At 42.7% G+C, this 288,358-nt stretch overlaps 2 protein-coding genes across 14 annotated transcripts; both read right to left on the reverse strand.

Moving 5' to 3' along the window:
- Positions 1-26,558: 26,558 nt before the first annotated feature.
- On the reverse strand, positions 26,559-32,930 carry MLNR (motilin receptor). The gene is made up of 2 exons (XM_073343915.1): positions 31,397-32,930; positions 26,559-28,298 (listed from the first exon to the last, which is right to left on the reverse strand). Exons 1-2 carry the CDS (start codon positions 32,472-32,474, stop codon positions 27,985-27,987), a joined length of 1,392 nt encoding a protein of 463 aa, XP_073200016.1. The 5' UTR covers positions 32,475-32,930; the 3' UTR covers positions 26,559-27,984.
- Positions 32,931-33,979: 1,049 nt separating this feature from the next.
- FNDC3A (fibronectin type III domain containing 3A) lies at positions 33,980-240,184 on the reverse strand. 13 transcript variants are annotated; one of them, XM_073343811.2, is made up of 27 exons: positions 240,101-240,184; positions 210,231-210,359; positions 185,050-185,181; positions 149,524-149,599; positions 101,483-101,559; positions 96,507-96,744; positions 91,563-91,835; positions 84,268-84,326; positions 80,198-80,355; positions 78,835-78,894; positions 77,169-77,307; positions 74,892-74,945; positions 73,942-74,066; positions 70,920-71,094; positions 68,785-68,871; positions 66,536-66,674; positions 62,682-62,750; positions 59,316-59,434; positions 57,964-58,069; positions 57,411-57,586; positions 56,208-56,321; positions 53,541-53,690; positions 47,112-47,395; positions 44,585-44,794; positions 43,094-43,260; positions 41,709-41,836; positions 33,980-36,351 (listed from the first exon to the last, which is right to left on the reverse strand). In XM_073343811.2, the coding sequence occupies exons 2-27, from the start codon at positions 210,330-210,332 to the stop codon at positions 36,037-36,039; spliced, it is 3,732 nt and encodes a 1,243-aa protein (XP_073199912.2). In that variant the 5' UTR covers positions 210,333-210,359; positions 240,101-240,184; the 3' UTR covers positions 33,980-36,036. The 13 variants fall into 13 exon arrangements, with proteins under 13 accessions (XP_073199912.2, XP_073199903.2, XP_073199950.2 ...); XM_073343802.2 differs by lacking the exon at positions 240,101-240,184 and adding an exon at positions 239,929-240,074; XM_073343849.2 differs by lacking the exons at positions 185,050-185,181; positions 210,231-210,359; positions 240,101-240,184 and adding exons at positions 105,499-105,657; positions 107,047-107,208; positions 183,122-185,018.
- Between the last annotated feature and the right edge of the window lie 48,174 nt (positions 240,185-288,358).

The following is a 288,358-nucleotide window of genomic DNA, read 5'->3' on the forward strand; positions in this document are numbered from 1 at the left end:
ATGAGTTAAAAGCCAACTGGCAGTTATCTAAGGCTGTAGAGCAGACTCATTTTATCTCTTTTTAAGTGGTTTTGGTGCCACTAGATGGGACACCAGAGGGTGTGTGGGTTACACATTTGTGAATTCAGTGTGATGTGTCACTACTGAAACTCTTCTGAAGTCTAGATCATGAACAGCAAAAACCTTAACAAGCTTCCTTACTGATAGTCTCAGCAATCCTTTTCCTCTCAACAGCATTGAGAGGGGATCCTTCAAAGTCAAGTGACAGTATGATGCCATCTCTCTCTTTAGCTAAAGCTGCTGAAACCTGGGCTGGCACTGGTTTTATACACTCAACTGCTTGCCCTTTTGCAATGACAGTGTGAGGTTTCAATAGGACATCCTTACTTGTTAAGTTTTTGACATGTACTTCTATTCTCATACTGGAGCCAGTGACTTTAACAAAATTGAGGCAGAACCGCTAGCCCACCAGGTCCAATTGTGACACCTGGATCTTCCAGCATTACAGCAGTCTCCAATTCATTCACAGCAAATTTCAGAATTCCTGGCACTGTTTTGGATGTGCCAGGTGGAATTGTCACTGATTTTCTTCCTCTCCCTCCCTCGTCAGCTTCTTGCTGTAACCTCTGACTGAGTAAAAATGGTCTATAAATTTCAGTTCACTCATGTGGTAATGAAATTCTACTTAAGAATTCAGGACCCCATTTCTTCTTACAGTCTTCTACAAGATGTTTCAGCACACTGGTGCCTATGAGCGTTGACACTTGTTGATTCATACGTTGGTCTGGATAAACCAATACTAGTACCTCATGTTGTTTGCTAGTCCCACAGAAGAAATTTGGGAATCGTATCTTTAAGGTTATGTATCCCAGGTATGGATACATTTGCCCTCCAGCCTCTTCTATCTGAAGCACATTGCCAACTCACTGTAACTTTCGATAAAATAAATGCTCATAATAGAAAGTTTCGCATATGCAGGTCACTTGAGAACCAGTATCTATTAGGCAGGTACACTGTACCTCATCTAGGTCAACATAGCCATGAGAAACAGGTCCCACTATCTGTCAGATGGCCTCACTGACACCCACTTGGGTATCATCTGTCTCCTGAATCCATTGACTAGCCTCCTTGCTCTGAGAGTTAGTTTTTTTTCTTCCTGACTCAAACTTGTTCTGATTTGATGTACTAGGTTGGGGTTAGGAGAATTCTCACATTCATTTTGAAAATGTCCTATTTGCCCACAGTTAAAACATAAAGGATTTCTTCTGTTAAAACTTGGTATTGCTTGTTTATTAAATTCTTTGCGTCTTTGAGGAGTGAACTGTTTATCTGAAATGGACATTTCGGAACTTGGCTGGGTCAACCACAGTCCTACCAACTGCTGCTCAGCCTGCAGATATTTCTCCTTCCAATCTATTTCAGTGACTTCTTCATGGGTGCTGGAAGTACTTTCAGATGCCTTTATCAACTCCAAACAACTCCTACTCACTGGCCTTCCTTTTTCTTCTAGTTCTTGTCAAAGTTCTCTTTTGTTTATCAGAGTGCTCCCTTTCAATGTATCTCACCTCAAAAAAGGAGTGTGGCGTAAGAGATGCTCTTTTTTCTACCACTACAATTAATCTCTTTTATTAAGAGTGTATTTAATAAGGATTCATGCCAACAACCATGGAAAATTTGATCTTTTTATATAAAGAGTCCAATTCAGTATCTTTTACCCCACCAGCCTCCAAAATTTCTTGGGCTAATGCATGTAGTCTAGTCAGGTACACAGAAGGTGGTTCTCTAGTGTGTTGGTGTGTATCAGAAAATTGAGCCTTAACCTCAGATGCATTTATGACACTTCCATATGCCATCTGTAAAATATCAAAGTATTCTCCAGTGGATGCCTTGTTACCAGCTCCTAAGGCCACCTTCAATGCTGGGGTAATAAACTTTCAATAATCTTTCTTCTTTTGACTTTGTCAGAAATCTCACTGTCTTCCATCATCTCTTTGGCTTGCGCTCACCAAGAAGGATAATCTACTTCTCCATTGGGCCTGGGTGAATTACCCGAAAAACATTTCAGTTTAAATTTCACATCAGTCACAGTTTCACTGGCAGATTTCAGCACTGTCTCTAACAAAAGATGTTGCATGTCAGGAGGGAGACTCACAGCAGGAGTAGATGCTTCTATTGGACCTCGGTGTATAACAGGTGTAGCATGTGTTAACCACCTAGTCTGTCTGTCACCCACAGGTGTAACCACAGCTCATGTCTCAGTCTTGAATCCTCTGTCAGAATACACAGAATATCCCCGATCCCTGCACTGAAGTATTCTGGGCACAGAACCAGTGGATATAAATGGCAAAACTGCAAAATGAATTGGAGTCACATCCCTTTTCTGCCCTAGCTTCTGTAACACACATTTCCTTCCTAGGTGTATCACAGAAACAGGGTCTTCAAATTCACAGAGAATCATATTTTTGTTCTCCCTTCACCGTCCTCATATTAGACACATGACCAAAGATTCTAATAGCCATCTTAATTTCTGCTGTAGTATCAACAGGGGACACATCACTGACCAAAATGGTCCTGTAAGGATCTAACCCTAACTGTGTACAAGTTTCCATTATCATTCAATACAGTGCACAAATATTCAACAACATCATGTTCTTTTATAACTAGCTGCAATATTCCTCAAAGGAATTCAGAGGTGAGCTCTGAGCAATCCTCAAGTCCCTGTCTGTTTGGACATCAATTTGTAACCTTTGGGTGGGCTAGAGTTCACTTCATTTCCCGTCTCCAGTGCCCTAAAAAAACAAAACACCCAACTCCCATAGAAAGTAGCTAGAGACCCAGAGTTCAGTCTCTAAGGATTTTCAGCAAGGATTGCACAGAGTCAGCCTCCCCACATTCAAGTCCCAAAAGGAACTAAAGAAATTCATTTAATTAAATAACTTTATAAAATCTTATGATAAAAAAATAATCAAATTTTTACAGCATAACATGGCTACTTTATAATCCACAGACATTACCTTCACAATTATATATAAACATAAATAAAACAAACATTAAAATCTGAACAGTTCAGTCCCCACAGAAACTCAGTGAGAAGAAACTCAGAGTTCCCAAAAGCTTAGGTTTAGTTCACCTAAGTCTCAGAGTTTTTGATCACCAAATCTATACTGTCTGCTGATTCTAAAACATCTTCCCAACGCTAGCTTGTAGGGATCTTAAGTTGGAATCCATGCAGACTCTTCCTCTGCTGAAATCACTGCTAGTCAGTCAGTTAAGTGTACAGATTTAAAGAAAACCCTGCTACAAAATGCTTCAGAGTTAGGGGCAACAGCCTGCTTTAAGCTCCTGGGCTCAGCTTCTCCCAACTCACACAGGACACATGGCCCCCCACAAAGCAGCTGCCCTGACCCCAGCACCAGGGAACCTACTGGAGCATTCCCAAAACTACCACACCCAATTCCAGAAGCTTCTGGATGTGGAGTGCTAAATCTGCCTAGCAACAATGACCTGGGCACAACTCACTCCTGTCTCCCCACAATGGGTCTCTTAAAGAGATATCTCCCTATTAGGAACATGGGTTACACCTGCATTTCACACTTGCTTTACAATCTCTTCCTGTCCCTCCTTATGCACTACAGTTTTCAGTCTCTGAAACGTACCTACATACAAATACTTTCGCACGACCTCTCAGGATTTCCATACTTGCCACACGACGTATCTCCTGCTGCAGTGTCTTGGCAGCAATATTATCATTTATTAAGGTATCTCACGCCTCCATGGACAGAATGTTTAAAAACTGCCTTAGATGAAGGGAATCTCTCATAAATAAGCCCTTGATTTTCATTTCCTTGTGTGATGTGCATTGTTAATTTCGAGTAGCCTCATCCTTAGCATTTGTTGGCCTCCTGCATTTGATTGTGCTGGGAAAGTTATCAAAGTGAATGAGTAGTACTGATGAGAGTGAGCTTATCCATTGATGCAGGAGATACATAGGCAGGCTGTTCCCTTCTGTAGTGCAAAAGTGCCAAGTCTCCCTTTTAATTGTGTAAATAGTTGTCCTTAAGAATTCTGTCTGAATCCTTCCCTGATGATGCATCACTGGCAGCTTATGGAAAGAAAGCTTTTGCATCACCAGCTAAGAAAAACAAATAGAAACCCCGCTGCCCTTTTATCATTTGTCTTCATTAGAGACAAATTAATACATTGTAATAAGTAAAACATCAAATAAGCAAATAGGATAATTGAGGATACTGTAAATTACTTTATTAACATGGAGGCAACTTCTTCCTTCTGCTTTGAATGTGCACCTACTTAAATGGAAGTTGCACGCACATATCAGAGGACAGAATTTGCTCATGGAGAGAGGCAGCTGGTACAAATCAGGTCAGCTACAGCACATTACATTAACATGAACTCACACACTCCAAACTTAAAGGACTAAACGCATTATTACATTTTTCTTCACTTCCTACCCTAAACTGTGTGGTGTTGAAAATGCAACTGCTGTGTTTTGCCTCAGAGGTGGCTGCAGCAATCAGCTTATGTATAGTTTGCTTATTATACTTGCATTTATAAACAGAAAAACAACATTATTTAACTCTGAGCAGAGGAAATACATTAAAAGACATTTGTAATGAGCCATAAAACCCACAATTTGTAACACAGCTTACCACCTGATACCACCTGCACACGTCAGCACTGTGAAACCTTTATGCCTTACAAGGTGGGACAGATTGTTTTCAGTTTTGACACTCTGGTTACCTTCAGCAGACCTGAGGAAGAGCTCTCTCTTGCTCAAAAGTTTGTCCCCTCCACCAACAGAAGTTGGTCCAATAACAGATGTTACCTCACCCATCTTGTCCCTCTAACTGAATTTTAAACATTTTGAGGGAAGAGTCTGCTTGGGTCTCAAGTGACTGTGCAGGACAGGAAGGTACAAGGAGGCCAACTAGAACAGCAGTGCCTAGGCTACATTCTTAGCATTTCCCAGCAGTAGAGTAATAATCCTCTATTTAGCAATGACATGCCAACTAACCAAATACATTTTTCATTCCCAAATTATGCATTTGAGCTATTGTGCCATACATACATTTCCCTCAGATATACACATTACTCACAAGGTTATTAAGCACATAATGAGACTATTACTAAATAAAGGACATTCAGTAGAGAAGCTACTATGGGCCAGAGGCATAGGGCAGCATAGCTCTTTTGGTTTAAAAAAACAATGCTGATTTACACTAGCTGAGCCTCTGGCCCAATGTGAGTATGCACTTCTGTTTTCGTTGGAAATGAACTACTTTAGGGCTTCTTCGTAATAAGCTACACATTGTGTTATTCCAGAATAGCTACTGGGCTTTCAATTCTCTCACTTTCTGAATCCAAGTTAACTTTCAAGTGTGGACAAGTCTTAAGAAGCGTGATCCTATACACTCAAATATAGCAATGCTCAGAAGGAGACCACCAGAATACAGGTCACATACAATATGGCCAGAGAAACGTTTGTCATCTAGCCCATACTTCTGTCACAATGTGTTTAAAGTATTTTAAGAAATTATTTACATAGCATTTATAGAGATCATGGGCAGGATGTCAAGCCAATAAGAACGACGTAACCAAACTTTGAATATACAGTAGACTATTTGTTTTATTAAGCAGCATGTCAAAATACACACCGTGGAAATGAAAATATTTAGAAAGTCTGACTGCAGGAAAGCAGTTAGCCCAAGACCGTTTGGAGAAGGCCCCGTGGGAAAGGTAACGTAGGTTAGATGGCATTATCTTTTCTGGGGAAATCTCCATTGGGACAAAGCAGGGAGGGTGTGCATCCTCTGTCAACCTCATTGTCTGCCTCATCCCCACATAGCACAGGTCACCCAGTCTGGGGCTCCTCTCCCAAGGTATAGTCTAACTCTGCGGAGAGACCTCCAGAGCCTGTGGACTTGTTGGGGGAGGGGAGGAAGGGGCTGGTGAAGCTGAGCTGGCTGACACCCACCCCTTTCCAGTATGGGAGAACCAAGTATTGGGGGTCCCCTCTGTGCATGAAACTTGGGGGCACCACCTGGCCCCCGGAGTTTATTAAATACCAGAAAAAGGTGAGACGCTGCTGTTGTTTGGCCTGTTTAACTCTAGGCAGGTACTTGAGTAGGAGATTTAAAGCTGCAGAGCTGAGCCACAGAAAACTTATTTCTCACCAAACCTTTGGGTTAGACTTTAGAGCCCTTTTAAATCAGGAGCTCTATTTGTCATCAGCACTTATTTTACTTTTTCAGGGCCATGAAAAAAAGAAAAAGTGAGATTAGTGCTGGAAACAAGTCAGTCTGACGCCCTAGAGCTGGAGCAGCTGTTGTGGTCACAAAACAGGCAGCTGCCCAACAGGTATGCAAGTGTCCCATGGAAAATCACTTGTGACATGGACACCACTCCCCTGGGAATTGGATGAAGATTTTTTCACACTGGCCACCAAATATTGATGGCGATGACCTTTCATTCCTACTGACACTGGTCAGATTCATACCATTGACTTAGGGGTGACAGATTCCATAATTAACTGCTGATCTCCACCTTTCTGCCTGATTACACTCATTAGCAGATTACACAGCTCAGCCCTAGAGGCCTGCCGGACTCCCTTTGATTTGGATTACATTGTGCATGGTGCTGAACACTCACTAGTCCTGTTAGGGCATCTTTTGAAAGGTGCTGAGCAGCCGCAAGTGAATGGTTTCCATAATGGGAGTCACTGGTGCTCACTATTGTCAGCACTTGCCCACTGACATCACTTTGAGTTGAAGGTACTCAGCATCATGCATGCCCTACTCTGAGTGTTTGAAATGTTAGTGGGCTCAGTTCAGCCCCAGTCTAACTCTGCTGAACTCAGTAAGGAATGGGTTGAAATGCATAATTGGGCAGCAGAGATCATTCAAAGATTGTACATTCCAATTAATACCCATGTTTGCCTTTAACGTCTAGAAGTCAATAGAAGGAAATTTGTTCCAAGGGTAGGTCTTGTGATTTTTAGACCACATCAGTTCTAACAACAGCAGTTTTACTAACGTGCCGTGAAGTATTATCACTTGGCTTTTTTCCCTTTTCACAAAGATCTGTAACTTTTAAAACCAAACCAAAACACAGTCATGTCTGACGTTTAATTCCTTCATTTTTCTAGCCTGAATTTCTAGTGGCTAGGAGGGGATAATTTAGTTTAATCTCAGTTTATTGAAAGTAATGCAGTAAGTACATCCAGAGTCCTGCACAAAGCACACAATACATGTTATGCCTTTTGTCAAGGTTCCTCCCCCACTCTGAACTCTAGGGTACAGATGTGGGGACCTGCATGAAAACCTCCTAAGCTTACTTTTATCAGCTTAGGTTAAAACTTCCCCAAGGTACAAATTAATTTTATCCTTTGTCCTTGGAATATCCACTGCCACCACCAAACTCTAACTGGGTTTACTGGGAAACATAGTTTGGACACGTCTTTCCCCCCCAAATCCTCCCAACCCTTGCACCCCACTTCTTGGGAAAGGTTTGGTAAAAATCCTCACCAATTTGCATAGGTGACCACAGACCCAAACCCTTGGATCTGAGAACAATGAAAAAGAATTCAGTTTTCTTACAAGAAGACTTTTAATAGAAATAGAAGTAAATAGAAGTAAAGGAATCACCTCTGTAAAATCAGGATGGTAGATACCTTACAGGCTAATTAGATTCAAAACATAGAGAATCCCTCTAGGGAGAATCTTAAGTTACAAAAAAGACACACAGACAGAAATAGTCATTCTATTCAGCACAGTTCTTTTCTCAGCCATTTAAAGAAATCATAATCTAACACATACCTAGCTAGATTACTTACTAAAAGTTCTAAGACTCCATTCCTGTTCTATCCATGGCAAAAGCAGCATACAGACAGACACAGACCCTTTGTTTCTCTCCCTCCTCCCAGCTTTTGAAAGTATCTTGTCTCCTCATTGGTCATTTTGGTCAGGTGCCAGCGAGGTTACCTTTAGCTTCTTAACCCTTTACAGGTGAGAGGATTTTTCCTCTGGCCAGGAGGGATTTTAAAGGGGTTTGCCCTTCCCTTTATATTTATGACACCTTTCATCTTATTTCTTCTCATATTCATGAGACAATTACACAAGTGGAAACCAAAGCAATTTTCAAAGTCTAAATGAAAGGAAAAGTTTTCTGCTATTCTGGATCTCATGTGACCCACTCAGATGAGAGTACCTGGTAATTGCATAACTGTTGGGCAGCTGCCTATTTTGGGACTACCCCAGCTACTTTCATGCAAGGCCATACCTGTTCAAACAATCAATTTGCCCCCAAATGCTTCATAGAGAAATCAGGTTTATATAATAATTACTAAGAAATAATGGCAGAGGGAGAGGGAAACAAGGTAGAGTGATAATGTAGAAGAGAGAGGAATGATTTAACTTCAGATAGGTCACTTAGTGGCTATTAGCCAAGATGATCACGGACGCAACCCCATTTTCTAGGTCAGGGATAGTCAATTATTTTTTGTCAAGGTCCAAAATTTCTTCATTAAGGTATAGCCCAGGTCCTGACTCCAGAGAAACATTTTTCATGCTGCCACAGCAATAATGATAAAAAGAATGTGTGGTCCATTCAAAAGTGGATGTTGGTCTGGATTTAGCATGTGGTTTTCCTATTGACTACCCTTGCTCTAGGTGTCCCTAAGCCTCTGACTGCCAGATGCTAGGACTGGACTACAGGGGATGGATCACTTGATTGCCCTGTTCTGTTCATTCCCTTTGAAGCATCCGGCATTGGCCACTGTCAGAAGACAGGATACTGGGCTGGCTGGACCATTGGTCTGACCCAGTATGGCCATTCTTATATTCCTAAGGTATGTGCTGCAGAGAGATGGCTTTCCCACCAGCCATGGCAAAATAAACTCTGGAAGGAGAGAGGGAAAGTTAGCGTTAGCCTAGTAAATAAAGAATAGAGGGTGAAATTCACCCCCCGGGCAGAGGGCTAGTGCAAGGGCTATGCAAGCTCCACAGAGTACTGCTTACCTGGGACTTAAGCAAGGTATTTAGACCTCATGCTGCCTCTGCATGGGAGTGAATTTCACCCAAAGAGGAGATCTGCAAGATAAAAACTCTTCCTGGACCAAGGTGAGTCTTAAACACCACCTGAAAGAAAACACCCAAGAAAAGTGATTTTGAACTGGATCCTGGAATTAGCATGTCAGTTCCTGACATCTCTTCTATGCACTAATTCCTTACCTGCTTTTTTCAGCAAGGAGTATCCACAGAGCTTGTCTTTGTACAGTAGAACGTTTTGTGTAACGTCTGTTATACAAACACAATACGGGGCCAAATAGCATGGAGGTTGTCAATACCCATTGTGCCTGTGCTCCCCATACAACATTAAGAATGAGGAAACCACAGGGACATATGTTTCAGATAACTATGTTTACTTATGATATAGAAACATACAAGGCCTAGCTACACATGTACACTGTTAGGTTCTGCTGGCTTCCGCAATGGAAGGCGGGGAGAGCTCAAGCTATTTAAGGGGATACTATCCAGTTCCTCCTATATACTACAATACCTGACAGCATACCAGTTTTACATGATTCTGAATCTTTTTGCTCTAGTTTTTTTTTAAGTGTCCAACTGCTTGGGGATTTGGTTACCTTGAAGAAATATGACAAAATTGATGCTGTACACACAGATCAACTTTTAGTTCCTTGAAAAGGCTTTCTGAAATATACTGAGTCACTCCAATTTATTTCTTCTCCTATTCATTAGACAATTACACAAGTGGAAACTGAAGCAATTATCCCAGCTTAAATGAAAGGAAAAGTTTTCTGCTATTCAGGATCTCATGTGACCCACTCAGATGACAGTACCTGGGTAATTAAGTGTTGATTATTACATTGGCTAAATCCGATGGACACTGAGAACAGGTGTAATCAAACAAAGAGGCCATCAGGACTCTTAGATTTTGAAAGTGTTCCCTACAGTATGCTTAAGTAATGGAGGGTTGATGGCAGGTTTCAGCCTCACTTAGAATTCCTTTGTTTCTTGATGGTGTTTGGAATTCTCATCAGCCATTTTGATTTCTCAGTCTCAGACACACTCTAGGTTTACACATGTATTCTGTTATGAATGTACTACATGCACCTCAGACAAAAGGCCTGTTCTGCCCTCATTTGAAATGAGGGAACCAATAGGGTTAGCTGTAAGCAAGCTTGGGCAGAATTTGACCCAGGGAGTCTGCATATACTGGGCCTAATTCTTCCACTCAGAGGTTATAAACCACTTAATTCCACGTCTCAATGGAGTTATTCCTGATTCACCCCAGAGAACTGGGCCTATTTTTCCCCTGGGATTGTTTGACTTTGTAAAGCTGTTTGTAGAAGCTTTTCACAGATGTTAAGCATTGGAGTACCACAACTTGCAGGGAAGTCTTGTGAAATTATGCTAGACATCATGAGACTAACTTAGAAGAAACTGACTTTTATAGCGCCATGACATACTGAGGCTAAAGTAGTTCCCTCTCGGATGACCAGCAGTGGTCTTGTGGTTAAGGCACTGGTCTGGGATTCCAGAGATCTGTGTTTATGGGCATACATGCAGGTACCTATTTTAAGGTCCCATCACACTGACAGAATGGCTCAAAGAGGACATAATATAAGCAAGTATCAGACCTGATGATCTAGTGTGCTTACCTACACTGGGTGTTTGTACTCAGCTGACCAAATCTACACCAGAAGGACAGCCTCTTTCAGCACTGCTTTGGCTTTACCAAACAAGATGCCTGCAGGAGCTATGATGCCAGGGATGCCTCTAATGGTGGCTGCACCTGAAACTGCCCTTAATGGTGCAGAAGAGCTTCCAGAGTGAGACAGGGAACGCCATACTGCAGATTCAGTTTCCCTTTTGGGAAAGTATCTGGCAGAGAACATCGTGCTTTCCTTTTGTACCTCCTTCCACCTCCAACACAGGGATCTCCGTGAAGGAGCTTGTCTGAGGCTCATGGAAGCAGAGGAAATAGAAAGCCTGGATGACAAACTTTGGCTATATAGTGAGCTCTAATCCAGCCATACTCCTTGTATTTTGGCACATTGTTTCCTATCTTGTAGAACCTTCTAAATTAAAAATAATCATTCTTTACATCTTTGTTGCTTTACATTGCCCCCTCACCAAGGCAACGATAGTCTGTGATACGGTGACTGCACAGTACGCCAGTTGGCTCTAAGTGCTAAGTTGGCTGTACGCATATGTAAGAACAATGTTTTGTTTTTCATTTTATCTCCCGATAAGCACACCTGTTATCTTGTTTGTCTTTTTGTGCTGCTCTGTACTAGGCTGATGGTTTCAATGACTCCCTGGCCTCTTTTACTACGTCAAATTCAAGGTCTTCATTGTCAGCTACAAGATGTTCTGGTGGAGACCTGAGTCTGGGATCCAGGAGATCTAGGCTCTATTCTTGGCCTTACTTCTTGAGTGATTAGGCCAAATTTTAAGAAGTGGCCTCTATTTTAGACACAAAAAGGTCTGCGGTGAATTCAAAAGGGTTGAGCATTGACTTAACTGGAGTGGTAGGTGTTCAGACAGCTGGGGTCTGAAACAGAACACTCAAAAATCCAAGTCTGTTTTGAAAATTTTAGCACTGAGTCTTTAGTTTGTATATCTCAGGTTCCTCAGCTGTAAAATGGGGATAATACAGTCTACCTGCTTTGCACATGCACTAGGGGTGAGGCTTAATTCATTAAAAATTTCATTGATATCTTCAGATCTCCCATGCATACAAGTTTTAATATGATAAATACCCAATAACTTCTCCTGATCAGTTTTCTGGTTGATTGTTCAGAGAGGTGTTCTCTAGATTTGTTCCTTTCTCTCAAACTGTTTTACACAACAGACAGGAATTATCTTGCTGAAGAAATGCTATATTAACAACCAAAGTTACTGTGATCTTAAGGTCCTAGTGCACTTCAAGAATGTACTGCACATCTACAAAGTCACCTTTCCAAATATATACAACCTTCAAATCCCTGCAGACTGCAAAGAATTCTGGTCTGACTATTCATACATTCAGCATCCCTGAGCACTTGTGGCACCCCGCCCTCCCTGCAAAAAAGCCCCATACCTGCATTTGCCATCTGATCTCCTAATCAATGCCCAAGCATTTGTATCTGGTTGTACAGTTTCTCACTATTTGTTCTACCTACAATTTTAGTATCATCTGCAAGTCTGGAGATCTCTTTGCAGTACATCCACACACATCATTTACTGACTACCTAATGCACAGTGCTTAGCACTGTGTGTAGGAGGTCCTGAACTAACTCCTAACTTCTCTCCAATTTGTAAGATACCCATGACTAACCTTTTCTGTGGTCCTTTGCGTTAACCATGATGGGCCAAATCCTTCTCCAATGACTTGATGAGCGAGGAGAGCTGAATTTGGCCCCATATTCAATGGGGAACCTCATCAAATGCTTTTAGAAAATCCAAGAGGTCGTTAAGTATCACTCATCTATTTTAGTAGTAAGCTCCAGAGTACTCTAGCAGGATGGTTAAGGATGACCTCCCCTGACTTAATGCATACTGCTATCCACTGCCAAAGAGGGCTTCTCCCACCACATGCGTTCGGATGCTTTCCAATAGTTCCTGTACAACTGTTAAAACTACAGCTCTAGAGTTTTCGGTTTGTCTTGATTTTATTTTCAGTAGTGGAGCTTGTTTGCCATTTCACTGCCCTTGGGATTCTAGTACATGAATAAACCATCTAGAAAACGTGTCAATTTGTTACACTGGTGTTGGGGCTTCTGTTTATTTTTACTGCACGATACCTGGTTCCATCTCTGTCAGGTGTGGTGAATATGCAGCTAGATCTTCAGGTTCTAAGCCAGGGGTTCTCAGGACAAATTTTTTGGTGGCCTCAGAGTGTGGCCACCAACTCTGGCTGGTGGCTCCTCTCACTTTTTCCTAAAACACTTAATTAGCTTTAGGAAAATCAAATAAATATGCATATACACACGTCCAAATCATTGTAATTTATGTATTGCTAGCTAGTAAGTCTGTTGTGAAAAGTGATATTAAGAAACATACAAGTATCACAAGATCCTGCTGCCCTGCCACCCCAGAGCTAAAGCCCAAAGCCTGAGCCCCACTGCCCCGAGAAGGTGGGGAAACTCACTGGCTGCCTGCTCCTACAGCCTTGTGCCCCAGGTGACTCCATAGGGTGGCAGGGCCCAAGCCTTGACGATGGCCCCAGCAGCCAACATCAAGGCAGTGCATCCAGGAGCAACGGGGTGGTGGTGGAGCAGAAGGCCCTACTTTGCCCTCCCCACCTCTTCCAATCACAGCCCAGGAGGCAGTGGCCGCAAGAAAAGCCCCTGGTGGCCACATTTGAGAAACTGTAAAACCAACTTTTCTGAATCTATTTTATGCCCTGCCTTGACTTCAGTGGAGTCAGACCAGTTTACACGAGCTGAAGTTCTGGTCCTAACTTATTTCCTAACTCTGTTATTCACTATTGGTTTTTTATCTTTTGGCCACTGTGCATTTAATTGAAGAGTCCTAATTGTTACTGGAGATTTTTAAAGTTTGTGCTTTGTTTTTATTCCTTCACTGCTCTTATTTCTCTGTTGGTTTATGCACCTTTCCAAGTTTCTCTCCTTCTGTCTGAATGTATCTTCCCTAGCTGTAGCTTAGACACATCCTAGTGTTCCACTGTGGATTTCCCAGGTGTTCTTGAATTCCAGCCAGTTTTCTTGGCCTCATTCCCCATTAGAGAAATTTGGGCAGAATTCAGCAATGCCTTGGGCAATCACGTGTGGAAGAGGGGACATGTATAAGAATCCATTCCAGCAAAGTCAAGAAAGCTACCATTACACCAGGCAGTTGTGTGATGATGTGAGGAGCAGCATATACAGTACTGACAGCAACACTGTTAGAGCATCATTCACAGTGTGACAAATCCATGAAGTTGTGGTGCTGTATCCAATGTGTGATCGTAGGATCCGTCAATAAGACAAAATCCTTCTGTGACATTTGGGCCCAATTTAGCTGTCAATCTAAGAAAGCAGAAAGGAGGAAGATGGGAAATCTGTTAAAACAAGGAGAGACACAGTGCATCTAGGAACTAAGCACCTGGCTGTCATGGGACCCTATTTATACTGTAGCTCTTCTGGGCAGGAAGCTTATTACTATTCATAGCACCAGTATTTATATTAGTGCCTAGAGGCCCCAACAAGGCCACATTCATATTGTACTAGGTTCTGTACGTACATGGTGAGAGACAGTCCCTGCCCTGAAGAGCCTACAGTCTAAGTAGAGGAGAGAAAGGAAATATTACCTTGCTCATGATGCTGTCCCAACACTTTGCCCTTTACAAAGGGCATCAACCCAAGGCCTTCATTACTAATGGAAACAAACACCAGTAAATCTTGTTTTGAGAACCAGACTTAGACTCTAGTCAGTTCTTTCAAGGAGAAATGGGCAAGAATTCAGGAGTCGTCACAGGTGCCTTCCCTTCTGGGCCCAGCTGTTCTTCTCCCCTCCTCACAGCGATGGGGCTGCCAATCTCCCAACTGGCTATCCCTGCCCTGGGAACATACTCTCACTCACAGTATCTTTCTAATTTCCTGCTCACTCCTATTATTTCATTACAGGTCTCTTCTTGCTTTAGATGCCCATCCTGGCTGAGGAACTCTTTAGATTGCTCAGATAACTTTCTTATATGGATCAGGTGCTCTGTCCTTAACTGGCCAATAAGCCACTGCCTTGGAGCAATTGCATAGGTGAAATTCAGAGAGTCAAGGGCAAGGCAAGCCCTTATTCCCATTGAAGGGCTATTTACTCCATGGCGTATCCCCATTTTACAGATGGGGAGCTGAGGCACAAAGACTGATTTACTCAAGGTCCTGGGGCTATAACCACGACACAGGAAAAGCTTGGTTTCTTACATGTTTGTTAAGTGCAATGGAGGCTAATTGCACTGTGTAACTAACAGCAATACAGGCCTGTCACATACTTGTCTTCATTTCCTGCTATTTTATTTTCAGGCCTCTGTGTTTGATCCCACCTGTATCTTTTTCAGCAGCCTCATAAAATTCTTTGTTAGTCTCCTGGTAGTATTAGTCCGGGTATTTCTCTGTCCTTGGGTCCTTAAATAGTTCCATGGAATCTGTGCTTTGCTATTCATTTTAGCCTTGAGGTCTCTTCCAGTCTTACATTTCTATGATAAACAGTACATTATAGCAATGAATGGCTTAGCTCAGTGGCTCTCAACCTTTCTAGACTACTGTACCCCTTTCAGGAATCCAATTTGTCTTGTGTAAGCCAAGTTTCACCTAACTTAAAAGTTACTTGCTTACAAAATCAGACATAAAAATACAAAAAAAGGGTCCCAGCACACTATTACTGAAAAATTGTTTACTTTCTCTTTTACCATAGAATTATAAATCAACTGGAATATTGTACTTACCTTTCAGTGTATAGTATATAGCGCAAAATAAACAAGTCATTGTCTGTATGAAATTTTAGTTGGTACTGACTTCGCTAGTGCTTTTTATGTAGCCTGTTGTAAAACAAGGCAAATATCTAGATGAGTTGATATACCCCCTGGAAGACTTCTACATACTTCTAGGGGTACTTGTACCCCGACTGAGAACCACTGTCTTAGCTAAGTGAATCATCTTTAAGACATGCAGTTAAAGATGACCTGAAGTGCTTTTGGGATAAACTAATGGTGACTTGCAGAGGTCTGTGGGAGAATGACAGTCCATCAATTAGAGAGAGCACTAAGGCGGCCATATTCAGTCCTTGTGAGGTCTCTAGCCAGTTTGTTTTAAGGCAGCCAAGGACCAGTGGTGCAAGCTGCTCAGCACCAACAGTTCCCATTGACTGCACTGGTCACACAGGATCAGACCATTAATGAAAGGCTTGACATGAGGGAAGGAAGATGTCAAGGACCAAGTTCCACCCTCAGTTTGACACAGGAAATCCCATTCATGTCAATAGAGTTACAGGAGTGTAGCTAAAGGCAATGTCTGGCCCACAGACTTTAAAAATAGTGCTAACTCCATTGCAACAGTTAATCTTATTTTAGGTGCTTTTCACATCACCAGCTGGATATTAAAGCCATGCTACATGATATTGTCGACAGGGAATATTTGTATACAGGATTTCACAGCTGGAAACACATGCCTGGCCATAAAGCTATCAAATTTAATATTTACCAAATCATGTTTTCTTATTGCAGCCTCAGTAGGCACCGAGCACATGGGTTTGATAGAAGAGGCATATGAAACAAAAGCCTCCATTTTCTAGCCTATTGAGACTGCCTATGTTCATTTCCGCATGGTAGGTATGAGTCAGTGATCAGGGAAGTCTGGTTTTCAAGAAAGAACAGGCTATTTGCTTTTGGAGAGAGAAGAATGGATAGTAACAAGACAGATTATCCTAATCTACTTTATTTACAATATGTGCAATTTCTTTGGAATATAGCTTTGAACAGAGCCATGAAAGAGCAAGCAGCCCAGCTCAGACCTGTGCACTCCTGGACTGAAATACAGGCCTCTCAGCAACAATTGGGTGTGTTTTCTCAGCTTGCACAGGGACATGCTTCCCAGGGGCACCCAGGGTTGTGGGGCACCTTGCTACAACCTGCCCTTAGTGGAGGGAACCTTGCCTGTCGTTGGGAGAGTTAGGGAACTGGCTCCCAGCAGGCAGACAACAAAGTACTCCCCGCTCAGCCCCTGTGGGCTTCGCTGTTTCTCAAGCTGGGTAGCAAGAAGCCTTCTCCAACATCCAAGGCCTCTGAGCGTCCCCTCCAGCTCCCAGACCCTTTTCACAGGGCATACGCTTTCATTGGTAACCTTACATGACATTCTTTGGCAAACTAGTATGTAGATCCTAGACCCAGGGATCCCTGCAGCTCTTACATACCTCTGATCCCTCTGAAAGTTGGCAAAAAGAGGTCCCTGGGTCATGCAATGACAGACTCTGGGTCCAACCCCGCACTCACTGACAGAGTTAAATTGGTGCAAAAGGCTGAGAGGACTTTTTGTTTTAGTGAAACCTGTTACTCTAAAATAAGCCATTTTTTGGTTTAACAGTAAATGTCCACACAGGACTTTGCACCAGTTTATCTATATTGGTTTAAATTCACTTCTTAATTCGTATCTTAATTTGATTGTGTAGATCATACCTCTATCTCAGTCCCCTCTACTCCTGTCTGGTGATAAGTCTCTCTTGTAGTTTTCACACTTCTCCACCTCATTCAATCACCTTTTGTTCCACATAATGCAATGCTCTAGGGGCTTGTTTAAACACACACCCCTACAGGTGTAATATTAAATTAGTTTAGTTAAATATGTGCAATGTTGCGTGTGGGCACATCAGATTAAACACAGTTTATAGAAGTTTAGTTTCACAACTCCTTATTTTGAGAGGGAGGTAAATTCTTCAATCTTAACTTATTTCCTTTTAACTAGTCTAGGCAATGTGCGCTCCCATTTTTAGTAAGAGGAGCCATGAATGGGGGGGCGGGGAGAACTAGATGTCCCTCTACATCTCAACTTTCTTAGCACCAACGGCAAAATGACTTGAGAAATGGCCATTTAGAAATAAGACATATCAACAGCAAGAAGAACAACCAGCCTTATGTGAGAAGCACTTATTCATGTGAATAGCATGTTTGAGTTTGGAGGATTAGACTTTTGCTTATATTTAAACGCACTATTTCCATAGAAGTGTACATCAAACATTTGTACAAAGTGATATTATGTTTATACAAGTCTCCTCTTACACTAATTTATAAATTTTAAAAATACTTTTCACTGCACAAGAATGGCCATACTGGGTCAGACCAATGGTCCGCTTAGCCCAGTATCCTGTCTTCTGACAGTGGCCAATGCCAGGTTTCCCAGAAGGAATGAATGGAACAGGCAATCACCAGTGATCCATCCCGTCATCCACTCCCAGCCTTTGCCAGTCAGAGGCTAGGGACACCTGGAACATGGGTCTGCATCCCCAGCCATCTTAGCTTATAGCCGTTGATGGACCTATCCTCCATGAACTTTAGTTCTTTTTTGAATACAGTTATACTTTCGGCCTTGACAACATCCCCTGACAATGAGTTCCGCAGGTTGACTGTATTGTATACAGAAATACTTCCTTATGTTTGTTTTGAACCTGCTGCCCAGGTTTCATGGGGTGATCCCCAGTTCTTGTGTTATGGAGTAAACACTTCCTTATTCACTTTCTCCACAGCAGTCATGATCTTCCAGTGCTCTATCATATCTCCCCTTAATCTCTTTTCCAAGATGAACAGTCCCAGCCTCTTTTAATCTCTCCACTGAAGCTGTTCCCTACCCTAAATAATGTTTGTTGCCTTTTCTGTACCTTTTCCAATTCTAGTAGATCTTTTTTGAGATGGGGAGACCAGAACAGCAAACAATATTCAAGATGTGGGTGTACCATGATTATACAGTGGCATTTGATATTTTCTTAGTATTTATTCCTTTCATATTATTCTGTTTGGGTATTTTTGGACTGCTGTTGCACATGGGATGAATGTTTTTGGAGAACTATCCAACATGACCGCAAGATCTTTGAGTGGTAACAGCTAATTTAGACCTTATCTTTTTGAATGTATAGTTGGGATTAGGTTTTCCAATGTGCATTACTTTGCATTTAACAATTAACTTCATCTGTCATTTTGTCATCTAGTTCCCATGTTGGGAGATCCTTTTGTAATTCTTTGCAATCAGATTTGTGCTTAACTATTTTGATACAAAATTACTCAGCAGCAAGTTCTGCTACCTATTTACCCCCTTTTCCAAGATAATTTATGAATACATTGAACACCACTAGTCCCAGTACAGACCCCTGAAGGATGCTGCTATTTCACTCTCATTCTGAGAGCTGACAGTTTATTCCTACCCTTTGTTTCCTGTCTTTTAACCAGCTACTGGTCCATGAGAGGACCTTCTCTCTTATCCCCTGACTACTTACTTTAAGAGCCTTTTGTGAGAGTCCTTGTCAAAGGCTTTCTGAAAGTCCAAGTACACTATATCCAATCAATCACCCTTGTCCACACTAGTTGACCCTCTCAGAGAATTCTAATAGATTGGTGAGGCATGATTTCCCTTTACAAAAACCATGTTGACTCTTCCCCAACAAATGGCATTCATCTGTGTGTTTAATAATTCTGTTCTTTACTATAGTTTCAACCAATTTGCCTCATACTCAGGTTAGGCTTACCAGCCTGTAATTGCCAGAATCACCTCTGGAGACATTTAAAATTGGTGTCACATTAGCTATCCTCTAGTCATCTGGTATGGAAGTTGATTTAAGCGATAGATACATACCACAGTTAATAGTTCTGCAATTTCATATTTGAGTTCCTTCAGAACTATTGAGTGAATTGCATCTGGTCCTGGTGGCATATTACTGTTTAATTTATCAATTTGTTCCAAAACCTCCTCTACTGACATCTCAATCTAGGACAGTTCCTCAGATTTATCACCTAAAAAGAATGGCTCGAATCTCCCTCACATCCTCTGCAGTGAAGACTGATGTGAAGAATTCATTTTAAGTTCCCCAAAAGAGGACACTTCCAGTGGGGATGGGGATGGAGAAGCTGGAGAGGGAGTTCAGTTGGTGTTGGAGGGGTGGGTACACTGGAAGGGATACCTGGGGGGTCCTGGAGGGGGTTAGTGTCGCTCCCTGGCAGGGAGGCTAGAGAAAGCCCAGGATGCAGCACCAGCATCTCCCTGTAGGATCTCCCTCCTGAGGGCTGGAAGCCAGGGTCTGGCAGCTGGGGCTGCAGGGGAATGGACCAATCAGGAAGCAGACCAATTGGGGATCTTTCTGAGCTGCAATGACTGCTCTGCAAAAATTCCAGACATTGCCTGTTATTTGAAAAAATCCACCCAGACAGAAGGCAGAGGATCAAAAAAGACGCAATGTCTGGGAAAACCCCAGACATATAGTAACCCTAATTTAGCTTCTCTGCTATAGTCTTATGTTCCTTGAGTGCTCCTTTAGCACCTCAATTGTCCAGTGGCCCCACTGATTGTTTGGCAGACTTCCTGATTCTGATGTACTTAAAACTATTTTCTGTTAGTCTTTGGCTAGTTGCTCTTCAAATTATTTTTTAGCCTGTCTAATTATACTTTTGCACTTGCCAGAGTTTATGCTCCTTTTTATTAACCTCAGTGGGATTGGACTGCCAATTTTTAAAGTGTGTCTTTTTGTCTCTGCTTCTTTTACTTTCTTATTTAGCCACAGTGGCAGTTTTTGGTCCTCTGCTATAGACCTATAACACTATATTTGTGTTCTAATTTGGCTTATGAGTTTGAGCCGGTGTTATGGTCTTTTTAAAAGTTTCCACGCATCTTGCAGGCATTTCACTTGTGTGACTGCACCTTTTAATTTCCATTAACTAGCTTCCTCATTTTTGTGAGGTTCCCCTTCCTTACGTTAAATGTGATGGATCTTCCCACACCCCAAAGATGTTAAATTCAATTACATTATGGTCACGGTTACCAAGCAGTTCAGCTATAGTCACCTCTTGGACCAGAACCTGTGCTCCACTTAGGACTAAGTCAAGAATTGCCTCTCCCGCTCGGGGGTTCTGGGACTATGCTCCAATAAGCAGTCATTAATGGTGTCTAAAAACGTTCTTTGAATCCTGTCCTGAGGAGACAAGTACCCAGTCAATATGCGGGTAGTTGAAATCCCCCATTAGAGATGCTATAAAAATGGAAAATGCAATAATAATCTCCAAGAGCATTTCACAATCACCATCCTGGTCAGGTTGTGGGTAGTATATTCCTACCGCTATATTCTTATTATTCAAGCATGGAATTTCTAGCCATAGAGATTCTATGGTATAGTTTGATTCATGAGATTTTTACTATATTTGACTCTTTCACATTTTGTGCCACTCACCCACCAGCACAACCTACTCTCTAACTCCCCCCCCCCACCCCCAGCAACTGATCTCAGAACTGTAAATCTTCTTCCAGAATGGTCTAGTCTAGTGGTCAGGCTATTAAAAATTCCCTGATCTGCCAAAGACTTTGTGGGCTACTTAGGGGAAGCCATTTGTCCCTCTGGGCCTCATTCCCCTTCTGTAAGATTAGAGATAAGAACATTTTCTGACCTCACACTGTTGTTGTGGGGGTAAATACATTAAAGAGTGAGAGCTGCTCAGATATTACAGGAATGGGGGCTGGTCCTGCCTGAAGTGCCATCCTGCAGCAGGCCACGGCACGAGAGACATACTGCCTCAGTTTCCCCCTTCAGGTGACCCAAAAAACTTCACTTCAATCTTTCTTGGGGGCAGTTTATTACCCAAACAGTGTGCCAATGATCCATAATACAAATCCAAACACATAGGCCAGTTGTCACCCCAGTACAGGTAGTCCTCTCATCTCTCAAGTCTTCTCATTCCTCAGTACCCATGTACCACACACCAGCACCTTTGACCACACACACGTTCCTCATTAGCCCTCTCTTCTCCCTGTACTAGGGCAGCCATGCTAGCCCCTCCAGCCAGTCATCCTATAATCTTTCTGCTAGGTGCATCCTTGCCGAGGGAGTATCCCTTACGCCCCACCCTCAGTTCCTCTTGGTCTAGCTCTCCCACCCTAGAGATGTCAGCAGGTAAATAGCCCTACTGTCCCATTTCCAAAGCCAAGGGCTGAAGGCTTTCCAGCTTAGAGTCAGCAGGCAGCTCCCTCCACTGCTTTTCCTCTTACCTTCAGCCCTCTGGCCCTGGCTCAGGGATATCAGCAAACCTCTTTTAGTGCTCCTTTACCTTCAACTTCCTTCTTGGCCCTACCACAATCCCCTGGTCTCCAGCAGCTCATACCTACCCTTCCAGACTGAAACAGGCTACTTTAGCTCACTGGGCCTCCCTGATTCTTTATAGCCCAAAGATGCTGCCCTGCCCTCTTAATTGGCCAAATGGGAGCATCTGCTCTGACACTGGGGCTCTGGAGCTACTTCATTTACTGGGGCCAGCCACCTATGGCAGAGGCCATATAAGTGCCTAGGATTGGTAGCTATGAAGAGATTCTATCTGCTATGACTAGATAGAATTATAATAATTTAGGCCCTTATTCACACAACACTTGAACCATGTGTTTAACTTGAAGTTGAAGTGCAGTCCTGAGCTGGGAACTTAGTTTCAAAAGTGTCTTTCCCCAACTGCAGAAAAACAGCATATAAAACATCTATCAATGAGGGGCTGCCGGCAGGGCCAAAATACCTTCAGAAAATGGTTTGAAGATGCCTTTGATAAGTGAACAGGGATTGGCTGAGACAGATGTCAATGGGGAATGAGTTCCTCTTGCTAGGCTCCACTACAACAAAGACACAATCGCCTGCTGCCCTGAGACACGCGTACAATATCCAGAAAAAGCAGATGGCGAATATCAGCCAGGACTGGGCTCCAGGAGGAGCGGACAAGTATCACCAGAGCTTACGTTAGTGAAGGCTTTTAAAAAAGATGTAAACCCCATCCACCATACTAGACTATACAACTCTGGAGGAGAATTTTTGCTCTCAAAAGAGTGAATGTACCTGGGCTAATTTACTTTTCAGCATAATTCTTTTGCTCATAGCTGTGTCCCCATAGAGATTGGTGGAGAAATAATGGAACATTCACAGGTCTCCATAGAAAGTAAAGGTTAGCCAGCCAGCCAATCTAATCACTTCTCCAATGAACCCCTTTACAGACCATTACAAACACTATTTTTTTCTGATCAGAACAATCCATTAAATGCTGCTCAGCCTGGATTTTCACATTTACTAGAGTTATCATAATTGTAATGTTTCTGAAAGGATATTTTAAAAGTTCCAGTCCTCACAGAAAATGCCTTAGGAACAAATCCCACTTGCCTTTCTCATATGACTTCCAAAGGGCTACTCACATGAAGAAGGCAAGCAGGAGTTGGGTTTAGTGTATTATAACAAAACCAAAACCAAGTGGGAATTTCATAAGGACCAGAGAAAAACACAGTTGCTTCCCAGCCTGGAAGAAAGATGGCTTTGTGGATAAGGCACTGCATGGGCACACAGATTTGGGCTCAGTTCCCATCTCTGCCATAGACATCCTGTGTAATCTTGGGCACGTCATGTCACTTATCAGTACCTCAGTTTCCCCATCTGTAAAATGGGGTGAATGATATTCACCGCCATTGAAGCATGCTGAGATCTACTAATGAAAAGCGCTGTCTGTGTAAGAGCAGCTGTAAAATGGGGCCCATAGTTCTTCTTTTGTCATAAGAATGGCCATACTGGGTCAGACCAATGGTCCACCTAGACATCCTGTCTGCTAACAGTAGCTAATGCCAGGTGCCCTAGATGGAAAGAATAGAACAGGTAATCACTAGGTGATCCATCCTCTGTCGCCCATTCCCAGCTTCTGGCAAACAGAGGCTTGGGACACCATCCCTGTCCATTCTGGCTAAGAGCCATTGGTGGACCTATCCTCCATTAATTTATCTAAATCTTTTTTAAACCCTGTTAGTGTCTTGGCCTTCACAACATCCTCTGGCAAAGATTTCCACAGGTTGACTGTGCACTGTTTATCTGTCTTATCTGTACTGAGCCTGTAAGCCTTTCTGGCAGGGATTGTCTCTTACTATGTACCTAGCACAATGGGGTCCTGGATGTCAGCTGGGGCATCGATACTACCGTAATATAAATAATACAAAAACCAAACAGCTCTCTGGACCCAACTGCCACAGCGAGCTCACAGATGTTACCTTGCTCCGGAAAAAAGAAGGGCTGCATGGAATTTTGGAGGGTAACTGTTCACCCTTCTGTACCATTGACTAACCCGCCTTTTTCTGTGGGAATATGAGCCTTACCCAAAACCACCTGTCTTTTGGCTGCCTTCAGTGGCCTTTGGCTCAAGCCCTGATACTTTCCCCATTATTCACCTTACTGGTGCATATCTAAACTGGTGAGTAGTCAGTAAAAATCAGTGGCCAGAGCCTCTGTGTTTTGCAGAATGTGCAGATCAGGTTGCACGGGGCCACAATAACCTGCCAAGCCATACCTCAGGCAGGTCTGTTGGGGGAGAGGCACAAAATACATTTATTTAAAGAAATGCCTAAAGCCTAATATTTTGTTGAAACCTAAAAGGAACATGGGAACTGCCATATTAGGTAAGAGCAGTAGTTCATCTAGGGCTCAATCCTGCATCATTGAAGCCAATGGGAGTTTTGCCATTGACTTCAATGGCAGTGGGAGCAGGCCCCAAATCCACTTTCTGTCTCTGGCAGAGGCCTCTACCCAATGCCTGAATAAGGTGGGAAACACCAGAGTGGACAGTTTTGGAATAACTTACTCCCAGTGGGGGAGTTTCTTCCCAGTCCCCTTGATTACACTGGTTTATACCTAGGAGCATGAAGTGTTTTTAGCCTTTTCAAATGTTAGGTGCTTTAAAAAACCAAACAATCAACCGAAAAACATCAGGGTATGTGACTGTGGGCTGCTTTGTTAGACAGAGAAATAGCCAGTTTATAACTCTAGCTAAGCAAATCATCACACTGATCTCTTGTGACAATGAATTTCACAGACTAATCATAAGTTGTGCAAAATAGTTTCCCTCTGTCACATTTTTGATTTGGTGCCTTTCAGTTTTTAATCAAATGTCCCCTTATTCCTGTATTTCAAGAGGGTAAATTGGAGTGCCCTGACATACTATTCATCATTTGTGCACCCCCTGCTATGTCCCTCCTTATCTGTCTCCTCTTTAAAAAATCCCAATTGTTTCATATGGAAGGCTTTCCATGCTGCTGATTAGTTTCGTTCCCCATCTTGGAATGTAGTTGAAATCTATTTCTGCTCTATCTTGTTTTTACAGTGGGATGGCCAGAGCTGACAACGGTGAGGATGAAGCAGTGATTTATAGCTCAGCATTACAATATTTCTAATATTATTCTCCATCCCGTTGTTAACGTAGCCTCACACGCTACAAGGCAGCAGGAATAGAGGGAGGGAAGACATCATGGCAGACAGAGACACATTTTGTGTGTGTGTGTGTGTGTGTGTGTGTGAGAGAGAGGCGCATTTCCCCTTTAAGTATGCTGCCCCACTCTTAAGTACACTGCCCTGTTAAGTTAATCAGCAAGCTGAGACCACAGCTCTGCCAGGAAGCTCCCTCAGTCCTGAGCCCTAACGTGTGCCCCCTTGCTCTATGGAGATGAGGTAAGTGGGGTGCAGGAGCAGGGGGGAGGGGGACACCCTGACATTAGCCCCCCTTTCCCCCCCCACCTCCACCCCCCAGCAAGCAGGAGGCTCGGGGGAGCAGCTCCAAGGCAGAGGGTAGGAGCAGCACATGGCAGTGGTGGGAGGGACAGCTGAACTGCCGGCAGTTGATAGCCTGCTGGGCAGCTGCTGCACAGGGAATTTAGTGGAGCGGGGAGCTGATAGGGGGGCTGTCGGTCCACCCTGGTTCCAAGCCCCCACCAGCTAGCTCCACCGGGCTGCTCTTCCTGCAAGCAGTGGACAGAGCAGGTGGCTGCCAAACGACCTTATAAGGGAGCATTGCGCAACTTTAAACGAGCATGTTCCCTAATTGATCACAACATAACAATGAAACAATGTTAACCGGGACGACTTTAAGTGAGGAGTTACTGTATTCTGTGATGCTTGGAAAGGGGGTATTTACAATGGGGACACAAATGATCTTCCTACCAAACAGGGCAGATTTCATGCCATCACGGTAACCGGAAACCAGTTTGCTTCTGGCATTTTGCGCTGATCAGCAGCAATGCATTATCTCCCAATCATAATATCCACCCCAGGCGTACCACGAGTAAGAAACAAGGCAACTTCTAAATAGCTTGCCGGAAGCTGATATGGAGCAGGAATGCAGGGCTCCAACATTAAAGGGTTATACTGACATTACAAAAAGAAGAGGAGTACTTGTGGCACCTTAGAGACTAACCAATTTATTTGAGCATAAGCTTTCGTGAGCTACAGCGAAAAGCTTATGCTCAAATAAATTGGTTAGTCTCTAAGGTGCCACAAGTACTCCTTTTCTTTTTCCGAATACAGACTAACACGGATGTTACTCTGAAAACTGACATTACAGTGGCTGGTGTGCCATAAATGCTACAGATCAGACAGAACAGAGCTGCTGACACTTCTTCAAAGTAAGGAGCACATTTTATATAGGGTGTGTCTGGTGGATGGTTTTCCATTCTAGTCACAATCACAGGGGGCACCTCCCCTCTTGTTTGTGTTCAGGGGAGCCACTCCCCCTCCTACGTATGATCACATAACATCCCCATGGAAGCTACAGGAATTGCTCACAATGAAAAGTAACACGGAGGAAGTATTTAAAGTGCTTTTAGCAGGTCTTTCAATAACATTTAGCAAGTGGAAATGAAGAGGAGGGGCCAGCACCATGTAACCCACCAGCTCTCAGCAGACCACACTGTGGGATTATCTGATCTAGATTAGACAGATTAGTATCAGGCTAGTGAAGCTCACAAATCAATGCCACCAGGCTTTGTTTTAAATACATCTATTTATTTACAAAGTTCACAGGAGAAAATGACGGTGTTCTACCAAATCCACAAACTAGCAAATATTCTTTGTTCTTTTGTTAATTTAACATTTTGAAAGGGGAAAAAAAAACCCAGCCTCGCAGTGGTGAGACGTTGCTGCAAAGCAAAGGCTGTATGTGTATGGCATGCCATGAGCTAACTGGCTCCTCTGCCCCAGGGCCTTTACTCTAGCCAGCCAGTGCTCCCTTTCGTTAAACTAAGGGTTTTGTCTGAGAATTTTAATGCCTGGGAAAGGTTTGGGTCAAACGCTGCTTTCTTGGGGAGTCTATGCTGGAATTTTTAGTCATGTTTTAACATGTCCAGTCATACCATTGTAAACATTAGTGTAGACAGAACACCTGGGTTACTACACTAAGGATACACAACCACAGTAGTTAACACGGGTTAACTAATGTGTTAAAACGCAACTAAAATTAAAGTATAGCCATATGATCAATTATGCTGATGTGAATGCAGCTTAACTCCATTGGTTTCAGTGGAGTTGTTCCAGAGTTACATCAATGTAGCTGAAAGAAGAATTTGACTCTTCATGTATAAGCAATATGCTTTGACTCTCCATAGATAACCATACCTTGTCTTCCTATAGCTCTGCCTGACACCACCACATTCCTCACTAGATCATCTAGTTTTATATTCTGGGTTTAAAATTTGTAGTCTCAGTCACAACTAGAAAGTTAACCTAATGTGAGCTAATTATTGCATATATTTAATAAGGAACAACACTACTATTAAAATTATTACAGAGGATTGGTCCATATTATATAAATTAGAGACCCCTTAAATTGTACAGGTCATACCTAAGGGACTGATCCTGGAAACAAGTATGCACATGAGCAACTTTACTTGGGGGAGTTTGGTGACGCTATTCATGTGAGTAAAGTTACTCATGTTTGCACAATTAGATCCTAAAATCTTAAACTCCAATCTTGCAGGACACTCATATGGATGGACCCCTGCACCTGCACGGACCTCCTTGCAGTTGGGCCTTATAGTTTGTAAGATCTTGTTAATGAGAAATCAATTTCAAAAGGGCAAAGGCGCTCTTGGAGGTTCCGTGGCTATCAAACCCAAACAGAACAACCTCAATATTTGGCACTGTTTCTCACAGACAGTCCTAAAAATTGTACAAAGCAATTTTTACTGATTGACATGTAATAAATTAACAATGGGGTTTCTGGGTAATTGACGCCACCTCGCCCTTTGCTATTTTGTTGCCTTTCACTAGTTGTATCCCAGTCTCACGATTCTAAGTTGCCTATTCAATACAAGTATTAAGAAAAAATACAAAGAATTATAAAACTCCACAAATAGCAAAACAAAAATCTAGTCTTTTATGACTATAATGCTAGAATTAACTGCCCTTCCTTTATAGATTATCTCTCTAAAAGTCCATCTGTGAAGCAGTCTCAGAAGGGGGTTATGTACTCTTTTTTTATGCTAGCGCTGGTCTCAGTGTAGCCGCCAGTATCCCGGGTAGCACTGAAAGCCCTTTTCCCAGATCTGCGTGGAAGCAGTAGTTTGTAGACGGCTGCCCTGTATTTCTTTGAAATGAGGTTGTAGAGGATTGGGTTGATGCATGCGCTCAGATAGAAAAGCTGCAAAGCGAATATATTAAAGTACTGGGAGAAAAGCATCGTGCTGGTATCCTGAGTGTTTATAAATATGATCCTGCCCACATGGAATGGCAACCAGCAAATTATAAATGCCAGAACCACCACAGCTGTAAGACAAAACAACACACACAAAATAGTTAATGGTCAGGATTCAGACTCATTAAACCACTAACATTCTGAATGTGTAGGTACCAAAACATATAATATATTGTAAATCTGATTCTGTTCTCATGACTTCCTCTTCTTACACTAGAGTAGATCAGGAGTAATACCAGTGAAGTAATGAAGTTATATTGGTGTAAGAAAATGGGAACAGCATCACATCCATTAACTACTTTTCAGAACATACTAAGGTAATTGGGAATCTCTCCAGCAACATTCCTAGAGATTATTTAAATGGGAAAGAGTACATACTTTAGTGAATATAAAATTGTAAACTATTGTATCTTCCCTATAATAGCAAACACAGTAAAAATGAATTTATGTAACATTTTCAACTTCATTTATGTAATATGAAAATTAAGAGGAAAACCAGAATGAGGAGTGTTTTTGTAAAAGTGCACAGCAAACGTATTCTTGTCATCGATTTATTTTTAAACACGGATACGTTGAAAAGGTCTGTACCGTTATGCCTGTTCTAACACGCTGCACAGTTAATGTGTTCTCTCTACTGGGCTCTTACTATAATCTACCGTGTGCATTATTTTTAATTATTTCTATTTACAAGTTCACGAAACACGTACAATTCCTTTGTATTACTTGTGACTTTTCAAAAGAGAACATATGGCCAGTCAATTATAGAAAAAAGGTAATGGTCCAAATTCATCCCTTGTGTAATCCACTAGCTTCAAAGGAATAACCAAGGATCCGTTTGACCCATATGTCAAAAGACACTGTCACCTTGAAATTCACATTTCTGTCAGAAAACTTGGTCCTACTCTAGTTAAAAGAAGTATCTAAGTTTACTACATCTGAAAGAAGTTCGCAAACACGTATTTTTCTCTAGTGGTTTTAGTTTCTTTGCTTTGTGCAACTGACAGGGCTCTGTATGCAGTCAGTTTCTCTCTTGTTAAAAGAGCTTTACGTATGGCAACAGAGGCAGAAAAACCTTCGGCCACATCGGGCCATAATGTAGAAATGATGCTCAGTCAACAACTGGAATCTTTTAAAATTAGCCAATATATTACAAAAATGAACGCTGGCAATGTTAATTCAACTCTGTAAGTGTTAAGAGCCTAAAACTAACTGTGTCAGTGCACGTAAATAACTGAATTGTTGAACAACCACCGAAGGTCTAAAATCGATTGTATACGTTTTTCTCTAAGCACTTATATCACAGTTAGCACAGAGTATTTCAATGAGTGGTTTCAGAGTAGCAGCCGTGCTAGTCTGTAGCCGCAAAAAGAAAAGGAGGACTTGTGGCACCTTAGAGACTAACCCATTTATTTGAGCAGGAGCTTTCGTGAGCTTCAGCCAGGGCTGAAAAGAAGGGGCCCCGGGCCAGTTCGGCGCACCGGTAAAAGGCGGCTGCCAGGACCGGCCGGCACGGCTGACATTACAGAGCTGCTGTGGCAGCACTTTAAGAACTCTGCTTGAACATCGCTGCCCCTTTGCGCCCCCGACCGGCGGCCCTGCTGGGTCTCGACCATCAGGGCCGCCAATGGCGGGGCGCAAACGGGGTAGCGACGACCTGGTGGGGTCACTGATGGAGGGCATCAGCTTTAATATCGCTGCCCCTTTTGCCCCCCCGGCCGCCAACCAGGGGGCGGGCAAAAGAGGTAGCTTCCCCGGGGCTGCGATTTAAAAGGGCCCGGGGCTCCGGCTGCTGCTGCTGCTGCAGCCTCAGCAGCCAGAGCCCCGGGCCCTTTAAATTGCCACTGGAGCCCTGGGTGGCGCGGGCCAGGGAGCGCAGCTGGACTGGCTGTGGCACGCTGACCCCCAGCCCAGCCCCTTCCACCCAAGGCCATGCCCCTTCCGGGAGGGACAGAGCAGCCCCATACCGGTAAGATCTGCATTTTACTTTCACCACTGGCTACAGCTCACTTCATCGGATGCATCCGATGAAGTGAGCTGTAGCTCACGAAAGCTTATGCTCAAATAAATTTGTTAGTCTCTGAGGTGCCACAAGTCCTCCTGTTCTTTTTACAGAGTATTTTAGTATCTCCTCTGCTTGCAGATGAATGTTATGCATTCCTGCAAGCATGGCTTTGTGGTCTAATCAATATTTTCTAAATACATAGACGGCTGGGAGCCACATGTTCAAATACCGGCAGGGTCTGTTCAACCCTTTGCATTTCTCCTGTAGCTGTCTGATAGAAAATAGGTGTGTCAGATGAAGCCTTAGAAATAAAGGAATGAAAATCAGTGCCATTGAAGTCAATGGGAGTATCACCACTGACTTCGATGGAGCCAGGGTTTCATCACAAGTCTTCTTTGCTGCATGGGCCCATAATGATTTGTTAGCCCTTTTCGTAAACATGTACCTGACCCCAAATTCTCCATTCCCTTGCTGCCAGCCTGGTTATCCACCTCTGAGACGGCTGAATTTCAGTTGTGCTACACAGATAAAGTTAGTGAAGTTAGTTAGCTGTCAGGAAGTATTTTAGGTAGTAGATATCCCAAATATTATTTAAAATAAAATATTATAACCAAGTGCATTTGGGGGGTGCTGACGTCTATGGTGCACACAAATGTATGAAAGCAAGATTTAGCAAGTACCCCAGAAAATCTGCTAACAGAGAAACCTATTAGGCAAGGGGAAAAAAATCTCCCCAGGGAAGAGGCAGAAGCCTCATTATTAGAGTAATTTTAAACTGGGCAAGGGTTTGGAGAGAGCATGAACCTCACCTACAGCTAGAAATTGGCTGAGTACATCTATAGGGACCAGTGGTGGCTTGCTGCGGTCAGAGGTCACCAGGCCCCACTGAGCAGTTTGACCTAAGGGATTTTTCCACCTCTGATGTCCCCGCTCTCAGACACATCCCTGCTGAAATCGGTAGGGTGCAGACACTGGCCGAATCGTGCCCTATGAAGTTCTCAGGCCTTTTCACCCTGCAGTTCACCCTGGAGCCACCCCGCAGAGGTGGGCTGCGGGGAGGGTGCAGGGTTGCCATGGTCTGTACAGGGCTGATCGAGCCCAGCCTGGGGGGAGCTGGGCGGTACCTGGGTAGGGAGTGAGGGAAGGGGCTGATTCCCTGGGACTCACCCAGGATCCTGATGGTCTGTCTGTGCCCCTTCTCCCTGAGGGCCGCGCTGGGGCCCTGGGGCCGGACTTTGCTCCTCCAGAGCGCCCTGCCGATGAGGCCGTAGAGCACGTTGAGGCAGAGGACGGGCAGGATGAAGTAGCTGGTGGTGACCCACAACATGATGCCCAGCAGGCCGGACTCGGTGGCCAGCGGCGTGAGCCGGCACTCGCGGCTGAAGTCGGTCTGGTTGTCCCGCTGCTCCACGCCCACCAGGAAGAAGAAGGGCCCGGCCGAGAGCAGGGCGAAGGCCCACAGGGCCCCGATCACGGCCTTGACCCGGCGCTTGGTGATCACCACCTTGGCCTTGAGCGGGAAGCAGATGGCCAGGTAGCGCTCCACGGTGAGCGCGGTGATGTGCAGGATGGTGCAGTAGGTGCAGGCCTCGGCCAGGTAGTAGGAGAGGCGGCAGAGCAGCTGGCCGAAGATCCAGGGCCGGGAGCGCCAGAGGCGGTAGAGGTCGAAGGGCAGCCCCAGCAGGATGAGCAGGTCGGACAGGGCCATGCTGCCCAGGTACAGGTTGGTGGTGCTCTTCAGCTCCCGGCAGCGCCGCAGCACCAGCAGGGTCAGCACGTTCCCCGCCACCCCCACCAGGAAGAGCCCGAGGCACAGGGCGGTGACCGGGATGAGCGCGGGCAGCGGCAGGGAGCTGCAGAGCCGCTCGTCGCACGGGGACCCCGCCCACGCCTCGCCCTCCGCTCTCGGGGCGCTGCTGTTCTCGCAGCCGCCCCCCATGGCGCCGGCGGCTGCGGCTAGGCCAGGGGCTGGGGCTCGGGGGCAGGAGCTGGGAGAGAGGCGCCCGGGCCGCAGCCCATGGTGGGCGGCGAGCGCCGCGCTGCCAGGGCCGGGGCCCCGCTCCGGCGAGGCGGGGGCAGCAGGAGCCGCCGCTCGGACTCTTCTTCGGCGGCCGGGGGCAGAGCGAGGAGCTGCCGCGCGAGGGGCCGGGCCCAGCTGGGCTCCACTGTCCCCTCCTCTCCCCGTGGAGCTTATATCGCTCCGGCTTCTAATCGAATGACTGGCCCCAGCGCATCGGAAGCCCATTTTTCACTGCTGGGTAAGTGACAACGAAAGCCAGGGCCAGCCCCAAGCGTGCACCTGCCGCCGGCAGTTTTTGCTTAAAAGAGCTCCGTCGATGTTCCCAGTGAGGAATCAGCGCCCCTCCGAGGCTCAAAAGGAAAAGCACGAGTCGGAACGGGGCAGCTGGGCTTTAAAAACCGAACTGAACCGGGGCTTTTAAGGTAGAGTTTTTCGTTCGGTCTGTTCAGCTCCGCATGAATTGAACACCGCCTTCCAACAAATCCCCAAACAAACCAAGCGGAAACCATTGAATTTTCTCCCGCTTTCAGCCGAACCCTTGAATTTGCGATGCTCTCACCCACCGAACAACCGTAAAATGCGTTCCTGTTTGCCTGAAAGTTCTCACCACCGAGCTCACCCTTCCAATGTGGAATGAAACTCAAAACTATAGCTTGAGAGTTACCATGCAGCTTCTGGTTCTGTTGGGACTACTTCACACAGAGCTATTTTCCCAGCCATGCTACAGTGAAAATATAGGTTTCAGAGTAGCAGCCGTGGTAGTCTGTATTTGCAAAAAGAAAAGGAGGACTAGTGGCACCTCAGAGACTAACCAATTTATTTATGCTCAAATAAATTGGTTAGTCTCTAAGGTGCCACTAGTCCTCCTTTTCTTTTAGTTAAAATATAGTTTGTCCAGTAGAAAACGTGCACAGTTTACAAGACAATGTTGTGCTGGTACACACAACTTCATTTTAGAATCTGAAATAGCTGGTTAAAAGTTGCAGTCCCTGCTTTGATCTTACTCACAATTCCTTGCGGAAGTTTTCCCTAAACAGGGGCTGCAGGTACGTATGACAAAAATAGATTTAAAAGAACTTGTATGAATGGATCATGTGGAAAAATAGATAATTTTCTTCTGGGCAAGAATTAGCTTTTTGTACTGTAACTGCTATTTTAAATCACTGCTTCTTAGTCTTCTTGCACTAACTTGTACTGCATAAAGTAGGTTATATGCAGCATTTAGGAACTATAGAATATTGTGATCCACTTTGTTCAATGAAACTGTGACTTTTAAATCAGCATTTACATTTAATACCCATTCCTTTCTTCACTAACAAAACAATATGGTTATGAAAGCAATAAGGAAAAATAATTTACAGGAGAGCAAAGCTAAGTTCTTGAGGGGGCCATTTAGGGATCTGGGGCAAAAACTGGGGATTGGTCCTGCCTTGAGCAGGGGGTTGGAGTAGATGACCTCCCGAGGTCCCTTCCAACCCTGCTATTCTATGATTCTATGAAGTTTTAAGAAAGACACTTAGTGTAGCAATTTTCCTAATCTCCCTATCAGACTGATGTTCAAGACAGTGTCTGGTCACACTCATTTTGTCATAAAATGGACAGAATGCTTAAAAGGGGAGAATACTATTTTACATGAATTGTTGTCTTATTAAAAACTATGTCAGTCTGCCAGAAAAGTGGAGAAGTCCAGGAAAAGTTCAGTTATATCCAAAGATCAATTAACAAACATGGAAAAAGAATGATACTTTTATTTTCCACACATTGTAAAGATACTTTTGCTACATAGTTTGTGTATATTTCTATGAGATTATACATTTTTCGTCTGTATGAAGTCCAACGTTATACAAGTTTAAAGTGATATGTTTGGTACTGTATCTATAACGTTTTAAAAAGTTTAGAGTTTTTTTGGAATGTACAGTATATGAGGTAAAATTAAGATTACATTAAAAACCGTCTTCACTGCAGTAATCTGCACTGAGGTTCAAATGGCAAATACACTATTAAATGACATTTACTATCAAAAATAGGAGTTCATTTGAATTTTACTATGAAAAACATAAGCCACTGCAGTTTAACTGTAGTGACAAATCTTACCATTTTAGACATTCAACCGTATAGAAATCTCTGGGCTAATACACTCAATCTCATTTGTACTGCCGAACATGGCACTTTTAAGAAGGTTCTAGAAAACATCTGCTGTCACTGTATTTTGTGGGAAGATATCAGCCTCTACATAAAAGTGACAAATTTAAAATAAAATGTAAACATACAGTACATTTTAAAGACAGATCATTCTTACCGCTTGAGGGCCAAGTTCTTATCCCTTTCTTTTTTAAAACAAAACTCAACAACATTATTCTACAGCACAGATCATTGGACGTAGAAACAATTACAATACATGCCCGTTCTAATATAAGAGAAATTCTTCAGAGATCTTCAAAACACAAGACAGAGGTTCTTTTTATTATTATTTTAAGACTGACAGAAGTGCTTAATGCCATTAAAAATGCTAAATCCAACACAAGTAGAAGTCATTAGTGATCCACTATCTTGTAACTGAAATAAATTAAAGCTAATGACAAAATGGATAAGAGATAATGTAAGTGTGATAGTTTCACTACAAACTTTATGTAATTGGCCGTCATTGACATCTGGCAAGATGTTCACCGGGCTACTTAATAAAGTTAAGTCTGGTCATTCAAGAACTCACAAATGCAAGCTCACAAAACATTGATGAATTATGCAATTGCAAAGTGCTCTAATGCAACATTAACTACATGCAATCAACAATTTGGTACAGTATCCAAAGAGACATTACATTAAACGTTCGGTTCTCAGGAAAAAGAAGGTTGAAGTTTTCTGGTGCAAATTATTACACTCCCCCCTTCCCGATTTGGTGCCCCAAAGGAAAAAGGCCGTGCTTCATTCCCGTGGTCATGGCAAGTGAATGTAGGGGTAACAGCAAAAATTATGGTTATCCGAGAAAATTTATACACATTATCAATAGAGGGTACATATATCTATATAAACAGCACCCAATCAAATAAAGATCTGATTTCAAAAATGATTTTTAACTTACTTCTTTAGTGTTAGATCAAAAAAGCTCTCTCTCTTCCATGTTTGTAGGAAGCTAAAGAGGCATTTTTATGCGTAAACATCATATCGGGGCCAAGATAAACCACTTGTGCCATATCTTTTTAGTCTTACAAAATGTATACTTGCAGTGGAAAACTACATTTATCAGATAAGAATCTTCTTTCATGCATTCACTTCCATCCAGTTTACTGCCTGAGAAGAGCCCCTTCTAGTTTTCATCATAATCCTGCTTCCCAAATAATTAAGAGAAATGAGGAGGTAGAAATACAGCGCTAGATTGCTTTCACAGCATCAGACTAACATTTTATACAGCACAAGTTTGTTAGTGTAACTTTTAAATGCATTTTACTCATTTCCTCCCTCTCTTATGGTACTAATCCTTAAAAATGTGGACCAGGTTACCATTATTACACTCCTGCTTATTGGTCAGAACCTTATAATGATACATTGCTTGCCTTATATAAAGTTTGTACTGCAAGAAGGCATGTTAAAGGAAATATTTCTGTGGCTTGCATTCTATAATCTGTGCCAACGTCTACTTAATAAGCATTTTAAATGGCTGAAAAGATGTGCTACAGTCCCAATGCTGATGCTAAATGCCTGTTTCTGTAAAAGCAAGAGAACAGAAATATTTTTAGAATATGAGAATTTAAAATGCAATGGGCAGCATTCTAAAAGAAAATTGTTTTTCTCACTTTATTACAAAGTACTGAATGATAAAGGCAATCAGAATGGAAAAGATAGCAAAGAGCAGAAGGATGACAGCAGCACACTGTTCATCACTTAGTGTCTGTTGTGTCCTTGAGATTTCCACAGTGTCTTTGTTGGTGCTGGTTGGTGGTTCAGTTCTCTGAGAGATGAACTGTACTGTGGTACTGTAGGGGCCTATCAGGTCCTGATGACCTCCTGTTTCTTGGCACTGTCGAATGGCACACACACGAAAACGATATTCACAGTTCAGCTGGAGGCCTGAATGCCGGAATGACCAGTCAGGCCCCTTATAAATCTGTCAAAGAAAAAAAAAACAAACAAAAACATTTCTAACAAACAGGCATATTGTGTTTACTGTGAAAATTTAAACTAAAAATGCCATACCTATAGTTTAATAGGTCTCTATGTTTACTGTTGAAGTGACTGTGAAAACAGCAAGTGCTTCTTAATCACCTGTGTTTTCAATGACATTTTTCTAGCCATATAGGCAGAAAAAATTAACAAAGATTAATGGAAAAAAACTCTAATGCCCAATTAAATTTATTTTCAGTCTTTTGGTAAAATATGTAGCGTTACAAACTCCATTAGATTATAACTTGCAAAGCACCAAATATAGCTCCTGTAAGAAGCCTTCACTTTCAGTAAACATTTTAAGTGTCAGATATGATGTAACCCTCGTTGTCTCACCATGGGTTTCTAAGTGGATTAATTAGATGGCAGTTTGTATGCAGCGTTCGTGTAGCTGCGTCAGTCCCAGAATATTAGAGAGAAGAGGTGGGTGAGGTAATCTCTCTTATTGGACCAACTTCTGCTGGTGGCTATTAGAGAGACAAGCTTTTGAGCTACTCAGAGCTCTTCCTCCCTGAGCCCTGGGGAAGAGCTCCGAGTAGCTCAAAAGCTTGTCTCTCCAATAGCCACCAAGAGAAGTTGGTTCAATAAAAGACATTACCTCACCTGCCTTGTCTCTAGATGTCAGATTACCATATTCATCAATTCTAACCAAATCCCCATGCATTTTGCTAAACTTAAGCTACACTCTCTTAAAAAGGTCACCATAAATTCTCCCAGCAAACTTTGGATCCAGTAAAGAGCCTTGCATAGGGCCGGATTTAAGGGCAGGCAACCGCCCGGGGTGCCATTTTTGCTGTTATCATGAATGAATACAGGTTTATGGATCATAGCATGCATATTTATCATCTTATATGACAGGGATAAATCATTCATCAAAGTCGTAAAATGGGCTCCAAATGCAATAAAAAAATAAGGTATTCAGAAGTTTAACAAATGGAGAAGGGGGGGCACCAAAGATGCTCCTACCCCAGGGCTCCATTTGGTCAAGGGCTGGCCCTGCCTGGAAAAGCCCTCTTTGTGATTCTTCTTACCTCACCAATTCAGTGGTCCCAGCACTCTGTTAGTGTTCATTCACATTGTTCCTTAATCTATCTATTGGGTGACGAAGCCCTGTCTTTCACTGAACTCACTGCTTCGTCAACATTCTGAATGCCTGCCTCACTAAACGCTGAGGCCTGGTCTCCTAAGAATCCATGTTTGTAGATCCATTTATGTCTGTGGAAGTCTCATTGAAGCCAATGAGACTCCATGTAGGCATAATGGTCTGGGTGGGTGGATTCATATGCTGTGTGGATGCCCATCACTAGTGCAGCATTGGTTAATTTCTCTCTTTAAATGCTTTTATCTTTTTCTCTCCCATTATTCAATCTCTTATTTAAGTGGAGTACTGGTAGCAGTAAACAAACATCAAATTATCCAAAACCTTTTCCTATAGTTGATTTCATAGTATTGAACATCGTCTAGCAAATAAATGCATGCAACTACTACTGTGTTTAGTGGTGGAAGAAATAATCAAAAATTGTTTTCTAGATTTAGGTCTGGATGCTGTTGCTCATTTGTACTTACAGGGTTAATTTATTTACATAAATAAATGCTTTCTTTCAGAGGTTAATAAATCTAAGTAACTCTATGTGACCCTGTTTTGCTTGTCTTGATCCAAAATTTGATTTAAAGATGTTTTATGAACTAATATAATTAATCAGATGCACAGTCAGATTTCATATAGCTATAATATATTTTCAGAGGAAATACAGTACTTCTCAAACTGAATTTGCTTGAAGATTGTAGAAATCGTACATGAGAGCTCTTTCTACTACTTGCTACATAAAGTTTTACAATAACCAAAATTTCACATCACATTAAGGGCAGATCTTCTGGTCTGGTCCAGCTATACTGACAGCTGCCCTATTTTACACCTGGCTGCCCATGGACCCAAGGGACCATTCTGACAGCCAGGGACTTCTAGAATATATAGACACCCGGGAGACTCCCCTTCTTCCTAGACACAGTTCCCACACGAAGGGATGGGGGACAGGTAGTATAGGAAACCCTACAGCAGACCTATGCCACAAGAGGATTCCCCTACACAGGGGGCACCCTCCACTAGTAGGTCTTAAGGCTGGCCATATCTAGACTACAGGGGCTATAGTAGCAGAGCTACAGTGCTGTAGCTCTGCTGGCATAACCCCCGAGTGTACGCACGGCCGATGGAAACGGAAGAGGTTTTCCTGTCACTGTCACCTCCCTGAGTGTTAGTAGCTAGGTCGATGGAAGCAGTCGACTGCCAACCTAGTTGCATCTATGCTGCAGATTAGGTCTGCATAATTATGGTGTCAGGGGTGTGGATTTTTGCACTCAGCTGTATTGACTTAAAATTTAAGGGTAGACCAGATTGCTTTTTTGTATTGCTGGAGTAGCAAAAAGAAGCCTTAATGGACAAGAGAATCTGGTTCTAAGGCCATGTCTACACTTACCCCGTAGATCAGCACTGCTGCAATCGATGCAACGGGTGTCGATTTAGCGGGTCTGGTGAAGACACGCTAAATCGATGGGAGAGCGCTCTCACAACGATTGTATGCTCCACCTCCCCAGAAAGTTGGCAGGAGCGTGTTTCCCATCGACCTAGCACAGCGTAGACACCATGGTAAGTGGATATAGCTACGTCGATTTCAGTTACATTATTCACATAACTGAAGTAGCATAACTTAGATTGATTTACTGCGGTAGTGTAGACCAGCCCTTAGTGGTTTAACCTAATGCATGTGCTCATTTACATGTTACAGGCCAGTTCCCCAGCTGATGTAAATCGGCGTAGCTCCACTGAAGCTCTGCTAATGTGCACCACCTGATGATCTAGCACTATACATTTTGTAATGAGCAGTTAAGCACAGTTTCTATCTTGGCTATTTCAAAAGGGCTTCTCACCATAGTATCCACACATCTTTAATATCCTGTTTCCATCCAGTACCCTGCTTTAACTTCCAGTGATAGTTTTTACAAACTTAATGTTATCTTTTTAAATCTACCTCAATTTACTGTGCTGAATAATTACAGTGAGGCACATGTGGTCACACAGATGGTTTTTGTCAGTGTCAGGCTTTAAGAGTAATCTTCATTTTCTTTTACAGTATTTTGGCAACGTGCATCACTTATCAAAAAACAGTCCAACTCTGTCTCTAGAGGCAATTACACAGCATTTAATGAACTCTACTGACATACTGAATGCTGCATTTGCAACTTTAAAGTTACAAAATCAATAAACAGAATATTTACACTGCAAGATAAATGCCTTGGACTAACTACAGTTCCACTTGTACTGAAAGTATAATAAATGGAAGTAAAATACGTAACACTCGACAGTAGGTACTGATTTATGAGACTAGTAATGTGCATAACCTATCAAAACACAGGGCTACACTTATTTAATTTGCGCCCATAATAAAATTACAGTATCTCAAAATTAATTGTGCTTCCTCTTTGGAAGGAAATCTGCTTGCTTAATAGTGTGAAACAGCTCACAAGTCTAATTATATGTCAATTTTCTGAAAGTTTATACAGAAAGACATCAGAAACTAAGGTGGTATTGTACATCCTCTGTTAAAACGAGCCTATTTTGTTATTTGGCATCTCAAACTGCATATCTACATGGTAAAAACCTGAAATTAACTGAAAAAAAAATCTTAACAGCTTGGCACTGGTGGTTGCAGCATCCCCTATCACTAGGAAGGGAATGAACGGCAAGAAACTAATGACTGGAATGGGTTACAGCAGCTTCCTGCAAGCCAACATTCCATCGTGTCTACACTGCCTATGGAATTCTTCTTGTTGGGTAGGGCCTGTCTGCTCTACTGTGCTTTCCATACACCACAGACACTACAGTGAAACTGTCTAGAATATTAATAGCTTTCCTTGAACAGTCCATGATGTGCAGTGATCATCTAGTTTGTTTACTCTTTCTTCATAAATCTTGCTTCCATTCCTTTAATTAGTTTGTTTCCCTTTTCTCAGTTCCTCCCATTCGTGGACATTTTCCTGACCCTCAGGTGCAAAGAACTGTACATAGTATTCAAGATGACTCATCAATCAATACAATGTAGATTCATAGATTCAAAGGCCCGAAGGGACCATGGTGATCATCTAGTCTGACCTCCTGTATAACAGAGACCATAGAACTTCCCCAAAATAATTCCCAGAGCATATTTTTTAGAAAAACATCCAATCTTGGTTTAAAAATGGTCAATGATGGAGAATCTACGACGACTGTTGGTAAACTGTTCCAATGGTTAATTACCCTCACTGTTAAAAATGTACACCCCATTTCCAGTCTGAAACTATAACATCCTTTTACTGAAGTCTTTTTCCTCTGTAAACATTTCAAAAGAAGAAACCTGGAGTAATTAGCTTTTAACACAAAACCAGCATGGGTGATAACTACAGTAACTCCTCACTTAATGTCCTCCCGCTTAATGTTGTTTCAAAGTTATGTCGCTGCTCAATTAGGGAACATGCTCATTTAAAGTTGTGCAATGCTCCCTTATAACGTTGTTTGGCTGCCTGCTCTGTACACTGCATGTAAGATTTTGTGAAGAGCAGTGACTTTACAAGGGAGCATTGCACAAGTTCCTCTTCTCTGCCTCCTCCCAGCGCTTCCCCCACCGCCAAACAGCTGTTTGGCGGTGCTTAGGACTTTCTGGGAGGGAGGGGGAGGAGCGGGGAAGCGCTGCGTCTCCAGTCCTCCCCCTCCCTCCCAGAAAGTCCCAAGCCCGCCAAACAGCTGTTTGGCGGCGCTTAGGACTTTCTGGGGGCGGGGAAGGAGCAGGGATGTGGCGTGCTCTGGAGAGGAGGTGGAGTGGGGGTGGGAAAAGGTGGGAGTGGAGCGGGGATGGGATGGGAAGAGGCGGGCCTGGAGCATCCCCCAGCAAAGTTGGCGCCTGTTCTTCTCTGGGTAAGCTGCCACTGCTGCTGCAAAGGTGCTCCCTAGTGTCCTTGCTTGCAGCGGGCTGTGCCTGTGTGGGGTAAGCCAGGGGCACTTCCCAGCCACAGTACAATACAGTACTTTACAGTATGTAATGCCTTTTGTCTGCCCCCAAAAAATTTCCTTGGAACCTAACCTCCTGCATTTAATGGGAAAATTGGATTTGTTTAACATTGTTTAACTTAAAGTTCAATTTTTCAGGAACATAAGTACAACATTAAGTGAGGAGTTACCGTATAACATTTGACCTGAACATTCTTTAATCGCAATTAACCTTTACCAATACTCTTCACATAAACATATTATACTTTTTTAATGAACTATACCTGTTTGAATTCTGAGTCTTTTCCTGCCATGACCTGAAGACTGTAAATAACTGGATCACCTTTCATTGGTTGCAAAACCTCCCATGTGATTTCACAAGTGTGATCATTTACTCTCTCTATTCTTGGCGCTGTTGGAAAAAAGCAAATACATTAGTTAACTGTGTATTGTCTCAAGTTAGTGGTTTCCACTAATTTGTAAACTGTAGCCTCTATGGTATTTTGTTTCTGAAACAGAAACAAAAGTTTTAAGTGCAAAAATATTTTTCTTATCCACTTCTCATGTTGACTAACACTACATAAATAAGGATGCTAGCACACTGCTTACATGTTTTGTTTCCTCCACAAGGATCAAGGACAATTATGATTCTCATGAATGAATAGCATAAGAAAGGTTAGTTGCTATGAAGAAAGTAGTCTGAAAAAACTTTTATTGCAGAGAAGTGTTAAGTAATAGATGTAGATAAAGAATTGCAGTTTAAGATCAACTGACCCAGTCTGAACACAGGAACTGCCGTACTCAACCATCAGACAGTGGCAAGAACCAGATGCTTCAGAGGATAGCATAGGAACCCTCAGCAGGCAGAGACAGGATAATCTGATACCTCCCCCCACCAAATACAGAAAGAAGAATCTGAACAGTGAGTGAGAGCTGGGAGGCTGGGTGAGCCTGAGACTATGTGAGAGACTATGGAAGAGACTGGGTGCTGGGTTGTGTGTAGTAGTCATTTTAGAAATTCCTCAACAATACAAGGGAAGGAAGGAGCAAGTGATGACATACAAAGGGGCCTCAAATGAGTTGGTCTATAGGTGTTCTGGATGGATCTGACCCAGCCCTGCTACCAGGACACCAAAAATGCTAGATTCCAAGAAATGTGTCCAGAAGGAACGAATACTACTACAAATGCCTAGCCAAACTTCTGACGTCACAGAAAGTTAAATCTGTACCCTAAGTGTACGGAAGGAGATGTGTAGTTTTGGTGATTTGTGTTCAAGTCTGACAAAAGGCTGTCAACCCTGCTTTAACTGTCCCATTAAGTATGGAGCTGCTGCTGCTACCTTCATAATCTATGTATTTTAATGCACCCATTATGGAGTCTCTGGATGCCACAATGAATCGTGTTTGTTAAGTGCACATTAAAGAGGAATTGTTTAAACCTCATCAAAAATAATTAACTGAATAAATATGATCACAAAGTCCTTTCTATTCAGCTGAGTTTTAATTTTTTTTTAAAAAAGCCCTTAACTTGGATTTGGGACGTAAACTACTCAGCACTGCCCCTTAACTGCAAGCTTGTTTATACTGAATAGGACTAGTAGTACTGATTTATTAAGTAGTGAGAAAAATGACATTACAGTTAAATGACAAGTGCAAATACAATGCTTACCTTTCAAGGCAGCTGGAACAGATTTGGTAGTCGTGAAAATGTACTCTTGAGAAAGTGGACCTTCGCCAGCTTCATTACAAGCCTGAATACAAAATTTGTAGGATGTTGACTCAATGAGTCTTTGTACTTTGTATGTATGACATGGTCCTCTATATAAGGATATAAACCTGAAAGTAGAAATAGTGATTATGTAAAACAGATTAAATAGATTCCAAAGTAGTCTGCATGATTTCTATTTTTGTTTTAAATTCACTCTTATCTTTTTTTAAATGCCTGGAATTGAATGACCAGCTCATAAATACTGATGTCCAAGTTAATGTATGGTCTTTCAGTAATACAGAACAATGAGCTCACTTTTCAATAAGCTGTGACTATTGCTGGTCTTATTTCTTCTCGGAGTGGAAAAGGGGGAGAGCTCTGGATTAGTTTAGTATGTGGTGCTTTCTATTTTCACTGCTCCCCTATCATATTCCTGCTTTTCAAAAGTGAGTTGGTCTGGATTTTAGCTACCTGCACCTCAGCAGTATTCCTTTCACTAGCTCTAAGAATGGGTCAAGTCTCTGCGATTCCCATTGCTCTTCCACATTTTTGTGGGGAAGGTGTGCTATGGCCCAAATCTCACATCTGTGTGGGAGAGATCTGTCACAGTTGCAACATACGTTGTTGTCCCAGTCTGATGGGTTTTTCTAGATTGGTCACACTCTCTTGTGTAGTGATGCTGGAGCAGGTCAGTTTCACTGGCCCGTCTGTTTGATTTTCAGTCTCGGGGGTTCTAATACTGGTTTTGTCTCAGAGGGAGTGGAGAGGTTTTGTTACCATGTTCTACTCCTGTTCATTTCTGAGTTGGGGTGCAAGCATGAATTACTTTTTGGTAGCGATGGTGAATTCCCTGCTATGTGGATCTCCATTTCTGTTTATTCCTATGTCAGGGCAGGTTCCACTTGGTAGATCCCTACTTTTCTCCAGGTCTCAAGCTATCGTATGCTCATACTATGGTAGTGTATGTGGTGCGGTGGTATTGTGTGTTTTGCTATCTAGGGAAAGGTGGTGCAAGCAAAAAATTAATGAATTTAAATCCTTAAACTCCTCACCCTGTAAAGAAAGCAGCAACAAGGTGAGAACTCACCCCCCATCACCCAAGAGGCACATCAAGTTAAAAGAATTAGCTCAGACTTAGTCAACATAAATACTTAACAAAACCATAGAAAACAGAAGAGCCTGGTGGCACAAGCCATCTCATCTTCACATCAAGCTCTTCATGTTAAACCTTCACTATGAAAACCTTTCAGTTTTAATGTCTTGCACCTTCTAATGCTGTACATCAGAGTCTCCCCTTTTCTTCCCAAGGTAGACAACTTCTTAAATTCATTTTAAATTAAACCAAAGGTATGATGTCTTCTTCCATGATGCCTTTCTGGTACTTCCTTATCCATTAAACAACACCATGTATAACGCAGAGCACATACAAAAGGAAGTGATATTAGTGCTAACCTTCCATTCTTATCTTCCATTTGAAGGTGGTACTGAATGGAGTCAGTTAATGCTTTTGAAGTTCCCTCTCCCCATTTTAGCTTGAGAGTCTGAGAACTGTACACAGCACATTCCAGGCGAGGTGGATCAGGAGGGAGTGGTTTTGTTTTCAGTTTTATTGTGTGGCTGAAAGGACCTGCTCCAAGACTATTTAGGGCTTGAATTCGTATTCTAATAATTAAAAAGAAAAAAATTATCCACGTAAACAGATTTAAAAGGGTAATTGATTAATTCCAGGACTCATCTTCAAGAGTCTTACAGTAGAGAATAATAAGGTCATTGAATAGATACTACTTTTTATGATATACATGTCCCTTACCACGAAGAGTGGTTGGATTTAGTCATAAATATTAGTGAATGTGCATTCATCTTGCAGTACTTTAAACAATGTATTCTATTAAAAAATAAAGAATATTAACGTAAGGGTCATCATATAATGACAGGCAATAAAAGTTCTAATGTTTCGGTCCTGGGACATCAAGTGATCCTAGTTCAGCACAAGAACTTATATTTATAGAAAGCCATGATCTTCTGAGTCCCTCCCAATTACTGCATATTTTCATTATACCTGATAAATGAAGTAATAAGCAACAGATAAACATTCAGCTTTCTCTGATAATAAACATCCACATTAGGACCAGCCTTAAGAGAGTTGGGGTGGCCAGAGAGAAATTCTGAGAGCCTCCTAGAACTGAACGAATTCATTAAAAACGGCAGGGAATATTTGGGCTGCCACCAGTTTTTTCTCTTGCAGGGAGCTTGCAGTGGTGCTGGTATCACTGGTAGTGGCACAGTTGGTCACTCCCAACAATGAATTATCAAGGGGGCCACAAGAAAAGAGGGAAAGAAAACAATAAGTCAGCGGACTAACAGCTGTGAACTTTGCAGACCATCGTGATTGTGGTACGGACGAGGAATAATCTGTGATTTTTCAGGAAGTCAATGTTGCAAACTTTCAATCTCAGGAACAGGTTTACAGCTTGAACGTCTGTGACTCAACGAAGAAGATTAGAAACTTATTTTTACAAAACAAAAATAGAAAATAGCCCAGAGATTTAAAGAGCATAGAAATCAGGGGGACACAGCTGCAGGCTTTACGGATTTCAGAGGTAGCCTTGATTAGATCAACACTCCATGACTCTAAGCCACCTCATTTTCCATTAAAATATCATACATTCATGTCTGTGTGTTTTGAAAAAAATCAATGTTTGAGCAACTGCAAAAAAAAAAAAAATCCAAGCTCTGAGCATTCAAGGGTCACAATTGCAAAATGCTGGGGTCCCTTTGTGTGCACATATTTAATTCCTTATATATCTATCACTATAGAACTGTTTAATTTTGAGTATGTTAATTTATTAGCATACTGTAGCACTGGCGACCACATATTTGAGTTTTGTTTATTTTCACAAGAAGCTGGCAGAGTTTATCAAATCTGTGATATAAAAGTACTTGTGTGTCTAAGTGCAAAAATATCTTTGCAGTGTAAATTTTTAGTTCTTTGGTAAATTTTTTTTTACAATTTCTCAATGTGGCAGGCAGTAGTTTTTTCAATTACTAATATAACAGTTTTAAAAGTAATAACAACACAAAAGTATTTTATTTTAAAAAAATATTAAGGGTTACCCCGACAGTCTATAATGAACATCATACACATGGGATGAAACCCTGGCCCCAATGAAGTCAATGTGAACTTTGCCATTGACTTCAATGGTGTCAAGATTTCACCAAATATATTTTAATGAAGAGGATCTGTGATTGTAACATGAGCATAGAATGCTATTCTACTGTAAAAGTGACTAACGTGGCACAGTGGAATTCTGTGTTCATCATCTATTAATAACTGCCATATTAAATGTAACCGATTTACAAGGAAAAGGATGTTTTCTGTAACCATCACTTTTGCAGACGCCACCTGGGATCTCAAAGTTATGCTCTCTGTGCCTAAATGTATCACCCCCAGCAATAAAGGTTTTGCAGAAATTGCATCACACTCTGTAACAACCCAGCACTGGATCAGAAATGGAAAATAATGACAAATGGACGCAGCAGATCAAATGACATACAGTCTTACCATGGACAGATCTTACTTAATTTGACAGATACCTTAGAGGTCTGTCTTTTTTCAATACTTTGGCAAACTATACTTGTATAGCTTGTTCCATGACAACAAAGTCTCACTGAATTTGAATTTGCAACCAGAACTTTGTTAACCAATATGAAGTTGATGCATGAATGGAATTAGGTTGTCTTTTTCCAGAACTACATTGGTTCTGCCATCCTAACAGGAGCAAAAATTTGGTAGACACAACTGAATGCCCATAGTGACCAAATCTGTTGAGTTCATTACATACTCTCTTTTCTGACCATAGCTACATACTAATACTTTGATAGGGCGGTAGTGATTAGAAGCAATGTGGGAACAAAGACAATAGATTATTTTCCTTCTATGTAAAATGCTAAGGAAGCCACACCACTTTGCACAGCATACCTGTATGTTGTGTCTGGCTGCAAATTGTCTATGAAATAGCTTGAAACCTTCCCAACAGTTACAGGCTGTTTTTCTCCATAGTCTATGCTGTAGCCAAGGATTTCAGAACCATGGTCACAGGGCTTTTCCCAGCTTATGGCAAGGCATGTGGAAGGTGAATAGTGTGGACTCTCCACTTCATCTTCACTTCTTCCCTGAAGACAAGTCACAACTGCAGGTACAGAGGCTGGTGTCATGCATACAACTACTTCACTGAAAGGTCCTGCGCCTGCAACATTCACTGCCTGAAAATGCAAAGTAACATAAGAATGGCGATACTGGGTCAGACCAACGGTACATCAACTCAGTATCCCGTCTTCCCACAGGTGCTTTAGAGGGAATAAACAAGAACGTCTGAGGAATGTCTGAGGGGGCGGGGGGAATAAACATGGGGAAATAGTTTTACTTTGTGTAATGACCCATGTTTATCTCCTCCCCCCACTGTTCCTCAGACGTTCTTGTCAACTGCTGGAAATGGCCCACCTTGATTATCACTACAAAAAGTTTTCTCCCCCCGCTCTCCTGCTGGTAATAGCTCACCTTACCTGATCACTCTCATTACAGTGTGTATGGTAACACCCATTGTTTCATGTTCTCTGTGTATATAAATCTCCCCACTGTATTTTCCACTGAATGCATCCGATGAAGTGAGCTGTAGCTCACGAAAGCTTATGCTCAAATAAATTTGTTAGTCTCTAAGGTGCCACAAGTATTCCTTTTCTTTTTGCGGATACAGACTATCACGGCTGCTACTCTGAAACTTATCCATGAGTGGAGGTCTCTTTTATCCCATTCCTGCTTACTTTGCTTAAGAGCCCTCTGTGAGGGATCTTGTCAAAGGCCTTCTGAAAGTCCACGTACACTATATCCACTAGATTACCCTTGTCCACATGTTTGTTGATCCCCTCATAGAATTCTACTAGATTGGTGACGCATGATTTCCCTTTACAAAAGCCATGTTGACTTTTCTCCAACAAATGGTGTTCATCTATGCATGTGATAACTCCGTTCTTCACTATAGTTTCAACCAATATGCCTGGTACCCAAGTTAGGCTTACCAGTCTATAATTGCCAGGATTGCCTCTCGAGCCTTTTTGAAAAATTGGTGTCATATTAGCTATCTTCTAGAGGATTATTTAAATGATAGGTTTCATACCACAGTCAGTAGTTCTGAAATTTCACATCCGAGTTCTTTCAGAACTTTTGGGGGAATCTCATCTGGTCCTGGTGGCATATTTCTGTTTAATTTATCAATTTGTTCCAACATCTCCTCTATTGACACTCAATCTGGAATAGTTCCTCAGATCTTTCACCTAAAAATAATGGCTCAAGTGTGGGAATCTCCCTCACATCCTCTGCAGCGAAGACCAATGCAAAAATTCATTTCACTTCTCCGCAATGACCTTTTCTTCCTTGAGTGCTCCTTTAGCACATCAATTGTCCAGTGGCCCCACTGCTTGTTTGGCAGGCTTCCTGCTTCTGATGTACTTAAAAAAACTCTTTGCTGTTAGTTTCTGAGTTGTTGGCTAGTTGCTCTTCAAATTCTTTTAGGCCTAATTATACTTTTACACTTGAGTTGCCAGAGTTCATGCTCCTTTCTATTTTCCTCAGTAGGATTTAACTTTCAATTTTTGAAGGATGCCTTTTAGTCTTTAACCGCTTTCTTTTTCTTTATTGTTTGTTGTGGCACTTTTTGGTCCTCTTACTGTGTTTTTTAATTTGGGGTATACATTTAATCTGAGCCTCTATTATGGTGTTTTTAAAAAGTTTCCATGCAGCTTGCAGGCATTTCAGTTTTGTGACTGCACCTTTTAATTTCCATTTAACTAGCTTCTTCATTTTTGTGAAGTTAAATGCTACTGTGGTGGGCTGCTTTGGTGTCCAAGGACGTTAAATTTAATTATATTATGGTCGCTATTATCAAGCAGTTCAGCTATATATTTTTCTGTTTGACCAGATCCTGTGCTCCATTTAGGACTAAATCAAGAATTGCCTCTCCTCTTGTGGGTTCCAGGACTACTAGCAGTCATTTATGGTATCAAGAAACTTTTTCTGTGCATCCCATCCTGAGATGACATGTACCCAGTCAATATAGGGATAGCTAAAATCCCCCATTATTATTTAGTTTTCTATTTGTATTGCTTCCCTAACTCCTGGAGCATTTCCTAGTTGGGTGGTTGGTGGTAGATCCCTACAGCTATATTCTTATTATTCAAGCATGGAATTTCTATCCATAGAGATTCTATGGTAGTTTGAGTCATTTAAGGTTTTTACTATATTTGACTCTATTCTTTCTTTCACCTACAGTGCCACTCTCCCACTAGCATGACCTACTCTGTCATTCCTATATGTTTTGTCCCCCAATATTACCGTGTCCCATTGCTTATCATCGTTCTACCAAGTTTCTGTGATGCCTATTATATGAATATCCTCATTTAATATGAGGCATAAAGTTCACCCATCTTAGTATTTAGACTTCTAACATCTGTATACAAGCACTTACAAAATTTGTCACTTTTTAGCTGTCTGCCATTATGTGATGTAATTGAATGGGACTTTCATTTGACTGTTTCTCGTCAGCTCCTACCTGTACTTTATCAACTTCTATCCTCTCTTCCACACTAGGATATAGAGAATCCCCATTAATAGATCTTCCCCTAAGGGATGTCTCTGTCCAAACCATGTGCTCCTCCACACCTGACAGCCTTCTCCCCAGACCTTAGTTTAAAAACTCTTCTACAACCTTAAATTTTGCATGCTAGGAATCTGATTCTGTTTTGGTTTAGGTGGAGCCCATCCTTCCTGTACAGGCTCCTCCTTTCCCAAAAGGTTCCCCAGTTCTTAATAAATCTAAACCCCTCTCCCTATGCTATTGTCTCATCCATGCATTGGCCTAGGCTAGGCAGGGACTGGGAAGGCCTGTGCCTGCCTTTCTTGCCACGCTTCCTCAAGAAGTCCTGTCTAGGCTAGGGATGGTAGAAATGCTGCTGGGGTTGTGGCTTAAAATGTTTGCACTGGGTGGTCGGTGTATGTATGCCCAGCGACTTCATCATTGCCTGAGAATTTTTTAGGCTATGAAGCCTGGAATCTGTTTGGTCCACAAACAGGCCCATGCCATCGAACGGCAGGTCCTGTGAAGTTTGCTGCACTTCCAGGGGAAGCCCAGACACCATGAGCTTCTCCTCATGTCTGCACTGTCACATGAGGCCTGCAAAGAGGTCTGTGCCCTTGTCCATTATGGCCCCAAACTCTTCCCTGGACTCTCTGGGTAGTAACTCCTTGAACTTTAACATGGAGCACCAGGAGTTAAAGTTGTACCTACTCAGGATTGCCTGCTGGTTGGCAAGCCTGAGCTGGAGCCCCCTGGTCCAGTAGACCTTCCAGCCGAATAGGTCCAGCTTTTTAGAGTCCTTAGACTTTGGGTTTGGACCCTGCTGCCCCCAGGCTTTCATGCTTGTTTATCGTGGCCACCATCAATGAACAGAGCTGCGGGTGCATATACAAGTACTTGTACCCCTTAGAGGGGATGAAGTACTTTCTTTGCAGTCGGGGGAATGGAGGCAGGGTTTTTGGTGTTAGCCTGAATCGTTTTAATGAGGGGCAAAGCCACCCTCGATGGCTCCTGGAGCCAGGATGTCCACCATCGGGTCCTCCGGCTCGACAACCTCCTTGGCCTGCAGCCCCATGTTGTGAGCCACCCTGCATAGCAGGTCTTGGTGTACCCAACTGTTGATAGGGGGTGGCCTGGAGGAGGAAGACCCCGCTACTGCTTTGTCCAGGGAGGACGAAGACGATGCCGGGGGGGACACAGGGCCCTCCTGGCCACCTGGAGCCCTAGAGATGTCCTGCTTGGTGCCAGGCTCCTCTGCGACGACTGCAGGTTCTGTGCTGGTGGTGGGCACGGGATGGGGAGGCGGCTGTGTGGCCCGTACCGATGTAGTCTCGGAGCCTTGAGGGGTGGGACAACTCGCAGCTGCCAGGGGCATTTGTGGTTCCGATACCATTGAGTGGGAGCCTCTGGAGTGAGTGCCCTGGGTCTGGTGGTAGGCCCACAGAGTCCGAAAGGGCCACCAAGCTGGCTCCTGCCACTGCACCTGCTATGGCACTGCACCCATGTCCTACTTGTGGCAGCCTGACGGGCGCCAGCTGTGCTGCGAATGGTGGGACTCTGCCTCCGACGATATGGACATGGAGCGTTAAGGCCACGGTGGTGATGAGCAGAGCGGTGCCAGGGATTGGTGCGGTGAGTACAGTGCCGGGGAACGGTGCCGCATTGAGCGGTGCCAGGATGGAAAGTGGTGCCGGGATGTAGAGCAGCACTGCACCTGAGAATGGTGCCGTCTGTCCAGTGCAGGGGACAGGTGCTGTGTTGTCTGCAATGACCGGTGCCTTGAAGACTGAGTCAGGGACCGTTGTGGGGAGCAGTGGCTCAGAGAGCGAAGCCTGGGGGATGGTGATCTCCTCCTCATCATCGCCGGCTTGCCTCTAGAACAGGGGTTGGCAACCTTTCAGAAGTGGTGTGCCGAGTCTTCATTTATTCACTCTAATTCACGGTTTCGCGTGCCAGTAATACTTTTTAATGTTTTTAGAAGGTCTCTTTCTATAAGTCTATAAAATATGACTAAACTATTGTTGTATGTAAAGTAAATAAGGTTTTTAAAATGTTTAAGAAGCTTCATTTAAAATTAAATTAAAATGCAGAGCCCCCGGACCGGTGGCCAGGACCCGGGCAGTGTGAGTTCCACTGAAAATCAACTCGTGTGCTGCCTTTGGCATGCGTGCCATAGGTTGCCTACCCCTGCTCTAGAAGATGCCCCGCATTGCGGCACCGGGGGCCTTAACTTGACTGGCTGGGGACCAAGGAGCCATCATGGCAGTTAAGTTCCAAGCGGCCTCAAAGGTGTCCGGGTTGGATGGGAGTTCTATGTCCTCGACGCGGCACTCTTGATCAGGAGAACCCAGCAGTACTGGACTTAACGCCCCTCCCCTGTGGGGCCAAAGTCGATGGTGTCATCTCCTGTGCTGTCATCTCCTGTGCTGACGGCACCGGGTGCTCCTCCGTTGGATGCACTCCGGCAGCACTATCCAATGCAGTGGTTCCTGGCGCGGACAGACATCCCCTGTCCATTTTCCTGTGCTGTTTATGTGGCACCGAGGAACGAGAGTGGTGCTGCGCTGCCTCCACTGGCTTTGGTGCCGGGGAGTGCCAGGTGCCGAGGGTCTCTATGACCAGAGTCCTTCCTCGGCACCGTCTCATGCACGGAGGCCGGGGCACTCCACATGGAGGAGCTCGGTGCCAGATCCCACCAGTCCTGTGCCGGTTGCGGATGAAGGGCTGTCTCTATCAGGAGTTGTTTGAGCCTGAAGTCCCACTCTTCCTTCGTCCTGGGATGGAAACCTTTGCAGATTTTGCACCAGTCTGTTTGGGGTGTCTCCCCCAGATACTTGAGGCAAGAGCCATGGGGGTCGCCCGTTGGCATGGGTTTATGGCAAGTTCCACAAGCCTTAAATCCTTGGGATTGAGGCATGCCCCAACCCCAAAGGGGAACAGGAAAATTGGGGTCGGGGAGACCCCCACTCCTACAACAACTAACACTAACTGTCTAAGAACTTTAAAAAAACTATTTACACACTAAACTAGCTGAGACTAGAAAGAGGGGAGCGCTTGCGAGAGCAAGCAACCACAGTTCCAACAACTGTCACTGGCAGTAAGAGGGAACTGAGGAGGCGCCAGGTTGGCAGGGTCCTATACTCACTGCCATGGAGGCGCCACTCCAGGGGGCTCCACAGCCAACCTGACGGGTGCTGCTAGTGGAAAAACCTTCAGATGACTGTGCACACGGCAGGCACTCACCTAACTGGAATCAAAGAAGCACCTGCAGGTCTGCCTGTCTTACTGACTCTTTGTGTGGAACTGGAAGCATTTCAGCGAATGCCACCATGGAGGTCCTGGACTTCAATCTCTTACCTAGCAGCCTCATTTGGCCTCCAGGACCTCTTTGCTACCTTTCCCTATGTCATTGGTACCTACATGTACCACGACCACTGGCTTTTCTCAGCACTGCACATAAGCCTGTCTAGATGTCTTGAGAGATCTGCAACATTCACACCCGTCAGGCAATTCACCATCACAAACCCATATATATATTTCTCATGATCGAATCCCCCATTACAATTACTTGTCTCTTCCTAATAACTGGGATTCCCTTCCCCAGAGAGGTATCCTCAGTGTGAGAGAGTGACATCATCTGGAGAGAATGTCTCAATTATGGGACCGTTTCTCTCCGCTCCACTTTGATGTTCTCCTTCCCTGAGAAAGTAAAATAAATATTCATTGTACCACTGAGATCTGTGAATAGCAGGATACCAACAGTAAGTCTTCCTCTTTACCTGAACCCTGCAGTAATATATAGTTGCAGGCAAAAGTCCTTTCATTTCATAACTGAGTCCAGTCCCACAGTAACAGATCTGCATGCATCCTTCCACACTGCCCCACTCCAAATGGTATTCTGTGACATCGGCTCCATTATTTACTGGGACCTTTAAAGTTAACAGAAATAATTAATACTTGAATTCATTGTCTAAAAATCAGACCAAACTCACCAAATCTTGACTACTTTCTCTATAAAACAGTAAGAAGTAGGCCAGAAAGCTGTAGAAACAGCATTTCCACAGGAAAGTTACCCTATGGTAGCTTCAGCAATCTCCAGTTCAAGCAAAACACTGCATTATTTTATTGATCTTGAGCACATTAAAATACTAATGGATAATGTTCATGGTGGCAGAGTATTATATGTGGAGCAGTAATTGCTTTTTCAGTTGCTTAAATACTGAAGTGACACTAAGTGATAATCATAAAATCTATTAAATGCGGATATACTTCAACATGATTTCTCTTGAAGGACTAGATTACAAATAATGAAATAAAAGTTATTCTCTTCTTTTATGGAGGACTTACCAATCTAAGATATTGCTTCTCACTGAGTATATGCTATAATGAATCATTGCTCCAGGGCAGTTTTTTTTTTTAAAAGAATCATTAGTTTAAGAAGTGGACTATATGCAAAACGAATGTGATTGAACACAAATAACTTTTTTGAGAATAGTGTTTGATGTCCAATAGCTATGATTGGCAGAAATCCTTCTCTTCTATAATTTACAATAAATTGTGGCATATTCTGGACTATTTATAGAGTATATTAAAATTGTTAAAACACACTTAGGTTGCAAAGTCAAACACTAGAAAGTTAGGATGCACCAGAAGCTAGGTTGGCCATGTAAACTTTAATTCTGCTCCTTTGTGTGTATGCATCATGATACAGTATTCAAATATATGATTATATACTACTGTTTCCAGAGGACCCCTGCCTCATTCAGGACACAGAATGGACAATCCAGGAATGAGGCAGCCGTGCAAATATTTTTATTCTCATTTTTCAATTAGTGGCTCCATGCCTTACTTACTGTCCAGTGTTCAAAGCCTATGAACAACACAGAATTATTTTTCTCATGGTATTTTTGATCATGGTACTTATAATTGTATCTGTGTTGCACAGACATACATTAATTTATCTCAATTACAAGATGACAGAATTACTTTTCCCATTTTATAGATGGGGAAATTGAGGCAAAGAGGCTTGGCTGAGACCATACACTGATTCAGTGGAAGGGTCAGGATTAAAACTCAGGACCTCCTGAGTCCCAGTGCTATGCACATTCCTGCAGACCAAACTGCCTTGCTGCCAGAGGGGCTGAGCATCCACAGCTCCCAATATCATCGGTTGCATTTGTGAATGCTCAGCACTTCTGCATCTCAGTTTGCAGGTATCTTAAGCTGGGCACCCAGTAAATGAGGAACACACAATTAAAATCTCCTGAGGGCAACGTGCTGCTGCTGCTGCATTGTTACCAGTGCAGTGTGGGCATCTTAGAGTACAAGGTTCTTATGCAGTTATTATTTTGATTTGCTGCCAAAATTTTGCTGACAATGCAAATGACAGAAGAGAAAGATAAATTTTTGAAAATCACCAATCTCAGCCAAACCTGAACCAAATTTCATGAGACAAATAAAAGATACTTCTCTGGCCCCAAGACTTTTGCCCTGCTGAATTTTAAAGTCCTGTTGTAAACAATGAAAGTGTTAGAGATTCTTTTAAAAAAAAGTTTCAAGACTTTCATGAAAAGTGTTAGGCAGCCTAAATATAAAGGTTTCTACCAGCTTTCTCCTGTAATGTGGGATTCCATCCAACACTTAATTTGTTTGTTATTTATTCTCACTGAGACCAAGTTATATAATATGAACTTTCCATGTCAGCTTGTGCAAAAGTATTGTAATTTTTTTTTTTTTTTGCTTTTTAAAGTGAACATTTTATAGATGCAAAAATGCGTCTGAAAAACCTTCGGCCTTTTTGCATTCCTCTACAATGCTAACTCCCCATCCAATAGTAAGCAATTTTTTTAAAAGTTAAGAGTCCTCCCCCACCCTGCAGTGACAATCTTTTTCAAATTTAGTCTTGATGAGATTTATTTTGCTTGCTAAAAATCACACACCTGAAAACTGGGAGGTTAACAGATAGACCCTTTGCTACACTATATAAAGTATAAATCAGCTTAGAAAAGTGGTGCGTATAAAACAATCATTTGTATTGTGTGGCTATCCGGGTTTTCTGCAAAGGAAGATAAACAAATGGTCTTAAAAAAATTAAAAAGAATCTGCATCAAATTCATACTCACAGTGTAGCACTAATAGAAAAACCCATAATAAAAACAAAGGAACAAGAGGACATTGTGTTTCGAAGTTTGAATATGCGTAGGTCATTTAGCTACAAATAGTGTATGAAGGAAATGGCAAATTATGCTTCGAGGATGTTTATATGCTATGTTTAAGTTTCAATGTAAAGATAACCCATAATCAGGCAGCTTGTTTCTGTTCTGTTTTTTTTAAATCTTGTCTTAGCTACAGTTTAGGCTTTTTAAAATGGAAAGAAGAACGTAAAAGGTAACAATCGTAAAACATAAAATAAGCCTAAAATACACAGCACAACAAAATATTCCTACCTCCCAATACACCTGTGCACATGTTGCTGATCTACACGTTACTTGAGGGGGTTTGCACTGATCCGGTGGTCCAGGGGCTGTAGTAATTTCACATTTTTCTGAATAGGGTCCAAACTATTAAAAATAGGTTGACATAATTACTACCATGTTTTTAAATTGAAGTTTTGTCCACAGTAGCGGTATATACTATTAGTGTTTAACATTCAGCATCAAATATTGTGTGACTGTAATTTGTAAGATGACTTGTCATGACTTTGGGGTTCATTTCAAAGTTTGAGCATTCTTCAGAACCACTATACTATTCGTCCTCTACTGGAGATGTAGTGAGAATAAACATGACAATTTACACTCTGTAACTTAGAAGAGCACATTACTCTGTAAGTCACAGTTGCCAGGTTTTATATGACAGCTAACCTATAACAGAGAATATTGTACAATTGTGTATTTATTTAAATTGAAATGAAACAGAAGACTCCAAATAAGCTATAACTATAATTCTTCCTCTGGATGTTAAAAAGTAGTTAAGTGTTCATGACCTGTCAAACCCTTTGCTTCTCTGCCAACATTGACAACTAGTGACAATCGTGATAAAGGTTTCTGTGAGGTGGACTCCTGTACATTAACTGAACTGAGATGCCCACTCATTTTACTTTTAAATTAAGGCATTGGCTATTTAATAAAATCAAATATTTTAAAGCAGTGGTTGATTTTAAAACAGTTAATGCAAGGTTAATGTTCAAAATATAAGGAACCAGAGAACATTTTCTTACACTTCATAAAGTACACACTAATAGATAAAAAACACAGGAAAAAAATGTAATAAAATGCTAGTTGCTATGCTCCAGAATGTGCAAAACTACAGTATATAAAATCATTTACCTACTTACTTCACAAGGGTGTCATGATAATTTATTAAAGTTTGTACAGTGCTTTGAATAAAGGTTACATTATCAACATTATCATTTAGATTTAAGTAGTAATTAGATGTTTTCTCTTTCCGTCATCCAAACAACCCAGGCTTATTCAAATTGGTCTTTAACTGTTGGGTACTACAGTGCTCCAGTAAATCATCTGAACCAATTAAATCTACATTAAGAATTTGCATGACAAAACTTCTTAACATATAAAAATTTTGAAAACAGAAACATGCATCAAAATGATTGCACTCTGTGTAACTCGTTTGATTTCAGACTGCCTCCTTACCCCAGCTTTGTTAGCTGCTCGCAGCCTAAAGCTGTACGTCTTTCCAGGAAGAAGGTTGCTTACGGTGCATTCAACATCAGAACCTTGGTAAACCTCTCTGTGTTCATCCGTTTCCACAGAAGACATTTCCATACCATAACAGGTAATAGGTGATCCACCATCTGCTTGAGGTGGTCCTAAAAAATAGGGAAAAGGTTTATATGGTTTTAAAAATATATCAGCACATTTTGATTTCTCAGGCTATATCTACACTATAGACTTCTGCCAGCTTTGCTATGTCAGTTAGGGGTGTGAAGAGGTGTGATCTCTGACTGACACAGCTGTGCTGACAGAAGTCCTTAACGTAGATGCAGCTATACTGGCAAAGCTGTACTTTTACCTCTACAGCTTGTTTTATTCAGGCAGGGGTGTTACTATACTAGTACAAAGCACAGCTTTGTTGATATAGCTGCATCCACACTTGGAGAACTTTGCTGGCATACTATACTGATATACCAACCTTGGTAAAGCACACCTAGCATAGACTTGGCCTTATAGTCACAATAACAATTACCCCATCTCAGCTGAATTTCTTTTGCTCTTGGTCTACCCTGTAGTCTGGGAGGTTGGCCTGGACCAGGAAGCACTGCTGGTGTCTGCACCAGTAAAGAATCAGATACCTGTAAAGGAAAAATTGACAAAAGCCTTAATATAATTGGGGGCATTTTGACCTTACCTCAAAGAAAATGAGAATACTTTAAACTACAAATAAATATCATAAATGTCATAAAAATCAGTGAGGTAAAATATTGATTAATATTTCCATGCAGATCCAGGTTTAGGAGATCTATAAAAAGAGATCAAAAACCAGGGGACAGTAGGAAATACATACAATTTTTGCACTGCTGTAATTATGTCAATTAGGGATGTGACTTTTTTATTATTCATATAGTTATACTGGTACAAACCTAGTGTAAATACAGGTATGCCAGTATAAAGGTGCCTTGCACAAGTATAGTTTATGCCCCATCCCATAGAGGAATAAGCTGTATCAGTATGAACATTTTTATATGGGTATAACTGTGTCCATACTAGAGGTTGTACCACTTTAACTATCCCAGTATAGGTTTTGCTGTGAACAAGGCCTGAGAGAGAATTATGTAAAAATTGTTACCAAAAAGTAGCAACGCTTTTTTTGATAGCAAAGTTGAATTGTCCACTTTTGCACTGCTTTGTATAATTAAATATGCAGTAAACATCCACCTCCAATTTGGGGGTGTGTACAGGAATGCACAGCATACCCCTTGTGCAGCACGGAGTCCCATTCCACACGAGTTCCCTGCATATGCTCAGGCAAGGGCAGGCTAGAGGATCAGCGGTTGTACCGATCTGCCAATGCACACTATTGCACAGGGATCAGAGGTGGCTGCAGCACACTATTCTGAAGCCTGAGGGAACATTCATTCCCTGCCCCACCATCACATGTATGTAGCCCTGCTATTTAGACTGGGTGCTAGAATGATGATCTGGCTCTTGGAGAAATGAATATTCACATTGCTGTGCTGAGTTAAACAGATATTTCTTTAAGAAAGTTTTATTGTTTCCAATAAATCACATCAGAAAAGCAGGGCAATTATATTGTCATGTTTTCTGTAAAGTTGAATAGCAGCTGGAATAAGTAAAACATTTGTTGACAGAGAAATATTCATATTTCATTTCTCTAAGAAATGGGAGCAGAAACTCTAAACTTTGGGCAAAATTTTCTGAAAATTTCTTGAGTCCCCAGTTATAGATACTTTATTACATATTGGTTGATTGATTATTCTACAACATTCAATGTTCCTAGCTTGACCATCAGACTTCCTTAAAGCTAAAGAGATTTTCCACAAGTGTCACATTTATATATAAAATATCAGATAATATTACCGCACTCTGCCCTCCTTCCCCAGTACAGTATACACGTAAGCGATAAGAGCAGCCTGGATGTAGTCGATCACACAAATGTTCCCTAGCAGCTCCACTGTATATTACGTCCCAGTTGTTTCCTGAAAAGTTAAGAATTAGTGTGCAATGAACCAAGGTGCAATTTTCAGCATTTCAGTATCAGACATAACAGGTATCCTAACTTCACTAAGCAAACGTGTGTGTCGTTTGTCAGACAAATTCAAAGCTTGCTTCGAATTTCCTGGAAATGATCTAATTATCTCATGACGATAGTTTCCTAGACAAATTTGTGTACATTTGCTGAAGTGAAATATCTCCTTTATCTGGCATACCCATTAACTAAGATGTACAATTTGTATTTAATAAAGCAGTTTAAATGTGCTTACTGGTCTAGTAATAACATTATAACTAAATAGATGGAAGAAAAATAATAGACGAGCCCATGGAAAAGATACTTTAATTAAATCATATGTATTCATTTTATACAGCAAGTCTATACTTCCTAAAATTAAAGCCTGATAAAGCCAGCCTGATGCCTGAGCAGTAGGAAAGGGCTTGCAGCACCTGAGATAAAAAGAAGTTACCTACCCTTTGTAACTGGAGTTTTTTGAAATGTTTTATGAATCTGTAAACTCGGGGATCATACTCTATGACTGGAAAATTGCTAACATAGTTCCTATTTTTAAGGAAGGGAAAAAATGTGATCTGGGAAACTACAGGCCTGTTAGTTTAACCTCAATTGTATGCAACGTCTTGGAACAAATTTTGAAAGAAAAAATAGTTAAGGCCTGTTTACCAGCAGGCCCAGGGATCGTCACGTGGCCTGCAACACCATGACATCTCTTTGGACTTGGGACCTGGATCGACCTTTGACCAGCCAGTCATCAAGGTACGGGTAGATCTGTATACCCCGACATCTGAGGTAAGCCGCTACTACCAACATGCACTTGGTAAACACCCTCAGTGCTGTCGCTAGTCTGAAAGGGAGGACTGCAAACTGGTAGCGGTCCGATCCCACCGTGAAGCGTAGGAAGTGCCTGTGTCCTTGGAAGATCGCTATATGAAAGTACACGTCCTTCGAGTTGAGGATGGCATACTAGTCTCCTGGATCCAGGGAGGGGATGATGGAGGCCAGGGAGACCATGGGGAACTTCAATTTCTTTAGGTATTTGTTGAGGCCTCACAGGTCCAGGAGGGGCCGTAGACTGCTCTTGGCCTTTGGGATTAAGAAGTACCGGGAACAGAACCCCTTGTTCCTGTATGTGTGAGGAACCTCTTCCACCCCACCCAGCTGCAGCAACCCTTTTACCTCCTGCATGAGGAGACTTTTGTGAGAGTGGTCCCTGAAGAGGGATGGGGAAGGAGGGTGAGAGAGGGGTAGAAAGAGGGTAGAAAGGAGGGTATAATCCTGTGCCACTGTATTGAGGACCCAGCGGTCCAAAGTTCTGGTGGTCCATGCCGGGAGGAAAAAAGAAAGGCGGTTGGAGAAAGGTGGGAAAGATAGATCAAGGGTATAGTCTGGTAGGTAGCCCTTGGGTGCACCCTCAATATGCCCGCTTGCTCCCATGCTTAGTACTTGTCGAGCCCGCTTGGGCAGAGGCGGGTGGCGTTTTTAGCCCCTGCTCTTTTTGTGGGATGGCTCCTGCCGGGGTTGGCTCCCTTGGCCCTGAGATGGCTGCAGTTTGAACCACTTACGGACTGGACCAGGGACATACAGTCCTAGAGTCTTCAAGGTAGTGCAGGAGTCTTTTAATCCAGGCAGCTTGCTGTCCGTGTGCTCTGCAAACAGGGCCTGGCCATCGAAGGTGCGGTCCCGCATCGACTGCTGAGCCTCAGTCGACAGGCCAGAGAGGAGCAGCCAGGATGCCTGCCACATGGAGATGGCTGAGGCCATGGTGCAAGCCGTCGAGTCCGCTGCATCTGAGGCTGCTTGGAGGGCCGCTCTGGCTGCAGCCATGACCTCCTTGAGGATCGCCCACAATTCCTTCCTGGACCCTTCGGGAAGGGAAACGTCAAACTTGGCCATGGCCTGCCAAATGTTGTAATTGTCACAGCCAAGGAGGGCTTAGTGGTTGGTCACTCTCAATTGAAGGCTGGAAGACTAATTCATTTTTCGCCCGAACAGATCCAATCTCTTTGAGTCTTTATTTTTGGGCTTGAGCCTGGGTTGCCCCTGCCTCTCCCTTTGATTAACAGCCTCAACTACGAGAGAGTTTGGGGCCGAGTGGGTGTACAGATACTCGTGGTCTTTGGCTGGCACAAAGTATTTACGTTCAGCCCTTTTTGCAATGGGGGGCAGAGAGGAGGGAGTTTGTCACAGGACATTAATAATTTTTGATGCCCTGTCCCTAGGCTGAGTCCCGTCCGAGACCGACTAAACTAGAACTAAGCCTAAGGGAACTATTAACTTTTATACAACTATTTTATAGGAAACGTTCAGAAGAAACACTGAACGAAATGCAATGCTAGCTGAAGCAGCAGATGTTCCAGAACCGTCACTGGCAGCAAGAAGAAACTGAGGGTGGGGGGGAGCCGGCAGCACCCCTTATACCGTGGTATGTGCATGCTACTCCAGGGGGCACCAGAGCTGGTCCTCTACAGATATCACTGAGGGAAAAACTTCCAGCACTGGTGCATGTGGCAAGCCACACACACACCTAATGTGGAATGGAGATAAGCAAGCACTCGAAGAAGAACATGTGTTTAAGTCTACTCCAGTTGTCTACAATGGAACTTAAAAGCCATGCTTCAGTGCCCTTCCAGAACAGGGATGCTTTCCTGAACTGGGATCATAGTGCTGTCTTAGCCTGAACCACACTACACACACCTAGCTATAAACTAAGGGCAAAAACAGTTGTTATTCCAAAAGTGCTCTGCATCATTTTCCCCATTTAATGATGGTAAACGCAACAGTAATATTATTAACAAAAAGCTCAGTAAAAAGAAAAGTGTCAACTCTGGTTGATCTCTGCCATGAACCAAGGGTACTATGTGGTTTTATCTGTAATTTGGCCATCCACATAGAATGCCTGTAATACGAGGATTAAATTTGGGCCATCTCTTTAGACAGAATACGATACAACATACAGCCTAGTAATTACAACTTGCAAGAGTTCATACATTCAGAAAAGAGTACATACATTAAGAAAAACAGAGTGCCTTTTAGTGCCTTTCATTTTTCTATTATAGCAGTTCCCAGAGGTGCCAATCATCTAAGCATACAAAAACAGTTCCTGCCCCATAGAATTTACAATCTACGGCATTTAAAAGGACCATCAGAGATATAACGAAATGCCAAAATCAGTGAACATCGTGCTGCATTTGAAAAATTCCTACATTAACTCTTACCATTTAAGCCTTCAGAAATCTCCACGACATATTTAGTTATTGCTGTCCCTCCATTGTCTTTTGGTGGATCTACCAAATATGAACAAAAAGTCAGGCAAAACACACTGTTCTGGACACTATTGTATTTACATAACATAGATAAACTTTCTGTGGAATATTTAAGGAAGTTAAGCTAGTGCCTAAGGCCCAGATTTTTAAAGGTATTTAGGCATTGCTCTGGTTGGCATTGCAAGGCCTAAATGACTTAGAAGCAGGACATAGGCTCTTAAGCACCTATGTCACTTTTAAAAATAAGATTTGGGCTCCTAAATCATTTGGTTTTACAATGCTGAGTGAAGCAATACTTTTAAAAGTCTGGGCCTAAGTGCTTTTCTGCGTAGGGAGGGACTTAAGCACATACTTAAGTACTTTGCTGAATTGGGGCCTTGTCGGGTTCCAGAAGACGTTGCTTTTTTTTAAAATGGAAAAACCAGATGTTAAGCAGATTTATTTTAATGAGTAGGTCAGAGATTTAATTACTTAGCTGTAGGGCTGTCAATTAATCACAGTTAATTCATGCGATTAACTCAAAAAAATTAATCGTGATTTAAAAAATTAATTGCAATTAATCGCAGTTTTAATCGCACTGTTAAATAGTAGAATACCAACTGAAATTTATTAAATATTTTAGTTGATTTTCTACATTGTAAAATATATTGATTTAAATTACAACACAGAATACAAAGTGTACAGTGCTCACTTTATATTATTTTTTATTACAAATATTTTTATTGTAAAAATTACAAACAAAAGAAATAGTATTTTTCAATTCACCTCAGACAAGTACTGTAGTGTGATCTCTTTATCGTGAAAGTGCAACTCACAAATGTTAATTTTTTTTGTTGCACTCAAAAATAAAACAATGTAATACTTTAGAGCCTACAAGTCCACTCAGTCCTACTTCTTGTTCAGCCACGCGAAGAGAAACAAGTTTGTTTACATTTATAGGAGATAATGCTGCCCGCTTCTTATTTACAATGTCACCTGAAAGTGAGAACAGGCATTCGCTTGGAACTTTTGTAGCTGGCATTGCAAGGTATTTACGTGCCAGATATGCTAAACATGCATATGCCCCTTCATGCTTTGGCACCATTCCAGAGGACATGCTTCCATGCTGATGATGCTTGTTAAAAAAAATGCGTTAATTAAACTAGTGACTCAACTCCTTGGAGAACTGTATGTCTCCTGTTCTGTTTTACCCGCATTCTGCCATATATTTCATGTTATAGCAGTCTTGGATGATGAGCCAGCACATGTTGTTCGTTTTAAGTACACTTTCACTGCAGATTTGACAAAAAGCAAAGAAGTTAATAATGTGAGATTTCTAAAGATAGCTACAGCACTGGACCCAAGGTTTAAGAATCTTAAGTGCCTTCCAAAATCTGAGAGGGTTGAAGTATGGAGCATGCTTACAAAAGTCTTAAGAGCGCAACACTCTGATGCAGAAACTACAGAACCTGAACCACCAAAAAAGAAAATCAACATTCTGCAGATGGCATCTGACTCAGATGATGAAAATGAACATGTGTCAGTCCACACTGATTTGGATCTTTATCAAGCAGAACCCATCATGCACACATGCATGATGTCCTCTGGAATGGGAGCTAAAGCATGAAAGGACATACGAATCTTTAGCACATCTGGCACATAAATATCTTGCAACACCGGCTACAACAGTGCCATGCGAACGCCTGTTCTGACTTTCAGGTGACATTTGTAAACAAGAAGAGGGCAGCATTATCTCCTGCAAATGTAAACAAACTTGTTTGTCTGAATGATTGGCTGAACAGGAAGTAGGACTGAGTGGACTTGTAGGCTGTAAAGTTTTACATTGTTTTGTTTTTGAATGCAGGTTTTATTTGTAAGTAATTTTACATTTGTAAGTTCAACTTTGATGATAAAGAGAGACTGCACTACAGTACTTGTATTGGGTGAACTGAAAAATACTATTTCTTTTGTTTTTTACAGTGCAAATATTTGTAATAAAAATAAATATAAAGTGAGCACTGTACACTTTGTATTCTGTGTTGTAATTGAAATCAATATAGTTGAAAATGTAGAAAACATCCAAGATAAACAATAATAGAATACCATTTAAGTAACAGCGTAATTAATCACACGATTAATCACAAATAATTTTTTTAATCATGTGATTAATCACGATTAATTTTTTAATAGTTTGACAGCCCTACTTAAATGTGATAATTTAACAGCTGTTTGTTAAAATACTGTATGATAATACCACCATATCCTATCCTGTTTCACTGCGTGAATATGCTATTTAATTTTAATAAGTGTCCTGAGAATGTAAGAGACAATACAATAAAGTCATTGCAGTAAAAAAAAAAAAGAGGATGTGTTCAAAATAGTATTTAGCATCTTGCATTTAATACAACATAATGCCTTTCATCCTGAATGATCCAATAGATTCTTATGATCAAATATAGGACTATAGTGGCCTACCACTAAAATGCAGCTACCGCTAAGGTGGAGGACAGGGGGTCAAGCAGACAACCAGCATTCAGCACATTGTGCAATAGGCAGGGAAGAGGAAACTTTGGCAGGGCACCAGAGCAAATCTGACAGATTCCATAGTGCTTTTTGTAAGAACCACATAGAGCAGAAGTGTCCGTTTTTAAAATACTTTTATTTGAAGGTCTCATTTGGAAAACATCCCCTTACTAAGCTACATGAACCTCAACTTATATGCCTCAAAGGTAAGGCTACGATTTAGTCATGGAGGTCACAGAATCCGTGTGACTTCTGCAACCTTCGTGACTTCAGCCTGCAGCGGTTGGGAGCTGCAGGGTCCCCTGTTGCCTGCGGGGACTGGCCTCTGGTGGCCCCCAGAGCTCCAAGCTGCCGCAAGCGGTCGGGGTACCCCACAGCTCCCGGCCACCGTGGAAACCCTGAGCTCCTGGCTGCTATGGGCCCCTGGAGCTGCAGACAGCGCGGGCCCCTGGAGCTCTGACACCCAACCCATAGTGGGGGTCCCCAGAGCTCCTAGCCCCCAGGCAGCTGCCCTGCTGCAGGCAGTGTAGGTACTTGCAGATCCCCATTTAGTCAGAGATACTTTTAGTAAAAGTCATAGACAGGTCATGGCTGCCGTAAATTTTTCTTTATTGCCCATGACTTTTATTAAAAATATCCAAGACAAAATCTTAACCTTACTCATAGGTTGACAGATTGCGTGGGAATTTGTACCTTCACTTCAGGAAGCAAATATATTTCAACCTAGAGCTGTGTGAAGCTCTCATTAGAAAACCTGAAAGTATTCTTCACTGTGCTGGTTTTATTATAAACTCAAAGCTCAGCCCAGGTTCATCTGAAGGTTTGTGAACCTAGGTCCAGCTTTAAGCCAATTTATAGTTCTGCAATGAAATCTAGGCCAATTTATAGTTCTGCAATGAAACACATTCACTCATACATTTTCAACAGAAACCAGGTAAAACTGTAGTTTTGGTAAAGTTTCCCTTTAAGTCAGTTCAAATATAGGAACTCCAAGTTAAACCCAGGGACAGTAGTAGAGTGAGCCCAGGCAAACTGAAACCAAAAAAAAATTCCCACGAACCCTTGTGAACCAAAAAGGCTAAATTTCCCATAGCTCTGTTTCACACCTGATAGTTAGACTACTGTGGCATCCTCCTAAGTACGCTGAAGTCACTGGGTCAATATTCTGCTCTCGGTTACATTAGTGTTAATCCAGAAAAACTGCTGACTGCAGTAGTACTGAGAGCAGAATTTCTCATTCTCCACATACCAATGTACATAAATACAGAAGAAAGTATCAAAGTAGAACTGAACAAAAACTTTACCCCAAATTATTTTAAAACTTTGTGCATGAATTTTTCCTTTAACTGATGGTTTTGAAGGTACTCCAGGCTTGTCTGGGCAAGTAGTAAAGTCGACTACCTCACTTGGACTGCTTTTGCCTTCCAAGTTATAGGCAATGACCTGTAAAAAATATAAATATATCTCTATAAAAGTATTCTATAAACAGCATATGTACATTTTTGGTACTCTACAAGCTGCTAATGCTAAGTGTGTCTAAATCATTTATATATGTTTAATTTATAGGTTATAAATCAGCAAAGGAAAGAATATTATCACACATTTTTGTATATTATACCATTCTCACATTCTTGAGGGATTTTAGTAGTCAATCACTTTACTGAAATGAAAAATGACAAGAATTGACAGCAGGGAAATTTTAATATTTTAAAAAATAAAAATTAAAAAATTAGCATTTTACAACAGTTGTAAAGAAAACAAAAAACAAATGAACAAAAACCCCACCATTTTCAAATGCACATGACTAAAGTTAGGCTCCTAAATCTATATTCAAGGCATCTAAAAGTAGCCTGATGATAAGAGGCACTCAGGAAGCTGCAGCTTCCAGTGATTTTAATGGAATTCGTGGGTACTTAGTACTTTTGAAAGGCTCGCTACTTTTATTTATGTGCCCAAGTATGAATTTAGGAATCTAATTATAGGTACAAAGGGTTGAAAATTTGGCCATAGTATTTTCGGTAGTCTTAGATACTTAGCAGTATTTTTTAAATAAATGATCCTTAAATATAAATATAAACTGCATATGTACAGAGGTAATTTCTTAAACTGCAGCTACATCAGGCAGTTAATATTCAACTACAGTAAACGTAAAAAGCAGTTAGATCACATTATGGTTGCTGGTAAAATTTTATATCTGAAAAAAAAATCAAAATTAGAGCTACACAAAACTATATTAAACTACTAACTTCACCTTTTTCAACCCATTAGTTTGAAAATAGCCTTCAAGCCCACCCTTCTCATTCTTCCCCCATGACTTTCAGGTCACCACAAACACTTACATATATATTATATAGCCTCAAAAATAAAACTACTTTGGAAGCATCCATACAATAGCAACCGATACAGAAGTTTGGACATTATACAAAATTTTACTTATTCTACTGAAGGAAACTGAAGTACTAAAATTTGGATCACAATATGTTCCCCACTGTAGTAAAAATAATTTTGTATGATTAGTTTAATAAAATATTGAAAAAATGTGACATTTTAATAAAAGCAAAACATTATAAAATAGAGTACTTGAGACAACATAGTCTTTGTCTTTTTACACTTTTTTCTTTTAAGAAAGTAGCTACAGGAATAAAAAGTAGGAAATTTAAAAAGTGACTGCACTAATAACTGGTGCCAACAAAAGCAAGGAAGTTATTAAATAAATCTGTCACACCATCTTTCCACGAGCTTAAGGAATGCTATTACTACTCCTCCTAAACCTCTCCCATCTATAATGAAAACGAGAGACTTGATTAACACAGCATTTATCATTTGTACTGTGTGGGGGAACAAGAGCCTCTTCTATTTAAAAATGGTTCAGTTAAACAAAATAGGGTATGAAATTTGTGTCATATAGTATGTTCTTGGAGCAATATTGTGCTATCAAATTCCCACAGATCTATCTCCATGAAGTGTTTTAAGTGTTGCCATCTTAAATAGATATGCAACTGCTGGGGAACCAACTTTATACTATTTTGGGGATATCCTGCTCAAAACAATGCATGACTAATGCATTCCCACACCTGGCCCTTCATAATTTTTTTTAACTGTTGTAGAATCACTTGTTAAAATGATTAGGCCAACATATTCTACAGTGAGTACCCTGAAGTTTGCGTCGTAAAATCTTTTCAGGTTCCTAAATAAGGGGCCTGATTTTCAGCAGTCTCAAGCAACAAGCAGCTCTTATTGTAATCAAGAGAATACCCTATGTAAATTAAAAACTGGAGATTTCAAAATGTATTGAAAAAGTATTACTTCTGCCAAAAGATCAAATAGCTTTCCCCCTCATATTACAGAGAAGGGATGCTCTCCTTGGGCAGCACTCGTTTATTACCAATAAATGTATGAAGTGATATTTTAAATTTATCCAAACAGTACTTTAGAAAAGTATCAGTAAGTGTGTTACCAGTTTGTTTCATCACAGAAACCAACTGTAAAAAACAGCTGCTAACATTGAGCAATTTTGCAATGAATAAAACCAAAATAATCCGAAGAATCTTACCCTAAATTTATACTTTGTGCTACGTCTAAGATTCTTCACTGTGCAGGTGAGATCATCTCCATCGTATTTTGGTTTGAAACCATATCCCTATAGAAGGAATAAAATATTAATACTTGAAATATATTTATAAACCAGACTATATATAGCAAAACTTGTATAATCTGAACATAGTAATTTGTTAGGCTGCTTGGAGTAAAGTTTTTATTCTGTAAACAAATATTTTTGAGTCACCCTTCACCACTTGGGATGCAGGTGTACAATGGAAATAAGAGAATTATGATCAAAACATTATAATAAAATCAAAATAAACCCCATCATCTTCTGACTATAAAACAGAAGTTCTAATGCAACAAAAGGGAAAAGGAGAAAATAATATGTAGCCAATATTGGTCACACTAACATATCTTTTGAGGGGAGGAGGGGAAATCATAGCAGGATTCATTGAAAAATGAAGGCAGATAAGCTGAAATGATTGTCAAGGGGAACAAGTTCCACACCATAGGGACTTTTGCCAGGATCCTTCAAGGATTTACGCATGTACTTGACTTTCTATTCAATGATACTGCTCATGTGTACAAAGCTAAAAAATGTGTATGTCTTTACAGGATCAGGGCTTAACAGCAAAAGCATACTTGATAAGGATGGTTGTTTGACATAACAAAAGAAAGGAAAACAAAATGGTTTTGTCACAGTAAAAGCAAGTCATAATTTTCATTTAAGAGGAAGGAAAAGTCATGACAAATGATGTTTCAGTATTAACAGTTTTTCCTTGGAAATTATGCAAAATCAAGTAAATAACCTTAATTTACAATAAAAATGGTTTAATTTTAAAATGATTGTTTAAAATTATTTAAAAGCCTATACTCTACTGCATAGAGCCAAATTTGTAAAAATTAATGGAGGTGTCTTATTCAGAAGGGGACTGATGGGAGTGGCAAATGCCATAACTTTTTTATATAATAGTCTCTTGAAAGACCACAAGCCCAAGATTCTTTTATGTAAGGTTCCTTACCACTGCTTTGGCTGTGTAAAGGGGCCTTGTAGTGAGCATTAATGTAATTTCCTTTATGGCCACTTTACGCTGCCAGAATGGCCTTACTGTAAATGAAAATCAGGTTCATGATTTGTATAACAATTATCATGGAAGTCATATAGATGAGGCTAAAACTGAAGACTGCAACCATAGACAAATAGAACTGCATGGGAAGATCTCTGTGCCTGTGTGGTTCTCTTTCCAGGGCTTGGGCCTTAGCCAGGAACAACAACCATTAAGGGACTTAAAACCAGAAGGGTCAACTTAATCTGCTACTTTTATCTATAGCCAATGCAAGGGATGCTGAAGTGTAAGACAGTGATCAAATGTGCTGAATTTGTTCATGAAAAGCACTGCTGAGAGGCATGCCAAAAGAAAATAACCAATCGCCTCATGGTCAAGACTGTATGATTAGCTGTTGCAGTCATCATGGTATAAATAAGATACAGCCTGTATAAGTTGCACAAACTAAGACACTTTCATACCATCTCTGACATGGTTTTCCACAGAAAGGATGTACTCAAAACTGACACCAATTACTTGCTCATTACTTACAAATACATCCCTTTAACAAGCAGGGACACAAAGAAAGTGAGAACATCCTTCCAACAATGCCCTCTTACTTGTTAGCAAGACTCATCCCTTTGCAGCATTGAGGATGAGGTATATTCTTGCCAAGGCCAAAGCCTAATTTGCAGCGTCCATAAGGCAAGAGATACATGAATGTTTAACATTAGAATATAATTTCATTAAAATGGAAGGACATTATTAAACATTTCAATTTTATTTACTGATATCACCTAACCATTACTAAAAAACCTTGCTGACTACAAAAATCACAACTGCACACTAATTTCTGTAGTGAATGTTTTTTGCAGATATTTCCCCAATTTCGATTTTATTATATGAAATTTACCTTCTCCCTCTGCATGTACTATAAATATAATAAAAGCACCCATAAGTCTCATTAGAACAACATCACATCCCCAACAGAAGATCCTGTCAATGGCAAGTGTTGTTATTACACTGAGATACTATTAAGTGTGCTGAAACATTCATTTATGGTCTCTTCTCTTATTTAGAATATTTATTTCACACTTACTGAGGTCTCATCCTCCATCTCTAAAATATAAGAGATTCCTTCATCTGTTGGTGTTCCTGAGGGTTTAGTCCACTGTAAGGATAACCAGGTAACTCCAGCTTTAATCAGCATAGGACTGGCTGGCATTGACGGGGCAGTGCCTGAGGTATGATACTGGACTTCTTCACTAAAACCACTGTTTTGAAACAAACAGTATGTAAACTAAATAGGATGAAGTAGGAACAAGAATAATACGGAACTGCTATACAACAGTTTCAGGCCAATTTGTCAGACATGCACATCACTGGTAATTGCATGTTGGAACATGCAGTTGACCATCCTGTACGAACAAATTGTGCCTGTGTGTGTAACTCATGTTAATACAGGTTATACATGCCCATATTTGAATGTTTGGCCTGGAATTAATATACATATTTGTTAACAAAACAGACCAAGAACACAATTTGTTTTTTAAAATCCACTTTGAACAGTCATTATTTGCACAGCAGTTAAGTCTCTAAAACACTTGTACATTTATGTATTTTATCCAACTAATGCCAAAGCTTGTTCTTTCCACCTCTGGCCTGCACTGTTTTCCTTTGTCCAAGATTTAATAAAAAAAACCAAACAAATTCATTTTGCTCCCTAACCAGCTACCTGTGCAAACATTTGTACACTTCTAAGTGAGCCTACTACTTATCAAGCATTAGTTTTCCAGGAGTCCAGAAAAATGGGACCAGTAAAGTCTCTCTGAAAGCTAAGTTTCCTGTGGAATTGGCAATATAAAATTTGTATTTTGTAATAAATGAAAATACAGTGTAGACCACCTACTAATCTGGCAAAGCCTGATTTGTCAGCCTTATCTGATATATCTTTGGGTAGCCTTATTTGGAGACAAAAGGCAAGTAAAGGGTACAGGAAAGAACAAGAGACATTAGGAAATAGAATCATTAGGGAGGGATGCAAGAGTGAATATTAGGAAGCCTAGAAAATATAGTTCTCTGTGTGGCTTATGCAACAGAGGTAGCAACCTAACAACTTTGATTTCAAAACTTGGATTTCTTCTACATTGCCTGGACTATCTGGGTCTTTTTAAAGTGGAATCCATCATGATACCATTCAATTTCCCTGCACATGTCTATTTACTTTTGTTTTTTATGTTCTCAGACACATTATAATGATGTGACTACTACAAAACAAAAAGTTGTGATCTTTTGGTATAACAGATGGGCCATAATTTCACTAAGGTTTTTTTTTAACAATTAAAAACTAAAAGACAACATGTCATAAAAGCTTCTACAAAGGCAGCATGCAAACCAGATCTTGAGAATTACTATATAATGAACACAAAACAAGATGGAACTTTTCTAATTTTGGGGACAGTATTAATTTTTGTACTTGCACTAAATCACTAGTAAGAAAGTCCCAGGAACTGAGATGTGTAGATAATTATGTTAGTTACTTCAAAACAAACAAACAAACCCAAATCTACATCTAGATATGCTAAATGCATGGAGTGAATGGAAAGGCGTCATGACCCCGCAGATCTTGAGGCTGGGGTCCACAGGATTGCCCGTTGACAGTCGACTCCCTACTCCCACCCAACATATTGCTACTAACCAACCAAGCAGAGAAACCATGAAAACAAAAGCTACAACAGGGAGGCCTCCATGGGTCTTGATTGGAGGAACACCAGGATCTCTGATTGGTATGGGCTTCCTATTTAAACCTAAAGAGAGGCACAAGAAGTTGTCCACACAACTGTGCTCTACCTGGCTGCTACATCAGACCCTGGCTTCTTGCTTGATTCCTGGTTCCTGCTTCTCTGCCTGGACTCCAGGTTCCTGCCTTGCTACTGATTCTTGCCTCTTGTCTCCAACTCTGGCTCCGATCCTTGGCTTGACTCTCTGTGACTCTTGACCCTTTGCTTGACCCCCAACCTCAACTCCTGCTCCACACAGATTACCCAGCCAGCTACATTCCGGCCCCAACAAAAGAGCAGATAACAGACCTGTCTACCCACCACTAATGCCAAATACCTAAGCAGTCACCCAATGAGTAGATCTAACGAATGGGTATGTTAAAACAAAATAAAGTGTTAATTTTAAAAAAATGTTCTTCATTTATTATTTTTACTCTCTGTGGGCGCAAACCAAAGCACACTGAAATCAATGGAAAGAGTCCCACTGACTCCAGTGGGCAATGGATCAGGCCCCAGACAATTCGCTCAGAAACTTTCTTTTAGTTATTTCTCTCTGCTTCATTTTTGTACTTTTCCTATTTAGCAAACGGTTTTGTGCTGTGTTTTATATGCAGCTGAAATTAAGAATGGTTAATAACTTAAACACATATAGGACTTATAAAAACAGAACATTTATCTTTGGTCAGTAACATCATCTAGATGAAATTCTGCTCTCAAATGCCTAAAGTTCCCAACAATATTAATAAAAGACATCCTCAATCATACCTAGGGCAAAATTTGGCCCCTCCTCTTGTAAGAGCTCTCCTTAAACATTGTTTATTACTTAAACAGAACTATAAAGCCAGTAGTGTATTTTTATGTCTGTAAAACATGTGTTTAAAAATATTTAGACAGTGATTAGTTTTAAAAGGATATATGTCCATACAGCATAATGCCCTCCACTAGCTTACAATACAGGAAATGTGAACTATATGTCCAGATATTCACAGATGGACTAAGAGGTGTTTTGCCTGTTTTTATTTTAATCTTCAAGATTTTATCGTAACTGTTTAGGTGTAATGTTACCTATTAAAATTGCTTCAAAATAAAGACTTCTCTGTTTTAAATCTTTTAAAATCAAAATGGTTTAATAACAGGAGCAATATATCGTATGTAGTGGTAAGAAGCTCTAAGACGTTTAAGAGCATTCAATGATATGTCTTGTGCCTTATCACGTATATCAGGTGGGCATATAATGTTATTTAATTACAGCAGCATTCTGTTATATATTGTTCCTACATACACATGAATGTGGACGTAGAGACATTGCATTGTTTATGTATATAACATGGGAATACTCACCTCATGCCCATGTCATTTTTGGCTGCCAGTCTAAAGGTGTACCCCATTGCTGGTGATAGTTTAGTAATTCTGTACTGCTTCTGTTGGCCATAGTAACACTGACAAAACTCTCCATTTCCTTTTCCCTAAAAGGAATAATTAAAACTCATATTATTTACACTGTTCATTAAACAAGCACATCTACTGATTAAAACAGTTTGCTAAATCTTGAAGAATGTTCATCCAATTAAACTCAAAACAAGCCAAGGATGCCATAAGAAGGTAAGTGTTATATCACATTTTTCTGAATACTGAACTCAAAATGCTGTTCTTACAGTCCTTCGCTCCACAGGGCTGATGAAGGAGGCTGTGCATGTTCTGCCCCACAGTCCACCTAACTCCTTTCCTGATAAGCCCTTAAGCGTCTAGGGAATGGGTTGGGAGACAGCTGAGCCATCCTTACACAAAGAAAGAGATCTTCACACGAAAATAACTCTCAGCTCACAGATCTTGGGAGGAAGAACTGAGCCACCAGAAAGGAAAAAGCCACCCTAAACAGTGACCCAATAACGTAAGTTTTAAGAGCCTCCTGATAATACTGGCATTTTCTATTCAGCAAGCAAAATTTGAGGAAATATAGTTGTATTTTTATATACCTCCCTAGGAATGAATTGTATATTACCAACACTTGCCTCAAAGATATAGGTCACAATTAAGATTAACAATTTGATCACGGAGGTCATGGATTCTGTGACTTTAACAGACCTCCACCTGTGACAGCGGCCAATGGGGCTCCAGCTGTCAGCCCCCCCCGTGGCTGACACAGTTCCAGCTGTCAGCGTATCCCTGCCCCCTGTGCGGGGCTTCGTGTTCAGCCCCATGCTGCTGGGCTCTAGATTCCCTGATTTATGGTTTATTGCCTGCACCCTGCCCATACATTTTAATAAAAATCATATAGCAAACCTGCTTACCTCATCCCATTCTAAAAGATAATTGTGGATTTTAGAACCATTGTCACAAGATGTCTGCAACAAGAAAAGAATAAAATTAGGACACAATAGCAGGAGGACAAGATCACTTTAGGAAAATGGTAATGGACTAGAGACATTCATTTGTAGGTCACCTGTTCCAATCAAGTTAAGGTCAGAGGTGACCAACTGTTCCCTGATGCTGGCTGTTTGAGGTTTCTCTCAACTCTCCTTTTTTTGGCAACACACACCTCTGAAAAATATTCTGGCAACAGTGTCAAATATCACCCTACAGCAATTTTCTGAGGAGCTGTAGGGTTAGATAGGTATATAAAGGGTTACATTAGCTTATCTTAATGAAGGAAAATATATGTATTTTGTAGTTTAAGCCATGGGTTTTTAGCAGCTATGGGAAGGTCTTGAGGAAAAAAATATAACTGGCAAGTTACAAGGTAAGCTGTAAAAATGCTGAGCTCAAAATGTGGTTAATAAGAGAAGAGAAGCATCTAATTATCAGAACTGGTCATAACAGACAAAGAAAAGTTGTTTCGTGATATGATTAACTTATAGTGATGCCAAATACAGCAATGTTATCTTGAAGAAAGAGGCCCACCCATAAACTCTTGTCTACAGGGTTAAGAAAAGGGTCAATCCCAAACTAGCCAAAAAACTGTTTTTTAAGATAATAGTCAACATGACATCACTAGTTTCTTACATTGTATAAAAGAATCAGGCTTCCTAGGAGTATTTATCAGATCCTACCTAATGATGCTGAAGTAAATCAGGATGAGAGCATTATTGCTGGGAAAAAGAAAAGGAGGACTTGTGGCACCTGAGAGACTAACAAATTTATTTGAGCATAAGCTTTCGTGAGTGCATCCGATGAAGTGAGCTGTAGCTCACGAAAGCTTATGCTCAAATAAATTTGTTAGTCTCTAAGGTGCCACAAGTCCTCCTTTTCTTTTTGCAGATACAGACTAACATGGCTGCTACTCTGAAACCTGTCATTATTCCTGGGACTGATCCTTTTGTGAATATTCTCATCAAATGCTTATGAATGTTTGTTACTGTGTGGATGTGGTAATTGCTTATTATGTAGGCATTTTAGACATGTTCAGAGCAACAGTACAAACACCATTTGGCCGTTAGATTTAATAAAGGAATTTATGGTTGAATTGGTGATGTGGCAATACTACGTATTAATAAAATAATTCCAGCAAGAGCCAAACTACAGCCACAGAGATTTTCTTAGTGTGATGGCTGATGATCTTGCCTATTACATTTTCTTTACTACATTAAAAAAAACCCCTACCGATTATGACAGTCTTAACTTGTTCTTTTTCTGATTTTTGTGCATTTATCTTTGAATTCTGAAAAATGGCCAAAATACTCCTCCAGACCTACGAAAGTCCATAGGATAGGAACTCTTTTCCATAAGTGATTTACTGCCTACAAAAATTAGTTATACAACCCATTTTCTGCTGAAAACAGAGAATCAACATAAACTCAGTTAAATGCACAATAGTCTTTGTAAAATACATGTTGTAACAAATTAATTTGACAAAAATATACGTACAGACACTGAAATGCAAACAGAAATGGTTATGACTAAATTTTAACAAACAAAAATACTGCACATAAATAAGTCATTTTAAAAGCAGTCCCTGTTTTAGATTTTGAAATACTCTGCAAATGATGAGACAAGTTCTTATTTAAATTTTAAAAGCTGAAACTTTATGTGACATATCTATTTGTCCTCAACTCCACTTTTTACTTTAGCTAGATGTTACCACTAAAATGATCAGTGGTGATTTAGTTACCTATGTTGACACTTAAATTGCCCATTTTTAAGTTTCAGAGTGTGAACAGTTCAACTGAGATTAACAGAGCAGTTTATGTTTCTTTAGGCTATTGGTTCAGAATGTCTGCAGTCTCACAAAGATAACACTTAGTTTATACTTGGGTTCATGTTTTTAGGATTCTCTTAACAACACTAAAATTTACAAATTTCTTTTTTAAACACAAAAGCTTAGATACTGAAGCATTTATTCGATAACAAATATTTTACAATGTAAATAGTTGCTGATGGTCACTGTGAAACAGACAGAAAAAAAACACATAAAAAATGAACGCAGTAATAAAGTTTGAAAACATCCTTTAGGGTTGATTCAATACTGCATTACTCCTGAATACTGTAATTCCACACTTAAGGTTATACTGAGATTTGCACTTAAAGCAGGTATTAAATCTCATCCTGGGGTCATTTAAAACAAGTCTTACCTTCCATTGTAGAGTAAGAGAATTTTTGGTCCGGTTAGTTATCCTTGGAGGATTTGGAGTATCAGGTTCACAGCTCATTGTTGTAAAACTCTCAGCTTCTGAAGGGCTTCCCTTTATGCAGTTGCATTCTGCTTGGACTCTAGAGTAGTAAAAGAGATCATTAACATTCTGTTTCAGAATGTAAATACACAATTTCTGTAGAACCGGAATAATATTTTGAGTTTACAACGTTCAAAAACAGCATATTCCCATCTCTTCCAAATGTTATAGTTAAAAGTAAACAATTAAAAAAGGTGGAAAATTCCTGCTCAATACAATTTATGCAAAGGAGAAGTGCAATATGCTGCTTTGGATATACATACACAGTGGCTCCCATCAGTCAACAATTACCCTCCCTATAGTTATATATGAGAAACCAGAGTTACCCTCTTGCAGTATACTGGATACCACTATGTGATAACCACAGGTAAAGGTAGACTTTTAATGGTGACCAATGTATACAAAAATAATAAAATTATCCAAAGGTAAAAGTGTACGAAAACACTGAAATTTATCAGTCAACCTCCATGTTTTGTTTTTAGATACTAGCAGACTAATATTATGCACATTCCATAAATATGCAGTAAACTACAAAAACACTAAAAGCCAATTATTTTAAAAGGCGACATTATGAGATGTATTGATGCTCAGAATATCAGATACATGAATGAATAAGGAACTTCCAACAATTTTCACAATTTGTGCAACACCAGAAAGAAAAACATATCATCATAACTTCAAGTTTGGCCTTCATTATTGACCACCTACCTGCATTAATTAGAGAAAAACCTAAAAACCATTGTGGTTTAAGGACTTCATGTTTCATACTTAGGCCAAAATGTTCATGCCTGGATACCTAATGTTAGGCACTTAAATACATATTTATCCAGTTAAATGTGTATTCTCCACCTTCTTTTGTTAGTCTGAAGTCTCATTAACTAGCATCTAAATTAGAAACAAGAGAGAGAGATAGAGAGAGAGGAAAAGGAACCAAGCATGGCATCTTCTCCCCACCATCTGCCATTTCTTCCATGGGCCATGAATTGTGCAGCAGTTCTTGCTGGAGCTGCAGAATTATAGTGAACTAGGGACCCTCACAACAGTGCATAATCGATCAGATTCTCTTGTCTACTACCACACTGTGTAAATTGCACAAAGTGGCCTTAAAATGTCCAGAGATAGCTAGTGGAGAATTCTCTTTTTGTAGGTGAGCTTTCCATTGGTGGAAGCCTGGCAGAAATGGCTCCATCACCTCCTGTGCCAACCCTGCCACAAGAGGAAGGATGGGAGAGTGTCGGGGGTGTTCTGGTAGCATTAAGTGAGAAGGAGGGAGCATGGTGTAGTGGGAGCCACAACTGGCTTCTAGAGTCTGCCAGTCTTGGACCTCAGGGAGAAAGAGTTCACTACTCTTCATTTGAGAGTATCAACATTTCAGCTGTGGCTAGTTCATAAACTACAGTGATCATCAGGGGAAGAGCAGCATGTCTGGTGGGAAATACTGGAGATATCAAAGTTAGTTACTGTATTCATATTGTTATACATTCTAATTATAATGAATAGTTTCAAATTTGGAAAGTTACTTTAAAAATTTCCATTGCATTTAACAGACAAAAAGAAGGGGACTTACCTTGCATGGTAATCAGTTGCTGGCCTGAGATCATTTATGGTAACACTAGTTTTTTCTCCACTGGAAAGAAGTACAATTTTGTTTAAAATATTGTCTCAGAATAATAGAAATTAAAGATGGAAATAATCTAATCAATCCACCTTGCAGTGCCGGTTGCTCCCCACTATTGCCCAGGGCTTTGTTGTTCTAATATATATAGTGGTGCTTTATTAAAGGTGTCTCTATTTTTTGGGTTCCAGTTCTTTTATATAAAAAAGATTGTCCTCCACTTTTCTCGGTCACCCGGTGTGTGAGATATCATTTGAGTCCCATCCCTAGGTGGACACTATATGAAAATAATACCGTAAAATACTAATACACAAACCAGTTATAAACACTGATTTTCACACCTCTCTGACGTAAATAAAATCATTACTCAAAACAGTAACTGATTCTTCAAGAGAGCTGCTGCTGCATATTCACATTTGTGGGAACACCAGAGATGGGAACACCACCACACCTAGAGTAGTTCTTATTATGGAGTGCCAATTATTTCAATTTATATAACTAGTTCTCACACCACCGTACATTCAGAACTGAGGCTTTAAAAGGGCTGTGTAGCCCTAGCCACATTCCTTCCATTAAACCGAAAAGTCCTATGAGCACAGAACTTGGAGGAAGAGGGGACGGTAGCAGGTAGTATGCATACTCACAGGCAACACACTTGAATAACCACAATTACTATGGTAAATAATTTTTTTATTCTTTATCCTCTGCATATTCCTACTTGCAAGAGGCAAGCAAGAAGTGCAGCCCTCAGGAAGGTGTCCATTAGCCTGGTTTGGCTAGCTTTCAGATTATGTTGTGAAGGCTCATCTCTTCTCCCTTTTTTTTAGGGAAAGAGTGGCAAGGGTCTAGGATTCTGCTGGTGAGACTTAAGTTTTGCTTACATTCTGATGTTGCCAGGGTATTGTGTTCTGGAAGTAATAAAACTTAATAAAAGACTGTCATGGGGTTCCAGAACCTTGGAAAGGTAGCTTTGTTTTGGTGGTAAGTAATTGAAGTAAGTAAATAAAAAAGATATAGATCTGATCCTGTATCATTTCAGAAACCTCAACTTCCACTGTAGTCAACTGAAGGACAGTCAGTGGAAGATGAAGGCATTCTGTTCCTTAAAGGGTCAAGCCTTTACATAGTAAATTATTGGTAAAGATTTGGGAAATAAAGCAGTTTCATCTTACTGATTAAAACAATTTGCCTCAAAAGTGAAGTTGTGTGAGACGTCTCATTATCTCACTCTGTAGATAAAAGGCAGTTTTTAAAATAGGCTTTTATGTACAAAGTTCAAGGCATCAATAATCTAATCAAGATAACAAATACCTACGTATATACAGTTTTGTATTTTCCATCTTTTCCGGTGTTTGAAATGAGAACTTCATAAACATACACCTCTGGCACATTATTCTTGTCAGTGTCCCCATTGATGGCACTGGATGGAGGGGACCATGCAAGTACTACTGTCCGTGCCTGAATGTCTGATATCTGCAGAAACATAACATTTAAGAACTCTGTTATATAACTTCAATTGTGTGCAAATACCGATAACTAAATAGTATGAATAAAACAGAACAGAAAATGGGACTTTTTCAGAATATTTGTTCAATTACAATAACTCGCTGGTTAGGCTACAAGTGGGACCAAACTATGTATTTGGAAATACAGGAAATGGCATGATCGCTTCCATATTCAGACACAAAGCTGTTTGCAACCAAAGAACATAAATAAGTAACGAGAGCCATCTAGTGGCAAAATACAAGTGAACAGTATATTTGTTTGTCATTCTTGTATATAAATTCTGGGAATAATTTTTTATTTATTTAACAAGGCTCTAAAGTTTTTTATTACACTTTTCAAAACATGAAGTTAAAGAGACACCATCAACAATAAAAAAGTCACACCTCTGTCTGAACATTTATTACCTGTTGTTACATGTAACATTTAAGATTACTAAAACTGAAAAAGCTTCTATTATATTCAAGATCTTATATTATGTCTATCACCATAGTACCTGAGTGCCTTCCAAAAGCACATTAAGTGACATGACTAACATTTATCGAGTGTGGTGCTCTTTCTTCCTTCCTCTCCCTAAGGGGAAATTTGTGCATGGATTTATTTTCATTTTATTTTTTAAACATATGTACGGCTGTGTTATTATTAATTAAGGTTAAGTTTAAAGTGCATTTGAACTTTAGAATGGAAAGTGGTGAGGTTTGCAGTTGTTCTTTGATCCTACAGGAATTTCTTCTGCAACCTTGGATCAGTCCTCTGAGAAAGTTCGGTCTTCTGTATAAACAAGCTTCACCCTTGCAGTACACAGCTATGTTGTGCCACAGGAACAGAGTTGTTGACTGCAATCCAGTTCTTGTCCCAGAGCTCTAGGTGGTCTTTCAGGTATCCCAGTCCCAGACCATTAAAAGCCTCCGAGATAGAGACCAAGAGTTTGAATTTGATGTGACATTCTAGGGGGAACCAGAGTAGCAAGTAAAAGACATCTCTGATGAGCTCATGGTAATCCTTGTTGTGCAAGAGGCATGCTACTGTATTTGTACTATGTACTCATAAGGGAATTCTGCAACACTGCGCAATGCAGAATTTGTGCAGAATGTTTCCTGCAGAATTATACTTTTCCCCATAGAATCTGTGATTCTGATGGTGAGGTGAAGGGAAGCTGCAAAAGGGGACCTGCACCCCTCCTTGCTTGCTGTCCCGGGCAGCGGTCCCAAGCAGGCATGTCAGTTTGGGGGAGACTTAAATCACCACCTTGGGGGGACAGGGCTGTATGTGCGTGCGAGACTCTGTCCCTTGCATTGGGCACACAGTGAAGATGAACAGGTCCCTGGGGTGTTTCTGGGGCAGGCCCAGCCTTTGTGCTATGTCAGGGTTGGGTGTAGCCTTGCTGCCGAGTCTGTGCTCCGTGCCCAGGGTCTCAGCTTCCGGCCCCACCCTGAGGCTCTGCTGCTGCCTGGCATCCCTGTGGGCAGCGGCTCCACTCCCTGGACATATGGCGTGCACTGGCCTTTTATATTGAACAAACTAAGCTGTTCCGCAAGTCGAACCTGCTGTTTACTGTGGTGGTGGACAGGATGAAGGGCCTCCCGGTGTCCACACAAAGGATACCATCGTGGATGACATCCTGTATCTGTGAATGTTACAACCTGGCAAAGGTCCCTGCCCCTGCTCTGACGGCACACTCCACCAGAGCTCAGGCGTCCACGGCAGCCTTCCTGGCCCAGATCCTGACCCAGGAAATATGCAGGGGGGCAATGTGGTCCTCGGTACACACCTTCGCTTCCCATTATGCTATCACCCAGCACACCAGGGACGATCCAGTGTTCGGCAGAGAAGCGCTTCAGTCAGCGATTTCATGAACTCTGACCCCACCTTCTAGGTGAGGCTTGGGAGTCACCTAATTGGAATTGATATGAGCAAGCACTCAAAGAACAAAAAACGGTTACCTACCTTCTCGTATCTGTTGTTCTCCCAGATGTGTTGCTCATATCCATTCCAAACCCACCCACCTTCCCCTCTGTCTGAGTGATCCGGCAACAAAGAACTGGAGAGGCGGCAGGTTGGCGGGGCCCTATATGTGGATCCATGAAGGTGCGACTCATGGGGCCCCACAGCTGACCTGATGGGTGCTGCTAGGGGAAAAGCCTTCTGGCAGCGAGACTCTGGGTGCAGAGCGTGGGCGTGCTGGGTGGCAACCAAGCCCCAAGCATGGCAGCAGCTGAGATGCCAGGCACGGGGCAGCAGCAGAGCCACGGATGCAGCGGCAGCAGGGATACCGCAGGAGCAGGGCTGGCAGCCGGTACCCCAGGTGTGGGGCCGGGACCCCGGATGCTGGGCATGGGCAGCAGCAGAGCCCTGGGCGCGGGGGCAGCACGGGGATTCCTGGGCGTGGGGAGGCAGCAGAGCCCCACGTAAAACGTGGGGGTCCTGCAGCACCCCCTGCAACCCTAGTTCCCTGGGTAAATGTTTAACCATGTAACCGATAGAATTTTAATCGGTTACACGGTTACTGTTTTTACACATTATTTACATCCCTAGTTTGGACTATCCCAGCAGGGGAAAGTCTTGGACTGAGCTGGCCTGGGTGGGGGAGATAGGAAGTGGCCCAGGGAGTGCAGCCTTAAGCAGCCTCAGTTGCCAGACCACTGGTAGCCCCAAAGGACTCTCGGTCGGAGCCTGGTGGAGTGGGAGGGTCTGGGCTCCCCTAACAACAACGCCCCTGCTGTTCATGGGTCATGTCCCTGACTACTAGGCCTTGCTTCCTGACCAATCCTTGAGTGAGGACCATTACACTCTGCCAACCAGCAGCATCTCTGTGTCAAACAGGTTTAACTTAACACAGCTTTTCTTCATGTTTGAGCTGATCTTCGTCAAGCATTGGGCTAGGATGATGGAAGTAGTTTTGCCATACGTTTTGAAGGATACAAAGATCTCTTATCTGCATATTGTTGGCATATGAGCTCATTAGGTCTCAGTAGTTCTGCTAATGGCTTCACATTGATGTTGAATAGGAACTGAGAGAGAACTGATCCTTATGGAACTCAGCAAATACAGGTCTGGAGGTGAACATACAGTTACAGACTAAAAAAAAATATTTTCCCCATTTGTTTACTTTGTGCATTTGACAGTACGTTATTCAGGGTGAGTCTCACTTTTTTCAATTAGTCGATTTTCTCCGTCCAAGGCCCTATTTTCACCCAGGAATTGAGAAAATGGACATCATGCCATTCAACTTCAATTAAAAGAAGATATAGTAAAGCTGCAGCTCAACCAGCATACTGATAGCACTTCAAGCTACGAAGACTATTTCTCTCAGCGATCCACATACACCTACATAAGTACTGAATTAGCAAATTTCTGCTTGTAATATATTGAATAATTATTTGAAAAGTTACTGAAAATTTTTACTTCTGAAACTAATTTTGAATGTTAACAAACATTTCCCTGCTTTCTTTAATGATAAACTGCCTATTATAAGAGAGAGTTTTACCAGTACAGTTATTATGCCAGCTGCATTAATGCCACATACACAGAACAGAAACAACAAAATAATGGGATTCTATATGTGTGTGTCTGAATTATTTTAACCTTGACAAGTATACAGTGGGCGAAATTCTTTTCTTAATTACACTGGGACTGTATCAGGGCGAGCAAGAAAAGAATTCAGCTTAATAAGTCTTAAAAAGTTAGTTTCTCTAAAATTTATGAAATGGCCACTTTAAGTAATTTGAACTTCAGTGATCAAAGATCCCTCAGTCTGGTGATTTTTCATTATCGTTGCTATCTAAAGGTCGTCCACACCTGGGCAATAGAAAACCAAGTGTCACTACAGGGTAAAACATGAATACCTCAATTCTGATTCTGTGGAAAGTTGCATTTACTTACCACTGGCTTGGTAATACTAGAAATAAGTGCTTCGAGTGCTTTTGTTTCTTCATCCTTTTCTTAAAAAACAAAACAAACAAAAGTCCATGAATAACTGTTTAACATTTTTACAATAAAGCATCTTCTTAAATCCAGACAATACACACACATTTAGATGTGTGCAAGTGGAACTTCCTTATTAACTTAAGCTACCCTAAAACTGAAATAAGAGTACCTAAACAAGGGGGCTGTACACACTTAATAGATTACAGAGGCATGACCATCTCCTAAAAATATATTTATTTGAATTTAAATAACTCACTGCTTTGGAGGGCTTAGGAGATATCTTAGATATCTCAGTTACCTACCCTATTTTTTTATTAATACATTTTTAAAAAAAGTGTTTACACTAACTGAACATTTATTTAAGATGCTTCATACGTTTTCTCACATGTACTACTGAGATAATAAAATGATAAAATTAGCAAGTGAACGGATCTAACCTGGCTTAGGTAGACTATTGGTTAGATGGGAGTTGTAGGGTATTTTTCCCTCATTTCTTTTTTTAAAAAATGAGCAAATTTCAAGTGACCCACTCCCCCCACTTGCTAAATCTCCCACCAGAAAGTGAGATCAAGTCAATTCACTGTTTTATGTTAATAAGATTTTTCTGGTTAAAGTTGATTAAAAAATATCTGTGACCTGTTATGCCTTTGTTACTGCAATTCTACGTGACATTATAAAGTGTTTTCTCTTTTTAAATCAACTTTAAATTTGACATAAAATCCACTGAAATAAAGCAGACTTGCAAAGAAGGCCTGCTGTGTGTATTTATTTATTTACGATTTTTAGTCATAACAGAGTAACACTGAACTTTATAATAATTGCATTTGAATCAATCACAAACGAGTGCAACTGTGAACACTAAAACCGAAAAGAGAAGGAAAGATGGGAAGATGAAAGTAGAAAGAAAAAATTTTGGTACACAGAGCTGCAATGCTGTTAAGAGAAAAACAGCAATTACAGTTTATAAGTGATTACACAGAAATACCTTTACTGTTAAGATTCTCAATTGTTAGACAATAAAATTTTGGATGCCGCCTCAAAGAGAAACATTTATTTTATATACATGTACCACAGAGGTATGATGTCTATTAAAAGTGTGTATGATGAAATGAGATTATGTGCAAATTAAAACAACAAAGGTAAAATCAAGCCAAAATGTGAACAGTCTCTGTTTTCTTACTCTAAAATGTTTGGCTACTTTAAATATACAGCACACATTTAAGATTTATAACTGTACTGTAAAATGCACTGATTTATTTTGTAACCTTCCAAATAAAACTGCTCGACATCTCTCAGTGAAAGGGTGAGAATTTCATTTTTCTTAGTATTCCACATAGAATAATGATAGCTAAGAAGTCTATCCTTACTGATATGCTATTTTGTTTTTAAGTTTACTAAAAAGCTGCAACATAGTGTACATAAAGGACAATACTATTCATACACAGTGAACATAGGCAATCGAGCAACAGTCATGTAGCCACATAACAACCCCAGCAACAACCCCAGCCACAGAACAACCCCAGCAACAACTTCCAGTAGGGAGAACACAGAAGTGATGTAGCCAGCCAAGCCGTGGGTTGTCAGCCCTAGAGGTTAAGACAACAGTTCAGCCTACTGATTAGAGCTGGTTTGGGGGAGGGACAGAGTTCAGGAACTAGCCGAGGGTAACTACTAGAGGGACAGAAGCAGAATGCCAGAGCCAGAGGGTAAACCAGAATCGTAAGCCAGAGGCTGAGCTGAGGCCTGAAGCTGAAGGCTGGAGCAGAACAGGGACTGGTTCGACAGGGGATCAGGAGCAGGTTCAGTAGATCAGGAGCAGGTTCGAAAACAAGGCTGAGCAGGATGGGAACCAGACAGGAGCAGGGACTGGAATGAATGGCTGGAGCAAGGACTGGAAACAGGAGCAGGGCAAGCGCAGCTGTCAGCGTGGTATGTGTTGAGCAGCTTCTGATCTGTTGTGGGTGCTAAGCTTAAAAGATGGCTGCTAAACCATCAGCCAGTCAGGTGCTGTGGCTACTCTGTCAGTTCCAAGGCAGTGTAGCTAGGCTCATTGGCTGCCTGGCAGCAAAGTTAGTCAAGGAGCAGGTTAGCAACTGGTCTGGCCCCTGACAAGTGATGATGAGGGGATGCCCTCTTCTGTGCAGCAGCATGACCGCTTTCCTTCTTCACTGGCTCAGTGCTGCACTAGCAAATACTGAGGACATCCTAACTAGATATGGGTGCAACATTGTAATGAGCCATAAAACCAGAGTCTCTGTTAAACCCACAGTTTTTAGGGTCCAGCAGAGGTATGAATTTAAGTTCCCAGGCTTGTCTTTTGAAGGCGTTGTGCAGGTTTTCTTTGAGGAAGAGGACTGAGTGATCAGATGTGCAGTGAAAATTTTGTCCAAAGTGTTTGCTTATGGTGACAGGGTGTTTTTGCCTTTTATAATTTTTCTGTGTGAGTTCATTTGAAAGAGCAGTGATTGTCTGGTTTCACCCTCATAGTTGTTGTTGGGGCATTTGATACATTGGATGAGATATATCACATGTGAAATGCATTGTAGTTGTAGCTGTGTCAGTCCCAGGACATTAGAGAGACAAGGTGGGTGAAGTAATATGTTTTCTTGGACCAACTTCTGAAAAGCTTGTCTCGCTCACCAACAGAAGTTAGTCCAATAAAAGATATTACCACACTCACCTTGTCTCTCTAACATGTTGTGACAGGCATGCATAGACCCCACGGATCTTGAAAGGTGTGCTGTGTGGGTATTGATCATTGTAGCAGTGGTGATATGTCTGCAGGTTTTGCATCTGTTCTGGCATGGTATGGTGCTGCTTTGAGTTGGTGTGTCCTGGTTTATGGGGAGCTTGCTTCTGATGATGAGGTTGGGGGGTTGTAGCCAGACAGCCAGCCTCCCTCCCTCAGACCAGCATTGCTGGAAACACAGGAGGAAGCCGGAACAGGGCACTTAACATATATTCCAGCACAGCCTTTGAAGCTGTGAAAGCACAGGTGTGCTGCTACAATGTGCCTCTGGGAACAGATACAACGATTAAGCTCACAGCAGGCAGAGGCCCTGTGACAGACATGGCTCTTAGCCCCTACTAAATAGCGTGATGCACACACACCAACATCCTAGGTGGGAAAATATTTACCCTGATAAAAGAAATGTCCAGTAGTCGAAACTTATTGTTTCGCTCCTTTGCAAGTGTAAACTACTCTTGCGAAAGCTGGCGTCACCCAGACAGACCAGCCTCAATTTGGCATAAGAAAGGAGAAAGAGAATAAAGGAGTACAGAGGTATAAGTAGGGGACCTACAGCACCATGATTTTTGAGTGCTTTTCACTATCTATCTGCTGGTCAGATAAGTGACAGCCTCCCAAGGCTTCTGCAGCTAAGAGGGTCTCTACGCCTTGTCCCTTATTCGTCTTTCCGCGGAATTGAGTGACCGATCCTGGCTTGGCACCGCTGGAATCGAGAGATGCAAGGAGGGTAAGAAGCACCCACACCTGATCTCCTATCTTTAGTGTACACATATTTTGAAATAGAGCTCTATACTTTTGTTTTCTTTCTTTGGGATTGTGGCTTCAGTTTTGTAACTTGTTTGTGTGTGTAACATCTCTACATTTAAATAAGTAGGCACTAGCAATTTTGTAACCACATGATTAGAATCTAGCTTAATAAATTTTGGTAACCATTTATGCATAAGCCTGACTTGTTTTCTCTGGTTTACTGTAAAGCAGCCAACACAATTAAAGAACCTCAGCCGTTTTGGCTCTAAAGCCTGGCCATTAGGTGAGAGTACTAAGAGCCTAGCGTTGAGTTGTGCCGCCTCCACGGGGCAAACTCTTGGGGCACCTGTCAGTCAATCCTGGCTGCCCGCTGCGAAGGAGCTCTGAGCTCTAGCAGTTAAAGTCACGGGTGGTTAGGACCTTGGGGCATCCGTCAGCCTAGCCCGGGCTGCCCGCCGCGAAGGGACAGTGCGTCCTAGCGGTTAAAGTCACGGATGGTATAAACGGGCATAGCTGGCACCTCACCAAACATCCTTGGCCGTCGGCTAACAGGTGACGGTTGTTTGAAGGCCAGAAGCGGGGGCTTGGGAAAGATTTCATTCAGGATGTGGTCCCTATCAAGTATGGGTTGTATCTGTTTGATACCCCTTAGAGGTATTAGTGTGGGGTGGTAGGTGACAAGTAGGGTTGTGTGATCAATGGTTGTTTTTCCCCTATACTGAAGCAGGTTCTTCTAGCATATTTGATTGGCCCATTCCATGATGTCATCTATTTCTCTAGTAGATTGTCCATGTTTAGTGATGGCAGTTTTAAGTGTTTAGATGTGTATCCTGGACTTTCTCTTTAGAGCAAATACTGTGCCTCGGTGCAGGTAATAGATTTTTTGATATGTCTGGGGTGGTTGCTGGATCTGTAGAAGTAAGTGTGGTGATCTGCAGGGATTTTTTATATAGGTGTTTGTAGGGTTCCATTGTTGAAGCTGATTGTGATGTCCAGGCATTTGATGCTGGCGTCGGAGTGTTCTAGAAGGATTTTGATGAATGGTTAGCGGTTGTGGAGGAAATGTAAAGCAGCAGGGATGCAGACTTTCTGAAGGCCTCCCCTGACTTAGCGATATTCATTCCTCGCTTCTGAGATGACCTGTTGGTTCCAATTTACTCCTGCTGCTATGCAAAACTTTTGTGGACAGCCTAGTCCCACACCTTTTCCAGAGCAAGAGCAGAAATAGGAAATTAACTCACTCTACTTCAGAGCTTTAGCAAGCATCAAGGATAGGACTTCTGTGTATAGATGGTGCTCTGTGTTTGAACAGCTGAGCCTATAACATCACATGTACGGACTCCCTCCTCCCATACAGTAAAGGAACAAACTTCAACAATTCACACTAAGTGTCCCACCTAATAAATTGCTTTAACAATGAAGAATCTGGTGTCTTCTAGCCATCAGTGTTAGCAGACATCATATTCATGCTTCCTATTCCCATGCTCAAAGCTTGGACACCCTATATTTCTTCATCTCCTAATCCTTTCTCATCAGGTGCATGCACTTCATGAATGTCCCTTTTGATTCCTTTACCACTCTTAACTTCATGACTTCTGCCATGGTGCTCATATTCCAGGATCTCTTCTCCATCCTTATTTGCACATTCTGAGCCCTTCTTAGAACTTATTTTTTCTATAAAGGTCTTTCTGCAATGATTTGGTGTGGAAAGAATTTACAAATTAAATCTAAAAACAAAAGCCCACAGAACAAAGATAGGACATTCCACCTGCTTAGTAACTGGTATGTAAACATCATGGAGCAGGGTCCAGAGACAATGCATTGGGAGGGAGAGGTGGGTCATGTGGTGCCATGTGCCTGCGCGCCCCCCCCCCCTCAATTTGTCACGGAGGGAGCTGGGCTGAGCGCAGCTGAGGGGGATGTGTCTGGGAAAGGCATTGGCAACTAGTGCTCCCGCTGAACTGTAGGAGCAGGATTTTATATTTGTACTATAAGAATTAATGTATGATTTGATCATCCTGCCAACCACCCTTTTTGAATAGCAGAAAGGAATGATCCTCTGGGACACTGGTAGAAACGCATCTGACAGACTGGCAGTGTCTGTACTGATGTTAAGGCAGGGACAGACCAGAACAATCCTTATGACTGATTGTGGTCACCCTTTTGTTTTAGGATAAGTTAGAATGTCTACTATGGTTTCCTATATGTATTACAAATTAGGCACTCTAGTTAAATATACATTTCTTTGTTTTAAGGTCTAGTAAGTAAGAGACAGGATCTTGTATTGTGTCTATGTTAAGGAGATTAGAGGAAGTTGAAGGCCTGGGCCCCAGTGTGAATTGTTTTGATTATAAGATTTAGGAAGGCTTAATTTACGATGTCTTTTGCTCAATATAAAGTGACACTGTTTGTATTCTCAAAGATCTCTGTAAAAGACTGTTTGTGTGAATGAGGAATGCATACATCAGGAAAAGATAAGGTGTGAAGGCCATTTTTATAGCCAGATGGTCAAGGAACATGGAGTGAAGAGACTTAACTACACCAAAGAACTATCAATGCACATCCATAATTAAGGAAGGGCAGACTGATGACCCTGAGGTGAAGGCTGGCACCCCTAAAGACAGGACAATTGATTAAATTGAAACCAGGACAGGATGACCCTCTCGGAGTAGTACTGGAATGTTAACATCAAAAGATACACCAATTAAGAAGTAACTGGTCCCAAACTGACACAGCAAAATCCATAGACTTCAACAGAGAAAAAAGACTATAAGAACAGGGTGCTTGGCCATGGGACTTTGGGTTCGTCTTGCCACACTCCAGGAGCATCAGATCGCAACCGACAGAGCCCTGCTCCCCTCTGCGACCAATCTGGCTGGCCACTAGATTGATCCAGACTCTGAACTGGTAACTATAAACATCAACTGGGAGGACTGTGTGTCTGATTGAAAAGCATACGCTAACTGCTGTATTCTCAATAAATGCGGCATGCTGCCTTCTCCCCATAAAGATCCCTGTGTGCTTCTTATAAGTATAACAGAACCCTGCTAGGACGTGCCCATAGCAGGGAACAGAGATGGGGCTGGCAGTGCAGCTCCACCAGAGGTGGTGCGGGGAAGCCCTCTGAGTCCCGTCCCTTCCTTGCCCACAGCCACAGTTATCTGCTCAGCAGGAGGTGTCTGGAGCCCACTCTGGCCTGTGCTGTGCCTGCAGCAGGGAGATGACAGGAGAAGTAAGTGGGGAAGGAGCTGTGAGGAGGGTGGGAGCAAGGTGGTGCCGGATTGGAGAAGGTATAGGAGGTGCAGGGGGAGTGGAAAAGGGGCCAGAGGTAATGTGTGGATCAGTCACATGCCCCCCCCAACCTTTAAATTGTGCCCTCCAACCAACAAGAGTTACGAGTAACCTCTGTCAGGGACTGTTTCCCTCTGTGTCCTTTACAGTGTCAAGCAGACTGTTTGCATTCTACAGACACATCAACAAGCAGTACCATGAATATCAAAGAGAGAAACCAAATGGTGGACAAAGTGCAGACCTTTATCTAAATGGAATTATATGATGTGACCCACAAAACTTGCTCAGATCAAGATGCAGCCTTGCACGCTAGCAGCTGCAGTCTCTTAGAGCTGTTCCTGCTTTAATAACAAGGGTGGTGAAATCAACAGGCTGCTGTCCAGCTTCAGTCTGGTCACAGTGTGATTGCTCCACCTCTGCAGATAATATACAGAACAAGAAGTAGCATTTTGCTAACACTTACCTTCTATTTCTGCATCCACTTGAGAATTACTTTTTCCTTTCCCCAAAGACTTGCTCTTTGTAGATCCTATGCTGACACTACTTGCGTCTTGTCCTTTCACAAGTCCATTATGTTCGTTTGTGGGAGAAGGACATTTCTGAGGGGATGGTGGCGGACTGTTCAATTTGTCTTTCTGTGTTCCATGCCGATCTTTTAATTTTTTCTGTAAACGTTCATATGTTTTACTAGACCTTTCATCTCTAAAGTTGGACCTTCCATGGTTAGAGAGAGCATCTAAATTAAAGCAAAAACATGAAATGCTCAGAAAATGTCATAATGTATAAAATATATTTACAAATTCATTTGAAGAGACTCCATATATATCTTGAAATTACATCTGTTCTTTTCTCATTGTGAACCTAATGAAAAGTTTACCTTGGCATTTCAATCAAACGTTAATTGTTGCATATAATTTTTTAAGGAGAAAAATGTAACCCTTCTTCCTCGTTTTAGTTAAAACAATAGATCTTAAATATTCCAAATTCTGCTTTGCACTGTTTAATACTATTAAATCCTGCACCTGTGTGGAAAAATTAGTGCTTGCCAATATGACATCGGTCTTCCTCTACCAATGAATTAGAGGCTAAGTAGTCTCTATAAGGTCCTGTTGGTGCAATAGACATAGTAATACCTATTCTGATTTATTAATAGAGTGCTGTAAAGAAATATTAAAACAGAAAATGGAGAAACCACAGTGAAACCATATAACTCTTATAAATTCACTTACCACAGTGTTTGAAGATCTCATTTCAAGGCAGCTGAAACACCACATATTGAGCAAACAAAATGAATCAGCACTTAAGCCCTGATTAAGCAGACCGCACTCATTCAGCAAAGCAAACTGAAGAATAGGCTTTGTTGAATTGGGACTAGAGAGCATTTTACTACAGTAATAAGCCACAACAGGTAATGGATACTGTATCCTAATGGAGGTTCCAGTCAAAAAATTTCTCCTATGTCCTACTGGCTGCAACTGGCAGCTAAGTTTTGGAACAGAATAATGAATGGTCTTTCAGCAGAAACCAACAGAGACCAGTAGAAAAAAATCCCAGCAGCTGAAGGATACTAATGGAATGAAGCTAGTACAGCCAGGCATGCTCAGCACACTATTCATTTCTGTTTAAAAATTAATAGTAGATTTCTATATATTTATAGTATCATGGGCAAAGCTATTCTCCTAATCTGTTTGATGAGGCAGTCAAAACAGCGAACAGCAGTGATCTGGTGTACAGCTGTGACTTCACCAAAAAAGCCCAATCACCCAAACAGAACATGTCTTTGGACAAATAATGATTAATAACAAGAAAGAACTATTCATTCTTGTCAAATTTTGTACTAAAGATTCTACTTCCTTTCCCAGCACTAACATTTTCATTCATTTTAACATCACATACAGGAGTGCTTTAATTACACAGTGAAGCCTTTTAAAAGGTACACACCACAGCACCGGCTCTGTTTTCTCAGTGTAATCCTGTCTATCATTAGTAAAGGAAACAGCTGGTGTTTGTTATACCTATGGGAAAATGAGATTCCTCTCAGGGTGAGCAACCTGTCACTTTACTTCCTCAATTTATGCACTGGTTGCATTTAGAAGAAAAGTTTAGCAATGGGAAAACAGGTATCAGGTGGACGAGATGGTTGACTTATCAACTTTTGGTAACAAAGACATTTTATTAAGACAGATTACTTAAAATGAAAAAGTTTTTTAAAATGTATTCTTTGCATTATATACATGACATATATATATATATATACACACACACACAATACTTATAATAATACTTATAACAATACTCATTACAATATATATAAACAATCTAACTATGAGGGAATAAACCTTCTGGATATTTTGATTTATCACTAACGTTTTAAATGGGCAGAAGTAACACACCATCTTAGCTTGTGTAGATGTACCATATCGTTGCACATAATCTGAAAAGATAACTGTGAAGTGGATTTACAAATATAAATATTAATTCAATTCTGAAATATGAAGAAAAAAGAAGAGCTAGCTCCTGTTCTAGTCTGCAAATGTTAAAATTGAGAGGTTTTTAAAAAAATATTTATCACTTTATTCAGAACAATCTGTGGGTGGAATGCTAGCTTAGTTAAAAATATAAAAATGATTGCCATTAACCATATCTTTCTACTCTGTGAAATAATCTACATATAATAAGTAAACCAATTATGATCAGAGTCACATATGTTCTACAATTCTGCAGTCATGGAACTGGCTGCAGAATCAATTCCTTACCATAGAACTGTGCAGCAGAATTAAAGGCCTTAAATATATCAGAAAGTTTTAGTTGTTTAAATTGGTTTCTAAATAGTCTTAGATAAATGGGTACAAACCACTTGTGTAGACACTCTTATTTAAAAAAAAAAAAAAAAGGAATACTTGTGGCACCTTAGAGACTAAAATTTATTTGAGCATAAGCTTTTGTGAGCTCACTTCATCGGATGCATTCAGTGGAAAATACAGGGGGGAGATTTATATACACAGAGAACATGAAACAATGGGTGTTATACACACTGTAAGGAGAGTGTTCACTTAAGATGAGCTAATACCAGCAGGAGAGTGGGGGGCGGAAGAAAATCTTTTGTAGTGATAATCAAGGTGGGCCATTTCCAGCAGTTGACAAGAACGTCTGAGGAACAGTGGGGGGTGGGAAATAAACATGGGGAAATAGTTTTGCAAATCCAGTTTGCAAATTAATTCCAATTCAGCAGTCTCTCGTTGCCAACTATGTCCACATATCTATTCAGGGAACACCATCATAGGGCCTAATCACATCAGCCACACTATCAGAGGCTCGTTCACCTGCACATCTACCAATGTGATATATGCCATCGTGTGCCAGCAATGCCCCTCTGCCATGTACATTGGTCAAACTGGACAATCTCTACGTAAAAGAATAAAATGGACACAAATCAGACATCAAGAATTATAACATTCAAAAACCAGTTGGAGAGCACTTCATCTCTCTGGTCACTCGATTAGAGACCTAAAAGTGACAATTCTTCAACAAAAATACTTCAAAAACAGAATCCAATGAGAGACTGCTGAATTGGAATTAATTTGCAAACTGGATACAATTAATTTAGGCTTGAATAGAGACTGGGAGTGGATGGGTCATTACACAAAGTAAAACTATTTCCCCATGTTTATTTCCCCCCTCCCCGTTCCTTAGACGTTCTTGAAATGATCCACCTTGATTATCACTACAAAAGGTTTTCTCTCCCCCCCCAACCCTCTGCTGGTATTAGCTCATTTTAAGTGATCACTCTCCTTACAGTGTGTATGGTAACACCCATTGTTTCATGTTCTCTGTGTATATAAATCTCCCCACTGTATTTTCCACTGAATGCATCCGATGAAGTGAGCTGTAGCTCACGAAAGCTTATGCTCAAATAAATTTGTTAGTCTCTAAGGTGCCACAAGTACTCCTTTTCTTTTTGCGAATACAGACTAACACCGCTGCTACTCTGAAACTTGTCTTATTTTAAAAAGAGTCTTATATTGGATTTAGTATAAGTTGGTAGGGAATCAACTGAAGATAAATCCAACATAAGACACTTTTAAATCGAAATAAGATTGTGTCCACGGAGGGTTGGGGGGAGAGTTGTACTAATTTAACTAAACTGCTTTAGAAACTGATTTAGTTTAATCAGTACAACTTTTTAGTTTAGTCAAGGCTTAATATTTTGTTTTAAAAAATACATTTTGAGCCATTATTGGGCAATGAAATACTATCCTCCAGAGCCTGAAAACAGCTTGAAAGAGCAGACCCGAAGGGTGCAAACTCATTCATTGCAACTGAGAGTTGACTTTGAAGTGTACTGATGACATTTTGAATCTCAACTTTATTAACCAGTTTATTACCAATCATTTTAGTAGAAAAATCCTGATAATGTGCTTATTTATGGTTGTTGATGTATTGGTGGATATTTTAGAAGTGACCAATTGGGTGATCAGGTGGCAACCTAGGAGTTCAAGCTCTCCCCCAAATTCCAAGTCACCTTTGTTTTTACACAGAAGGGGAAGGAAAGAGAAGATTAATACTCTTCCTTTCCCATTTCCTACCCCCATCTTCTCAGTGCCTAAGCCTCTGCTAGCTCCTGGCTGCCAAAAACACAAGCCACATTCCACACCGGAGCCCAGGTAGCAAAACTTCAACCACCCTACACCCAGCAGTCGAAACCTGTAAATACCACTCCTGACATCTCCAATTCAGTTTGCTGCTGTTAATACAAAAATGTGCAACTTTGCTAAGAACCAGTGCAAAATTTAAAAACATTCAAAAACTCAGGTATATATTGAAATTGGTATAAAAATAAACAATGAATACTGTACTGTTTTATTTTTCACATATTTAATTCAATAAAGATGCTCTGGTTTTGAATTTACTTGAAGTAACTGTGGAAATTTCAACATGTCACAGATTTCTACACTGCTTACGTGGTAGAAATTCACGGAATTTGGATCCAGTGTCCCAAAGAGAACGAAGGGCCTAGCTATAATGCTGAGGCAATGATTTAAATATTGAGTCAGAGGAAAGAGTGACACTCACTGAATCACTAAAATCACATCATATATTGCCTTGCCTTTTACAGTGTGGTAAGGCTCCCTTCTATAACTGACCAGGCCTAAGTCTGCTTAGATTGTGATACCAGACAATTTTCTGAAACAATATACTTAATGTACTTGAATAAAAAACGTATATGGTTCCCTGATACTGTCTTTATTTGTACTGCAGGATGCCTAGCTAATAGCTTTAATTTAGGCTATAGTACTGCTTAAAGCAACAGTTATACAACAGAGGAATACTGAATGGACTGGAGACGCCAGTAGAACATGAATACGTTGCTTTGATAGGATCTGTAACTCTTCGGTAATTTACTTACCCAGATCTCCATATACCTGTGATGTGTGATACTGTGGTATATACTGTGCAGCCATATCACCTGCTCCAGTCACTGTTGAGTATATATGTCGTGGTGGAGGGGGCATCATGGCTTGAAGAGGAATGAAACCAGGCAATGGATGATGTGGAGGCCGATGTATTACTGCATGACTGCCAGGGTGAAATTCTGGAGCCTGGGGAACCACCACAACCCTTCGAACACCATTGTCTTCAATAACCTGTAAGCCAAGAGAACAAAACATTGATCAGGTAAAGGACTGCTTCTTAGATAGCAAACAGCTCATTTCAAATATATGCCACAAAGAGAAAATGGAGTCTGGAACTATGCAGTCTGAAAGATAACAAATCAATAAATCTTTTAAAAAGAGAATTTTTCATGTTGAATATAATCCTCAGTGGTATAAGTAGAACAAAATGGAGACGATAAGAAAAAAAAAGAATGTGGGAGAGGAAAATGAGGGATAGTTAGTAGTGTGTTTCAGTGGGTTTTTGTAGGAAAGTGCAATTGGTTTCTGGATGGGAAAATAATCGGGAGAAACTACTTCTACCCCCTTCTACTTCTACTACTTAGAATGAAAACTGCGGGTAACAAAATTTTATAAACAGATTTTAATCCTTATAGGCCATTTTGAGCTTCACCAGTGTAGTTAATCCATTTTTAAAAAAAGTGGAAAACTAAATATGACTCCATTGGTAGTACAACATGCTACCTAAAAGGGTATCTGGCTTGGAGTTACCATAGCTGGAAGTATTGTGGGGGCAGTAACCTCAGCCTCCGGAGTGCCAAAAAGAAAAAAAAAATTACACTTTGACCTCAAGATCCCAATAACAAGTGTTACAGAATACCTCAGAGGAAATTGCCAGGCCTCTCAGATGGCAGGTTTGCATGCTGACGAAGTTGTAGTTGATATATAATAGGGCATGATAGATATAAAATAGTGGGGGGGAAATAGCCATTCAGAAAAAAGGAAAACCTATGTGTCCACTGTAATATCCTAAATAGCTTCCTAAAATAGGGGACAGACCACTTGGAATATATTGTTAGTTGCAATGATGTTTGGTGAGATGACCTTCTACTGTGATGTAGGTGTGGGAAGAGGAACACACATCAATCAAGATAAAGAAGATGTTAAAAATCTATTTAATGTCAGATTGATCAATTACAGAAATACTTATCTTAAATTTAAGATTAATTTTTTAGCCATGAATATAGCTTTAAAATAAATACCACGTGACTTTCCAAAGGATTTGGTACTTTAAAACTGTCCCTTGCTGGAAAAGAAGAATATTTTAAACTAAAACAACATTCCTCAAAGCTACCAAAACTGAAGTCGTCCTGTCCTTGCAATTTGGATATAACAACAACACTATAGGCAACTATAATTAGATTTGGCCAGTTTAATTCCCCAAACATAAAGATGTAATTTTAATTATTTTTTAAAGTTCCTTATGTTTGTAGCAAGGATAGTCATACGAATTATGCTTTCTAACATACAAACGTTATCCTACATATTACACTAACATTTGGAGTCTGACACACTGAAAAAAAAAGAATTAAAGATATCACTTTGTCCTTATTCTTCCCTGCTGCGCTTAGCTATTGAGGCACATACAGTGTGTAAGATTATGCCTAGTTCACAGACTCCTGTGGTATCTCAGCATGTCAGAGTAAGTGAAGAATGGTGAACTTCAAGTGTGTATACACACACACACACACACACACATATTTATTTAAAAGCTAAACTGCAAAATGCAGCAAATCACAAGGCTATGAAAGGTATTCAGCACAACATAATTTATTAAAATCTCGCTTTTCAGGTTCTGCCACACCTGGACCTGTGCCAGCTCCTATTCTCCATGATGCCCCAGCACAGTTTCTGCAGCAAATCATACTTAACATATAATCTGCTGGAAAATGGAGACAACCTAGATGGAAGTGTTGGATCTAGCCCGTTTAAGGTATTTATCCAGCCCCATAACAGATTCAAATTCTGTAGCAAGCAAGATTTCATTAAAATAATGTTTCTTGCCCTTATGGCTTTAAAAAACGCCAAATGTGATCTGAAGGTAAACAAAGTGCAAACCAATATAATGCTGTCCTCCTGGGTAACTGCCCCATTCATGATCATTAGGTTCTGAAAGTCCAATAATTAAACATTAGAGTTTCACATAATTTACATGCACAACTGTGTGTCTCATTTAAACATTAACTGCAATTGAGTGTGCAAATCGGATAACTGCACACGTACACACACACACACAAAACACACCCAAGTATGATTTCCCCCCCAGCACTGAGGGATGCTGAATGCAACAATAACCTTATAAGCTAAACATTTAATTCTGGCATGAGGCCCATACTCTGTATCTTTGTGCAAAGCTATCAGCATCATCATCAGGAGACCCACTATAGATCAATGGATGTAGATAGACTTAACTCTGTAGAACAGGCTGGCCCACACACAGTAACTAAAATATAATTTCACTCTCTTCACAGAATGAATTTCACTCCCACGATATTGGGGGTAGAGCAAGCCCTGTTTTTTTTAAACAATATATCACGTTTTCTGAAACACTTATTAGTTTTATACAATGTGTGAAAACCAAGACATGTCTTATCCTATATGTTGGCTCTAATCCCCAGCAGTGGTAAGTATGGTGTGAAATCACCAAATTCAGGAGCTGGGGCAAATCCAGGCAATAGAGACCTAAACTAAAATGATACATAAATGATAGATATGTTGAATAGCCTTCCTAGTTTTTGGTGGTTTTGATCATTTAGCATATATTTCTGCAGGTGTTCAACTTCTCTTAATATATATATACACATTTGCAGGGCACCTTCAGGTTTTTTTCTTCTTTTTAATGTTAAGTATAAGGAGACAATTACATACATACAAAATGGGAAATGACTGCCTAGGAAGGAGTACTGCAGAAGGGGATCTGGGAGTCATAGTGGATCACAAGCTACATATGAGTCAACAGTGTAACATTGTTGCACAAAAAGAAAACATCATCCTGGGATGTATTAGCAGGACTGTTGTAAGCAAGAAACGAGAAATAATTCTTCTGCTTTACTTTGTGCTGATTCGGCCTCAACTGGAGTACTGTGTCCAGTTCTGGGTGCCACATTTCAGGAAAGATGTGGACAAATTGGAGAAAGTCCAGAGAAGATCAACAACAATGATTAAAGGTCTAGAAAACATGACCTATGAGGAAAGACTGAAAAAACTGGGTTTTTTTTTAGTCTGGAGAAGAGAAGACTGAGGGGGACATGATAACAATTTTCAAGTACATAAAAGATTATTAAAAGGAGGAGAGTGAAAAATTGTTCTCTTTAACCTCTGAGGATAGGACAAGAAACAATGTGCTTAAATTGCAGCAAGGGCGGTTCAGGTTGGACACTGGAAAACACTTTCTGTCAGGGTGGTTAAGCACTGGAACAAACTGCCTAGGGAGGGTGTGGAATCTGTGTCACTGGAGGTTTTTAAGAACAGGTTAGACAAACACCTGTCAGGAATGATCTAATTATTTAACAGACCTGCCCTGAGTGCTGGGAACTGGACTAGATTAACCACTGAGGTCCCTTCCAGTCCTACACTTCTATAATTCTAAATTAAAATCTCTTGTTGGGACTGTATTTGTTTTGGGAGAACTATGAGCTTGGTACTGGTTGCTTCACCTGGTAGCAAGTTATCTATTTGTTGTCAATTTTTTTTATTTGTTACAGTCTTTTTGTATAAATCACTACACATTGGTATGTTTTGTTAGCAATAAGCATTTCAGAACTCCTACAACATAAAGGTTTTACCAAGCTTTGATAGCTCTGGGTGGCAGCTGGGAGAGGCTCTGTGCCCTCGATGGAAGCAAACAGTACATATTAATTTCACTAAAATTATTTAGCCTTTCATGTCTTTTATAATATTTTAGCATTAAGTAACCCACTTGAAATAAAAAAAAATACAGAAGAAACTAGCTCATAGCAAAGATGTAAGGATTTTTATTTTTCCTAATGATAAAACATGAATTTTGACAGGAAACGTGCCTTTCTGTTATGACCTAAAACAAAATGAAACAATTAAAAACCACACAATCCATTTTGCTGCCAGATTCGGTATTCTAATATTAAAGATTTAAGAACCAACCAAGCGCTTGTCTTCACTGTCAGTTAGCACGTGGCAAGACAGGGTATGAATATACAGCATGCGAGCCTGCCATGCGGATCATGCTACTGCACATTAAAAGTTCTAACTATGGTATATTTAGTGTGCAGTAGCAGAATCCACACAGCCAATTAGTGTGTGACAACCTAGAGCATTGTACATTCAACCCTGGCTTGCTGCACATTAAATGACCATGCAGACAAGCCTTTATACACAAACTTTCCCCAGCAGAGAGTAAGAGAAAGTAGGTGGGCCTCCTGCCCTGTATGCAAGCACTCTGATGACGGACAGAATTTTATACTCTTTCATTAACGTATGCATCATCTGACTGGCTTTGGTGTTTTGGGTGGCATTTTGTGTTGTTTGTTTGTTTCTTTTTCTATACCACAGGCTGTGAACATTGGGTCAGCAAAGGTAGGGTAACTTGGCTGCAGAACCAGTACAGAGGCAAGTGAAAAAATTGTATGGTTTGTGGCAAATTTTAATTAAGACAATACACTGACAATTATCAAAGATTTGTTTTGCAGTAGTGCCTAAAGACCAATATTATACACATACATCAAAAAGGAGGCTCATAAAAGCAAACAAGGAGACTCCTACTGAAGAGACTTCATGGTACACCACCATATTTACTTGTGCAAATCACTGTAATTCTGAAACTTACCATGTCATGTTACCAGGTTAGACATGTCAGCTTATTGCTATGTTAGTCCCAGGATTTTATGTATGTTTTATTTAACTGCAAATGTAATGTGAACATATGAAGTCATATGAATCAGATGTTTGGACATACCTGTGGGGCATATCCAGGAGGCACATAAATAGGAGGCACTGAACCATTTGGGGACATCATTGGAACCTGAGCAGGACCTAAATGGGTTACAGAAGTATTTCAGTATAACATGGTTTAACAAGCTTTAAAAGTTCTAAGTCCATTCTGAATTGCAATATCTCTGCAAGGAAATACAAGATAACATGGATAAACAGAGCACATGAGCTATAAAGATAAAATGATAGTGAAGGGTACTCAGTTCATGTGAACAACAGATACGGCGCATAGAAAAATTATTTCCCTGCAAATATTTCCCTCTTTCTGGAAATAAGGCTTCTTTTTTTAAACACACAAAGCTATAATCACCAAAGGTAATTATTAAAAGGAAAAGAAATCCATGTGTATTCTTCGTAGGAAAATATTTGAGAAGGATGGTTTTGTGGCAGAAGCACAGGAATGGGAGTGTGGAGGACTGTGTTCTATTCTCAGCTTTGCAACAGACTTCCTGGGTAATTTTAGGGAAAGTAAAATGTGTAGGCTGATTTTCAGAGGTGCTGAGCACCCAGAGTTCCCAACTATTTCAATGGAGTTACAAAAGGCATGAATTTGATTCTTTATCTGTAAAACCAGGATAATACTTTTCCACCCCAAAAGAGTGTTCTTATTCTTAGACTTAAGACATTAATGCTTGCAAACTGTGTTCAGATCAGCAAATGCAAGGTGCTAAGTAAACGCCAAGTATTAGTTGTATAAGCAGATTAATCTATTCTATGCTTGATAAGCAAAGATGCGTGAAGAAAAATATAGGTAATTCTGTCTGAATGCGAAAAACTGGGCTAGAGCAACAAAAATATTTCTGAACGTAGTATCTGATCAAATTCGAAAACTTTATACAAGATCCTCAACATAAAACATGCAATTCTATAAATGTTTTAATCTGCAAAGACGCTAAGTTTTATTTTCTGTGCAATTGGTAGTCCATGACTTTGACAACAAAGAAAAATTCTCTATCTAATTTTAAGAGCAAGGTCTTTAGTTCCAGATGGGAAAAGATGGGTTAAAAGTAAACTTTAATATAACCTTTTCAATATTTTGTTTAACTTGCAATTACAAATCTTCTTCAGCAACTGAAGCAGTGGGAGTTCTGCTGGAGTAAGGAGCATTGAAGAGGATCGTACATAATATAACAAATATATAAGCCTAAAATAGGTTGCTACTATCCCTAACCCTAAAACAGTCTCTCTTAAACAGAATATTTAAGAAGAAAAACAAGGATGGAACTACTTAAAAAAATAAAGTCAACAGCACTAGCTGCAGACATATTAAATGTATCACCGGCTAAAACAGAAAATACTTTACATTTTAAAATAAAAATAAAGGCTCTGTTCTCTGAGGCTTGTATCTTGTAGCCATTTATACCCAAGAAGAATATTTTCAAAGTAGATACAAAATGATACCACTCTGCTTTAAACCACTCACTTTAAACAAGTATAAATGACTACACAAGTTACAAGTCAGTTGAGAATCGAGCCCACAGTTCTTCATGCTGCTCACATCTAATTAAAACCCTTCATCCTAGTTGCTCCAGAAACTCTGATGATGCACATCTGTGAAGAAAGGTAGATAGTATGCATATAGATGGTTAGCACATCAATGGATGTTTACTTTTTCTGCATCTGGTCAAATTAAGTAGAGTGTTCTGAACAGCAAACTATACCTTCCTTCTGAAGACCACCAATTTCGTGTATTTAGTGTCTTTCTGTCTTGACTAATATAAGCAGCAGTTTTCTCCAAAGCCAATACAAAAGTTGCCATATGGTGGCATTAACACACTGCTCCCAACACAGCCACGTTCACAAACCACCTACTCCCCCGGCAGTCAGAAAATAAGAGACTCAAGGCAATTTATGAACTTGAATGAGTCCCGCTTGTGGTGTTAGCATTAAGTCAAGGTGCTAACTTCGAAATATTTATATCCTGACTTTAAAATTCTGAAGTTTTAAAAATAGAGAGAAGATGGTTTCTTCTCACTCAGGCTGTAACGGTGAACTCCATTATACTTCTGATTAGGTTTTTAAATCATTGTAAAATGTAATAAATGGTAGATAAACTTAAAAAAAAAAGCTGGGCAGAGTTCCATGCTGTGATGATTTTGCCAGAAATCATGGTACTGCTGGCATGACTTGGAAAAAAAAGTTTTTTTGTGAAAGCGTAGGATAAAATGCGAATGCCAGATTTTTAAAAATATAAAATTGGGTTTGTTTTTTTTGTTTTTACAACTAATATGAAGATCCTGGTTTTATTTACGCATAATACATTGTAAAAGGAACTCTTATGTTTCTATTTGCTATTGCTTCAAGTTACTTGTTGACTGTTGATAAGTATACATGACAAATTTACTGTACCTAGCCATGAAATACAGTAATGGTGTCACATCATCAGCCAATAATGACATTATTACGACGTGTTAACTCTCTAATTTTTTATAGTGTACACAAATGAAATTCTGCTTTAGAAAGTGTTTCCTTTATATGATATTTGATTATTAATGTCAAAGGTTTCCATGCTCTAAATTGATAGTCTGGAATGTTCTATATATTGAGTCATGCTGAATCTCATTATGAAAGTAAAACTGAAGGACTCAGAAAAAAATCTGATAGAAATATTTTATAGTTTAAAACAGTGGTGCCCAACCTTATTACATAGGAGGGCCACAGAAACCTACGCACAACCTTGTGTGGCCCAAACAGATTCTACATATTTTAATATGACTTAAAGTCACCTGTATTGATTTATATTTTAAATTCAGCTTGTTTTGTATGTATTTAGATAGAAACAACCTATGTAGAGTATTGTCTATTTACACACTTGTGTAAACTAAAATTATGTAAACATGACGACGAAGTGCTAATGAATTGCATGTTAGTATATTGTGTGGAAGCAGGCTGCAGGCCTTATGAAATGCTCTGGTGAGCTGTGGACAGCTGCAGGCCGTAGGTTGTATACCCCTGGTTTAAAATATAATTGCCTAAAAAATGCCTCATCACACACTAAAAATATCACATTAGAACAGAAGACAACGTTTTCCCATACTTTCAATAGTGCCATTGTATCAGAATGTCTACATTTCCCTTAAATTATTATGGCTGACCTAGCTTGTAATTTTTTTTTTTTTTGGCAGTGATAAGTATTTTGTCCTAAGGGAAAATAAAGAGACGGTGATAGGAAGCAAGTCTCCTGAGACATTTCTAACAGAGTTCATGAAAATTCAGAACACTTGCAAGAAGCAGTGAAACCTAAACATAACAGCTCAGGTCATATCAACTGTAGCAGGCTGCTTAAAATCTTGAGCTTGTCTATTTGAACAGAATGTAAAACAAAATGTATCATGCCTCTTATAAACACTATAAAGAGAGAAACAAAATCAATGTGATGTATGCTTTCTACTGTCCCAGACATAATTTAATCTTATGAAAATACATTTCAAACCTGTAAACTTCAAAATATTGGAAAAAAACCCCTTATTTAATCAGATATGCAATTAGTTCTCTTAGCTTTTAAGTCTCACTTTCTCATTCAATTTTGAACTCAGTAAAGAGATTGTAAGCTTATATGGACTGAGTTTTCAACATAAAAAACAAACATTTTATCCAGTCTATAAACAAAGATTCTTTCTGGGAAGTAACTGTATATAATAGTACTCTTATAAAACTAGTATTCATAAAGTCCTCCAAATACAATAACTGCTTCTAATTTTATGTTCTGACAGACAGGGAGATCCTTAAAACAGGATATGCAGTGGTACACATTAATCTACTGAACCCACATTAATCTACTGAACCCATAAAGACAATTCACAATTTTACATACCACCATCCAGATCTATGTTTAAATGAACCAACCCTTTTCTACCTTTTTTAGCTATTATATATCTGGCATCTGCTGAAAACACAGGCTGAGTTTAGATTTATGTAATGCTTTTCATGTTTTAACATAAAAGCAGAACTTTCTTTCAAAATACAGTCAGCAAATCTTACCACTCATTTTGTTTTTACTGCAATAGCAGAAGAGTAAACAAGATCCAGTGATCCAAGGTTGGACACGTTAGCAGCTTTAATTGGGAGAATGCTTTCGTTTTTTGCTGGTTGAGGAAAAGCTCCTTTGACCGAGTCACATGATCATCACCACATGACTTACTGAGAAAGGAAAAAAGGGAAGCTTCAGGTATGCAGCACAGTGATTTGTTCTTGTAAACACTGAACTTCTTTTTCTGTGATAAGATTTTTGTCTTTTAAAATATGTACTACAAGTGGATTCAAAAGCTTGTCAAAACAAGTGGTAGAAGTAGCTCATTTTAAAGGAGAAAATGACAACTGTTCTAGGTGGAATACCCCACAGAGAAACACTTCATTTACTGTTTTACATGATGTATACTCTGATTTTTTTTCAATCTATTAAATTCTACATAATCTGATGTGATTATTTACAGAAGTTCTTATAATTGAAAGCTTTTTACATTTTAATTAACAGAATTAAGTTTTAAGGAATTACTTTAACCATATATTTTCTGATTAGGAGGGTTTACCTTTAGCTGATAATCAGTGAACCCTTGGGGAAGCAGGTACATATAAATACCTCTTTTTAAACAAACACTATTTTGACACCATGTTTAGCAAGCTGTGGTAGTTGTGATACTAATCTGTGTGGATGCTGCAGGTCATGAACACTGCTATACTTAGCATTAGTCTAATGTGAACAAGGATGAATCACTCTCTCTTTGTTATTCCCAGGAGGAAATAGTGTTCAGGATTTACTGCAGCACATTAGTTTAACTATGTCTCTGTAACTGAACACCCACACTTTGACATCACACAGGCAATGATATGCATCACTGACGCAAGCACTGCCAGGATCAAATAAAAGGCCACAGCAGTTGAAACAATAGAGTGCACCACTGACGTAGCAGCATGCCCATATAACATTGACAAACTGCAGTAAATCAATAGTCCCCGATGCCAGGAATAGTTGCACCACTCTTTCTTTATATAATAGCTAAGACTTGGAAGTTTTATTTTAGGCTTCCAGCAGCTACAGTAATTACAAGAGACAGCAGCAGCAGCAGCAACAAAAACCAAGAAGTCTATATCTCTTTAAATTCTCTCTGTAAGATACCATGAAGTATCAACTCTAAGTGACAGACACTAGAAAGTGCTACAAAGAAAGAACTGAGAATTTTACTTATAATAAGCAGATAATATAATCTAAGTTTGGGACTTGAGCTGAGAAAGAGGCACCAGTCGGAGCTGTGAGCACTACAAGGATGTGGATAAACAGTGCTGTCAATCTAACACTTTTCATTAGCCCTAAATTCACACTGACGAACCACTGCCCACCTCCCAACTGTCTAGCTTTGGCATCAAGGCTATGTAGTAGCTGCTCACAAACTGGGATGGCCAATTTAAATATATACTGTTAAATTGACTGTTATATCTACCCATGAGTAGATTGCAGTGAACAGGGAAGCTTACCTTATAAAAGGATAGTAGAAAGAATGAAAGGGGAAAACGCTCAAACAAAGCAGATACCTTCAGAATTGGAAAAACCCCATCAGCTTCATCCAAAAAGACTGAGGATTAATGGATCAAAGGACAGAGAGCTGTGAAGCGTGATCATCTCCAACCACTCCTGAAGAGTCCCTTCCAAAAACATCCCAGGCTTTTCCATGGGGGAGTGCACACCCATTCAAACTGAGAAAATAAAAGGAGGCCATCAAATCCCCTCACAGAGGCAAATTGCCTGGAGAGGACAGATTCCCGGTAGGGTTTTACAGTCAATAAACCAATCAACTCTGTCCTATATTGGCCCAAACCTTTGAGAAAACAGAAGATACAGGCTTCCTTGCCCAAAATATCAAATATACGTTTATTTCAATTATTTCTGTAACCATAATGCAATCTTTTTTGCCAGTTACAGGCCTACTCTTTAATCAATGTAGTCTTCAAAATATAAAATAAAATCTTGGACTCTGCAGCAGATGATCAGCCTCTACTAACTGGGGACATCTATGCCATCCAAGGTGCTCCAACCCCATAGTGGCAAGGGCTACAGAAGCGCTTAGACAGATCTGTTGCACATCAGAGACTACCACCCTACCCCATCAAACAGTACAACTGAATGAGGAGGTATTCAATTAAATGGAATTATTATACAGTCTCTGTTCCAGACTCTCAAAATATTAAGTTTGGGTCCTTTCTTTTATGGATAGTATCAGATTGTCTTGAGTAATTATCATGTGCCTATAGCAATAGTACCAATAAATTAATGTTAAATGTCTCCAGTCCTCTTATATCTTGTCCTGATCCAAATCCCTGACTATCCATAAGTCACCATGTATCACAAGGAAACAAATACAGCATATTAGACTGAACACAAGGAATTTTTCCATTTTAATGTTCTTATCCTCAGTTGTAAAAATCCAACTATCTCCACTGGCTCTTTAATGTGATTAAACAGCAGTGTTTGTCTTACAGTTTGTTCTCACACAAAAAACTGAGGGAAAAGCGAGAGACTCTCAGTTTCCCAAGAGTGACTTTGTGTAGTGCTTACATAATAGGACTTTCACTATTTGAACATAATACTCACTCAGTGCATGTACAATAAGACTGAGGTGATTCAGAATTAATTAAGCAACCAACCTGGCCACCTGACGGGACTTAAAACAGCTCTTGCTAGGGAATATATATACACCATCTAAAAGATTTTACCGACACAGTTCAGCATTTTTTTCCATGCTGCCCCTTTCAGTCCTTCAAAAGAAAAAAGTTTTATTACCTGAAAAGGTATTTTCTGTATCTTTATATCCAACTCTCTGCACTAAAGGGTTATTTCCTTCTGTCACAGCTTAGCAGGCTGCACCAATACCTAACTAGAGTGCAGAATTTTTTTGCATCTCCTGCTTTCTCAGGAAATAAGGATCTAAGGCAAGGGTAATCAATTATTTTTTATCAAGGTCCAAACTCCAGAAAAAATAACAGAAAAATAACAACAACAACAATTACATAAAAAGATTTCGGGGTCTGTTCAAAAGCATCTGGTAGGCCAGATTTGGCCTGCAGTCCACAATTAACGAACCCTGATCGAAGGAATCTTCTTTCTCCAGTTGTGATTTTCTTAATACTCAAAAAATGGAATAAAATCTGCATACAGGTAGGTCATGACTAAGCAAATCAACTATACACATTATTGCTTTTATCCAAAATACTTATTTTCAGGGTAGGGCATTCCAGAGTTTTGACTGAAATTAAAGGGAAGGTAATGAACTTCTATTTTCTGTATTTTAATGACTGATGGTATTTGAATATTAAACCACATATCTGGCTAGGAGGATAGGAGAAAGTCAGGAAGTCACCACTGCTCCAAGAAAGCAACACCCATAGGGTATGTCCAGAAAGTAGAAGGTATCCAACTTATGATACTTTGGTGAATAACTGCAGGAAAAGCCAAATTTTCTTTTCTTCAAAGGAGATGTTCTCTTCTCTTCCTGTTCATAAAAATGCTATACATTTAACTGAATGCACTTTGAATTGGGATCTGTTGAATTGTGTAGGTTTCAGAGACATAAAAGACAATCTAATGGTAGATTTTTTTGTCCTATCTCCATTTTAATGACAATAAAGTACCACCAGTACTTCCCCTTCCTAGTAAACAGACTAGGGCAGAAACTGGGAAGACCATTTTCTTAGGTAAGTTGGAACAGAGACAAAACTTAAATAGCAGGAGGTGACAGGCTAAGGATCTGTTATTCATCAAGACAGAGTGGAGAAAAATTTGTAGGACAGAGTAGCTGGTTTACTAAGTGATCTATGAGAAAAACAGTGACAACTAGGTAACTGATATCATGAGTCTTGAAAATTAAGGTGACCTCCACTGATGAAGATCCGGGACCAGGATAGCTGGTGCAAAAAATGGCTACTATGTAGTTCCCATTAAAAACTAAAAGGTTTAATGACAGCTGTCCCTATTTTTTTAAACAAATAGCTCAACGTCCCTGTAAAATCTATTTCATTGAATGTATAGACATCATTCACTGTAGGCATACTGTGGGGCCATGCAGGTACCCATAGCAGTGCTGCTGATCTGGCCCCACAGTATGCCAACATTTTTATGGCTGACTTAGAACAACACTTCCTCAGCTCTCGTCCCCTAATGCCCCTACTCTACTTGCGCTACATTGATGACATCTTCATCATCTGGACCCATGGAAAAGAAGTCCTTGAGGAATTCCACCACGATTTCAACAATTTCCATCCCACCATCAACCTCAGCCTGGACCAGTCCACACAAGAGATCCACTTCCTGGACACTACGGTGCTAATAAGCGATGGCCACATAAACACCACCCTATACCGGAAACCTACTGACTGCTATTCCTACCTACATGCCTCTAGCTTTCATCCAGACCACACCACACGATCCATTGTCTACAGCCAAGCTCTACGATACAACCGCATTTGCTCCAACCCCTCAGACAGACAAACACCTACAAGATCTCTATCAAGCATTCTTACAACTACAATACCCACCTGCTGAAGTGAAGAAACAGATTGACAGAGCCAGAAGAGTACCCAGAAGTCACCTACTACAGGACAGGCCCAACAAAGAAAATAACAGAACGCCACTAGCCATCACCTTCAGCCCCCAACTAAAACCTCTCCAACGCATCATCAAGGATCTACAGCCTATCCTGAAGGACGACCCATCACTCTCACAGATCTTGGGAGACAGGCCAGTCCTTACTTACAGACAGCCCCACAACCTGAAGCAAATACTCACCAGCAACCACGCACCACACAACAGAACCGCTAACCCAGGAACCTAACCTTGCAACAAAGCCCGTTGCCAACTGTGTCCACATATCTATTCAGGGGACACCATCATAGGGCCTAATCACATCAGCCATACTATCAGAGGCTCGTTCACGTGCACATCTACCAATGTGATCTATGCCATCATGGGCCAGCAATGCCCCTCTGCCATGTACATTGGCCAAACCGGACAGTCTCTACGTAAAAGAATAAACGGACACAAATCAGATGTCAAGAATTATAACATTCAAAAACCAGTCAGAGAACACTTCAATCTCTTTGGTCACTCGATTACAGACATAAAAGTGGCAATTCTTCAACAAAAAAACTTCAGAAACAGATTCCAATGAGAGACTGCTGAATTGGAATTAATTTGCAAACTGGATACAATTAACTTAGGCTTGAATAAAGACTGGGATTGGATGGGTCATTACACAAAGTAAAACTATTTCCCCATGTTTATTCCCCTCCCCTCCCCGTTCCTCAGACGTTCATGTCAACTGCTGGAAATGGCCCACCTTGATTATCACTACAAAAGGTTTTTCTCCGCCCCCCCACTGGTAATAGCTCACCTTACCTGATTACTCTCGTTACAGTGTGTATGGTAATACACATTGTTTCATGTTCTCTGTGTATATAAATCTCCCCACTGTATTTTCCACTGAATGCATCCAATGAAGTGAGCTGTAGCTCACGAAAGCTTATGCTCAAATAAATTTGTTAGTCTCTAAGGTGCCACAAGTACTCCTTTTTTTTTTAAAAGAAATAGTATTTTTCAGTTCACCTGATACAAGTACTGAAGTGCAATCTCTTTGTTGTGAAAGTGCAATTTACAAATGTAGATTTTTTTGTAACATAACTGCACTCAAAACCAAAACAATGTAAAACTTCAGAGCCTACAAGTCCAATCAGTCCTACTTCTTGTTCAGCCAATCGCTAAGACAAAGAAGTTTGTTTACAATTGCAGGAGATAATGCTGCCTGCTTCTTGTTCACAATGTCACCTGAAAGTGAGAACAAGCATTCACCTGGCACGGTTGTAGCCAGTGTTGCAAGGTATTTAGGTGCCAGATATGCTAAACATTAGTATACCCCTTCATGCTTTGGCCACCATTCCAGAGGACATGCTTTCATGCTGATGCTCGTTAAAAAAATAATGCATTAATTAAATTTGTGACTGAACTCCTTGGGGGAGAATTATATATGCCCTGCTCTGTGTTTTACCTGCATTCTGCCATATATTTCATGTTATAGCAGTCTTGGATGATAACCCAGCACATGTTGTTCATTTTAAGAACACTTTCACTGAAGATTTGACAAAACGCAATGAAGGTACCAATGTGAGATTTCTAAAGATAGCTACAGCACTTGAACCAAGGTTTAAGAATCTGAAGTGCTGTCCAAAATCTGAGAGGGATGAGGTGTACAGCATGTTTTCAGAAGCCTTTAAAAGAGCAACACTCCAATGCAAAAACTACAGAACCCGAGCCACCAAAAAAGAAAATCAACCTTGTGCTGGTGGCACCTGACTCAGATAATGAAAATGAACATGCGTAGGTCCGCACTGCTTTGGATTGTTATCGAGCAGATAACATCATCCGTCATCAGCATGGATGCATGTCCCCTGGAATGGTGATTGAAGCATGAAGGGACATATGAATCTTTAGTGCATCTGGCACATAAATATCTTGCAATTCTGGCTATAACAGTGCCATGAGAACATCTGTTTTCACTGTCAGGTGACACTGTAAACAAGAACCAGGCGGAAATGTAAATAAGCTTGTTTGTCTTAGCAATTGGCTGAACAAGAAGTAGGACTGAGTGGACTTGCAGGCTCTAAAATTTTACACTGTTTTATTTTTGAATGCTGTTTTTTTGTACATAATTCTACATTTTGTAAGTTCAACCTTCATGATAAAGAGTTTGCACTACAGTACTTGTATTAGGTGAACTGAAAAATACTATTTCTGTTTTTTTACAGTGCAAATGCTTGTAATAAAAAATAAATACAAAGTGAGCACTGTACACTTTGTATTCTGTGTTGTAATTGAAATTAATTTATTTGAAAATGTAGAAAACATCCAAAAATATTTAAATACGTGGTATTCTATTATCGTTTAACAGTGCGATTAATTTTTTTAGTTCTGATTAATTTTTTTAAACACTTTGCAGCCCTAATTACTACCACCAAAAGTATTACTAAGTAATTTCCCCCTCAATTACATTTCCTTTTCTTCCTTTCTACAACAGATTCTTTTTAATCAGCAGATGTAAGCAGTGTAACTCTTACCATGTTTACACAGGGAGTTTAGTTCTCACTGAGTTGACTCACACTAGTTGGTGCGTAATACATAAGCCATAGTGATAACGTGCACACAGGATGGCTGTGCCCTCTTTCAATTTGCATCATTGTGAATATACAGCAGGGACTTTGTGTGAACTAAGCAGGTGGCATTGTGGGAGGATATCCCATGGTCCTTAGCTTTGCTGGTGAGCTGTGCGCATGCTGGGATTTTTCTCACTGCGCACTGAGAGATGCATAATGTAAACCGAAGCCAGTGGCGAATTCTGGACTTGGGGTCAAATCAAAATAATCCCATGATTCTGCTCCCTTTGTCCAATGAGTCTTCTCTTTCTGGGCAGGCTACCACCATTTTCAACTTTCAGCAGTGAGTCCTGCAACAGCGGAGAAAGGATGAGGAAGCTCAGAAGCCCACTGAGAAATTGCTACTACATGAGCTCTTCCTGGAGCCACTTCAAACAATGCAGCACTCTTTCTGGGCTTGGGAAACTAGTGTTAATTTGTGGGAAAGGATTGTTTTGCAGACCTGGGGTAATTATCAGTGACAAAAGAATTTCAATATGGTAAAGGCAACCTTTTTTGAGATCTGTGCTGAAGTGGCCGTGGAGCTGCAGCAAAGCATACCAATGTGTGGTGCCCCATACTCACTGAGAAGTGGGTCACCATTGTTCTCTGGAATCTGGCCATCCCTGAACGTTGCCAGTCTGTAAACAACCAATTTGCCGTAAGATCAACCGTTGGAACCACTGTCATGCAGGTATGTGATACCATGCATAAGGTACTGTTGCATCAGGTTACAAAACTTGTTAACGTTCAGATTTTTGATGGCTTTGCATGCATGAGGTTCCCAAACTGTACTGGGGTAGTAGATGGGACCACGTGCCTATCATTTATCTCCCATATCAGGCCTCTAAGTATATCAACAGAAAGGGATATTTCTCCATGGTTCTCCAAGAGCTGGCTGACCACCAGAGCTGGTTCACAAACATAAATGCAGAGTGATCTGGAAAGGTCCACAATCTTTTGGAACTCACCTCTATTTGCCCTAATGAATAAAGGAGACTTTACCCCCAGGATCACCATGGACATTAATGGTAGAGAAATTGCTCCAGTTATCCTGAAAGACCTGGCTTATCCTCTGCTTCCCTGGCTAAGGAAGCCATTCACAGGCTACTTGGAGAGAACGTAGGAGCTGTTTAACTATAACTATAGTAGCTGCAGAATGACAGTGGCGTGTGCGCTGGCTACCTTAAAGGAAGGTGGCACTATTTATGGGCTAGGTTGGAGGCTGCAGAGTTTTTTGCTTAAAATTATAGCTGCATGTTGTATTTTGCATAATATTTGTGAAAGTAAGGGAGAAAGTCTTAACAAGGACCGGGAGGCTGAGGTGCAGAGACTTCCTCAGCAGTTTAAGCAGCCAGCAAGGAACCCATGAGAAAATGGAAACAGACAGAACAATACTGTCAAGGATGCTGCCAAAGGCTGGCCCTTTAAGGCAGGTGGGCTCAGACTTGCCCGTGATAGCTACTCGGGGCAATTAGTGATGCCAGCTGGGCATAATGGTGTAGTGACTGACTCCAGGATCAGAGGACTACTTAAATAGAGCTGGGAACAGTCTATGGGGAAAAGATTCTAGAGAAGATAGGACTCTCCTGCAGGAAGAACCCACAGGATAGGCTCCTGGGGGATGAAGGTGGGGAAAGCACCGAGACAGGGCTCATAGGGTGTGTCCACACAGAAATTAAACACCCATGGCTGCCCTGGGTCGCTGACTCGGGCTTGGGCTGTGGGGCTGTACAACTGCAGTGTAGACATTTGAGCTCAGGCTGGAGCCTGAGCATTGGGGTCCCACAAGGGGTGAGGATCCCAGAGCCGGAATGTCTACACAGCGATATTTAGACCCACAAGCCTGACTCAGCTGACCTGGGCCAGCTACGGCTTTACTGCCGACCTTTTATTCAGCATAAACGTACCTGTACGGGTTGGAAGTCAGGTAGGAGAACCCACATAAGGCAGAGTAGGGTCCTGTGGAGGAGCCCCAATACAGGGCCTACAAAGATCAGGGAGATTCGCAGAAGCTACTAGTTCGCACACCCTGGTTCTCATGGGTGACTTTAATTTTCCTGATATCTGCTGGGAGAGCAATACAGCGGTGCATAGACAATCCAGGAAGTTTTTGGAAAGCGTAGGGGACAATTTCCTGGTGCAAGTGCTAGAGGAGCCAACTAGGGGGGGAGCTTTTCTTGACCTGCTGCTCACAAACTGGGAAGAATTAGCAGGGGAAGCAAAAGTGGATGGGAATCTGGGAGGCAGTGACCATGAGTTGGTTGAGTTCAGGATCCTGACACATGGAAGAAAGGTAAGCAGCAGGATATGGACCCTGGACTTCAGGAAAGCAGACTTTGACTCCCTCAGGGAACGGATGGGTAGGATCCCCTGGGGGACTAACATGAAGGGGAAAGGAGTCCAGGAGAGCTAGCTATATTTCAAGGAATCCCTGTTGAGGTTACAGGGACAAACCATCCCGATGTGTCGAAAGAATAGTAAATATGGCAGGCGACCAGCTTGGCTTAACAGTGAAACCCTAGCGGATCTTAAACATAAAAAAGAAGCTTACAAGAAGTGGAAGGTTGGACATATGACCAGGGAAGAGTATAAAAATATTGCTCGGGCATGTAGGAATGAAATCAGGAGGGCCAAATCGCACCTGGAGCTGCAGCTAGCGAGAGATGTCAAGAGTAACAAGAAGGGTTTCTTCAGGTATGTTGGCAACAAGAAGAAAGCCAAGGAAAGTGTGGGCCCCTTAATGAATGAGGGAGGCAACATAGTGACAGAGGATGTGGAAAAAGCTAATGTACTCAATGCTTTTTTTGCCTCTGTCTTCACGAACAAGGTCAGCTTCCAGACTGCTGCGCTGGGCATCACAAAATGGGGAAGAGATGGCCAGCCCTCTGTGGAGATAGAGGTGGTTAGGGACTATTTAGAAAAGCTGGACGTGCACAAGTCCATGGGGCCGGACGAGTTGCATCCGAGAGTGCTAAAGGAATTGGCGGCTGTGATTGCAGAGCCATTGGCCATTATCTTTGAAAACTCGTGGCGAACGGGGAAAGTCCCGGATGACTGCAAAAAGGCTAATGTAGTGCCAATTTTTAAAAAAGGGAAGGAGGAGGATCCTGGGAACTATAGGCCAGTCAGCCTCACCTCAGTCCCTGGAAAAATCATGGAGCAGGTCCTCAAAGAATCAATCCTGAAGCACTTACATGAGAGGAAAGTGATCAGGAACAGTCAGCATGGATTCACCAAGGGAAGGTCATGCCTGACTAATCTAATCGCCTTCTATCGATTAGATTATCGATGAGATTACTGGTTCTGTGGCTGAAGGGAAAGCAGTGGATGTATTGTTTCTTGACTTTAGCAAAGCTTTTGACTCGGTCTCCCACAGTATTCTTGTCAGCAAGTTAAAGAAGTATGGGCTGGATGAATGCACTATAAGGTGGGTAGAAAGTTGGCTAGATTGTCGGGCTCAACAGGTAGTGATCAATGGCTCCATGTCTAGTTGGCAGCCGGTGTCAAGTGGAGTGCCCCAGGGATCGGTCCTGGGGCTGGTTTTTTCAATATCTTCATAAATGATCTGGAGGATGGTGTGGATTGCACTCTCAGCAAATTTGCGGATGATACTAAACTGGGAGGAGTGGTAGATATGCTGGAGGGCAGGGATAGGATACAGAGGGACCTAGACAAATTGGAGGATTGGGCCAAAAGAAATCTGATGAGGTTCAATAAGGATAAGTGCAGGGTCCTGCACTTAGGGCGGAAGAACCCAATGCACAGCTGCAGACTAGGGACCGAATGGCTAGGCAGCAGTTCTGCGGAAAAGGACCTAGGGGTGACAGTGGACGAGAAGCTGGATATGAGTCAGCAGTGTGCCCTTGTTGCCAAGAAGGCCAATGGCATTTTGGGATGTATAAATAGGGGCATAGCGAGCAGATCGAGGGACGTGATCGTCCCCCTCTATTTGACATTGGTGAGGCCTCATCTGGAGTACTGTGTCCAGTTTTGGGCCCCGCACTACAAGAAGGATGTGGATAAATTGGAGAGAGTCCAGCGAAGGGCAACAAAAATGATTAGGGGTCTGGAACACATGACTTATGAGGAGGGGCTGAGAGAACTGGGATTGTTTAGTCTGCAGAAGAGAAGAATGAGGGGGGATTTGATAGCTGGTTTCAACTACCTGAGAGGTGGTTCCAGAGAGGATGGTTCTAGACTATTCTCAGTGGTAGAAGAGGACAGGACAAGGAGTAATGGTCTCAAGTTGCAGTGGGGGAGGTTTAGGTTGGATATTAGGAAAAACTTTTTCACTAGGAGGGTGGTGAAACACTGGAATGCGTTACCTAGGGAGGTGGTAAAATCTCCTTCCTTAGAAGTTTTTAAGGTCAGGCTTGACAAAGCCCTGGCTGGGATGATTTAATTGGGGATTGGTCCTGCTTTGAGCATGGGGTTGGACTAGATGACCTCCTGAGGTCCCTTCCAACCCTGATATTCTATGATTCTATGATTCCTAAGGAAAGCTGCTAGAGTCTCTGGGAGAAAAGAGGCAGTAGGGGAAGAAGCAAGATAAGAGAAGCTTGGGGAAGGGGCGGGACAAGGGTGTTTGGGTTTGTGTGATTAGACAGGTGGCAATCCTAAAGGGAATGGGAGTAATTAATTCACTGAGTAACTGGGAGACAGTTAATTAGACAGGAAAGCATCTGAACATGGTTAAGGATTTCAGTTAGACAAGGAGAAAGGGAAGGAAGCTCTTGAGGAGAGGAACTGCCAGGGAGCCCAAATTAGGCAGCAAGGCCTGGGAGAGTTCCTGAACAAGCAGGGGAAAGACTTCAGCGCTCTCTAGGCAGTGGAGATGCCTGATGCCTTACAGCTGAAGTAGCTGCTGCTGGCACCTAGAGACTTTTGTTTTGGAACTTAAGTTTTATCTAGACTCTTAGATAAGAGCCTTTAAATCACTGTATAAGTGCTCATTTCAGAAGGTTTTATTAAAGGGAGATAAACTACTGTAAAGCAGAGTGGCTTCTTCTCGACTGGGCTGTTTCTGACCTCATTGAGGGTGGAAACTGAGGCAAGCTACAGCAGGCCACACTCAGTGTCTTCTGCCATGGCAATGCTGTCTCTGGCCACTTCAATGCTCTCTCCCTAAGCTCTTTGGATAGTTCCCTGGTCCCCCCTCCCTCAAATACAATCTCAGGCTCTCCATTATTTTCATTTTTGGGAAGTGGGGGTAGGGGAGTCTGAAATGAGGTCTACAAACAGTTTATCCCAAGTTCTCTGTGTCTTCCCCGTAGAGTTATCCAACTGCTCATTCATTGATAAAGGCCCTGTCCTTGAGAGTCTGGCCAGTGCAGGTGCTCTGGCTGTGGGAGTAGGGGAAAACACCCAAGTGGTGCTGGTTCATATTCCAGAGAGGCTATGATAGTATTTTTCTAATATGTATTTCTTATTTCCCCTTCCTGAGATTCTTCCCACTCTGGGGGAACTCCAGATGGTAAACGGTGGGTGCATAGGGCTAGATTAGGATTTTTGGGTGTGCCGTAGATGCTGTTTTAGTTTGCAGTTGTGCCTCTGCGGCTGTTGGGAATTATGTTTGGGGTTTGGCTTTGCAGTTTAGGTTGTGCCTTGGAAGTGCTTATCAGGTGTTGGAGGGATTAGCAGGGGGCAAGCTAGATAGTAAACCCCTCTACATCCCTTTTAGGCTGTCCTGACTCTCAGTGATGTTAAACTGAAGTGGGTGAGTAGAAGGCAGAGAACAGCCTTATTCAGAAAAGCAAAGGGCAGATCAGCAAGATACACTGTAAAGTTATTCACTAAGATGGTCCCTCCAGAAGTAGTGAAGGAGTGGAAGGGAGTTGTGCGATATGCTGGGAGCAATAACCATAGAGTGATTCCCCATAATGTCCAAACCAAAAGTGAGCAATGTCTCAATTTAATTTCTGCTTTATCTCCCCTGCAGCCACGCTGAAAGTGCAGAGAAAAACAGACTGGGTTCTGCACTGATTGTTTGAAGCCTTAACTGCTCCTAGTCCTTTTCTGTATAAGCCTGTGAAAAGTCATTTGGAGTTGTACAACTATGCTATCACTAAGGTAAACTTCTTTCCTTGTACAAATAACTGTTACAGGGCATACAGAACTCAGCAGGAAGCAGTAGTCTTAGTACCTTTATGGGCATGCAATGCCCATGTCTACTTCATGTAAACTGAGAATACTGACCAAACTTTTTTTCCTGTAATGATTGTCTCAAACTGTTGAATTTAGCACAGCTGAATGTCTTCACTATTCAAATACACCATGGGAGGGGAAGGGAGGAGACTGTTGTAGTAATAATAAGGTCTACGAATTTACTGTAATTGTAAGATTGACTATAAAAAGTATGATAGTTCATAAACTGTTACAACACATTATAACAAATATTAATGAAAGTAGGTAAAGTTGTTTATAATAATAAATGCTATAAACAAATGTCATAAATATAAAGGGAAGGGTAAACACCTTTAAATCCCACTGCTACCACCATGTCAAGGGGGGGAGAAACAAAGGTTCTCTCTGTGTGTGTGTTGTTTTTGCTGGGACCAGAGCAGGAATGCAGGTCAGAACTCCTGTAAAGAGTCAGTAAGCAATCTAGTTAGATATGCGTTAAATTCCGTTTTGTTTTAATGGCTGATAAAATAAGTTTTGCTGAATGGAATGTATATTCCTGTTTTTGTGTCTTTTTGTAGCTTAAGGTTTTGCCTAGAGGGATTCTCTATGTTTTGAATCTGACTACCCTGTAAGGTATTTACAATCCTGATTTTACAGAGGTGATTCTTTTACTTTTTCTTCAATTAAAATTCTTCTTTTAAGAACCTGATTGGTTTTTCATTGTTCTTAAGATCCAAGGGTTTGGGTCTGTGTTCACCTATGCAAACTGGTGAGGATTTTTATCAAGCCTTCCCCAGGAAAGGGGCTGTAGTGCTTGGTGGGATTTTGGGGGGAAAGACATTTCTAAGTGGGCTGTTTCCCTGTTATATATTTGTTAGACGCTTGATGGTGGCAGCAATAAAGTCCAAGGACAAAAGGTAAAATAGTTTGTACCTTGGGGAAGTTTTAACCTAAGCTGGTAAAAATAAGCTTAGGGGGTTTTTCATGCAGGTCCCCACATCTGTACCCCAGAGTTCAGAGTGGGGAAGGAATCTTGACAACAAGTGTAAGAAAACCAGAAAGAGAGACTAAATTAGTCAAAACAACAAAAAGGACCTGCTGAGAAGATTCAAGAACTGTTGAAATCATGCTTGGTAAAAACAGAAGATGTGAAACCAGAAGTTAATGGACCAAAATTGGTGTGATGGATATTAGGCCTAATTGGTAGACAAAATAATGAGGGGGATGAACTATAATACCACCCTATCTCCCCATTTTGAATTTTTTAAAAAGAAACCAAATAAAAAATTCATTGCTCCACCCCACTTTGCATGCCAGCTTGTCCTGTTTAGTCTCATCTCATCTTCTCTGACCTCAAGATAAAAGAAGCAGACCAGACTAAAATATTTTTTTCTAGGAAGGCGGCCAACCGGCCTTAACCTTGTTTAAGGAACTTTTATTTTCATGTGAGAGTACTGAAAATCATGATGATACCCAGTCATTAGTGGGAATACCCAATTGCCAGCATCGCAGTCATGTAAAATCCTGTTTGGCCTCTCTTTCTTGTTGTTACTTTCTTCCCCACTAATTCTTTCCTACTATCTTCTATCTCAGGTTTCCGTTGAACTCTGAAATCAACTAAACTGCATCCACCCAAACCTGCTCTGTCTAAGGAAAACAAACCCAACCAGATGATGTCCCTGACTGGAATATAAACCAGCATCCAAGCAGCAGGTGCCATAGTTGATCTGCCAGCCAAAGCATCCATTTGTGATTGACCAGCCACCCAGTGTTCCAAAGATATCAACAAATGTTGTATTTGCTCCACCTTTTCTATCTTATCTCTCCTCCACCGTATGTCTGTCTGCTTATTAGAAACAGTGGAAGTGAATACAGTAACTCTTCACTTAAAGTTGTCCTAGTTAATATTGTTTTGTTATTAGGTCGCTGACCTATTAGAGAACATACTCGTTTAAAGTCGTGAAATGTTCCGTTATATGACTTGCCCTGCTCCACCCAGTGTTCCTGCCATGCTCCCCAACCCCTGCAGTACTTCCCGACTCCCTGCAGTGCTCCCTGACCCCACTCCCCATCAGGAGTACCAGGCGGGTGGAAAGGGGCAAGCCCCTGCGCCCCAATCCTACTCCCCGGCAGGAGTGCTAGGCAGGCGGAGCGGTGCAAGCGGTGCAAGCCGCCATGTCCCGAGCCCACTATGCCCCTGCCTCAACCAGGCTTCACAATCATCATTGGTGAGTACAGTATTAAATTGTTTATTTAAAATTATTTAAAACTTATACTGTATATGTATATATCTTTTTTCGGGTGAAAAAAATTTCCCTGGAACCTGACCCCCCTATTTAAATTAATTCTTATGGGGAAATTGGTTTCACTTAACATTGTTTTGCTTAAAGTAGCATTTTTCAGGAGCATAACTACAACGTTAAGTGAGGAGTTACTGTATAACAATAAATTGTGAAGACAGATACTTACATGTCAAGGAGGATATACCTCCAGAATCTGGGGCTGGGTTTCTGGGTGGAAATAGGACTTGCTTCCTACACGATCACCCTCAAGGTTCTGAGTCCAGGGGAAATTTTGGCTTTCTGGGAAGAGCTCTTCACTGCCCTCCTCATGTTCCTCCTTCATTGACCCTTGCTGCATGTCCTCCGGGGTTGGGAAGAGGGGCACAGAGTCCACAATGTCCTTGGATTTGGCAGTGGTGTAATTGCTCAAATTTTGACCCAGCTCCTCAAGAATTGGACAGATTACATTTCCATGGCTGGACTGTTTCCTGGCTCCCTGGTTTTAATGTAAGTTCTCCTGAGCTGTTTGCGCTTTATCTGGCACTTGTCAGCATCCCAGTTATGACCCCTCGTGGATATCTGACTAGCAATATCCAAAACCACATCTTTATAGCAGGTTTCAGAGTAACAGACGTGTTAGTCTGTATTCGCAAAAAGAAAAGGAGTACTTGTGGCACCTTAGAGACTAACCAATTTATTTGAGCATGAGCTTTCGTGAGCTACAGCTCACTTCATCGGATGCATACCGTGGAAACCTCCTCCCACCCCACTGTCCTGCTGGTAATAGCTTATCTAAAGTGATCATCAAGTTGGGCCATTTCCAGCACAAATCCAGGTTTTCTCATCCTCCACCCCCCTACACACAAACTCACTCTCCTGCTGGTAATAGCCCATCCAAAGTGACAACTCTCTTCACAATGTGCATTACCAGCTGGAGAGTGAGTTTGTGTGTGTGGTTTTTGGAGGGGGGTGAGGGAACCTGGATTTGTGCAGGAAATGGCCCACCTTGATTATCATGCACATTGTGAAGAGAGTTGTCACTTTGGATGGGCTATTACCAGCAGGAGAGTGAGTTTGTGTGTAGGGGGGTGGAGGGTGAGAAAACCTGGATTTGTGCTGGAAATGGCCCAACTTGATGATCACTTTAGATAAGCTATTACCAGCAGGACAGTGGGGTGGGAGGAGGTATTGTTTCATGATCTCTGTGTGTATATAATATCTGCTGCAGTTTCCACGGTATGCATCCGATGAAGTGAGCTGTAGCTCACGAAAGCTCATGCTCAAATAAATTGGTTAGTCTCTAAGGTGCCACAAGTACTCCTTATCTTTATAGCAGTGGCTGGGCCTGTGGGCATGCTGCACTCATGCTTCTCCCCAGATGGGAATGAAATCCAGGGTTTCAGCATGGCTCCAAGCGGCTGCTCAAGGCATATTGCTGTAATGCCAATATATTGGAACCCAGGACCAAGTGTGCCGATCCTGGCACCGTGCCAGTCTTCAAATAGACAAGGGGACATGCAGTGAACTTGACCCCAGAGCAGTGGCGGGCACCCAAATAAACAGACAGGTCAGTAATAGACATCCACAAAGCAGTGTGGCATGGCAGTTGGAGTACAAAGTAGTGCATAGCAGCATTGTGTGTGAATGAACAATAGACTGCACTAAGTCAATTCATACTGAAATTAGTACATTTTGAAAAAGGACTACAGAGTTTGCAATAAATTCTAAGGAATTGCATCATGTGTATGCAAGGATTTTCAGACTGGACCAACTCAAATTAATACAGACTAAAGCTCCTATTCAGACAATCCCTCAGGAGGGATTCTCATCAGATGATTAAACTGAGGAAAAAAGTATTTTTCTGTTCAGTAAACAGGAAAATATGTTATCTTTGTTTAAAAAGAATCTCGTATCAATGAGATTTCATTATAGGATGCCATAGGAAATACTATGAGAGTAAAGTGTTCTCAGTGTAACATACCTTAAGTGAAAACACCAAATAAGAATTAAAAAAAAATCTGCTTGCAACTTTTTTTTCATGTGTGCACATTTAAATCAGTTAAGTGCAAGTCCACTGGTGTGGTATTTAATAAAAAATCCCAATCACACTCCTATTTGTATCAATTTCATTTCTTAATTTCTGTTTCACTTTTGCCTCTTTAGCTCCGCAATGAGAAATGTGTTGGGCTACTTCCTTTCCAGCAATGGGGTCGTAACAAGGAATGAAATGGCTGGACACACAATCAAAAGCATCAGTACTGTAAGACACGTGTCATGGACATGATCACGAAAGTGTGCACATGCACAGTACGCACACACTAATGAAATGTATGTGACCCAATGCTGGTATTTCAGTCAAATGCCCCTAAAGTTCATGGTATAGTGGGGGAATGGGATGGGACAGTAAGGCAGAAAAGGATTGGATGAAGGTAGAGGGAGGAAAGCTAGACACACAGGGTATGTCTACAACAGTGAAGAAATACTCGCGGCTGGCCCATGCGAGTTGACTTGGGCTCACGGGGCTTAGGCTGCAGGGCTGTTTCACTGCTGTATAGACTTCTGGGCTTGGGCTGGAACCGGTCTATAGGACACTGTGGTGTGCCCAGAATTCTACCCAGCAATGAAACAGCTCTGCAGCCCAAGGCCCGTGAGCCCAAGGTGGCTGGCACGGGCCTGCCACGGGTTTTTCTTTGCTATGTAGACATACCCACAGACGCTAATGAAAACTGAGTACATTGTAGACACCTAAAAAGAAAACATGAGGTGATTGCTTCATATTATACTGAGTAAATGCAGAGAATCATAATCTCATATTAATTTTTATTTTATTTCACAGATTCCTAAAACACCAATCACCACAATATTTTTACAGCTCAGATGAAGAAATCTGAATTCTGTTTAATTTCTTAGCTTTTAGATCTGTCCATTTATGCTGTAATACTGTTAATTAAGCACATGCTTTAAACAGAAATCTGTGATTGGAAAATCATTCATCTCTCCTACCAACATTAATCTATAGCCAACTTATTATTCCTTTAGTGAGAAAGTGGTTTGATGGAATACATATTTCATTTCCTCTTTTAGCCATCTGATTTTAAGCTGTTACTGGAAAGAAGGATAAAACAGGTATTTTATAAAACCTTTATCCAAAGTTTAATTGTTTAGTTTCTATTTAGAATGCAACAGGGAAACTTGTAGTGTGTCTGTATATACACACGCACACACTCTCACTCTTAAGGCGCTGGAATGGCATAAGAAGGAATTGTTTACCCTGTGCAGTAGCAGTGGCGGATTAGTGCCAGGGGCCCCAGCCAATTGGGGGCCCCCATAAAAATGGGCACCCCTGTGCCCCTACCCACTCTGCCCGGTGCTCCTGCTGTGAAGTGGGGTCAGGGTGTGGGCGCTTGCCCTGCTTTGCCTGGCCCTCCTGCTGGGGAGTGGGGGAAGCCCACACGCCCCAACCCTGCTCCTCAGCAGGAGTGCCGGGTGAAGTGGGGCAAGACCCCGTGCCCCAACCCGGATCCCCGGCAGGAGCACAAGGCGGGCAGGGGAAGTCCCAGGGCCCCAACCCAGCTCCCTGGCAGGAGGTCCCACACCCTGACCCCATTTCATCCGTAGGAACATGGGGGGGGGGGAAAGAGGGGAAACTTCAGGCAGAAGGGGTGGGGAGGGCCCCCCACATGCTCTGGCCCAGGGCCCCATAGCCCCACAAACCCATAATCTGCCTCTGGCAGTAACTGTAGTTTTTCAAGATATGAGTCTCTATGGGTGCTCCACCTCAGATGCATATGCTCCTCTTGATCAGCAATTTCTAGCTAGCAATGTCCCTTCAGTCCATGCATGCACCCTATGCCTCCTCTTGGCAGACATCGAGGCTATATATACACATGTGGATGCCTGTCGCTTATTGGTGTAGCATCCTGGCAAGAGAGGCAGCATTTAAAGCCTGGCGAACCAAGCATACCTTGCCAGGAAAAGACAAGTCTCCTAGGGGAAAAGAGAGTGGAAAAACAGTCCTCTCACCCAAAACTAATCAACCATACTAAACACCACTCAACAACCTACTACCATAAACTAACATTAAAGAAAAGAGAAAAGGTTGAGTATGCTCTAGATAGATATGCTAATGTTCCATCTCGGGGCAAGGCAGTAGAGAAGGAACTGAGGGCAGTTTGCCCAAGGACCCCTATATAGCCTTGGTGTCTGCCATGAGGAGGCATAGGATGCATGCATGGGCCAAACAAACACGACTATCTACAAATTGCTGATCAAGGGCTTTAGAGGCACATGTGCACCTGAAGCGGAGCACCCATAGGGACACTACTCGAAAAAGACATAAGATTTTCAAAAAAAAATGCAGAAGTTCTGACCAGTTACATTCAGAATTCACAAAAAGAAAAGGAGTACTAGTGGCACCTTAGAGACTAACCAATTTATTTGAGCGTAAGCTTTCGTGAGCTACAGGTCACTTCATCACATCCGATGAAGTGAGCTGTAGCTCATGAAAGCTTATACTCAAATAAATTGGTTAGTCTTTAAGGTGCCACTAGTACTCCTTTTCTTTTTGCGAATACAGACTAACATGGCTGCTACTCTGAAACCATTCAGAATTCAGAAATACCTTGTTTAATTAATTTACAACTTTTTTTTACAAAATTCTCCACTGGCAGGAGCCTACTCGTGAAATGGGAGTCAGAAAAGAGGTTTGTTTTATTGATTTAACTCTTTGGATACTGGACAGGGCTGTGGCTGGGGACTCAAAATTAAGCTAACAATGGAAAGAAAGTTACACTGCTAACTATAGCATCACATTACCCCTGCTTCATAATGGATGTAAACTTCCTCTCCCTTTCAACTCTTAAAAACTCATTTTAATGCATATTTTATTCCTTAAACTAAATTAAACCAAAGCAAGGTTGCTTATTATTTTTCTTTCCAGAGACTTGCCTTACACTGATATTTTATTCATTTCAAAACATGAAGTATTTATGATCCGTTCTAATTTGTACACATTCTCATTTTATGAATACGGCAATTTTCCTTTTGCAGAGCCATATATAACATGGTCTCTCTTATTATGTCAAGTAACATTTAATAGCCCTTAGCTGCAACTTGTGACTGTTACAAAATGTGCTCAGGATGAGTCATCTTCATTCAAATATTCTGTAGTGGAAAGAATTCATGAATGGACGATCTGCTGTAATTCACTTCTACAAAGAGAACCCATTCATGCATTTTAAACCCAGTTTTATGAATCAATCTAATGTAGCTGATAATTGCACTTTAGAATAAGAAAATTTTGGCTTAAGGAAGGTTTCACATAAGCCCATAAACACTACTACTATCAACAATGGCTATATAGATTTACAAGAACTCTTTCCTTTAAAAAAAATATACATTTCAGTATAGCAAACTGACAGACTAAGATAGAAGTACTGTTACCTAACAAACAAACAAAAAATAAGTTGTCTCTGGAAAGCAGATGTTCAGGGGATGGTATTGTTGGTGTTTCCCCAATAGTTTGCTGGTTTAAACTGAGCTCAGATCAGTGGTGACCAGAGACCATTACTATCTGATGACTGTTTGGTAGCCAAAGTGAATAATTTTTTTTAATAAATGTATAGAGAGCTGATCACTAATGTATCTACGTGCTCATTTTAAAATATGTGTTCTTAAATAAAACTATCTAAAACGGGTTGCAACTAAGAACCCATGGCTGTTATCTGCAGAAATGTTAACAGCCATGCTGTCTTTTTTAGGAATAAAAAGACGAAGATAAAAAACCCTTCAGAAAATCTAACATAAATAGATTTTATTTGGTCTTGAAGCTCATTAGTACTCTGATGGACCATCAAAGGGATTGAATTGCCAAGGTAGGGCCCTTCAATTAAGACTGTTCTGCTGCCATCCCTGGAGATTTCAAACCCAGGAAATGATCACAAGGACCTTTCATCCAATCTTTCAGGGCTTTCCAGATCACCATCCTAAATTACATTTGGAAATAACCTGGAAGTCAGTACAGAGATTTGAGTACAAATGTACTTGCAATAGCTTACCCTCACAGAAAATGGGCAGCACATTTTTCATCAGCTAGTGCTTCAGGGTAAATTCAAGAATATTCCTAAAAACATCTCCCTTGACGCACCCTTTCGTCTGGTAGGAGATTCACTCAAATTTGTTTTCAAATTTAATTAGAGTGTTTAACATTTTTTTTTACCCTCATCTAGTACAGCATCCCAAGTCATGAAAGCACTCATTTGAAATAAAAATCAACAGCTAAGATTTATGAAGTGCCCCATCTCTTAACTTGCCATGGTCTCTAGATACACCACAAGAAAATGCAATTAATATTCTAATTATTACATATACATATAACATATGGTGACTTCACTGGGTGGTACAGATGATAAACTTGTGCCTTGAAGTCCAGAGTCTGGTCTCTGGAATATCGACAAGGCATTAAGAAACCCAAGCAACTGACACGTGGTGATTTGCTAAATCCCCCATGCAATACTACAATATCTCTATTTCTACTCCATAAGCTCAGCTCCTCCAGGAACTAGAAAAAAGATGGCGGCTCATTATAGCAGTCTAAGATTGTAAATAGATTCAGAAAGTACCACCCTTACAGTGGTTAGCGTATACTGTTTCAAGCAGGTATCAGAGGCCCAAGGAAACAGAGAAAGAGCTTTTGGTATAAAAAGCTGAATTTAAATAGACTCATGACATTCCTTCTGATCCAGCAAATGTACATGGACTTTTGTCCAAGGGAGGGCCGGGCCCCCACCCTTGCTGAACAGTTGGAAGGACTTTGATTTGCGAAGGCCCCACAGCACTGATGGGCGACTGTTGGTATGTTTAATGTGTGTGTAGATCTGTTCATTGTTTTCTTGTATTATTTTCTGTATTCTTATGTCCTTAAATAAATGTATTCTGCTTAAGAAGGCTGTCTGGCAACTGGTAAAGACAGTATCATTGTCTTGGAGAGAAACTAAGGAGCATGAACTGCAGACCTGCTTGGGATAAGCACACTAAAAAAAAGGAGGCTGCAGCCTAAAACCTCAGTCAGAAGGGAAAGGGCTGCAGGTCTCTGCTCAGGCAGGTGAAGCGGAGAGACCTGAGACCGCATTTCTTGAGCAGACCACAGAGGGGAGCTGAAGGGACAGTTACCCTGATATTATGACTATTTCCGCAAACTCAGAAATCATAAAATATGTTCCATAAAACATGACAACAAAAAACTCCTGCCTAACACACAGAAAGGAGAAAACTGGCACCATGCTATGTAGAAACCTGCCACTGGATCAGGAATGGTTTGTAATGATAAATGGCCAAATACTATGTAACGACTCTCCTAGATGGTCACACCCTCCTCTACAAGATGAGGGGTTTGTCTTTTTTTTCTTAGCACACACTTTGGCAACAACTATATAGCTTGTCATGCTAATAAAGTCTCACTGAACTGAGTCGTAACTCCAAGTGGTGTACTGGAATGGAACTTGTCCCCTTTTTTCCTTAAAGACTTCGTATTTAAATGGAGCTTGAGGTGGTTTTATTATGCCAACGGGAGTGTTTTCACCAGATGTGCTACAATGGTGCAGCTGCACTGCTGTATCATTTCTAGTGTGGACTGGCCCTTAGTCTAGCTGGACCACACTGTTGATGAGAAAGAATTATGAACTGCGATAAGTAAAAGTTTAAAGTTTGATTGTGTATATTTTACAAATTATTAGACTAACAGTAGTTCAGCAGCCATAAATTTTCACAGTTACGTTTTTAATTGGCTTTACCCAATTTCAATTTAATTATACGTCTTATGAAAATAGCCTGGCTGGCACCAAAGTCCAATTGAATCTTTCTACCCTTGCATATGCATTGTCAAAGATTTGCAATTTTTTGTTTAGCTCTCAACAATTTTCTCCTTTATGTTAGGCGACCCTTTCCATTTACAGGACTTTACTACTGGAAGACAAGTAGCAGTGATGACAAATACTAGCAAACCACCACACTGATAAGTATAAATCTGGTGTGTATGCTTGGAATACTAAAAGTGCTCAAGCGTTCTTAAACCTTTTCTTAAAGCAACCCCTTTGTATGTTTAAATTTACTTTTATTTCTCAGGCCTTGCAATTAGGTATATTATTTGTAGTGTGCTGAAAGCACTACAAAAGATGAAGCAACAAATCTCCTTGACTCATGAGCTTCTGATCTAAGACAAACGATAGAGGACAACACAGACACAGAGCCCTGGGTGATCGGCAGATGAATTTATCATAATTAAGTAAATAGGGTGATGAATGAAGACACAGGCTGCACAAAAGCATGTTTTGAGGGGAATTTTAACAAGGACAAGGGGAGAGCTTGCTGCATATTGTTAGGAAGGTCATCTTGAGTGCAGGGAAGAAAGTACTCAGTCAGCACATAATTCCCTCCAGTTGGATTTAGAATGTCTGAATAAATCTCAAGGAGATAGATTTGGTGCAGATGCTGCTGTTATAAGCATTTGATAAACTACGTGGGCATATAATATATTTATTACATGCTCGCACAATTTATCATGTGGCTATTACTTCCAAATATATGATGCATGTGTTTGTATGTGCATGCGTGCGCGTGCTTGCATGCATGCACACTTTTTATTAATATAGATAGCATTCCATCCTTTATACAAAGAACTTCACAGCAAAAGGATAACTGAAAACTTTACAGAGCTGACTCAGCAGCTTTCATTGCAGGCAGAAAAAGAAGAGTACATAAAATGAAGTAGAATACAAAAGAAAACTGACACTAGTAAACAGAAAAGGTTATAGCACGCATTCTGGTGAACTAGATAGTGAGGAGAGGATAGAAAAGGTGCACTAATGAGGAAAAGGGAAGGTGAGTGGAGTTTACTATAAACCATTGACTAAAGAAAGGAAGTGACTCAGTAGCTCTTAAGGGCTTGTCTACATGGGGAAGTCAGCGTGTAGCAAGCACATTAATGACTCTGCAGTCACTCTCCATATGGATGTTATCATGCATGAAGAGGGTGCTTGGGTGGTTTAGCTGAATGCACTTCCGAAGTGCATTAAGCTAATAAGCACAAAGATTCTTAAGTAAGAGTGTTCACACATGGAATTAGTGCAGAGTGGCTAGTGTGCACTAGCTACTGTGGGCTTTTCCCCCATGTAGACAAGCCCTGAGTGAGGGACAAAGAAAAAATTCCAGATCTGACTTTTGAAACTTTCTGCCAACTCTTTCAAAGTTTGAATGATGGATAGAATAAATTGGTATGTTACTGACATCTCAGCATTAAAAGTTCAGATCAGTTGTTTAGATTTTCTTTTCTTTCTTTATTCCAAATTCTTGTTTCAATAATCTACACTGCGAATCCATGTTTCCCCAAATCAAACATGCGTGGTACTGTCATACCTTTAACTTTAATGTCACCTAACTGTTGAAAGTATAGGTTTAAAACTTTATCTGGGAGTGCACCTATGAGGCCTAGAGCTAGGAACAGTGATCAGTCACTATCCAGACTTGGGGGTTTAGAAGCACATGGGAATCAGCAGTTGGATCCAATCACAATAGACTGGCATCCATCCAGAGATTGGGATGGGGAGCTTGTGAAAATTGGCAAGGATTAAATAATTCATTTGACAACTACTGTTGTCACAGATTGCCGTAGTATTTATACAGAGACAATAGTAATATTTTTGCATGTAAGCTTGATAGATGACAATTTACCATACAACTGTAACACTTTTAAGGTTATTGTGCATGAAAATGAAATATCTGTTCATCTTTGATTCAATCTCCTATCTAGTCTGTTGTTAATTTACGATTACAATAAAAAGACTGAGTTGTTATACTGATGAGTTCAATACCTTGAATAAAAAGAATGAACATTTAGTCTTATGTTCACTATGTTTTATTCACTTTTGCCTGAATGTCAAGGTATAAAAGTACTATGTTCCCCACAGAAATTATGAAGTAATTACTACACTGACATGTTTCAAATAGATCTCACAAAACCATTAGTTGCAAGATTGACTGATTTGCGGTTCAAAAAGAGGAAATGAATACACTGTAACAAACACATTTCTGAAAATGTTCGAATCCTCTTTAGGGTCATGTTAGAATCTTCAGTACAAATCTGATTATTACACTATTCTGAAATAGTTTAGTTTCCAAACATTCTGCAGAAACAGGGAAACTAATAATGAAAGGGAAAATAGTTTTCACTGCCTGTTAATTTACTTCCTCTGAGATTTTTTAACACTCCAGACAGCTAAGATACAATTTCCCCAGCCAGCAGATGGAGACATAACTAACTTTTGACAACACCATCCTCCCCTTATGTAAGGGATTTGTCAGCCCACAGAACTCAGTTGAAACTTTAAAAGCCATACTAGCAAAACATAAATCTAGGAATAATTACAAAACAAACCAAGAGCATTAAACAAATTATTTCAGGGACAAGTTCTAGACTTGTATACATCTTGAAGAAAGGAAAATAACGGCTAAGGATAATTTTCCGTTTCTCTCTTAAATCTTCTATACCGGTCTGTATGTTTTTGACCTCCCATAGTAGTACAAGAAATCCAACATTCAGGATGGATTAGTATTTTACAGTTGCCTGCATGACCCACAAAAGCTACATCCAATTATGTTTGCAGATAGCAAGAAATCTAGTTCTTGGCCAAGGTATACATGAACAAATAGTAGTGGTCTCTCATCTGGGCAATAAGCTCAGGTATTGCAGGCTCTTCCTGAAGGTTTGAGAGATATACTGTACGAATGGCATTTGGAAAGGAGGGGGAAAGCAAGAGGCATCTACTCTCCTCCCCAAGAAGCCCCTGAGTCTTTTTTATTAGTTAGTGACTGCTTAAACTTTTTTAATTCCTTCAAGACAAGAATTTTCATTGAAGGGAGACAGCTGCCAGTCTGACTTTAGAGTAACCTTTTTTAGAGAAGGTGATTCAAGCCCAAAGAACTTTCTAGCTATCCAAGAATTTATATAGTGATGAACAGTAGTATCTAAATAGGGGGTACCTAATTAATACCCCCAAAGCTTTAGAGCTCAGACAGAAGAGACAATAGAGCAAAAAGACATCCTGATAATATAGAATGTGCCATCACTAAAGAAAGAGACTAAGATAGGATGAGGTCTTGGCAACATATGACTCCTTATTTCTGGCAGCCAGAGATTTGCTCAATTCTTGCAGTCATCTAATAGATCTTAGACTCCATGGCCTGTGGAGAAGACCTGAACATCCTCTTTAGAGAAGCTTGCATTTTCCTGTGTAAGAGGACCTTGAATAGTGCTTCAGGTTTCAAGGAGCTGCTAGTTCCCTTATCCACTTTGCAGAAAGATGTATCCCCTCTTGGATTCTCCACGAAAATGTCTGCATTTTCTCCCCGGTGCAGATATAACAACTTTAGCAATATGTGTAGTGCTAATTTTCTTTCAGAGAGAGATTACTGTCCAACAACTATATCAGTCACAGGTTGGTTACTTCTGGGGGAATTCTGTGCCACTGCGCATGTGCAGAATTTATGTCTCCCGCAGATTTCTTTGCGTCTCTGCAGAAAAATGATTTTCTGATGGGGAAGCCAACAAAGCAGTCAGGCAACCCTCCCCAGCAGTATGTTTTGGGAGCCCAGGGCAGCTGGCCGAGAGGTAAATCACTATGGGGCAGTGGGCAGGACTGGGGAAGACCCAGCTGGTGGCTTCCAGCTACTAGTCCCAGGTGGGCTGGGGAGGATGGGATTTCCTCTTCCCCTGCATGGCATCCGGGGTCAGGTCAGACCCACCTCCAGATTTCTCCCCCAACTGCAGGAAGCTCTGCAAACTCCCTCCCTCCCTGCTTCCTGCACTCATCGCTTCTCAGCTGCAGGGGGAGTTATCCATATACAGGGAGCTGCTCCCTGCATCCACCCAACACCCATGCATCCAGACCCCTTCATACCCAGACCCTCCCGCCAAACCTCATTCCCCTGCACTCAGAACCCCCCCTTGATAAGCCCCACTCCCCCAGCACCTGGACCCCCCACTGAGCACGCCAAACCCAGACTCACCTGTTGAGATCTATCCCTCCAACATCAAGACCTGCTCCCACTGAGCCCCAACCACCTTCACCTGGACTCCCCTGCAGAATCCCATTACCATTGCACCCAGAACCCCCCAACAAGCCACTGTGCATCCAGATTCCCCACTGAGCCGCATGCACCCAGACTGCCCCACACAAAACCCTCTCAACCCACATCTGGATCCCCCTACACTAAGCCCCTCCACACTTACATCCTGCTTTGCTGAGCCTGCCTGCCGATACCTGGTGCACCTGGCACAGAGGGGAAGGGCCTTGGGGTGTTTTTGGGGCAGGCCCAGTCCTTGCGCTGTGCAAGGGTTGGGTGCGGCCTCACCACTGAGTCTGTGTCCCCGGGGTGGGGGGAGCTGTACATTGATCTTTTACCTCTGTGCAGCCAGTGACCTGTGCTCCCCACTGCCATGCTAGAGCCTCCATTTATTTGACAAATAAAAATCTGCAGAATTTTGCAGAATGTTAAAATATTGTGCACAGAATTTTTTTTTTGTTGGCACAGAATGTCCTCAGGAGTAATAGGTGCATGGAAAGAGCTTAGAGAGCCTTGTAAGAAATAGAAAGTAACAGATCTCAGAAAACTAGTTCTGCTGGTTTTAACCCCTCCACTCTTAGTATATGGAAAGCAGAAAAACCTTCTCCATCCTTTTTATGCAATTGAGGATCTGAAATCCTGCCCATTCCCTGGATTGCCTCTGCGACGCTTCCCAGAGGTACCTCAGGTTGTGAGGCACCTTGCTGACATCTGCCCTTAGCGTGTGGAAGTCTTATCTGCCCCCACAGGTAAGACAAACAATCCCCACTAGACCTATGCAAGCCCCACTTTCTCTCTCCAGGTTAGCAACAGGCACATAGCAACCCACAAACATCTCCCTGGACTGTCCAATGGACACTCTCAGTACTCACAAATTTGCTGCTTCCAAAGAAGCAGTACACCCCAGTTTACCAGTTACTCATCAGATCATCATCCCACTTAACACACAGCACATAGATATGTTTATAATGAAAACAAGTAAAAGTTCATTGAACAAAGTATAGAGATGCAAGTGATAGCAATTAGAAATACTGGAAACAAATGGATACATATAGAATAAAATCATTACGCATTCTAGAACCTAGACTTAGTTCACGAGATACTCTCATGTCTTACAGAGCAATGCTCACCCAAAGTCCTTCCAGCCTTTTACATCAGGCTTGGCTGTGAGCCTCTGTTCATAAGACAAATGCTGGCAGCTTGCATCCTCTGTGAAGGATCAAGGTGTGCCTCTGCACCCCTAGATGTAGCCCAATAATTTGTCTTAACTCGTAAACAGGATCCTTTCCTGCTGTTTATTTCTTCCTGTAAATGTCCTCTCTTCATTAGCATTTGGCTCAGTATACAAACAGGCATCCACTGTGAGACACACAATTGCCTATTGTGATACAGCATGATAAAAAACCCCTGCTTCAATCAGACAGGAGGAGGAGTTGAAGCAGAGTGGATTGATGTTGGAGTAGAGAGCAGTTAGGAGGAGTTGAAGCAGAGTGCATTGGTGTTGGAGCAGAGAGCAGTTTGGAGAAGTGCTGTGGTGGGCTAAGGCGACCAAGACCCTAGGTAAAGAGACACCTGGTTTGTGCAGAGGGAGGGCAGGAAGCCCCACAAGCTGAAGGGCAGGAGAGGGAAGTAGCCCAAGGGAAGGAACTGTTAGTTCAAGTGGTTTACTGCTATCCCTAGGGCCTCTGGGCTGGGACCCGGAGTAGAGGGAGGGCCCGGGTCCCTCCCTCCCTCCCCTCTCTCCTCTAGGACACTAGTGGGGCAGTTAATACCCTAGTTCAGGGGCAAGAAACAGTGCCCTGAAACCCCCCCCCAAGAAGAGAAAGCGTAAGACCCATCATAGTAGTGCCGGCAATTTGCCATACGTGGTGTCAAAAGTGGGATCTACAAGCTGGGGACTTAAACCAGGGTTAGCCAAATCCCTCCCGTCCCTAAGATGGATGACGTGGTCAAGGCCCTAATACAAGCCACTGCAGCCAAGCAGGAGGCTACCTGGGTCCAAGCAACTGCCCAACAGGAGGCGACTCGGATGCAGCAGGAGACTAATCCTCTGTTGATGAGTCAGGCTGCCCAGGACCGAGCCCTGCTGCAAGAGCTGGTGAACCAGATAAAGGCCCTTATGGAGCTGAACCGCAACTGCGACGGGACCCGGACCATATGGGCCAGCCACTGCCTACAGAAAATGACATGGGAGGATGATGTGGAGGCATATCTCCTGGCTTTTGAAAGAGCAGCCCTGTGGGAAGCCTGGCCCCGAGATCAGTGGTCTGGTATCCTCGCCCAGTTCCTGTGTGGGGAGGCCCAGAAGGTCTACTACAATATGGCCGTGGAGACTGCAGCAGATTACCCCCAGCTGAAGGCAGAGATCCTGGCCAGATATGGAGTAACGATGGTGTTGTGAGCCCAGAGGTTCCATGAGTGGCAGTATTCAGAGGACAAGACACCCCAATCACAATTGTTTGACCTGATCCACCTGATCCGGAAATGGCTGCGCCCTGAGGCCCTCAGCTCTGAGCAGATGATAGAGGTCCTGGTACTGGACCGGTATATGAAGGGGCTACCACCAGGCCTCTGAACTTAGGTTGGCCAGAATGACCCCTCCACCTATGATGAGTTGATCTCCCTCATGGAAAGACAGCTGGCAGCCCACAAACTGTTCCAGACCCCAGGGGGTGAGACACGGCAAACCAGAATTCTAGCAGAGAACCAGAAAACCTCCCTTGTTGGTAGGCGAACTCGGTCAGGAGATAATTCAGGCCAGTGAGGACTTGGAGGCGGTTCCTAGCCCAAGTAGGGGCAACCCAGGGGGCGGAGTAGAAACAGGCCCCCTGGAATTAGATCAGATTGGTACCACACATGAGAATTTCGGGCAGGATCAAGCCAATGACCCACTATACGCGAATGTGAAGGAGGAGGTAATGGAAGTAAATGGTGTACCCATGGAAGGAAAGACCAAAGGCCCAAGGCCATACTATGTGCTCAAACACGATCTGTTGTACAGGATAGCGCAAATGTGAGGGGAAGAAGTAAAGCAACTCTTAGTCCCATGGAAACACACAAGGGCAGTACTAGAGTTAGCTCACACATCTATTTGGGGGACATCTAGGAGTAGACAAGACACTGGATGGAGTCCTAAGAAGGTTTTATTGGCCAGGAATATGTGCAGCGGTCCAGCGCTATTGTGCCTCCTGCCCTGAATGCCAGTTGCATAGCCCCCGACCTCACTTGCGGGCCCCATTAGTACCTTTGCCTATTATTGAAGTCCCTTTCGAGAGGATAGCCATGGACATAGTGGGCCCACTGCAAAGATCGGCACGGGGCCACCGAAATGTACTAGTCATCCTTGACTACACCACACGGTATCCAGAAGCCATTCCTTTAAGAAACCCCACATCCAAGGCAATAGAAAAAGAACTACTCCAGGTTTCTGACAGAGTGGGCATCCCTAAGGAGATCCTGACAGACCAAGGAACCCCTTTCATGTCAAAATTAATGAAAGACTTATGTACCATACTCCGCATCCAGGTCATATGGACCTTAGTCTACCAACCACAAACAGATGGACTGGTCGAGCGGTTTAACAGTACCCTTAAAAGTATGATCCAGAAGGTGGTAGCAAAGGACGGAAAAGACTGGGATACCCATCTACCGTATCTAAAATTTGCTATATGGGAAGTCCCTTAGGTGTCCACTGGTTTCTCCCTTTGAACTACTATACGGACGCCACCCACGCGGAATATTAGATATTGCCGAGGAAGATTGGGAACAACCACCCAACCCAAGAAAGAATGTCAATGAGCACGTGACACAGATGAGAGAGCGAATAACTCAAGTAACCCCTATAGTACGAGAACATTTGGAAAAAGCACAAGAGGCTCAGCAGACATATTACAACTGTCGGGCGAAAGTACAGAGATTTCAGCCGGGGGAACGGGTGATGGTGTTAGTGCCAACAGCAGAAAGCAAACTCCTAGCCAGATGGCATGGACCATATGAGATAGTGGAAGCCATTGGGGAGGTGGACTAGAAGGTCAGACAACCAGACCGCCGAAGGCCAGCGCAAATCTATCACATCAACTTACTGAAGCCCTGGCGTGACAGAGAGACGTGCCTGGTCATTCGGGGAGCTCCACCCCAGACAGACGACCCACAGAGGCAGGTGAAGATATCTCCCGAGTTAACTCCAGAACAACGAACAGGGGTCATTGATATGATCCAACAGAACCAGGACGTGTTCTGTAGACAGCCGGGCTATACGACACTGGTCCAACATCATATTGTCACCCGTCCCGGAGTAAGAGTGACGATAAGACTGTACCGAATACCGGAAGCTAAAAGGGAAGAAATTAGGACAGAAGTGAAGAAGATGCTGGAACTCGGGGTTATTGAAGAATCCCACAGCTAGTGGTCCAGCCCTATCATCCTAGTCCCCAAGCCTGATGGCACCCTGAGGTTTTGCAACGACTTCCGGAAGTTGAATGAAGTATCCCAATTCGATGCCTATCAATACCACGCATTGACGAGCTAGTTGATCAGTTAGGCAAGGCCCAATACCTAACCATTCTGGACCTGCCCAAAGGATATTGGTAAATTTCCCTGGCCGAGAATGCCAAGGAAAAGACTGCCTTCTCTACACCCGATGGCCTGTTCCAATACACTGTCCTCCCTTTCGGACTCCATAGGGCCCCTGCAACATTCCAACGACTTATGGACAAATTGCTGCGACCCCATGCCAAGTATGATGCCTATCTAGACGATGAAGTGAGCTGTAGCTCACGAAAGCTCATGCTCAAATAAATTGGTTAGTCTCTAAGGTGCCACAAGTACTCCTTTTCTTTTTGCGAATACAGACTAACACGGCTGTTACTCTGAAACTAGACGATATAGTCATCCATAGCCCTGACTGGGAAACACACCTAGGAAAAGTAGAAGCGGTGCTAGACACCCTGCGGAAGGCCAGCCTCACTGCCAACCCTCTCAAGTGCTTGATAGGAATAGCTGAGGCCAGATACCTCAGGTATGTACTAGGGAGAGGTTTGGTGAAACCCCAATGGAACAAAGTGGAGGCAATACAAGGTTGGCCTCGACCAGTCCGCAAAAAGCAGATAAGAGCATTCCTAGGGATAGGAGGATACTATCGGAGATTCATCCCTCATTTTGCCACAAGAGCAAGGGTACTGATGGATTTGATAAAGGCTGAGATAGTAAAGTGGACTGATGCGGCAGAAGGAGCATTTGCAGATTTAAGGACAGCCCTTTGCTGCCATCCAGTACTCATAGCCCCAGACTTCAATAAATTCATCCTACAAACAGATGCCTCATAGGTAGGGCTAGGAGCCGTCCTTTCGCAGATGGTAGGGGAGGAGAAACACCCGATCTTGTACCTCAGCTGGAAACTCCTCCCCAGGGAACAAAAGTACGCCACCATTGAAAAGGAATGTCTGGTGGTAAAATGGGCTATGGACACTGTCTGCTACTACCTACTGGGGTGGCAGTTTACCCTCATGACAGACCATGCCCCACTCCAGTGGATGCACAGAAACAAGGAGAAGAACGCAAGAGTGACTAGGTGGTTCCTATCCCTGCACCCTTCCATTTCCGGGTAGAGCCGGAAGCCAACACTGCAACACTGATGGCCTATAATGACAGCACTGCCTCTCTTCCCAAGTAGCCCAACCCCATGGTGTTGAGCGGGGGGAGGTGGAAATATGTGATACAGCATGGCTAGAGGGCAGCAGGAGAGTGTTAGAAGGGAGCCTTATTCCCTGTAGAGGGAAGAAAGTTCGCTAGAGATTAATTAAAGCACCTGAAGCCAATTGAAGCACCCGAAGACAGTCACATGATAAAACCCCCCTGCTTCAATCAGACACGAGGAGTTGAAGCAGAGTGGATTGGTGTTAGAGCAGACAGCAGTTTGCAGGGAAGCAGAGGAGAGTTTGGAGAAGTGCTGTGGTGGGCTAAGAAGACCAAGACCCTAGGTAAAGGGACACCTGGTTTGTGCAGAGGTAGGGCAGGAAGCCCCAAAAGCTGAAGGGCAGAAGAGGGAAGTAGCCCCGGGGAAGGAACCGCTAGTTCAAGTGGTTTACCGCTATCTCTAGGGCCCCTGGGCTGGGACCTGGAGTAAAGGGAGGGCCCAGGTCCCTCCCTCTCCACTCCCCTTCTCTAGGACACTAGTGAATAAGTCGGAATATGAACAAGAGGCTGCTAGGCAGCTCTCCAACACCACTTTCTACAAGCCATTACCCTCTGATCGCACTGAGGGTTACCAAAAGAAACTACACCATTTGCTCAAGAAACTCCCTGAAAAAGCACAAGAACAAATCCGCACAGACACACCCCTGGAACCCTGACCTGGGGTATTCTATCTGCTACCCAAGATCCATAAACCTGGAAATCCTGGACGCCCCATCATCTCAGGCATTGGCACCCTGACAGCAGGATTGTCTTGCTATGTAGACTCCCTCCTCAGGCCCTATGCTACCAGCACTCCCAGCTATCTTTGAGACACCACTGACTTCCTGAGGAAACTACAATCCATCGGTGATCTTCCTGAAAACACCATCCTGGCCACTATGGATGTAGAAGCCCTCTACACCAACATTCCACACAAAGGTGGACTACAAGCCGTCAGGAACAGTATCCCCGATAATGTCACGGCATACCCGGTGGCTGAACTTTGTGACTTGTCCTCACCCATAACTATTTCACATTTGGTGACAATGTATACCTTCAAATCAGCGGCACTGCTATGGGTTCCCGCATGGCCCCACATTATGTCAATGTTTTTATGGCTGACTTAGAACAACGCTTCCTCAGCTCTCGTTCCCTAATGTCCCTACTCTACTTGTGCTACACTGATGACATCTTCATCATCTGGACCCATGGAAAAGAAGCCCTTGAGGAATTCCACAATGATTTCAACAATTTCCATCCCACCATCAACCTCAGCCTGGACCAGTCCACACAAGAGATCCATTTCCTGGACACTACGGTGCTAATAAGCGATGGTCACATATATACCACCCTATACTGGAAACCTACTGACCGCTATGCCTACCTACATGCCTCCAGCTTTCATCCAGACCACACCACACGATCCATTGTCTACAGCCAAGCTCTACGATACAACCGCATTTGCTCCAACCCCTCAGACAGACAAACACCTACAAGATCTCTATCAAGCATTCTTACAACTACAATACCCACTTGCTGAAGTGAAGAAACAGATTGACAGAGCCAGAAGAGTACCCAGAAGTCACCTACTACAGGACAGGCCCAACAAAGAAAATAACAGAACGCCACTAGCCAACACCTTCAGCCCCCAACTAAAACCTCTCCAATGCATTATCAAGGATCTACAACCTATCCTGAAGGACGACCCATCACTCTCACAGATCTTGGGAGATAGACCAGTCCTTGCTTACAGACAGCCCCGCAACCTGAAGCAAATACTCACCAGCAACCACACACCACACAACAGAACCACTAACCCAGGAACCTATCCTTGCAACAAAGCCCGTTGCCAACTGTGTCCACATATCTATTCAGGGGACACCATCATAGGGCCTAATCACATCAGCCACACTATCAGAGGCTAGTTCACCTGCGCATCTACCAAAGTGATATATACCATCATGGGCCAGCAATGCCCCTCTGCCATGTACATTGGGCAAACTGGACAGTCTCTACGTAAAAGAATAAATGGACACAAATCAGACATCAAGAATTATAACATTCAAAAACCAGTCGGAGAACACTTCAATCTCTTTGGTCACTCGATTACAGACCTAAAAGTGGCAATTCTTCAACAAAAAAAATTCAAAAACAGATTCCAATGAGAGACTGCTGAATTGGAATTAATTTGCAAACTGGATACAATTAACTTAGGCTTGAATAGAGACTGGGAGTGGATGGGTCATTACACAAAGTAAAACTATTTCCCCATGTTTATTTCCCCACCACCACCACCCTCTGTTCCTCAGACGTTCTTGTCAACTGCTGGAAATGGCCCACCTTGATTATCACTACAAAAGGCGTTCCCCCAGCTCTCCTGCTGGTAATAGCTCATCTTAAGTGATCACTCTGGTTACAGTGTGTATGGTAACACCCATTGTTTCATGTTCTCTATGTATATAAATCTCCCCACTATATTTTCCACTGAATGCATCTGATGAAGTGAGCTGTAGCTCACAAAAGCTTATGCTCAAATAAATTTGTTAGTCTCTAAGGTGCCACAAGTACTCCTTTTCTTTTTGCGAATACAGACTAACACGGCTGCTGCTCTGAAACCTGTTCTATAACAAGTATCTCTCGTGGTGACTAAACTGGACTAACAAATGAAAATGCTGAAGAAAATAATCCTTTTGACAACCTACACTGCCCTGTATTGCTGAGAAGGCTAGAGTGACCTGAGAACCATGCATGTGACTGCCACAATGATGCTGTATGGTGAGCTTCCTGTGGTGCTTTACTGGGGAGCAGGGAGATAGCTGGAGGAGTACTGGTAGCTTTTTGCTTCTGCTGTGGTCTGAACAGGATGGGTCTTACTTGGGAGATGGCATGGATGGAGCTGTGCTTACATCTGCATGCCATGTTGTGAGTGCTGTTACCATTTGGCTGGAGCAGGTTGGATTTGGGCTGCGTGCCTGATGGGTCTATTAATGAAAATGTAAAAACCCTTGGAGAGAAAAGAGCTTTTCTCAGAGGCAGTCTCCCTTCTTGAGGATGGAAGAGGTCTGGGAATAGTAATCCTTCCTGCATTCCCATAACACTTCCTTTCTTCAGAATCTGCTCTTCCTCTGTTCATCCAGAAGGCACTTGCCATATATGGTTGAGAGAGCCTGGCAACATGGGCACTTCCCAGCCTTGGAGCTCTTCTAGGATTTAATCATGCTGTACTCTGATGAGAGGTGGCTCACTGAGGCTGAGAGCCCATAGCCTACTCTATTCTCTTTTCTTCAGGCTTCTCTCAATTGGCAAGGGTACCCTTACCTGCTGGAGAAAGAAACCTCCAAATTCTGGGAGCCAGCAATTTCCTTATACAAAGGAAGATGTCTTTAAAATATTTAGTTGTTCTGTATTCATTTGTTGGTTGGGAAAACCCAGGCTCAAAGCATGTGGGGCATTACAAGACGTCAGAAAGAAAAAAGATCTGTGAGGTAATTTTGTCGAATTCCCCAATAACACAACATTGTTCCCAATAGAACATCTAGTAGTGTTACTCCAGTCTCGTTTTAAACATGTCACGTGAAGGTGTTTTCACCACTTCCCTTAGGAAATCATTCCATAGGCTCATAAATCACACTGTCTGAAAGTTTCCCCCCTGACACTGAGCCTAAATGTTCCCTTTTAAATTTCATCCCATTACTTTTACTCTAGTTATTCTATTACTCCTACTCCTGTCCTAATTACATCCCCATTTATTATGACAAATATTTTCTCCCTTCTTCATGTATAAACACTTCAAATATTTGTAGACTTATTTATGCGTGTAAAATAAATAAAAATAATAAAGAAAAAAGTTTTCATGTAATTAAAAAGAATTATGGCAAATATTTGCCTACAGAACGGTGTACATCTTATGACCCCATAACAACATAACATGGTCTTGTTATGTAAGAGGAAGAACTGGAATAAAGGGGATATGGAGAGGACATCATGTTTGATATATGAAGTCAGAAACTGACAGAAATATATTTCAATCACTGTGAAGCCACAGAGGAGCCTATATGGGAAGAATGGGCTCCACTTAAACCAAAATGGAACCCGACTGCTGGTATGTAAAATTAAAAAGGCAGTAATGAGTTTTTAAACTAAGGGCTGGCGGAAAGCTGACAGGTGCAAGGACCACACAGTTCGGACAGAGACATCCCTTAGTCCCTGTATTCTAGTAAAGGGAAGAGGACAGAAATTGATAAAGTACAGGTTGGAGCTGAAGAGAAACAGTCAAACGAAAAAGAGTCCCACTCAATTATATAACTAAATATTGACAAATTCTTTAAGTGTTTGCATCAAAATACTAGAAGGCTAAACATTAAGATGGGTGGAAATGACTGCCTGGTATTAAATGAGGATATTGATATAGGGATCAGAGAAACATGGTGAAACGACGATAAGCAATGAGACACAGTAATAACAGGATATTAGGAATGACAGAGCAGTTTGTGCTCATGGGGGAGCTGCACTATATATGAAAGAAAGCATAGTTAAATATAGTAAAAATCATAAATGAATCAAAGTGTACCATTGAATGTCTATGGATAGAAATTCCATGCTTGAACAATAATAGTATAGCAGTAGGAATATAATACCGACTAGCTGACCAGGTGGCTGATGGTGACTGTGAAATGTTCCAGAAGATCAGAGAAGCTACAAAAATAAAAAACCCCAATAATAATGGGGGATTTATATGTCACTTCAGGACAGGACGCAGAGATAAAATTTCTAGGCACCATTAATGACTGCTTCTTGGCGTACTAGTCCTGAAACCTTCAAGGGGAGATTTAGTCCTAAGTGAAGTACAGGATCTGGTCCAAGGGCTGAATGAAGCTGAACCTCTTGGTAATAGTAACCATAATGAAATTAATTTTTTAACATCCTTATAGAGGGGAAAATAGCAAGGAAACCCACCACAATAGCATTTAACCTCAAGAGGAGGAACTACACAAAAATAAGGAAGCTAGTTAAATGGAAATTAAAAGGAACAACCACAAGAGTGAAATACCTGTAAGCTGCGTGGAAACTATTTAAATAAGGGGTGGCCAAACTATGGCCTGGGCCGCATCCAGCCTGTCAGCCATTTTAATCGGGCCATCGAGCACCCACTGGGGAGCAGGATCTGAGGCTTGCCCCGCTCCAGCGCTCCAGCTGAGGAGCAGGGTCAGGGGACGCTGCACATGGCTCCCGGAAGCAGCAGCTCCGGCGCTCCAGCCAGGGAGCAGGGTCAGGGGGTCGCTCCACGCAGCTCCCGGAAGCAGCGGCATGTCCCCTCTACGGCTCCTATTCGTAGGGGCAGCCAGGGGGCTCCACTCTGCACTCTGCCCCCACCTCAAGTGTCGCCCTTGTAACTCACATTGGCTGGGAACCACAGCTAACGGGAGCTTCAGGGGTGGCGCCTGAGGACGGGTCAGTGTGCAGAGCCACCTGGCTGTGCCTCCACATAGGAGCCAGAGAAGGGACATGCCACTGCTTTCAGGAGTCGCTTAAGGTAAGCGTCGCCTGGAGCCTCCACCCCTGAGCCTCCCACCATGTCCCAACCCCCTGCTCCAGCCCTGATCACCCTCTCACCCTCCGAACCCCGCGATCCCAGCCTGGAGCACCCTTCTGCACCCCAAACGCCTCATCCCTAGCCCCACCCCAGAGCCCGCACCCTCTGCTGGTGCCTGCACCCCTTCCTGTACCCCAACCCCCTACCCCAGCCCTGATCCCCCTCCAGCCCTCCAAACCTCTCGGTCCCAGCCCATAGCCCCCTCCTGCACCATGAACTCCTCATTTCTGGCCCCACCTTGGAGCCCACCCCCCCAACCAGAGCCCCTCCTCCCTTCTCCCCCAACCCAAATTTTGTGAGCATTCATGGCCCACCATACAATTTCTATTCCCAGATGTGGCCCTTGGGCCAAAAAGTTTGTTCACCCCTAATTTAAACCGTACTATGGAAACTATAATAGAGGCTCAAACTAAATCTATACCCCAAGTTCAAAACAAAACAAAACAGCAAGAGGACCAAAAAGTGCCATTATGGCTAAATAGCAGAGTAAAAGAGGCAGTTAGAGAAAAAAAGACATCCTTTAAAAACGGGAAGTCAAATACTTCTGAGGCAAATAGAAGGGAGCATAAACTCTGGAAGTCAAGTGGAAAAGTAAAATTAGTCAGGCCAAAAAGGAATCAGAAGAGCAACTAGAAAAAGACACAAAAATTAACATCATTTTTTTTTAAAGTACATCAGAAGTAGAAAGCCTGCCAAACAATCAGTGGGGCCACTGAACAATCAAGATGCTAAAGGAGCACTCAAAGAAGACAAGGCCATTTCAGAAAAACTAAATGAGTTCTTTGCATCCATCTTCACTGCAGAGGATATCAGGGAGATTCCCACACCTCAGCCATTCTTTTTAGATGACAAATCTGAGGAACTGCCCCAGATTGTGGTGTCAATAGAGGAGGTTTTGGAACAAATTAATAAATTAACAGTAATAAATCATCAGGACTAGATGGCATTCACCCAAAAATTCTGAAGGAACTAAGATATGAAATTGCAGAACTACTAAGTGTGGTATGTAATCTATCGCATAAATCAACCTCGGTACCAGATGAGTGGAGGATAGCGAATGTAACACCAATTTTTAAAAAAGGCTCCAGAGGGAATTCAGGCAATTATAGGCTGGTAAGCCTGACTTCAGTACCAGGTAAACAAGTCAAAACTATAGAAAAGAACAAAATGATCAGACATATAGATTAACGTGATATGTTGGGGAAGAGTCAACATGGCTTTTGTAAAGGGAAATCATGCATCACCAATCTATTAGAATTGTTTGAGGGGGGTCAACAAGCATATGGACAAGGGTGATCCAGTTGATATAGTGTACTTGGACTTTCAGAAAGCCTTTAGCAACGTCCCACACCAAACATTTTCAAGCAAAATAAATAGTCATGGGATAAGAGGGAAGGTTCTTTCATGGATCAGTAACTGGCTAAAAGATGAGAAATTAAGGAGAGAAATAAATGGTCAGTTTATTTAAATGGTCAGAGGTAAATAGCAGGGTCCCCCAGGGATTGGTACTGGGACCTTTGCTTTTCAACATATTCATAAACTATCTGGGAAAGGTGGTAAACAGCGAGATGCAAAGTTTGCAGATGATACAAAAATTCTCAAGATAGTTGAGGCTGCAAAAAGTCACAAAGGGATCTCATAAAACTAGGTGACGACAACAAAATGGCAGCTGAAATTCAATGTTGATAAATGCAAAGTAATGCACATTGAAAAAAATAATCCCAATTATATATACAAAATGATGGGTTCTAAATTAGCTGTTACCACTAAAGAAAGAAATCTTGGCGTCATCATGGATAGTTATCTGAAAACATCTGCTCAATGTGGTTATCAGTCAAAAAAGCTAACAGAATGTTAGGAACCAGTAGAAAAGGGATTGATAATAAGACAGAAAGTATCATCATGCTATGATACCAACAAATCCATGGTATGTCCACACCTTGAATACTATGTACAGTGCTGGTTACTCCATCTCAAAGAAGATAGATTAGAAATGGAAAAGGTGCAGAGAAGGGGAACAAAAATGATTAGCGGTATGGAACATTTTCCATAGGAGGAGAGATTTCAAAGGGGACTGTTCAGCTTAGAAAAGAAAAAACTAAGGGGGGATATGATAGAGGTCTAAACATTGTGAATGGTGTGAAGAAAAAGTGAATAAGGAAGTGTTATTTACCCATTTCATAACACAAAATCTAGGGGTCACCAAATCAAATTAATAGGTAGCAGGTTTACAACAAACATAAGGAAGTACACAATGCACAGTCAATCTGTCAAACTCATTGTCTGGAGATGTGGTGAACGCCAAAAGTATAACTGCGTTCAAAAAGGATTAGGTAAGTTCATAGAGGATAGATCCAGCAATGGCTGTTAGCCAAGATGATCAGGGATGCAACCCTATGCTCTGGGTGCTCCTAAACCTCTGGGTGCCAGATGCTGGGACTGGTCAACAGGGTATGGATTGCTTAATAATTGCCCTTTTCTGTTCACTCCCTCTGAAGCATCTAGGACTGGCCACTGTTGCAAGACAGAATACTTGGCTAGATGGACCAGTCGCCTGACCCATTATGGCCATTCTTATGTTTTTATAATGTGAGTAAGATTTCATTTCTCCAATGTGACATTCTACAAGTTAGAGCATGCTAATAGTAGGGCTTGAGACTACATTTTTTTTTTGTAAAGAAAAGAATATGGGCCTGTATGCACAGAAAGGTTTAGGGGTTGTGACATTCAGCCTCACAACTTTCAAGCACCTAGAAAAATTACTGCAATTCACAAAGCCTGAGTTAGGCACTTAGGCCCCCAATATAATAAATAGGGACACAGAGATTCCTAAATGTATGTCTACACTGCAAATAAAAACCTAGGGCTGTCCCATGCCAGCTGACTCAGGCTCCTGGGGCTCAGGCAGTTTAATTGCTAGAACCCAAGCTCTGGGACCCTCCCACCTCGGGATCCCAAAGCCCAGGCTCCAGCCTAAGCCCAGAAGTCTACTTCAATTAAACAGCTCCTCAGCCTGTGGCCCACGATTCTGAATCAATTGGCATGGGCCAGGTGTGGGTGTCTAATTGTGTGTAGACGTAGTCTTAGACCGTGATTCACAAAAACCAGCATGCTGGACAGGGAGCCACCTACTCTAGCCAATGGAAGATGCTGATGAGAGGGGTATTTGCTGAACTCTACTCTCTCATGGAGATAGGTACCTAAATCTAGTGAAGGACAGTGCCGATCTCTGCTTGCGATTCTCAACTGTGACTACGTTTCTGGAGTTATGTGCCTATGCTGATGAAGCTGTTGCACTCTGGATAGTCACTGCGTAGCAACACTGGATCTGGAGTCTTCCACACCTTGGATGAGTGCTCTAACCACAAAGCTACAGAATCATTCTCATGCTTGTGCTTGCTCTCTTTCTGTCCCAAATTATTCTTTAATTATTTATCTGAAGTGCAAAAGCTTCAACAGGAGAGACGGAGGGAGCCCCACATTAGAGTATCCCATAGCTCAACGGTAGAAATCCCTGCTCATATCTCTTCTCACCTCCAGGAGGAGGGGCATTTGTATACCCTAACCATTGGGGTAAAAGTTCTGAGGGTAGTCCTCCTCTGCCATCCCCCAAACTATTTTGTGTGAACTCACCTGTGGGACGTGATCTGGTAGGCATGGCAGAGGTTGTCTACTGGATCAGAATTTGCATGCAACTCTGGCCTGGTCTACACTAGGAAACTAGGTTGGTATACTTGTGTCGCTCAGGGGGCGTGAAAAGTCCACATCCTTGAGTGACGCAGTTAAACCGACCTATCTGCCCCCCCTCCCGGAGACAGCAGAAGGTCAATGGGAGAATTCTCCCATCAATCTAGCTACCGCTTCTCAGGGAGGCGGAGTACCTAAATTGATGGGAGATCCCTTCCCTTCAGCGTAGGTAGTGTCTTCACTGATGCGCTACAGCAACGCCACTGTAGTGCTTTAAGTGAAGACAAGCTCTTAGGCAACCGAATGCCTATCTTCCTCTGGGTTGCAAATCACTCTGGGGATTAGGCAGGAGATAGGCATCTGGAGGAGACTTAAGGGAGGCAGCAGTGTGCATGCACAGAGGCAGAAATATAGGTGCCTGGGAAATTTTTACTGCAAAAACGTAGGCGCCTACAAGGTTTAGTGGGAGTTTTGTGCTTCACAGTGGTCCTGAAACTGGGACTTATGTGCCTAAAACAGGGACTTAGGCACCTAAATACTTTTGTTCATCCAGGCCTATGTTTCTACCATGATAGCAGTTGTTCTCTGAAAGTAAAGAGTAAGTGCCTCTAAGAATGCATGAAGTTTACAGATTAATGTCCTGTTAGTGCCAACTTTTTAAGTAGTATGGTACCATACCACACCTGCATTGGTGAGCACAGGGAGACCAGGTGCACAGAGGCCAGTCTAATGCCAGAAGCACTGCTACTCTCACAACTGGTCCCTGTACATTCATGGACTGCTGTGATAGTCACTGCTTCCTGGTCCTGCTGTTATTATAGTAGGAACCGTTTAATACTCTCCACAAGCGGAATGAAGATTTCATTTTTTTAAAACAGTTCATTGCTACATTTTCTTCTCTACCTTAAAAATCCCCAGAATTAATTTTACAGTTACCTTCAAATGACTGCCAAACAAACGGTTTCCAGAGTCAGTAAGTAACTTTCAAAAACCAAATTACAGCTTTAAATTCTAAAACTGAGATTTGCATGTAATAAATAAGCAAAACCATAATTGTTGCTATGGTACGTCTTCATCTGCACTGTAGACTTTACAGTAATTTCCTTTGCAGAATTTAATTTCATGATACATGTAAAAATGCACTGGTTATGGTTATGATAGTGAAAAAGAAAAAAAAGCTATACACTAGCATTAACTGGAATCTTCCTTAAAACTATTTTTAAATCATATCCTCATCAACCCCCTTCCTACAACTTCAAAAACCACACATTTACACAATGGAAGAATTTCTTGCAATACCTTCTGTTTATACTAAAATAAAATGAGAATATCAAGGAAATACATTATTATCTTTACCTGTAATGCACTGAAACTGTCCATCTTCTCTTCTTATTGTAAAAGCCTCCCCTGGATTAACTTGCACCAGAATAACCTTAAAAATAAAAAGGTGTTTGAAACTGTTACATAGGAATGCATCACATAACCAGTGCACCCAACAGGCCATCTTTCTTCCATTTAATGTATACATTCCTTTCCATAGCACGCTGCTTGCTTGCTACCTTCTTCCCAGAAAGAAATGAATTAAGTTAACATAAAGGTACACACATGACTTAAATATAAATCTTTATGTAAAACATTTTGAAAGTTCAAAGATTAAACCAACAAATGGTTGATGCAGTAACTTTACATAATTTACTTTCTGGATTGCTGGTGAAATTTAAAGAGGTATTTCATGTTATATTATTCCAACTATAAATATGACCTATTAACTCGGACATTAATCAAAACATTATTGATAGCTTCATAAAGAAGGCTTATAGCTCAATGGTTTGAGCACTGGCCTGCTAAACCCACAGTTGTGAGTTCAATCCTTGAGGGGGCCATTTAGGGTTCTGGGGCAAAAACTGGGGATTTGTCCTGCTTTGAACAGGGGGTTGGACTAGATGACCTCCTGAGGTCCCTTCCAACCCTGATATTCTATGATTCTATGAACTGCTTGGCAAACAGCTTTCAGCATGAGGAAAGTATTGTGCAATTTCTTTCCGTTCACAGTGCTAGTATGTTTGTACTTTCGTTAATAGATAAAGCATTACATAAATAATGACAGAGTAAGAGCTTCAGATGTGCAGCATCAAACATTGTATGTATATTTTTAATCATGGAAATCTGTTTACCCATTCGAATGTTGCAGAACCATCTTGCTTTTCTATCAATTGTACATTACTTGATAACTGAAATAAACAGAGGAAGACTGATCTGTACCAAAACCAGAAATCGGCAACCTCTTCAGCCTTTTGCGTTTTAATTATTAGAATGCCTTTTCTCTATGGGAAAGGCTTTATAATTACTAAAAGAACCTAATTAAAATTAAAAACAAACAAAAAAAGAACAGAGTGAGTGTACTTCATGATTCCCTATTTGGACAGAATGTTTGTCTTGTTCAGTCTAGTCAAACATTTGGGTCTGTCCAAACATGGCATTTGTCCTTTGTCTCACATAAACCACAATGCAATATATTTTAATACATACTATCGACTAGTGTCCTGGACATTAAAAATTAACATGCTAAGGAAAATAAATTGGGTTTGTGCTTTTTTATTTATTTTTTATGGTATATTAAATAAAGGCTGGACAAAAATTTAAAGTGTTTTTTTCCCCCCTGCCTGTTTATTCACCTTAGGAATAATAAACCACAATTTCCTGTTTTGCTGGAGGACACCTTGGAGGACTAGAAACTGAAGAAAGAACTTTATCAGCTTTCCATTGAAGAGGCAATGGTACTGAAACTTGCACAAAGATCTTACCTCACTACTGTTTTCTGGGCATTTAAATTAAGAGGTGATTAAACTGAAACCCTTCCCTGCACAATTGCTAAATGCTCACATTCTTGGTACTTACAATGTCATAATCCTGCCAGTTCTGAAGCAGTGCAGAGTATTCCAAATAAAATAAACAAAGTCTGACTTTCTAACTTAAAGTAAGAAAAAAGTATTTAAAAACAATTAATAATCCTCCTCTCCCCAAAAACTCCAAAAGAAAACACAACCATTCAGGCCACCTTTTTAATACCTCATTGAGAAGAAAGAGGGTGGGGAGGGACAAAAGCATTTCCTTTCCCCCGTTTTGCTGATTACCTTTACAAATTAAACAAAATAAAGTAAAATAAAAATATAAATCACAGTTTTTAATCTTGATTTAATAGTGACTTAATGCGAGTTACTAGATACTCAGCACTCAACATCCGGCCACTTATTTCAGTGCCTAAATACAGATTTGGCTTAACTTTAAACATCTGTTTTTAAAAAAATTCAAGTTCATATTTTCACACACTCTACAACTCTCCATTTGTTACCGGTGTTACTTGCCTTTGAAAAACTCCAAGACTGCTGGAACTAAATGGCTATATGTTTGTTTGTTTTTAAAAGTGAATGCCACTTTTTATCAATGTATGATACATTAAATCTATGAATGTTTTATACAAAATATACAAATGAAAACAGCACACCATATTCTAGAACTTTTTTCATGAATGTCTCTGACATATTTTATATTTGAGATGGAGGGCCAAATTCTGCTCTCAGTTAAGTTTATGGAATTACTCCAAATTTATATATATTCAACAGAGCAGAATTTGGCCTGGAGTGTACAGGTCAGGCATTTAAGTGCCGATTGCATAGAACACCTTGTGTATGTTGCTACGCTTGTAAGAAAAAAAAAGTGACAAGTAGAAGGAAATCCACTAAAGGGCTCATGGTTATCTATAAACCGCTGACGTACACAATCAGGGTAAATAATTATACTCTCCACTAAGTTTTTTGCATTGTTAGTTTATAGATTTTAAAACTGTAATTTCAGGGATTTTTTTAAAAAACTACCTAGACATATGTTTATAAAGCATTTGAATTCCATGGTTTATTTTATTTCATCCTAGTGAAGTCTTAGTGTCTCTACTCCATTCTCACCCCCACCCCTTAACCTTTCCAGCTGCCTCTGACCCTACTTTTCATTCTTTGTATAGTCCATTCACCCTTAGCTTTTGTGATAATACTATCTTTGCCTCGTTCTCCAATCTCCTGCTAACCCTGTGACCACTCTTTCAATGACTGCTTTTCTGTCTCACTCTTCCAGTGTACAGGGATTACCAAAGCACTATGTTCTTGGGATACTTTTTTCCTTCTACACTTTATCATTAGATAACAATATCTGCTCATTTGGATTTAACTACATCTCTATACAGATTACAATAAAAAGCACAAACCAAAAACTAAGTTAAAAGAAAGTTATTGAGGTTGCAAAGTCAAGAACTCAAAAGCTTGGAAAAGCCATATTTACAGTTGACTCTGCAACCTTAATTCTGCCCCTTTGTGTGTCCATATGCTCTGAGTGAGGGAGGTGAACGAGCCCCAGATGGTGTGGCTGATGTGGTTAGGTCCTATGATGGTGTCCCTTGAATAGATATGCGGACAGAGTTGCCAACGGGGTTTGTTGCAGGGATAGGCACCTGCACATCTACCAATGTGATATATGCCATCATGTGCCAGCAATGCCCCTCTGCCATGTACATTGGCCAAACTGGACAGTCTCTACGCAAAAGAATAAATGGACACAAATCAAACGTCAAGAATTATAACATTCAAAAACCAGTCGAAGAACACTTCAATCTCCCTGGTCATCAATAACAGACATAAAAGTGGCAATTCTTCAACAAAAAAACTTCAAAACCAGACTCCAACAAGAAACTGCAGAACTGGAATTAATTTGCAAATGGGACACCATCAAATTAGGCCTGAATAAAGACTGGGAGTGGATTGGTCACTACAAAAACTAATTTCCCCCTACTGTTACTCACACCTTCTTGTCAACTGTTTGAAATGGCCACCCTGATCACTTTGGCCTGATTACCGCTACAAAAGTGATTTTTCCTCCCTTGGTATTCTACTGTTGAGAATAGCCCACTTCCACTTTAATTGAATTGTCTTGTTAGCACTGACCCCCAACTTGGTAAGGCAACTCCCATCTTTTCATGTACTGTGTATATATACCTGCCTACTGTATTTTCCACTTCATGCATCTGATGAAGTCCCAAATAAATTTGTTAGTCTCTAAGGTGCCACAATTACTCCTCATTATTTTTGGTGATACAGACTAACACTGCTACCACTCTGAAACTATGTATTGTGGTTCCAAAGTAAGGGACCTGATTGCCGAGACACTCCTGGCCAAGGTGATGGCCACGAGGAAGGCCACCTTCCATGACAAGTAAAGCAAAGAGCATGTTGCCAAGTACTTGACCAGGGCTCCCATGAGTCTTGATAGTACTAAGTTAAGGTACCAAGGTGGGATCAGCTGCCTCAGCCGTGGGTACAGCCTGTCCAGTTCCTTAAGAAAATGGCTACAGAGCGCATTAATGAAAATGGACCTGCTGCTCACCCTGGGTGAAAAGGCAAGATAGCCATCAGGTGTACTTTAATTGGAGACACCCACATCCCTTACTGTTTCAGATGTAGTAAATATTCCAGAATACATGGTATTGGTGCTCAGATGGGTGAGACCCCTTTCTGTACTGACCAGATTGAGACCCTTTTCCATTTTGCCATGTAAGTGGCCCTTGTGGATGGCTTTCTGCTCCCTAACAGAACCTCTTGAACCGTCCCCAACCACATTAACTCCAAAGAGATTCAGCCATGGAGCTTCCAAGCTGTGAGATAGAGAGATCTGAGGTTTGGATGATGTAGAAATCCATAATCCTGAGAGATTAGATCTGGAAACACAGGTAGCGTGATTGCTATTTCCACCAAGAGGTCCAGGAGAGTGGTGAACCAGTGCTGACATGGCCAGGCCAGCGATATCAGCATCGGGCTCACTATGTGCCTTTTGACCTTCAGCAGGACCTTGTGTATGAGCGGAATGGGTAGGAATGCATAGAAAAGATGGTCCTTCCAGGGGAGAAGGAACGTGTCTGTGAGCGAGCCTGGAATGTGACTCTGAAAGGAGCAGTACTGCAGACATGTCCTGTTGTACTTTGTCGCAAACAGGTCTATCTGGGGAGCTCTCCATCTCTAGAATATGTGCCTCACAACCTCCGGTCAAATGGACCACTTGTGAATGGAGAAGAAACAGCTGAGATGATCTGCTAACATGTTCTGGGCCTCGGGAAGGTAAGAGGCCTTAAGATGGATCGAGTGGGTTATGCAGAACTCCCAAAGGTGGAAGGCTTCCTGACATAGGTGAGAGGAACATGCTCCACCCTGTCTGTTTATACAGAACATTGTTGTCATGTAGTTTGTAATTGTTGCATCATTGCTGGCTTACCTTTCGACGGCATCTGTGGTCTTGGTGCCATAGCCGCTCTCGCCTCCAGTGCTGGATAGCACCTGGTTGGTGATGGCAGTACTGATAGGGATATTAAGTCCTGAACTAGAACGCTGCCTAGAACGCCTCATGGCATTGATGGAAGCTCCAGTTCTGCACTCCTGTGGCTCTCCCTCGGAGGAGAGTTCAATGGCACTGTATTCAACGGCCCCCTCACTGGGGCCGTTGTCGACGGTACCAAATTTGGCAGCTGTTGAACCCGAGTGGCCCTGCATGGATGTCACTTTGCCAGTTTCCTTGTGACTGGCGGGCTTTGGAGTAGGGGAGCTTACCCTGTCTGTTTTGCGTTGTTTCTTTTGCGGCATCAGTGAATGGGATCAGTGCCACGTGAGCAGACCTCCTCTGCATGGGCGAACTTTGGTGGAGCCGGGAGTCCCAGGACGCAGATGAGGAGTCCCTCCTTGGTGCCGGAGAGGCCAGGCTGTGGTGGCTCTCTCTTAAAGAAGCTGGTGCGCTTCTTACAGAGGCATAGGTGCTTGATGCTGAGTCGGCATGACTTGGCTCCAAGGGAGGGCAAAGAGCCACCATCAGAAAGAACTTAAGTCTCTGGTCCCCTTCTTTCTGGGTCTGGGGTTCGAAACTTTTACAAATCCTGCAGAGTCATGCAGATGGGATTCACCCAAACACTTGAGGCAAGCCGAGTGGGGGTTGCTAATGGGCATAGGCTTGTGACAAGCCTCACACGGCTTATACCCCAAAGACCGAGGCATGTCCCGGTGTCAGGGAAGAACCTCATTAAGTGGGGTCCTACTCTACTACTACTACTAACTAGTCTGTAACAACTAACAGCTAAAATTTTAACTATTTACAGGAGAAAAAGACAAAAGTCCAAAGTCCACTGGTGAGAGTACTTGCAAAGCAAGGACGAGCAGTTCCAGCGACCATTAGAGGTGGAAAGAAGGAAATCAGGGGGCAGCGGGGCAGCAGGCCCTTATATACTGCGGCACGAGGACACAACTCCAGGGAGCACCAGAGCTGACCTGACAGATGCTGCTGAGGGAAAAACCATACGGTGACTATGCACGCAGCACGTGCAACTACATGGGAATGGATATGAGCAAGCACTCAAAGAAGAATCACTGTTCAGACTCATGCAGCTGTTCAAAGCAAGTAAAATAGTACTTAACATTAAGACCCAAGGACAACATAGATATCTAAGATTCTCGCCCCCTCCCCTACTCTTCCCACAAAAGATCTCAACTTAGACTCATGACACTCCTATGAGATAGGTAAGTATTATTTTGCATACAAGGAAATTAAGGTAGTACTGTACTTGTGCTCAAAGAGAATACAGTGCTCAACGTAACACAGGAAGTTTACAGCAGAATTTAGAATAGAAACTCAGGCCTCCTGACTCCTGATGTATCTAAACTTCAAGATCATCTCTTTCTTCCTTGCCTGACCCTCAGTAGATCAGTTCTATGCTCCAACAGGGGCTGCATGGTTGTGGTGACTCACATGTTAGGATATCTAATCAGAGTGGGATCCAGCCACACACATGGGATTGAACATTGAGACCTGAAGTGAAAGGAAGTTTTAAACTAACAGTGAGCTGAATGCTGTATTGAAGTTAAATACTGGGTTCCATCCTAGATAAAGCAGTATTTCAGGCCTACAAAGTGCATTTATTGAATTTACTAGTCTTTAATTTTTTGTCCTCTACCAACATTTCACCACAATATTGTCACAAATAAATTGATGATAGTGGACATACATGTGCTCTCCTGGTTGGGAAGGGCTCTCTCAGCCCCTTTAATAGCGTCCATGTCAAGGTTCTATGAACAGGGGTTCACTGCTCTCCATCTGATATTAAGCAGTGTCCCACACATAATACATCGATTTTAAAAATTATAAATTCAAATATTCAAATTCTTTATCTATCACCATTCACCACAGTAAATTACATAGTAATTATAATGTATGTGTAAATGCATGGTTTAGTTGGATCTTCTGTGTCAGACCTCTGATCATAGGTTGAAGAGCAATGCAACAAGTCTGTCCCTCTACTGTGTTAATGTGCCTCAGCTATAATTTTGAAGTCAAAATAATGGCAAATTACTTATCTAGTAATTTGATAACATGCAATCTTAGCTGACTATGCTTTTAGTCAGGAATTCTTTGCAACCTCTTAACTTGGTCTTCTCTTCCTAAGGGTGCCTCTACACTTCAAATTAAGGTGTATTTGCAGCATGTGTAGGCATAACTGCACTACTTTTAATTTAGCTAGTATGGGTAACAAAAGCTGTGAAGATGTGGAAGGAAAGATTTCTTTCACTGACTATCTGCCTCCAGGACAAGCCCACTGGGGATCCAGGGAATATACTCGGGTTGGTAGCCTATACCAGATATGCCTACCATGCTACAATTACACCTTAATTTGTGGTGTAAATGTACCCTCAGTTTGGCCCCATTTCTCAACTCCCTCCTCTCACCCCTCAGTAGATTCTCTGCTTAGCTCTGTATATCAAACGAACAAAGTGACACTTTGCTACTCAATTCATATTGCATACTTAGATAGAAGATATGTACAGTATCACTAACTCATACTGTGTATCAAACTAGCCCAAATATGGATTAATGCCTAAGATGTGCCCAAATATGGATTAATGCCTAAGATGTGGAAAGAGTTTGATTCAATTTATCTCTCAGCCATGAGATTTCCAAGAATATGCTGCCAAGTTCACTTTCAGTTCTGATTTTACTGACATCAACCTACCATCATAGTTCAAATGGAGAGAGACTCCATCCATTTGGGGAGTTTTACTTAGTTAAAATACAGAAAGGGACTTGAATAGCCAGAGTTGATTCAAAACAAGGCAGATAAATTTTGGATGAGTCAGACAATTGGAGATACGCAGGAAGACACGTTTCAGATTAAGAGAGCATTAAAAATTCTCCTACATTGCTTAGTGAGTTTAAGTACAGGATCTCCATTACAAAAAAGGCACCTGGGAGAAAAAGTCAACCAGGACAAGGAGGAATTGGATGCTATGGGGACTTTTGAGATGTCCTTGATCTGTGGTGGTGCTGTCGTGTTTTTTGTTGTGTTCCCCCTGAGTTTTTTTGTTTGGGTTTTAAAGCAGGATCTGGACAGACCCAAATGTCTGAACTAGATTGATCAAGACAAAGGTTCTGTCCAAATAAGGAATCATAGAACATACTCACTCTATTCTTTTTGTTGTTGTTTTTTAATTTTACCTCAGTATCCACCATACCTACAACAGGACACATGCATTAACAGGCTGCTAGGCTCAGAACACCATCAGCTACTTAAAAGGAAAGAAAGCAACTAGGGCTGTTGATTAATCACAGTTAACTCATGCGATTAACTCAAAGAAATTAATCATGATTAAAAAATGAATCGCAATTAATCGCAGTTTTAATTGCACTGTTAAACAATAGAATACCAACTGAAATTTATTAAATATTTTGGATGTTTTTCTACATTTTCATATATATTGTATTCTGTATTGTAATTGAAATGAAAGTGTATATTATTTTTATTACAAATATTTGCATTGTAAAAATGATAAACAAAAGAAATAGTATTTTTCAATTCACCTCATACAAGTACTGTAGTGCAAGCTCTTTGTCATGAAAGTGCAACTTACAGATGTAGGTTTTTTTTGTTACATAACTGCACTCAAAAATAAAACAATGTAAAACTTCAGAGCCTACAAGTCCACTCAGTCCTCCTTCTTGTTCAGCAAATCATTAAGACAAACAAGTTTGTTTACATTTACAGGAGACAATGCTGCCCTCTTCTTATTTACAATGTCTCCAGAAATGGAGAACAGGCATTTGCAAGGCACTTTTGTAGCCAGCATTGCAAAGTATTTACGTGCCAGATATGCTAAACATTCGTATGCCCCTTCATGCTTCAGCCATCATTCCAGAGGACATGCTTCCATGCTGATGATGTTCGTTAAAAAAATAATGCGTTAATTAAATTTGTGACTGAACTCCTCGGGGAAAAATTGTATGTCCCCAGCTCTGTTTTACCCACATTCTGCCATATATTTCATGTTATAGCAGTCTTGGATGGTGATCCAGCACATGTTATTCATTTTAAGAACACTTTCACTGCAGAGTTGACAAAATGCAATGAAGGTACCATTGTGAGATTTCTAAAGATAGCTACAGCACTCGAACCAAGGTTTAAGAATCTGAAGTGCCTTCCAAAATCTGAGTGGGACGAGGTGTGGAGCATGCTTTCAGAAGTCTTAAAAGAGCAACACTTCAATGCAGAAACTACAGAGCCCAAACCACCAAAAAAGAAAATCACCCTTGTGCTGGTGGCATCTGACTCAGATGATGAAAATGAACATGTGTCAGTCTGCACTGCTTTGGATTGTTATTGAGCAGAACCCATCATCAGCATGGATGTATGTCCGCTGGAATGGTGGTTGAAGCATGAAGGGTCATATGAATCTTTAGTGCATCTGGCACGTAAATATCTTGCGATTCCTACACCAGTGTCATGCGAATGCCTGTTCTCACTGTCAGGTGACATTATAAACAAGAACTGGGCAGTATTATCTCCTGAAAATGTAAACAAACTTGTTTGTCTAAGCGATTGGTTTCACAAGAAGTAGGACTGAGTGGACTTGCAGGCTCTAAAATTATACATTGTCTTATTTTTGAATGCAGTATTTTTGTACACACTTCTACATTTTGTAAGTTCAACTTTCATGATAAAGAGTTTGCACTACAGTACTTGTATTAGGTGAATTGAAAAATATTATTTCTGTTGCTTTTTACAGTGCAAATACTTGTAATGAAAAATAAATATAAAGTGAGCACTATACACTTTGTATTCTGTGTTGTAATTGAAATCAATATATTTGAAAATGTAGAAATCCTAAAAAATTTAAATAAACGGTATTCTATTATTGTTTAACAGTGCGATTAATCACAATTAATTTTTTTATTGTGTGATTAATCATGATTAAGCACATGATTAAAAAATTAATTGTAATTAATTTTTTAAATAGCTCAACAGCCCTAAAAGCAACATAAGATTGGTGAAACCACAGGAGGAGTACGTACACTTCAGTAGCTGGGGCAACTTTTTCTCAGACGCTCTTGGCCTCCTGGCCATTTAAGGAAAATATAGGATAAACCACAATCACAGGTCTTCTTTGTACAAAGTACTGTCTGTCAGTTAAAGAGGTGAAAACCCCTGCTACTCACAGGGCACTTCAGTGAGCAAAAAAGAATAACATGTATAGACTTTACTATGAAGCATGCAATACCCAAAGTTGCTAATCCAGGCTTTGGTGAGTGAGAAGGAGAAGGGGAAGAAGAGGAAAACAGATTGATTCACCATGTCACTCCAGTTTTATGGCAGCATCATTCCATAGTTCAGACTGCACTGAAAACAGGGATTAAACCTCTTTCTGGGGTTATTTTAAAAAAATGCTGACCCTATCTACCAGTGAGATAAAACCAAAGTGACAATAGTGAATCAATCCTTTTTACTTCAGTAAAATATCTCCCCAATCCTTTGTCAGGATTAACTATTTAGCATAGGACACTTCATAGTAAAATATATACATTTTCTCTCTTTTGCTCCCCAGAGTATCCTGTGCAGAGGGAGTTCTCTGAATCAGGCCCAAAGGGTCAAAACAAGAGTCTAGCCAGCCAAAGGAACTGAAGACAACTGATGGACTCTGGAAAAACAATTAAGCCACCCACTTTTTTTTAAAGGGGAAGTGATGTCTCAATTTTTTCCCTCCATCAGCATGCAGGAAGATATATATCCACCACCTTTGCAGTTGCAGAGATATTTGAAAAAGAATCTACATAAAGTGAAATACTACTGCCATAATGTGGTGTATTAACAGATCTCTTTTCTGCTGAGAGTTTAGCTCTGAGCACTTTGAATTCAACTATCTCAGGAAAAGTATCACAACAAACTCATATATGTTCAAATGGTCAAAAGCAATCAGACCCACAGTTAAGGCTACACCTCTAACCTTCTCCCTTTCTATTGTGCAAAAGCAGAACAGCACATGTGGTATGAAGATCCACCTGATTTAAGGAGATCTCTGCAATTCATGGGCTCAACAAGGTGCACTGAAGAGAGAGTTCCTTGCACAGTGGGAGGTTAAATTGGAGTCTTAATATTATTTGAATTTTGTTTTTATTAGGTAACTCTTATTTTGTGAGAGGTTTATTTTAAAACTGGCAGAGTTGAAATATGATGATCATACTAAGGGCTAATAACTTAAGCCAACATAAACTTAAATATCAAGGTACCCAATTATGATTTAGCCAAATTTTGTTTACAGGTTTGGTACTCGTAGCAACATCTTCAAAATCTTTTACAATGTACAATGGGCTATGTATTTAAAATACAACAACTCTCAGATGGAAAGTGATTATACGATAAGAATATATAGACACAAGTATCTGCAGTTAAAACTGTAATAAAGTAGTTAGTGTGGAACAGAGTAACAATTTTTAAAAGTAGCTTGGGCTTCTGAAGCTAGTCTATACTGTTGACTTCCAACCAGCAACATTTCACTTTCAAAAATAATGTCTTTATATTTACTGAGGCACAAGACAAAATGAAAACCCAAAAGACAGGAAATATTTTTGAACTTGTATCAATGAAAGGGGACATCACCATGCTTGTCAGATTCCTGATCTAACACAGCTCTCCAAAATCAAAGGATCATCAGTCCTTTGAAGAGAAAACTAATAGTTTGTGGATACAGGCTCTAAGCCTGAGCAAATTAAACACATCACTACTCCTTATTTCATGTCCTACAGTCTTGCTCATGACACAATTGTACATGTGAATAGCTGGCGCAATCTCCGTTCTCTCCACAAACTAGCACCCTATGTCATCATGAGAACAGCAAATCATGAAGAGTTGTACTTTAGTTTTGGTGGAAGAGGTATTTTCGAAGTAGAAATTATTTATATATGGGAGAGGGAGGGAATGAGCTAGTTTTGGGATGTTCAGACATGACATACCCTTATAAAACTGGCTAAATTCGTTCTTAGAAATTTTTAAATTTTTGTTTTTAGGATCAAGTTACACCCTGGGATGAATTTTTACAGGCAAGTTATTAATCTGTAATGGAAAAGTTGATACATCTATCACTAGAAACATAAATGGCACAGACAAAACAATGTGGTCTTTAATAGGAATGTGTAAACTCAAATTTTGGCATCACTATTAAAATTATTGGAATATGTGGTGGAATAGGTATAGGGCAATAAAAAATTACAATATTTCTTACTAAAGGGAAGAAACCAGAAAATATTCCGTTTTATTACATTAACTTTGCTTATGACTGAAGTCACAGACAATATTGTGAAGAAATATATTCTGATGTAACCCAGCTCTGTGGTATGAGATATTCAAATAAAAGATACAGTAAGGTAAGAGGTACAGCTACTGTTAATAGGACTGATTACAAATGGGAAAAAATCATCGTGCTGTTGAAAAGCAGAGCTCTCTCTCTCGTTTTTTTTTTTTAAACAGGCTAACTAGCTGTAACTGCTAAAGGTAATATGGATAAAGTATATTTCTCTAGCACTCTGAAACCACAATTTAAAAAGACCAGTCATGACCAAGGTCTGCAAAAGCAGAAATAACATTCCTCTCCTAGGTGTTTTACTGCAAAAGTAGAGATAAGGGCTACATTATTTTTTTAACATGAAAGCCTCTACATTAAGTATTTCATAAATACAGCTGCTGAGTAACTGGCAAACAGTTGTCAACAGAAATGAACAGATGATGGAAAACATTTTGTATTCAAATTGCATCATCTTTAAATACACTAGTAAAACTGCAGCAATATAAAAATGGTACTCTATAGAGCTTTGTCTAAAAATGCTGCAAATGTAATTAGCCCAGCAATATTAATCAGAAGTATTTCAGGCAGACAGTGAAAATGTAAATTAATTTTAAAACAGTTTACAAATTAGAACAAAGCTACAGCTAATGTGCTTAGTGATTCCAACTGTAAAGATTTTTAAAATGCTCCACTTATCTTGCTTAACGGGTGATACAGCCAAGTCCTCTATAAAATGCACATAGTGCATCTCTAGCAGTCTTGTCCGTGATAAGATGAAATACATTCAGATTTGGCTTCTTTGTTTGATCTTGGGAAAAAACATAATACAAACATACCTCCTTGCAGAGCCATGGTTTACACTCATTGTTATCAGGGCACGTACACATAACAAATAATTTTTTCCCACTGTGAAAACCAGCTAACAGCTCCAATCAAGATGTTAGTTACTGACATGCTTAATCTAGTAAACCATTCAAAAGCCTTAGCACTTTCACTTACTGTGGCTCGCATCCTTTTATTTCTCTCATTCAACTGGTGCTACCACACTGACAAAGGGTGAAGGAAGATTCAACAGTCACCACTCCGGATGTTCCACTCTGTTCCATTCACTAAAAACTGAGGTTATCTTCATTGACGTGCCAGACACTGGCCTCCCTCTATTTAACAGAGCAACCTAGCCTAAACTCCATTCCTTACAGTATCTCTCTTTATCTTTCTCTATAGCTGTGCATCCATAACACATGTAGAGGCAGGATGTTAAAGGTATGACCAATTATCAGTATAGTCAGCAATACCTACCTCAAGCCTTGCTTCCTATCAAATTAGCCAATGTACAGTGAGCTTCCTGCTGTACACGAATGTATCATGTCACCATAGCAACTAAATCAACAAATAGCTGCTGCAGCATCTGCTTCTGGATCATATAACGTCAGTCAACAGAAGGTTAGGATTTAAGGAGCAAACCTTCCAAATATATTCCATTTTAGAGTCATATTTTTAATTTAGCCTTCTGATTCCAAGATAGACTCTGCTAGCTGGGAATGCACCAACTTCTGGCTCTGTATCTGGATATATGATTCAGTGGGTGGCTTCAGTTTGCAAACAAATGAACAGAAATAAAGCAGTTTATTAGAGGATGAGCTTCATAGCAGAAAATAATTCACTATCCAGCTGCTGAGCTCCTCACATTATTCTCATATACTCTATAAAATATTAAATACCTAACATTATGCATATAAAATATTTTGTCATTTTTTATTCCTCCATCTCCTAATTTTGCTTGAAAATGTTTACTATTTATAGATGTTTATTTTAAATGCTATCATGTACAGAAACAGAGTTGCATATTTAAAAAATATAATCAGGAGGAAAAATATTGTGTCCCTCTTCCTCCTGCAGCTCTCCCTGTATTTCTTCCCACTCAAGTCTTGATCTGCTAAATTCAAATTGGCCACTACTGGTTGCTAACAAGATCCTGTCTCTGTCACCTTTGATCTCTATGGTAATTTGGGTCCACTGTCTCTCTGATCTATTTATGGACATTTGGTTGTGATGATATCCTGATGCAGTATATTTGAACAAACTGACCCTAATAGCACATATACATGAAGCTGGATTTAAGATTTTTAACTCCAGGACTGTAAGTACTGCGGGGGACAAAATGTCTTCAACAAGATGTCATAACCACCAGATATCCGGGACATGATAATATTAGATTCAGACATTCTGATAATTTCTAAGTTTTCTATATTTCAGGCACTATTTTAATCATGAATACCCTCAAAGCTGATAAATATGTAATGCATATTTATGTATGAGAAGACCAAGCCTACAATCAACTAAAACAAAACAAACAGCTTAGCAGTTGTATAATGTCAAGAGTTAGAAATATGGTATGAACCACACACAATTTATTTTTAAGCAAAAGTTGTCCAAGCCAAAAGCTTCAGTACATTATGACTACTTTTTTTTTTTTTTAAATGTTCAGTTTTAGGATTTAAAGGGTCTGGCCTTCCATCCATGTGCACAGACCTCTATTTAAAAGGAAATTATCAGGTCAAATTTGGCCCAAAGATCTTGGTTTAAAAAATAAAAACACAAGGACTATTGTGTGGTCCAATGACTACAAACCTGGACTGAGAGTCAAGAGACCAAAATTCTATTGCCATCTCTACCACTGACATGCTGTGTGATTTTGTGCATATCACTTCACCTGTCTGTGCCACAATTTTCCTATCTATAAAACTGAAATAATTATATTTGCATTTCTGGTCTTCTGAAGTCTACTGATAAACTCACAACATATAACCTAAGTATTATCTATTTGGAACACAGGAATTGCCATACTAGATCATGTTAGTGGTCCATATTATCCAGCAAGACCAGAGGCCAGGACATTTCAAAGGAAGTTCCAAAAAATCCTGCAGAACACAGTTACAGGATAATCTCCCTTAAATAAAGCTGTGTATGAACCCCAAATGGTTAGGGGACTGACTTACACCTTGAAGCATGAGGCTTATTTCTGTTCCAAAACATAGTTTTTTTAAAACAGAAAAAAATATAAACATAAGACCAATAGAAGTGTTTCCATGATCTAAAAAAATATTCTAATAGAAATATTTTAAATAAGTAACTCTCCCTTTGCAGTATCTACAGTCAAAGCACTGAGACATTAATGCAAAAAGAAAAAGCAAAAATAATGAAAAGTAAATTAATTTTTTAAATGTTCACTTTTGATCATTTAAGGTTTGTAAGAAATGAAGGAATGGATTTATTAAAAATGCATTTAACTTGTCTTTTAATGTAAGTAGGAGTTGCACGTGGACACTGATAGTAGAACAGAACCCTTAAGAAATCCTAATAATGATTTTAATTAACGACTTTGACATTCTTATCTGCGTCAGATTCTCTTTAAAACGTTTTCTATTTTTAGAAAATTAAGTTCCTATTCTTCAAACCTTCTATTCCTTCCATTTGCCCTCAACTTTTCCTCCATCTTTCTCCCCCAAAAGCATTATCCTGTATTTTAAAACTCAGGATGTATGGTAAAGGGAAAAGGAAAACGTAGTAACAATATTAGTAAAAAATTAGGGAATAAGATTTATCACATCGTGGAATAGTCTCTTCCAGGAAGTGGTAGATCCTTCAGACCTTTACAGCGAATCTTAACACAAAAGCAGTTGAAAATTTATTATACGGCAGCAGTTCCCAAATGGAACCACTGAACTGACTAGTCATACTGTATTTGCAACCTCTTGTTTCCAGCTGCTTCTACACGTGTCCATCCCTTTCACTGTATTCATTTGTGCTGACTGATGATCTCGCAGTGGTTGAAGAGAAAACATTTACTGACTTTATTAGATCTGTCAGCTGCCCTTGATACCAATGGCAAGGAAATTACTGGGATACTTGCTGTCACTAGTGGGAATGTATGGGGTCGCTTGGGAGGTTCCCTTCATTCTTTTCCAGAAGAGTGGTTCTGAGCAATTGTTCTGCCACCTCAGTAACTCTCTCCTGCAGGATACCACACAGTTCAACTTCGTCCCCCGTTCAGGACCTGATCACTGGAAGGGTCATCTCTCTGAGGGCTATAATGTCACAGTCTAAATCAGCTGAGGTCCTCAAGTTGGAGTTCCCTCTATTTGAACAAGAGGAGCGACTAGCAGAGCTTTCCACATGACGGTTCCTTGACTCTAGAATACACATTCCATCTTGGCCCTCCAAAGCCCAGATTTGTTAACCTTCTGGGTATACTGCCCAGCCCATCTTTTCTTGCAAGCATTTTCTGAGGTTACAAGCTCCACAGATGGAGGGGTTGAGACTAAAGGATGATTCTGTGGGGTCCTGTGATATGGTTGGATAGAGGGTCTTGGATTTTACTTTTGTGAAAAAAATTCTCTACTTGGAATTTGTGTAAAGAGAAATTTAAATGAAAAATTCATACAGATAAATTATAAATATATTAAAAATTCAAAAATCTAAGAGTTGTGGACAGACTCCAGAAAAACAAACAAATAAATAAATAAATAGGAACTGGAATATCTGTAAAAGGAGCTGAAAATGAGGGTGAGCCAGCCTATTACTTCAATCGGAGGTTAAACTACATAAAACGATAAGACTTTAAGAAGCTAAAATGAACTAAAAACTTTCCTAACATTACTTTTCGATGTATTAGGCTACACTTTAGTCAGGGGTATTTTTAGTAAAAGTTATGGACAGGTCACGGGCAGTAAACAAAAATTCACGACCCGTGACCTGTCCATGACTTGTATTATATACCCTGACTAAAACTTGGGTGCTCTGGGGCAGGGGCACTGTGGGTGCTGGGGCGGGGACGCGCAGCCTGGGACCCTTGCTGCTGCTGGTGAGGGGGAGAGGGAGGCTGGCAGGTAAGCAGGCTCCCTACCCAGCTCTGTGCGGCTCCCGGAAGTGGCTGGTACGTCCCCTACGCAGACTCGGAGGTGCGGCCAGAGGGGCTCTGCACTCTGCCCCTTCACCGAGCACCTGTGCCATAGCTCCCATTGGCCAGGAACTGCAGCCAATGGGAGCTGCGGGAGACGGTGCCTGCAGGCGGAGGCAGTGCGCAGAGCTACCTGGCCACGCCTCCATCTAGAAGCCGAGGGAGGGGCATGTTGCTGCTTCCAGGGAGCCCCCCCCGAGGTAAGCGCTGCCCAGAGCCCTCACCCCCAAGCCCAACCCTTTGCTTCAGCCTTGAGCCCTCTCCGACACCCAAACTCCTGCTGCTGCTGGGCGGGGGGGGGCAGGAGGGGCATGGTGGCCCATTACCGCCCCAGCACAGAAGTCCTGGAGGTCCCGGAAAGTCACGGAATCCTTGACTTCCATGACATCCATGACAGACTCGCAGCCTTACTTGTAGTTGCTACAGTGAAATTATGCAATTGTGAATTTCAATTATCATCAATGGAAATATTTTTATTGGTTTGTCTATGTATGGCAAAATCAATGGTAACTGACATTTGCTGATAAAAATCTCATCCTTCCTTGCCAAATTATTTGTATTATTGTAATGCCTAGGAGCCCTCGTCATGGACCAGGACCCCATTGTGCTAGGTGCTGTACTAACAGAACAAAAAAACACTCCCTGCCCCAGAGAGCTTGCAATCTAAACAGACAAGGCAGACACAGGGTGGGGAAATGTTTAGAACACACAAAGTGAACAATGTGATGGTGGCAAATGTCATGTTAGTTCCCTGGCTTTTTTTTTTTTTTATAAAGGAGAAAGTTTAGTTAGGAGGGGATCAGCTAAATGGAAAGAAAATGGAAGGGAAAAAGGTGAGGGGGACAGGGCAGGTGAGAAGAGGGTAAGGTGGGCAGGTGTGGAAGATGAGATAAAAGGACGGTGAGGTAGGGTTGGATCAAACAGCCAATTAGCACAGCGTAGAGAAAGTCCAGTCAAAACGACAGAATGTTCTCCAAACCAATGGTATGCTTGTGGCTGTTCCTGCCCATATTGGCTGCAGACTCTGCCTGCCTCTTTTTAATGCACATGGTTGCGGGGAGACACTGCTTGAGTCCAAGGGCCCCCAGAATGTGTGCATGTGTGTGTGGGTGCCTCCTTGCACAGTTCTGAGTCCAGTGGGTGCTGGGAAGAAGTGTGCGCCAGCTGGGCCCAATTTCCCTTCCACCCCAGTGCAACAGTCCCTGCTTTGGATGCTTGCACACCTACCAGCTGGAGACTATGGCATAATCCTACACTGACAGGAGAATGGTTTAGGAGACCTAGTAGATTTTTTTCCATTTCTAACTTCTTTGAAAGACAAGTTAGGGGAAGAAAAATACCCAAGCAATGTTATTTTTAAAACTGCTGGTAATTCAAGAGCTCTATTTCATATCGCTGAAATGACACTTTACCAACACAATTTACTCATTATTTTTATACATACAAAAATCATCAATGTGGTGGAAGCAATATTTTTAAAAGGTGCAGTTTTTAAAATTTAAACCAGATTTTTTTGTATTTACATAGAATCATGGAAGTGTAGGTCTGGAATGGACCTTGAGAGGTCACCTAGCCCAGTCCCCTGTACTCAAGGCAGGAAATGATAATAACTAGACCATTCCTGACAGGTGTTTGTCTAAACTGTTCTTAAAAACCTCCAGTGACACAGATTCCACAATTTATTAGGCAATTTATTCCAATGCTTAACTATCCTGACAGTTAGGAAGTTTTTTCTAATGTCTAACCTAAACCTCCCTGGCTGCAATTTAAGCCCATTGCTTCTCATTCTATCCTCAGACATTTTTTCACCCTCCTTCTTGTAACAACCTTTTATGTACTTGAAAACTGTTATGTCCCCTCTCAGTCTGCTCTTCTCCAGACTAAACAAACTCAATTTTTTCAATCTTCCTTGATAGGTCATGTTTTCTAGACCTTTAATAATTTTTGTTGCTGTTCTCTGGACGTTCCACATCTTTCCTGAAACGTAGCATGCAGAACTGGACACACTACTCCAGCTGAAGCCTTATCAACACAGAGTAGAGCGGAAGAATTTCTTCTCGTGTCTTGCTTACAACACTCCCGCTAATACATCCCAGAATGATGTTTGCTTTTTTTCGCAACAGTGTTTCACTGTTGACTCATATTTAGCTTGTGATCCTCTATAACCCTCAGATCCCTTTTTTTGCAGTACTCTTTCCTAGGCAGTCATTTCCCATTTTATATATGTGCAACTAATTGTTCCTTCCTAAGTGGAGTATTTTGCATTTGTCCTTATTGAATTTCATCCTATTTATTTCAGACCATTTCTCCAGTTTGTCCAGATCATTCTGAATTTTAATCCTATCCTCCAAAGCATTTGTAACCCCTCCCAGCTTGGTATCGTCCGTGAACTTTATAAGTGTACTCTCTATGCCATTATCTAAATCAGTGGTTCCCTAACTTGTTCTGCTGCTTGTGCAGGGAAAGCCCCTGGCGGGCTGCGCCGGTTTGTTTACCTGCTGCGTCCACAGGTTCGGCTGATCACGGCTCCCAGTGGCCACGGTTCGCTGCTCCAGGCCAAATGGATCTGCTGGAAGTGGCGGCCAGTGTGTCCCTCAGCCCACGCTGCTTCCAGCAGCTCCCATTGGCCTGGAGCAGTGAACCGCGGCCACTGGGAGCCATGATCAGCCAAACCTGCGGATGCAGCAGGTAAACAAACCGGCGTGGCCCGCCAGGGGCTTTCCCTGTACAAGCGGCGGAACAAGTCTGGGAACCAATGATCTAAATCATTGATGAAGATATTGAACAGAACCAGACCCAGAACTGATCCATGCGAGACCCAACTGATATGTCCTCCTTCCAGCTTGACTGTGAACCACTATTAACGATTCTCTGGGAACAGTTTTCCAACCAGTTATGCACCCACCTTATAGTAGGTCCATCTAGGTTATATTTCCCTAGCTAGCATTTTACTTTCTTTCCATGTTACAAGCTCTTTACTTTCTTCCCATTTTACAGTCTTAAATCGCTAGAGAGGATGTTTTGCATTAGTTTCTTTAATTAGTTTCCTAATTGTTAGTAGAGTCCCAGATTTTACATGGAGGATTTTTTCCAAAGAAGTTTCACACTTATAATGCTCATCTATGCTTGAAAAGTCAAGTTCACAGCCCCATTGTGGACCTCCCCCATCAGCCTCCACCTCATGGTTTTTGTGCTTGCACACCACCCAGTGTTTATGGATTCCACCATCAGATCTGGAGTCAGTAAATGACTGAGCCTTTGCTGTGCCAGCTCTGAAAGTGTGGAATTTGTTACTTCCTGAAATTTGGCTCATTTCACTTCTTCCCAGTTTTGGAGGTGTTTTTAAATTACTACCAATGTTGCAGTGGTTCAATTGTTTTATTGTTATCGTTTACCCACTATGTTTGTAAATTTGTTGAGGGTGAGGTGTTTTTTTAATAATGAATGAGAAATTGTTTTGGGGTACATCTACACTTCAAGCTGGGCAGAGATACTCACATTAGCTCTCATTGAGTTAGCATGCTAAAAATAGAAGTGGCCCGAGGAGTAGCTGTATGTGCCTGTCTGAGAAACTAGGTTAATGGTTTGTAGTTCAAAGGGAGGCTTTAGTGAGTGGCAAAATACAAGGTTCACCCCAGTGAAGGGTAGGCTTCTTTACTGGCAGGAAGGTTCTTATTAGATCTTTCAAGAATTTGTATGTCAATGAGTGAGTGAAAACTGAGTAACTGTGTGCTGGTGGATGGCAGGCACTGACTGCTGCCAGGTGGACTCAAGAACTGAGGGACAGCACAGTTATTTTGAGGGAAACAAGATAGTCCAAAATATGGGGAATATTTGCTGACTCAGGAGATACGTTTCAGCTGCGTCCAGATGAAAAACCCTTCCCATTGGCTGAACAGTGGGCTCTTTTATGCTGGATGGTTTGTATAGCTTCAGAGCAGGAACATTCTAGGGTTGATGTCCATCCAAAACCAAGCAATGAGTTGAAGTGCTTTGGGGTTGGGATGCTTGATCTTGGCTTTCTCCAGGGTCAAGGAATTGGGAAAGGATTAGATGCTGATGTGAGCAAGATATGACACTAGAAGGAGATTTGGGAACCAAAACTGCTTGGGCCAAGTGGGGATAATGAGGATGACTCTTGCCTTGCCCTATCCTGTCAATTTTTCTGTAGGACTTGAGGTAGGAGCAATAAGGGAAGAAAGGCATAACTCAGATGTCCTGTCCAGGAGAGAAGGAGAACATTGCTCTGAGAGTGCAGAGCTAGAGCTCCCCTTGAACTGCAGATGTTACATTTCCTGTTCATTTGGGAGGCAAACAGATCCCAGATCCCCACAGAGTGAAGATACTACTGAACTGTGCAACTGCCACCGGTGGTTGATGGTGAAATGCCTGCTGACGGTATCTGCCAATGCTTTCTAAGTTCCTGGAAGGTAAGCTGCCAAAAGGGTGATTCTATTCGTGATACAACAATTTCATAGCCTGACTGCTTCTATGCACAGGGGAATGGATCTTGGTCCTTCTTGGCTGTCAGTGTAAAAGATAGTTGTCATATTATCTGACATTATGAGGATATAGTGGAACCAGACAAATGCAGAAAGGCCTTGCAAGATTCTCGGATTTCTTGAAGTTCCAGAAGATTGATGTGCATTCAGGCTTCTTGGGTGGGTCCAAGTGCCATCCCATATGGCTGCCCATGTGGGCCCCCAGCCCAAGAGGGATGCATCTGTAATGATCATTCTTTCCAGTGAGGATTGGAATATCCATGCATATTTGATGGGGATCCTTCCACTATATTAAAGTGGATGTTACTTTGGAACCAATTGTCACTAGGATATTCATGCTCTGTTTGTTGATGAATACACTATTTAGAGTCATGCCTGTAGGCAATGTAAGTGGAGTCTGACAGATGGGGTAACATAAGTGCATGAAACCATGTGTCACAGAAGGGAAAGACAAGCTCTGACTGGTGCTCGAGGGTTGCACATAACCTGGTTTATCAGGTTGTCCATGGCTTGAAACATGTCCCTTAGTAAATAAGCTCTTGCTGTGACTGAGTCCATGGTCAGACCTATGAAGTCTATGGTCTGTGTCAAAATGATGGTAGACTTTTCCAAGTTTACACTGACTCTAGAGAGGATAGTAGCTGGAGCATTAATAAAGTTACTATTTGCATGCCTCTGACATGTCCTGGCAATGAGAAGACAGTCATTAAGATGAGGGAAGACAGAGAGGCTGTTTTGTCTGAAATGAGCTACTACTACCAGAAAAACATTGGTAAAGACCCAGGGGGATAGGAGGGTGGCAAGGCCAACTGGAGCACCCTGTATTGGAAGTGGTCGAGTCCCACCATGAATCTGAGAAACACCTTTGGGACTGGTGAATGTCCACATGGAAGTATGTGTCCTTCATATCGAGAACTGTAAACTGAATGTCCTTTTGCAGAAATGGGATTATGGATAACAATGTGACCATGTGAAATTTCAACTTGTGAATAAAGTAGTTGAGAATGAATGCTCACGAAATTGGGAGTTGGGGTGTGCGAGGGGGTGAGGGCTCTGGGGTGGGGCCAGAAATTAGGAGTTCAGGATGTGGGAGGGGGCTCTGGGCTTGGGTGCGGGGGGGCGGGAGAGGGCTCCAGCTGGGGTGCAGGCTCTGGGGTGGGGCTGAGGATGAGAGGTTCGGGGTGCAGGAGGGTGCTCCAGGCTGGGACCGAGGGGTTCAGAGGGTGGGAGGGGGGATCAGGGATGATGCAGGGGGTCAGGGCATGGGAGGGGGTCATGGGTGCAGGCTCTGGGGGGCACTTATCTCAAGCAGCTCCCAGAAGCAGCGGCATGTCCCCCCTCCGGCTCCTACGTGGAGGCACAGCCAGGTGGCTCTGCACTCTGATGCATCCACAGGCGCCACCCCTGCAGCTCCCATTGGCTGTGGTTCCTGGCCAATGGGAGCTGTGGGGGCAGCGCTTGAGGTTAGGAAGCATGCGGAGCCCCCTTGCTGACCCTTTGCATAGGAGCAGGAGCGGAGACATGCTGCTGCTTCTGGGAGCCGCACGGAGTGGGGGAAGCCCCTGACCCCACTCCCTGATCCCTGGCAGGAGTGGGGCAAGCCCTGGACCCCGATCCCCGATGGGAGCCTGAGGGCTGAATTAAAATGTCTGGTGGGCCAAATGTGGCCCCCGGGCCTAGTCTGCCCACCCCTGCTGTAGAATATATAAGGCTCAAGAGTCTAAGGTTTTGTATTTTTTCTGTTTCCTAATTAATCCAACTTTACTATATGGATGCTGAGCAGGTGATCTTTGTGATATTATGCAGAATATACATCTTAATTTAGAATATCAGCAAAATGCGTATATCTAATTCTATTGTTATGAAGGAATTTTTCCAAATGTGAACCAAAAGACAGTTACTTACCTGTATTATAACCATTGTTCTTCAAGATGTGGGGGCAGACATGTACTCCTCTCCAGGTTTGTGTGCACCCAGCACACTGAACCCAGAGAGTTTTGCCTAGCAGTACCTGTAAGGGCAGTGCTCACATTCTGTGACTTTAGCCCCTCACCTGGCTATTTAAGAGCAGTGCCACCCTGAGCCCCCTACGTTCCTTCACACCGAATGTTCATAGTAGAGACTTTTGCAGAGGGAATAGGAAGTGGGTCTTGGAATACATCTGCACCCACATCTCAAAGAACAACAGTTACAATACAGGTAAGTAACAGTTCTTTCCTTCTTTGAGTGGTTGCAGACGTCCATTCCACTTGAGTAACTCACAAGTAGTACTTGTGTATCAGGTGGGGCTTGTAGTCTACTTAAAGAATGATGGCAGGACTGCCTTCCCAAAGTTTCTATCTGACCTAGATGCCACAGTAATCGCATTGTGCCTGGTAAAAGTATGCATAGAAGACCATGTAGCAGACCTGCAAATGTCTAATTCCGAAACATCACTGAGGAATGTTACTGATGTCACTTGAGCCCTTGTCAAATGAGCCTGCAATCTCTGTGTAGGCATGGTCTGAGTTACTTTCATATGCTGATGTAATGCAAGAAGATTACCACCTGGAAATTGTTTGCACAGAGATCACCTGACCCCTCATCCAAGCCGCACAGGAGACAAGGTGATGCTTGAAAAGGCTTAGTTCTGTCCAGGTAGAAGACCAAGCATCATCTCTTATCCAATGTGTTGCTGTTTATCTGCACTGAAGTGTGGTTAAGGAAAGTAAATAAACAGTAGTAGTATAGTAAATAATTTATTTGGTTAAAGTGAAACTCTTAAACCGTTTTCGACACAACTTTTGGATGTGGCCATAGGGCAACTTTGTCCTTGAAGAACTTCATGTATGAGGGCTCTGTCATCTGCAGCTTGCATACTCTCCTTTCAGATTTTACACTTACAAGGAAGGCTGTCTTCTGGCACGGGAAGGACAGAAAACAAGTTGACAGGGACTCAAATGGAGGAGCCATAAGAGCAGCCAGGATGGTATTAAGGTCCTTCAAGGGAACCGGGACTTTCACATGCGGGTGGAGAAGAATGATTTCCCTTAGAATCCTCATCACCATGGTGTTTGAGAAAACTTTGACTTCCCTTGGATGGACAGATGAAATGCCCAGATCACTGCCAAGTGATCCGTCAACGAGCTCAGCACAAGACCAGAAGACTGAAAGTGCAATAGGTACTCCATAATGTCCTGAATACAGGCTAGCATTGGCTGAATTCCCTGAGAAAGTGACCAAACTGAAAATTGCTTCCACTTGGCCAAATAAGTCACCTTAGTGGAGGGCTTCCTGCTTTTAAACAACACCTGTCACACAGCTTCCAAACAGTGTTCCTCCTCCTCAGCTAGCCATACAGTATCCACACCATGAAATGCATTGTGCTGAGTGCTGGATGCAAACTTGATTGTGGTACTGAGTCAGTAGGTTATAATGAAGAGGAAGAGACAGATAAGACCTAATGGAGAGACTGAGTAGGCTGGAATAATTCCTCAGCCAAGCTGGAGTAATGAGAATCAGTTTGGCATGATCCAACTTCAGCTTGAGGATGACCTGTGGGGTGATTGGGCACACATTAGAACCAATTCCCAATTGAGGTGGAAGGTATCAGTTAATGAGCCTGCACTGACACCCGCTTAAGAGAAAAATTGATGGCACTTCTTGTTTGTCTCATTGTAAACAGATAAATTTTGGGAGAAATTCCTGCTGAGATGATCTGCCAAGTGATTCTGGCCTAGGTAAGTGAGCAGCTGTGGGAATGATGCTCTTTCCTTGATGCAGAACTGCCATAACTTTATTGCCTCCTGATGCAGCTGGTTAGAATGGGCTCCTCCCTGCTTGTTCACGTAATACACTAAGGTGGTATTGTCAGTGAGTATATGAACTGCTGTACCCCAGTGTGATCCTAAAAAGTTCATCAGCAATAGTAAATGGCTCATACTCCAAGAGGTTGAGATGGAGGGAAGTTTCCTGTTTTGACCACAAGCTCTGAATTTTCAATGCCCTTAGATATGGTACCCAGCCTATGGTGTAAGTGACTACAGTCCTGGCTGGTGAGGATGCACAAAAGAAACACCCTGGCATATGTTGCTCTGAAATGCCCACCACTGTAAGAAATCCAGGATCTCCAGAGGCACTTAGACAACAAATGACAACTGAGGCACTAGACCAACTTCAGCCAGGCTTGAAGAGGACAAAGGTATAGTCTTGCATGCTGGACAACGTAACCACATGACACGATGTGGCCTAGGAACTTTAGGCATGCATGGAGTGTAGTTGAAGGTTGAGACTGTAGTGCCCGATATAGGTTCTGAAGTGCTTGAAATTATTCATCTGGTGGAAGAAACACTCTTGAGCATGTAGAATCTAGCGAGGCCCCAATGAACTTGGGTTTTTGGAGTTGGAGTTAACGTCAACTTTTCTCTGTTCAATATGAGACCAAGATGATCAAAGAGATGTAGTGTGAATTGAACATGGGAGATGACTTGACTCTTGCTAACGAATTGTCTAGGTAGAGGAAAACATTACTAGCTCTTTTTCTGAGGTAAGCTGCAACAACCACCATGCATGTTGTACAAAGATGCTGAGGTCAGACTGAAAGGAAGCACACTGTACTGATAACGTGGACCCACCACAACAAATCTCAGAAGCTTCCTGTGGTTTGGGAGGATCACCATGTAGAAATAAGCATCTTGAAGGTCCAGAGCAGCAAGTCAGTCATTCTGGTTCAACGCAGGAAGGATAGTTGCTAGGATGACCATACAGAACCTCACATATCTGATGTATCTGTTGAGGTCACAGAGATTGAGGATAGGTCCCACCCCTCCTTTGGATTTGTGGACCAGGAAATACTGAGAACAGAACCCCTTTCCCTGATATTGCAAGGGAACCTCTTCTATAGCTCTCTGTGCAAGCAGAGTCTGGACCTGCTGAAGGAGGAGTGTCTTGTGAGAGGGGTCTCGGAAGAGGGACAGGGTAGGGGGATTGGAAGGGGGCTGCACAAAAATTGTATGGTATAATCAAACCTCATGGTGCTTAGGACTCATTTGTCTGTAGTGACTGTATACCAAGCACTGCAAAAGTGAGACAGCCTGTCCCTGAACTGAGGACCCACAGATGGGGTGGTCGCAACTGGAATGCTGCCCTGGACATTCAAGTCCAAATGGCTGGTAGCTGGACACTGGGAGGAAGGTGAGCTGGCTGGTTGAAATTGGACCCATCAGACCTCCTCCTCTGTGATTTATGACTCTTCATCTAAAAATCTTGCTATCTCAAAGTAAAGGATGACTGATGGAAAAACCACCATGAGCGGTATTGCTGTCGATTCCCCATAGTGACACCTCTTTGTGGCTGAGGTATAAACATGCAAGGAGCACAAAATAGTCCTTTATGTTCCACTAAACATCAAGAGCTATGCTGGAATTCCTGCAACAGTGAGGCCCTCCCCATAGTCATTGCTGATGCCATAATTCTGGACAAAGTGTCCACCACATCCAGAGCCAACTGCAATGAAGTACTGACCACCAGACAACATTCTTGCAAGGAAAGCCTTAAGACTCCTCCCTGGAGGCTTCTGGCAACTTCTCTGTGAACTTGGACATAGCATCCCAATTAACAAAGTCATATTTAGATAATAGTGCCTGCAGATTAGCAATGTGCATCTGCAATGATGAAGTCATATAAATTTTTCTCCCCATCAAGTCCAGTCTCTTGGACTATTTATTCTTAGGAGTGTACTTATATCTCCCCTTTCATGACCTGTCATTTACTGCTGTCACCACAAGAGAGTTAGGAGCTGGATGGGATTAAAAACATTTAAACCCCTGCATATGGACATAATACCACTTTTCAGAACACTTTGCTGCAGGTGGTTATGAAGCTGGGGTAGTCCACAGGCTCTTGGAAAAGACTTCATTTAAGCACCCCATTTATCAACAGAGTCTCTCTTCCTGGAGCTTAGGAGTGGTGGATATCCAACAACTTATGTATGTTTTCCTGCATTAACTCAGCTTGGTTCCCCAAGGTGGAAGCCATAAGCTTGAGAAATTCCTGGTATGACTTAAAGTCCTCAGGCACTGGTGAGAAAGAGTCTGGTATTGCAGCCATGCAGAGAGGAAGAAGTGTGTGGAGCGAATGGAGATTGTTGCAGGGGGCAGGTTCCTGCAGAAAAGGGTCATTCTGTACCAGCTCAGGAAGAATGACCTCAGACAGCATCTGTAATAGAGGAAGCTCAGGAACAGAGACTGCACCTGGAATCAGCAATCTTTCCCTGGACTGCGTCCAAGAGTAGTATCTCCAGACCGAAACACAACACAAAGATTCCCAGGAAGCCACTGGGAACAGAGGTAAGGCATTGGTGGCCAGTAGGTATTAGATCAGGGACTCCTATTGCGGGAATGGTTCTTATTCCAATACCGATGGTGATCTGAGGATCAAGAACAGTGCGTCAAAGATGAGGGGGAAGAGGAAGAAGATCCCAAACCAGATCTCAAGGAGCCTTGGAAGTCATCCGGTGGGAACAAAGGAGCCACCTCTAGGAATCGAACAGTCAGGCTCATGCAAATCCAATACAAAGAAGGCACCAGTGCTGAGGAGGAATGAGTAATCAATGTCATGGGTACCAGAAGAGGCATTGCCCTTGTAATTGACACTGGAGCAAATGATGGTCCTTATCGACTGTGATGAAGGGGTTTGTAGTAAGGATATTCATTCAGCCTCTGCGCCAATGAAACCCTCAGTACAGCAAAGGACACTGGCTGTGACTCTGCAGTGTGAACCATGAATGATGTGGTGCTGACAAACGACACATATCGGCAACCCAACCATACAGTGCCAATGGCACAAGACAATGATATAGAAGCCATAGCAGCTGCCAACCTCTGAACTATAGGGGAATCAGGAACAGAAAGGCCTGTCTTGGCAGGTCTGATGCAACAAAATCTGCTAATCATAGAACTGGAAGGGACCTCGAGAGGTCATCTAGTCCAGTCCCCTGCACTCATGGCAGGACTAAGTATTATCTAGACCATCCCGGACAGGTGTTTGGCTAACCTGCCCTTAAAAATCTTCAATGATGGAGATTCCACAACCTCCCTAGGCAATTTATTTGAGTGCTTAACCACCCTGACAGGAATTTTTTCCTAATGTCCAACCTAAACCTCCCTGGCTGCAATTTAAGCCCATTGCTTCTTGTCCTATCCTCAGGTTAAGAAGAACAATTTTTCTCCCTTCTCCTTGTAACGGCCTTTTATGTACTTGAAAACTGTTATCACGTCCCCTCTCAGTCTTCTCTTTTCCAGACTAAACAAACCCATTTTTTCAATCTTCCCTCATAAGGCATGTTTTCTAGACCTTTAATAATTTTTGTTGCTCTTCTCTGGACTTTCTCCAATTTGTCCACATCTTTCCCAAAATGTGGCGCCCAGAACTGGATGCAATACTCCAATTGAAGCCTAACCAGTGCAAAGTAGAATGGAAGAATTACTTCTCATGTCTTGCTTACAACACTCCTGCTAATACATCCCAGAATGATGTTCACCTTTTTTGCAAGAGCGTTATACTGTTGACTCATATTTAGCTTGTGGTCCACTATGACCCTCAGATCCCTTTCCGCAGTACTCCTTCCTAAGCAGTCATTCCCATTTTGTATGTGTGTAACTGATTGTTCCTTCCTAAGTGGAGTACTTTGCATTTGTCCTTATTGAATTTCATCCTATTTACTTCAGACTATTTCTCCAGTTTGTCCAGATCATTTTGAATTATAATCCTATCCTCCAAAGCACTTGCAACCCCTCCCATCTTGGTCTCATCCACACATTTTGTAAATGCACTCTCTATGCCATTATCTAAATCACTGATGAAGATACTGAACAGACCCAGACCCAGACCTCATCCCTGATCCCCCACTCATTATGCCCTTATAGCATGACTGTAAACCACTGATAACTACTCTCTGGGAATGTTTTTCCAACCATTTGTGCACCCACCTTATAGTAGCTCCATCTAGGTTGTATTTCCCTAGTTTGTTTATAAGAAGGTCATACAAGATAGTATCAAAAACTTTAGTAAAGTTAAGATATACCACGTCTACTGCTTCCCACCCCCCATCCACAAAGCTTGTTACCTTGTCAAAGAAAGCTATCAGGTTGGTTTGACATGATTTGTTCTTGACAAATCCATGCTGCCTGTTACCTTTTTACCTTATAATCTTCTAGATCAGGGGTTGGCAATCTTTGGCACCTGGCCCATCAATGTAAAGCCGCTGGGAGGCTGAGACAGTTTGTTTATCTGGAGTGTCTGCAGGCACGGAGCCCTGTAGCTCCCACTGGCGGCAGTTCACCATTCCCAGGCAATGGGAGCTGCGGGAAGCAGTGGCTAGCACGTCCCTCGACCTGCGCCGTTTCCTGCAGCTCCCATTGGCTGGGAATGGTGAACCGCGGCCAGTGGAAGCTGTGGGGCTCCGTGCCTGTGGACGTTCCAGATAAATCACCACAGAGAATGCTCCAAATCTATCCATGGGTGGTGAGAAGGAACTGAGGCAGCACTGCCCTTAAATAGCCAGAGGAGAGGCCAGAGCTTATGGGTACTGGAAGGCAAAATTCTCCAGTTTCAGTGTGCTGGCTACACATCTGCAACCACTTGAAGAAGAAAGCAGTATCGGCTACCTCGCAGATAGCTTGAAACACCACCACCAAAATAGTGTGAGCTACCCATTCATCCCAAAGGGCTACTAACGCTGAAGCTACATTACAGTTTACATGGCAATATTAACTATTTTGTCACTGTTCAGTAAAACAGAAATATCCAACAAATGCAGGTACAGAGGGCTGGGAGTGGCTTCCTCCTCCTTTCAACATGGTATTTTAAAAGTGCACTGTTATAAGCCCTGCAATTCTATCCCCCCCCCACCACCACCTCAATTGTGAGAGCTTCTGAGACTGAGGCTCTGTTTGTTATGTGCTGTGTGCACTAGCTGGGTTTCTGTTAGTCTGTCTTTGTTTTCATTTTGTTACTTGCTCTTTCTTTGTTTTAGGGGTGTTGTTGGTTCCTCTCCCCTTCCCCGTGGGTGGTTTGGGTATTTTGTTTTCCTCCATGAGGTCAACTTCCTCTGGATTTAGCTGTATGACCCACAAGCATGGGGTTCGGTATGTGCCTGCTGTCTCCTGCAGGCTGTAATACAGAGCCCTCATATATGAAGTTCTTCAAGGACAAAGTCGCCCTAGGGCCACATCCAACATTTTTGTCGAAAGCAACAGGGTCTGTCTGGGATTCTGTATGCTCTTAGTTTGGAGCCATTCCTGCACTTCCCTCAAAGCCATCTGACTGGCTTTTCTGTGCCAAGGTTGCCAGATGCTTTCCCGGTTCATCTGTTGGCCTATGCTGATGATACCTCAGTTTTTATCACGTCTGACAGTGACATTTAAGCATTTTGTGCTTTTTTACAAGGGTCTGAACGTTAACCGGGCTACGAGCAATTTGATCTTACTGGGCTCTTGGCAGTGTAGTGGTTCCCCTTCATTGACCCAACAACAGTAATGGGGCACCTCTGGGATTAAAGTGTTGGGAATCTTTTTCAAATGTATAATATACATTAAGGAAATGGGAAGGGGCTGAGAAGAAGGTGCAAGACCACCTGCAGAAATGATCCTGGCTCCTTCCTGGACTTTCTTTTCATGGACAGGTTTTGATTGCCAACTATCTTGTGGCCTCAATGTTGTGGCACCAGCTAGTGTGTCCAGATCAGTGGGTCTCACACTTGCGGCCCATGGGGCCATGTGCAGCCAACAAACCTCCCCAATGTGGGCTGTGGGGCTCCAGCAGTTTTGGAGCCTGGTCTCTCCCTTGACCCCACCTTCCGCCCCCAGGAGCTCCCACCATAGGCGATTTACAATGGCCTGGGGCTCCGGCAGTGCAGCGGAGCTGAGCGGTGTCTGCCTGCTTGCTCCACGTGTCTGCTGGCCCCTCCCTATGACCCCGGGGTGGTGCTGTGCCTCCACACACTGCCCCCTCCCCAAGTGTCCCTGCGGCCAATGGGAAGCTGCGGGGGCAGTGCCCCACGGCCCGCCCCACCTTGGAGTCCCAGGTAAGCACCGCACCCTCCGACCCCCTCCCAGAGCTTGCACCCCCCTCCTCACACACTCCAGCCCGCAAACTCCCTCCCCAAGCCTGCACCCTTCCCGTTCCCACACCCCTCCTCCTGCCCCCAAACTCCCTCCCAGAGCCAGCACCCCACCCCTTTCCCACACAACCCCTCCTGCCCCCAAACTGCCTCCCAGAGCCTGCACCCCTTCCCCTCCTCCCACCCCGAGCCTGCACTCCCACCCCCTGCCCCAGCCCAGAGTCTGCACCCAGCACCCAAACTCCATTCCAGAGGCTGCAACCCAGACCCCCTCCCCAACCAAACTCCCTCCCAGAACCCAACCTCTCACCCCTTCTGCACCCAAACTCCCTCCCAGAGCCTTAGACAGGTGGAGGGTGGAGTTTTGGGGGGTGGGTTCTGGGTGGCATGAATGACATTATTGGCCCGCTGGGAGGATTTGAGGACTGGCCCTGGCCCTAAGGTAAACTGAGTTTGAGACCCCTGGTCTGGATCCTTCCCTTTTGAACTGGATTCAGAGGCACATTAACCATTTTTTAAAATGGTCACCACTTGTTGAACCTGGTTAACGGTTCCTGACATTAGAGGAAAGGGGCCAGCAGTTCACTGATTTAGTCAGCAGGGTGGCAGCCTTTCTTTCGCCTCTGGTCTGTTCAGCAGTTGCTATACTCTGACTTCCCACTGGCCTGGAAGTCCCTGGCCTTCTTTCTTTCTGTTGTGCTCGCAGGATGGGCATGACTCTCACCTATTTTTGTTGGCATCTGACTGATTATCAAGTCTAGATTTGCCTCCATTCTATAATGGCCTTTTTTATACCAACCAATCCCTCTTTCGGGGTTTTTTTTCAAGCAGTTTGGGACTGACTTTCCCCAAGCCCCTAATTTTTTCTCTGAGTGAGATACAGCGCTCACATTCAGCTGCTTTCCTACCTGCTAACTTTTTGCTGGGTCAGGCAAAACTAGCCATTTTGAAATCTCAACAGAACAGAATGGCTGAGGTAGATTCTGCACACTGATTGTGGCCTGGCTGTTGACTGATAACACTTTTTTATAAATTGACTTGCAACCTAGACACTTTTTGGTTGACTTGGTGTGTTAACAATAGAATATCAGGGTTGGAAGGGACCTCAGGAGGTCATCCAGTGCAACCCCCTGTTCAAAGCAGGACCAATCCCCAATTTTTGCCCCAGATCCCTAAATGGCCCCCTCAAGGATTGAACTCACAACTGTGGGTTTAGCAGGCCAATGCTCAAATCACTGAGCTATCCCTCCCCACCTCCAGTATTTTGAGTGAACTTGATGATGTTTTAGGGATTCATTTTTAATGTTCACTTAAGACATGTTTTGCTTCATTTTATTCACCTTTTTGTGCACATATTGTAATTTTATAACATTCATAGTTTTTAATGTGATTTTATGTGAATAAAGATGTTTTTCATGTCATCTAGGACCCTGTGAGGTGGAAGAGTCCCAAAGATGATGCTGCAGCCTGAGCCAGAATGTCTATACCACAATTATACAGCCCCGTCAGCTGGCAGCTGTCTTGTGGAAAAAATAGTATGCGATCATGTAATTGAGGCTGCACAGGCAACCTTAATTCTGACATTTTCTAATTTTGGAATGCTTGACTTTGCAACTTAACAGTCTTTTAACATAGTTATTTTGGATGTAATTTCCTAAGTTTTTTCCTCGCTTTACAGACAGCCCCCCAACCTGAAGCAAATACTCACCAGCAACCACACAACAAAAACACAAACAGGAACCTATCCTTGCAAAAAAGCCTGTTGTCAACTGTGTCCACATATCTATTCAGGGGACACCATCATAGGGCCTAATCACATCAGCCACGGTATCAGAGCCTCATTCACCTGCACATCTACCAATGTGATATATGCCATCATGTGCCAGCAATGCCCCTCTGCTATGTACATTGGTCAAACTGGACAGTCTCTATGTAAAAGAATAAATGGACACAAATCAGACATCAAGAATTATAATATTCATAAACCAGTCGAAGAACACTTCAATCTCTCTGGTCACTCCTTTACAGACCTAAAAGTGGCAATATTACAACAAAAAAACTTCAAAAACAGACTTCAACGAGATACTGCTGAATTGGAATTAATTTGCAAACTGGACACCATTACATTAGGCTTGAATAAAGACTGGGAGTGGATGTGTCATCACACAAAGTAAAACTATTTCCCCATGTTTATTTTTTCCCCCTACTGTTCCTCACACGTTCTTGTCAACTGCTGGAAATGGCCCACCTTGATTATCACTGCAAAAGGTTTTTTTTCCTCTCCTGCTGGTAATAGCTCACCTTAACTGATCACTCTCGTTACAGTGTGTATGGTAACGCCCATTGTTTCATGTTCTCTGTGTATATAAAACCCCCTTACTGTATTTTCCACTTCATGCATCCGATGAAGTGAGCTGTAGCTCACAAAAGCTTATGCTCAAATAAATTTGTTAGTCTCTAAGGTGCCACAAGTCCTCCTTCTCTTTTTTTGAAAAATTTAGAAAACAAAACTTCCATTATGTAGAATTATATTGACCTCCCCTCTTGTGTCACCAGGAGGGCTGGAATCTTTATTTCCATCGCAGTCTTCTACTAGAGCTAACAGAGGAAATGATGACAGTAGAAGCTGTTATCTTCTGTGTGAACCTGCCACGATAGGAGAATGGAGACACTCTGTCTGTGGGCTTCACAGCTATTTGCTGACAGCAAAGGAATGCTGAGACTCAGGAATAATGGGCTCAATGCCAGGTTCTACAGGGGAGTGTTCTCTAGTGGTTACAGACCCTTCTGCCCCATCCCCAAGCTCCTCAGTTCTTGCCAAATTTCAAGCTCCTGCTCCAAAGGAAGTAGCACTAGAGCTTCTTAATAAAAGAGTTAAGATTTTTTTTTTAATGGGGGAAAACAACATATTTTTCCTAATGTATTTCTGGAAATGGCAAATCATTTTAGCTAAAGCTTTTAAATAATAAGCATGAGGCAAACATCCAGCTTGGAAAATTTCAGCCCAAATAGTTTAAATTTGGCAAAGTTATAAGCAACTGAAACCAGGATCTTACAATGGGAAATGGTGGACACCATTAAGTGTAAGCATTGCTACCTGTGCTGCCTATACTATGTTCAGTATACACCATCGCAGTATCAGAATTAGTCATGCAAGATCCATTCAGAGGGACCTGTATTCTCTACCCCTCCTTCTAACGGCACATTTGACTGTATGGGAAAAGGAAGCCTAAAAGGTTATACATGTGGATTCACAAACACAGGTATATGTAAAATCTTTCCCTTCTCAGTCCAGCTTTTACATCCTGCAAGGAAGCCAAAATTGTGGATTCGTGACACTGTTGTGGCCATGGACTTGACTGTGACAATATGAGCTCACTATGATATCTGCTCAGGATCATATAGGATAGTGTCCCCAAACTGTGCCCCCCTTCCCCCAGCAGAGTGGAAGAACGTTTCGGGGGGAACGACAGGGCCGGAGCCAGGCACTGCAGGGGCAGGGAGGGAGCACCAGCCACCCAGCCCCACTCTGCCCCCAGCACTGCTCCGACTGTGGCCACAGCATCAGCCCGACTCCCGGCCTGGCTGAGGCTCCACTCCTGGCCCCAGCCCCTCCCCTGGCCCCAGCCCCTTTACCTCTGTCCCCTTCCCCCGGATCCATGGCCTCGCTCCCAGCCGCAGCTCCCAGTGGGAGAGGGACGCAGACAGGGGTTGCGGGGGTGTGATGTGAAAAGTTTGTGGACCACTGATATAGGAGGACAGAATTGGCTGAAAGAGAAAAATCCTCATGTAAAGAAACAAGTCATTTGTGGATTTGAAAAAGGTCTTAAAATACAGAAAAAAATCTGTGAAGTACACGCACTTAGATTTTTTTAGTTTAATATATTTCAAGAGTTTCTCCAGTATATGAGTTCAATTGGAAAGCAGTGGTGTAAATATCATCTATAACAATCTCCTCTACCAGGAGAGCATTTCCCCACCATACACAGTACCCTAACAGGGTATTCTTTATAGTACATGATTGGCAGTATTAGGAGGGTATTATGGTGAAAGGTCCCATTCACCATAATTCCAGATCTTTTCCACATTACGAAGACAGTTTCTCCTTCCCCTCTGTCAACTAAAATCTACCCCAGCAAATCCCAGAAAATAAAGGTAAACACAAAGTATCATGTATAATAGAAGCAGTGATGAAATAAAAGACAAGGAAACAGCTGCAGTTGTCCTTCATGAAGGCAGAACACAAAACGTGGAGAGGAGAACACCACCGGGGGAGATGCTGTCTCTATTGTGCTAAAATTATATATTTTCCCCGGTTGCTAGATTTGACTTTTAAAAATACAGATTTTGTTCTCTTAAAGAAAAAAAAGAAAAAAAGAGAGACTAATAACATATGTAGTACTGCGTTTGATTTTAAACAGCAAGAAAAGGACAAACCAAACTACGGCATGATGATCTATCACAGTGATACTCAGATTGAGGCTTGGGAGCTGCAAGTGGCTCTTTGCAGCACATGATATTAAGACACTGTGTGATTTAATTATTAACCAAAACTAAAAGTTATTATTAACTAATCAGGATGCTTTTATTATGTTATTAACCAATTGTAGAATACTTGGTCAGTCATTTCGCTGGGGGAATTATATATAAAAACAGAAAATGAAACAATGAATTCAGACTACTGTGGTTCTTTTGGGTAATGCTGATCACTAAGGTCTGAGTATCATTCATCTATCATATGTTTTTCAGCAAGAAAAATGTCAAAATTAGAATTTACATCACAAATGAGATGTAAACTAGTTTAAATATTCACTAGCATCTCTGCTTAACTCTACATGTTGAAACAAAGAATTTCATACTTTATAACTAAAAATACTACATTTAATAATCAAAAGGCCTGAGTAATAAAGTGGATATCCTTTGAAGTACTACAGTCATTTTTATATCTATCTTGTGTTGCTCTGTTGATTAGAAAGATTATTTTTCCTACTTGTGCAGGCCAATACCACCCAGGTACAGCTTTTAATATTAAAACTTATGAATCTTAAAAGAGCAATTTGCTTGCAGAAATACTAACGGCTCCCTTTCAATTCAAATGTTTTCACCTCAACTCATACTTGAAAGAGAGAGAGAGAAAAAAAGTTTTCCAGTTAACATGGTTTTAAAAGCAAATCTCAACCACAGCAGAATCATTTAACAGGATCATTCTTCACTTAAATACATGATTTTTCTAGCATTAATAAGTTTCTGTATTACACTGATAACATGACTGATGCTATATTAAAATTAGCTGAGACCACTTGCAAAATAAAGACTGGATCCTGCACAGAGAAAAGGCCCTATGCCCTTGTGGCACACCACTGACTTCAGTGGTTTCCTTACATGGAGACAGTTGCAGGATCAGAGGAGGAAAAAAACCCAGTACATTGTATTATTTAAGTAGCAGCATACTGTGCATTTTTTCTACTACAATCTTAGATCCATGGGTAGAAAAACAGGAATGAAAACAATTACATGATTCTATCTACTGATTATGACAATGGAATAATTACATTTTAATCAACAGATCTTTTATACAAGTTGTCAGATATGAATTTTAACATTTTAGAAGCATTAATGTACAACATATTTAATTAGGCAAATAATCCTGGAATAGTAATTTATTATTATAATATCTCACAAGCTGTTTCTTCATTGAAGGTTTGTATTAACAGTATTAATCTTGTTATGTCTTTTAGGTTTAAATGTAGCTATTTGTGATTTTCATCTGACATCCTTAATTAGGCAAAATAATTACCATTTTCTTTAAGTACTGGATGCATTTTTAATAACATTGTTAAACTGTTTTTAATTTAATGTACAAGTAATTTCAGTTACAAATTGGCGTACAGAATTTATCCTTGTTTGGTACGGATTTGAAAGTTATTAATATACTATGAGCCAGATCCTTAGCTGTTGAAGCCAATAAATGTATGTTGATTTACACCAGCTGAAAATCTGGCCCTGTATTTCTAATTGGACAGATGCATGATTTATATAAACAAACAAACATGAATGTTTCCAGATGCTAAATATTTAACCATATTAAATAGCAATAGTGTATTTAGTGTAAGATATATTAATGATGCATCAGGGCTGGCATTACCATGAGGTGAACTGAGGCGGCCGCCTCAATTGCCAGACTGTGGGGGGGCAGCACTAGGACCCAGAGTGTAGAAAATTGTGTCTTCTGATGGTGCATATGTATTCTCTCTGCTCTAGATGCACAGAGGTGGTGGAGTGCTGTGCTGGAGGAAGGAGGGCTCAAGAGACATAACAGGCAGGCAGGAGAAAAGGTGAGAGGGAATAACTGAAAGCAGCACGAGCTGCAGGGAGAGAGAGGAAGAGGAGGAGCCTCTTACTCAGGGATTTGGAGCAATCAAATTTTTGAATTGCTTCGCTCCAGCTCCGCTCCGGCACCAATAGTGACTGCTCCAGCTCCGCTCTGACTCCGCTCTGCCTCAAATTAATTTTTTAACTAAATAAAAAAGTGCATACTGTAATTCTGAAAAAACATTTTTATTCAGACTTTTAAAACAATTTAAATATCAATGATGATACTAACTAGAATCATTCATAATTCATTCTGTAAAAAATTATTGCAGCAATCAAGTAGTCTTTCATAGCCTGCCGCAGGTTCTTCACTTCGTCCCATTCAGCTTTTAACAACTTGAGTTCTCTTGTTCCAGCAGCAGCCATTTGTTCACAGTAAGATTGAAAAATGAGAAGCCAATCAATCATCGCAAATGTTGAACCCCAGCAAGTCACAGTATCCAATGACTGAGTTACCCCATGTAGATCAAACAGAGCACTTTGAATACTTGGGGTTCATAGTTTGACGACGACTTGTCAAATTTTTGCCAGAAATTTCTTCGCATGTTCTTTGTTCAGTTCATCCCAGATTGCCAACTGAAGAGTGTGAATACCACACCTCATCAGTTGGACTTTTGAGTCGTCCTCATGAAGCCATGTTGGAAGTATGAGGCTAGGGTCATTAACCCATTGCGCAGCAGCACCCACATTGAGTTCGATTTCATCCATTCCTTTAGTTCCTTCATCAGGCAAAATAGCTTCAGTTCTGTCCACATTCCTGTTCTCAGAGGTAGAAATGGTTTCATTGTCCTCGCTGAAATTTTTGATGGCACACGTCATGTTTGCTGCATTGTCAATGCAGATGCTCAGCACTTGCATTTCACTGATCCCAAATTTTTCTAAAATAGCTTTTACTTGACTTTTCACATATGAAGAATTGTGACACCCTTCAGTGTCGATTATGTCCAAGGTTTTTACCAAAGCCTTCTTTTTTCCTTCTTCGTAGTACTGAGCATTGATTGCAAGGAAATTTCTGTTTCCACGGGTTACCGCATCCATTTTCAGGTAGCACAATTTTTGCTCCAAAGCTTTCTTGAGCTCTTCGTGACCAGACTCAGCTGTGCTGACAACTAAATGACGAACCGCATTGTGCCCCATTGAAACGCCAAGCTGCCAACCCATTTCACCTGCAATTTTTTGGAATCCTTTGTTCTTTAGCCTGAAGGGAGTGAGGGGTGTTGAACTCAAGCAAACCATTTCCATCAGCCCTTCACGGAAAGTATTGGCATCCATGGGGACTGTAACCTTTGTGGACTTCAAATATGAGTCAAGTTTTGTTTGCTCAATTTTGGGTTTCTTTTCAGATGAAGCTCTACAAAAAAATCTTTTCTCCAGGAGTTTTCAAAGAGCCAGATGAATGTCGCTTAGCCACGTCACCTTTCTGTTTTGCCTCATCTTCCTGGTCCTTTTTTGTAACCAGAACTGCATAGTTTTCAGGATGGTTACGTTTTACATGCCGCCAAAGGTTGAAACTTTTCACAGCACCTGCTTCACTTGTCTTGAAGCTACATGGTTTGAGCTCACCATTCACTTCCTTTTCCACCTTGCACGTTGCCGATTTCTTCTTTGCTTTTCCCAAAAGCCCAAATTTGGGCTTTTCAAATTCAAAAGTAAAGGCGTCATTGAGATCCTTTTCCGTAAATTGGCTATCAATCATGGGGGGCAGATCTGATTTTTTTGTTGAAGCCATGGCCAAATCTTCTTGTGCTGATATCGCATCCAAATGTTTCTTGTCGAAAAGCAATGAACAAAAGCATTACATTTTTTTATAATGTACCTGCTTGTGATATCTTAACCACTTAATGTACTTCGAATTTATTTTGTATTTTCTGGACAAAAATGATAGCATTTTCTTTTTACACAAAATTATTAAAGTATATTTTAATATTTTAACATTTTAACATGTTTCTTGCAGTTTTAATGAAGTATTTTAATATACATAATTAATATTAACTTGTTTATAAATTGCAAGTTAGTTTTTCTTATGAAATTTTGCAGTAAAAATATTCGAAATATTTTCCAAGTTTTTAATTAATATCTCAAAAACAATTTAATATAGATATATCAGTGAAATTTGGTATGTGTCATAGCGTTAGTACGTGCTATCGCTGTTCTACAACATTAATTGTTGGGAAGTAACAAGGCTACATGTTACAAGGTTGAAAATAAACTTTAACAGGAAAGCCGATTCAAATTGCAAGCACAGTCCTTTTAGTAAAGAGAGCAAATTTTCGGAAATATGTTTTTGCTTCACCAGCCTGAATAGATTATATAAGATAGAGCAAATAACAGGTTCTCTTTTGTATAATGTTTCCAGCCTGACAAAGGAAAAACATATTTCCGAAAATTTGCTCTCTTTACTAAAAGAACTGTGCTTGCAATTTGAATCCGCTTTCCTGTTAAAGTTTATTTCCAATGTTCTATCATACAACATCATACAAATAAAATTATTTAAAACTACAGGTGTCGTGAACTGGGGGGACTAGGCCAATTTTATTTAATATTTTTAAAATCTTTGACTATTTAACAGATACGACCCTGGAATATGATTTAATGCTAAAACATGCATTAAAATGGTACTCTTAATTTATTTTGTATAATTAATCATTTCTGAGAAAACAGTTTAAAAATTTTAATCTGCTTAGATGCTTAGAATGACACAATTTTACTTATTACTTATTACCTATTTTTCAACTTTGGAACCATAAATTTTAAACGCAATAATAAATAATAACCAAAAATTATTAACTTATTATGGAACATAATATTACCATTGTAGCCAGGGACAGTTGACGACAAGCCTTACTTGAAATATGAAATAAAAATGACCATCCGCCAGTTCGAGACCCCTATGATTTAAATAATTTTGGAAAATGTAATACTGTATCACATACTAACGCTAAGACACAGACATAAATTTCATTACTTTATATTAAAGCATTTTTGAGATATTAATCAGAAATTAAATTTTCATCACCTCCTTGAAGGGACTGTAGCTCCCTTAGGAGAATTTTAGGACACGTGTTCACAGAAACGTTTTTTCCTAAAATGATCGAAGGATTCACCCCCAAAGGTGTTGGACATTTTGCAATCACTCTGGATATATCACAAAAATCACTCCTAATTTATGCAAAAATGTTTACTGTATATTTATATGCCTGCTGCATGTGACTTTTTCACTAAATTTAAAATTACAAACAATGCTACCAAAAGACCGTTGAACAGATGACCTATAAAATAAGTCCGCCAGAGTGATACGGGAGCACGTACAAATGAACCGGTAACGGGAGCCCGTGTGAGAAATGAGCTTAAGTGGTTAATATCTCTTGCGATATCTTAATATATCAATAAACAAAAACATTTTTTTTGCAATATACCTGTTTGTGATATCTTAAATCTTGTGTCTTGCGACACACTTTTCCATAATCGCAGCACTCCGCACGTCTCGTTGATCAACCCTTACAAAAGAAGTATCAACATATACTAATCTACGCGAGTACATACTTGCCTAACCTTGGCACAAGGGTGGGAGCAGTCTGCAGTGTTGCTGGATGTCTGATAATTATCTGATTCTTTAATAAAACATATCTCAAAAAAACTTTGTAATTTTGTATCTGTACATTAAATCTTGATTTCAGCCAAAGTGAGAATAACTGACATATTATGTAAAGTGGTAAAGTAGATATTAATATCAATTGTTATTGAATCTGAAAGTTTTGGCACCTTTAGGACTTTCTTGCTAGATATCATTCGTTTTGGATTGAAAATGGAAAAAAAAAACTGGATCAGTAGAGCAGTCAAAATATTCTGTGCTCCGGCTGCCAGGCAAAAACCTGCAGCTCCACTGCTCCGCGCTCCAGCTCCGGGCTCTGCTCCAAAGCCCTGCTTTTATGTACCTCTCTAGCCTGGACTGATTAACACCAGTTTCTCAGGGAGCTTCCTGTTTCCTGCTGCTTCCCTGAACCCACTTGAGGAGAATAGGCAGTCAACTGAAGTAGTAGGAGCCAGTTAGTCCCTTTAAGACACTGATATCTTCCCTCACTCAGGCCCTGCTACCAGCCTGCTTATTTGTCCCCTTCAATTCAGTGTTGAGAGCCACTATAGTTGGCACAGAACAGCAGTCATGAGTGAAAGAAGGAAACGCCCCTCTGGGGCAGCATTCAGAAAAAGAAAGAAAGCTAAAGGAAGCTTTTCTATCTAAGCAGGAAGGAGCTCTCCTGAGATAAATAGACACAAATGTTCATGGTGAGCCTTCTGGCCCCAGTGAGGACGTGAGTGGTGAGGAGATGCCTGATATTCCAGTTAGAGTGCAGGTGACGTGGCAGCTACTGCAGCATCCATATCTCCATCTCAAATGGATGTAACCACGCACATTCCTGAAGAAAAGCATAGATCAGAGAAGAGTGTGATGGAAGCGCAAGAAACAGCTGCTGCCGAGTTTAGTTCCTTAAGTCTAGATGATCAAGGATTGTGGACCCACTTGAGCAGTACCCTGAAGGACTTCCTTGTACTGCATGGGCTGCAGAAAGTGAAAAACTCCATGTTCCCCAAAGACAATGAAAATAGAAGTTTCCATCCAACACATTACAGGCGTGAAATCCCCAATGGTGACAAAGTGGAGAGGCCATGGCTTATGTACTCAAAAACTCGGAATGCTGCATACTGTTTTTGCTGCAAACTCTTCCAGTCTAATGTTCCAGCCACATTGGGTTCTACAGGAACAAAGGACTGGGAAAATCTGTCATGCCAAGAGAAGGCAGCAAATCACCAGAGAGCATTCCATCGGTGGAAAGAGCTTGAGATGAGACTAAGGTTAAAGGCCATCATAGATGATCAGCATCAAGAGAAGATTGCATCAGAGTCTCTTTACTGGTAAAATGTTCTGAAAAGGCTCATTGCCATTGTGAGAATGCTTGCTACCCAAAACCTAGCATTGCGCGGCACTTCAGATCAGCTGTATGTGCCAAACTGGAAACTTCCTTAAAATTGTGGAGCTGATGGCTGAGTTTGATGCTGTACTCCAGGAACATCTAAGAAGACTCACCACCCAAGAAATGTACCCACACCACTACCTTGGAATAACAATTCAAAATGAGATCACACAGTTACTGGCAACAAAAGTCAAACAGAAGATTGTGGCAGATCTGAAGTCAGCAAGATATTACTATGCTATTCTGGACTGCACACCTGACATCAGCCATATGGAACAAATGACTTTCATGGTCCGTTTTGTAACGAAAACAGAACCTCGTGAAAATGTCCCCGCAATGGTGACTGTCAGAGAGCATTTTCTAGAATTTATTGACATTGATGGTACTACAGGAGCTGGTATGACAAATGTGTTTCTTAAAAAGCTGGAAGATATGGGAATTGTGATCATAGAATCATAGAATATCAGGGTTGGAAGGGACCTCAGAAGGTCATCTAGTCCAACCCCCTGCTCAAAGCAGGACCGATCCCCAATTAAATCACCCCAGCCAGGGCTTTGTCAAGCCTGACCTTAAAAACTTCTAAGGAAGGAGATTCTACCACCTCCCTAGGTAATGCATTCCAGTGTTTCACCAACCTCCTAGTGAAAAAGTTTTTCCTAATATCCAACCTAAATCTCCCCCACTGCAACTTGACACCATTGCTCCTTGTTCTGTCATCTGCTACCACTGAGAACAGTCTAGAGACATCCTCTTTGGAACCCCCTTTCAGGTAGTTGAAAGCAGCTATCAGCTCATTTTTCTCTTCCGTAGACTAAACATCCCCAGTTCCTTCAGCCTCTCCTCATAAGTCACATGTTCCAGTCCCCTAATCATTTTTGTTGCCCTCCGCTGGACTCTTTCCAATTTTTCCACATCCTTCTTGTAGTGTGGGGCCCAAAACTGGACACAGTACTCCAGATGAGGCCTCACCAATGTCGAATAGAGGGGAACGATCACGACCCTTGATCTGCTGGCAATGCCCCTACTTATACATCCCAAAATGCCATTGGCCTTCTTGGCAACAAGGGCACACTGTTGACTCATATCCAGCTTCTCGTACACTGTAACCCCTAGGTCCTTTTCTGCAGAACTGCTGCCAAGCCACTCGGTCCCTGGTCTGCAGTGGTGCATGGGATTCTTCCGTCCTAAGTGCAGGGCTCTGCACTTGTCCTTGCTGAACCTCATCAAATGTCTTTTGGCCCAATCCTCCAATTTGTCTAGGTCCCTCTGCATCCTATCCCTACCCTACAGCGTATCTACCACTCCTCCCAGTTTAGTGTCATCTGCAAATTTGCTGAGAGTGCAATCCACACCATCCTCCAGATCATTTATGAAGATATTGAACAAAACCGGCCCCAGGACCGACCCTTGGGGCACTCCATTTGATACCGGCTGCCAACTAGACATGGAGCCATTGATCACTACCCGATGGGCCTGACAATCTAGCCAGCTTTCTATCCACCTTATAGTCCGTTCATTCAGCCCATACTTCTTTAACTTGCTGGCAAGAATACTGTGGGAGACAGTGTCAAAAGCTTTGCTAAAGTCAAGGAACAACACGTCCACCGCTTCCCCTTCATCCACAGAACCAGTTATCTCATCATAGAAGGCAATTAGATTAGTCAGGCATGACTTGCCCTTGGTGAATCCATGCTGGCTGTTCCTGATCACCTTCCTCTCATGCAAGTGCTTCAGAATGGATTCCTTGAGGACCTGCTCCATTATTTTTCCAGGGACTGAGGTGAGGCTGACTGGCCTGTAGTTCCCAGGATCCTCCTTCTTCCCTTTTTAAAAGATGGGCACTACATTAGCCTTTTTCCAGTCGTCCGGGACTTCCCCCGATCACCCTGAGTTTTCAAAGATAATGGCCAATGCTCTGCAATCACATCCGCCAACTCCTTTAACACTCTCAGATGCAACGTATCCGGCCCCATGTACTTGTGCACCTCCAGCTTTTCTAAATAGTCCCGAACCACTTCTTTCTCCACAGAGGGCTGGTCATCTCCTCCTCATGCTGTGCTGCCCAGTGCAGTAGTCTGGGAGCTGACCTTGTTCATGAAGACAGAGGCAAAAAAAGCATTGAGTACATTAGCTTTTTCCACATCCTCTGTCACTAGGTTGCCTCCCTCATTCAATAAGGGGCCCACACTTTCCTTGACTTTCTTCTTGTTGCTAACATACCTGAAGAAACCTTTCTTGTTACTCTTAACATCTCTTGCTAGCTGCAACTCCAGGTGTGATTTGGCCTTCCTGATTTCACTCCTGCATGCCCGAGCAATATTTTTATACTCATCCCTGGTCATTTGTCCAATCTTCCACTTCTTGTAAGCTTCTTTTTTGTATTTAAGATCAGCAAGGATTTCACTGTTAAGCCAAGCTTGTTGCCTGCTATATTTACTATTCTTTCTACACATCGGGATGGTTTGTCCCTGTAACTTCAATAAGGATTCTTTAAAATACAACCAGCTCTCCTGGACTCCTTTCCCCCTCATGTTATTCTCCCAGGGGATCTTGCTCATCAGTTCCCTAAGGGAGTCATGATATCTGACATGAGAAGTCAGGGCTATGATAATGGTGCCAACATGAGAAGAAAGAACAGAGGAGTGCAGACACGGATCCAAGAGTTAAACCCTCGAGCTTTTTTTGTCCCATGCAGTTCTCATTCATTGAACTTAGTGGTCAGTGATGCAGCATCAGCTTCTAGTGAGGCTGCTGAATTTTTTAATGCAATTCAAAGCATCTATATATTCTTCTCTGCATTAACTCATCGATGGCAAATTTTGAAGCAACATCTAGGAACATCCCCTCTGACACTGAAACCACTGAGTGCCACACAATGGGAAAGTCGAATGGAGGCGATAAAGCCTATCAAACACCAAATTGGGAAAATAGATGATGCCGTAGTTGCCATTATGGAGGATAATGCTATGACGGAAACTGTTTGTGGGAGAACAGTGGCAGAGGGAAATGAAATCACCAGAAACATACATAACTTCAAATTTCTGTGTGGCTTAGTGTTGTGGTGTGACATACTGTTTGAAATAAATGTTGTAAGCAAGAGACTCCAAGGTGTTGACCTTGATATATCTGGAGCAATGGAACAATTGGACAAAGCAAAGTCATACCTACAGTCTTACAGGTCAGATGAGGGATTTCAAAACATTCTGAAGTGTGCACAGAAGTTGGCAGAGGAACTTCACACTGAAGCTATTTTCCCACCCATTCAAGAATAAAAAAGAGTCACCAAAGAAGACGACATTTTGATTACGAGGCACAGGATAATCCCACAAGAGACCCCAAACAACAATTCAAAGTTGAATTCTTTAACCAGGTGCTAGATTGTACAATACAATCAGTTGAAGAACGTTTCATGCAGCTCAAGGAACACAGCAGTATATTTGGGATCTTGTATGATATTCCAAGACTCCTCACTATACCTGAAGATGACCTGCATCAGCAATGCAGGGACTAGAGACAGTGTTGACACGTGATGACTGTGTGATATAGATGCGAGTGAATTAGGTGATGAACTGAAATCCCTTTCAAGATACATTTCAGCAGGATCAACTCCAAAGGTTGTTCTGGAATATATGTGCACAGATAAGATGACCACCCTCTTTCCAAATGCTTTTGTTGCTTTGCACATACTTCTAACACTTCCTGTAACAGCTGCCAGTGGAGAACGCAGCTTCTCCAAGCTGAAGTTAATAAAATCACATCTATGCTCCACAATGACACAGGAGAGGGTGGTCGGCCTTGCAACCATCTCAATAGAGCATGAGCTGGCCCAGACTGTGGACCTTCAGGAAGCAGTTCAAATCTTTGCAACCAAGAAGGCACAGAAAGCACCACTTTAATTATTCAAACAGATAAAAATGCCAGTGCTTACTAGGCAGACAAGAAAAGTTACATTTGCTGTTCAGGTGTTTGAAAGTTAAGTGTTACTTAAAATGTTTGAACAAGGCATTTTAAGTTGTTAGTTCTTCTTTATTGGGGTAGGTAGCAGAGCAGTACCATGAGAGGAGTAGAACAAGAAGGCGGCAGAATTGAGACCTTTCAAAGTTTTGGGCCAAGCGAGGGGGGAAAGGGACATCATTTGAGCTCCCCGACTCAGGTGCCAAAATGTTGTGGGCTGGCCCTGTGAAGCACAACTGATCAGTGGAAGATCTACCACTGGAGCATCTGGGTCTCTGCTAAAAAATCCATATCCAGAGTTTGGAGACAAAGAATTAACAATTTACATCCTACTCCTTCACTGAGCTCTGTAAAGGTGAACCTTTGCACCCATGAAGAGTGCACTGCAATACTGTTGTGCAAAGGACAAAATCCATTACTTTGGGCATTGCTTCAAGTGTGTTAAAGTTCTTTTTAGCCAAGACCTCTGCTTCCTCTTGAGGCAGGGGAAGAACACCACAATCTGAACAGCACTCATCCTTCTCAGAACTTTCTAGAACTGTGTGGCAACGAAAAGCCAGAGGCTGCCAGCCCTGCTCCACTAGTCTGAGTTGAATCTTGATAGAGCTTGGAATTGGGGGATGAGAAGGCCTGGTAAACCTCACCAATGTAGATTCCTCACACACAGCATTAAGGAATTCCATCAGAGCTGGGATTAGTTGGGAAAAAAGTGGGAGCACTGTGTCTCTACCATCTAACTATTCTGTTCCCGGTGTGTGCCTTTGCACATCGCAGAAGGAACGGGATAGCCTACCCAATGTCTATTTATGCTGAGATTACATCTTTTGGGGGTCCCATATCCAGAGGCGTAAGTAAGCCAGTACGGTAAAGTATGGCGTACCGGTAAGAAGGTATGGCGACCGCATCAGCAGGGCTGCTGAAGGGGGAGGAGCCAAAAGGGGCAGCTGCCCTGGGGCACGATGATTTAAAAGGGTCCGGGGCTCCCAGCAGCAGCCGGAGCCCCAAGCCCATTAAATCACCACCACAGCTCCAGGGCTGCTGGCCGCTGCCACTACCCCGATTTAAAGCAGGGCTCCGGCACCGACCGATTTAAAGGGCCTGAGGCTCCCAGTCGCTGCTGCCGCATCAGCAGGCGGAGCCCCAGGCCCTTTAAATTGCCGACGGGGCCCAGACAGTGCGGGCCGGGCAGCGCTGAAGGGCTGGCTGGGGGAATCTGGCCCCAGCCCTGCCCCTTCTGCCCGAGGCCCTGCCCCTTCCGGGGGCCCAGAGCCGCCCCCGCCTTGCCCAGGACCCCAGCCACCCTGCGTACCGGTAAGTCCATTAAGTTACTTTTTAACCCCTGCTCCTATCCCTCTTGGGAAAGTGTGACTATCCCACAGAGCAACCGAGGCAGGAGCGGCTCACTGAAGAATGGACTGGCTGACCCTTTGATGACTTCAGCATCTTATGCGTGACAAAAATCCTGTCATGTCTGACCGTGAGGTAACAGATAACAGAGAGAAAGAGCAGGCGATCACAATGCACATACCGGCAACAATGTAATCAGCTACTGCCTAATTTCCAGAGCTCCTCACAGAAACTGTATTTTCAAAAATCTTAACCCTAGTTTACTATTTTGTGCAGTTTAACATGGGAAATGAATGTTTACCTTTTGGTTGTTGTGTTCAAAGAGGCGGCAGAGGAATATTTATAAACAGCATCACAAATATCTACTATCCCACTAACTCAGGCCAAGTAAAATATCAGTTTTTTTATAATCATATTTGTACAGTACAGGCAAACAGATTTTGTGGCTGAGCTGGTAAATTATACAGCTGTTCTGCAAGGCCTTTTTTATTCCATTTTTAAAACAATTTTATTTTAAATATAAAATAATTTCATAACAGCATTTCTGTTCCTGTTAGGTTCTGTAAAGCCCTGTTTAAAAACAAATCACTTATGGCCAGACAGTAATACCCTTACTCACTTTTGAATAATATATTCCTGCACAAGTAGTCCCACTGACTTTCATTGGTCTATCTGTCATATACGGCACAATTCAGCATGTGTCAAGGCATCACAATCTGGCTCCTAATATAATGCCTGAAATTAGGAAATTTAAATTATTTGGCTATTTTTAATGAGTGGTCTCATTTCACTGTATGGTTTGACAATCAAATGATTCCACACTGAAGTAAGTACACTACTACTGTTCATTTGAATATGCTATGTGAGTAATTTTTTATTAATTTGCTAGACCACAAAGTTATATTTTCATATTTATAATGCATTAAAGCTGCTTCATGTTAATTCAACAAATAGTCTTAAACATCTTGGATTTCATTTTACATTTGAAAGTTTATTCACTTTTCGGATACTCTTCAAAGTTCTTTAGACTCTTCGTTTTCAGTAAACAAAGGCATCTTAATCTTGACTTCCACGTGAAAAATCTTACATTTTGAAAGACTCTCTCTCAAAGTATTAATTCTATCCTTAGGAAAAATGCATGTCTTATTCCACAGATTAGTAATCACAGGAATAAAATACATAAAAATGGTAAGCTATTAATCTTTTTAGAAAATTAATCTTCACTATTAATAAGAAACAGAAAAAAATTCCTCCTAGAAGATAAAATAAATGAATTTCAATTATGGGGTTGTTCTGTCCAGATCCTCATCCCGGTTCACAGTTCATTATTGTCTTGCATTCTAAGTAAATAAGCCTCAAAAGAATGAGGCTCTGATCCTGCACCATTAAAGTCAATGGGAGCTTTACCACTGACTTCGATGAGCATAGGCTCAAGCTTTGCGTCAGTGGTCAGAAGAAAATTCTGACTCACGTGCCCAATAGAGGTCTAAATAACATGACAAGAGATACCCTCCTCTCTCACGTACATACTATGAGAGACTCTGTATTTGCTGTCAAAGTATATGCTGGTCACACAGTCTTTGCTCTAAAGAGTTCACAGTCTAAGAATAAGAAAACAAGCAATGTATTACAGGTGAAGGAAAGGGATAAAAACATATTATACTTGATTTTTTTTCCCCTATAAACAATGTCAATTATACCCAGCTGGTCCTCTCCAATTTTTATTTGCTGGCAATGACTATAGACATCACAGTCAAAGTGGGTCCTGAAGAGGGATTTGAAGAGAGGACAGGGGTATTATGGACAAATTCAGGTAAAGCAGTCAAATGCAAGTTTATATCTATCAGAGTAACATATGAATGGACACAAGACTCCCAATGTGTAGCAAACACTACTAATTTAGTTTCGATGGGCCAGAATGTAAATCTGTAAGTGTAAATACAAGACTGTAAAAAACTTGAATCGTTCAAGTTGTGTATCCTTCCCAGGATTTTTGCTTTAAAAATAAATAAATAAATAAAAAATAACCACCATCCTACCCAGAAGAAGATCTCACAACCTTAGCTTGCTCAGGCCATTCAATGTCTGAATCACCTTTCCCTTCATCTTTTGAGATTTACTTGTGAATATTTGTGTAGCTAAAGTTAAGAGTTAGAGAAAAATATTTTATATTCTGTTGAAATATTTGAAATTAATTGATTTGAAAGGAATATTTGTAAAGTTTCAGGAAATGACTGTATGATTTCGATCCATCCAGCACCTCAACTTTGTATTTCACTAGAAAGAGCATAAACTACATATAACTTGAAATCACAAAAAAAGTATTTCATTAAAACAGTAACTAAATAAATGGATTTTGTTAATACATTTTCAGATTGTATCCTGTGTAATGTTAGTTTTCTGGGTTTAGGATCTCAGATGTTTCAAATCATGGCAATTTGCTATGAAGAACTGGTAAACATTGTATAGTCAATTTCTAACATAAAAAGTTTTTAATATATATATATACACACACACACTATAATGGAGCCTGGGGACCCAGTTACGATATGGGCAATCCAAGGCTTTAGCTTGGTTGCAGTGACACAGTAAAATTCTGTTCCAATTAGAAATTACAATTGTTATCACTTGATCCCCTGATTCTGTTATAACTGTGTTGTAGAGTGGGTGAGCAGTTCTGTAGTATTTTAGTGAAAGTGTTTTTGAAATGGGAAAAATGTTTGAATAGTAGCTAAGCATGTGAAATAGCTAGTTTTCAGGATATTGTATATAGCTCCATGTTTATCAGCATAATGATGGCAAAAATTCTCACTGCAGTCTCTAGAACACATTACAAGGGTAAAGCTAGGAAAATCTTTCACAATACCAAAACCCAATATTAATGCAAGTTATACCACAACTTCAAAAAACAAACACTGAAACTGATTAAAAGTACAGTGAAACAACATTTAGGTTGAAACAGATACCTTCACATAACAGCAATGGAGTTCAGAGTTAAATCTGTGATGCTTCATACATAACTCAGCAAAAGACTACACTGTATATAGAGGTATATTCTTATACTGATGTAAACAAGAGATGCTTATAAATTCTTGTGACCTAATATGAGGATGTATTCCAAAATGTGCAGAATCACCCATTGCTCTGAATTTCTTGTACCATGGGTCTTAATTGGCTGAGCTAATGACAGAGTTGTAACTACAATTCTGAATGTCCTGGCTTTTGTAAGCTCCAAACATAAAAGTATTTAGTTAATGCTGGTTTCTTAAACACTACAAGAAAAGTAATAAATGTTTCCAGTAAAGGTTTCTGACACTGAATAAATACATTTTCAAATTATTTAAGGCTCATGTATCACACACACAAAAGAAAAACAAAGTCAAGTCAATTGATAATAAAAGTTTTACTAATTTTTGTGAGATTCTAAATTGTAGCCAGATCTGTTATATAATTTGGAACTATAATGAAATGAAAAAAGTGGTATTAGCTGTCCTTAACTGTTATCTGAAAACCTAGCTAACATTTTGTAGAATTATTTTAAATAAATCTGTTAACTGTTCTCTGAGGGTTATATCCAGTTTGTATGCATGGCTGCTCTCTAAGGATAGATACTGTATAAACTACAAACTTTTTACTCCTAAAAAAATTAATGAGAGGCATAATTTAGTCTCTAGCGTGATTCTTGCTTCAAATTATTTTCTTTTAGTCTGAATCTTGCTTAGTAGAAAGATAACAGAATATATTTTTTTTAATAAAACTTCCCCCAAAGGACATTCAAAAATAAAAACTCTTCCAAACACCGGAGGTCATTACTGAACAAGCTGTATGAAAGGGCAGATTGACTAGCCTCATTTTTTGGAGGGGATAAAGAGAAGTTATTTTCGTGAGTACCTAAAGGTAAAGTAAGAATAGAAATGGGAAGAAAAGAGAGATAGAAATAGGTGAAGAAAGGGTATGAGAAGAGGAAAGTAGTTAAGCAGAAGTATTGAATGTCTAGAGAGAAAGGTAAGAACGTAAGCTTTAATATGTCCATATCTTTTATTCAAGTTTTTGCTTAATGGGTTGCTGTTTAGTTTAGTCAGAGATGGTTACTTCTGCTTTTGGTTAAAAGTAGTTAAAACTGTATTTTTATTAAAAGAAAGCTCTGTTTTAAAATTTCAGAATAATTTCTATCTGTATTATATAATAATAAATGCCATCTCTTTAAAACAATGTAGGTAAAAATTCTGAAATGTATTTAATACCAGGAAGACGACATTCTCAGAAAAAGCAAACTGGAATACCATATTTTCTTCCCCATACACCCACCACGTAACACTTAACAGTTCTTCCTCCTCCTCTTCATTTAAGTCTCATTCAGCTCTCATCCCAGTTTGACCTCATATTGGATCTTAGTTTGGCTAGTTCACTCCATTTCCTCTTAAAACCAAGCAACCAGGCTTCTCTTCTAAAATTTCTTTCCACTCCCATTTCTCTTGTTACTCTTGGAACATATGCAGGTCACTCATGACAGCATCCCTTTGTGTCCCTGTCATGATCCCCTAGAAGTAGCATTCACAAGCATTCCCCAAACGGCCCTGTTTTGGACACATATAGGGATCTTGTTTTTCATTAATGCAAAAACATACATATGTAGAATGAAGAAAAAACGGAATATAAAGTGTCTATTGTAGCAAAGATCTACTGTCAATAGGTCATGCAGTTCCTCTCCCTTGTGGCAGAATATTGCTCCCTATAGTGCACATTTTCTGCTGGTCTGATAAGAATTATGTTCTTTATTAGTTTTGAGGAACCATTAATAGGTTTTATACTGTACTTTCCTGAAGCAACAAAATTGGCTTCTATATCGGTACCAGGTTTTTTTAAAATATTACTTGATGTGACCCAGGGACCTCTTGGGATCTACTGGCAGAGGGCATGGGGGTACATAGGGTCACAGGGATTCCCTGGGTCTGGTCTCTATAGTTTGTCAAAGAGTGCCATGTAAGGTCTCTACTGAAAGCCTGTGTCACACCGATCATCATAATCATTGCAAAATAGATAGATAATATGCAAGGAGTTATATATATATACACACTGAAAATTATGCTCTTAAGGCAGAGGTGGGCAAACTACGGCTCGCTGGCCACATCTGGCCCGTGGGACCGTCCTGCCCGGCGCCTGAGCTCCCGGCTGGGGAGGCTAGTCCCCCCCCCCGCTATTCCCCCTCTCCCACAGCCTCAATGTGCTGCACTGCCAGTGCTCTGGCCCGCCAGTCCTGCCGGACAGTGTGGCAGCGTGGCTGGCTCTGGCATGATGGGGGGGGGAGCGGGAGGTCCCGGGGGGCAGTCAGGGGACAGGGAGTGGTTGGATGGGGTGGAGGTTGGGTGGGGGGGCGGTCAGGGAACGGGGAGGCTGGATAGGCGTCGGAGTCCCGGGGTGCCTGTTAGGGGGAAGGGGTGGGGGTCCTGGGAGGGGGGCGATCAGGGAACAAGGAGCAGGGGGGTTGGATGGGTCAGGGATTCTGAGCGGGAAGTGGGAGGGGGCGGATGGAGGTGGGTACCAGGCTGTTTGGGGAGACACAGCCTTCCCTACCCAGCCCTCTATATAGTTTTGCAACTCCGATGTGGCCCTCGGGCCAGAAAGTTTGCCCACCCCGTCTTAAGGTCTGTGAGCTGGGGGGCTGGTCACCAGAAAGCGATAAGCAAGTTTCTTTGAGGCAGGAGATGCTTATCTACCTGTCTGGCTATATGTAAATTGAGCATTGCATACTTCACAATGAATGTCTATTGACAGCCTGAACAAAATGCTAATCCAGTAATTGCGAAGTCACCAGGGGAGATTCTATATAGCAAAAAAACCCAAAAAAAACAAACAAACAGCAGGTGTTACCCTGTTTACAAGTGAAGACAGTGGATGGTTAGAACAGTATCTGGGGGTGCAGATTACACCCAGGTATCTTTCAGCTAAGGGGCAAGCAGCCAGCTGGCTTGTCTTATGAACACAGGATCACAGACCATCTGGCTTTTAAACAATGGGAGACACACTTTTGCATGGGCTATGCTTTGTAAGACAGAAGAAATGTCTTGTTAAGTTTAGGCTCCAGAAAGCATGTTAACTTTTATTGTACATGTAACCATTTGATACAATTAACTCTACTTGGTTCTTAGAATCATAGAATATCAGGGTTGGAAGGGACCCCAGAAGGTCATCTAGTCCAACCCCCTGCTCGAAGCAGGACCAATTCCCAGTTAAATCATCCCAGCCAGGGCTTTGTCAAGCCTGACCTTCAAAACTTCTAAGGAAGGAGATTCTACCACCTCCCTAGGTAACGCATTCCAGTGTTTCACCACCCTCTTAGTGAAAAAGTTTTTCCGAATATCCAATCTAAACCTCCCCCACTGCAACTTGAGACCATTACTCCTCGTTCTGTCATCTGCTACCATTGAGAACAGTCTAGAGCCATCCTCTTTGGAACCCCCTTTCAGGTAGTTGAAAGCAGCTATCAAATCCCCCCTCATTCTTCTCTTCTGCAGGCTAAACAATCCCAGCTCCCTCAGCCTCTCCTCATAACTCATGTGTTCTAGACCCCTAATAATTTTTGTTGCCCTTCGCTGGACTCTCTCCAATTTATCCACATCCTTCTTGTAGTGCGGGGCCCAAAACTGGACACAGTACTCCAGATGAGGCCTCACCAATGTCGAATAGAGGGGAACGATCACGTCCCTCGATCTGCTCGCTATGCCCCTACTTATACATCTCAAAATGCCATTGGCCTTCTTGGCAACAAGGGCACACTGCTGACTCATATCCAGCTTCTCGTCCACTGTCACCCCTAGGTCCTTTTCCGCAGAACTGCTGCCTAGCCATTCGGTCCCTAGTCTGTAGTGGTGCATTGGATTCTTCCATCCTAAGTGCAGGACCCTGCACTTATCCTTATTGAACCTCATCAGATTTCTTTTGGCCCAATCCTCCAATTTGTCTAGGTCCTTCTGTATCCTATCCCTGCCCTCCAGCGTATCTACCACTCCTCCCAGTTTAGTATCATCCGCAAATTTGCTGAGAGTGCAATCCACACCATCCTCCAGATCATTTATGAAGATATTGAACAAAACCGGCCCCAGGACCGACCCTTGGGGCACTCCACTTGATACCGGCTGCCAACTAGACATGGAGCCATTGATCACTACCCGTTGAGCCCGACAATCTAGCCAGCTTTCTATCCACCTTATAGTGCATTCATCCAGCCCATACTTCCTTAACTTGCTGACAAGAATACTGTGGGAGACCGTGTCAAAAGCTTTGCTAAAGTCAAGAAACAATACATCCACTGCTTTCCCTTCATCCACAGAACCAGTAATCTCATCATAAAAGGCGATTAGATTAGTCAGGCATGACCTTCCCTTGGTGAATCCATGCTGGCTGTTCCTGATCACCTTCCTCTCATGCAAGTGCTTCAGGATTGATTCTTTGAGGACCTGCTCCATGATTTTTCCAGGGACTGAGGTGAGGCTGACTGGCCTGTAGTTCCCAGGATCCTCCTTCTTCCCTTTTTAAAAGATTGGCACTACATTAGCCTTTTTCCAGTCATCCGGGACTTCCCCGGTTCGCCACGAGTTTTCAAAGATAATGGCCAATGGCTCTGCAATCACAGCCGCCAATTCCTTCAGCACTCTCGGATGCAACTCGTCCGGCCCCATGGACTTGTGCACGTCCAGCTTTTCTAAATAGTCCCTAACCACCTCTATCTCCACAGAGGGCTGGCCATCTCTTCCCCATTTTGTGATGCCCAGCGCAGCAGTCTGGGAGCTGACCTTGTTAGTGAAGACAGAGGCAAAAAAAGCATTGAGTACATTAGCTTTTTCCACATCCTCTGTCACTAGGTTACCTCCCTCATTCAGTAAGGGGCTCACACTTTCCTTGGCTTTCTTCTTGTTGCCAACATACCTGAAGAAACCCTTCTTGTTACTCTTGACCTCTCTTGCTAGCTGCAGCTCCAGGTGCGATTTGGCCCTCCTGATATCATTCCTACATGCCCGAGCAATATTTTTATACTCTTCCCTGGTCATATGTCCAACCTTACACTTCTTGTAAGCTTCTTTTTTATGTTTAAGATCCGCTAGGATTTCACTATTAAGCCAAGCTGGTCGCCTGCCATATTTACTATTCTTTCGACTCATCGGGATGGTTTGTCCCTGTAACCTCAACAGGGATTTCTTGAAATACAGCCAGCTCTCCTGGACTCCTTTCCCCTTGAAGTTAGTCCCCCAGGGGATCCTGGCCATCCGTTCCCTGAGGGAGTCGAAGTCTGCTTTCCTGAAGTCCAGGGTCCGTATCCTGCTGCTTACCTTTCTTCCCTGCGTCAGGATCCTGAACTCAACCAACTCATGGTCACTGCCTCCCAGATTCCCATCCACTTTTGCTTCCCCCACTAATTCTACCCGGTTTGTGAGCAGCAGGTCAAGAAAAGCGCCCCCCCTAGTTGGCTCCTCTAGCACTTGCGCCAGGAAATTGTCCCCTACGCTTTCCAAAAACTTCCTGGATTGTCTATGCACCGCTGTATTGCTCTCCCAGCAGATATCAGGAAAATTAAAGTCACCCATGAGAATCAGGGCATGCGATCTAGTAGCTTCCGTGAGTTGCCGGAAGAAAGCCTCATCTACCTCATCCCCCTGGTCTGGTGGTCTATAGCAGACTCCCACCACTACATCACTCTTGTTGCACACACTTCTAAACTTAATCCAGAGACACACTTCTCAAATCTTTGTTCTTTATTAAATAAACTTGTACTTGTTTTCAATATAAACAAATCTAAATGGTGCTATTTGAGTGGAACCAAGATCCTGAGGTGAAACTGGTGCGTACTATTTCTTTGGGAGTAGTGGATCTGTGAATTCTGAGATAAATACTATCAGGAATTGTGTCATTGTGTGTGTGAGACTTTAACTTCCTGGACATAGATTGGAGAACAAGTACTACTAATACTGGTAGGGCCCACTTACTCCTGGATGTGATATAAGTCAGTTTCCTTCATCAAATCATCACTGAACCATCAAGAAGGGATGCAATTTTAGATTTGGTTTTGTTAAGTAGTGAGGGCATCATAGAACAGCTGGTCATAGGAAATAACCTTGGATTGACTGATCACAAGATGATTCAGTTTAAATTAAATGGAAGGATAATCAAAACCAGGTCATCAAGAACATTTTTTTATTTCAAAAGGGCAGATTTTGGGAAACTAAGGGAATTAAAGAAGTCACCTGGACTAAAGAGGTCAAGGGCTTCAATGTGGAGGAGGCTTAGAATTTCTTTTAAATCAACTATACACTAATTATCTTTAATTTGCAACCCAAGCAAGGGGGAAAAAATCTTGTAGGAAAAGTCTCCAGAGCTGTCTGGATGAATAATTATCTCAAAAAGGTTACTAGGGGTAAGCTGAAAGCCCATAGCAAATGGAAAAAGATTGATCAGTGAAGAAAGCTATATCTTGGAGGTTAGAAATTGTATAAAGTGAGAATTGCTAAAAGCCAGGCTGAATTAGTTCTTGCCAAAGAAATGAATATAAGTAGTAAGAGGTTTTTTTGTTATATACATAAAAATAGAATGAAGAAGGATGAGGTCTGTGTGCAGTGTGGATAGGGAGAAGATTAAAGGTAATCTAAGTATGCCCCAAAACTAAATTAATACAATAAAGTCTGCTGCAGTTTCCACGGTAAACATCTGATGAAGTGAGCTGTAGCTCACGAAAGCTCATGCTCAAATAAATTGGTTAGTCTCTAAGGTGCCACAAGTACTCCTTTTCTTTTTGCGAATACAGACTAACACGGCTGTTCCTCTGAAACCTGTTACAATGTCTCTGTTTTCAACAAGGATGATAATATGGAACATGAGTACGAAGGCAGGATGGCTGATAGAAATGAGTGCATAGAAATAGGTATGACCACAACAGAGGTGGAAGAAAAACTTGAAGAGTTTAATGCTCTCAAATCGGGGGGACCAGACAATTTCCACCCCAAAATACTGAAAAAAATGGCACATGCGATTGCAAATTCTCTAGTAGCAAGGATTTTAAATAAATCTATTTGGGGTAGTACTGCATGACTGGAGAATAGCTAATGTCGTACCTATGCTTATGGGCATTTACAGCTCTGTTAGTCTGATCTCGGTAATATGCAAGATTTTAGAACAAATTGCAAAGGAAAGAATAATTAAATGTATGGAGGTAAACAGAAAAGGAGATGTAATGCAAGATGGGTTTACCAGGGTATAGACTGTGCCAGTGTGATGGGATGTTTATCACACATCAGTTCTGAAAGGGATAAGGAAGCTGAGAAAGAAGGGCCAATTAATGTGAAATGCTGCACATGCAAGGATGAAGCTGGAGAAGCAACCCATGACTGGAAGATGAAGCTTAGCTCAGTAGGTGTTGCCTGGGCTAGTATAAAACCAGGAAGATGGCAACAGAAATGGTTTCAGTGAGGAAGACTGTGCACAGAAATGGAATGAAACTCAATAGTACAAAGTGCAAAGTTATGCATTTAAGCTTTAATAAGAAGAATTTCTGTAAAAAGCTGTTGGCTCATCAGTTGTGACAGATAAGAAAAGTGACCTGAGTGTGTTGGTCAATCACAGAATGACTGAGTCACCAATGTGATGCAGCTGCAAAAAAAGGCAAATGTGATCCTAAGAGGGATCATGGCATCTTCAGTACAGATACAGACATATTAATACCATTGTACAAGGCACTGGTAAGAACTAATTTGGAATATGACATAGAATTCTGGTTGCCCATGTTCCAGTTTGAATTCATCTTTCTAGAACAGGTGCAGAGAAGAGCTACAAGGATGATTCGGGGAATGTAGGGTCTGTGTTATGAGAGGGGACTGGAAGAGCTTGGCTTGTTTTAGCCTAATGAAAAGAAGGCTGAAAAGGGAACCACAGAGGATTAAGAGCTATTTAAGCTAAAGGACAATGTTGGCACAAGAACAAAATGGGTATAAACTGCTTGTGACCAAATTCAGGCTGGAAACTAGAAGAAGGTTAGAAACCTTCAGAGGAGTGAGATTCTGGAACAGCCTCCCAATAGGAGTTGTGGGTGCAAACACCTTAGTTTTGAGAGAGAGAGAGATGGATAAATTTATGAATGGGATTATATGATAGGGTTGCATGTGATGGTGGGGGCAGGGCTTGGCAGCTCTGGGGGTCCCTTCTGATTTATGTCTTATGCCCCTCAAATCTCAAGCTTCAGGGCTTCAACTGGCCAATTGCAAGGATCAGGAAGGGATTTCCACACACTCCTCACCCATCAATGTATTCTCTTTTTTTTGTTTTTTGTCTCCTTCCTCTAAAAGATCAGAGATGGCCATGGCTGGAGATGGGGGACAAGACAGGGTGGGCCAGTACTCTGAGGTAGCACTGAGGATTCTCTCTCTCATGGGCTTAGCTAGCTGGTTCTTGCTCACATGCTTAGGGTATAACTGATCATCATATGTGGGGTTGGAAAGGAATTTTCCCCCAGGTCAGACCTGCAGTGACCTAGGGTTTTTGCCTTCCTCTGCAGCATGGGATGTGGGTTATTTGCAGGAATTATCTGGGTATATCTCCCTTAATCAATTCCCTGCCATTTCAGGAGACTCTGGCATTGGTGCATCTCGGTACTGCCTAGTCTCTACCTGTGGCACACAACAGTTTAGTCTCTTCTGGGCTGTAATACTTCAGTCTAATTTCAGTTGTTGGGTTTAGTGTGTGGGTGCTGGGTGGTGTTTGTGACCTGTGATATACAGGAGATCAAACTAGATGATCTGGTTGTCCACTTTGGCCTTAAACTCTATGATAATAGCTAACAGGCTCTCATCTTAAATACCAAAAAGTTTTTGGAAATATTTACCATCTCTATAGGCAATGTAAATGTCTTAAGAAAAGGATCAAAATCTGGCACCTGCAGCACCCAGACTGTAGTTTCTCTATTCCACAGCCTAATAAGTGAACAAAACACAATGAGCCTAGATCTACACTGACTTCTCAAGAGATATCAGAATGGTGTGACTATTATTTTCACGACTTTTGCTAATGAGCATTTTGGCGTTTTTCAGGATTTGGAGCTTTTCAAATATCCCACCTCTTCAGCTGGTACATAATGACATTTCTTTTGTATATATGGCATAAAAGAAAGCAAAGGTATTGAAGTTTCTTTACCTGTTGTGCTCCATCACCGCTAACAATAGGGGCAGGTAGAAGAGGAATTTCACTACTTATAATCTGAGTAGTATCCAGTAGTGGCGGGTGTTCTGCCATCATTGATGGTACATTAATTCACAGGATCACCTGTAAAGAAAAACTACCAAAATTACATAATGTACATATTATATATTTTAATACATGAAGACGGATTTCATAGTAAGTATCCTTTAAAATAGTCTTCAGTGTTAAAAAGTAAAGTTAACAAGATAATTAAATGCACCAGTATAAATATTTTTCATAACACATCTCAAAGGACCTTTCCATAAATATGACTTTAAGGTTATTTTGAAATGCTAGCACAGTGGCTCTCAAGCAGGGGTACATGTACCACTGGGGGCACTCAAAGGTCTTCCAAGGGGTATGCAATTCATCTAGATAATAGTTTCTCAACCTAGGGCTTGCAGCCCATGGGGAGGAGGGGATTATGGGATGGGTTTGGGGGGCTTGCAAGTGCAGTGTTGGCATTAGGGGGTGGCAAGCAGGGCAATTGCACAGAGTCCCACACCACCGGGGGCACACAAAGCTAAGTTACATGCTTCAGCTCCATGTAGCAGGGCTTCAGCTTTAGACAAGTCCCACAAGTGAAAAAACAGTCTCAAGGATCACACTGAAACGTAAGTACAACATTTATATTCCAATACATTTATTTTATAATTATATGATAAAAATGAGGAAGTAAGCAATTTTTCAGTAATAGTGTGCTGTGACACTTTTGTGTTTCTATGTTTGATTTTGTAAGCTGTTTTATGTGAGGTGAAACTTGGGGTAGGCAAGACAAATCAGACTCCTGAAAGGGATACAGTAGTCTGGAAAGGTTGAAAACCGTTGTGCTAGTGTAACCCACAATTATACTCTATAGTAGGGGTGGGCAAACTTTTTGGCCCGAGGGCCACATTGGGATGCGAAACTGTATGGAGAGCCGGTAGGGAAGGCTGTGCACATGTCCCCAAACAGCCTGGCCCCCGCCCCCTATCCAACCCCTCCCACTTCCCACCCGACTGCCCCCCTCAGAACCCCACCCCCAATCCAACCCACCTTGCCTGCTCCTTGTCTCCTGACCGCCACATCCCGGGACCCCCACCCCTAACCGCCCCCCGGGACCCGGGGTTTTTCGCCTTCCTCTGCAGTGTGGGGCACGGGTCACCTGCAGAAGGATTCTCTGCACCTTGAAGTCTTTAAACCACGAGTTGAGGACTTCAATAGCTGAGACATAGGTCAGGGGTTTGTTAAAGGAGTGGATGGGTGAGATTCTGTGGCCTGCGTTGTGCAGGAGGTCAGACTAGATGATCATAATGGTCCCTTCTATTACCAGCAGGACAGTGGCATGGGAGGAGGTATTGTTTCATGGTCTCTGTGTGTATATAATGTCTTCTGCAGTTTCCACAGTATGCATCCGATGAAGTGAGCTGTAGCTCACGAAAGCTCATGCTCAAATAAATTGGTTAGTCTCTAAGGTGCCACAAGTACTCCTTTTCTTTTTGCGAATACAGACTAACACGGCTGTTACTCTGAAACCTTCTGACCTTAAAGTCTATGAGACTCCCCCCCATCTAACCCTCCTCCGTTTCCCCCCCCCGAACCTCTACCCTATCCAACTGCCCCCTGTTCCCCATCCCATGACCGCCCCCGCACCTCTGCCCCATCCAACCACCCCCTGCTCCCTGACTGCCCCCCAGGACCTCCTGCCTCTTATCCAACCCCCCCCCCCAGCCCCGACACCCTTACTATGCTACTCAGAGCAGCATGTCTGGCAGCCACGCCGCCCAGCCAGAGCTAGACACACCGCCACGCTGCCCTGCAGGAGTGTGCATCCCCGCCGCCCAGACCGCTGCCCGCGTGGCGGCATAACTCCAGGGGAGGGGGAACAGTGGGGGAGTGACTGCAGCTAGCCTCCCCGGCTGGGAGCTCAGGGGCCGGGCAGGACAGTCCCGCGGGCTGGATGGGGCCTGCAGGCCATAGTTTGCCCGTCTCTGCTCTTTAGGTCTCTGGCCCCCTCTGGTGGCTGAATCACAGGGGTTTATGAGTTCACTGCAGCCTCTGAGCCAACAGATGGTCAGCCTTTTAAGTCAGTCAGTAGAGACTAAATGGTTTTAGACCCAGAGGTCCAAGATTTAATTCTCACTGTTCACAACTCATCTAAGGGAACTGTGTTACATTAGAAAGGCTTGAAAGTGCACAAATGTCTAGCATTGTTATGAACAAATGCACTGGTACAATTTGATCTAATGTCAATTCATTATTATTATTATTTATTTTATTACTGTAGCACCTAGGTGCCCTAGTTATGGACCATGGCCCTGCTGTCCTAGGTGCTGTATAAATACAGAACAAAAAGATGGTTCCTGCCCACGGTCAAGTTTACAATCGAAATATAAAATAAAAGACAACAGCTGGATACAGTCAGATGGGGGAGTGCAGGAAAACAAGACAATATTGGTCAACATGATTCCATTGTTTAGTGGTCTCAGCATACCCATCACCTAAATGTTGCCAATATTTTTTAGGTATCACAGAAAAGGAGGGGTTTGAATGAGGTAGCTTTGCAGATATTTACAGGGAACTCCTTTCAGGCCTGAGGGGCAGCACAGGAGAAAATTTGAAGGTGCTTGTTTGAAAATTTAACAAGTGGGCAATAAAGGATGGCATCATGGATGCAAGAGTTGACATCTTGATCGCCAATGAGATATTATAGGTAGGGTGGGGGACAGGCCAGGGGTTTGAAAGTGAAGACGAACAGCTTATATTTGATGTGACAGGATAGTGGGGGCCACTGGAGGGATGCAGAGAGGTGGCATGGTCAAACTGGTGGGCTAGAAAGATCATCTTTATACCAGCATACTGAACATATAGGAGTAGGGAAACAGTGCACTTATCAAGGCCAGAAAAAAGGATGTTGCAATAATTGAGACACAAGATAAGAGCCTAGACAAGAGGTTTAGATGAGTGGATAGACAGGAAAGGCCATATATTAGAGGCGTTATCCAGAAAGGAATCTATAAGATTTAGATGTAGCCTGGATGAGAGGACGTCAAAGAGAATGACAGGCAGCATGGTGGTGGTATCCACAGTAATCAAGAAAGAAGGTAACAGGAAGCGTTCTAGGGGGCACATTAAGAGCTCTATTTTATCCATGTTTAATCTTGAGTTGACAGGTAGACATCCATGAGGAGATGTCAGAGAGCTGGACCAAGATTTTAATTTGTACAGAAGATAACAGGAGTTATCTGAAGTGAAGGTCCACACAGTTGATGATAGTTAAATTCGAGTCTGGAGATGAGATTACCCAGAGATAAAGTTTAGAGGGAGAAGAAAAGAGGACCAAGGACAGCGCCCTATGGAACACCCACAGAAAGTTGGAGGTGGGATGAGGAGTACCCTCTGAAGGACACGATGAAGGAATGATTTGAAAAGCAGGATAAGAACCAAGAGAGGGACAGAATCACAGAAGCCAAAGGAAAAATTTTTTTGAAAAGAACATTTTCAGTGCCTTCGAAGGTGGCTGACAGGTCAAGGAGAATAAAGACGGAGTATTGGTTCTGAACTTTGGCTAGGAAGAATTAATTAGAAGTCACTGATGAGAGCAGTTTCAGTGGAGAGCAAGGAGCAAAAACCAGATTAGAGAGGGTCCTTTATAAAACTGAAGGAAAGCAACTTCTGATAGAATGTTCAATGAGCTTAGAGATAAACGGAGATGAGGCAGTAGTTAAAGAGGCAAGTGGGGTCAAGGGTGGGCTTTTTTAAAGTGGGAGAAAATAAAGTGTGTTTGTATCGTGAGGAGAAAGACAGCAGAGAATGAGAGGTTAATGAGAAGAGAAAGGTAGGAAGGAGACTGGGTGCAAGGGAGATCAAGAGATGGGACAGGTTGTGGTCACTGGGATAAGTTGAGGGATCAGAGGAGAACAGAACTTCTGCGTCTGTGACAAGGAGAAGGGAAGAATGGTAGGAAGGGGAATGGAAGGCAGGCTGAAAAGGAGGGGGAAAGTTGCATCGTATTTTGTCAGTTTTCTTTTTGAAATCAGTGAGATCCTATGTGGAGAGAAGCAAATGGAGGAAAAGGTTTGCGAAGGTAGTCAAAGGTGGCTGGGAAGGAGGGCATGTGATTCAGTTAAGTTGGAGAGGTAGAGTTGTTTATCTAGGAAGATGGCAGAAGAGAAGCAGGAGAGAACAAATCTGTAGTGGAGGAAATCAGCCTGGTCATGGGATTTTTGCCAGAAACTCTTCACAGAGTGAAAGCAGGAGCAAGGCTGGGGGTTGGCAGGGCAGACCTTGCGATGGGAGAGAGGGGTAAAAATCAGAGTGGAGAAGAGCAAAGCTTGGAGTGAATCAACAACCATAACAATTTAAGAAAGGAAAAAAGAGCAAAGGAGAAGTTATCTATGTTGGTGGATTGGAAGTCACAGGAAGGCTGAGTAACAGGACATAAAGGAGGATGCAGGGGGAGATGCTGAAAGCGACCTGGTGATGGTTGGAGTGGGGGAACTCAACAACTGAGAGACAAGAGAGAGCGCAGTGCTTTGTGAAGACCATGTCAAGTGAATGGCCCTTTTGGTGGCGAGTGGGACAGTTGAACCAAGGCTGTAAGTTGAATGGCGAGATGAGGACAAGGAAACATGCAGCTAAGGGGTCAGCTGGATCATGAACATGGAAAATGAAGTCAGCAAGGATGAGGAAGAGGAAAAAGAGAGAGAGAGGGGGGGTCAAAAACAAAGAGAAAGGCTGATAGGGATGGGATGAACTGGGTGGATGGTTGATGACAGCAACATTGAGGGGGAGAGGGATGAAGAGTCAGAGTCACTTTTATTTAAAAAAGGAAAAAAAGAGTGGAAAAAGGAGAAATGAGGGGTTGGAAGCTTCAGGAATGGGACAGGAGATCGGACCATGGTTGGGGTGTTGGGCTTCAAGGGCTGGGAGTGTGGTAGAAGGAGAGTCCTCTGTAAGAGAGGACAGCTGCAGGGGCAGTCAGATGATGGGATCCAAGTCACAGAACTAGGAGCTGAAGGAACTGAGATATGAAGAGGTTGTGGATAGTGGTCATCTTTTTAGAGAAGACGTGGGCATTCCAGAGATAGGAGGAGAAGGAGAAAAAAGAGTGGGCAAGGAAGGGAATGGGCCTGAGGTTAGAAATGGTGGCATGAGGGGGTGAAAGTCATGGCAGGGACGTGTGTGGGAGGCAGAGGATAGAAGGAGGGCAAGGATTAGGGCAAATGTCAGCAGAGATAGTGGCACAAAAGAGTGTGGATGTAGGCACTGGGTTTATGCTGGTGGGAGGAGGGGGGAAACTGGGCTGGAGAAGGGAAAAGGACCAGCTGGTGGGAATTGTGCAAGGGTGAGTAACAAGGATAGGGAAATGCAGGCATTGGGGGGGGGGGGGGGGGATGAAGGAGGAGGAAAATGGATGCTGTAATGAAGACGGGAGTGGTGAGAACCATGAGTGAGTGGCAGATTAATATAATTTTTAAAAAAGGGGAACTGAAGAAATGCTGTTAGGCAAGGAATTTGAGATTTTTGAGAAGTGACTCTGGTAGCTTTGATCACCAATCTGCATTATTAATGTAATCCTTTAAACTATAGAGTTTATTTTTCTTAATATTAGCAGAGCATATTGAACATACTTGTAAGTTAATGTGTAAAAATTTTTGCAATCAATTAGAACAATTCTTTAAAACAAGCTGGCACAGAAACAAAGCAAAAGTTTAAAAGTTTAATACTTTGACGATTGAGAGAGAATAATTAAATTAAGATGTTTAAAATTAAACCTCAATTAAGTGCAAATTTTAAAAACTTCCACAAAATGGTGCCCCTTTCCATGATGCTTGTTAGAAATGTGACCATACAACAAGCACAATGATAAAATACATTGTGCCTCTTCCCTAGTACTGTAGATGGGATAGCTGCACAGAGTAGAACAGGTGCTCGGTACAGTCCTACAGCTCAACTGCTAATGGTCTATTTAGGTGTCATGCGATCTTGCCTGACCAAATCCTTAGAGCTCACTAAACATCAGAGCGTCCTTCTGCAGTTTGTCAGGGTAGTCCTTCTCTTCTCAAAACCCCCAAAATAAACTCCCCTAACAAGAAACACCTCACAGAAGAACACAATAATACAAAAAGGATAGGGGCAAGAATCAAGTATTTGTTTAAACACTAACAATCACTCATGCATGTAATAATAAAGATAGAATCAGGTCTGAGCAGATGTTTTTGTGTTGACCACCTACTAATTACCAGGGAGAATAGAAGACACTCCCCTTCCCTTCTGTTGGAGACACACCCCTCTATGTAATTGATGATTATTTTAAATTTTGAAACCACTGTTCCTATTCAGAAATTGGGCTGGGTCTTAATTTATATTTTGCAGAATTCGAACAAGATTTCTCTGTGGTTTCAATTAGGTCAGAAATACCACAAGGATATTTTTCTTGTAATAGTCTTATACATTTAAGTCACTACCCATTGCAATGAGGGCAGGCAGGCAAGAGGGATATCACATACATCCCTACAAATATAAATAAGCACCCAAAGATTGTTGTGGGTGGTTCTCTTTGCTAAAAAAAACACATTTTTTCTTTGTTTCAATCTTGAAATTGATGAGCATGTAAATTTTCTAAATAGAGTCTCAAATACTTAAAGCAAGGAAGTAATTTGCAGAGTAGGCTTAATTGCAAGGTAGCCTATTTCCCCTTGTTTTTTCCTACCCCCCACACCCCCCCAGACATTCTTGTTAAACCCTGGATTTGTGCTGGAAATGGCCCATCTTGATTATCATACACAATGTAAGGAGAGTGGTCACTTTGGATAAGCTATTACCAGCAGGAGAGTGAGTTTGTGTGTGTGTGTGGGGGGGGGGGGTGTGAGAAAACCTGGATTTGTGCTGGAAATGGCCCAACTTGATTATCATACACAATGTAAGGAGAGTGATCACTTTAGATAAGCTATTACCAGCAGGAGAGTGGGGTGGGAGGACGTATTTTTTCATGCTTTGTGTGTATATAATAAGAGCTTCTAAACTTTCCACAGTATGCATCCGATGAAGTGAGCTGTAGCTCACGAAAGCTTATGCTCAAATAAATTGGTTAGTCTCTAAGGTGCCACAACTACTCCTTTTCAATTTGGAGATGGTCAGCCCTGGTGTCGTGACCCTTTAATGGCTCCTTTAGAGCACGTAAATCCCACGACAACTGATAGAATCATAGAATATCAGGGTTGGAAGGGACCCCAGAAGGTCATCTAGTCCAACCCCCTGCTTGAAGCAGGACCAATTCCCAGTTAAATCATCCCAGCCAGGGCTTTGTCAAGCCTGACCTTAAAAACCTCTAAGGAAGGAGATTCTACCACCTCCCTAGGTAACGCATTCCAGTGTTTCACCACCCTCTTAGTGAAAAAGTTTTTCCGAATATCCAATCTAAACCTCCCCCACTGCAACTTGAGACCATTACTCCTCGTTCTGTCATCTGCTACCATTGAGAACAGTCTAGAGCCATCCTCTGATAGAGTATACCGGCACAACAAAGGAAACCTACAACCCATTATCAACCATATCATTGAGGCTAGTGGCTTGCTATGGTAACGATACACAAAAAGTCTGACGATAGGGCAAAAAATAAAAGGTGACAGTCATGATGAATGCTTAATTAAGGAGAAAAAATGCTATCACCAAAGTCCTTGGTCCATTATTTTAACTAGAACTTATGAGTGTCAAGTACCAGTGGAGTAGAGTGTAGAATTCTTCTTCAGTTGTATGTTTGTTTTATACTGAATAATGTCAATGCAGGGCAGTCCTGTATATGTGACTTATTTTATCAATGTAATGTTGGTGTGTATATAATAATCTGATGTTTCATGAAAACTCTGACATTTATACAGTAGAGGTGTTACAGCAATGAAAAGTTAGAAATTTAAGACTACTGCATCTTGGAACTGTGTGTTATTAGGCCTGATTTTTAAAACTAATGTAGCTTGTTGTTAAGATTGTATCGCTGTATTTCAAAAATTATTTAAAATTTTGAACGACACTAACCTAGCTTTGGAATCAAATATATACATGTGATGGGTTGGACCTCCCCCCCAATCCGGGATGCCACCTACTGTACTGGGGTTTCACTGACCCCCTCCTGCTCCACCAGCCTGGATTCCCTTTCCCTGTTTTGCTGAATTAGGCTCTCCGGCCTCTTGTACCACACACAGGTAGGGCCACACCCAGCTGCAGACAAAGACTGAAGTCAGCTCTGTGTCAGAGGACTCACCCAGCACTCACGTGCACACCCCTTTTGGGAGATAAGCCCAAAGGGATATTGTCTTGTGCTGTACAGAAAAATCTGCATAGCACAAGCTCATAAAAATTCGCCCTCTTCCTCATTGTGAAGAGAGATATGCACACTTTCTTGCCCTCCCCGCCCCAGTTAGAAATTGCATAAACTGGATTTAATAAAACACAAAACTAATTTATGAACTATAAAAAGCAGATTTTAAGTGGTTAAAGGGATAGCAAACAGAACAAAGCAGATTACTAAGCAAAAAAAACCACGCAAACTAAGCTTGATTAACTAAAGAAATTGGCTACAAATAGCAATTTCTCACCCTAAGTATCGTCACAGGGAGATTACAAAGTGTCTTGAAAGTCAGCTGCACTGGTCTGCAGCTTGAAACTTCGGGTATTATTACTCAAAAGCTAGATGCCCTTCCAGCCTGGGCTCAACTCTGACCCCCCCAAGTTTCAGTTCTTGCTTCTAGATGTTTTTCAGTGTCTCTTTGGGTGGGGAGGCAGAGGAGAACCATGATGATGTCACTCCCCTACCTTATATAGCATTTGTGTATGGCGAAAACCCTTTGTCTTCCCATGGAAAAACACTGGCATTCCAATGGGGGATGGGAGAGGTCCAGTACCAGGTGACTCAGTCACACGTCTCAGCAGGGTCATAGCCGCCATTACTCGTAGCCTGACTGGAGCATCCACAGGAAGACTAAGCTCTTTCACAGCCCATTGTCTTTTGCTGATGGGCCATCAGCCCTGTCGGGCTTTGCATTGTTGTACCTGAAGGGCTAGTTGCGGGAGTCACCCAAAGTAGCACATTTGAAATACAAATACATGGTCAATATTTCTAACTTCAGATACAGAAATGATACAGGCATACAAATTGGATAATCACATTTGGTAAATTATAACCTTTCCAATGATATCTCACATGAGCCATCTTGCATAAAGTATTTCTCAGTTATGCCATATCCATATCATAAGCACATTTCCATAAAGAATATGGAACGTAACATCACAATACAAAAATTAAATTGAATTAAAAAACCCATACTACGTTACCATATTTTTAAATGAGCAGGAAATGCACAAAATTATTCAAGATTTATTTTATAAAAATAAAACACACACCTCCCTCCTAATAAGCCTTGATTAGAGTGTGTCAATATTTGAGGTCATCACAACTAACTCATACTTTCTGCTATATAGGAAGTAGACAAACAATGCTTATTCTCCAATATCTATCTACTCAAAGAGCACCTCAGAAAGACTCAAAAGACTTTCAGAAGCAAGCAACCATCATCCTTACCATTGTGCTGACAGTAGATTCTAATAATCTGAGGAGAAACATAACAAGGAATGGTTTCATTTGGGTTTTTTTTCCTGCTTCTAGGTTATCCAGCTAACTTAGCCTTCCTGTTTTATCAATGTTAGTTTAAACTTCTTCCAACACAGGCTATGTCTTCTGTATCGTGAGGTACAACAGTACTGATCTTCATTATTAACAGCATATTTAATACAATTTCCTTTCAGTTCACTTCAAGTTTGTTTTTGTTAATATCAAACAAGGGAAAAGCTCTTACTTTAACATGAGAATTGACAGAGACAACTTAATGGCTCTCAACCCTCTACAGCTAAATAATGGAGATACTTATTTGACCAACTGAAAAGACGTTATGCAACCTACAATTCAAAAATAGATTTGTTGTCCAAAAAAAACCAACACAACTGACCATTTTAATTTATTTACTCCTCCCGGGCTGAAACTCTGTTATAAATTTGTTCTGGGTTTAAGTTAGAATACAGAGCTGTAAGCATACAGAACCCTTCTGGGGAAAAAAAGCTGAGAGCAGCAACTGTGGAGTAGCTAGTGCACGATGATATTCAGTGCAAATTAAAGTATAGGGGGGTCTGTAAGTAGTTAATGCAGAGTGGCTAGTACATTTTAAATTCACATCCTAGCTTACACCGCACTAAACTCCCCAAGTAAACAAGCCCTATACCTAGGGCCCTACTAAATTCGTGGCCATGAAAAACATGTCACGGACTGTGAAATCTGGTCTTGTGTGCTTTTTCCCTATACTATACAGATTTCACAGGGGAGACCAGCGTTTCTCAAATTGGGGGTCCTGACCCAAAAGAGAGAGTTGCAGGGGGTTATTTTGGGGGGTTGCCACCCTTACTTCTGTGCTGCCTTCAGAGCTGGGCAGCTGGAGAGAGATGGCTATTGGCCAGGTGCCCAGCTCTCAAGGCAGCACCCCACCAGCAGCAGCACAGAAGTAAAGGTGGCAATACCATACCATGCCATCCTTCTGTGCTGGTGGTGGATCTGCCTTCAGAGCTGCGCTCCCTGCCAGCAACCACCGCTCTCCAACTGCCCAGCGCTGAAGGCAACGCCGCTGCCAGCAGCAGCAGTGCAGAAGGGTAGCAGTACTGCAATCCCCCTCGCCCCAATTACAACACCAGAAAATTTCAGATTTAAATTAGTTGAAATCGTGACATTTACAATTTTTAAAATCCTATGACCATGAAACTGACCAAAGTAGACCGTGAATATGGTAGGGCCCTACTATACCTAGACGGTCTAACACCTTCTCTTCCCACTGAAGCAGCTTACCTACTATTTTTGCTGTCATGTCAGCAGCACAGGTCTTCCCCAAGAGATCATGAAATGCTAGCAATGGATAGGACTTCTCTCAGTCTGATTCTTTGTTCCTATGGTTCATGGAGTTTCTGTTTTCCTCTTTCTCCACCCAGCTCAGAAGTAATTTGCATGCTATCAAGCCATCAGGTTGTGTGGAGGAGCAAGTCCGAAGGATTTAATCCAGTTAAATGGACCAATTGTCTTCTCAGGTCTTATAACACTGAGTTTTTTTGGTCACTTCATATTCTTGTGGCACTACTTGCACTCCTGGGGATGCACATCTCTGTCAGTTACTCAGCCACCTCATGAAATATTAAAGGTCAAACACATGGGTTCTGGATCTCCTTTGTACAGATGGATACCAGAATCTACACTTCCATATCTGGCTCGCTAGCAACACATCCATATGACAGTCTTCTATGAGATATGCCAACAATAAAATCAGCTGGATCACAGAAGCAGAAGACACATTGGTCACTCTTAACATAGCACTTAACTGAGCTTCACAATCTGTGTAGTGTTATTTGTACAACTAAACTGCTTCTAGCCTTTGCCTTTAAGGCCCTCCACAAATTAGGACCTATCTATCTTACAGACCCTTTCTAATTCCACAATTCAAGATAACAGGACTGAATGGGAACCAAAACTCACATTGACAGAGCCTAGATTCAAGGACTTGAGAACAGGAACCACAACACTGTTCATGATAGGCCCCCTCCCCTGTCTGCCCCCCTCAAACTTCAGAACTGAAGATCAGACAAAGCTATCACCTAACCATTTTCCGGACACACACTTAAAAAAGGCGTTAAAAATTACAGCTGTTTGCGCACAACTCCCAATACAATGCGGCCCTGATTTTGATTGGAGTCTTGGGGCTCTACCACTATGATAAATAATAAAACTACAAAGAGGGGAAAAACAAATAAAAGGGCATAAAAGGAACAACAGGAACCTTCAAAATGAAGTCAATGCTAAATAATGTTTTATTTTGTGCCTAGATAGCATGGTGATGTATTGGAAATGTTGAAGATAGGGGAATCTCCCAATTTTTCTTGGGTCAGTAGAGCAGTCAGTACATGCATCCTCTTACAGCTACCAGCTCTCATGAATCAGAAATTCTCAGAAGGCCTATTCTTCCAATGGGCTTCAGCAGAGAGCTGTGCTGGTGCGCATACTTTCTTCAGTAGGGTTCTTTTGTGGTTAGGCTCCCACAGGAGCTAAAGGCAACGCCACTCCTCAGGCACAATGGAAATTTCTACCATAAAGATAAAAGCTCATCTGTGCAGGAGGATAAGGTGGTTTCTCAGGGGCTGGTCCAAGACTGCAGAATGAGCTGATACACCACCACAAACCTCGCCATCTTCCACTTCAAGTGTGAGGCACACTTCTTCAATCGTGCCTTCTCTAACACACAGAAAACAGCATGCACATTTAAAAAAAAAACAAACAAAAACCCTAAAACAGAATCCTACCAAAACAAAATGACCACACATAATTTTCCTCCTTCACAGAGAATGAATCACATGTGACAGATGTTACTCTCACTGCTTAAAGCACTACTGGAAGGAGCTCACACATTACAGTGATGAGGATGATATCAGAATATATAGAATTAGGCATTGACCCACAAGATCTGTATATGGGCCACCAGAATCATTAAGCATGCTAAAGAGATTCTTTATACATGTTTACACTAGGGCTGTCAAGTGATTAAAAGAATTGTGATTAATCGCACGATTAAAAAGAAAAGGAGGACTTGTGGCACCTTAGAGACTAACAAATTTATCTGAGCATAAGCTTTCGTGAGCTACAGCTCACTTCATCGGATGCATGCAGCGGAAAATACAGTGGGGAGATTTATATACACAGAGAACATGAAACAATGGGTGTTACCATACACACTGTAACAAGAGTGATCAGGTAAGGTGAGCTATTACCAGCAGGAGAGCGTGGCGGGGGGGCGGGGAGGGAAACCTTTTGTAGGGATACTCAAGATGGGCCATTTCCAGCAGTTGACAAGAATGTCTGAGGAACAGTGGGGGGGGAGGGGGAGAGAGAAATAAACATGGGGAAATAGTTTTACTTTGCGTAACGACCTATCCACTCCCAGTCTTTATTCAAGCCTAAATTAATTGTATCCAGTTTGCAAATTAGTTCCAATTCAGCAGTCTCTCGTTGGAGTCTGTTTCTGAAGTTTTTTTGTTGAAGAATTGCCACTTTTAGGTCTGTAATCGAGTGACCAAAGAGTTAGAATCATAGAATATCAGGGTTGGAAGGGACCCCAGAAGGTCATCTAGTCCAACCCCCTGCTCAAAGCAGGACCAATTCCCAGTTAAATCATCCCAGCCAGGGCTTTGTCAAGCCTGACCTTAAAAACCTCTAAGGAAGGAGATTCTACCACCTCCCTAGGTAACGCATTCCAGTGTTTCACCACCCTCTTAGTGAAAAAGTTTTTCCTAATATCCAATCTAAACCTCCCCCACTGCAACTTGAGACCATTACTCCTCGTTCTGTCATCTGCTACCATTGAGAACAGTCTAGAGCCATCCTCTTTGGAACCCCCTTTCAGGTAGTTGAAAGCAGCTATCAAATCCCCCCTCATTCTTCTCTTCTGCAGGCTAAACAATCCCAGCTCCCTCAGCCTCTCCTCATAACTCATGTGTTCCAGTCCCCTAATCATTTTTGTTGCCCTTCGCTGGACTCTCTCCAATTTATCCACATCCTTCTTGAAGTGTGGGGCCCAAAACTGGACACAGTACTCCAGATGAGGCCTCACCAATGTCGAATAGAGGGGAACGATCACGTCCCTCGATCTGCTCGCTATGCCCCTACTTATACATCCCAAAATGCCATTGGCCTTCTTGGCAACAAGGGCACACTGCTGACTCATATCCAGCTTCTCGTCCACTGTCACCCCTAGGTCCTTTTCCGCAGAACTGCTGCCTAGCCATTCGGTCCCTAGTCTGTAGCTGTGCATTGGGTTCTTCCGTCCTAAGTGCAGGACCCTGCACTTATCCTTATTGAACCTCATCAGATTCCTTTTGGCCCAATCTTCCAATTGGTCTAGGTCCTTCTGTATCCTATCCCTCCCCTCCAGCGTATCTACCACTCCTCCCAGTTTAGTATCATCCGCAAATTTGCTGAGAGTGCAATCCACACCATCCTCCAGATCATTTATGAAGATATTGAATAAAACCGGCCCCAGGACCGACCCTTGGGGCACTCCACTTGATACCGGCTGCCAACTAGACATGGAGCCATTGATCACTACCCGTTGAGCCCGACAATTTAGCCAGCTTTCTACCCACCTTATAGTGCATTCATCCAGCCCATACTTCCTTAACTTGCTGACAAGAATACTATGGGAGACCGTGTCAAAAGCTTTGCTAAAGTCAAGAAACAATACATCCACTGCTTTCCCTTCATCCACAGAACCAGTAATCTCATCATAAAAGGCGATTAGATTAGTCAGGCATGACCTTCCCTTGGTGAATCCATGCTGGCTGTTCCTGATCACTTTCCTCTCATGCAAGTGCTTCAGGATTGATTCTTTGAGGACCTGCTCCATGATTTTTCCAGGGACTGAGGTGAGGCTGACTGGCCTGTAGTTCCCAGGATCTTCCTTCTTCCCTTTTTTAAAGATTGGCACTACATTAGCCTTTTTCCAGTCATCCGGGACTTCCCCGGTTCGCCACGAGTTTTCAAAGATAATGGCCAGTGGCTCTGCAATCACAGCCGCCAATTCCTTCAGCACTCTCGGATGCAACTCGTCCGGCCCCATGGACTTGTCCGACTGGTTTTTGAATGTTATAATTCTTGACATCTGATGTGTCCATTTATTCTTTTAAGTAGAGGCTGTCTGGTTTGGCCAATGTACATGGCAGAAGGGCATTGTTGGCACATATCACATTGGTAGATGTGCAGGCGAACGAGTCTTTGATAGTGTGGCTGTGATTAGGCCCTATGATGGTGTCCCCTGAATAGATATGTGGACACAGTTGGCAACGGGCTTTGTTGCAAGGATTAATCATACTGTTAAACAATAACAGACTACCATTTATTTAAATATTTTTGGATTTTAACATTTTCAAATATATTGATTTCTATTACAACACAGAATACAAAGTCTACAGTGCTCACTTTACATTTATTTTTTATTACAAATATTTGCACTGTAAATTGCCTTCCAAAATCTGAGAGGGACGAGGTGTGGAGCATGCTTTCAGAAGTCTTAAAAGAGCAACACTCAGATGTGGAAAATACAGAACCCGAACTATCAAAAATGAAAATCAACCTTCTGCTGGTGGCATCTGACTCAGATGATGAAAATGAACATGTGTCGGTCTGCTCTGCTTTGGATAGTTATCAAGTAGAATCCGTCATCAGGGTGGTTGAAGTATGAAGGGACATATGAATCTTTAACGCGTCTGGCACATAAATATCTTGCGACGCCGGCTACAACTGTGCCATGCAAATGCCTGTTCTCACTTTCAGGTGACACTGAACGAGAAGCGGGCAGCATTATCTCCTGCAAATTGCAACCAAAGTTGTTTGTCTAAGCAAGTGGCTAAAGTAGGACCAAGTGGACTTGTAGGTTCTAAAGTTTTACATTGTTTTATTTTTGAATGCAGTTATTTTTGTAATGACTCGTCCAATCCCAGTCTTTATTCAGGCCTAATTTGATGGTGTCCAGTTTGCAAATTAATTCCAGTTCTGCAGTTTCTCGTTGGAGTCTGTTTTTGAAGTTTTTTTGTTGAAGAATTGCCGCTTTTAAGTCTGTTACTGAATAACCAGGGAGGTTGAAGTGTTCTCCTACTGGTTTTTGAATGTTGTAATCCCTGATGTCAGATGTGTGTCCATTTATTCTTTTGCGTAGAGACTGTCCAATTTGGCACATCTACCAATGTGATATATGCCATCATGTGCTACCAATGCCCCTTTGCCATGTACACTGGCCAAACCGGACAGTCTGAGTCATTACAAAACCTAATTTTACCATACTAATTTCCCCCTATTGTTACTCACACCTTCTTGTTAACTCTTTGAAATGGGCCACCCTCATTATCACTACAAAAGTGATTTTTCCTCCCTTGGTAGTCCACTGTTAATTGAATTGTCTCATTAGACTGACCCCACACCTGGTAAGGCAACACCCATCGTTTCAGGTACTATGTATAAATATACCTGCTATTGTATTTTCCACTCCATGCATCTGATGAAGTAGGTTCTAGCCCACGAAAGCTTATGCCCAAATAAATTTGTTAGTCTCTAAGGTACCACAAGGACTCCACGTTGTTTTTATGGAACTACTATGTAATTATTAAATACTGATTGAATAGTTTTATTGATATTGTATATTGGCACAGAAATTTACATTCTGTGCTCCCCTAGGCTCTGGCAGCAACTCGCTCTTCTCGTCCTCCCCCCATCCTGGCTCAAACTCGCTTTTCCCTTCCTCCCTCCCTGGCTGGCTCAAGCTCACTTTTCCCTCCCTCCCTAGTCCCAGCTCCAGCAGGTGCTCACTCTTTTACCCACAGCCTGAGGGCCAGGAGGAGCTCACTCTCCCCGCCATTGCGTCACAGGGCTGGAGTTCTGTGTCCCTGAGGATTATTGGGGGGACCCAGGCCCCTGCTTGCATGCCCTCCCCCCACCTAATCCAACAGGGGAATGAAAAGCAGGTACCAACTCTACCTTTGTTTGTTGAACCTACATCTTCTCGTATAAGAGAAATGATGAAAATTCAATACTTGTGTCAGGATACCTTGAGGATGGTGCGGGGGAACTTTGAATTTCACCATTGTAAGGAAAAATGTATGCACACACTTACCTAAAGTCCTTTCCCCTTCATCTGGCTCATCTGTGCTCAGATGGCAGGACTGGCTGGACTGTGTGTGGGAGCCCTGAACAAGTTCTGACTCTCAGCATGGCTGGATTCCGCCTCTCCCCCAGGCATCTCCTCCTTCTCATTGCTGTTCCCAGCAGAGATCTCTGTCTCAGGCTCCTCCAAAGTATCCATGCTGGTTTGTGGGGTGCGTGGGGTCTCTGCCAAGTATGGCATGCAGGTTATAGTAAAAGCGGCAGTTGTGCAGCTCAGACTAGATCAACTGTTGGCTCCCTGGCCTTGCAATACACCTGCTGAATTTCCTTTGCTTTCACATGGCACTGCTCCTGTTCTATCATACCCCTTTGCCTGCCTCCCCCATGCAATCTTTTTGTAGATGTCCAAATTTCTATGGCTATCTGCATTGCACAGCCTCTTCTTCTCACAAGCCCAGGAGATCCAACACCTCCTGTCTACTCTAGGCAGGAATGCATCTAGTGCATGGAGCTGGCATTGTCACTTGGGCAATAGCAACTCTCTCTTGCTGTGTGCAAAGTGTGCTTGTTAGGAAGAGACATTTCAAAAACACATGGGAGGAAGGGGTTAAGACAGAGGAAGAGCAGCTTTTGGTCTCTGAACTCTGGGAAGTGGAGTCTACAATTGTGACCAGAACAATCATTGAATCGGGGAATGTGGCATTGTGGGACAGCTGTTGGAGGACCGTTAGGCTCAACACAGATCACACAGCATCCCCACTTGCACTGCATCAATTCCAGTAAGCCAAACATGACTCTACACCATTCAATGAAGTAGTTTTACTGTACTGCCATAATGAGGCACTTACATCAATGGGAGAGATTTGAGCGTAGACACACACTAATAGGTCAATGCAAGGCGACTTACATCAACCCAGATCTGTAGCATAGACCATGCCTTAGTCTCTGGGATTGGGAGGAGGGAGAGGGCTGATCAAGAAGACTGGACAGCTTTTAAATGACACCTACCCAGGTGTGAATTGTTTTGTGAGTTAAAGAAACAGATTTCATCACCCACACACTGTCATAGAATCACAGGACTGGGAGGAACCTTGAGAGGTTATCTAGTCCAGTCCAGTCCCCAAGTATGGGATCACCTCATTTTGTAGCACAGTGAAATTGCTAGCTATAAATAGTGACGAAAGATTACACTATTCAATTCTGTCTCTCCTGGCCCTCTTTCACCATTTCTTTTCAGGAATCCCTCTCACAAGCAACTAAGAGAAAGTTTTCTCTCTAAGAGCTCAGAATAATAGAAGGTATCCTGCCAGTATTGTAGGTACATTTTTTATTCATTGTGTTAGACTTGAGTAAGATGAGGATAAGATGGAAATATAGTATTCCATGGCATAGTCCTCACCACTGAAATTCTCATTAGATTTTATGGAATCTTTTAGGTTCAGTATTACTCTTGCATCTTTTGCCTTCCTCTGCAGCATGGGGCACAGGTCACTTTTAGGTTTAAAGTAGTGTAAATGGTATATTCGCTGTAACGAAGTCTTTAAACCATGATTTGAGGACATTGGTAACTGAGGCAGAGGTTAGGGGTCTATTTTAGGACGGGGTATGTGAGGTTCCGTGGCTTTCAATGTGCAGGAGGTCAGACTAAATAATCACGATGGTCCCTTCTGACCTTAAAGTCTGAGTCTACATAGTTACAGCCAGATATTACAGTGCATTAATGACAGACATTATGGAAAGATAGAGGAAGGAGAGTTATTGCCAAAGTCCTCTTTCCATCAGTAGGTATTCTAGTGTATTTATTATCTTCTTACAGTGGTATACAGACATTTACAGTTTTTGTCAATGTGCCTACTTGTATTTATCTCCTTAATCTAAAAGAGATCTCTCTCTCCCCCAGTACTTAATCCACATCTGCCTCCGAGGCAGCAAAAAACAAACCTAATCTAGTTATTCCCTACTTTGCTGTGAAAAGATGAAGCTACCTCCTGATAAATTGTAGAGAATAGCTAACTTCAGTGCAAAAATTTAAAGCACATTGAAAAACTGAAGTTGGGACTCATAAGATTTACTTTAATATCAATCTAATATCAAACTAGTGATACAGTAGTTAGTATACTAGATTAGGGAGGGGACATGAGACAAGGCCTGGCAACAGCCCTGCTTAACACACAAGACTGTGCTACACAGGACTCCTGGTTTTGCTTACTGGCAACAGCGAATAGTGTACTTTGAGCAGGATTTAAGCTCTTTACAAAAGAAAAGCTGGATGATTTTGAATATGAACCTTTTCTTTAAATCAATTAAAGTTGGTGTGCAAGCAACAAGACGACTGACATAACTATTTTCAACCGTGTGCTACTAACAGAACCAGAACTTTACTGTTAAACTATAAAAAAAATCAATGTTCATTGCAAAATACTCAATAACAATACGGAATGAGAATCATTAACAGAAAGTGGCAGGACTAAATATGAATTTAATCAAGCTAAATACATTTAGAAGTATTTATCCAAACACAGAATGCAGTAATATTGATAACAGAAAATATTATGGAGACAAAACAAATTTATAAGGAGAAAAGCTTGAGAGGCAAACAGGTTTTTGGGCCACAAATTTCTTTTCAGCAGAGCTAGTGAAAGGAAGCCTCTAGAGTGCCCTGGCAGGAGTCCTTTCGAAACAAGGAATCTTCATGGACAACACTTCCTCAGATTTTGGTATAGTTTTTGTACATTGTGGATCGCACCAGTTTTCAGCTATGACAATTCAGGAAGCCAACAGAACAGAAGTGAATCTTTGAATTGGCACTTAATGAAACATCTTAATTGAAGTTAAATGCACAAATAAGATTCCCAAGACCTGGTTTTATTCAGCCCCAATGTGCCAGTGTTTTTAGTACAACCACCCTGTTTCCTCCTTGCTACATTTCATATCTTCCTCACTTCTCAAACTCACAATACTTCTCTCCCTGCAATAAGTCTGTTTCCCTTCCTCATTTGTTCTCTGTTACAGGTTGGGGGCTGCTATTCAGTTCTACAAATAAGCCTCTTCCGTTTCCAGAAAAGGATACTCCTAGTGGAATTCTGCATCACCGTGCATGTGCAGAATTAATGTTCCCCACAGATTTCTTTGCTTCCCCGCAGAAAAATGACTTTCTGACTGGGAAGCAAAAGGAAGCTGCAAGAGCAGTCTCGCACCACTCCCTAGCAGCTGGCAGAAAGGTAAATCACCATGGGGTTGGAGACACCCCAGTCAGTGAATCCTAACCTGAGCCAGGATCAGCTGCTAGTCCCGGCTGAGCTGGAGGCAGAAGGGAACAGGACTTCCTCTTCCCCTACAAGGAGTGGCTGGGGCTATGTCAGACCCACCCCCAGAAACCTCCCCCAGCTGCAGGAAGCTCAGCATCCTCCCCTGCTTCCTGCACCCATCACTCCTCAGCTGGGGGGAGGGGCCACTGTATGGAGCACACCCCATCCGCCTAAGACCCGTGCATCTGGACCTCCCATACCCAGACACCCCTTCCAAGCCTCACCCCGTACACCAAGAACTCCCCTAGCACTCCATACCTGAACCCCACCCCACTGAACCTCAATCCCTGCATCTGGAGTCCCCCTGCACCCAGATCTCCTGCCTCTGGACCCCCACCCCTGCACCCAGACCACCCCCCACTGAGCTCCCTGCACTCAAACCCCATCCTGACAAGCCCCACCTTGAGTCCTCACATGCCACTGACCCCTGGTGTGCCTGGTGCAGAGGGGCAAGGGCCCAGGCTGTTTCTGGGGAAGGTCCAGGCCTTGTGCAGCCCTCACCACTGAGTCCATGTCCCGGGGTGGGTGACGGGGAGCTGCAGGGTGAGCTCCCGCCTTTGTGCAGCCAGTGGCCTGTGCTCCCCACTGCCATGCTGGAGCCTCTGCATTTATTTGCAGTTCTGGTCTCCCATGTTTAAGAAGGATGAATTCAAACTGGAACAGGTACAGAGAAGGGCTACTAGGATGATCCGAGGAATGGAAAACTTGTCTTATGAAAGGAGACTCAGGGAGCTGGGCTTGTTTAGCCTAACTAAAAGAAGGTTGAGGGGAGATATGATTGCTCTTTATAAATATATCAGAGGGATAAATACCAGAGAGGGAGAGGAATTATTTAAACTCAGTACCAATGTGGACACAAGAACAAATGGATATAAACTGGCCACTAGGAAATTTAGATTAGAAATTAGACGAAGGTTTCTAACCATCAGAGGAGTGAAGTTTTGGAATAGCCTTCCGAGGGAAGTAGTGGGGGCAAAAGATCTATCTTGCTTTAAGATTAAACTCGATAAGTTTATGGAGGAGATGGTATGATGGGATAACATGGTTTTGGTAATTAAATATTCATGGTAAATAGGCCCAATGGACTGTGATGGGTTTTTAGATGGGGTAAGATCCAAGTTACCCGGGAAAGAATTTTCTGTAGTATCTGGCTGATGAATCTTGCCCATATGCTCAGGGTTTAGCTGATCGCCATATTTGGGGTCGGGAAGGAATTTTCCTCCAGGGCAGATTGGAAGGCCCTGGAGGTTTTTCGCCTTCCTCTGTAGCATGGGGCACGGGTCACTTGCTGGAGGATTCTCTGCTCCTTGAGGTCTTCAAACTACAATTTGAGGACTTCAATAGCACAGATATAGGTGTGAGGTCTTTTTTAGGAGTGGTGGGTGAAATTCTGTGGCCTGCATTGTGCAGGAGGTCAGACTAGATGATCATAATGGTCCCTTCTGACCTAAATATCTATGAATCTATTTATTAAAAAAGAAAACTTGCAGAATTTTAAAATATTTTGCACAGAATTTTCAATTTTTTTGGTGCAGAATGCCCTCAGAAGTAAAAGGAGCTCTCTGCCTTCTCCCTGGCAACCATATTCAGAGAAGCTCCAGTTGCCTTTCAAGGAGTAGAGGAACCTTATTCCTCACAAAGCCAGGAGTCCCCCTAGCATTAGGCAAAAGCAGGCTTTGGAGTGGGGGGAGGGGGGGAGGGAGAGAAAATGAAAGCAGACTATCCTCTCATCTGAGTAGAGAAAGCTAGGGATCCTCTGCCAACCATGCTGCACACTTTCCCCATGGAGAGGAATACAGGGAAGTTGAGTCTCAAGACCCTTCCCTTCTCCAAGCAGTTGACTGGCAAAGATCTGAGCAGGGCACAACTCTGCCTCAGCTCAGCAAGAACTCAACTGTACAGAGTTTCTCTCAAGCACTCACAAGAACTGCAAGGTCAAGCTGAAGAGTACACTATGCCTGCGATCTCACACTCAGTTTATAACAGTTTGGTCTGCTTACCACATCTTAAACTGCCTCCTTTTACATATATAGTATTTTGTATTACTACAATGATTACAATAAGAAAGTCACAGTCATGCTGCTGTGAGAACGGGCTGACCTTTAGTTAAGAGGCATTAACTATTGTTCAGGATTTTTCTTCCCCCATTTTTATTTTTCCCCTCCCCAAGAGGACAAAAATCATGGCAACACTACTTCTGCCTGAGGTATGCTTCTTCCAAGGTCCCATTGGTGTTTTAGCAACATTCCTGGAGAAGTGGCTAAGCAATTTACAGGTATATTCTTCCCTTAGGAGGATGAGTCTGCAGTCTCCACAGCATCTTTAGTCCCTGCTGATATGGAGGTAGAGAACTAAATTTGGTCTCAAGCTTGTGTGTTACCCAATTCATACTTCCCTTGCATTTCACTCTCAGCCACAGTTTCCCTTCTTCATCCCAGCATCTTTGGTCTCAAGCCCTTTCCCCAGGTTCCTCACCTCCCCATTAGGTTCACTTCATCCAGCGGAAACAGTTCTTAGGGGCAATTATCCCAGTAAGAGTGCCAGGGCAGATTATATATTAAATCAGCATAGACAAAGGCTGGATTTAAACATCCATCAGGCTGCATACTAGACATCCAGCACCTACTCATTATGTAGTTTGGGCTTCCTAATCTATGGAGTTAGATAACTCTGACAGGGTACTTCCTTTTTGAAGCCATATCAGGTCAAACTACAGTAGATCCTCAGAATTACGAACTGACCAGTCAACCACACACCTTATTTGGAACCGGAAATACACATTCAGGCAGCAGCAGAGGGGTAAAAAGGAAAATACAGTACTCTGTTAAACGACTAAAAAAATTAAGGAAAAGCAAAACTTTTCTTCTGCACAGTGAAGTTTCAAAGCTGTATTAAGTCAACGTTCAGTTGTAAACTTTTGAAAGAACAGCCACAACGTTTTGTTCGGACTTACGAACATTACAGAGTTATGAACAACCTCCATTCCTGAGGTGTTTGTAACTCTGAGGTTCTATTGTAACATTCCCTCTCCTTCCAGGAATGGAGTAATGTACCAGGCATTTACAACTGCAATATAAAAATTGAGAAAATATTGAAAATTGGTATAATTTCATGAACATTCAAGTTTTAACAGCGTCCACAACTTTTAATAAAAATTTGTTTTTTAAAAGGACATTTCTTGACAAAAGAACTTTGCTGTAAAGATTTCAGCTAGCTCTAGTTTTAATAATACTGGACACTGATGTGTTGTAACCAGAATCTGCAACAAAGCAGATTTTCATAGTGCACACACCATCTAAGGTCCTCATTCAATAATGTACTTATGTGCCTAACTTTCAGCACATGAGAAGCTTTTAACTTCAATAGGACTACTCACATACTTACTGTGCATCCGATGAAGTGAGCTGTAGCTCATGAAAGCTTATTGCTCAAATAAATGTGTTAGTCTCTAAGGTGCCACAAGTACTCCTCTTTTTGTTAGATACACGTTTACCTTGCTGAATCATGGCCTAAGAGTATTGGAGCTGCACAGCCTTAGGTAATGCAGATGTGCTTTTGCTCATAGTATACTGCTGCTACAGAAGGGAACAGAAAAATCTGTTGCAGTATATTAAGGATTATTGTTGTAGGCAGTTGCAAAATAGCATTTAGCAGCAGATATATAAGTATTTTAGACACTACCTAAAATTAGACCACTTCAGAACAAGTGAAAACTTTCGAAGAGAAAGATTATCTAGACTCTAGAGCACTAAAAGCTACCCTCTTGCCGCCTACTCCACAGAAAAAAACAAACACACACCATCACCACATACACAGATCAGCAGAGCTCCATTAGGTCTAACTAAGTTGTTTTAGTTCATTATACTGACTACATCTATTTAAGATTCCAGGGGTCCTCTTCACAGTTTCCAAAGACAGTTTTCTAAACATACAGTATTTTGATTTCTAATGTCAGAAAAAAGCCTTTAAATCATAAATCAAAACACAGTGTAGTTTAAATGTTTTTTGGTAAAACTTTTAATCTTTCTTCCAATAATCCTAACTAATTTCCTGCATCAAGCAGCTCCAACGAAGAAAAAAAGTTGTTCAAACAAACTAACCACTTTAAAAAAAAAAAAAAAAAAGCCAAATACTTCTATTTCGCAACAAGAGCCTCAGATATGATGGAATGAGGGTTTTTTTTTTTTTTTAACTCTATATAAATATGGCTCAGAAGTATGCCTAGTGGACTAAAATTATACCTTCAGAGACCTGATTTCACCTTCTGCGAGGGACTTATATTGTGCAAACATTAAACACTCGCATGGCCAGTCAACCTCCTTCAAGGCTGCAATACCTGTTTAAAAGCACTGACGCTCCATTAAAGACCATCCTCATCTCATGAAGGTACTGGGATATTCCCAGAGGAAGTCTCTGGCTAACATGGCTCTGGAAACCTTATTCCCACCATGAAGTTGGTGAAGAGAGTTCAGAAACACAATGCTACTGCTGTGTCACTTCTTGTGGTTTCTGGAGGGAGATGTCGACAAATAGGCTACTGCCACCTTGCACATCGTGCACTTCAATGTAATGCGTATCCGGAACCATTTCAGGGAATCTTTAAAAAAAATTAACTGTGATGAAAAAAATTAGTTAATCGCACTGTTAAACAATAGAATACTAATTGAAATTTATTAAATATTTTGGATGTTTTTCTACATTTTCAAATATATTGATTTCTATTACAACACAAAATACAAAGTGTACAGTGTTCACTTTATATTTTTGATTACCAATATTTGCATTGTAAAAATGATAAACATAAGAAATAGTATTTTTCAATTCTCCTCATACAAGTACAGTAGAGCAATCTCTATAGGGAAAGTGTAATTTTAAAATGTAGATTTTTGTTACATTAATGCACTCAAAAACAAAACAATGTAAAATTTTAGAGCCTACAAGTCAACTCAGTTGTCCTCCTTGTTCAGCCTATTTCTGAGACAAACAAGTTTGTTTACATTTACGGGAGATACTGCTGCCTGCTTCTTATTTACAATGTCACCTGAAAGCGAGAACAGGCGTTCGCATGGCACGTTTGTAGCCCGCGTTGCAGGGTATTTACGTGCCAGATATGCTAAACATTCGTATGTCCCTTCACGCTTCAGCCACCATTCCAGAGAACATGCTTCCATGCTGATGATGCTTGTTAAAAAAATAATGTGTTAATTAAATTTGTGACTGAACTCCTTGGGGGAGAACTGTATATCTCCTGTTCTGTTTTACCTGGATTCTGCCATATATTTCATGTTATGGCAGTCTCTGATGATGACTCAGCACATGTTCGTTTTAAGTACACTTTCACGGCAGATTTGACAAAACGCAAAGGAAGTACCAATGTGAGATTTCTAAGGATAGATATAGCAGTCAACCCAAGTTTTAAGAATCTGAAGTGCCTTCCACTTTCAGAAGTCTTAAAAGAGCAACACCCCAATGTGGAAACTACAGAACCCGAACCACCAAAAAAGAAAATCAATCTTCTGCTGGTGGCATCTGACTCAGACGATGAAAATGAACATGTGTCAGTCCGCTCTGCCTTGGATCATTATCAGGCTGAACCCATCATCAGCATGGACGCATGTCTACTGGAATGGTGGTTGAAGCATGAAGGGACATATGAATCTTTAACACAACTGACACACAAATATCTTGCAATGCTAGCTACAACAGTGCCATGTGAACGAATGCCTGTTCTCACTTTCAGGTGACACTGTAAACAAGGCACGGACAGCAAATTGTAACCAAACTTGTTTGTCCGAGCGATTGGCTGAAGTAGGACTGAATAGACTTGTAGGTTCTAAAGTTTCACATTGTTTTATTTTTCAGTGCAGTTTTTTTCGGTACATAATTCTACATTTGTAAGTTCAACTTTCATGATAAAGAGATTACACTACAGTACTTGTATTAGGTGAACTGAAAAATATTATTTCTTTTGTTTTTTACAGTGCAAATATTTTGTAATCAAAAATATAAAGTGAGCCCTGTACACTTTGTATTCTGTGTTGTAATTGAAATCAATATATTCAAAAATGTAGAAAACATCCAAAAAGTTAAATAAATGGTATTCTATTAATCTTTTTAATCACGCAATTAATCACAATTTTTTAATCACTTGACAGCCCTAATTTTTAACAAATCTAGCTAAAATTCAAAATGAAGAGTCAGAACACTTTCAAAAAATATCAGAATAAGAAAGTCACACTTTTGATTATTTTTTTATTCAGACAAAAATATATGCCAAATTTATCCCAAAATCTTGAATAGTGTTTGTCATAAATATAAAGGGAAGGGTAAACCCCTTTGAAATCCCTCCTGGCCAGGGGAAAGCTCCTCTCACCTGTAAAGGGTTAAGAAGCTAAAGGTAACCTCGCTGGCACCTGACCAAAATGACCAATGAGGAGACAAGATACTTTCAAAAGCTGGGAGGAGGGAGAGAAACAAAGGGTCTGTGTCTGTCTGTATACTGGTTTCTGCCAGGGATAGACCAGGAATGGAGCCTTAGAACTTTTAGTAAGTAATCTAGCTAGGTATGTGTTAGATTATGATTTCTTTAAATGGCTGAGAAAAGAATTGTGCTGAATAGAATAACTATTTCTGTCTGTGTATCTTTTTTGTAACTTAAGGTTTTGCCTAGAGGGGTTCTCTATGTTTTTGAATCTAATTACCCTGTAAGATATCTACCATCCTGATTTTACAGGGGGGATTTCTTTATTTCTATTTACTTCTATTTTTTATTAAAAGTCTTCTTGTAAAAAACTGAATGCTTTTTCATTGTTCTCAGATCCAAGGGTTTGGGTCTGTGGTCACCTATGCAAATTGGTGAGGCTTTTTATCCAACATTTCCCAGGAAAGGGGGGGTGCAAGTGTTGGGAGGATTGTTCATTGTTCTTAAGATTCAAGGGTCTGGGTCTGTAGTCACCTAGGCAAATTGGTGAGGCTTTTTACCAAACCTTGTCCAGGAAGTGGGGTGCAAGGTTTTGGGAAGTATTTTGGGGGGAAGGACGCGTCCAAACAGCTCTTCCCCAGTAACCAGTATTAGTTTGGTGGTGGTAGCGGCCAGTCCAAGGATAACGGATGGAATATCTTGTACCTTGGGGAAGTTTTGACCTAAGCTGGTAAAGATAAGCTTAGGAGGTTTTTCATGCAGGTCCCCACATCTGTACCCTAGAGTTCAGAGTGGGGGAGGAACCTTGACAGTGTTATTTGACTGAAAAATGCATGTTGGGACAAATAGAGTGTTTGCCAAAAAAATTCATTAATCAGGATTTTATACAATCATGTAAAAATGTATTACCAAAAATTAATTCGAATCAGTAAAGACCCTTAAACTTTTTGTTGTCAGACACTAGTCTGGGTATATATTTTTTAAAATTTAGTTTCATATATATATTGTTTCTAGTCTTGGCTAAATGCAGAGCAAGAAAGGGGGAAGCTGGCTGCTCCATACTGACCTATGAGACAGAGCATAAAGAAGCACTAAACAGGGATTTAGATCAGACGCCAGAACACCAAATCAGACAACAAAATTCATGACTGCAAAGATCCAACTACAGGAGGACTGAAGCACTGAATCCAATCCTCTTCTAGGAAGCAGACGCATTTTTCATCTACTGGGGAAAACAGAGGCGCTAGTCCCTTACCTGGTGCCCTCAGCATCTTCCTTCACCTATTCTGCTCTAGAGAGTGCTTTAGTGAAAGATCAGACCAGAATTGACTGCTGAACTGAACCTGATCTTCTGGGTCTTCTCAACAAGCATATTTGTAGCCAATTAGCTTCTGGGGTTCCATGATCCTGTTCAAATTTGTATATAACACCCCACTACCCAACCATCACAACTTGGCCCCTATTCTGGGACTCATGGGACCTGGGTTTTATTCCCAGCTCTGCTGGGTGAACTTGTGTCAGTCACTTCACTTTTCTGTGCCTCAGTTTCCCCACCTGCAAGATAGGGGTACTGAAACTGACCTCCTTTGTAAATCATTTTGGATCTATTGATGAAAAGTGAAGCAGAAGAGCTAGGTATTACTACTCCACTACTAGGAGCACATTAGCCACTTAGATCTCCAGACCAGACCCTTTAGCCTTTCCCCAACTGAATCCTTACATATTTAGGCATCTAAATACTTTTAAAAAGCTGGCTCTTGCACCTTAAGCAGTGAACAATCTGATTACCTAGTGCAGAGTTTCAGAGTAACAGTTTGGACACTGCCTGCTCAGCTGCCTACCATGTACAGCCAACCTCAACACAGAGCTATGACAGCCTCTACCTTCAATCAGGGCCACCTTTTTTTCCCAACAGACACCCTTAATATGAATATACATATATATACACACACACACAATGACCAAATCTTGCAAATATTTGTGCAGATAATTAACTTCATATAAGCAGGTGACCTTGGAGAAGTCACTGGCTCCAATGAGTGCACTTCTATGGTCTTTGCTGGGCTGTGACTTGTATTATAGCAGTTGACAGTATTTGAGATTATGTATTTTTAAGAAGCCATTTTAAGACATTGTACTAAATTAAAGAAACAACTACCGAGTACCCGCAAGCTCTAAAAATAAAAAAAGCTGGTATTTCTGAAACTTGCAAAAGAACTTGTGAATTAAGACACTGTATGCCAAGCGGTAGTCTACAATGAAATTTTCCAATGTGGTCAGAAACCACCTTGAAAAAACAAGATTTAAAATTAAGTCACTAACATGTGCATAAAAAATTGTCCACAAAGTGCTGGGGTTTTTTTAGGTTATGAAAACAACTTATTGTTCACGTATGTTTACTTGTTACCTATTTCCTACAATAAAAATAGGCTCATCAGTTTCACTTTTACTGCAAGTTGGTTTCACTTTCTGATTGCCAGGAAGCAACAAGATATTTTTGTTTGCATTCCACACCCTATGCCTACGTGGGGTTTTTTTGTTGTTGTTGGTTTTGGATTTTTAAAAGTTAAAGAACCATGAAAATAATTCCATTCATATTACCGGTTGAATTTACCTATTTTAAGAATGTGGAGGGTCAGTCTAGCTGGAAACGTCTCTTTAAATCCTAACTACACTGGCAGGTTCCATACGATTTCCAATAGAAAACCAAGCCACCCTGATCAATTCTTATGGTTGGGGAAGACGAGTTACGAGAGCACGTTTTCTAGTTTGCAGGGGAAGAAGACAGCATCTTCCGGAACAGGTACTGCAGCCAGCCACGTCCCTGCCCCTTGACCGCCGAGCCCACCACCTGTATTGGTAACGCTTCAGCCATGCTCCCCCCCGCACTCCCATCGCACGATGCACCCCGTTCACTGCCTAACTTTCACCAAGAGACTTGTCCACTGACAACGGACTTTACGCCGCCGCCGCCGCCGCCCCGCGCTCTGCCCGGCCCAGCGCCCCTGCACACGGGCACCCCGGCCGGAGAAGCCCAGGCTCAGGCGGCGCCGCGGAGCAAGGGGGACAAGGCTTACGCCCAGGGGTTTGGGCGGGGAACGAGCCCAGGCAGCCGGCAGCCGAAATCCCGCTCCCCAGAGCCGCCCAGCCGGGAGGGTGGTGCCCGGCCGCCCCCACCCCGTTGCTGGGGGGGAGCGGAGCGCAGCGACTCACCGCCAGGGCTCCGCAGCTAACGGTTCGGCGCCCCGCACCGGCAGCAGCAGCCGCCGCCGCGGGCAGGGAGCTCCCAATGGCGCAGCGGGAGGCAGGGGCGGGGCGGTTCCAGCGGCTTTCCCCACCTCTCCCCGCCCCGCGCCCGGCAGGCTGCCCCCGCCCCCTCAGCTACCTGCGCGGCGCCCCGGCCTGCCCCAGCCGCGCATCGCCGCCTCCCGCGGCCGCCCTCGGTCAGGGGAGGGGGAGACGCTCACCCAGGCGAGCCTCGGTTCCAGCACGCAGTGCGCTTGCGCGGCGGGAGCGGAGCGGGGGGGTTGCCAGCGGAGAAGCACAGGGTGGGAAAGGGGGCGGGGCTGGGCATAGAAAGCCCCGCCCCCTTCTCGTTGGCCCTGGTGCTCAGCGGGTGGGGGCGGCAGGGTGTCCAGGCAGGGCTGGATGCACGAGCGGCCCCTCTCTCAGCTCCTCTGTGGAAGGGGAGGACAAATAGCCGGGTGCGTGTCTTTCACTGGCCTCTTTAGTAGTCATGGGAAAAGGTAGCAGGTGTAGGGCCAAAGTCCTGGGAGGCCTAGTTCAGCCTTCTCACGCCACTTACTGTCTCCCTGGAACATCAGGAGAGGGCCGGGGCTCATGTTACTTTGAGCACACTGATGGCTCTCTGTGGCACTCAGAAGCAAGCAGCAGGCACATGCTTATTATAGGTACCAGTACTATAGCACTGCTACCCTTCCTTCTCCCTGGCCACAGTAACTAGCAGCTGACACTTCAGGGAAAGGAGTAAAAGTTATGCATCTCCAGTTATTCGGTAGCGTACACGAGGAAAGGAGGTGCTATCCTTTCTTAATACCCACAGTTTTTAAGTGGCAGCCTGAATCATGAGCTATGATTGTCCCTTGCTTAATGTTTATCATTTTAGACATTATTATGGGTCAGACTTAACCAGCTACAGTATTTGACTTAGGGCAAGTCTACAGTACAAAATAAAGTCGACCTAAATTACGTCAACATACAGCCACCACAGTAATTAAATCACTTTTGCATGTCCAAACTACGCTCCTTGTGTGGGTGGTGCATGTCTTCACTACCAGCACTTGCACTGATGCAGAGAGCAGTGCACCATGGGTAGCTATCCCACTGTGCAACTTGCCACCATCTAGGGCAGGGTGGTTTGAGAACATAAGAACGGCCATACTGGGTCAAACCAATGGTCCATCTAGCTTAGTATCCTGTCTTCCATCAGTGGCCAATGCCAGGTGCCCCAGAAGGAATGAATAGAACAGGTAATCATCAAGTGATCCATCTCCTGTCACCCATTCCCAGCTTCTGGCAAACAGAGGCTAGGGAAACAATCTGTGTCCATCATGTCTAATAGCCATTGATGGACCTATCCTCCATGAACTTATCTCGTTCTTTTTTGAACCCTATTATTGTCTTGGCCTTCACAACATCCTCTGGTAAAGAGTTCCACAGGTTGATTATGCATTGTGTGAAGAAATACTTCCTTTTGTTTGTTTTAAACCTGCTGCTGTGAATTTCATTTGGTGACCCCTAGTTCTTGTGTTATGAGAAGGAGTAAATAAGGAGAAAAGGTTTGCAATGCTTCATGGGGGCAAATGAGTCATGCAGGGGTGACTGGGAACATGATTTCAACATCCCATGATGCAGTTTTCTCCATTCCATAGTTTTATCTCCATCCCATAATTTTTCACGCCTCTTTTCAAAAGCCCTGCAAACCAGCGCGTCCGCCATCCATGAAAAGCAGGGATCCTGCACAGCTCTGCACTATTGTTATGAGCATTGAGAGCACGGGGCGCCTGATCTTTCAGTATCTGCGGAGCCGCCAGAGGAGCCTCAGGGAGCATGATGATTCCTTGGAGGCTAGCTTACTGTGGGACATAGAAAGAAACAATTCAAGGTTGTTGTTGGTATTCACAGAGCAGCTATAGATGGTGGAGCGCCGGTTCTGGGCCCGAGAAACAAGCACTGACTGGTAGGATCACATTGTTATGCAGGTATGGGATGATAAGCAGTGGCTGCAGAAATTTTGGATGGGCAAGGCTACATTCCTGGATGTGTGTGCAGAGCTTGTCCCAGCCCTCCAGTGCAGTGACACCAAAATGAGAGCTGGACTGACGGTGGAGAAGCGAGTGACGATCACTGTGTGGGAGCTTGCAATGCCAGATTGCTACTGATCAGTCAGGAATCAATTTGGAGTTGGAAAATCTACTGTGGGGGTTGCTGTGATGCAAGTGTGCAGGGCCATTAATCGCATCCTGCTATGAAGGACTGTGACACTGGGCAATGTACAGGACATTGTGGATAGTTCTGCAGCAATGGGGTTCCCAAACTGCGGTGGGGTGATAGTTGGCACACATATCCCTATTTTGGCATCAGACCACCTTTCACAGAGTACATCAACAGAAAGGGCTACTTTTCCATGGTATTGCAAGCGCTGGTGGATCACTGGGGATGTTTTACCGACATCAGTGTGGGATGGTCAGGGAAGGTGCATGATGTGTGCATCTTTAAGAACACAAGCCCATTCAGAAAGCTGCAAGCAGGGACTTTCTTTCCAGACCATAGGCGATGTTGAAAGGCCAATAGTGATCATGCGAGACCTAGCCTACTCCCAGGACTTATGAAGCTGTACGCTGGCCACCTCAGCAGCAGCAGGGAGCACTTCAGCTACAGGTTCTGCAGGTGCAGAATGACAGTTGAATGTGCCTTTGGCCATTTGAAAGGCTGCTGGCACTGTCTACTCATGAGATTAGATCTCATGAAAAAAATATCCCAATGGTTATATAAATATATATATTTATATCGGATGCATCCGATGAAGTGAGCTGTAGCTCACGAAAGCTCATGCTCAAATAAATTGGTTAGTCTCTAAGGTGCCACAAGTACTCCTTTTCTTGTAGCATGTCTGCCGCTTGAGAAGGGCTAGCATCTCCTGCTGCACATCTCTCTTCTTTTCCTGTGGTTTTCTCCTCTCCACTCTATTGCTGTCCATTCTGTCCACAAGGGTGATCCTTCAAGCCCTCTGCTCAGTATCCGAAGCACCAGAGGCTTGCAGGATCTCTTGGAACATGTCATTCTGTGTCCCCTTCTTTCTCCTCCTTAGCTGACTGAGCTGCTCCACCGGTGTGAATGGAAAGACCCTCAAGGCACATTTCCAGCTGCAAAAAGTAAGTGAGCTGTAGCTCACGAAAGCTTATGCTCAAATAAATTTGTTAGTCTCTAAGGTGCCACAAGTCCTCCTTTTCTTTTTAGAGGTACTACTGTGACTGTATTCACAAGATAAATGGAAATTTGGTATACGGAACTCACTCTCCTTGATCCTCACAAGTTGCAAGCACTACATTCTCACTTGTCCATGGGATTCATAGAGCACGGCAGCAGTCCTAGCTGTGGTAAGTTTGGTCAGGGGAGTGCGAGGGGATGAGTTGGGACAATAAAGAGGCTGTAAGGATAAGGCCTTTTCCTGTAGCCATATTGTAAGACCTAAAGCCTTTGTGTGAAGCCATATTAAGAGAGCAGCAGCCATTAGCTAAGAAGCTGGAAGTCACATCCTCACATTCCATCTAAATGACATTAAAACAATGTAATATCAGGCTGCTAAGAAGGAGATTCTGTCCTAATAGCACCCACTATCACCAGATAAATAAACATCTTAAGATGGTCAAAGAAAACTTCATTTGATAGCGTTCTGTCTGGCAAGAAATCACTTATCAATAGTTGTGCTTGTGAAATCCTCATTTCTTTATTGTTTTATCTTTATGTTCCCCACTTCTCTATTGTTTGTCTGTATGATCTCTGTCTGCTTCTTTGATTGTTTCTGTCTGTTACATTTTTAATTTTGCTACGTGTAAATTAATTAAGGTGGTGAGATGATTAGGTTAGAGAATTTTTTTATAATATGTTAGGATTGGTTAGTAAAATTTTAGTATAATGATTGGTTAAGGTTACAGCTAAGCAGGACTCAAGTTTCACTACATAAACTGGGGTCCAAAATGAAGTTCTTTGGGAACCAACTCCAGGACACACCCCAAGATCAGAGCTGCCAAACCTCAACACTCTGCCAATAACACTGTGCAGAAACTGGAGTCCCCCAATCCTGACTGGCCATCAAAAAAAGTTCATCTGTTTTATTGGGAGTGGTGAGCATTGTATGTGTAGCGTGTGCATTCTCTTTTGGTGCTTGTTAATAAATAGAGGTTAAGTAGGATATTACTGTGTAAGGCTCTTTCACTGGTAAAAGACCCCATAAACCCGCAAAAGATTAAGCCCTGAGGCCACAGGGAATGGGTGTTTGCCCGGAGCCTGGAGGAGTAGAGCCCTGAGCCTGAAGGAATAGAGCCAGAGCCCACGGAGGGGTAGAGTTAGGTGTCTTTCATCTGGAGCCCTAGGAATTGGGAAAGTGTGTATGTGTGTGTGTGTGGGGGGGTGCCTAAATTAACCAGGTTATGCCTTCAGCCCTAGGAACTAGGTGGAGGTGGAAGACTTGATTCCTAGGAACTAGGTAGAGGTGGGTGCCCTAGAGTGTGCAAGTAACAGAGAATTTTGTGCAGGTAACAAATAGCTCACTGTATGAGTATATGCGGATAGAGCGGGGAATAGCTCACTGGTATGCGTATATGCGGATAGAGCAATTGAACTGAATACTGGCACCGTTTTCCACAGGCACCGTTTTCCACGGTGGTGATTTTAGCTGTTACTTTACTCCTTAGGGTAACAGAGGCTGAAAGGGAACAACTCCTGTACGTTTCCAGCCACAGGCTGGGGCCATCTGCTGCTAGCCTGTGTGCTGCAAAGGTGCCTGCTGAAGTAACTGCCGAGTGGCACGTGAAAGTTTCCTTCTGCGGCAGAAGATATAAGGCAGCTCTCCCCAGAAACCTTTGGCAAAGGATTGCAGACTACCTCCAGGAAAGTTTCCTTGAGATCTCTATGGAGGATTAACGGGACATCCCATTGCACCAAAACAAATTGTTCTGCAGTGCCCACCCTGCCTAACTGTACAGGGGAATGAGAAGCAGATAGCTACTGTACCTCTACTGATTATTTCACTACCTCTTCTAGCATGATTAAAAAAGAGTAAATGAGCAGATGTGTCCCCACAATACCAAAAGAAACTACATACTTATCAGAGGTTCCTTTCCCTGCATCAGGCTCACCCATGCTGGATTGTAGGGACTAGCTTAACCGCTCTGGAGTCAAAAACAGGTCCTGGCTCGCCGAGCCACTGGATCTCCTGGTCGCCTGTCCCCCATACTCCTCCTCTTGTCCAACACCTCTTCCTCACTGTTCACTCCGGGGACTTGTGACTCTGGCTCCTCCAAAGTACCCACTGGGCTTCTGGGGGTGGAGGTGTGGGTGGGGTCTCCGCCCAGGATGGCATGCAGCTCTTTGTAAAAGCAGCATGTCTGTGGCTCTGCACCAGAGCAACTGTTAGCCTGCCTTGCCATCTGGTACACCTGCCGCAGCTGCTTAGCCTCCATATGGCCCTGCTGCGGGTCCTTCTTGTAGCCCTTCTCCCTCATGCCCCGTGCGATCTGCTTGTAGATGTCAACATTTCTATGGCTGGATCAGAGTTGTGCCTGCACAGCCTCTTCTCCCGACAGACCCTGGAGATCCACCACCTCCTGTGTACTCCACGCATGAGCGCGTCTGCGGCGTGGAGCCAGCATGGTCCTAGGTGAGCTCTCCATGCCGAGCAAACAGGAAATGGAATTTCAAAAATTTGCAGGGCTTTAGAGGGGAGTATACCTGTGTAGCTGGTTGTTGGGCAGTGGAGTTCAAAACAGTGACCAGAGCGGTCACGGTGGGGCATTGTATGACACCTCCTGGAGGCCACTAAAGTAATTCAGTGTCTACACTGACACTGCGTCAACCTAACTGCATTGACCTAAGCAGTACACCTGACACACAGGTGGATTTATTAAGTCAGCATAGAGGGCAAGTTACACTGGCGGGAGTAACATTTTAGTGTAGACACTTACCGAGTTAGGTTGAGGTAAGCTGCCTTGCGTAAACCTAACTCTGTAGTGTAGACCAGGCCTTAATGACTTCCTGCAGCAGTGAATTGCCTAGGATAGCTGTCTTAACAATATCTATCTAATTAATTAAAAAAGTGACCCTTTGCTTGCATTACCCCATAGTTCATATCTCCCTTTGTAGTATGGGTACAAAAGACAAGAGCATACTGAAAGAGAATGCATTTTTCCATATTACGTGTAAATTCCTGATTGTTTCCTGTGGACACGCCACCTAAAACTCATGATTTAGCTGATGTTCTGCCTGCAGACAAAGTATCTCAGGCTGTGATCTGTCAGATCTCAAAACTGAACAAAGTCGCGCCCAATCAGTACTTGGATGAGACACCTCCCCAGGTACTGCAGGAAGTGCGGCTGGTGATTCATTAGACAGTATTCATCCCTCTGAGTCAGTACTGAACAAATGTCTTTGCATGATATTAGTGACACTATACTGCTGGAAGTGCTGTCTTTTGATGAGGCAAAAAAAATCAGGTCTTCACGCACTCAATATTATTGAGAGATCCCTAAGAGCATGTCCTAGCCCATTTGGAGCCTGGATCACCCTAAATTCCCCATGCAGTTTCAATGGACATCAGTTGTTTAACAGAACAGAACACCATTCAAGTCAAGATAGTAGGTGTCATAACCATAAAGCTAAGGGTAGCCTAGAATTCCTCCTTACCTGTAAGGGGTTAAGAAGCACAAATAACCTGGTTGGCACCTGACCAAAAGGACCAATGGGGAAAGAAGATACTTTCAAATGGAGTGTGGGGGGGCTTTGTTTGTGCTCTTTGTTTTGTGTGTTCTCTGGGGAAGCAGAGAAGCATCAGGTCAGAAAACTCCTTCTCCTAAAATAATCCTAAAATGAGTCTCAATATTGCAAAAAGAGTAAGTAAATAAGGCAAGGCGCGTTAGATTATCTTTTGTTTTTAGCTTGTGAATTTTCCCTGTGCTAAGAGGGGAGGTTTATCCCTGTTTTTTTTTTGTAACTTTAAAGTTTTTCTAAGAGGGGAATCCTCTGTGTTTTGAATCTGATTACCCTGTAAAATTACTTTCCATCCTGATTTTACAGAGGTGCTTCTTTTACTTTTTTTTTCTTTACAATAAAGTTCTGTTTTTTAAGTATCTGGTTTACCTATTTGGTTGGTAGATTATTCTCAAGCCTCCCCAAGGAAGGGGATGAAGGGACTTGGGGGGATATTTTAGGGAAACAGGAACTCCAAGTGGTCCTTTTCCTGAATCTTTGTCTAACTCACTTGGTGGTGGCAGCAGTACCCATCCAAGGACAAGGAAGGATTTGTGCCTTGGGGAAATTTTTAACCTAAGCTGGTAGAAATAAGCTTAGGGGGTCTTTCATGCGGGTCCCCACATCTGTACCCAAGAGTTCAGAGTGGGGAGGGAACCCTGACAGTAGGTGAAGAATATTGTATATTTTTATAAGAATACTATATATTCTTCACCTACTGTCCTACCTTGCATAATGTTATGTGCTATTAAACAACTGCTGACTTCCCCGCTCCCTCGTCCCCCAGTTGTGGGTAAAGTGAAGCAGTTTGCATAGTGTTTTGGGATTATATACAATTCTGTCCTCTCCTACAAGGCAAACTACAGTAGAGACTCAGCTGAACAGTCACTCAAACTGACAATAGTAAGTGCCTGGAAAACCTGAGGGACCAATGCAAAGGCCATGGTCATCTATTTTTTGTGCACACACTAATAGATTTATTTTTCCAAAAACAGCGGATTAGACAAAGATGAGGTAAGGTTGAGATCATTTACCCAGACAACCAGCCTATCCAGGTCTCAGCAGGTGTCAGAGGGCTGGCCAAGAGTTCTTCCCTTCATCCATTAGGGGACTTGCCAAAAGGGGCCTGAGAGGCAGAATCTCTTATATATCATAGCCAATAACTCAGAGGAAGAAATCTGTTTTTAGTTTCTAGGAGGCTCTCAGTGAGCACCTAAGTGTTAATGGTGAACAGTTGGGAACTGAATATTATAGGTGAGCCCAGAAAAGGACAAGGACCTTAATCAACTATTAATAGGGTATGACTCATTGTTTTTCCCCATCAGATGCATTCTTGATCGCTACAGTAAAGCCTCCCTTCTGTGGCTCTCCTCCCTTTAGTAAACAAAAGGGTACTTTCTCCAGAGAATTCTGAAACCTTAGCTATGCAAAAATATTATTGTTATTTCACATGTGTAATATTGTAGCACCAGTCAGGACTGGGGCTCCCTGTGGTAACTTTAAAATATAGAATACTGGAACAAGTCCTACCCTCCTGTTCTCTTCATCTCCATGGGGAATGGGGACAACCTCCAATTCGAAAGGTAAAATAAAAAATATATAACCCAGCAGAGGGTTTGAGTTTTAGGGTTCTGCAGGCATTCCTATGCTCAGCAGAACAGCTGATAGCAGGAGCCCTGCCCTTCTGCAGACCTTACATAGCTAGGTAGGATGCCTGTAGTGCATGTGCATATAAGCAGGGAAAGATGCCAGTCATGGTAGTAGCAGCTCTTCTGCTGTCACAAGGGATTCCCTGCACATGTAAGGAATTATGTGTTAGTACCATTGAAACCTATTTGAATGGAAATACCATACTTATAACAGTAACTCATTACTCAAAGTCCCATCTATTATTTCCTCCTGGTAAGTTTCAAATATAATGCTCTTTATCACTCATGTATAATACCCACTAAGCATTTACTTTAAAAATAGGAAATAATTAGGGCTGTTGATTAATCGCAGTTAACTCACATGATTAACTCAAAAAAATTAATCGGGATTAAAAAATTAAGATTTTTAATCTCACTGTTAAACAATACAATACCAATTAAAATTTATTAAATATTTTGGATGTTTTTCTACATTTTCATATATTTTGTATTCTGTGTTGTAATTGAAATCCAAGTGTATATTATTTTTATTATAAATATTTGCACTGTAAAAATGATAAAAGAAATACTATTTTTCAGTTCACCTCATACAAGTACTGTAGTGCAATCTCTTTGTCGTGAAAGTGCAATTTACAAATGTAGATTTATTTTTGTTACATATCTGCACTCAAATCACTAAGACAAACAAGTTTGTTTACATTTACAGGAGATAATGCTGCCCTCTTCTCATTTACAATGTCACCAGAAAGTGAGAACAGGCATTTGCATGGCACTTTTGTAGCCAGCATTGCAAGATATTTACATGCCAGATATGCTAAACATTCATATGTCCCTTCATGCGTCGTCCACCATTCCAGAGGACGTGATTTCATGCAGATGACGCTCGTTAAAAAAAATGCATTAATTAAATTTGTGACTGTGTTTTACCTGCATTCTGCCATAGTATTTTTCAATTCACCTAATACAAGTACTGTAGTGAAATATCTTTATCATGAAAGTTGAACTTACAAATGTAGAATTATGTACAAAAAAACCTGCATTCAAAAATAAAACAATGTAAAACTTTAGAACCTACAAGTCTATTCAGTCCTACTTCAGCTAATCGCTCAGACAAACAAGTTTGGTTACAATTTGCTGTCCACGTCTTGTTTACAATGTCACCTGAAAGTGAGAACAGGCATTCGTTCACATGGCATTGTTGTAGCTAGCATCGCAAGATATTTGTGTGTCAGATGCGTTAAAGAGTCATATGTCCCTTTGTGCTTCAACCATCATTTCAGAAGACATGCTATAACAGTCCTAAAGATAGCTACAGCACTTGACCCAAGGTTTAAGAATCTGAAGTGCCTTCCAAAATCTGAGAGGGATGAGGTGTGGAGCATGCTTTCAGAAGTCTTAAAAAGCAATGTGAAACGTACTAAAATTGCTTTACAAGAATTGCAAAAGAGTAAATGCTGTATAAGATTTAATTTACATACTTTTATTAAAATGTTAACAGAGGCCTTAACAAGTCACAAGTCTGGCTTCTTCCCCTGCTATTCATAACATGGATGATGAAGTAAACCATCCTCTGACAGAGAAGTTTATACTAGCTGAAAGTGTAAAACTATTGTGCCAAGGTGAATAGAAGGATTAAATGGAAAAGACACTAATCCACTCAGAGACAACAAATTTCAAGTGTTCAACATTTGGATGATAGAGATAGTCTCATACAGTATCAACAATTTATAGGTAGAGCCCTACCAAGTTCACAGTCCATGTTGGTCAATTTCACGATTTCAGTTGTTTACATCTGAAATTTCACAGTGTTGCAACTGTGGAGGTCCTGATGCAAAATGGGATGGGTGGTGGGGTTGCAAATTTGTTGTGAGGGGTGGTCCCAAGATTGCCACCCTCACTTCTGTGCTGCCAAGCTTTCGGCAGTTAGAGGAGGTTCACGGAGGTGGAGGTAGGTAGGATCTCCCCTATGCTGCTGGGGGCCCCTGGAAAACTGGGTGCCCTAGCCCCAGGATGGAAGCCCCACCCAGGTCACCCAAGCCCCAGCAGGAGCCCTGGAGGAAGAAGTTCCGAGCCCGGGTGCCCCGAGCCCTGGCTGAAACCTCGGGGCTGAAGCCTGAGCCCGGGCAGCCTCAAGCCCAGACTGCCCCCAGCCCTGACTGTAGGGGTGCAAGCCCCAAGCCCAGGCTGCGCCAGCTGGGAGGGGGGTGCGGAAGCCCTGAGCCCAGGCTGCCCCTATTTCCAGCTGGATTGGTGAGGAAGGGGGGGAAATAGAACCCCCGAGCCCAGGCTGCCTTGGCTGCAATCAGCAGGAGCGAAAGCCCGCAGCCACAGCAGGAGCCGCTAGGGGAGGAAGCCCAGAGCTTCATTAGGGCCTTTTTTCAGGGTGGGAGAGAGAGAAGCCCTATTCCCAGGCTGACCCAGCTGGAGTGGTGGTGGGGTGCCCTGAGCAATGGCTGGAGCAGCAGTGGGCAGAAGCCCACAGCCTGGGTTGCCTCAGCTGCGGGGGAGGGGAAGGAGGAGCAGAAGCCCCTGAGCCCGGGCTACCCTGGCTGCAGCTGGCACGAACAGAAGACCCCAACCCTGACAGGAGCTGCTGGGGAGGAAGCCCCAAGCTCAGCGCCAGGAGCCATGGCACGAGCTGCGGGGGCGGGGACAGACAGAAGTCCAGAGCCCACTTCCCAGGCTGCTGCAGCACTGAAGTGAGGGTATACCACCCCCATTTCTGTGTTGCCTATAGAGGTGGGTCTGATCTCCCCACCAAGAACTGCCATGCAGGGGAAGGACAACAACTGTCCCTCCTCAGCATGGGGGGACTAGCAGCTAGGAGCCCCAGGCTCCCAGGAGCAGGGGAAATCAGATTTCATGGGGAAGGGCTGATTTCAGGGTTCATTACATGTTTTTCATGGCTATGAAATTGGTAGGGCCCTATTTATAGGACAATGCAACTTGTTAAACATACAGGTTGGCAATAGGCGTTTGATTTGAGTCCCTCTTGTTCTTTTTGCGGATACAGACTAACACGGCTGCTACTCTGAAACCTCTTACTTATGTTACTTTCCAAGGAGTACCATGATTTCAATAGGAATACTCATGTGATAAGATATTACTCAACAGGAGCAAGGGTGGCAGACTCTGCTTCTAACAGAGCTGACCTTAAATATTCCAAATTCTACAACAAAAAATAATGAATTTAGACCAAAAATTTTCAAACCTGGATACAAAAAGTCAGGCATCTCGTATTTTGTCAAAAGTAGTTTGTGCTAAAAGCAGTGTATGACAGTAGAAACAAAGCATGCTGTCATTACTTCAGAATAATGAAACAACTGAAAATCATCAAACCAGGATGAGCAAAGAGAATGGCCTTGTTTTCCAAAGTTATGCACAGGGAAAGATGTAAATCTCAGAAATGTTTAGGGTGTCGGGAAACTGCCATTTGGTTCCTGTTGCAGGTGATCATGGCAAGAGCTTGGTACTTCAACCAGCAGAAGTTGATCTAGTTGTTGTTGAAGTGTCATTCCCTCCTTTTTTATCAGCAATGCTTTAAGCGATTTAACTTTAGCTCCTTGAAAATATGCATTTGTTTTTATACTTAACTCAGTCACTCCTCAGGGAGTCACTAATTACTGTAGTCTTTGACTAGAGAAGATAGGAATATAATATTGGCACAACAAGCGGTGGTAAATATGCAAATATCTCTGATAACTATGTATCAGAGTCTCAAACAGAGATCTGTGAACAAAACTGAAAAATGCAATTAATTGTCTAACTATGAGAAAATCCATTGGAGTGTTACTGTATTATTCAGAATTGTGTTTGTTAATTTTATAGAATGTGAAACATGTCCATATATTTTAACAGACATTCATTTCTGATTTAGTGAAAAGGACAAAGATATGTTGGCTGCATTATGCACACTCCTTAAGTCGCTTAACAAGACTCTTGCTCAGAGTGAAAGTGTCCTCCTTACTTTGATCCTTCCATACCAGATGGTCTTTATTAGCAGTCAAAGTGTTACCAGTGGCATACACGTTGTATTATGCTGTATCATGAGGTTTAAGTTGTGAAAATAATGATAGCTTTATATGCAGAAAAAGCCGTTGATAGATCAGAATAGCCATACCTGTTAGTGATAAAAGAATATGGGATTTTAGCTCTCCATTAGATAGATTAATTATTGGGTTGTAGCAATGATTCCACTGTTAAGTTGCAGGAGCTATATATCACACTCCCTTACACAGTAAACTTATTTTAAAAAAATCATCCTGAGCTGAACCTGTCCATGCTTACATCTCACTGTAATGGTGAATTTATTTTTCGTGTGGAACATTAAAATGATATCTGCTGAACCATTATGGCACTGGAAGAAGTAAAATTCATTTAAAAATATCCCCATGGTTTTTTATGTAATCAAATACCTAAAAAATAGCTTACTGTTACAGCTTCACATTTATCTGGGACTTTGTGTCAGAGCCAGGCCATGGGCAGCCTGTGTGCACTGGTCAGCTGCTAAATTGCAGCCAGGAGACGAATAGCAGGATTGGGAGCAAGCTGGGTCAGGATACAAGGTGGTCCGGGTCAGGCAGCAAGTTGCAGGTTGCAAGCAAATAGCAGAGTTGGGGTTGAGCCAGATCAGGAGATCAGGAAGTCTGGGTCAGGCACCAGGTTATAGACAGCAAGCAAATAACAAAATTGAGGACAAATCAGAGTCAGGAGTCAGAGTATAGCATCTGCTGCAAACAAGATCTGGAGTGGAGGCAGGCAGGCAGGCAGTCTGTATCGTTGCTCACACAGCTCCCCATGATGGCTTCCTGGTTTAAACACTAAGCAGTGGGCTGTGAAGGGGCCAACACCACTCAGACCCTGCTAGGCAGTATTTCCTGCAGCACCTAGCTCCACAAGGCCCTCCAGTGGAAACACAGCCTAAACTTCCAGTGGTGCAGAAGCAACAGCAGCCCAGAACCCCCGTGGTCCCAGATTCTATTCCTGCAGGTTCTTACAGCACTTCTCCCTCCCCTAAGGTCCTCCTTTGGGATGGTGCCAATCCCGGCTTGTGCAGGTGAGCCTTGTGAAATTCCCCCACCAAGTCAGAGGCAAGGACATGGGAGGAAGGCTCCTAAGTGTGCTCTTTGGGGCCATAGCCTTCCCAGTCAACCAGATAGTACAGGTGGCCATTCATCTGTCAGAAATAGAGGAGGGCATGTAGGGGGACCCTGCAGCTCCCAGCCACAGGCCCTGGAGCTCCCCGTTGCCACGGGTGATGGTGGGCACCTGCAGATCTGAGCCACTGAGGGCGACATGGGGGACACTGAATTTCTGAGCTGTTGTGGGCACCTGGGGGACCCTGTGGTGAGTGCTGGATCCCCCCCTCCCATTTTGTCAGTTGTGGGAGTAAAAGTCAGGGACAGGTTACAGGCACTACACAAAAATTCATGGAAGCCTGTGACTTGCCCGTGACTTTTATTAACAATAACTGTGACAAAATCTTAACCCTAATTATAAATGCTCTGAGTGTTCACAGCAATAGATATGAACATTTACCACATGTCCATGATTCTCTTAATGTTGAGAACACTCTTTCACCTGCCTGCTACTGGCTGATGGACTCTTCCATTTTCAAGGTACTTTCGTACAGTGTCTGTCTGACTAAGTCTGTTGTGGTTACCTGTACATGCTACACCATCACCTTAATTGCTGGATAAAGTCTCACTGTTCCTCATCCAGACATGGAATTACTTCCTCCAGTTTTTTGTTCTCAATGTCTCATTCATTTTCAAAGTTAATGCCTCTTTTATCTGCTGCCTCAGTGTAATTCCCCACCCTAATCCAGACGTGATTTAGGGCCAGATCATGATCTAGTACCCCCTATCCATTACGGTAAATAGGCATAAGGAGTGGACAGAGACTTGGTTCCACCCTACTAATGCACCTGGAAGCACAGCTGTGCTGGCGTATCAGGCAGTGTATGTTGAGCCGACGTAGCGTATTCCTGACCCAGAACCGTGGAGAAAATTGGGGCTGATGCTGTGGAGCACAAGAAGATGCTGCCCCTTACTCAGAGCAGATTGTATAGTCCAAATCTAGCTCTTTGTGACCAAGTAATAGAGTGCAAGTGTGGTGGGTTCTTGAACTGCAACACCTTTTATCAATATGCATCACTAAAGCCTTGGAGCTTAGCATCTTTTATCCATTTCACATTTCTTTTCTCTCCTCTCTCTCCTTCACTTCTCACTGGGCATATTCTTTTCTTTTCTTTTCTTTTCTTTGTTAACCACTGGTCTTAAGAAAACTTAAGCTCCATGGTTATCTGTGGCTTGACTTTCTCTGTCTGGGGCTATGTTCTCTCTTTCTTTCAAGCCTCTAGGCCAGGGGTTTCCATCCTTTTCATCATGGATATCTACTGTGACAGGGACAGGCCAGATGGCTATAGGAGAGTAATTTTTCTTTTTTGAAGCAAAAGACGTATTTTTTTATTTGCATAACACACTTACAAAACAAAACAACAGCATATGCAACGTGTAACATAGCAACCAATCACAATTGTTTTCTCATTAGCTTCAGGGGAGGGAAGTGTTCAAGCTTGCCTGATCCCAGAGCGGGGGACTTCCTCGATTCTCGTGGTCTTCCACCCCTCCGAGTTACCTGGTGGTCCAGAGCAAGGGGGCTTCATTGACTCTCAAGGTCTTCCACCCCCTCGAGTTACCTGGCGCCACGCCCGCGTGTCAACAACAATTCTCTCCTCTGAAACCACCCAACAAAAGGGGCAGGCTGTGGGGTAGACAACGCGGGGGGGGGTGCACGTGCACCCACGTGTGAAAGGACCCCTCTAAGGTGGTGGTGTCTGCAGCAGCAATGGCTGGGGCTGGGGTCCCTTACTCTCTCTCCCCCAATCAAAGGGTCAAAACAAAGGGAGCCGGATGGGGACACCAAGCAGAGAGCTTTGGACAGTGCCCATCGCTCCTCAAAAGCATCAAGGGAGTCGGTGGACGCCGCCTAGAGGAACTCCGCCTGGATACGTGAATGGACCGAGGATCAGAAAACAGCCCCACAGTCACAGGAAACTCCATCGGCCAACCTCCTCTCTCTGGTTTTATAGATGGCCGTTTTAGCCAGGGCCAGGAGGAGGTTAACTAGGAGATCCTGCGACTTTGTGATGGGGAGTGCATAAATAAAAAGGTGAGGGGAAAAATGCAACCAAAAACATAATAAAAGATTTGTGAGGAGCCAGAACAGGGGCTGCAGCCTGGCGCACTCCAAATATACATGCGCCAGGGTTTCCCTCACACTGTAAAAGAGACAAGTATCTGGGATGGGGTTGAACCGGGCCAAGTACGTGCCTGTGCTCACAGCTCCGTGAAGGAGCCGCCAACTGCTGTTCCCGACGGGCCTCGTAACCAAGGTGGAATATAGGCTGGCCCACAGGGGCTGCTCACCCTCCAAAGGTGGCAGAAGGTCTCGCCACTTTGTATTGGGGCGGGACACTAGGGTGAGGGCGTGAAGGGTGTGGAGCATGAGCGTGTATAGATGTTTCCTTGGCGGAGTTTGGATGCATACCGGCTGCAGTTCATGCAGCCGGCTTGCCGTAAAGGGGTGAGAGGGATTGATTAAAAGGGGCCTGGTGTAGAGGGTGGACGGGGCGTGCCCTCGAGCAGGACCTGATCGAGGTAAGCTCTAGCAGCGGGCGGCAAAGCGGCCTTCACCTCCTGAAGTACGTGCCGGGGGGTACGAGGTCTGGAGAGCCCCATGCGCCGAGCAAGCGTCAGGGGATCCAGCCAGTCTCCCCAGTCGTAGTCCAGGAGGTCTCCGACTCTCGTGACTTCTGCCAGGATCAAGCTCTGGTGCACTGAGCGGGACTCCGCCACCTGCACACGGAGCTGGGGGTTGTGTAGCAGGGGCTCCGTGAGGAGATCTGCCCCCTCAGTGGCCGCCACGGACCTGGTCATTAAAAACAGTTTCCAAGTCCGGAGAAGGTCCTGGTAGAAAACCGGCAGCCCAGAGAGGTCTCGCGGAAGACCTTCCGGACAGAGATAAAAGAGCTGCCGTTCATATCGGAGCCCTTGGATGTGGCGCTGGATGGCGTGTGCCAGTATGCTCCACGCCGAACTGCCTGCACCATAAAGGAGCCTCTGTAGGGCCTGGAGGCGGAAGACACGGACCTGAGTGTGCAGACACTTCAGGCCCTGTCCTCCTTCCTTCAGGGGTAGATGAAGAACCCCTACAGGGGCCCAGTGCATTCCTGACCAAAAGAACCCCACAATCGATATCCGGAGGTTGGTCAGGAAATCCGGGGCCAGGACCAGGGTGTTGAGCCGGTACCAGAGCGTGGACAAGACTAGTTGATTAAGCACCAGCGCTCTCCCTCAGAGGGAGAGACATCAGAGTAGTCCCGTCCATTTCCAGAGCCGCTCTATCACCCCGCCCTCTAAGTTTTCCCAGTTCTCCGGCAGAGAGGGATGCGTGGCAGAAAGGTAAACGCCGAGGTAGAGCAGTGGACCCGTGCTCCACCGGACGGCCTGAAGCGCGGGTGGGAGGAAGCTCGCCTGCTGCCAATCCCCCACTGCCAAGCCAGACCTCTTGTCCCAGTTGACCCGGGCGGAGGCTGCCGAATAGATGGCCTGGCAAGCCTCCACCCATGCCAAGTCGCCTGGGTCCTGGACCACGAGGAGCACGTCATCGGCATACGTCGACAGGACCAGCCGCAGCTCCGGCTCCCCCAGCACCAACCCTGTCAACCTCCTGCGGAGGAGACAGAGGAAGGGCTCGATCGCCAGAGTATACAGCTGGCCCGAGAGGAGGGACCCCTGCTGTACTCCTCGCTCGAAGTTGACCGGTTCGGTCAGGGTCCAGTTGAGCTTAACCAGACACTCTGCAGAAGCGTACAGCATCCGGAGAAAACCCACAAACTGGGGTCCGAAGCCAAACGCCCGCAGAGTGCTCAGGAGGTACCCGTGGTCCACCCTATCGAAAGCCTTCTTCTGATCTAGGGACAGGTGGGCGAACAACAGACTGTTTCTACGCCTGAGCTCCAAAAGGTCCCGAACCAGAAATAGGTTATCAAAGATACTGCGGTCCGGGACGGTGTAGGTCTGGTCTTGGTGGATCACGTCTGCCAGCACAGACCCTAGCTGCAGTGAGATTGCTTTCGCTACTATTTTGTAGTCCGTGCTGAGGAACGAGACGGGACGCCAATTTCGTAAATCGCGGAAGTCCCCCTTCTTCGGCAGTAAGGCGAGCACAACTCGCCTGCACGAAAGAGGGAGGACCCCGCTCTGCAGAGACTCGGCCCAGACGGTGACTAGGTCTGGGCCAAGGACGTCCCAAAACATGCGGTAGAACTCCACGGTCAGCCCGTCCATGCCTGGAGACTTATGAGTGGACATAGGACGGAGGGCTTCCGAGAACTCAGTCAGAGTGAGAGGCAACTCTAGCCGGTCTTGGTTGCTCACGCTGACCGTAGGGAGCTCCTCCCAGAGCACTCTGCAAGCACCAGGGTCAGTCGGATCTGGGGACAAAAGACTTGTGTAGAAGGCTTGGGCCCTCCCGCACATCTCCACCGGATCTGTGAGGGGGGTGCCGTCTTCCGCTAGAAGGCAGGTGACGTGTTTCTTGGCCCCCCTCATTTTCTCCAGGGCATAGAAGAAGCGGGAGCCGCGATCCATCTCCCGAAGGAGGCGGATGCGGGACCGAACGAAGGCACCTCGGGCCCGGTGGTCCTTGAGGGCCCGGAGCTCCTCCCGCTTCTCCCGGCACGCTCCGCAGAGGGACGGGTCCTCGGGGCTGGCGGTCAGACGCCTCTCCATCTCTAAGACCTCCCGTTCCAACTGCTCTATCGCCGCATTTCTCCGTCGGCTGGTGCCCCGAGTGTAATCACGGCAGAAGAGCTTGGCGCGCACCTTCCCGAGATCCCACCATCGCCGCACCGAGGGAAAGGCACGCTACTGCTCTCGCCAGGCCAGCCAGAACTCCCGGAAGGACGTCACGAAGCTCTCGTCCTCCAACAGGCTGTTGTTAAAGTGCCAATAGGCCGGCCCCGGTCTCTCTGCACGGAGGGAGACCGTTATGGTGACTAAATGATGGTCGGAGAATGGGGCTGGCCGAATGGCGGAGGAGTGGGCCTGTGAAAGATGGAAACGGGATAAGTAAATACGGTCCAACCGAGAGTGGTGTGACCGATGGGCCTCCACCCGGACAAAAGTGAACGTGGAAGTGTCATCTGGGTGATGGTCACGCCAGATGTCCACTAGGGAGTGATGCTCAACTATTCCTCGGAGAATATTCGCGGCGGCCGGGCTCGGCTCGGCCCCTGAACGGTCCCGTTCCTCAAGGGTGGTGTTAAAGTCCCCTCCCAGGACCAGGCACTCGTGTGAATCTAGGGTGCCGAGAAAGTCGGACACCCGCTGATAGAATTGTGGCCGCTTTGAGCTCATTTGCGGGGCATAGATGTTAACAAGATTGACCACGAGCCCCTCCATACGGACTCGAAGGTGCAGCAGGTGGCCCGGCATGGCCTCAGTGACCCCTAGCACCTCAGGCCGTAGGTTGGGGGAGAACAGGGTCGCCACTCCAGCTTGCCAAGTCGTGGAGTGGCTAAAGTATACCCCGTCCCCCCACTCCAGCCGCCACCTGTCCTCGGCGGTCGGGTCCGTATGGATCTCCTGCAGGAAAACTACAGAGTACCCCCCTTCCCGAAGGTAAGAGAGCACCTGGGACCTGCGGAGAGCCATCCTACAGCCCCTGGTATTCAGGGTTGCAATAGTAAGAGGCGTCATGCAGAGGGCTGGGGGGGGTGGGGGTTTCTTGTTGGTGGGGGTGTTCAGGGCCCCCGGTGGGTTGCGCAGCAACCCATGACCCATCCCATGGATGAGTAGATCATTTCGGAAGCCGTGGGCTCGCTTGTAGGCCGCAGCACCGCGCCTTCCTTGCCCCCTGCCCTCCTGTATAAGGGCCCTTGTGGCCTGGAGGATTTGGTCAAAGTCCCCCCATAGCTGAAGAGCCAGCTGTACCCTATTGCGGGCGCCATGGGTGTGTTCTAGGAACTTCCGTAGTGCCTGCCGCAGCTCATGGGGGGGTGGGGTTACAATTTCCGGGGTATTCCCTGGTGGGGCTCTTAATACAGCCTCGTGGTCCGCTAAAGCAAGTAGACAAGGTGCGGGCCGCCGACAGGGCGTCTGACAGGCTGGGGTTATTAAATTCATTTCACGCCTTGGGGTGGAGGGGGATGGCAGGGAAAAAATTGCAACTCCTAATGGGTCGCGACTAGAAAGTGCAAAGACTGCTCCCTGGAGGGAATCTGCGAAAGGCGGGAAGGAAATAACCCCAGGGGCGGCATTAGCATTGCAGGAGGAGGGGAATTGGGCAGGGACAGGGGTGGGGGCAGGGGCAGGGGTAAGGCTCTGGGGTTCAGGAGGCGAGCAGCTAAAGGAAAGTGCCTCCTGAGCAGAGTCAAGGGTTAAGGGGTAAGGGAGGGGGCTCCCAATAATGCTAGGCGCTGGCTCCGTGGTGGTCTTGGCGGCCATGGCATCAGGTGGTGGACCACCTTCTGCAGGGTGGTCGTCCGGGAAGGCAATTAGGGGGAGGGAGCATGGGGAAAGGGGGGCTTGGGTAAGGTTGCCCAGCTCGAGGCCAGCCGGCAGTAGGTCATCCTCTCCCTGGGTGACCAGGATCAAATCTAGGGCCTCAATCTCCGCATACACGGAGGAGAGGCCAGCTCCTGCTACCCCGGGGGCCTCTCCTCTAGGGCCCGCCTCAACGGTTGCCTCGGGGTCCGCGGGGGCTTCGGGTGGTACCCGGGCAGAAGGGGCGTCCTCAGGAGTCTCGGAGGGGAGGGTCTCCCGTGGAGGGGGGATTCTACCCTCCAATGCCAGTCTGTCTTCCCCTTCCCACACCAGCGGATGGATCTCACTCGTGGCCGTAGCGGGAGGCTCAATATCAGTGCCTCCTTTCCTGGTTTTCTGGGGGGCTTCCGCGTCGGATGGATGCAGTGGAGCTCGAGTCTTCCGCCTGCCTCGCTTCCCCTGGACTAGGGTCCAGCCCTCCATAGCGTCGTCTGGGGATTGGTTAGCAGGGGTCATGTCGGGGGGCGGAGGCGATGGTTCAGGAGTTCGGGGGGGTAGCGGTGAGGCAGCATGAGGGGTGGGGGGTTCTCCTTGGGGCGGGCCCTCTCCTGTACCCGGTAATATCCTTGCCACACCCTCCTCCATAGGCTCTGCCGGATTGGTAATAGCAAGGGTGGAACTCCCTTGCTCGCCCGGGCATTGTAGGGAAGGTATCTCTTGGGCCCGGACGGGAGCAGCGATGGGCCGAGTAGGAGGAGGGTTGGTTTCAGGTGCTGGGCAGCCAGGGGCGTCGGCAATGACGGGGCCGATGTCCTGCCGGGTCTCGGGGGTCTCGGGTGCCCCTCCCCCCCTGGGCCAAAGGGCAGTCTCTGCAGACATGCCCCGCTGAGCGGCAGAGGTAGCACCGTGCCTCTCTGGTGGGGTAAAAGATCCGATAGCGGGCTCCCTGGTAGGGGACTAGGAAAGACCCCTCGAGCGCCTCTCCATCACGCGCCCCCGCCAGCGGTAGAAGCTGCACTTGCCAGCGGAACAAAAGGACTTGACGGAGGGTGGGGTCCTTGCAGCCCAACGGGAGAGGGCTGATGACAGAGACAAGTTTCCCCAGGGTGGAGAGAGTGGGTAACAGGGCAGCATTGCGTAAAAAGGGAGGAACGGAGGTGAGGACAAGGCGAACGCCCAGGTCTTCTAGCGGCTCTAGGGGGACAAACACCCCCCCCACCGCCAGGCCCCTCTCCACCGCCTCCTGGGCGGCATCCTCCGAAGCTAAGAAAAAAACGACCTTCCCATACATCTTGGAGGCCGCTACAATAGCCGTGGGTCCTACCACCTTCACCAACGCCTGCACGTATGTCTCCACGTGGGGCGAGGCGGGCACCAGGAGGCAACGGACACCATGCCTCCTGGTCAAGGTGGGGAAAGGGCCCCAGCAGCTGGTGATGGTAGCGGAGGCGGGGAGGGGGGGCGAGATGACGAGTGGCAGGCAGGGGGGAGCCCGTCACCACTCGGGCATACGTCCTGGGGGCCGGGGGAGGGACATTCGCAGAGCTGGTGGAGGGAAACGCAGGGAGGGGCTCCACGGAAGATGACGAGGCCGCAGCGGTGGGGGCAGCCCCTGCCATGGAGGGCCTAGTGGTTTTAGCGGGGCCCTTTCCTTTCTTCCAACCCTGGCCTTTCCGGCCAGCTGGGGGGGGTTTCCTAGAATCTGGGGGGGCGGTGGGCGCAGCAGCAGCAGTAATCCCCCCGGTGCCTCCTGCTGCCGGTGACCCAGCGGGGGGTGGTGGCAAGTATTTTGACAATAGTGGTGGTGGGGGGACCTTGGGGGTCGGGCAGGGGGGGAGGTGGGGGAGGAACAGCTGATTTTGTTAGAGGGGCCTCGCCCCTCTTATTCCCTGCCATTGTGAGCAGGGAGAGACGGGGAGACACCGGAAGGGGAAGGAGGGAGGGGGAAGCAGAGTAACCGTTCCTCCCTGCTGGGCTGCAGGCAGGGGGAGGGGAATGCCGAAGGGGTTGGACTGGGAGGGTGGGAGAAACAAAATTGGGGTCCGGTAATAGGGGCAAGCTGTGGGATAAGCAATCCGGGGGGGGGGAGGTGCAGACCCAAGCACGTTTGTCCAAAGAGTCTCGGTTGGTCGGCTGTTATGTCCGGTCTGAAAGGCAAAGTTCAAAGCGAACAACTGGATCCGAAGGTAGATGGCAGGTTGCCGGCAGGGACAGGTGGCGGGGGGGGGGGGCCGTGACAGTTGTAGTAATGGTGGGGGGGTGGGCACCGATGGATCGGGGTGGCTCCGTGCCACACCCCCTGTGCCGCCACAAACGTAATTAAGCCACAGTCAGACTCCCCCCCACGAGAGTATAATTCAAAAAGTTACTCAGTCTTACGGCCCCCTCCATGATGATTTGTAGCTTCCCTGGGTCATTTCTTCTGTTTTCTATCTTCTTCTTCTCCAGCTCTGTTGGCTTTGTACCAAGGCTTCTGGTATGCCGAGAATGTTGCAGAGATAAGAAGTAAATTCCGAGCTGCCAGCAAAATGGCTGGGTCTGGGGGCTTCCACTCCCCCCTCCGGGTAATGGGTTGGCAATCTTCCCCCCCTCCTCGGGGGGGTTCAGCTGAGGCAAATAGCTGCGCCCGAGAGCAGGTGTTGGGGGGTGCTGGTGGCAAGCTGGCAGCCGACCAGCACTCAACGGCAGCAAAACAAAAAAAACGGCAAAAAAACAAAACAAAACAAAACAAAACAAAAAAGCGTCTGGCCCAGTCGGGGGTGGGGGTGGGGGTGTGGGGACTAAAGGCAGGTGCAAAAAGTAAGAAAAATCCAGGCCAGGGGGCTTTAGGAAAGAATAGAAAGCAAATAGCTGAGGAGCAAGCAAAGGACGTTCCGTTTCCCAACAGGGAAGGCTCTAGAACATGGAGGAACCTTCTGGAGACAATTAAGACAGACAGGCTGATTGGTTGCAGGTGTTCTAATCAAGAAGCTGGAAGAATCAATTAAGGCAGGCTAATCAGGGCACCTGGGTTTAAAAAGGAGCTCACTTCAGTTTGTGGTGTGTGTGAGGAGCTGGGAGTAAGAGATGCTAGGAGTGAGAACGCTGACTGTTAGAGGACTGAGGTGTACAAGCATTATCAGACACCAGGAGGAAGGTCCTGTAGTGAGGATAAAGAAGGTGTTGGGAGGAGGCCATGGGGAAGTAGCCCAGGGAGTTGTGGCTGTCGCACAGCTGTTCCAGGAGGCACTCTAGACAGCTGCATTCCACAGGGCCCTGGGCTGGAACCCGGAGTAGAGGGTGGGTCTGGGTTCCCCCCAAATCCTCCCAACTCCTGTTTAGACACAGGAGGAGTTGACCTGGACTGTGGGTTCAGAAAAATGTCCAAGCTGAGGGCTGCTGTGAAGGTCCAAGGTGAGCAAATCCACCAATAAGCGCAAGACCCACCAACGTAGAGCAGGAACTTTGTCACGCTACTTTGGACCAGCATAACACTTGAGATCTACTATGCAACATTAGTTATGAGAGAACTTAGATGTAATTAATGTATTTTGGTCGACAGCCAAATATTAGGGTGCTATTTGATACCGCATGCTGTCTGCTTGTTTCTCAAAATTTGGTGCTGAGATGTTGGTCTATCAGAGATGCCCAGTGCTTAGATTTGATAATATTTGTAGGACAAATATTTTTGTGGGCTAGAAGAAGGCTTCCATGTTAATAGATTAGGTATTTTGTGTTGTCTAAAAGAGCCCAAAATTCAGCATCCTAGCTTCTGGCTTTCAACTAGAAACTGTCACCATGCAAACTGATATCCATTCATACTGTATAACCATTCAAATGTAACATTTCATTCACTCAGCTCATTGATGGTAGCCCCCTCATTGATGTCAACTGCCACAAAAGGGTTGGAAACAAATACTGTCTATGATTCTAATTTCTCACCATCATAGAAAAGTCTCATAGAATGTAACAGAAAAAAAATGTTTACACGTGTCTTGGACTATACTATAGAGTTTAATAGAGAACTACTGCGTATCCCTCCTGTTGAATTCTATAAGATAGTTCAAAAATCCTGTAGAAATTATATAATTCTTTATAGACTTTAAGGATCATCTATTACAGTCTAGATGTTTTGAGAGTAATTTCTATAATGCACAACAGCAAACTAATTTTCTGTCAGATTCATTCTGCTGTGTATTTAAGTGACCAGCACATACATGTCTGCATTGAAAACCTCTGCCTTTGTTATACTGAGGCGTTCATTACTTATTCTTATTCTTCTCTTCTTCAAAGCTCTCCATTCAAAGCTATTTCATTGTTAGGAAGGCCTGTTGTTTCATTTGAATTATTCAATGAATTAATTCACTGGTAATGTGACATGAGGTACAGCCACTTGTCTGTAACTATTGTAAACAAATGCTCATGTTCCCACTTGTTCATGAAAATTGTGTTTTCTCTTCCTTTTTAGATTGAGGATTTTTTTCTATGGGCTTTAAGAAATTTCCAGACTACAGCCCCAAGCCTATAAAGATTTATTCACGTACTTAATTGTACAGGCTGTGAGCAGTGCCTTTGAAGTGACTGAGACTACTCACCGTTCATAAATTTAAGGAAGCTTGTAAGGCATTGCAGGGTCTATGTGTGGACATCTTAGTTTTGGAAAACTAGTATATTCACATGGACTTTAATGCAGGGTGGTTAGTCACTCATATAATTACCCAGGGTCTCAGGTGGGCTTGTAGAGTCCTCGCTGACGTGCACATTGCTGTGCTTTGCTCCTATCAGTACATGAGCTAGCTAGATTAAAGCTGGCTCCGGTATGTCTATATGTGCTGCAATCACACGTCCCAACTGCAGTGTGGACAAATCCTCACTCCCCAAAAAACCAATACGATGCAGACAGCAGCCATACAGGCTTCTCCACACCTCAGCACAAAGATACTTCAATCCTGTTTGGGAGGGGCCTATAAGGCTGAGAGTGTAGTTCCATCTGTGTCCATTCAGTCCCTGGACTGCCTGTTAGGACTAGCACCAAGGACATGTGTTGCCATGATTAATGTTGTGATGTGGACATCTGCTCACTAGGAATTAGGCTGATTTAGATCAGCTACTCATGTCAGTATCTACTGGACAACGTTCTTCTTCATGTAGGTGATTTTTGGTTTAAAATAACTTTGAACCATATAAGGCATGCTTTTGTATCAGAAACCCTTCCAGCTTTGTTACTTGTATAGTTAGCCAGGAGGGATAAATTTGAATGCCCCTACAGAATGGGACGATCAAAGTCACAGACTGCCTGCTTCTATTCTGCTAATGCGCTTCAGTTTTCTGCAGTTGGCACTATCAACAAGAAAGGGAGATATTTTAATTTGTGGCTCGAACCAAGGATGTCATGCTAATGCTGCAGATAGCCGAGGAGGGATGCAGCAAAGACATAAAAAACAGTTTTTAAAGATTTGTGAGCTGGAATGTTTTTTTTTTAAAGTGTGTGTTAATGTGTGTGTAAAATGTTTGTATGCTGTACGTGTGGCCCTATTTTTAAAAAAAAATCAACATTTATTATTGGGTTGGAAATTAAATTTAACATGGTATCTATAGCTTTTCCTGTTCTAAGTAAGAAAATAAAATCCCAACTACTATGTCAAATAAACCATTGTGATTGTTGTCTTTTAAAAATTATTTTACAGTCCTGCAGGCTTGGAGCAGTGAAATAAACTTAAGTTGCTGGGTACTTTCCAGGGTATCGGTGCATTTGGCCGTGTAAGATTTGTCATATTGATAAATGGGAAACAGATTGACAAAAGATGAACAATAACAAGTTGACATATTTGTCATAGTGCAACTGTGCTTAATATTTACAGGCCAGATTGTGGCATTCAGCTACTCACCAGCACTGGGGTGATCCAGAGCCATACTGCTTCAGCGGGAGCTTTGGGATGAAATCCTGGCCTCACTGAAGTCCACGACAATGCTTCCATTGAATTCAGTGGAGTCAGGATTTCATCCATGGAGAAGGGAGTGCATGAAATTTACCTTTCCATAGGAGCACGGAACTGGAAGAGACTTCCTGGGTCTCTGAATTCAGTTCCCTGCTGTCATAGGCAACCTCATCATATAATCTTCCCTTGGGCTGCTGTAGTCTTTTCCGTACAATGCTCTTAGCCAGTAGGAGGGAAGGGTTCCAGTCCACAGTTCCACCTTAACCCCCAACCCAAGCACAGATAATGCTATTAGGGTGATCAGACAGCAAGTGTGAAAAATCGGGGTGGGGGTGGGGTGTAATATGAGCCTATATAAGGAAAAGATCCAAAGATCGGGATTGTCCTTATAAAATCGGGACATCTGGTCACCCTAAATGCTATTGTCCCTAGAACTTGGGTGGGGAGCATAAAGGGGGGCAGAAGGTAGGGATGGTCTGGCCTCACAAGTTACTAGAAATAATTGGGAAGTAAACATTGTAAACAATCTGGACATGAAAATGACAAAAGTATCTGTCAGTACGATCAGCTCTTACTTGAAACCTACACTTTATTTTAAAAGGGAAAGAAGGGGAGAAAGCAATTATCTGACTCTTAATGAAATCCAGGAAACTTCAGTGCACTTACCAGAAAGAGAAATTAGCGTATGAAGGCTCTTTGATTCATATTATAGTCCATCTCTATAGATGCTATTTCACATTGAATTTGAGATAGCATAATTAAACAATTATCTATATAATTTAATAAATATAATTAACCAGTGCCTGGAAATCTTTTGTATTTGTATCTATTAAATCAGAGGTCATATAAAAACATTCACTGGAAATTTAAAATTGGGATGAGGAAAACTTGCAGTTTGGCTCAAAGAGGTTTGATTGTGCTGAAATCTTCTAGTTAAGTAGTTAGGGTAAAAAAAAGTATTAGATCCAATAGACAGTGGTATTGAGTCAATATGATACTTTGCTGAAACTAAAAGGGAAGATATTTAACATATTTAGCTGACCACTTAAGCTATTTGCAGTTGATGGGATGGCACTCACTTAGAACTCCTGTCACCACAGAGCAAGAAAGAGAAGATAGCTGGCACAATAAGTTACACAGAAGAAAGTCAGGAGGGTATACTATATAACATGTCATCAAACAGAGTTGAAGTAGTAGTAGTATACGAAAGCCTCACTTCGGGCCTTTCACTGAACTGTAGCAGTATCTACGTGGGATGTTCCTGCACTGTAAGTTGGTGCACTATAGCTTCACAGCCTGCTCTGCCATGCAGTAACTTGCCACGTCGAAAAGCCCTGAGTTAGAGTGCTTAGCTGTTGGATGAACACCTCTTTATCCAATACTAAGTCTGTATCTTGACCTGTTCCCTCAGGTTGTGTAGAAGGGTAAAATCAGAGGAGAATGTATACTTCTTACAAGTGAAGGCAGTTGGTTGCTGTGTACTTGTGAGAGTAATTCCTTCCAGGAAGTTGCATTGTGTGACTCAGGGAGAGCCGGCAGAAAGGGACTGCGTGGGTGAGTGAGGTTTAAGTAAAATTATTAAACTCTCTAAATATTTTGTCTTTTCTGTCATGCATCTGTGTTTTCAGACGGCAAGAAATTAACTATGAAAAGGAAACGAAAAACAACTGTTAATGGCTGTTTGGCGTTCTTGTACCTTTTCCTCCCTGTTGTATATATTAATTCTTGTTCTTAAGCATCTTTCTTTAAATAGATTTATTTAACAGACTATAAGAAGTATCTGACATAAGTTTTATAAAAGAAGGACCATCTTCTAGAGGAAAGCATACAAAGGAATATATGCTGTTTGACCTCATTCCAGAGGGGAAAATGAGTGAATACTCCCCACTTTCTCACTGGGAAAAACCTAACTCAGAATACCATTACCACATTGCTTGGACTGCATGATTTGGTCTGCATGATTTACTGAAGGCTGTTTGGGAACATCTGTGGGCCCATACTGGCCAATGAGCAAAAATCAGAGTCAGTGATTATACAGGACACCCACTAAGTTCTTCCTGTGATGTAGGCAGGGGATGTGGGCTATCTGTCCTAGTGATTAGAGCCGGAGCCAGGAATCAGAGCCAAGGGTCAGAAGCCAGGCAAAGGAGCACAGCTGGGAATAAGGCAGGCACGGAAATGATCACAGCTGTGGATGTAAGTGGTGAGCAGCCAGCAACCTGCTGTTGCTGCTGGCTTAAGAGTGTGCCTGCTGGTTCCCATCAGCCTACGAGGTGGGCCAGCCAATCAGGCAGTTCTGCTGTTGCTCGTCTGTCTTCATTAGTCTGTCTGTAGCTGGAGCTAGATTGTCCAAGGCTCAACTGCAGGTCCTTGGGTCTGACGGGTGAAATTAATTAAGGGTAGTCATTGGCAGCAGCAACCAGTTCCTGCTGCTTGTAGTGTGTGGATCACACGGCCCCTGGAATCATAGAATCATAGAATCATAGAATATCAGGGTTGGAAGGGACCCCAGAAGGTCATCTAGTCCAACCCCCTGCTCAAAGCAGGACCAATTCCCAGTTAAATCATCCCAGCCAGGGCTTTGTCAAGCCTGACCTTAAAAACCTCTAAGGAAGGAGATTCTACCACCTCCCTAGGTAACGCATTCCAGTGTTTCACCACCCTCTTAGTGAAAAAGTTTTTCCTAATATCCAATCTAAACCTCCCCCACTGCAACTTGAGACCATTACTCCTCGTTCTGTCATCTGCTACCATTGAGAACAGTCTAGAGCCATCCTCTTTGGAACCCCCTTTCAGGTAGTTGAAAGCAGCTATCAAATCCCCCCTCATTCTTCTCTTCTGCAGGCTAAACAATCCCAGCTCCCTCAGCCTCTCCTCATAACTCATGTGTTCCAGTCCCCTAATCATTTTTGTTGCCCTTCGCTGGACTCTCTCCAATTTATCCACATCCTTCTTGAAGTGTGGGGCCCAAAACTGGACACAGTACTCCAGATGAGGCCTCACCAATGTCGAATAGAGGGGAACGATCACGTCCCTCGATCTGCTCGCTATGCCCCTACTTATACATCCCAAAATGCCATTGGCCTTCTTGGCAACAAGGGCACACTGCTGACTCATATCCAGCTTCTCGTCCACTGTCACCCCTAGGTCCTTTTCTGCAGAACTGCTGCCTAGCCATTCGGTCCCTAGTCTGTAGCTGTGCATTGGGTTCTTCCGTCCTAAGTGCAGGACCCTGCACTTATCCTTATTGAACCTCATCAGATTCCTTTTGGCCCAATCTTCCAATTGGTCTAGGTCCTTCTGTATCCTATCCCTCCCCTCCAGCGTATCTACCACTCCTCCCAGTTTAGTATCATCCGCAAATTTGCTGAGAGTGCAATCCACACCATCCTCCAGATCATTTATGAAGATATTGAATAAAACTGGCCCCAGGACCGACCCCTGGGGCACTCCACTTGATACCGGCTGCCAACTAGACATGGAGCCATTGATCACTACCCGTTGAGCCCGACAATTTAGCCAGCTTTCTACCCACCTTATAGTGCATTCATCCAGCCCATACTTCCTTAACTTGCTGACAAGAATACTATGAGAGACCGTGTCAAAAGCTTTGCTAAAGCTTTTGTGGAGATGGAGACTCACTGGGACACCACCTTCTGAGGTCATGTCACGAGATCAAAATATGGTGGGCCTTATTCAAGGGACGGAAGGGTTGCAGGGGGGAGACAGCATTGCTACCTGGGAAGGTAGCAATGTACACACATTCTGGACATCTTTTGTGGGGTGAATAATAATGTCAGACCTCCAATACTCTTTCTAGAGGGTAGAGCTAAAGAGAAGACCTGTACTATCTCCCTTACACTGTGGAGGAAAGAAGAAAGAGCTACCCACTCCAAACTTCTGACTAGTGATTTCACGGTGTGGAGCACATCAGGGAGAATGAGTTAAAGGGGAAAGGAGAGATTTAGACAATGGGGAAAGTGGTGGTTGGGGGGAAATAGAGGGAGACATTTGAAGTAATGGGGAAAGCAGAGGGAGGAGAGTGAGACAAACGAAATTGAGCTAGAGGTAGAGGTGGAGAACACAGCGAAAGACTAAAAAAGTATTGAGAGGGAGGTAGAGGACACAGGTTAGAAAATTGGGGATGTAGACAGGAGATAAAGGGTTGTGAGAGAAAGGGAAGAATTTTGACTAAGGGAAAAGAGAAGAAAGTCAGAGTAAAGGTCACATACAGAAAGGATTGTAGGGAGAAAATGACAGAGGCAAAAAAGACAGAGGCAGAATCAGAAGAGAAAAAGAGGATTAAAGAAGAAAGTTCTTGGAGATCAAATAAACTGAACATTTTGTAAAATATTAAACAGAAAAGAGACACTGAAAAAGAAGTTGGAGAAGGAAAGGATACACCGGAATAAAAAGTATAGAGAGAAAGAAAGGGGAAAAGAGAAAACAAAATTAAGGGAGACATGGACTCTATTCTATCAAAAGCTTGATGCCAATTTATTTGTAAATAAACTATGTTGAAGTATAAAGAAAAGGAGGACTTGTGGCACCTTAGAGACTAACCAATTTATTAGAGCATAAGCTTTCGTGAGCTACAGCTCACTTCATCAGCTGCATATCGTGGAAACTGCTGCAGACTTTATATATACACAGAGAATATGAACCAATACCTCCTCCCACCTCACTGTCCTGCTGGTAATAGCTTATCTAAAGTGATCATCAGGTGGGCCATTTCCAGCACAAATCCAGGTTTTCTCACCCTCCACCCCCCCACACAAATTCACTCTCCTGCTGGTGATAGCTATTACCAGCAGGACAGTGGGGTGGGAGGAGGTATTGGTTCATATTCTCTGTGTATATATAAAGTCTGCAGCAGTTTCCACGATATGCATCTGATGAAGTGAGCTGTAGCTCACGAAAGCTTATGCTCTAATAAATTGGTTAGTCTCTAAGGTGCCACAAGTACTCCTTTTCTTTTTGCGAATACAGACTAACACGGCTGTTACTCTGAAACCTATGTTGAAGTATGTGATGGTATCTATCAGGCAGTGACAGGGTACATGCCAGCATAGTAGTAGGGGGCAGGGGAAATTGATTAGCCAAGACTGAGAAGATGGTGGTGCCAGATGGAGTCTTAGGGTGGGAGGAAGGGATCAGGGCTCATTAACTGGCAACCTTTGCAGGTGGTTCTCACTAGCTTTTGAAAAGACATAAGACCAACAGTAAAGGCTAAATTGTTTGTACAGGTGTATGAAGATTGCAATAAATAAACTATTATTAGGCTACTAAATATATCCATTTCCATTCTGTATCCATATTCACTTACAGTGTTGTAACACAATTCAAGACATTTTCTAATATTCTAAAAGTATGGAGTTAAAAATAATGCCAATTTAATTGTAAATTCTCTCAGCGAATGTATAATGGCTCCCTTCCTTTGAAATTTCAGAGTGCTGTTCTGAAGCGTATGAGCACCGCTTTAAGTAATATGAACAATGTTGCAGATACTGAAAATTGCAGAGTATGCCAGCTAAGATCAGCGTTAGTTTACACATACATTTTTTCTCATCTAATTTTTCCATATGATTTAATATGGTTTAATGTACATTAATGATTCCACTCCCTTTCGATCAGACTAATCCCTCTTTTTTGGAGAGGGGGGACAGCTCTGTTAAACACAACAAACACAGTCAACATATGGCTCAGAAGATTAGCCCTTTTCCAGTGTATGATACATTGGAGAAAAAATTTGGTCCAGAGGCTTCCATCAAGCCTCGGGAGGCCAAATGTTTAAAGAGAGAGGTCAGAGGACAACTAACCTTACAACTTCCAGAACAAACTACAGAACTCATTTAATGAATGACTCACCTTTTCTACAATACTCACAGTATCATTATTTTTAAAAGATCAAATCAAAACAATTATTGCTATTGGGGAGGAAGTGCAACATTGACTGATATTTGTTTTACATAAGAGTTGTAGAGGGTTCAGATACCACTGTGATGGATGCAGTCTATCAATTGACAGAGGAGTGCACACAAAAGAAAAATAATATAATGGTGCTAAAGAATATAAATACACTTAATCAAACTAGCCAATATGTGGGCATAGCTAAAATCACTGTATCACAGTACTCCATTGCCTGCTTACTGTTTGTCACCCACATTTGTTTTACCACATCTTACATTTACAATGTAACCACTTGGGCAATGACTGTGCCTTGTGATTAAGGCTCTGAACTGAAACTGAGTGATCAGGGCTCAGTGCCCTGCTTGGCCACAAGCTTCTTGTGTGACCTTGAGCAATTTGTCTCTCTGGCATGGATTCACACAGGGATTTAGGCATTGCCATGCTGAGATTGGCCCCTAAGAATGGGATTTATGAAAGCCGGCCTGCTAGATGGGGAGCTGCCTAAAGTAGCCAGTGGGAGATGCTGACAAGAGGGGTGTGTGCTAAGCCTCTCATGGAGATAGGCATTTATCCCTGCTAGTGATCCACAATCAGAAATCCCTCTCAAGTCAGGTGGCTTAGGCACCTTAGCTGTTGCTTGTCAGAATGGTTTAGTCACCTGCCTTATTCCATGCAAAACAGGCAGAGGAGGAGATACTGCCTATCCCCTTATAACTTTCAGCCCAATGATTAGGACACTCGCCTGGCATGTGGGCTACTCAGATTCAATTTCCTCTTCTGCCTCAGGAGCAGAAAGGTTTGACAGGGGTCTCCCACACCTCTCAGGAGAGTGCCTTCACCACTTGGCTATGGGATAGTCTGATGTGGGTCTTTGTCTCAATCACTCCTGTTGATGCTGTTCCACTTTGGTAACAGTACCTCCCTACCTGGGTGGGTTTTGTGAAGATAAATTCATAAATCCTTGTGAGGTGCTTAGACGCTAAGGTGAGGGAGGCTAGATTCACAGAGTTTAAGGCCAGAAGGGACCATTACATCATCTAGTATGGCCCCCTGTATAACACAGGCCAGTTTCACCCAGTTATCCCTGTACTGAACCCAATAACTTGAGTCAGGTTTCAGAGTAGCAGCTGTGTTAGTCTGTATTCGCAAAAAGAAAAGGAGTACTGATCCCACGGAGGGTTACCAAAAGAAACTACACCATTTGCTCAAGAAACTTCCTGAAAAAGCACAAGAACAAATCCGTACAGACACACCCCTGGAACCCCGACCTGGGGTATTCTATCTGCTACCCAAGATCCATAAACCTGGAAATCCTGGGCGCCCCATCATCTCAGGCATTGGCACCCTGACAGCAGGATTGTCTGGCTATGTAGACTCCCTCCTCAGGCCCTACGCTACCAGCACTCCCAGCTACCTTCGAGACACCACTGACTTCCTGAGGAAACTGCAATCCATCGGTGACCTTCCTGAAAACACCATTCTAGCCACTATTGATGTAGAAACCCTCTACACCAACATTCCACACAAAGATGGACTACAAGTCATCAAGAACAGTATCCCCAATAATGTCACGGCAAACCTGGTGGCTGAACTTTGTGACTTTGTCCTCACCCATAACTATTTCACATTTGGGGACAATATATACCTTCAAATCAGCAGCACTGCTATGGGTACGCGCATAGCCCCACAGTATGCCAACATTTTTATGGCTGACTTAGAACAACGCTTCCTCAGCTCTCGTTCCCTAATGCCCCTACTCTACTTGAGCTATATTGATGACATCTTCATCATCTGGACCCTGGAAAAGAAGCCCTTGAGGAATTCCACAATGATTTCAATAATTTCCATCCCACCATCAACCTCAGCCTGGACCAGTCCAAACAAGAGATCCACTTCCTGGACACTACGGTGCTAATAAGCGATGGTCACATATACACCACCCTATACCGGAAACCTACTGACCACTATGCCTACCTACATGCCTCCAGCTTTCATCCAGACCACACCACACGATCCATTGTCTACAGCCAAGCTCTATGATAAAACCGCATTTGCTCCAACCCCTCAGACAGAGACAAACACTTACAAGATCTCTATCAAGCGTTCTTACAACTACAATACCCACCTGCTGAAGTGAAGAAACAGATTGACAGAGCCGGAAGTGTACCCAGAAGTCACCTACTACAGGACAGGCCCAACAAAGAAAATAACAGAACACCAGTAGCCATCACCGTCAGCCCCCAACTAAAACCTCTCCAACGCATCATCAAGGATCTACAACCTATCCTGAAGGACGACCCATCACTCTCACAGATCTTGGGAGACAGGCCAGTCCTTACTTACAGACAGCCCCGCAACCTGAAGCAAATACTCACCAGCAACCACACACCACACAACAGAACCACTAACCCAGGAACCTATCCTTGCAACAAAGCCGTTGCCAGCTGTGTCCACATATCTATTCAGGGGACACCATCATAGGGCCTAATCACATCAGCCAGACTATCAGAGGCTCGTTCATCTGCACATCTACCAATGTGATATATGCCATCATGTGCCAGCAATGCCATGTACATTGGTCAAACCGGACAGTCTCTATGTAAAAGAATAAATGGACACAAATCAGACGTCAAGAATTATAGCATTCAAAAACCAGTTGGAGAACACTTCAATCCCTTTGGTCACTTGATTACAGACCTAAAAGTGGCAATTCTTCAACAAAAAAACTTCAAAAACAGACTCCAAGGAGAGACTGCTGAATTGGAATTAATTTGCAAACTGGATACAATTAATTTAGGCTTGAATAGAGACTGGGAGTGGATGGGTCATTACACAAAGTAAAACTATTTCCCCACGTTTATTTCTCCCCTCCCACCCCCCACTGTTCCTCAGACGTTCTTGTCAACTGCTGGAAATGGCCCACCTTGATTATTACTACAAAAGGTTTCCCACCCCCACCTCACACACCCGCTTTCCTGCTGGTAATAGCTCACCTTAAGTGATCACTCTGGTTACAGTCTGTATGGTAACACCCATTGTTTCATGTTCTCTATGTATATAAATCTCCCCACTGTATTTTCCACTGAATGCATCCGATGAAGTGAGCTGTAGCTCACGAAAGCTTATGCTGAAACCTGTATATAAGATAGTATCTCATAACATCCATGTTACAGAAATAAGTGAGTTTACATTTCATCAGTGTTATGTCTTCTAATACTGAAATACAGGATACAATAATTACTGTCATCTGAATCTGTATTAGCATGGTGTCAAGTATCAGAGGGGTAGCCGTGTTAGTCTGGATCTGTAAAAGCAGCAAAGAGTCCTATGGCACCTTATAGACTAACAGATGTATTGGAGCATAAGCTTTCGTGGGTGATACCCACTTTGTCAGATGCATGTATTAGCACGGTCATTTTCACAGTAACATTCTTATTTAGTATGTATATGATTCTACCGAGGTCACAGTAATTATTTTCTGATGAGAAATCTCTGTGCATTTGTTGCTCATACCCTTAGGGAACAAGTAGCACCACAGAAATGAAAAGCGAACAGCCTCAGGGCCTCTCTCAAGAAATTTTAAGATTGAGGTATTTTCAGCTGGTAAGTCTGTGGCAAAATAATTGGAGGTGTCTGTATTTTCTGACAACATTGAGTTGGTCTGGCTATTTCAGTAGCACCGACTTTAGAACTGCATCCTTGATAAACTAGATCTACACCATAGGAAATGTAAATGAAAAAACAAAAAGGATGTTATTTTTAGTCATATACTTTTTTCATTCATTCTTAAAAGGCTTTATAAAGGATCAGTTAGACCATGATGTTTACAGACAATGTGAGCAGCATGTCAGTGTTAACAACTGGATATTATGTCATTATTTCTTGGAAAGAGAATTGTTAGGCTATTTGTGTTCCCTTGTGGTGGACCTACAGTACTCACTCGCACCTGCACAATGTGTCTGCTCAAAGGATAGGAAGACTTATTTTGCCTAATTGCAAATTCCACTTTTAACATTGTTGGTTCAAAATTTCTTCTGAGACTTTTAGACTCAAGGTGATATTTTGTGGCAAGTAAAGGTAGTTTGAAGCATAAATTTTGAAAGTTGAGCCCCTCACTTGTAGAAAATTAAATCAATCACATACCCCACCCCTCAATACACAATGCTGTATTAAAAGCCTATATAGCTTAATTCCTACATCTTCTCTAGCTAGTCCAGTGGTCTGTAAACTTTTCACGTCACGCCCCCCCCCACCTCTGTCCACAGCCCTCCCCCGCCCTGGAGCCAGGGCCATAAGTAGGGCCACACCTCGGGGGTGGAGGATTGCGGATAGAGGTACAGGGGTTGAGGTTGGGGCATCAGCTGGAGGCAGGGCTGGGAGAGAAGCTGCAGCTAAGGCCCGAAGTTGGGGTCAGGGTCAGAAGCAGAACTGGAGTGGGGGGCTGTAGCTGGGGTCGGGGCTGGGAGCAGAGCCGTGGCTGGGGCTGAAAGCGGGGCTGGGGCTGGGGCCAGGCCAGGAGCTGGGGCCATGGCTGGGGGCAGGGCTAGGAGCAAAGCAGAGCTGAGTGGCACTTCCTCCCTGCCCCCCCGGGGCTGGCCTGTGCCCTGCTGCGCCCCCTGAACATTCCTCTGAGCCCCCTTGAAGGGGCACACCCCAGAGGTTGGGGACGACTAAGTTAGTTCTTCATGTCTCTCGCCTCCTACCTCTGCCCCATACAAACACATTTTGGGGATGCTGGTGTTGGTCTTCACAATATTACGTCTCCTTTCTTATATGCTATATGTGGTGAAATTGTTAACAATGTTGACATCTAAAGCATCATCACTGGTATCCAAGTTAGCACCCATTGAAATTAATGGGTAAGTTCACACCTAAGCACTGTTTTTTCAGGCTCTCTGCAAACTCTGATAGATGTATCTGAATTGGTTACACTGTCTTCATATTTTGAAGGTTTTCTCTGCAACCACCATAACTGCTAGAGACTTAGGCCTTGTCTACACTACAGAGTTTTGTTGACAAAAGGCAGCTTTTGTTGACAAAACAGTGAATGCGTAAACACCACGCTGCAACTTTTGGTGGCAAAAAGGCCCTGGTTTGGTGACAAAATAAAACCAGCCCGATGAGAGACATAAGGCTTTTAGTACAAAATTTGTGTCGACAGAGTGCCAGCGTAGACACCACAATTGATTTTATTGCTTTAATTGGCCTCCAGGAGGTGTCCCAAAATGCCCATCCTGACCACTCTGGTCAGCAGTTTGAATTCCACTGCCCTGCAGCCAGGTAAACAAACATTCACCCCTCCTGCTTAGAAGCCCCGGGAATTTTTGAAATTCCATTTCCTGTTGGCTTGGTATGGAGAGGTCTCATTGCATCTTCCCAGGTGACCATGGAGGGTTATCACAGCAAACACTCTTCTGCTTGGACCACTGTGGAGCTGCTGGAGCTGCTCCATATTTGGGGAGAGGAAGCTGTGCAATCCCAGCTGCGCTTGAACTGTAGGAATTTGGATATCTATAGGTGGATTTCTCGCGGTTTGTGCAAAAAGGGCTATGATCCGGACATGCAGCAGTGCAGAGCGAAGATAAAGGAGCTGAGGCAGGCATACCATAGGGTGCGGGAGGCGAACCATCGCTCCGCTGCTGCACCTAAGACCAGCCGGTTCTATAAGAAGCTGGACAGAAAACAATGCATCATGGGACATTGAACCTTGTTTCAAGATGCGCCGCAATCCGCTCCACCTTCCCACAAGACCTAGCGACCGAAGGTGTTGAGCTGGACTGTGGGATAGGTACCCCCCGTGCATTGCTCACACTGTCGATGATAGTGCCCCAACTGTGGATGCGCGCTGTCGACAGAGAGAGCGAGTGTGAACATGCAATACCGATTTTTATTATAGTGCTTTTTGAGTGTCGACATAACTTTTGTCAACAAAACTCTGTAGCGTAGACAAGGCCTTATTCTTTCTTTCAAAAGATGAGAGCTGGGACTTTGGAGAACAATTGGGATATCTGTCTGCATCCCTGTCCCCAGCCCCAAGAGGCAAATCCCACACTTTGGGAAATACTGCTTTAAGTCCTGCATGGGCTGCTTCTGAGCAGCATTTCAACCTGGAGCTGCCCATAATTGCCACAGTGCTGTGATGACAGCCCTGCCCTCTCCTGCTCCCAACAAATTCTTTCTCCCCCGCCCCCTATGCCCAGGTTTGCAGGAGCTGAGGGGCAGGCCTCATTGCCTGAACCCAGGGAATTTTCCCTCACCTAGTTAAGGGGATTTTATGGCTCTTGTACACTGTGGCACATACGCAAATTCTTTGATGAATCAGGTCCATACAAATTCTCTTACCCAAACTGCAATTTGGTCAGGTCCCACGTTAACACCCCCACATTTGTTAAAAGTGCCCTGGGATATTGAATGTCTAGGAGTGGACATTAGTTGCACTGGTGCAGGAGAATGCATTGTGACTAGCTATTCAGCTGGCTTCATTGTCTGAATTATCAGAGGACACACTTCAGCTGGATACCCCCCAAGTTAAAATAGGCAAGAGTCAAACACAGAAGTATGCATAACAAATGACTATTTCTCCACTGCAAGGAAAGAGTTAATTTCCGCTGTAGGACGCTGAATTTAGATTACAGTGTTCATCATCATGTGAAATAACGTGATATGGCATGGACAGCTGTCTAGGTCGCTGAGAGATGCTTTCTACAGACATGTTCTACATTATGGAAACCTTAAACATACCAATATGTGAAATCTAGGAAGCTGAATAAAACAGCTACAGCAGTATTTGCTACTTATCATGCTAGATCTACTACTTTGAGTCAGGGAGGGAAAAGGATAATAGCTTATTTCAAAGCCCTGATGTGACAAAATGTTGCAGCTCTACATTGTGTTCTGAAAAAAGAAAAAGGAGTACTTGTGGCACCTTAGAGACTAACCAATTTATTTGAGCATGTGCTTTCGTGAGCTACAGCTCACGAAAGCTCATGCTCAAATAAATTGGTTAGTCTCTAAGGTGCCACAAGTACTCCTTTTTCTTTTTGCGAATACAGACTAACACGGCTGTTACTCTGAAACCTGTCATTGTGTTCTGACTGATTCTGGAATGCATGATTCACAATGACATTTGACTGGCTTCTCACTGTAAAAGGACATTTCTCTTAGCCCAACTATGTTGGCATCTGAAAGGTCAGCTATTCCTTTTTGACATTCCCTGGTGGTGGTAGTCATCATCGTCCCAGGACCATATAAGGTCTTCCTGCTGTCCCCTTAGATAATAATATTGTGTGCTGTTCAAATTTTCCATTAATAATTACTTCTCAGATGTCCCTCATCTCAAGGGATGTCCCTCAGTTTAGGCTTAAAGTTTACCAACAGTCTACACAAATTTGGTGCCCCTCACTTATATGGTTGAAATTTATTTACCTCAGAAGTAAAGAATCTTGAAATAGAGCTCATAGAAAGAATGCAAGGAAAGAATCTCACAGCAGTTTGTTACCTGAATAAATATTTTTGATGTCCCTTAGACTGGGTCTTTGTCACACACCAAATCCCATTTGGAAATTCGCAGGTTGATTGGTATGGGTTACTATTATCTCTCAATAATGTAAATTACCAACACTTGTATGAAAGAGATATTGCGGAAGCAACAAATTGGTTATGCAATCACAGAATTAAAATATAGTATGGATTTCTGTTTACTTTTCATTACAACTCTGAAATATTGCATAGAGGTAAAAAAAAAATCGTAATAACTCAGAATCACAGTTTCCACTCTAGGAAGCAACCTGCTAGAGCCCCTTACGAGGTGCAGCTCACTTCCTGCCCAGGCTGGCTTAACCCTGCCAGCTGGTACATTAGACTCAAGGGCTAGACTTAAGGCTCTGCTCACAGTGATCACTTCCTCCAAGAAGAAGGGAATACAAGGAGCCATGGAGAACCTCCTCATCCCCACCATGACTTGAGTGGTGATCTGAGAAGGCCAGGCAGAAGAAGTGGATGGTGGTGTGTGTCTTAACCCTTATGTCCCTTCACAGCTGCAAAAGCGGGCATGTCCATACTGCAATTAACCCCCCCCCCAACTTAACACAGCTCTCAGTAATTTTAGCTGGTAGCAGGGGAGCCTCAGTACTGGTGCACCACCAGCCCACAGTAGGTCTAATACTTATACCTATATCAGTAATTTCAGCTCTTCAGCATGTAACAAGACTCCTAATGGAGCCAAAACTAGCTCTGTTATTACACAGTGGAAAGAGAAGTGGTCAAAGTAGTGTTTCAGACCCTCAGAATAGACTCACACTGCTAGGTACACATACCTGTTCCCAGCCTCTCAATTCACTGGGAGTTGGAACCCATGTCCCTTGCCTGGTGAGGGCGAATCCCGCCGTCATAAAATGCCAAGGACAGTTCTACTGTCCTTGATTCACATAACCAGGATAACAATCCTTTATTACTCCTGCCCCAATAACAAAGAGACTGGGGATCCCACAGCAGCCAAAGTGACCATTTGGGCAGGCAGTCCATCATGTTAGGGAGGGTGGGTGTGCCCATGCAAACGAGATCAGCTCCTGAAGTCCTTTTCCACAGCTTACCACCAGATGTCAGGTTAGAATTCATTCTGACTCTGCTTACATAATGACAGGTTTCAGAGTAACAGCCGTGTTAGTCTGTATTCGCAAAAAGAAAAGGAGTACTTGTGGCACCTTAGAGACTAACCAATTTATTTGAGCATAAGCTTTCGTGAGCTACAGTGTGCCAAAGGTGGAACTAATGGAAGGGATTTGGTGAGTCTTAACAATTGAGGGACCGGTAATGTTGTGCCCTCAGGGAATTCGGACGGCTTTCTTAAGCTGGGTGCATGGAAGCTTGGCAGGGGGACACCCCGGGTTTGAGGAGGCACTGGGAACTTTAAAAAGGTTGTGCTGGTGGCCAAGAATGGCAGCTGATTTAAAATCACATCTGGAATGTTGTTTGGACTGTGCCAGGCACAGCCCACCTCACAAGGTGCTAAGGGGAGAATTAATGAGACAAGCCCCAAGGGGACCATGGGAAAGAATACAGATTGATTACACAGGACCCCTACCACCAGATCACAGGAAAAACCGATTCATGTTGGTGGTAGTGGATGCTTTCAGACGGTGGGTGGAAGCTTTCCCCATGAAGTATCAAACTGTCCTGGTAACTGCTGCAATACTGGTAAATGAGGTATTCACTCGCTGGGGGGTTCCAAAGGTGATTGACTCAGACCAAGGAGCTGCTTTTCGGTCAGATCTGTTAGGGGAGATATCAGCCCTCACTGGAATCACACAGTTGTTCCCTATTGCTGATCACCCCCAGGCTGCGGGGCAGGGGGAACGCATGAACCGCACCATTAAAAGTGAGCTAAGAAAGGTGAGTGGAAATCGGAGGAAAAAACTGGTCACAGTTACTGCCCTTTGTCTTAATGAGAATAAGGGCCCGAGAATCAAAGGGCACAGGATTTTCTCCATATGAAGCTCTCATGGGAAGGCCTATGGAACGGTGGGAAAATCTACTTACCCCAGTACCTGGGGAAGTCACTACACACGGCTTAACACAAGAATGGATTTTAACTTTAATCGAACATGTAAAACAAGTACAGCAGGCGGTGGCCTGGTGAGACGAGCAAAGAGCAGCAAGAGTCAAAGCATGGTATGACCTGCCTGGGGAGCGTAATCTACCCATGGTGGATCTAGTGATGTACAAGATTCCAGGTCAACACCATCCATTCCCAGCTCCTAAATGGAAGGGCCCCTATCTTGTCCTTGACCAATTAGGGCCCAGTCTGCTATTACTGGGTACAGAGAATGGAGGACGGGAGTGGGTTCACTGCACGCAAATAAAAAGGTACAAACGGGGGATTGGGAAAGGGGACGTGTAAATTTTGTTATGTGTGTATTACAGGTTAATTCAAAAAGGAGAAAAGGATGAAAATTCCCTGGCCCTGGATGGAACAATTACTAGTGCTAATCACAATTGTCACATTTACAAATTCTATTCAGATCCCACGATGTGAAGTGTCAAAAGGAGGAAACACATGGACGGCTACACATGCAACCTGTGGTAATAAAGCTAATGAAGACTATGAGAATCTCCCCATAGAAAGATGTACCACTAATACTCCAACAGGAATTTGGCAGTGTCGGTATATGGTTTATGGATTAGATGGGGGAATCCCAACCAGGTGGAGAATATCAAATTTATCAGGAAATATCGCATGGTACTCCCTGGGTGCTGCCATGATTAACGATAGTGGAAAACACAGTTACCCAGCTATGTGGTTTGTTACAGAGGGTCCAAAGAATATAACCCTTTGGTCTCCTGGAGCAAATGAACCCTCTTGTGAAAATAGGGCCCCACATTTAGGGTGTAATGTTACCATATGTAACCACAATGGTACTTCCATGGAAGATAATCCCCGAAGGTGTGATTGTTATGTACATATTACATTAGGCGTAAAATCCCCTTTGGGACGCTGGGTGTACGGTGAGTTAACCATTTTACAGAATGTAACCCTACAGGTGATATGGATGCCAAGTTGGAAGAATCCAAATTTAAAGTGGCCACAGCCTGGAGCCAAGAATATTCCCTGACGAGCAAATGTCTGGGAGCCATTGTGGGAGCAGATGCAGCCAGCACTTTTTAACGTGTCCTTTTACTCTATTACATGGGTGGTATGCCCCAAGGAATGGTGAGTGGACCAAATCCATCCTAATTGTAGTATGTACATAAAAGGATTGAAACAACAATTCAATGCATGGGTGAGGGGACACACCTGGAATCGTCGTCGGCAAAGGGGATTGTGGGCATCTGGGAACACTATGCTGGGTACATGGAATCTGGGGGACGAGTGGGTAACTAAACAATTAGTAAGCCAAAATGTGAAATTTCAACAACAAATTAATGGCACAGCATCTATCAGCAGTTGCCACAGGGTGGAAGACAGCATTAGAGGTAAACCTGCAGTTAACTCATTGGGCAGGGGACCTGGTGACATGGGTAGAGGAGGGCTTCAGAAGACTAACATGGGAAGAAGTGTGCGTAGGTATTCAAAATGCTCAGTTAATAATGTTAATGGATATTATGAGAGATGCTTGGTCAGAACAATGGCCTTCAGTATTAAATCAGGAGGCTAGCCCATATTTATCCACAATTGCAAAAACATACCCATCTACCTGAAAAATAACATCTCCAACCTGTGGGGACAGTTCTTGTGTAATTGTTACTATGATACCATGGGAAGGAAATGCAAATAAGGTGGTTCCCTTGAACCCTCTGGGAGTAAGTAGGGAAGGGGGAGCACGTTGGGAGCCACTAGGGAATAGGTGCGGGGGATGGAATGGCGTAAATTGGACTGTCATCACATTAAGCAGTTGTATATCCAGAGGAGGAATATGGATGTGCCCCTCTCCTATGACTATGGAGGAGCAGGATCGATGGCCTATTGCAAAGGGGGGGCATTTAGGGGTAATGTATATGGGGTACGGTGTATTCTGTTGGGAATGTATGCAATCCTGCAATATAACACTAGGAGGCAAAATCCTTCCAGTGTATGACAAAATTATGAACTTCTATACACTGCCACCTGGACTATGGTGCACCAATGGATCAGTGGACTTAATCGTTGTAAACAATCAAACCAGCACCTACTACCCCATACCGTACCAAGTAGTTGAATTGGTTTGGACAATACCAAATTTCACTGTGGATATTCAATGGACACACAATATGGACAAAAGTACACAAAGATTACAAGAGCAACTTGCTGCAAGCGCCAACAGTTGGACACACTTACAATACACACTACAGGATGGCGCTGACAAAATTTTAACCTTATCAAAGGAGGAGAAGCAGTGTTTTTGGTGGTGGCCAGGATGTTGGACCATACTGCAGTGGTCAGGACTCTTGGTGTTGCTGTGGATTATCATAGCAGCTGGTATATTGTTAACTATGTGTGTTACATTGCATATGGAAATGATCAAGGGGGGCACAACCCCCTAGAGAACAGCCACTAATTATAACCTCTAAGTAATGTAGTAAGCCCCCCTCCCCGCCCAAGTGTACTAGACAACCCGGACCCAACCTTGTCGGGCCCACTATACTGGGAAGTCTGGAACGCTAATTGGAATAGGTGTAGTATGACCGTACGAGAGAAGGTGCAGGGCACTAGACTACACAAGGGGCAGTGGGACAAATGGAATATCGACACCTTCCACCTTGATGCCTGGCCCTATCAGGAAATGTGTCGCCATATGTCCTATGCTTTTCCAGGGATACCTAGGCAGGAGGATCCCAAAAGAAAAAAAAAAAGGGGGTGGAGTGTTAGGATATAGATATTCAGGCCTGTCTGCAAAGGCCTGTACTTTAAGAATTTAGGGGTATTCTTATCACTTGGCTAGTTCTAGAGGTATAAAAGAAAGAATCAAAATCACTGTCTGCTGGTGTAAGGGCCTTCTCTTACTGTGACAGTTTGAGGCCCTGTTCTTAGGCTAAGGCCTTTGGCTAAGCAGCAGAGGCAGCCATAAGCTAGGAAGCGAACAGTCACATCCTCACATTCCAAACTAGTCACATTGAAATAAGGTGCTATTGGGCTGTCAAGCACTATCAGGACAGGATTGTATTCCTATCACCACCAGAGAAAGGGAAGTGCCTAGAAAATGTAAAAGGAAACTTAGTTTGATATCATCCTGTCTGGCAAGAACTCACTTATCAATAGCTGGGATGTGAAATCCTCACTTCTGTATTGTTTTGTCATTATAGTTCCCACTTTGCTATTGTTTATTGGCATGGTCTCTGTCTGGTTCTGTGATTGTTTCTGTCTGCTGTATAATTAATTTTGCTGGGTGTAAACTAATTAAGGTGGTGGGATATAATTGGTTAGCTAATCATGTTACAATATGTTAGGATTGGTTAGTTAAATTTCAGTAAAATGATTGGTTAAGGTATAGCTAAGAATATTACTATATAAATTAGGGGCAAACAGGAAGTAAGTTGGGATTTGAAAATAAGGAAAAAGGAACTTGTATTTAAGCTTGCTGGAAGTTCACCCCAATAAACATCGAATTGTTTTCACCTTCGGACTTCGGGTATTGTTGCTCTCTGTTCATGCGAGAAGGACCAGGGAAGTGGGAGAGTGAAGGAATAAGCTCTTTAACATCTACAGCATCCGATGAAGTGAGCTGTAGCTCATGAAAGCTTATGCTCAAATAAATTGGTTAGGTGCCACAAGTACTCCTTTTCTTTCTGCTTACATAGGTAATCTTGTGAGAGTCTTATTATTGTGAGATTTCAGACCTGGGATTTATACATGCAAGAGATCCCTGTACTGTCATTTGGAAAAACAAATAAGCTTTTGGGTACTTAAGGAAAGCAGAGCTCCAAATTTTTGAGGTTCACCCAGAACATTGTGCATTATTTCTGTGGACCATATTCTGCCCTCAGAAATGTGCTTATAAGTCCTATTTACTTTAATGGGAGTTGTACATGGGTATTTGAGGGAGAATTGGACCTCATACCTAGTGTATGATCTTTCCTTCTGTCCCATATTGTTGCACTATATAGTATCTGCTCAATAGGATGCGTCTTCTCAACAGAGATTTTCCTCAATGCACATTTCATTGTGGAACAAAAGCAGATTAACATTTTATATTGACAATATTTTTGTTGGACATTCATACCACTGAACATGAAAGGTTTAGCACCACCAGAGAGCCAGGCGCTTTGTTTTAAAGATGTCCATCGGCAAGCTCTGGTACAGATATTCATTCTGCAAATTCTCCGCAGTGTCCAGCCAGCAGCAATGACCTAGAAAAGTCATCCAATTATTTTCTTATGGAGGGAGATATTGTTACATTCTACTTGATAGCTCAGCCCTAGGCATCTCTAGGGCAAGTTGCTGATCATACCAAAATTACCTCACATTCTGTGCAATGATTGACAATGTGGAGTTCAACAGGGGACTGTGTGGAAACCGTTACCTTGCTTCCCTTAGAAACATGAGTTAGGATCACAGTCACAGGTAAGGCAGGAGATTCTGAAGCAGTGATACTGGAGCTTCATTTCTCAAACATAAAAGAACACCTCCAACAAAGAGAACCTATATATCATTCATTTCTGTGTTACAGAAAGAACAAAAACTTGGCTTATAAAGTAGCAGAGTAGATTCTGCCCCACACTGTGACCCTTGTACATTGGCTCTGTGGATGTATAGTGGCCACCAAGCCTATGGATCTTCTCACCAGCGAAAACCGCCTGCTGTATGGGGGATTGCTCAGGGGTGCATGGCCAGTGGAACAGCCATATGTTGCCTTCCCTCACAGCCTCTGGCACAGGGGCACGTTGAGGGTGTGGCCAAGGAATGAAGGTCGCATGGCTTGAGCACACTGCACTCAAGCTACTTTGTGGTACTAGATGGATTTACTAAGAGCCACTGCAGGCAGCATAAGTTAGAGCATGCCCTGGGGTTACACTTGTTTAAATCAAGACTATTCTGGTCCCTGGCTCTCTCCAGAATCTGGGAGGCACAAAGGTGACAGACACCGTCTTTGTTCTTCTCATCCCTCCAGGCTGCACTTAACTCAGATTGGCCACCATTGGGGCCAGCTTGGTGTTATACTATATAGTTCCTGATTCTATTGTTCCACTTGGATGGGCATTGGAATCTGAGGGCTTGTCTTCACTATCGGCTAAATCAGTGCTGCTGCAATCAATGCAGTGACGTTGATTTAGTGGGTCTGGTGAAGATGCGATAAGTCAATGGGAGAATGCTCTCCCATCGACTTCAATACTCCACATCCCTGAGAGGTGGAAGCTATGTCGATGGGAGAGCATTTCCTGTTGACATACCATGGGGTAGACACTATTGTAAGTTGACATAGCTTAGATCGATTTAAGTTACATAAGTTATGTAACTTAACTAACATAACTTAGATTGACTTACTTCATTAGGCCTGAGAGTCACAAGAGGAGCAGTTATTCTCTTCTATGCATAAGACAAATATTTGTCTTGTCCCGCTCCCGCTGGGGAGCGGGACAAGCCCCTGACCCTGCTCCCCAGCATTTAAGTACTAACCTCTTTAAAAGAAGAAATTAAGTGCATCCACTTTCACATAAAGTAAAATTCCACATAAGAAACATCATTATATATAAGAAGTCAATTGCATTTGAAATTGAAATTTTTGATTAAAATACCATTTCTAAGCATGATTGACTGACAGTGCCTTTCCACTGTATATCACTAATTCAGATCAAGCTCGTGTCTGTTGTAATTGAAAGAAATGGCTGTTCAGTGGTCTATGTAAAATAGGTTTGGAGGCTTCCATTCAAATGCAAGTGATCCTAATGGCAAAAATCAAGGCCACAACTGGCACCAGGAGACTGAATTGCAATGGAGGAGACTGACCCACCCTCTCACCTCTAGAAGTGATCCTGAGAGCTGAGAGGCACTCTGGCAGGGCATTGTGAGGGAGCTTTCATCACCATTTTAATTGCCAGACTTGTTCTGTGCATAAAGAGATATGAGTATCTGGGACTGTCAATCCAGTACCTTTCATAAGTATAACATTTATGCAAAAGAGAGGAAGGAAAAAAAGCCATTTCTAAGTGTTATGCATTGCCAGAAGGTGAATTAGACGTGAACAGCCAGATGTCAGAGGTGGTAAGCCGGTTTACATCCTGCCAATTCAACGGTTACCATTTTTTAATATTTAAACAAAATGTTAATGTTTAAACAGTAAAGCTCGATGTTTGAGGCAGTATTTAAGGACTGTTTTTATTCCTTCTATCAGAAATACATAGCAATTAAAAACAGGGTTTTTTCAGTATTTATGGCAACAGTCGTTCAGGTGACTAAGCATACAGAGAAATGTATTTTGCTAAGTAACTTTGGAGCTTGTCTTTATTTAGCAGAATAATCTGTTCAGCATTAGTAGACTTAGTTCTATCCTATGGGAGACTGAAATCTTTATTAAACATTTCATTATTTGCTATACCCCTTTGTCACGGACACCGCCTGCAAGTATTGACTGTCTATGACCATTAACTTTCAGATGGTCTAATCTATTTATACACTACCACCCTCATAACTTTTCTGGGCTGAAAAGAATTCTTGAATTTCCCTCCTGGCCTCTTTCTTTAAATGAGGTTTGACTCAAGGGTGGATCAAATTAGGCTATTTATCTCCTTATATATACTTTGCGTGCAAAGAAAGCTGCTGATTGTGTAGTTTTTCAGAAAAAGCTCAATTTTATTTTCATGCTATCAAAGGAAAAGAAAACACAGGGTGGAATTCACTCGTGATGCAGAGACCCCACGCCAAGCACTGGGCACCATACCTATGTTTGTGTGAGGGTGGGGAGAGAGGGTGGCATAGGGTTCAGGCTCTCTAAGGACGTGCCAGCAATACAGGAGTTTCTGCATCTGCTGCGCAACATGGAAGGGCTTGCTCTGTGCTTGCCTATGATAAGGTAGGCTCTTTTTAGGTCACATTTGGGCATTTTCAGAGACCTTTCCCCCTCAAAGTCCTTCCAATTATGGGGGCGCTCTGTCTGAATGTTTCAAGAGAATCTATAGAGGTCTGGCTTGTTTCAGAGTGCAGGGCACGGTGAGACCC

The sequence above is a fragment of the Lepidochelys kempii genome, chromosome 1 (assembly GCF_965140285.1).
Source record: "Lepidochelys kempii isolate rLepKem1 chromosome 1, rLepKem1.hap1, whole genome shotgun sequence".
NCBI lineage: Eukaryota > Metazoa > Chordata > Testudines > Cheloniidae > Lepidochelys > Lepidochelys kempii.

What these genes read in the sequence shown, in the direction of transcription:
- FNDC3A (XM_073343811.2), bottom strand. Translation starts at nt 210,332, where the DNA reads ATGATGGCAGAACACCCGCCACTACTGGATACTACTCAGATTATAAGT. An exon ending in ACAGTTTCAGTGCATTACAG is followed by an intron (nt 101,560 to 149,523) that starts GTAAAGATAATA and finishes TAACCCATTTAG; the next exon opens with GTCCTGCTCAGGTTCCAATG. An exon ending in CTCCTGGATATGCCCCACAG is followed by an intron (nt 96,745 to 101,482) that starts GTATGTCCAAAC and finishes CTTGGCTTACAG; the next exon opens with GTTATTGAAGACAATGGTGT.
- MLNR (XM_073343915.1), bottom strand. Translation starts at nt 32,474, where the DNA reads ATGGGCTTCCGATGCGCTGGGGCCAGTCATTCGATTAGAAGCCGGAGC. An exon ending in ACAGACCATCAGGATCCTGG is followed by an intron (nt 28,299 to 31,396) that starts GTGAGTCCCAGG and finishes TTTGTCTTACAG; the next exon opens with CTGTGGTGGTTCTGGCATTT.